The 280008-nt window shown below is 45.6% G+C and overlaps 14 protein-coding genes across 26 annotated transcripts in view; 9 read left to right on the top strand and 5 right to left on the bottom strand.

Annotated features, from left to right (window-relative positions):
• The first annotated feature begins 36877 nt into the window (after positions 1–36877).
• On the top strand, positions 36878–51942 carry LOC131577877 (plasminogen-like). 2 transcript variants are annotated; one of them, XM_058836052.1, is made up of 12 exons: positions 36878–36951; positions 39763–39898; positions 40533–40639; positions 41680–41794; positions 42861–43060; positions 43602–43731; positions 43855–43973; positions 45417–45579; positions 46423–46553; positions 47378–47537; positions 49022–49212; positions 51639–51942. In XM_058836052.1, the coding sequence occupies exons 1-12, from the start codon at positions 36903–36905 to the stop codon at positions 51641–51643; spliced, it is 1506 nt and encodes a 501-aa protein (XP_058692035.1). In that variant the 5' UTR covers positions 36878–36902; the 3' UTR covers positions 51644–51942. The 2 variants fall into 2 exon arrangements, with proteins under 2 accessions (XP_058692035.1, XP_058692036.1); XM_058836053.1 differs by having other exon boundaries at positions 36879–36951; positions 42861–43024; positions 51639–51939.
• Positions 51943–59889: 7947 nt separating this feature from the next.
• On the top strand, positions 59890–69196 carry LOC131577752 (epoxide hydrolase 1-like). Of its 2 annotated transcripts, XM_058835812.1 has the most exons (10): positions 59890–60021; positions 61376–61399; positions 62290–62503; positions 63147–63327; positions 64156–64386; positions 64747–64876; positions 65193–65407; positions 67287–67395; positions 67725–67850; positions 68818–69196. In XM_058835812.1, exons 1-10 carry the CDS (start codon positions 59993–59995, stop codon positions 69017–69019), a joined length of 1461 nt encoding a protein of 486 aa, XP_058691795.1. In that variant the 5' UTR covers positions 59890–59992; the 3' UTR covers positions 69020–69196. The 2 variants fall into 2 exon arrangements, with proteins under 2 accessions (XP_058691795.1, XP_058691796.1); XM_058835813.1 differs by lacking the exon at positions 61376–61399 and having other exon boundaries at positions 59897–60021.
• A 187-nt stretch (positions 69197–69383) lies between these two features.
• On the bottom strand, positions 69384–72503 carry MAD2L1BP (MAD2L1 binding protein). Its single transcript, XM_058835814.1, has 2 exons — positions 72305–72503; positions 69384–71669 (listed from the first exon to the last, which is right to left on the bottom strand). Exons 1-2 carry the CDS (start codon positions 72488–72490, stop codon positions 71139–71141), a joined length of 717 nt encoding a protein of 238 aa, XP_058691797.1. The 5' UTR covers positions 72491–72503; the 3' UTR covers positions 69384–71138.
• A 1023-nt stretch (positions 72504–73526) lies between these two features.
• On the top strand, positions 73527–84227 carry GTPBP2 (GTP binding protein 2). 2 transcript variants are annotated; one of them, XM_058835810.1, is made up of 13 exons: positions 73527–73874; positions 76088–76114; positions 76715–76899; positions 77205–77313; positions 77753–77950; positions 78230–78404; positions 79040–79259; positions 79684–79819; positions 80211–80269; positions 81010–81181; positions 81460–81624; positions 81999–82206; positions 82303–84227. In XM_058835810.1, exons 1-12 carry the CDS (start codon positions 73692–73694, stop codon positions 82194–82196), a joined length of 1827 nt encoding a protein of 608 aa, XP_058691793.1. In that variant the 5' UTR covers positions 73527–73691; the 3' UTR covers positions 82197–82206; positions 82303–84227. The 2 variants fall into 2 exon arrangements, with proteins under 2 accessions (XP_058691793.1, XP_058691792.1); XM_058835809.1 differs by having other exon boundaries at positions 81999–84227.
• A 2141-nt stretch (positions 84228–86368) lies between these two features.
• Positions 86369–95799, bottom strand: POLH (DNA polymerase eta). 3 transcript variants are annotated; one of them, XM_058835806.1, is made up of 10 exons: positions 95676–95799; positions 95436–95512; positions 94875–95337; positions 94463–94632; positions 91153–91256; positions 90158–90277; positions 89420–89543; positions 88735–88800; positions 88071–88234; positions 86369–87300 (listed from the first exon to the last, which is right to left on the bottom strand). In XM_058835806.1, exons 1-10 carry the CDS (start codon positions 95797–95799, stop codon positions 86457–86459), a joined length of 2256 nt encoding a protein of 751 aa, XP_058691789.1. In that variant the 3' UTR covers positions 86369–86456. The 3 variants fall into 3 exon arrangements, with proteins under 3 accessions (XP_058691789.1, XP_058691790.1, XP_058691791.1); XM_058835807.1 differs by lacking the exon at positions 95676–95799 and having other exon boundaries at positions 94875–95116; positions 95203–95337; positions 95436–95659; XM_058835808.1 differs by lacking the exon at positions 94875–95337 and having other exon boundaries at positions 95432–95512.
• A 47-nt stretch (positions 95800–95846) lies between these two features.
• Positions 95847–125947, top strand: XPO5 (exportin 5). 5 transcript variants are annotated; one of them, XM_058835801.1, is made up of 33 exons: positions 95847–95979; positions 96250–96371; positions 97009–97081; positions 97652–97789; positions 98081–98263; positions 99259–99300; positions 100137–100163; positions 100458–100643; positions 101333–101409; positions 101863–101962; positions 103389–103472; positions 103888–104013; positions 104238–104328; positions 106294–106422; positions 107156–107271; positions 108089–108244; positions 108653–108694; positions 109287–109394; positions 110668–110867; positions 111500–111599; positions 112476–112657; positions 117390–117490; positions 118497–118593; positions 119133–119269; positions 119863–119960; positions 120422–120468; positions 120664–120758; positions 121611–121673; positions 122179–122261; positions 122967–123074; positions 123241–123378; positions 123543–123707; positions 124230–125947. In XM_058835801.1, exons 1-33 carry the CDS (start codon positions 95875–95877, stop codon positions 124368–124370), a joined length of 3660 nt encoding a protein of 1219 aa, XP_058691784.1. In that variant the 5' UTR covers positions 95847–95874; the 3' UTR covers positions 124371–125947. The 5 variants fall into 5 exon arrangements, with proteins under 5 accessions (XP_058691784.1, XP_058691785.1, XP_058691786.1 ...); XM_058835802.1 differs by having other exon boundaries at positions 109305–109394; XM_058835803.1 differs by lacking the exon at positions 99259–99300.
• Positions 125948–127176: 1229 nt separating this feature from the next.
• On the bottom strand, positions 127177–130506 carry POLR1C (RNA polymerase I and III subunit C). 2 transcript variants are annotated; one of them, XM_058834939.1, is made up of 9 exons: positions 130375–130506; positions 130226–130297; positions 130026–130133; positions 129353–129485; positions 129129–129248; positions 128778–128930; positions 128458–128607; positions 127823–127939; positions 127178–127513 (listed from the first exon to the last, which is right to left on the bottom strand). In XM_058834939.1, the coding sequence occupies exons 1-9, from the start codon at positions 130441–130443 to the stop codon at positions 127395–127397; spliced, it is 1041 nt and encodes a 346-aa protein (XP_058690922.1). In that variant the 5' UTR covers positions 130444–130506; the 3' UTR covers positions 127178–127394. The 2 variants fall into 2 exon arrangements, with proteins under 2 accessions (XP_058690923.1, XP_058690922.1); XM_058834940.1 differs by lacking the exon at positions 128458–128607 and having other exon boundaries at positions 127177–127513.
• On the top strand, positions 130471–135747 carry YIPF3 (Yip1 domain family member 3). Its single transcript, XM_058834941.1, has 9 exons — positions 130471–130628; positions 130709–130915; positions 130998–131104; positions 131713–131758; positions 132059–132151; positions 132486–132617; positions 133138–133251; positions 133716–133839; positions 135241–135747. Exons 1-9 carry the CDS (start codon positions 130548–130550, stop codon positions 135360–135362), a joined length of 1026 nt encoding a protein of 341 aa, XP_058690924.1. The 5' UTR covers positions 130471–130547; the 3' UTR covers positions 135363–135747.
• Positions 135748–140271: 4524 nt separating this feature from the next.
• Positions 140272–146610, top strand: LRRC73 (leucine rich repeat containing 73). Its single transcript, XM_058836695.1, has 6 exons — positions 140272–140865; positions 141310–141470; positions 142506–142628; positions 143830–143930; positions 144482–144665; positions 146176–146610. Exons 1-6 carry the CDS (start codon positions 140594–140596, stop codon positions 146244–146246), a joined length of 912 nt encoding a protein of 303 aa, XP_058692678.1. The 5' UTR covers positions 140272–140593; the 3' UTR covers positions 146247–146610.
• Positions 146611–149422: 2812 nt separating this feature from the next.
• Positions 149423–188364, bottom strand: TJAP1 (tight junction associated protein 1). 2 transcript variants are annotated; one of them, XM_058835064.1, is made up of 11 exons: positions 188222–188364; positions 187124–187198; positions 165167–165261; positions 163016–163068; positions 160760–160918; positions 157640–157668; positions 156820–156981; positions 156138–156204; positions 154306–154413; positions 153526–153609; positions 149423–151837 (listed from the first exon to the last, which is right to left on the bottom strand). In XM_058835064.1, the coding sequence occupies exons 5-11, from the start codon at positions 160883–160885 to the stop codon at positions 150521–150523; spliced, it is 1893 nt and encodes a 630-aa protein (XP_058691047.1). In that variant the 5' UTR covers positions 160886–160918; positions 163016–163068; positions 165167–165261; positions 187124–187198; positions 188222–188364; the 3' UTR covers positions 149423–150520. The 2 variants fall into 2 exon arrangements, with proteins under 2 accessions (XP_058691047.1, XP_058691048.1); XM_058835065.1 differs by lacking the exons at positions 187124–187198; positions 188222–188364 and adding an exon at positions 183284–183419.
• Positions 188365–200834: 12470 nt separating this feature from the next.
• Positions 200835–207835, top strand: DLK2 (delta like non-canonical Notch ligand 2). Its single transcript, XM_058835642.1, has 5 exons — positions 200835–200928; positions 202496–202559; positions 204966–205096; positions 205695–205839; positions 206419–207835. The coding sequence occupies exons 1-5, from the start codon at positions 200856–200858 to the stop codon at positions 207194–207196; spliced, it is 1191 nt and encodes a 396-aa protein (XP_058691625.1). The 5' UTR covers positions 200835–200855; the 3' UTR covers positions 207197–207835.
• A 1437-nt stretch (positions 207836–209272) lies between these two features.
• Positions 209273–226063, bottom strand: ABCC10 (ATP binding cassette subfamily C member 10). Its single transcript, XM_058835641.1, has 22 exons — positions 225864–226063; positions 225107–225303; positions 222808–224176; positions 221351–221578; positions 220994–221150; positions 220163–220302; positions 219622–219701; positions 219302–219473; positions 218213–218311; positions 217803–217992; positions 217353–217430; positions 216773–216964; positions 216222–216357; positions 215648–215843; positions 214567–214910; positions 214236–214405; positions 213778–213938; positions 213105–213358; positions 212646–212791; positions 212091–212188; positions 211818–211930; positions 209273–209843 (listed from the first exon to the last, which is right to left on the bottom strand). The coding sequence occupies exons 2-22, from the start codon at positions 225265–225267 to the stop codon at positions 209708–209710; spliced, it is 4620 nt and encodes a 1539-aa protein (XP_058691624.1). The 5' UTR covers positions 225268–225303; positions 225864–226063; the 3' UTR covers positions 209273–209707.
• A 5595-nt stretch (positions 226064–231658) lies between these two features.
• ZNF318 (zinc finger protein 318) lies at positions 231659–259441 on the top strand. Of its 2 annotated transcripts, XR_009277224.1 has the most exons (11): positions 231659–232074; positions 237084–237229; positions 242045–242672; positions 243769–245184; positions 247615–247714; positions 248467–248753; positions 251902–252105; positions 252580–252679; positions 253663–253781; positions 254184–257596; positions 257713–259441. XR_009277224.1 is itself a non-coding variant. In XM_058835417.1 (10 exons), the coding sequence occupies exons 1-10, from the start codon at positions 231709–231711 to the stop codon at positions 256920–256922; spliced, it is 6105 nt and encodes a 2034-aa protein (XP_058691400.1). In that variant the 5' UTR covers positions 231659–231708; the 3' UTR covers positions 256923–259441. The 2 variants fall into 2 exon arrangements, 1 of the variants encoding a protein (XP_058691400.1); XM_058835417.1 differs by having other exon boundaries at positions 254184–259441.
• Positions 259442–269699: 10258 nt separating this feature from the next.
• FAM98A (family with sequence similarity 98 member A) overlaps positions 269700–280008 on the top strand; it is a 17806-nt gene continuing 7497 nt past the window's right edge. Inside the window, exons 1-5 of the mRNA XM_058835934.1 lie at positions 269700–269827; positions 270032–270110; positions 273016–273164; positions 274722–274856; positions 277624–277808. Of these exons, the coding sequence (XP_058691917.1) occupies positions 270058–270110; positions 273016–273164; positions 274722–274856; positions 277624–277808 (522 nt within the window). The 5' untranslated portion in view covers positions 269700–269827; positions 270032–270057. The remainder of the gene's footprint in view (positions 269828–270031; positions 270111–273015; positions 273165–274721; positions 274857–277623; positions 277809–280008) is intronic.

Genomic DNA, 280008 nt, shown 5'->3' on the forward strand with positions numbered 1-280008 from the left:
GACCAGAAAAGGAGAACTCACTTTCTACTGAAAGCACAGTGGTTCTTTTATTTTTAAGTTAAACTCAGTTCTACAGTGATCTGGACACAATCCTAGAGACTAGCTACTTTAAATACCAGCTGCTCCACATACTCATAGCCTTGAGGCTCGCTAGTAACTCATGTAACCAGAACTCTCAGCAGGCAGACAATACTTTTCATTTCTAAAGCTGTGAACAAGCAAAACCTCACTAATCACAAACCAAGGAAGCATATAAGCACTTGTTGACACCTTTGCTTTACTCCCAGGGAGTGCAACAAACACTGCTTTATGCAAAGTGTGTTATCTGGGGCTGGGGTTCAACATGCAGGAGTTGGGGTACCATCCCACAGCGGTGTCTGGACCAGGGGCACCTGCAGAATACAGCAGACCCCCTGCTCCTCCACAGGCTTCCCCCAGAGATGGAAAGGTAGGTGGTATGGCATTGTGACAGGTGCTACGTAAGGAGGGTGCACTGAGCTCTGCAAAGAGTTTAAGTGACCAAGGCTTTCAGCCTTGCCACTCTCTCGTTTCCTGAACTTGATCAAGATTTTTTTATCCTTTCCATTTTACCTCCAAGGCCCTTTCTCCTGCCAGGCTGAGCTGTGTGGCACCAAGCCCTGTATGGTCCCAACGCTACCAGGAGAACTCATAGCGATACTAATCAGGATGATAGTCACAATTAATATTACACAGTTCTTTCAGATCTTGTACAACAAAAGGAAAAAAGAGCTACCAAAACAATCAAAAATCCCAGGCAGGACTGGAACCTAAAGAAAGTAAACCACAAAAGTTTAAAACAACTTTTCTACTTACTGCATATATAATGGCCAGTTCCAGAATTGTGATGTGCCAAACATATAACAGGGTCCAGTGGCTTGGGTGGAGTGGCAGTGGGTAAAAAACAAACTGCAGAAGCAGCAGAAACAGATTTAAAGGTCACCAAGCTCATTCACTTTGGAAAACAAGTGAACACTGCGATTCTGTGAACAACACTGTGCCTACTGTCTATAACACCACTCCCCATGACTGCTATCCTACTCCTTTTTCACTGTCATTGCAATATATTTGTCGGTGGAGAGCTGTGAAACATCAGATATCAGAGGAAAAAAAAACGCAGAGTAGCAAAGCAAATAGCTTTGCCTACATGTGCATGGTGGAAGGAAGCTGTGCAGGTACTTGCACTTCATGGAGACCATGACTTGCTGCTGGCTCGGTATGACATCAGCCTGGCAATGTATGAAGAGCTGGGTATTGAAATGATTTTTCCTACTCTAATAAAATACATTTAAAATGGAAGCTGTGTGTCTAATTTTCCACTTACTTGTCTAATAAAAACTATTGTTCCCTTTCATGTTCCCTACACTTGATTTCTTCCAGTGCTGGTTTTGACTGGGATAGAGTTGATTTTCTTCACAGCAGCTGGTAAGGGGCTGTGGTTTGGATTTGTGCTGGAAACAGTGCTGATAACACAGGGATGTTTTGGTTATTGCTGTGCACAGCTTACACAGAGCCAAGGCTTTTTCTGCCTCTCACCCCACCCCACCAGTGAGTGGGCTGGGGGTGCACAAGGGGTTGGGAAGGGATGCTGTTGGGAGAGCTGACCCCAACTAACCAGGGATATCCCGTATCATATGGTGTCATGCTCAGCATCTAAAGCCGGGGGGAAAAGAAGCAAGAGGCAACATTCAGAGTGATGGTGTTTGTCTTCCCAAGTGACTGTTCCATGTGACAGAGTCCTGCTTTCCTAGGGATGGCTGCACACCAGCCTGCCCATGGGGAGTGGTGAATAAATTCCTTGTTCTGCTTTGCATGCACGTGTAGCTTTATTTGTCAAACTGTCTTTATCTCAGCCCACAAGTTTTCTCACTTTTACCCTTGTGACTCTATCCACCACCTCACAAAAGACCATTTCTGCTTTTCTGTGTGACATTCTATTCTGTGTGCATGTGTGTATGGAGGTTTAAGTGCAGCAACTGGAGTGAGACTGCAGGTCCTACTGGCAGAGAGAGCCTTGAGTGTATATGGCAGGTGTGCATGCTGTGTGTACAGGGTTTTTCTCTAAAACGTTTGCACATTAAATAAAATGTTAAGGGTTTTATAATTACTGGATACTGAGGTCTTCTAGATCAAGTGGATGTGAAACCTTGATTTTTCTCTTGCTATTTAATGCATTTCATAGCATTTTCATAGCTTTGTCTCTTACCGTCCTTTTATTGCCAATGTTTTTGTCACTACCTCCCTAACTGCTTAGTCTTCTGCTTTTTATTTCATGTCTGAACCTCTTTTTTCGCCTGGTTTTAATGATGCAGGAATCCTTCAATACACATTTGCCAGGATCAAACCTTTGCATCCTCAAGAGAAGGATATATAGAGAAGGATACATTCAAGGCAAAGCTATAGTGAGCTGGTTTTGTTTCAATAACCAGTTACTTTCCTGGGAAGAGAGGGAAAGTGCCAGTAATTTAGTTGTCTGTCTCACAAGCTGCAAAATAAGAAAAAGACCTTGAATTTTCTTACCTTTACTCATACCTTCCTTGTTGTTAGTCCCTTTATCACTGCAGGCCAGTTCAAATTAGCAAGACACCACTCATACCATGGGAGCCATCCAGCTCTGGAAATAACAGCTACAGTGCTCTGCAATGTTTCTGTGACTTTGCAAATGAAAACAGGTGAAAATCTCTCTCTGAGTATCATGTTTAAATTCTCCATTGCGCAGCTCTCCTCTCCATCAGCACTGACATTTCAATCTTGAGTCACTCCTCTCTTTCCTTTCTGGTCCTTTTAATCATTTCAACAAAGGAGAAAGAAGTGAAGGGAAAAGAGAAGGGACTAGAGTCAAGTTTCCATATAAATTTAGCTCAGTGGAATGGGCTAGGAAATAACAAAGGAGTTGGAAATTAACTCAGTTAGAAACCAAATACCTCCTGTCTACATGTGATACTGTGGTTACTAGGGTCTTTATAATTTCTGAACTTGTCCTGTTAATGCCTTTTTTCCAAATAAAAAATCATAAGCAGCACTATTCCACGCATCCACAGAACAGCCCTTTTCTAAGGAAAATTTATGCAGATATGTAGTAAGATCAAAGGGTGGATTGGATCAGCAAAATTCCAGTGTCAGTGCTTTTAAAAGCAAAGTCTACTTTGACTTCCATCCTGTTGGCTGATCCAAAAACCAAGGAAGATTCAGTAGCAAAAAAAGTTTCAGTGCTGTCTTCTGCTCAAACTCGAAAGTATGCTCAAAAGTATGATTTCAGATCACATCTCTGTACTTACACTGTATGTCTTTTTGCTGTCTAAGGACAAAAGGCTGCCTTGCACTTTTCTTATGAAATGCTCACTATTTGCAACCACAGTAAAATATTTTATAAATTGGAGGTAGAACAAGTAGAATGTATATGGATACATATGCATTTTACTCCTATTTTTGCTTTTTCCCTCAAGGAATGTGTTGTGGTTTTATACCAGTAATTAACAAAAGGGGGGGAAAAAAATTACTTATTTCTTGCTGTGAGATATGGATTAAAACAAGAGCAAAACAGGCTTAAAACTTAAAAGGAATAAAGAAAGTTTATTGACAAACTACAAGAATAAGAACACCAGAATAAACTTCCAGAAAAACCTTTTCATTTCTTACTGCCCACCATTCTTTTGTTCACATGACAACAGAGACAAAAACTTTAGAATTTTGATGGTTTAAACAGTCCCAATTCCTTCTACAGTCTTTTCATCAGTCTCTGTAGAGAAACAGAAGTTTCTTTCTGTTAATTTATGGAGTTTCTCACAAGAAAACTATTTTTGTTATAGTTTTCCGTTTCCCTGATATCAGCTGCCCAGAGCTGCTGTTATCAGAGCCCACCCCTCCCATTCTCACATCACTCTGAGGTGTGCTATGGGCCATGAGTCTAGGGATACCATTTTTAAGGATGAGTTATTCAAAAGCAAAAGTTTTCTTCAGCTGTTTTCTGTGAGCTTCACCAGAAAACAGTTTTTCTCATTGCCCTCCCAAGGCTTCAAATTTTTGCTTTACTGTTTCTAGCACTTCACTATACCACAATCACTCTACTTTTTACTCAAATTTTACTTTGAACACTCTATTCCTCCCCATACTCTGTCATGAATTAAAGGAGTTCTTTTCAGGACTTCATTGTCCATCCCCATAGTTTTAACAGAAAGATATTTCAGCTTAATTAAAGCATCTTCTTAATTCTCTACCTTTCTTGAAGCTTCTTTTCTTTCTTGTCACTGGTAGTTTATAAAGTCTCTTTTCATGTTGATCACTCTCCTTTTCCCTCTCTGGATAAAAAGATTAATCCGCAAGTCTCATCTGGGTAAGAAAGAGTTAAAATCCTGCCCAAGCTTTTGTAGATGGTTCGGTGATCTCTGCTGAACAGGAGCTGGAGCTGTCTGCGATGGAAAGTTCTTCATAGCTGCTCTAGAGAGTGTGGTCGGTGTCTCTGCTTGCTGCAGGCCCAGAGCTCCTCTCCTTCTTCACTCGGCAGTTTCTGGTGAATTCCATCACAGCAAAACCTGCAGCCAAGCCAGGAACCGGCCCGGCCCAGCCAGGGCTTGGGACAAGCCCCGCAGGCCCCATCTCCCAGCCGGGAGACGCGGCAGGCCCAGCCCGGCCCCCGCCCGGCTGCATGGCCAGGCAGAGAGCGAGAGGCCTGAGCTCTGCTACCTTTCACAGCCAGGAAACAAAGAGAACTCAAGTGCCCTGACTTTACATCTTAAGGTAGGGTTCACAAGTTGATCCCACTTTTCAATGGCTAAGACTGCTGTCAATTCTCAGCAATGACCAATAATTGGTCAGGAGAAAAGACTCCAGGCAGTCCCCAGCAACTTTAACTTTTTTTAAAGGTAAAGTAACCCCATGACAGAATGAAAACAATCTGTGGAGAAGGGAGATATTTTCATTGGTGTAACACATTCTTGAGTGGTGATTTTCAGTTCTCACTGTCTTCAGTAATAAACAAATATAGTGAGCATGACAAAGCGATACAGTTAAAAAATGGGAACAGCTATTGAAATGAAAGAGTATCAGTGGAAATTAGCACATCAGTATTACTATAATACTTGTGCAGGCTTCAACTGAGAGCTCTCTTGATTCCTTGGAAGAAGGGGCTTTTCTTCCTTATAGTTTCACATGCTGCCTGCTACAGAAAAGAACCGAACATTGACATGTGTGTGTGTGTGTGTATGTGTGTGTGTGTGTTCACACCCGTTTGCGCACTTCCAATGGAAAAAAAATTACTTTCTTACATTATTCTTTATCCTCAGATGTTATTACTGGATGAGAAATTGTGAGAATTTCAGAAACATACATGTCATTTCTCAGTACAGTATTATGCATGTAGAGTAGAACAGATATTTATTTGTGAAGTTTGACTCAAGAGATCTTGAAACATGAACTGAATTAATCCACAAACAGAAATACTGATAATATTCTAGGTTTTTTTATATCAGCATATATATTCTGAACAGTAGCAGTATACAGTGTTATTTTAAGGAAGTAAATGATGGAAGGTCCTGGGGTGACTTTATGATACTGGTATCCCCAATCGTCTGGTTTATGTTATATATTAAGTTCTGCACCTTTAAGACTGTCTCTGAGAGCAAGAGAGGGGGAAGAAGAAGCGTGCAGTTTGTGTTAAGGAAAAACATCACTCTCCCATATCCTGCTCCTGGACTGTGGTGTCTGCAGCACGGACAGACAGTGGGACAGAGCTTCTCTCTGGCTTTTAGTTTGTTTTAGCTAGCTGAGGCAGAGGAGTTCCCTGGACCTTTGTTTTTTTCCTTTTTCTTGGATCTGTGCAAGCCTGCTCTGGACTGAACACCCAGCCAAACCCCGGGAGCTCACGCCTGTGGCCCACCGGGGCCTGGGCCTGGGCACTTTCCAGCGCTGGAGGGACTGATAAGAACCTGAGCAAGCCGAGCTACACCACATGAAAAGGACTTTTCTTCCTGGATTTGCCATCCCATTGAACAGCGAGAGGTTTTATTATTTAATATTATTCAATTTCTGTTAAATAAACATCTTTTTCCACTTCTCTCCAAGGAAGTTCTTTTTTTTCTTTCCCAGACCAGTTGGGGGGGGGGGGGGGTCGTTTGAATTTTTTTTCCTCCCTGGGGAAACCCCCATTTGGAGTTTTTCTCCCAAATTTGCCCTAAACTAGGACAAATACAGTTTTTGGCACCCAGTGTGGGAAGAGAACGTGGAAAAACCTGTACTGATTACTGATTACTGATTGTATTTTTGGTTGTATTTATTCTGTATTGGGATAAAGCAGTCAGTAGCCATGTTGTTTGGATGCATAATATCTCTCGGGGTGGAGGTCTTCATGTGGATCTGGTCCCTAGAATTTTTTGAGGTTTTAATACCTGTCTTTTCCCTCTTTTACAGTAGAGGGGTACGGATTAGAATGGTTATTGTGCTGGGCTCGGTGATAATTATTTAAAGGAAGTTCATAGAACTACTGAAGTTTCTGTCAGGTATTTTTGGCTTATGGTTTCTTCGCCCAACCCTGCCTCCCAGTCCCAGCAGCACATTTTGGGAGTTTATTGGTAATTGCACCCAGTTTGTTAGAGAAAGAGCAGGGGATGAGGCTTTTCAGCCTTTTCTTTCCTCCTTCTCCTTTGAATCTATTATGTCCCTCTTTGAGAATATCCAGTTTCCCCTGAGTGTTAAGGATACCACTTTCCTGGTCACTTTCCTGGTTCAGCTGTTAAGCTTCCTCAATATGGTCTGAAACTTTTCTAGAGTGAGGGCTGAGATATCCAGAGGAGCCAATGAGACCCCTGCCCCAGAAGTAGACTCAGGTGTGGGAAATCCTGAGTGGTGTAGAGAATGGGAGAGAGTGGGCCGGACTCTGAAGAAATTTTCTGATCCCCCAGCCTGGGAATTTTCACATGAACAAATTCAGAACCCAGATGAAATAGGGAAATATCTGGAAGAGAATTGCTATGATGATTCTAAGGAGAAAAATCTCACTGCAATAAGCTGGGCCCTAGCGTATGCTTATCGCACGCTGCTAGATACTGTAGGGCAGGCAGATAAATCAGCAGCTACCCCAGTCACTCCGGCTGCAGCCAAGCCAGACAGTGAGCCTAAGCCAGTGGCCACACCAGACAGTGAGCCTAAGCCAGTGTCTGTTGCTCCTGCCACGAGAGGCATGAAATTCAAAACCAAAACCGATCGGCCAGTAGTAGATGATGATAATGGCGATGCGGGGGAAGGACCCTCAAGACCAGCAACTGATCAAAAATCAGAAGGCACTGGTGAACCTTTCTCCCTGAAGGACCTTTGTGGCCTGAGAAAAGATTACACTCAACGACCAGATGAATCTATAATTAGTTAGTTAGTCCGTCTGTGGGATGCTGCAGGTGAAGCTACAGTTCTGGGTGGCACTGAAGCGAGGCATCTGGGATCCCTGTCACATGATCCGGTTATCGATCAAGGAATGATGAGGGGGGCTGACCCTTATAGTCTCTGGGAATGGGTCCTGAGAAGTGTGGCACAAAGATATCTGTGTGCAGATGATCTCTATATACAGCAAACTCGTTGGAAAACCATAGAACAAGGGATTCAGCGCTTGAGAGAAATGGCAATAGTGGAGATTGTCTTTGTGGGTGACTTGGGTACTAGAAATCCAGACTTGGTGCCATGTACATCTGTGATGTGGCGAAAACTTGTTCGACTTGGGCCACAGGAATACGCTTCTGCTTTAGCAACAATGAAGCGGGATGACCGGGAGGAGACTGTGCTGGATATGGCGAAGAAGCTTCGAGCGTATGCAGATACGGTGCATGGCCCCATACAGGCAACGATTGCAGTTATGGGAACACGCATGCAAAGCTTCCAAGACAAAATGGAGGAGAATTTCAAGAAACTCAGGGAGGACCTTCTTCCAGTCTCGGCAGTACAGACCAGGAGCCCTGGTACTCAACACAGAAGTTCTCCAGATAGAGAAAAGCTACGAGCTGAGCTGTGGTTTTTCCTACGTGACTGTAGAGAAAACATGAAAAGATGGGATGGAAAATCTACTGCTGCCCTGGCAAAACGGGTGCATGAATTGGAAGACAGCAAGACTCAGAGGGGATACTCCACCAAAAAGAAAGCCGCTCCAGTAGCCTGTAGTCAAACTGACAAGTATGATGATGATGATGATGATGACATGTCCGATCCCCTTGAAGGAACCTCCAAGACATATACCCAAGGAAAGAAGGATAACCAGGCTTAGAGGAGCCCTGCCTCTAGCCAGGTAGAGGCTAGGGAAAACCGTGTCTTTTGGACTGTGTAGATTCGTTGGCCTGGCACATCAGAACCACAAAGATATGAGGCCTTGGTTGACACTGGTGCACAGTGCACCCTAATCCCATGAAGACATATAGGGGCAGAATCTGTTTCTATTGCTGGTGTGACAGGGGGATCACAGGACTTTACTTTAGTGGAAGCTGATGTGAGCCTGACTGGAAATGCATGGAAGAAACACCCTATTGTGACAGGCCCAGAGGCCCCATGCGTTTTGGGCATAGACTACATCCAAAGTGGGTATTTCAAAGACCCAAAAGGATTCAGGTGGGCATTTGGGATAGCAGCTGTGGAGACAGAGGACATTAAGCAATTGAACACCTTGCCTGGACTATCAGAGAACCCATCTGCAGTAGGACTCCTGAAAGTGGAAGAACAGCGAGTACCAATTGCCACCTCGACGGTGCATCGCCAGCAGTATAGGACAAATCGAGATGCTGTGACCCCCATCCACAAGATGATCAGAGAACTGGAGAGCCAAGGGGTCGTCAGCAAAACCCACTCACCCTTCAACAGCCCCATCTGGCCTGTGCGCAAGTCTGACAGAGAATGGAGATTGACTGTGGACTATCGTGCATTGAATGAAGTGACTCCACCGCTGAGCGCTGCCGTGCCGGACATGCTGGTGCTCCAGTACAAGCTGGAGTCCAAGGCAGCAAAGTGCTACGCCACTATCGACATTGCTAATGCATTTTTCTCCATCCCTCTGGCAGCAGAATGCAGGCCTTAGTTTGCCTTCACGTGGAGGGGAGTGCAGTACACCTAGAACCGACTGCCCCAGGGGTGGAAGCACAGCCCCACCGTCTGCCATGGACTGATCCAAGCTGCCCTGGAAAAGGGTGAGGCTCCAGAACATCTGCAGTACATTGATGACATCATTGTGTGGGGGAACACAGCAGCAGAAGTGTTCGAGAAAGGAGAGAAAATCATCCAAGTTCTCTTGAAAGCTGGTTTCGCCAACAAGAAAAACAAAGTTAAGGGACCTGCTCGAGAGATCCAGTTCCTGGGGGTAAAGTAGCAAGATGGACGGCGTCAGATTCCTACTGACGTCATCAACAAGATCACAGTAATGTCTCCACCAGCCAACAAGAAGGAAACGCTTTCTTAGGTGCCATAGGTTTTTGGAGCATGCACATTCCTGAGTACAGTCAGATTGTGAGCCCTCTCTACCTGATCACCCGAAAAAAGAACACTCTCCAGTGGGCCCTGAGCAACAACAAGCCTTTGCTCAGATCAAGCAGGAGATCGCTCATGTAGTAGCCCTTGGCCCAGTCAGAACAGGACCAGACGTGAAGAACGTGCTCTACTCTGCAGCCAGGAGCCATGGTCTGTCCTGGAGCCTTTGGCAGAAAGTGCCTGGGGAGACTTGAAGCCGACCACTGGGATTCTGGAGCCGAAGCTACAGAGGGTCCGAAGCCAACTACATCCACAGAAAAAGAAATTTTAGCCGCCTATGAAGGAGTTCAAGCCGACTCAGAGGTGATTGGCAGAGATGCACAACTCCTCCTGGCACCCCGACTGCCAGTGCTGGAGTGGATGTTCAAAGCAAAGGCTCCCTCTCTCCACCATGCCACCAATGCCACATGGAGCAAGTGGATCGCCCTCATCACGCAGCGCGCCCATATTGGAAACCCAAATAGCCCTGGGATTTTGGAGACAATTAGAAACTGGCCAGAAGGTGAAAACTTTGATCTCACTGATGAAGAGGAGCAGGAACAAGTGACACGGGCTGAAGAAGCTCCACCGTATAACCAGCTGCCAGCAGAAGAAACACGCTATGCTCTTTTCACTGATGGTTCCTGTCGCATCGTAGGGATGAACCGGAAGTGGAAAGCAGCCGTATGGAGCCCCACACGACAGGTCGCAGAGGCCACTGAAGGAGAAGGTGGATCAAGCCAACTTGCTGAACTCAAAGCTGTTCAACTGGCCCTGGACATTGCTGAAAGAGAGAGGTGGCCAAAGCTCTACCTCTACACAGATTCATGGATGGTAGCCAATGCTCTGTGGGGATGGCTGGAAAGGTGGAAAAAAGCCAACTGGCAACGCAGAGGAAAGCCAATCTGGGCTGCTGATGAGTGGAAGGACATCGCCACCAGAGTCGAGAAACTGTCTGTGAGGGTCCGTCATGTAGATGCCCATGTCCCCAAGAGTAGGGCTAATGAAGAGCACCGAAACAATGAACAGTAAGATCAAACTGCAAAGATAGAGGTGTCAAAGATAGACTTAGATTGGCAACACAAGGGAGAGTTGTTCCTAGCTTGATGGGCCCATGACGCCTCTGGTCATCAGGGTAGAGATGCCACCTATAAGTGGGCACGAGACTGAGGGGTGGATCTAACCATGGACAGTATTTCTCTGGTTATCCATGACTGTGAGACGTGTGCCACGATCAAGCAGGCCAAGCGGTTGAAGCCCCTCTGGTACGGTGGGCGGTGGTCCAGATACAAGTATGGGGAAGCCTGGCAAATCGACTACATCACACTGCCCCAAACCCACCAAGGCAAGCGCTACGTGCTCACGATGGTAGAAGCCACCACTGGATGGTTGGAAACCTACCCTGTGCCTCATGCTACAGCCCGTAACACCATCCTGGGACTTGAAAAGCAGGTCCTTTGGAGGCATGGCACCCCTGAGAGGATTGAGTCAGACAATGGGACTCATTTCAAGAACAGCCTTATAAACAGCTGGGCTAGGGAACATGGCATTGAGTGGGTGTACCATATCCCCTACCATGCACCTGCTGCTGGGAAAGTGGAGAGGTACAATGAACTGTTAAAAACCACCTTGAAAGCGTTGGGTGGGGGATCTTTCAAAAATTGGGAGCAGCATCTAGCAAAGGCCACATGGATAGTTAAAACCCGAGGTTCCACCAACCGAGCAGGCCCAGCCCAATCCGAGCCCCTGCATAAAGTAGATGGGGACAAAGTCCCAGTGGTGCATGTCAGAGGTTTGTTAGGGAAGACAGTTTGGATCAATTCTACTTCGAGTGGTGACAAACCCATCCATGGGTGTGTCTTTGCTCAGGGACCGGGTTGCACATGGTGGATAATGCAGAAAGATGTAACAACACAATGTGTACCTCAGGGAGATCTGATTGTTGGGTGAGGATCATGAATGAATGCCCTTGTCTGTATATAATGTATGTGTTGTAGAGTTAAAATATATATATAAATTTTGATAATAAGTTGACGATATGGGGATAAGGGGTGGAAGGTCCTGGAGTGACTTTATGATACTTGTATCTCCAATCGTCTGGTTTATGTTATATATTAAGTTCTGCACCTTTAAGACTGTCTCTGAGCGCAAGAGAGGGGGAAGAAGAAGCCGCAGTTTGTGTTAAAGAAAAACATCACTCCCACACATCCCGCTCCTGCACTGTGGTGTCTGCAGCACTGACTTTTAGTTAGTTTTAGCTAGCTGAGGCAGAGGAGTTCCCTGGACCTTTGTTTTTTTCCTTTTTTCTGGATCTGTGCAAGCCTGCTCTGGACTGAACACCCAGCCAAACCCCGGGAGCTCACAAGCCTGTGGCCCACCGGGGCCTGGGCCTGGGCACTTTCCAGCGCCGGAGGGACTGATAAGAAACTGAGCGAGCCGAGCTTCACCACATGAAAAGGACTTTTCTTCCTGGATTTGCCATCCCATTGAACAGCGAGAGGTTTTATTATTTAATATTATTCAATTTCTGTTAAATAAACATCTTTTTCCACTTCTCTCCAAGGAATTTTTTTTTTCCTTTCCCAGACCAGTTTGGGGGGGGGGGGGGGGGGGAAAGGGGTCATTTGAATTTTTTCCTCCCTGGGGAAACCCCCACTTGGAGTTTTTCTCCCAAATTTGCCCTAAACTAGGACATGGATGATAACATCCAAGATATGTCAATGAACTCATCTGAATTTTATAAGTGTGCATGAGTTTAGACTTGGATGCCACATCTTAAGCAGATACATTCTGGAGAAAATCTTTTTGTTAAACTCATAACAGCGAATAAGCAGTTCACATTTCACAGTGAAGTGAACAGAAGAAGCACACAAAAAAAAGTTATATTACTTTAAACTGGAAATATTGATAAAGCACTGCAAATAGACCAGCTATTATTTAGTTTCTCTTCTTTACACATTTACATTTTAAAGTGTGGTCAGTTGTCTGCACATATTGCCAGTGATGGTATTTTGACTCCATTAAAGTCTGTGACAACTCCCTTTTGATTGCAGCAGCACTCTGATGATCTCATTTTCATGTACACATTGAATGAAATATAGCAGTAGTTCATTCATTTGCCTGTTTAGCTTTTATATTTCGGTTTGTGCAGAGGAAAGAATATCTTACCAGTTAAAGATGTGACAATAAAAGCTAAATAATAAGAAGAATAAAGCACTTAGTGATAAGCTTAACACATGGAAATGTCAAAAACCTGTTCTAATAGTATGAACATGTTTGTAATATGGAAAAAAGGAAACTTTGTCAAAGTGGGTATGAGGGCTACTATGGAAAACTGCACAAATGAATGCTCTATCAATTTTACATCCTGACTAAAGACTTTGAGTGGCAAAGCTGCTTAGATATTGCAATCATCATTAAGTAATAGTCTGCACCACAGAACCTCACAGGTCATCACAAAAAACATCACAGGCATGTACTGTCCTGTTTCAAAAAAATGTCAAAATGCTGAAACTTTAGCAGCTTTTGAGGATCTTCAAAGCCAGCTAGGTGACTCCTGCCTATAATGTAAAATTTCTCTCACTCCTGTAAATATCTCTTCCTCAGAAGAGATATTTCCTGGCAGGGGGAAGTACTTCACATTTGGTTTTCTCAGCTATCTTTTGCCGCTTGATTGTCAGTATCAGTCCCCCAAATTTAATGAAATGGCTGAAACTTTAGGCTGCCTATAACCTTCCTACCTTATAAGAAAGAAGAAATGTCAATAAAAAATAGAAAGGTAGCACACAGAAGAGTCTGTAGTCATATATAAAACCTTGCATTATGGTAGAAGAGACTCTTCTTGACTGCCTAGTTCAGAGAAAGGATCCGTGGTCAGCCCCAACCAATTTGATGAGAAATCAGTTCTTTCACCTAGTATCTCAGCAGAAAAAAAAAAAAAAATAAGGTAAATTAAAATGCCCAAAGGTTCTCAGCTCTCCCCACCCCATTAATGGTGATATGGGGAGCATGTTCAAGTAGAAGGAGAACTTGCTCAGCATATTCTTGGGAGCAAATGGAAATGAAGCAAGCTTTCCTTCAATGCAACTATGTACGCTGTAGGTGGATTTATCTGATCAAATGCAGAGATCTACAGTGTAGATGTCTCCTGAGTAGTTCATCACACTAAAATCCTTTTGTAGTCAATGAGAGAAAGGAGAATTCCCAGGATGTGGCTCATCCCAAAGTAGACGTATATGGTTAGTCAGACAAACTGTTTCCAAATACCTTTTCCTATAGGTTGGAGAGGGAATCTGAATGGTTACTAATTAGTTGCAGACTAGTTAGATATCAGTATTTACCTAATATCTTAACTTTATCTAAAGTTAAGTGTGTCGAACTCTACATTTCTTTTTTAGTACAAGTGAGACACCAAAAGATTTTACTGTATATTCCCAGGTGCTGTCATTTCACCTGACTGAATGCTGGGGCTCAGGGGAGAGGTACTGAGTTTCAGAAAATCCCTCTATTAATCTGTCTTTTGGACAGTCCCTTCATCCTCCTCTTCATTTTGGATAATTTTTCTCCTCTAGCATTCCCAGGTTTCACTATTTGAACCTGGTAAGTATAATTTTAAAAAATCTTATTTTGGTTGTCTATTCCAAAACTCAAGTCCATGTGTTCTATCCTTCTCTCCTACAGCAGTGCAACTTTTTCTGCATCAGTCCTGTGAGGGGCTTGTAACCTGTCCTCAAGACATCTTTTTGGCTGATTTAGTTCAGAATTTTCTTTTTGTGCCATGACAGATCACAGAATCACAGAACATGCAGAGTTGGAAGGGACCCACAAGAGTCATCCAGTCAATCTCCTGGCCCTGCACAGCACCGCCCCAAAGAGTCACAACCAGGTGCCCAAGAGCATTGTCCAAACACTTCTTGAACTCTGTCAAGTTTGGTGCTGTGATCACTGCCCAACCACCCTTTGGGGTGAAGAACCTTTTCCTAATATCCAACCTAAACCTCCCCTGACACAACTTCAGGCCAATCTCTCAGGTCCTGTCACAGGGCACCAGAGAGAAGAGATCAGTGCCTGCCCCTCCTCTTCCTCTCATGAGGAAGCTGTCACTGCAGTGAGGTCTCCCCTCAGGATTCTCTTCTCCAGGCTGACCTAGTGACCTCAGATGCTCCTCCTATGGCTTCAAGGACCTTCACCGTCCTCATTGCCCTCCTTTGAACACTCTAATAGCTTTGTATCTGTCATATGGTGGCACTCAAAACTCCACATGGTATTCAAGGTGAGGTCACACCAGTGCAGAGCAGAATGGGACAATCACCTCCCTTGAGCAGCTGGTGATGCTTTGTGTCTGCCCTGAGTCTTCCAAATTTAAATTTAAGCCTATCCATCATGAAACCAGATTCTTTTGAACATCTGAATATCTACCTACCCACTGCCACAGAACTACTAGTTTTCTCTTGATGGCAAGAAACCTATCTTGCAGGCTTTTTTCATAGATAATATTTCAATATTACTGACCATTCTTAGCATTGTCTCTCACACTGCCTTTGGAAATGCTATGTCAAAACTGGATGATCTTGGTACTAGCCCTTCTTCAGCTTGTGAATAATCAGAGTGATCAGTCTCCTTTTCACACATTTCCTATACATCTGCCTATTTGACGTAATTATTTTATCTGGATAAAATTAAAGCCTTACACTGCCCCTTTTTTCCCTGACTGCTCCTCCAGTTTGTCAAGATAATGTGAAATGCTACTTCTGTTCTTGAGTGTACCTGAACATGGTCAAGCTTGCAATCAATGTTAATTATTCCATCATATAGCCAATTCATGGAGACCTTAAGTGCTTGAGAGCCTGGTTGGTAAAGAAATTTGACCACTGAGGTCAAATGGCAGGACTGTTGTGCATTTTGCAGTGCTTTCTGTTCCTTCTAGAAAACTGCAGTTGCATAGCAACTGGCAAGCCAGAGGATAATTCAACCTTATGTGCTGCTTTCCCTCCCTCTGTTGAACTGTTTTTTCCCCATCTGCCATGAGCTTGGTTTCCAGGTGGCACCTACCTCCCTAGACTAAAGCATCTTTCCTCTCTTCATGGAGCTAGGAACTTCCACAAGTCAAAGTCACTTTAAATAAGCCACTGGGACTCCAGGGAGAGCCTGACTCTATGGAGTCTGTGCAAGACTAGGCTTGGCAGGCACTTTCAAACAGTTTTCAGCACACAGACATCTGTTAGGGGAGCCTATTAGAGAAGTTGGAGACTGCTTCCCAGTTTATCTCAGTCCTTGCTTTTATGTTTTCACCAGGTCTGTAAGAGTTAAGAGCAGCCTTCCTGATTGGCATAGTATGTAGGAGATAAAATTTCAACATACACAATTTACAATGGACTTTGATAATTTTTTATGTATGATGGCATGAAACAAGTCTCCAACTTCAGGGAAATAGATTGAAGGTCCTTTTAAGTCCTGTATTCCTTATCATGTAGGTAACCCTTTTATAGCACAGATAATTGGGCTTGAACATGCAGAGACCGGGATTCTGCTCAGAGACATTGTCCATGATTTTCAGCATTATCTACATTTTAGTTCAGAGAAATAAGCATATTTAGTAAGACAAAAGCATTATTTACTTTGCCCAACACCTAGAACAAACATTTAAATGTTATTTTGTAACATCTTACGTTCCAGGTCATGTTTGGAGATTAAAAAATGGAGATTGGAACAGAGGAACTTATTAACTTCATTTACCACATCTGTTTGCTGATGCGTAACTCTGGTGGAAATCAATAAAAGTTTATGCACTAACACACACAGCTTCAAGCCCAGCCAGCTGGACCAAAATAGGGATTAGGAAAGCTGTCTTTCTCCTGCATTTCTATGCTCAGGAAATATTTATTTGCCCTTCCATTTGAATTAGTAATGTCAAACCCAGGTATTTTTCGTGTCAAGTTTGTGAAGTCACATTGTGATTTTCAGATTTCCTGACCAACTTCAGTCACTACCAGAGCATCATACCTATGGTAGCTGAGAGTTATAAAAATCAAGGGTCTTTATTAAATTATTTATCTGTTTTCTGAAAATAGTCATATATAGATTTAATACACAAATATTAGTAATTTTGTTCCACATTAAAGACTTATCAACAGAATCTGCAGATATAACCTTTTTCTTTGAGAAATAACTTTTGGAGGTGCTGGCACAGGCATGAAAATGAGTGCCATGTTCCTAACAAGCTGCTGCAAAATTCCCTATAATTTATGGAGGGGGTTAAGATATAGAACCCAAGTTCTATACCACTGAAGTAGTATCAGGCTTGAGAAATTAGGATGTAACCAGACTGTATGAAAATGGCTGGCTGGGGCAGTGCTAGAGAAACTTCCCTATTTGGATACCCTGTTATCGAGGGTCGCTTCCCTCATTATCCCTTTATAGTTGCTTTGGGGAAAGGATATAGTCTAGATGAAAATGTGTCCCTGACATTCTTAGAATGAGACTTTTAAAAGTCTAAAATGAAGTTCTATTTCATCTGAGTTAAAATGACATCTATTAAACACCACTGAAATGTGGAACTGCTCCTGTATCTGCTTGTCTGTTGCTAAGTATTTCACAATTTAGCAATCCTAATTTTAACCCTCCTTTTCTGAAACCCAAACTTTTAAAAAGCACTGTGAGTAAAGGCACAAAACATTCACTCTTTTCTATGGCTACAAGTTGATGAAGTTCTCTTATTGCATATAAAAATAGGACCAAAATAGACTTTAGGAGATTTAAAAATAATTTTTAGTTGCCAAGATCTTGCAGGATTTGTTTTTTTAAGAAAATGTAATTATCTTTACAAAATATAAAGTGATACTGATTGGTGTATTTTGTTTCAGTTTATCTTCTAGAGTGGAAAAAAAAAGGAAAAAAAAGGGGGGAAAAAAAAAAAAAAGGAGGGGGTAGGATGTTATACAGGAATAAAAGACAGAACTCTGACGAGGGTGCTATGCCAGAACTGGGTGGGTAGCACAACCACACATCAGTGTTTGATCTTGTCATATTTGTCTAAATATTGTGAGTGATAATTTCTGAAATATCCATTAATAGTGTACTTTAAGCGATACCATACCACAGATTATGAAAGATAGTTACTTTTTGCTGAGATTAATTTATAGTGAATAATTTCCTCCACTGACTTTTCTCCCTTACTACAAAAGTAAGTAAGACAAAAATGCTTTTAAGACACTGTCTAACTCATCCCATTCTGATTAAGATGGTATCATATGCTTCCAGTTGTGTGGTTCTTGTTCAGGCAAAACACGTACTTGGAAAAAATACTACTCGCACATCCTTAAATGGAGACAGGATTTTTTTGGTTAGGTAACAGTATGTGAGAAATGAAATTGAAATAGTATCATTACATTGATGCACCTTTTTCTGCCAATAAGTTGATGTTACTACATGAGAAGCATGCAAGAAGGCCTGTTTGATCTTCAGGTGGATTCAAGCAGGTATGATGTGTGTTGTTTGAACAACAACTTCTGTTGTTTAATCAGTGTCCTCTCTATATCTTAAAAAAAAAAAGTCAACAGTTTTTTATGTGAACCTCTTTCAAACCTTGTAGGTTAGAACAATAAGTATGGCAATAAAAGTCAAATAGCTGATGCTGCACGAAAATACAGAGTACTGTTTCCCTTTGAGACTGTTGAATTCCCTGTAAACTGTGGATGTGTATCTGGTGGTTCATCCAGGGCAAGGGAGAGACTTTTTACCTTATGGAAAAATATTCAGGCAAACACATTGGATCCACAAGGGGATTTTCTTGGCTTTCAGGTTGCATGAACTGAACCACACACATTTGGAAAAAACTAAAAACAAAAAAGCTTTGCTTATTCTGTAATGATATTTTCCTTTCTATTGCAGCTTTAGAGATTAAATTTTCACTCATGTTGAGTTTGAAAAAAACTACTGCAGGAAACCTGATGGGAATGAAAATAGACCATGGTGTTTCACAACTGGTCCTGACATCCCAGAGTGTAAACCATAAGAGCAAGATATATATCTACGTATGAAACAACACTCAGATCCTTCTGTGTTTGTTTTATTTTGAATCAGGTATTTGCTTTACATGTGAATTTAGAGCATTTTTATTGCTATTCTTATGAATCACTAAAATGTAGTTTGACAAAGTCCTGTTACTACACATAGAAGAAAGGACTTAGGTTTGGCTTCTCCTAAGGGTAGAGCACTTCTACTTCTCTGTAGCCTGTAGTGCTTCTCATCATACCTTTTCCTTGTCTCTTCTTCTCACTTTTTCCTGCTCTCTCCAGTTTCGCTTTTCCAGCTGACTTTTCACATTTTTCTTTCCAGCCTCTCATTCAACCCCCCTAATGCTGCACTTCTGAGCCTTGTGGAGTGGGATCATGTAAAAATCTCTACTAAAACTCTCCTCTGCACCATTGTTTGTTTATTGATCTTGTGTGCATGCTGCAAATCTTTCTCAGCCAGGGGTAGAAAACAGAGACTTTTGATCCCTGGGGGATCTGACAGTGAAGATTTTAAGTCTGCTGATTGACAAATTAGAGACTTCTACTTTTCCTTTTATCTGTAAGACAATATAAGAATGTATCACAAAGAACACAACTACAGATAGGTGGTAAAATTTCACTGCTGGACTCCACATTTCTTATTTCATGTGGGTGGGGGCAAAGTGAAAATGAGGAAAGAAAAATATTAAAGGATAGCAATCTGGTTTTTTTTAAATCTTGGACATTAATCTCCTAAATCTTGCTAATGAAAAATTATATTTCCAGAAATTTTTGAGCTGCATGTGAAGGCTTTGCATACAAACAAATGCAGCATGCCAAAGTGAAATAAAAATGCAAGTGCTCCTACCAAGTACCATCTGTTGCATGAAGTTGTTCCAGACACCCTTAAAAATGCCTTCTGGTCTCTGTTCTCAATCATTCCTGTGACTGTTTACTAATCTGTCTGCTGTTTTTAACTCACTTTTACATATTTCCTAAATGCTGGGGGGGGAGGGGAGATTTTTTAAAATTTAAACAATAAATGAAATTATGGGACTGTTTTCTGCTGTTCATTACATGCTTTTCATGACATGATGGTATGTCTGTGCAGAAGTTTGCATTACCACAGGTCAGTTTCTTTCCCAGGAAAGAAATGGCAAGCTTGGAGCTTGGTGATGCCACATTGTCACAACAGAACAGTGAGGGGTTTCCCAAATGTGTATGTTTGGTTTGCATTTTTCATGTTATGTTAGCCAGCTGCTCTTACTTTCCACACAGTTGCCTTACAGTACTTAAAAGTAGACAAGAATGTGCTGGATTTAAAAAAAAAAAAAAAAAAAAATCATGTTTCCAAATATTAAATATGACCCTTCAGTTAATTTTTCACAAAATTCAAATTGTGGACTAAATGTAAATGAAGAGGATCCCTTTAAATTGCCCTTGAAATTTTAAGAGTTGTCATTACTCTTCAAGAACATATTGAAGAACAGCAATTCAGACATATGGCAAAATAGCTGTCTGCTTTCCAAAACCCTCTCTTTATAAATATTTGCGAGAACTGCAATAGCCTTTGAAGTGCTTTAGAGAGCAATAGATGGAAAAATTGAACAGCTCTTCATTCATCAGTGGCATGGACTGTGTTTTATATGACATAGTAATCACAATTTGTAGCAAGGCTACAATTAGCTGTAAACTGTAATGGCAAGGATAAGACAAATACTGCTAATTTAACTGAGTCTTTTTCAGCTTTCTCATCAGTTTTTTTTTCCCCAAATCCTCCCAGTGTGTTGTGACTTCTTCCCACATAAATGTCTGCTCAAACCTGCCAATAACTCATCTCTTATGTTCCATCCTTAATCACACTTTTCTGATCAACTATTTTTTGTGTGTGTGAAATAATTCTGTTTGTGAAACTGCTGGAGATCTTGTCACTGCTCTGACTCAGGATGTAAAATTAATTGAGCTCTTTTAAATTCTTAGGGAGAGAAAGGCCATTCCCCTCACTGTCCCATCCAGTGATTGCTGTCCTATCCAGTCCTCACAGTGAAAGCTCTTATGTGGGGAAATGCTCCCTGAATTCATTATAACTATTGTTGATTGGGAGTCCTCACTCAAATTCACATACCTATGTGCTCATGTGTCCTTCAGCCTAAAAATTATACAGGACTTAGTTTTTGTTTTCTCAGTTTCTGATAAAGAAAAAGACAACCTTTTGACTTCTATGGTAAAATCCTACTTACGAAAGAAACAGTTCCATTTAAATGGGAATTTAAAGGGGTGGGGAGAGAAAAAAAGAGAGAATTTGTTTCTACAGTTGCATATATGTCCTCATGAATGTCAATAAGCAGGAATGCTACGTCATGGGGCATTACTTCTCCAGTCAGAACATTTGTACAGCCTGCAGTTAAGACTCTACAAACACTGCTGGGTTTTATCAAGAAATAAGTGGACAGTTGCCCTGCTCACCGAAAAAGCTCCCAGACTCTGTCAGCTCCCAAACTATGACTTGGCACTCTGTGAGACCCTGCTGGCCAGCATGGGCCAGAGCTATGCCAGGGAATGTGCTAACGTTTGAACAGCTTGCACCATCATGGGGAAGTGTGCAGGTCCAGGCCTGGTCACATTTAGTTCACTAGGATAGACGTAGTCTTTGTCCCCTCTTCAACAAAGGACATCCTGATACTGAAATCATTACCAGTTGAGCTGGGAGGACTAGGATCACTGCACGAACATTCCAGCATTGGGATGAGTGAAGTACAAGGAAAAGACTCTATATATTTATCTAGGGAGGTAGTAGTACACCCAGTTCTGGGCATGGACACAGATCACCCTCTGAGATGGGCTGTAGATGTTGCTGCTGAGGAGAAGATGGTCATTTGTGCAATTACCTGAATCAGCAAGAGAAAATATCATCCTGGCACCGTGGCAGGTTATACCTGAGGTCTGGCAAGAGTAGAAAATGGGGATTAGGATCGGGGAGTGGGCTAGGGCAAGGCAGATATCACAAGGCACAGCCACAGATTAATGAAAGCAAATTCAGAAACAAACATAAACCCTAGTGCTTCCTCAAGATCACAGGATTAAAACTCTCAGTGAAGAGGAAGAGGAAGAGGAAGATAAAATCCTCTGGAAAATGAAAATTCAGCTAACAAAAAATTCCCTTTGAGTACTGCAAAAAAAAAAAAAAGTTCTCAAACTTAGTCTTTTTTATGCACACTTATTTATAAGTGTAATTATTTCTGCTTGCCCATCTAGACAATACACTGTACCCCTGAAGAGTAGGAGGGACCAGGGTCTGTGCTATAGCCATTGCTGCCCTTTGGAGGATACATCGTCCTGCCTACCAAACGCGCTTACCTTCAGCACCTGACTCAGACTCTGAAGGAACTTGTAGAAAGTGGATTTGACATGTGGGTAGAAGGTGAGATAGCAAATGCACTAAAAACAATTTAGGATATATCTAGATCCAATTTACAGATAATATAGTGAGCTGAGACTAAATTCAAAGTTTCATACATATTCCTAACCTAATAGTGCTTTCCTGATAAAAACAACCATATGCTTCCCTGGCAATGGATTCTTCTGTTCTTTGTGTCTATAGTATGAAGATTTTCACCCCAACCCACTGACTATGATTATATTTTTCTATCCTTATTGCAAGCCTGTAGAAAATACATTGCTCTTAGAAGTTTATTTTTCTAATTATTTGATCCTGTCAATATATTCACTGATTTGTCATACTATTGTTTATGACTGTATTTCAAGTTTCTGTTTGATTCTTCAAGCAAATCAAAATATTCTGTCTTTACAGTTCAAATCTTAGATTATTACTCAGGTGATATATGCTTTAGCCTCCAAATGAAATGTAAGAGCTGAAAGGTGTGTGCCGTGCCTTGACCTTCCTTTTATAGCGCTCAAACTACATTGTGCCACCCCACTGTGCCATTGCAGACCCCATCGTGCCATTCCTTGTTCTGTAACTGATCAAGAAGACAGCCTGCAGAAAAGGACTGCCCCAATACGTCCCTAAATTATGTAAAAGACCTGTCCAAAAACTTTTTAGCCATTGCAAATCAAAAATAATCCTAGTGACGTGGTGAGGACTCAGGAGACAGAATCCCTTGTGCCCCACTAGTGATCCTGGGCAGACCAGTTGGATGCAGAGGTCCAGGCCAAGAGGTGCTTCAAGTGCCTGTGTGTGGAGGAGCATGAGCAAATGGAGTTCATGGCAGAATGAGTTTGAAGGGGTAAAATCAACGCTTTTGACATTTTGTGGGAGAAATCGCCCTCTCCTTCCTTGAGTTTCATTGCATTTATAGATTACATTTATTACATGCTGCAGTGCAGGTTACAGTGCAGTGCCACAGGAGCGCTCACTAGCTCCTGCTGAGCACCTCACTAGTGCTGTCACAGCAGCTCAGGAGTCAGTATGTTCTGGGGATGTCAGTAACCATGAAACACAACACATGAACACACTATCTCAGACAAGCTCGGGAGTGTCTCTTCCAGACACTGTTAAGGCTAATTACTTTAGCTGCTGTATCTTGTTGATGTGGCTACCCTGCTTTTTACTCCAGAGCAGACTTCAAAGCTCTCTTGGGTGAATCACATACCTGGCAAAGACAAGTAGGAGTACAGGCATGATTGTAAGGGAAGAAACAGTCTGACTCAAAACATTGTGTTTTCAGAAAAAACCCTGACATTGTTCTACAAAAATATGAAAAGTAATGAAATTAATTGAAGAATGAAATCAGCTCTTATCTATGTCTAGAGCCTTTATGCCCTCATAGAATCATAGAATATGCTGAGTTGGAAGGGATCCAGGAGGATCACTGAGTCAAACTCCTGGCCAAGTGCAAGACACCCAAGAGTCACACCATGGGCCCTGAGAGTGCTGTCCAAATGCTTCTTGTACTCTGTCAATCTTGTGCTGTGACCATATCCCTGGGGAGCCTGTTCCAGTGCCCAACCACCCTATTTTCCCATATTTTACTAATTTCCAACCCAACTCCTATGCAGTTTCAAGCCATTCCCTCGAGTCCTGTCACTGGTCACCATACAAAAGAGATCGGTACCTGCCCCTTCTCTTCCCCTTGTGAGGATGTTAAAGAACACAGGGAGGCCTCCCCTCAGTCTCCTCTTTTCCAGACTCAATGAACCAAGTGACCTCAGTTGTTCCTCATGCAGCTTCCCCTCAAGGCCTTTCACCATCCTCATGGCCCTTCTTCAGACACTCTTTAGTAGCTTAATGTCGTTTTTGTATTAGGGCACCTAAATCTGCCCCCAGCACTGGAGATGAGGCCGCCCCAGCTCAGAGCAGATCAGGACAATCCCCTCCCTTGCCCAGCTGGCCATGCTGTGCCTGATGCCCCCCAGGACAGGATTGGTCTTCACTGGCTGCCAGGGCACTGCTGGCTCTTGTTCAACTTGCCAGTGACCAGGACCCCCAGGGCCCTTTTCCGCAGCTCTGCTCTCCAGCTTCTTATTCCCCAGTCTACACGCACAACCTGGGTTGCCCAGTCACATGTGCAGATTCTGGCACTTGCCCTTGTTAAAGTTACAGTAACTGTGTGATAGAGAGAACTCTTCCCTGGCCAAAGTTCTGGATATAGTATTCATTAGCCCTTGTACAGCTGTGGTTATACATTCATTCCACTTCTGTGCCTCCTTTTTCACGTTACTGGTTACTGATGTACTTCCACTAGCATATTTGCATTCTTTCTTCTTCAGGGAGACAGTGGAGAACCTTTAGTTTTTCTTATCCAAGACAGCTTTGTATAAAATACACCCACATCTTGGGGTCTTGGTTGTGCCCTGCCAAAAAACTATCTGTCTTTGAACGCTTCTTGGATAAAGAACGTGGTGGGAGCCAACTGATCCTGGGAATGGACTGCCCTCTCCTGGAAAGCAGTAGACACATTCAAAATATGAGATCTCAATTACTACCAAAAAAATTACATTAAAACTGAAGGAAAAAAAATAATCTATTATAAATTAAAATAAACTAACAGTCTAATAATTAGCCAAAGTTACAGCTTGTTCCCCCCTTTCAATATGCTCTGTATTGCATTCTACAATACAAACAGATGAAGCATCCATTTAAAACATCTTCTACCTTCTCTGTGTAGCTGAATCTCAAACCTATTTCTGGCTCTCATAAAGGTTTTATTTATTCTGGGTCCTTTGTGCTCTCAGCCTTTCCATTGACCTCCTGTGTTATCAGTGGCCATACTTCCAGTTTTTTCTCAGGGACTCCCACAGGCTGTGAAGACATCAAGATAAATTATGGGAGATGTTCTCCATTGGCAGGCTTTGGCTGTGAATGCCTTTTAGACAGCACTGTGTGGCTTTGGTAGTCTCCATCCTCTGGAACTTACCTAAGAGCCATCACAGCAATTGCCAAGCATGGGGATTATTTCCCCCTCCAGATGCTATGCAGGCAAAATGAAATAGTCAGCAAAGAAGGCTTTTGTTTTAGAAGTTTCTTACACTTGGTAGATGGCATGAGGAGTGATTTTGTTAGGGTCTGGTTTGGTGTAAATGGAAGGGAATTTTTCTTCAGTTTTGTGTATAGTAAATTCAGAACTATTCCTGAGTCTCAGCACTGGAGGACACAAGATCCAGTAACAGGTGAGGTGTCCAGCTCAAAGACTCCTCCATCGGGCAGGCTGAGGCAAGCCTTCAACACTGTTGTTGACAACCAACTACAGTGCAAAGTAAAAATGGTATCACATCCTTAGTACCCACCTTGTCTCCATGTGTACACATCAGAGGTAGGATTTAACTACCCAAAAATAGATTACTAGGGTCACTTAGAAATCTTCAGGTTCTTGCCAGACACAGCTCTTTCTCAGGTGGCAGCTTAACAGCTGAGTTCTTTTTCAAGTGGAGCCCCATGGGAATTCCCTAGTGAGTCTAAAATAGTTATAGGTACTTTGTTTAAACAAGTCACATTCCAGCTGAAAATCTTCTGCCCTTTGTGGAAATCATTTATATCACAGTGAGGCTGTGAAAGGTTGTCCTATTATCTGTTAAGATACATAAATAGGTTTTACTTCTCCATAATTTAAGACGTGCAACAGAGGAAAAGAAAACAAAGAAGCTATAATGCATTTGACTCTTTGCCATGCAGTGTAATACTAAAGAACAATCAAATCTCAGTATAGATATTCAAATATTTTGTTTTGCATTGGCACATTCATTCTTCAATGCCTCATTCCAATGACAGTTGTCCCTGTTTACAAACAATACCACTCCCAGAATGCACAACAAGGAGCATTGCTTTTCTTTCTGAGAACATAATGAAGCATCATCTTTAGAAAGACTGACAAGCTGTCTGGAAGTGTCAATTTGCCCCAAAAAAATCATCTGCATTCATAGCCACAGGAGTAATTTTCACCCTGCATTTGAGTAAACTGCTACTCTGGACTAGATTCAAATATCCATTGCACAAGACTTTCATCCACTTCATCTTCTCCTTGGAGAACACAGAATAGTTAAAAATAATTTTTTTTAAATTTTCACTGGATGGTGAATTTTTTCTGTTTGTAACATTAATTTACTATTTAAAAAATATGTATTTTAGTTAGTTTCTCTACAGAGTCAAAAAAGTCCGTCTGACTCTTTTTATAATTCCTCAATATCTGTTTTGTAAATTCTGATGGTCAATTTTTTATTGCATACAATGACATATATGGACAGAAGTTCACTGTTTCAGTGCAGTTCTAAAGCCAGGTTGTACAATATTATCAGTTAAGAGGTTGCTGTCCTTTATCCAGTGTCCTCATTTGCTACTTTTGCTTCAGTTCAGCAGAGCTGTAAAAGTGTTTGAGCAAATGCTTTGGTTATTTCCCACGTTGCATGTTCTGTACAGATGAAAAAGAGCAATTGAGTAGCCATTCCCTAAAAATATGTATAGGGGTTTATTTATTATAATCAATGCACATTTGTACACTAGAAAGGCACAGGACAAGTATTAATATCTAGTAAGTTTTCAAAGAAAATAAAACCCTAGCAGGTGTTAACATCTTGGCAAGAGCTAAGCAGATGTTATGTATCAGAGAGAACACTAGTGCAACAATTCGCTTTTTAACTGAACACCAAACTTGCAGGTTTTATCATGAAATACTCCACTTTACACATGTAATATGTATTAGAGGATATACTCAGGAGACTTTCATTATCTTATTTGGTTGGATAATACTGTACTTTCAGCAGTCCTATTATTAGAAGAGTAACAGTAGTTCAACATGAATTTTGCAAGTGTCTTGACTTCATTATCTCAAAAAGATGCAAGACTAAAAGTTTTCTTATAATTTGACTCATAAAGTTTTCAAATTTGAACCATTAAGGCATTACAAAATTAAATATCACTCTGCTAATAATATCAGTGTTCTTTCATCTTACTATACACTTAGTGTCTATGGTGTCACTCATGCTGTGCTTAATAACCTTACATGTACATAACAGAAACTGATAAAACTTTTAACTAGGTCATTCAGAAACTTGCCTTGTTTCTGTATTGGTTTTCCTTACCATTTTTACTAAAAGACTTAGTCTAATTAACAAAGACTAACAGTGCATAGATATTCCTTTTTACTTCTCATATGAAAATCCTATAAAATGGGGATCTAGAGAGGGTTAAAAACCCAAATGACTCAAATAAACAAAAAAATACTTCGAAAACCAGAAGGATTTGATAAAGGATGATTCACTTGCCCAGGCAGTTTTTATTATCAGTGTTTACAATTCAGTAGTCAATTAGATTAGTTTAAGGCTACTGATCTGATTTGGGTTTCTGTAATTTTTTTCCACTCTCTTTTGTCTCCAGGGATGGTGCACTCTGTTATAACAACCTACATACTTGTCTGTTACATACCAGTTTAGAAGGCATAGGTTGCATACCTTTACAGTTTTTGATCTATAGTCAGGAATATCTGGCATGTCAGGTCATATATTAAGGGTTTTATACCTTCCCTGTAAAACCTTTCTCCATGATAACGGTACAGATACTATGCCATCAGTAACTAGTTTAATAATTAATTATTAAACTTATTTGCTGCATTGTTACTCTCACCTTTGCCTGTGAGCTAAGTTTTCTAGTTTATTGTGGTTTTTTAAATGTGAAACATAAAAATATTTTTAATAATAATTTCAAAAGTTGGTGGTGGCTTTTAATATAATCAAACTTTTTTTAAAAAATAACTGATTTCTTTATACCAGTGATTGTACATGAGTCAAAAGATTGTTCAAAATGCTGTATTGCTCTTTAACAGAAATTTTGTGGTATTAGCCTCTTTCAACCAGATGTTCTTGTTTAAAAAATTTTGTATTAAATCCAGTTACCTGTTTGGTGTTCCGTGTGTGAGATCCCTTGCATTAGGGAGAAAATAAGAATCTGTTACAAGTCCTGCTTTTATACAGGATTAATTTAAAAAAAAATAAACCAATGTTTCAATACTTCTAGATTATGTGTAATTCCAGGATCATATAAAATGTATAGACCTCTACATATTTATTATAAAATGGAATTGATTAGCTAGGTCATATTTTAGTATTCTGATTAAGCCTGTACAAAATACTTTCTTCAAAGTAAATAATAAGCTCTTGCAGTGTGTGTGAACCAACCTGCTCTGTCTCACTTCTGTCTATCTCTTGACTCTCCTGCTACTTCATTTATTGGCCCAACCTATTTTTACAGCTGGTATGGCTGTAAAAATTAGATGAGCTTTAAGGCCCAAGGAAGGACCTGTGTGCACAAAAGTTGTCTCATTTTTCCAACTGTAATTGTTGATCTAAGAGAAAAATATTAAGTCCACCCATAAATCTTGTCTTGCCCATATTTTTAGGCCACCATTACAGCATGAACAAGCAAATAAAAAGTCTTCTCCACCTTTATTTGCAAGGGGTGGAACCCTGAGAATCAAAGGATTCTCATTGCTCAAAATGATTCCCACATGTTCAGAAGATAATTGAACAGACTGATTTTTCCACCTTAATTGTTCTCATGCAGTTAGGGTGACAAAAAATATTCAAAAATAGATGCAGTAATGGAAGAGTAATGCAGTAATTACAGTAATCACAGTAATGCAGGTGCTGGCTGTGCCCTTCCCAGCATAAGCTGCACTTCTATGTGTGTTCTTTACTCCTAGAGCCCTGTTTTTATGGATGTTTTTACTGATGTTGGGTATGTAAGCTTTCTAAAGAAGATCTGGTCATAGCTTATCTATGACTTTTTGCTTAAGAAGTACACAGACAAATTGCTAATCTGAGCACTAAAAGTATGTACTTGTATAAAAGTGGATGAAAAAGCTCAGTTTTTGCTCAGTGTGAGGAACAATTTGTTGAACAAGCCACACAGCTGAGCTGCTGAATTTTAAGTAGTGTTCTGATCCAGCTGCACACTCTATTTGCCAGACATATTTTCAGAGCAATACCAAATACCCTTGACTGTGAACAAAAGTATAGATGCTGCTTTGGTAGCAACCCTCTTTTTTCCTTTTTCTAGCAGTAGGTAAGATTGTTGAAAGAAAAGACATCTCTCAAACATAAGCAATAGTTTATCTCCCTGTGAAAAGGGTGATTAAAGCTAATATGATTTCTGGAAGGATTCCCAAGATGGACAGCTAAATTAATTTCTAGTTTGCCAGATCAAGTGGGCTTGTTTTGCATTGTTAATGTGAAGCCTGGTTGCAGAATAGAAATCACATTTGCACAATGTCTCTGAACATCAAGGCCTCTTTCCCAGGGTACCTAAGTATGCACTGAATTTGCAACTGTCGGGCTAAATCTTAAAAAGGCATTTGCAAGTCCCTAAATCTGCATGTTTTACAGATGGTTGAGGGGTTGCACTGCTTTCTTCATCATTTACTGAGCACTCTGTCCCTGAATGTGTTCTCACACACAGAGGTTTGACTGCAGGGGAAGAGGAAAGGAAAACATTTTCTGTAGCTGTTCAAAGGGACATTTTCTGGACCTGTCCTACCTTTAGATAGGTAGATAGGTAGGTCTCTCTTCACTCCAACAACAGGCAGCCAGTTTAGACCCTTTTTTACACAAATACCTGCTCCTCGTGTCTCTAGCCAAGAAGCAACAGAGCTAAAGACTATTGTTTCAGTCTCTGCTGTGAAAAAAGCACAGTGTCTCAAGAAAGAAATCTGGATAATCTGACAGTCTGAGACTCCAGAAGCAGAAGAGGAGCAAGAGGAGAACCTGGGAAACAGCTGCACAGAGGACAGAGGATCATGGTGCTAAGAAGCTGTTTGCCAACTCATCAGGGAAGAACGTGATATGACCTTACGTCAGAAAAGGGAAGAGTATAAAAATAGTTCATTGCAGCATGGATTGGCCAGCATGTCTTAATATAAAGGGCAGTAGCTTCTGCTGAAGGAATTTACTGTCAGATAAAGTTGTTTCCAAGGAAAATAAAAGGAACTATATTTTAAAAGGAGCTATACCCAAATGTGTGTATTACAGAGTGGTTTTAAAGGTGAAATAGTTTCAGCTCTTGCAATTTCCTAAAAACTTATCCTTTACAGGAAAGAGTACTATTTTTTGGGTTTTTTTCTAGGAAGTCTTGTTGCCAACAACACAAGCTAAGTTTCAGATTTTCTGGAGAGCAGAAGCTGAAGACATCGGGCACCCCTTCACTCTTAGTTACAGTTGAACAAACTATATACTGTCTTCATTTTGCCAGACAACATCAGCTCCTACCTCTGCACTCAGCTGATGGATGGAAGTTCATTTAAATTAAATGTATGTTGCCATTGCACTTGTTTGGTATTTATTTTGTGCTGGTGAATCTCAGCCACTGGCAAGTGACCTGTGACAGCATATGCAGCTGCTCACTGCCACATCTGTCAGGGAGAAAGGAGAGGTTTGGGTGGGAAGTGTTCTTCTCAGATGAGAAGGAACAATATTTCCCTCACAGGGAAGCTTAGTTTAGGACAGAAAAATAAACTGCAACATAATACTGAGAAATACAAAGGAAACAAGGTGAGGGTAGAGCTATGTAGTCTATACAATGTGCATGTAAGATATTGTCCAGCATTGTAGCTTGTTTTGTTCCAATGGTCAGTTTTGACATTTACTTGAAACCAAATAAAACACGTACTAATAGATGTCATAACAGATTTTTATCTCTTTGCTCAGTGAAATGTCTCCACAAAATGAGTAAGTTCTTCCCGAGGGCTGCAAGAGGCGATTGCACCAGTTTTCCCTGTGCCAGTCCGGCTCCCTGCCCAGCCCCATTCAGGAAAAGTCACAGTAGACGTTAGCATGGAAAAAATCAGGGAGAAAGGTCCTTGTTGGTGATGCATTTGTGTGGGTGAAGATAAGAGGCAGTCAGGTGTTCTGAACTTTCAGTTTCTCTGCTGAATGAAACTGCATTGGCAGATTTTTCTCTACAGAAATGCCTCTGACCTTGGACTCTTTCCCACAGAGATGAATGGCAGATCAGTCTAGGGAGAAGAGCAGAGGAGAGGGATGATTCAGTGATGGCATGGATGTAAAATGGAGAGAAATAAGCTCCTGTTTCCTCAGTTGCCCATCCCCAGGGATGTGCCAAATGCCCTACACTGGGGCTGTCCTGGTGACCCCCAGCTGCTGCTCCTGTCCAGAGGTGGGGCAGGCCCATGGGGAGTCCCTTAGTGAGCAAAACTCTTTTCTCCATGGTCCCTGCATCAGGAAAGGATTTGTGCTTTCCTGTTTGATTCCCTGCTCCCACCTTGGTTGTCCCCAGCCAGTGAGCCCTGCAGCAGGGAGGGTGCAGGAGCCAAGGCACAAGAAGTCCTGTCTGGCTCAGGCAGCTCCCCAGCACAGCCTTCTCCTGGCCGGCTGCGCAGAGACCTCCACATGCGGCAGGAGCTGCCACACTCCCTGTCTGAGAATGTTTCACAGCTGAGGTAGGAGACCTGCTTGTGTAAAGTCATCCTGGAACGGGCTTTTTTCATGAGCTAAATTTCTGGAAGTAAGCCCTTAGCCCAAGGTTTACCATCTGCCAGGAGGGGATTTATCATCTAACATGTCAGAGCACCAGCAGGTCTCTGGCTTTGCTTGCAGCCACAATGAAGATGCTTGAGGACCACTTGTGGGAGAAGGATAAACAAGAAAAACACAGTAAACATCAGGATGCAGCCCTGGCAGCCCTTCTTGCTTTGCTTGTGTGAAAGTCTTGCTGGGATAAGGAGCAGCATGGCTGGTACAACTGGAGCACAAGTGAAGAGTCTCAAGCCACTTGTCACAGGAGTGCCCATAAGGCTGTGGCTCTGTAGAGGGCTATAAGACACTCTGAGCAGTCATCAAACACAATAATGTCAGCTCAGATACTTGCTATCAAATAGCTTTGTGAGGCACTACCATCATATGCCTGCTTGCTTTAGCAATGCTGATATTTATCATTAATTTGGAATGATATGAATAATTTATATGAATATTAAATATGTGTATTATTTATGTGTGTTTTGACGTGCTCTGAATATACTTCAAACTTAATATTGCATCCAGTTGTCTGAATGCATTTCAAAAAACCAGCCAGTATATTTGCTATATTATGTAAACCTAACCCATTCATGCACAGGAACTAGTAGAAACCGTGAGGCTTGCACTATTCTGGGTTACTTTTTTGCAGTTCTGCTATTTGATGCCTTGCTAATTTCCCACACACTGTAAGGTATGAAAGAACTGTACTATGGCAAAACCCTTTAGGTTAGACATAGGAAAGCCCTAACAGTAAGGATAGTTGTTAGCTGCTTTCCTGGGAAGGGTGTCCTGGGAGGTTTTTATTCTGGAGTTGTTCAAGCAGCAGTCAGGAAGGATATCAGAGTTGATTCTGTTTAAGGGAAGGGAGATGGATTAGGTGGTTTCTGGGGGTTCATTTCTACTTCAATTGGTATAGGAAAGGCCACAAATGTGGGTGTTGGCACTACATTTCAAATTAAAGATTCAGTTGTTGGTATCCACATGCAGGGGAAGAAAATACAGGAACAAACAATTGCAGGAGGAAATGAGCTCTAGGCCTGCACCTCAAACCTTCCTCAAAGGTAAAAATCTATAGCGATGTTCAGTTTTGGAAGGAGTTAGGCCTGGACAATCAGCTGTTTATGACTATGGATAAGGGCATCATTCCTCTGAGTACACTTCATGAGAATACTCAGTCCTTTGTGTGGGTCTCATTCATATACCAGTATGTTAGGGTCATAAATATTAAAGTGAATATCAGTCTCTTATTTAGCAAGGTCATTTTAGTCAAGATGTTTTCCTAAAGTATTTTATTATCTGATAATTCATTATCCAGCTATTCCAAGTAATGAGCTTTCAGCAGTGCTGGGAGTATGCTGATAATGCTTGTGGTGCTGAGAAGCTGTGTGTATGAGAGCCTGAGGCAGGGAAGCAGCTGCTGGGGGTCAGCCAGATCCCAGTTTGGGGGATGCCAGCAGGACACAAAGTCTCCCTCAACAGCTGCAGAACTGGCAGAGGCCGGGGATCAGGCCTAAACAAGTCTGACTTGCATTTCTCATCATAGCTGGGGGGCACCACAGCTGAAAACAACAGAGCTGTCAAGGTGAGGCAACTCCAGAAGTTGCAATTATGTTGTGAAAAGCAGGGGCAAACCAACTGTGCTTGGTGTGCCCCTGGGGCAGAGGAAGCTGTCACTTGAATGAAATTATGTTGCTTCCAGGTTGATACTGGAGATGTCTTGAGAAAGGAGATTTCTCTGTGTTCCCAGAGTGATTTGGAAAAGATTTTTCTTTCTTTGAAGGGAGTTATTCTCATCAGTCAGTCCTCCTGGGGCAAGGATTCAGTGTGCTGTACTTTTCCCAGAGGAAACCGAAGTGCTCAAAGAGGTGACCCACAGCACAGAACTGCAGCCTGCCAGCCGAGCAGGGCATGTAATAACCAAGGCAGGTAATGGGCACAGTGCTGTGGGAACGTGAGGATTCCATGAATCACAGAATATTCTGAGTTGGAAGGGGCCCACAAGGGTCATCAAGCCTTAAGGGAATGGGTCTGGAGTTCTGGAAATTAATTTCTTCTCTTCATGTCTGTAAGGTGAGAGTGCATCAGTGGAGAAGAAGGACAGAAGGTGCAAAAGCCATTCTACAGAGAAAGAAGCATTATTGGTAATGGCTTATGGAGAGTTGCTGTATAGCTGTGTTGAAGAATTGTTTAGGTGTCACAAACCTAATTCACAGAATGAGAAGAGGCAATGAAAAGGATTATTGAGTTCAACCAGAATGGTGTAAGAACACATACTGATCTAACATCTAAACCTCTGTCAGATGTTTATCAAACCTGTTTCTGAAGTTTCTAACTGTGAAGATCTAATAAACCTCCCCAGGCAATATTTCAGGTCTTCCCTGAGCCTCCTTTTCTCCCAGCTAAACACCCCCAGCTTCCTCAGCCACTCCTCACAGGACTTGTGCCCCAGACCCTTCACCAGCTCCTTTGCCCTTCTCTGGACTTGCTCCAGCACCTCAATGTCCTTCTTGCAGTGAGGGGCTCAGAGCTGGACACAGCACTTGAGGTGTGACCTCACCAGGGCTGAGTGAAGGGTGATTGAAACTTATACAAGGCCTTTCTAAAAGCCCTCTGATTCCACTGACAGCATTGAGTGAATCAGTGGCTGGAAGTAGCACTGTGATTAAATAACAAGTTCTCTTCTCAACTCTTAAATAAAATACACACTCCAAGCCAGTGCAGCAAATGTTCTCTAGCAAAAGTATTGAATGAGCAAGCATGTGCAAATATTTCTTTCTCCAAGCTGAAACCCTAGTGAAAGAATTTTATAATTTGATGCCAGACATTCAAATTCTTTTTTTTTGTATGTTTTCATTACTCTTTAGCTCTTTATCTGTGTTTTTCCAAATTAATTTTAAGAACATTATTTTGAACTTACTCTCACTTATTTGTTCTATCAATATTTATTTTTCTTTTCAATCAAGTAATGTCTTCTCTTTCTAATTTTCTTAATTTTGATTAAAACTGTGCTATTTTCTCACAAAGTTGTGAGGTTTTCTCTGCTCCAAAGAGGTAACTCTATTTTTCACTGCATCATAACCCTTTTTTTATGTTTTTCAGTACCTCACAGTGATAATATTACATTTGGCTCTTTTCCCCTCACTCTTTCTCATTCTGTTTTTAATCTGTATTTCACACTTGAATGCTGTCTTGCCTACATGGAGCATTGCATTGAGAAAATAAAGTTTTTGAACCTATTTATATGTGTTCAAACCAATCAGCTTGAAACCTGTTGTATTAAGGTAGGAAAGAAAAGGGGAAACTGCGAAAGAAAAAAAAAAACAAAACATATTTTCATACAACAAATTTCTTTATAAGCTTGAGCTGCCATATGAGCTGGCTTGTGGACAAACATCGCCTGACAACGTGTCCTGGATGTGGTCTGACACTTTTTTCCAAACTGGGGATTTCATGTCACTCACTTTTTCCAAAAGCTATCGTCTGCTGCACCCTTCTGGACATTGCCAGCACAGCACAGTTCTCCAGAAACCTCATGCAACGTAAAGTGGGATTACAACAGAGTTTTCATCAGCAGTGATGTGATTTTGTCTGTTGCTATTAGAGCATGGGCATAAAAATTGCTCTGCTTTTGATTGTTCTAAGATTTAAATTAAATCCAAGAGAAAAGACGTCTCCATGCTATTTGCTAGCAGATCTGGAGTGGTTTCAGAGTTCTGCACCTGTAGTCTGTGGCATTTTCTACCTGCGGACAGAGCAGGTAGTGCTGTCAATGATAGAAAAAGCGAGGCTTGGCTCCTCATAGTTCATATCCCTGCTCATCATGTCCCACTGCATCTCTTGGTCACCCCACTTCTCTGCTGTATTAAACTGGGAAATCTTCAGGTCCTGCACTCCCTTCTACCCACCTCCCCCCAATGGTCCTCTTGTCCTGCTTCCTCCCATTCATGTCCCCATAATGTCTCTGTGAGTTGCTCCTGGCTTCCATGAGGACAGCCTGTCTCTTCCACAGCCATTTGTCCCCAGGATTCATCCATGCCTGAGCTGACAGGCTGGAGGATACAGACCTGCTGCTTGGCCAAGCAGAAATGAGTGGTGACTGCTTCCACCACCAGTGCATTTGTGGAAATTTTGGGTTCTTTTCTCTGTTCAACCACCAGTCTTCTGAAGCTTTGTAGGAACATCCCTGTAGTAATATCCTTCTGCCAGATGTGATACAGGTTGAATGATATGCTCAAACACTGCCTGTGTATGTTGGGATGCAGAGATGTGTTGGCATATAGACACAGCTCAGCACACAACAGTCATGACCCAAGATTTGTTTTCCTACTAGTGTCACTCCTGCCTATTCTCACTACAGGATACACATTGGCTGCCCACTGAGAGCCCTCTGCAGTCTGACAAAGCTGAGGCAAAATGCCCACAAAAGGGCCACTTCCCCACTGCCTCCTCAGCAGCCCAGGGTGCATTTCCCACCTGTGCCCTGGAGACATGTACTTCTTGAGCACTGCCTTTAGCCCAAGTGATTCCCAGCACAGAGGGAATATGCAGGACTCCCATCTTCCTCCCAGCTGTCGTTCTCATCTGCCCTCCCAATCCCAGCTAAAGGTTACCCTGACTGGCAGGGCAAACCAGTTGAAACTCCTGAAAGCACTATGGCTGGGAATGCCTGGCTTGCCTTAGCTGAGCCCCATGGGGTTGACAGATGTGACAGATGTTGCTGAAAGGCATGGGACACCCTGCATACACCCTAAGGTCTGGGCAGACTTGAGATATCAGTGGCTTTGCCTGGAGGTCAAAGGCACATCATACGCTGAACCAAAGTGAATGATGCCTCCCAAGCCATGAACAACAAAAACCAAACCAGAAATGGAAAAAAAAATGAGGGAAGTCATTTTCTTTCCTCCCGAAAGGGCATTGGAGGCTGTTAAAAACAAGTCTGATACAGAGTTAGCATTATCAGGATCTTTTTTGGGAGGCTGACTTACACAGGAGCATAAATGAGCAGCAGTTCCAATCTAAACCTGTCCATGTCTATGGCTGGAAATACTATTGGGACCTAAAGCTGAACTTGGGACTATATAGAATTAGGTCTGTGGATTGTCTTGCTCCCATACCTTCCACCACTATGATCCTTATCTTTACTTTAGCAAAGTGATGCCAAGCAATTTGAGAAAAAAAAAACCAAACAAAACCACACATCCCAGAAAAGAAGACAATTCCTTTACATTTCCCAGTATCCAGTAGAAATAATTGAGCCTGATTTGGTAATCCATCCAATTCAAGGTTGTTTTGATAGCCACACCATGGCAAGGGGGGTACAGCACAGGAGAATGATTAACTTAATCCTCCTGCCTTGTTTGTTTGATGCTGTCTCATTCCAGTGTGAGTCAATAAAACTTTGTGCACCAACACACACAACTTCCAGCACTCGCCAGATGGGCCAAAATGGGGATTTGCAAAGCTGCCTTTCTCTTTCTTTTCTTGCTCAGCTCAGGTAAGGGTCCTTTGTCTTCTGCTTGCCTAGATGAGACTGGGCCCAAACACTAGCAAGCTCCATGTGATGAAGGTAGGTCCCTAAGTCAGTGTATCACTTGTTTCCTGGAAAATTATGGATTTGGGTCCTGCTGGTCAGAAAGAGCTGCTGTTGAATGAAGCGAGAGCTGTGGTTGCCCCAGGGTTGTGTTCATTAGCAACATCAGAAGAGCAGCAGCCTTGGTGTCTGCATGGGCAGCTAATGGCCCCAGGCAAATATTGCCCACATCCAGAGATGGGGGCACCCTTGGGAAGCAGCCTGTCAAAGGCTTGTACAAAACCCACAGCAATCAGTGAGAACTTATCTCTAATTTCAGCAGGCTTTGGATCAAATGCTAAAGGTAAAGCTGTGTTTACTGCCAAGCATTGTTAAGCACAGTGATACTGATTTCCATCCTTTGTGATAGGGGTTTTAAAGCTTTGAGATGGAATATTTATAACAAGATGAAAAATGAACAAGTTCCTTTTTATTCCAGCAATTTCAGCTTTCTGTTGTCAAACATTTCCAATAAAATGTTCTCCCTTGTTTTCCTGAGGGCAGCAGGCAGAAATTTACTTGCCAGTAACCTAGATCACCTTTTTCAGGAGTATGTCCAGAGTTCTTTCCTACAGCTCCAAAAGAAGATAGGTGTTCCACAGATGGTAATATATGCATTTCAAGCTTATCTACAAATTCTGTAAATAAATATTCTATGTGTAGTATATACTTCAATCAGATTTCAATCAGATACCATACTCTCCTGTACTTTGAAATTACATATAATTGCATGGCACTTAAATGACTTTTTAAAAATACTGATAAATACATATCAGTACAGTTTTTTATGACTTTTTAATAGTTCAGACACTTAAGGTCAGAATACCAGGGACATATCATTGTAGGATTGTACCAGGTTATAAAAGACAACTGAGAAAGCAGGAGATTTTATTTATTCTTTGTTATCTGAGCAAGCTGACTTGCTCAAAAGCGATGGTCCACAACTGCCTTAAAGTCAATTCTTATGTCTTCTGAGTTAGTACTGGTCAAATCTGGAAAGATGCATATGGAAATGAAGAAATTTGTTTGTTCACATATATTTGACTATTTTGTTCAATTATCCTTTGAAATATCTGGGTTTATATAGATTTTAGTCAGACTAATATATTCCCTGATGCATTTAAAATTTCTTATATTCTTTTCTTAAGTTTACACTTTGCAGTGGTTTTCAGGCAAGCAGCATCACCTTTTCTATTATCTAAGTTTCTGCAAATCTATGTTGCCTTTTAGCTTACATATGTCATCCAAATTCCCATGTATTCATTCTTAATCCAAACTTAGATTAAGAATGTCACTGAAAAGGAATAGTATTCAAAGTAGAGCTCTTTGACAAAACTCTTTGAAGAGTCCTAAGGTAATTTTTAAAAGTTTGGAAAGGAGTATTTTCTTTTTCTAGTCCCCTGGATCAGTGGCCTCAGTTAACTTAGGAAAAAGTTCAAGAAAGGAAGCACTTGCTTACTGAATCCATCAGGAGAAATTAGCAGGCTAGGCTATTGGTGCTGTAATAGTAGGACTAGATATGGGAAGCCTCAGTGCCAGGGATTTCTTAAGACATGTGTGTTTTATGGCATTGAGCCAACCCTGCAAAGTGACACAGAAAATGCCCTCAGGCAATTACTAATCTTGCTTTCATTAGTGGCCCAAATATCTTTTATTTTGTGTGAATCTGTGTCATATGGAGGTAGGTGATGAATGGCCCATATGTCATGGGAATTAGTAACACTGGAGTGATGCTGCAGTGAATTCAGCCCTAATACGAGTGCATAAATGAAAGATTGGCAATGTTACCTGTGAGCACGCTGTACAAAATTATGAACTTCCTGCACCTGTCAGTAATAATCTAGATTTAAAAAATTAAATAATTAAACCATATCACCTGTGCAACATTGTAACCTGATGCTGGAGATGGAAATAAACTCTTGTAGAAATTAGGAACAGAAACATAGAATCTTTATAGACATAAAAAGAAAAAAAAATCAATTAGATGGTGAACTCCATTGTGAGCAACAGTATTTTAAAGGTGTGTTGGATGTATTAGCAGGTTCATAATATAAGTCTTATTAAACTGTAGCTTTCAGATTTAATAATACTAAATTATTTACTAATTCAAACTCTTGGGTTAATTTGTTGCAACAGAGATGTAGCCTGGTGATTTCATTACCAAGTCTGCTCAACCGATTACAATAAAACAATGGTGAGCATTTTAAAAGGCTCTATAGTAACTTTGTGATTGAGGTTTCTTGCTCTAGGGCAGGACATCTTGGGACAAACAACTAGGCAGTGACCAGTGAAGCTGCAGGGATTGCACAATCCGTATGACAGGTCATAATTTCCCATCCACCTAATTCATGCTGCTCCAAAACCTTGATGGTGGGTAGCACTTCCCTTCATCTTTCTCTTGTTGGTGTTGACAGCACTTAGTCTCTCTCTCTGCTCCCTCTCACTCTTGTTTCACATCTTTTCTTTTAGCTTCAAACTCATGCATTACTCTAATCAGAACTGCCCATACAGCTTTCTTCTGCCTCTTTTTTCCCATGACATGTTGCAGTCATTCAGCTGTGATTCTGTCAGGAGATAGAAATTACCTCAGAGTTTGTCATCTTTTACATGACATGAATTATTCAAATAAATTGTATCTTCACCTGTCTGAGCTACATGGAAAATGGAACTGGAATCCAGAGATCTTAACTGCAGAATTCTCATTTGTAATGTCTGATTCCTTTCCTTCCCTTCTAGTGAAAGGAGATATACTGGATGACTATTTAAGAACAGATGGTGTTTGGGTATTTACTCGAAACAAACAGTTTTACAAGACAAATAATGAAAAAGAATGTGCGGACAAATGTGAAGCTGAAAGAAATTTTACCTGCAGGTAATTTCTATTGAATGTTAAAACTGTGCCATTGTGGGTGTCTGCACATCAATGATATGTTCCTACCTTTTTCTCAGAACCAACATCCCCATTCTGCTGCAGCTCTGCCTTCAGCAGTGTCTCCCATGCATTTAGCTTGTGACTTATCTCCACCCATAAATTACCACAAGATCAAGTAAAGAGCGGATTCACACTTACTACTCATTTTATAGTAAATGTTCAAGTTTCCATTCTTATCCAACACTACGTGGGGAACTGCTTGTGGCTTTTAGCTGGATGCTGCTTTGTTTCACAAGAGTACAAGGTTTCTAATTCATTGTAGGGACAGATGCTAACCTGAGCAGCTAGGATGCTGTTGATAATGTTTAGCCAATGCAGTTTCTTTTTCCCCACACAATAATTTATTCATGTATTCATATATCCTGAAGAGTGAGCCACTTGAGAGGAGTAGCTAATGCTAACCTCTTACTCAGTGTATAAAACATTGAATGCAGTGTCTGAAGGATAAGAATGAATGTAAGACAGCGCTAGCAAATTAATAATTTATAGAAAAATAATTATGAGTTCAATAATTTAAATTGAATTTAAAATATTGCTCCCTGTGTCAATATTGCTTCCTTCTCAATTTCAACAGGGCTTTCCTATTCACCAGGAAAAAGCTACAGTGTTTAACACTGGCTGAAAATGCTAAAATGACAGTGACGTTCACCAGCACGGACACAGTTCTTTATGAGAAGAGAAGTATGTGTACAGTAAGATGTTACATATTTACTCATCAAGCCTATTCTAATGGCATCCTTCTGTTCTCTGCTGCAGTGCTGGAGAAAATTCCTGTTAGGGCAGAAAACTAATAGAGAATTTGGGGGCCAAGCAGGAAGAAGCCACATTACTAAACATTCAAGAAGGATTAAATACCAACCACTAGATCCATGGTGGTCTCCATGTGCCATTTGAACTGGGAAGTTAATTGTTATCTTCCTCCCAGACCCAGTTATATAGTCTTCACCTCCTCTCCCTGGGTGTCAGATGTGTCCAGCTCTATTATTTAGACAGGTTAAATAGTTTAGGAGGAACCCTTTTTTTTTTCTAGCAGATTGGTCTTGATCTAACATTTCCATTTTATATTTTGAGGTTTGAGGAGATTCTTATTGTGCAAACAAGAAAGGGGAAAAGAAAGAGGAAATCAAGATCACTGCTCTCAACAACTGGAGATTTTTCAGCATCTGTTGCCAATAAAAGCACCATCAACATGATTTGCATTCTTTGTCTTGGAATCCCACTAGAAAAATACCTAGGAGAGTCTGAGGCTAAGATGAATCAAAGGTTTGGGGGCCACTTATGTGACAAGTGTAATTTGATAACTAAGTATTTTCTGGCTTAAAGGGATAGCTGGATGGCACCCAAGCTGTTAATGTGCTTATGAACAATGCCTTTCCAAGAATCTCCAGCTGCTGGTGAAAGACATTCCTATTTATCCCAGCATCATGACAGTATCAGCATGCATTTTTTTTGCATACCAAAAACTTGATCTAGCTGATCTCTTGACTTGATTTTATGCCTTTATAATAATGCTTGAGAAATTTTTCTCTTTAGGTGACTAGTAGCTGTAACTAATTTATTTTTAAACACATTATAGAATGTTTGTAGGCACAAGAGGTCCAAAGCATGAGTAAAACATGGTTCCTCATGTACAGATGAGTTTCAGTTATATCTGCAGATTTTCAGTACCAGAAGATGAATGTTGTAACACCACTGAATTGACAAATTTGATTTCATTTCAGTTTACCTTATAGAGTGTAAAAGAGGGATTGGGACAGACTACAGAGGAACAGAAGCCAAGACTCAGAGGGGTATTCCATGCCAGAAGTGGACAGAAAAAATACCCCACAAACCAAAGTATGTCCTTATTTACATTTCTTTTTCTTCTGAACCCTTTCCAAGTTTCCTCATCTTCATATATATACACAGATTTATAGTTCAAGTTATCAAATCCTGTTGTCAGATGACTTTTAAAAACAGCTTTATCTTCATCTGTCTCGTTACTTTTGACTCTACCAGCAGAGAACTGCAATGATGTGGGTAAGGAAATGACCCATTGAGAGCTAAAGAAGTTGTGTCTAAATGTGAGGTGTTTTAAACAGATTAAATGCACTTTCTCTCAACATGATGAGGATATTTGCTGTTGGTAACAGTGGGGCCAGAATTACTCTCCTCTGCATAAAGTGATACTTGTTCAACTCTAGGCCCCCTTACCTGTCATAGAGAGAGTCAAAAAAAAAAAAAAAATTAAATAAACAAAGATAAAAAAGAGGAAAAGTATCCAAGGGCCAAATGGACCTTGCCAGGTAGAATCTTCTCAGGGCTGGCTGCCATTGGGCTCACTGAAGCAAGTGGGGAAGCAGAGGTCTGTTTCCTCTGATCTATGTTGAAGTTTTATTTTAAAAAATTATTTTCTTGTTATTGTAATTAAATACACTTGGATACACTTGTTCAGATGATTTAAAAGTAATTTAGTCTTCTCTGGTAAGATTACCATAGGAAGAAGGCTAGCATCACTTGCTTTCGATCTCTGAGACCTAGTTGTTTTTGGTGAATAATCTCTAGAAATACACAACTTTTAAATTACCTCCATTAAGACAAACACATGACAGAGCCACAGGTTGTAGTGAGCTGGTTAAAGCAACTGGATGCACATATTAAAGAGAGCAATTGTCCTTTGAGGCTGTCATCGTCCTTACAGGCTGTAAGCTCACTTCTTACTGGCACCTGGGGCTAGGGAGAAAGCTACTAATAATTGTAGTTAGGAATGATTTTTCAGTTTTCATTTATGGCTTACAATGGGAAATCTGTTTCTCTCATTTTTACTGTGAATGAATAAAATTCACGGCTAGCTGAGCAGGTTGGACATTTCCCTTCTGCACCACTGTTCTGGCATTAAAATAGAATTCTAATACTATTACAGTTATACACCTGAGAGATACCCCAATGCAGGGTTGGAAGAAAATTACTGCCGAAACCCTGATGCAGATGAAAGAGGACCCTGGTGTTACACAACAGATCCTGCTATGAGGTTTGATTACTGTGCCATCCCAGAGTGTGAGGACCAGGTCATGCACACTGGAGAAGGTATACTTACTTTTCAGAGAAGAGATGTTCAAGTAGGTAATGTTACTCCTGCTACTTTTTTGTGCTTTATTTTCACAGACTTTTTTCAAATTAGAATTTAAATCAAGATGAACTTAAGAAGTTCTCAACAGAGAGGTTGTTTTCCTAACTGGCTTGAGTTATCAGTCATTTTGTAAATATGGAAGAACTAAATTTTTTTAATCATTTGCAGTTATTGTTTACCTTCATCTGTCTTGTTACTTTTGACTCTACTGGCAGAGAACTGCAATGATCTGGATAAGGATTATATTGCTGTTACACCAGTAATTTATTTAACTGTAACAAGAGTAAAGACTGACTGAAGTTCTGTGTAACACGCTGAACTCCCATTGCTAACAGCACATGCAGATACATGACAAATTCCTCCCTGCAAATGAAACATATTCCTGAAGTGCTGTTAATTTGGCCAGGCTGTAATGCACGGTTTTCTGAATTCCTTTCATTGTTAGCTGGAGCAAACCCCACTTGTCCCCACTTGTCAGCATAATCTGACATGAACAGGCTGGTGTGTTCCTCGCTTTGTTGTTCTTCTGCCTAGGACCTACAGGGGAGTGCATGCAGTGTAATGGCGAGGATTACCACGGAGAAGTTTCGAGAACAGAGTCTGGACTTGAGTGCCAACGCTGGGATGCCCAAGAGCCTCATATGCATGGATTTATCCTGAAACAGTGAGTGACACTCAGCACCAAATTCATTCCCACAGAGCCTGGGAAACCCTGCCTGCAGACAGCCTCATTGCTACCCGTGGCCACTGCTGGCTCATGAGTTTATCTTTCATTTTCAATGCACAGCTATCCAGAGAAGGATCTGAGGATGAATTATTGCCGCAATCCTGATGGTGAACTTCGGCCCTGGTGTTTCACTACCAACCCAAATAAACGCTGGGAATATTGCAACATTCCTCGTTGCAGTGAGTCTGATTTCCTGAGATCACTCCAGAGGGTAGCTCATTAAAATTACACAGGGAGGGGAAAGACAAGAAACCACAGTTGAGTAACCGGGAGGTATCTCTGTGAAGCTGGGAAAGTGCACATTAATAAGCAGAATCACACATTAAACTTCTATTAGATAAAACCATGTACGGTCAGTGAGGACGAAGGTGTCACAAAGTGCAATATGGCCAAAGATGTTACGGGAAACCATAATTTGCCCTTAACCACTTTACTCTTCAACTTACCTGGGAGGCAAGACATTAGGGTTAAATCAGGTGGTAGTTTACTGCTGATCTGTTAACTCATGGAAATCATCTAAATTACCGTGTGGCCATACTGTGATATTTTACCTGGATCTGATCTGCTCAGCCAGCACTGCCTTCTTCTTAGCAAGGGATGAATTCTGAGAAACAAGTTCAGTCCTCAGGAGAAAAACCTGACTTATCAGTGAGCTAGCTTAACCCATTAAGCTGAGCACACTAAATCTGGATATTTCCAAGGCACTGAATTAAGAGGTAACATTTCCAATTGTAGAAGTGGATTGCACTTCGAGAAAAAAAAATTATAGGTGTTTTTTTTCTCTCCAGAGGTTGATTGCCACTGCTCTAAGCAGTGGTGTGTGTTTGCTAGACTCAGTTCTCTTCAGCATGCTTGATTACAGATGGCAGAATAACTCTTTATAGACTTTCGTATGATAAATCATGACAGTTACCAATGCATTTCCATCCTGTGCTTAAAACTTAAAGTTTAAGGAACATACCAACCTTTTAGGGTCATACTGATGTCCTTGGGAAATTCTGTATATTATAGGTATGTGCTGTAAATTCATCTTCCATTTGCCCTCTGCAGTTTCTATGCCTCTGATCTTTACTCTTATTTTCTTTGCTGTTCCCCACGTGGCAGACCATTTCTCTTTCTTTCCTTTTTTCACTATTCCTTCTGTCCCTCTTCCCCAACTCACTGACTCATGAGGCTCAGTTCTGAAGGCTGCTCTGCTTTCTCTTACAATTTCTTCTTGGTCCTTTCTGCCCTTCCACCTGTGTGCATTATGTTGCTGTACTTCATCTCACCTGGGTTTACAAGACTGTAGGAAACTACTTACTGCCTTTCCTGTTCTGCTCTCAGGGGCCAGTGGGCACAGAGTCTGGCTCAACCCAGCAAAGTTATTTACTGGCTGCTGTAAAAGGGCAGACACAGGACATCCATTTGGCCATCTGGAGGCCCATAAAAATGTCCTCTTTGATTTTGACATGGCTTTTAACCAGTGTAACCTCTGCTGAAAGAAAAAAAAATGCATCTTCAACATTACAGAAACAAAGGGGTTTATATATTTTTGAAAGCACTACTTACCAGTGTTTTTCTGCTCTCCCCTTCCCTCCCCTTCCCTCTCCTTTTCTTTTTTTTTTCTTTTCCTGTTACAGCTACACCCCCACCAGTCTCTGGCCTAGACTCCCAGTGTCTTTCAGGGAAAGGTGAAGACTATCGAGGAAGGATAGCCACCACGGAATCAGGAAATGCCTGCCAACACTGGAACACACAGTTTCCTCACAAACATGGCTGGATCCCTGACAGATATCCCTGCAAGTATGCTGAGCCTCATCATTCTAACAAATACCAAAGAACAGTTATTATTCCCTGTCAATCCAGATGCAAAGGCAAGAGGAGGACAGGTTTTCCTCATTTATGTTGTTAAGTTGTAATTCTCTTGTTTATCAGTGCTCTTTACTTCTGTTCAGGTCTTGCTCTTCAATTTTTTCTGCCTCTCTGTTTATTCTCATGTTATTTTCTCACTTTTCTCCTCCACATCCCACATCAGAGCTATAAGTAGTTTGCTATTTTATGTTAAAAATCCTCTTGGCTGTGTTTTGGTACATTTTCATTGCATTACTCTTCTGAAGAGTGATGCTCCAAGGACAACATACTCCAATACAACCTTGTGCTCCAAGGTCCAAGAACAAACTGGGTTTGCAGAACATTACCAATGTGCAGGAATTGCTGACCTGGCTTATAGTAGTTAGATCCTGCAAGTTTTCCTGGGGAGGTGAAATCCTGTCCACTTTCACAGGGCAGAGACCAGCGTGCACCAGTGCTCCTGTCTACACACTTCCAGTCTTGCCTGGTTCTTACTGTAATTTCAGGGCTATCAGTGCCCTCTGTTTTGAAGTCAGCTCTTTCTGCTGCATCTTGACCTCAACAACAAGAGCAGAAAGTGTAAGCATTAGAAAAATTATTCTTATATCTTCAGCATTTAGATTGTGAAATTGAAGACCATTGATTAGTCCCAAAGGAGTGATGTATGTGTTGATCTCCAAAAAGGATAAACACACCACTGAGTTGAATTCTGCATGCAGTAGTTATTAATAGTCATGCACACAACTCTTCTGGATTTTTGTGAGTAAAGTCAGTTTTTCTATTTCCTGTTTTAAGGGGCTTACAGGAAAACTACTGTAGAAACCCTGATGGAGAGAAGAAGCCTTGGTGCTACACCACCAACAGCAGCATTAGATGGGAATATTGCACAATTCCTCCCTGTGACAGGACAGAACAAGGGATTGCTGGTATGAATAACAGACTGTACTTGAGATAAGGACTTTGAAACAGTGGAAGATTTATTGTTTTGTATTGTAAATGTATTGAATCTTTTTTTTCAGTCACTTTGTCACTCTTAATGTTTGTCTTGCCTGGCATGTTTCAAAATCTGCCAAATATTAAACTTTCAGTGGTTAGGGAAATACAGCAAAAGATGCAAATCACGAGCTGATTCAACAGAAGAATTACAGGATGAAAGATATTTATGTTTTTATATTCCTTTCTTCCCAAAGGTAGGCCAGTTATAGCAGGTACATTGAAAAATGATAAGGTTTAAAGAGATGAAAAAATGCTAAATAAAATTAACTCCTATTTTTGGAAATTACCCACAAATGAGAGGACAAGGGCTTTCAATGTAATTAAAAATCACATTGAAACATTCATTCATTTAAGCACAAAATTAACAAGAAAATCTTATCAGACAGATAATAGAGAGACTAAAGTTTAACATAATGTCTGTTTGAGAAATATCATGGGCAAAATCACCAATATCTAATCTTTGAGGATTTTGCATGAGAACTTTCTTATCTTTAATTCTGATGTGTTCACTTATGCCAAATGAAACTAACTGGTGAACCCTTAAACATCTAACGTAAGATGTTAAAACTGTGAAAGTTTTCCCAGTATCTTAGCAAATGCCCTTCTGCTGCAGGTGTGATGACTTCACTGGATACTGTCTGCATAAATGAGTCATTAATTTTTGTCATCCTGTGCGTTTGAGGCTTTCTTGTGCCTGCTCAGTAAGAACATTAAAATTACGATGCCAAAGACCAGTTTCTGTTGTTCGCCGCAGATGCGCCTGTACAAGTTCCCCTAACAGAGGAGTGCTACCGAGGCAAAGGCCAGAGTTACCGTGGCACAACATCTGTCACTGCATCGGGAAAGAAGTGCCAGGCCTGGAGCTCCATGTTCCCACACAGGCATATAAAAACCCCAGACAAATTCCCAGACGCGTACGTTCATCTCACCATTCTCGCTTTCTCTGGCAATAACTATTGCCGGTTGTATTATATTTGCACAGCTATGCTTTAAAACACTGCTAAGGAATATATCGATAAAAGAGAACTTTTCTAAGATACAGAAATGTTTTCTGTTAGTCTCACTTGTAAGAATTGTGTTTTCTTGTTATCTAGATTCTGAGTAAAATACAGCTGTGTCCCTTACTCTTAAATCTGATCCCCTGCAACCAACACCAGGAGACTTGCGCCCAGAGACAAGGCATCTACTGGAATATGTGTTTTGTTTACAAATTTGAGACTTTTTGTTGTGGCCTTTCTAATGATTTAATCTGGGGAGGACACAGTATTTATGATACAGAGCATGAAGTCAGATATGTCATGCTTAGAAATACCAACTAAGTGTTCTTTGCAGTTGGAACTGGGCACCCAGAATTGCATTCACTGAAATTTCCCCTTGATTTTCTTCAGGTTAATAAAACTGGACCAGGAATGACTGGACCAGTGACAAGCTAATCAAAATCACTAATCTTTTTACTTTAAGTTTCTACTAAGAGCAGGACAGAAACAGGATTACAATTGCAGGAGAAATTGTGAAGAAGTGCATCATGCTTAGTGGGTCATAAGCAGGAAGGCTGATACTTTTCTATTTTTTTGCCCTTTTTTTGCTGTCACCCTAAATAATTTGAAAATTTCACTTATATTTTGGCATCAAAAAACTGGAAAACCCTCAGAGGGGATGATATCTTTCAAAAACATTTTAAAAAATTTAAATCAAGCTGGGAAAATGTGGAATTCATGTGTTCTGTCATATTCAGAGAAAAAGTATTTCAGTTCTTTTTTATTCTGAGACTGTGCTGTGATTCAGAATGGGGAAATACAGCAACTCTGTGAATTATTGAAAAGAGAAATTCCACTCCCCCATGCCCCAGCAAGCACAGACACAGGAGTGGTCTCACTGAAGTCAGTTAGAAATGGGGTTTTGGAGGTATAAGAGGGGATCAATTGCATAGGCATTTGTTTCCTGTTCTGAATATGAGAAGGAACATTTTGGCATTTAAAAAATTTTGGAAAAGCCTAAGTTCTTCCCAATACCATGAATCCTCCTGCATATTTATTACTAATTCGTACATTTTCACAGTTGTGTATGCTACTTGTAAATTAAAATAATTGCCATAGGAGGTGATTATTTAGGTACTGAGTACATTGAAACGTTACAGCCAGAGTATAAGCCAGTAGTTGAATTGTTTCCTTATGCATAAAAATATTAAAGATTCCAATGATCATGTGAAATACAAATCTTCACTAGCATCACAACCACAGATGTGTTTGCTGGTAATAGGGTATCTGGCCATAAGTAAAACCAACAATAAATCTATTTATTTGTACATAGTAGATGTACATAGGACATCTTTTTGTCAAGATTTTCCTGTGCTTACTTTCAGTCTTACACAGCACAACTGTTGACTTTATTTGTGCAGGGATTTGAGGGACAACTATTGTAGAAACCCAGATGGTGACAGCGGCCCATGGTGTTTCACCACTGACCCCAACACGTTATGGGAGTACTGCAATCTCAAGAGGTGTGATGACCATACACAGGAGCCTGCACCTAATGCCTCCCCTGGAATGATGGAGCACCATATTGGCCCAGCTACACCCAACACATCTGGTAACAGCTGGCTATAAGTGTCACCTCCTGTAGAGTCTGTGGGTAAAGGAAATAGCAACCTATCAAAATTATTCTTGAGTGTCATGCTTTAACCACAGCCAGAAACTAAGTACCATGCAGCTGCTCACTCATCACCCCAGCCCTTCTTTGGTGGAAAGGAGGATGTAAAAAAAAGTAAGACTCATGAGATAAGAATGGCTTAATAATTGAAACAAAATTATGTACAATAACTACAATAATAATAGCAGCAATAATAATATTAATTGTAATGAAAATGTGAGAGGGATAAAACCCAAGGAAAAGAAGTGATGCACAATACAACTGCTGACCAATGTCTGTGGACCTGATTTTCTGAGTCTGAGAGAGTTTTTCAGTCTGTCAGTTGTCTGATCTGTTCCCAAGGGAAAGTCCCTTGAGAACATTTTTCTCTCACGGACCATTTTTGTAAATAACTTGGTTTTCTCAAAACAATTCTGTACAGCTGTGCTGAGTGTGTTTTCTCTCGTTCCACCAATGGGACACCTTTACCAATCATGTTAAACCTGTATTAGAACACCTTATAAAAGGGGCTGAAAAACTCTGAAATAAATCCTTCTGATGATCCTCTTTCTGCCTGTTGAATTGAATCCACGCTCCTCATTTTGCGTCCAACAGCGACAAATGTCCAGCCTGTCCCTGAGCAGCAATTAGTGGCTCTGTCCAGTGTATGTAATAGCATGTTGTTCTATGGGATGGAATATCCCTGTGGCCAGGCCAGGTCAGCTGTCCTGGCCATGCTTCTGCCCAGCTTCTTGTGCCCCTCCTCTGGTGGTACAGAGAAGGGGAACCTGAAAAGTCCTTGAGTTAGATCTAGTAAGCACTACATAGCAACAACCAAAATATCAGTGTGTTATAATCGTTACACTGATATCAAACCTAAAACATGGTGCTGTACCAGCTACTAAGAAGAAAATGAACTCTATCTAAGCCAAAATCAGGACACTGACTAGGCCTGCAATGTAACAGTTACATTCCTCCTGCAGTTTTCAGATCTGTACTGCTGCATTTTGCAGCAAGTGCTCTTTAGTTCTGTATATCCTGCAGCCTATGTCATTTTGCAGTGCACTCTGAAGGATGTCTTTTTCTTTTAGGTGAACAAGAGGAAAACTGACATTTCTAGTATTTCTCTAGCTGTGTGCTGTTGAAATATGTGACTGTTGTTATTATTATAAGAATTTTGCTTCTGTTGTGCTTTGTGGTTTCAGGAAGGTGACCTTAGCTTGCATTGTTCACAGGAGGCTTTGTTTTGTAAAATTAGATAAATGAGGTTTTCTTCTGTCCTGTTTTGTTAATTCCTTAATTAATAGTCCACATTGGTCAAAGTGGTATGACATTTCTTAGAGTATTGTGGAGCTTTGCATGAGTGGCAGGTTTGAAAAAAGGACACATTCCTAAATTGAGTTGTGTGCTCTTCTTACATGCAGCGGAAAAAAAGTACCTGTAGCAATGCCCTTGGAAGCAAAAGTTACTCCTTCAGTCTAGTGGGCTGCTGAAATATTCTTCTCTCATAAAAGTGCTTACTGATACCAATTTAGCAAAAACTTTGATGTCTTTCCAGATATTTGCAATATGTTACAGAAAGTGTTTAGCCTGAATTTCCTTGATATGAATATATAATCACACTGAATTTATGAATGGAAGTGTTAAGAATCTTATTTTTGTGGTGAAATTACTTTGGGAAGCATAGATAGCTGTAGGGTAACAATGATCTAATTTTGATTATAAGCAGGTAAATGCATATAATTTGGACTCTCAAGGCTCAGAAATAGTTTCAGAAGCTCAACATTTCTACATGTTGCCTAAGAACTGAGGCATACACAGTATTTTTTTCTTAACTCAGGCAACTAGAATAGCCAGAAAATTGTGTAAGGTAATATTTTATTCATATTAGCCCAGTCTTGTGAATATCCCACTCACCTGGACTGAGTGGACTTAGAAACTGTGGGCAGTGTGTTCATTGATAGAGTCAAAAATCATCAGACATAGGCATTCATATCCTGCTATACCTGCATTTTAAGGAGCAGCATTAAAACAGTTAAATTATTTTTGTCCAGATCAAGTAGATCAGGGATAGTGGAAAATCAGGAAAGTTCTGGTTTTGTGTGTGTAATTGACCTCACAGTGATCTGGGGATGTACTCACATCCATGACTGGTGGATCTTCAGACCAAGAGCATGGCCTGGATGCTTAGAAACAAGGGGGTTTTCCACCCCAATTCTTTTACTCCAGAAGGTCAAATAAAACACTTTCTCTCTCTACAGTCCTTGTGTCAGTCACATTTGAAAGCCTTTGAAGCTGCAATATTATTCCTGCCAGTATTTTGCTGTTTGCATGCTTAGTGTCCCCATTACTGGAGGAGTTACCTTATACTCTCTTTTCCTCCCTAGGCTGAAGTTGGACCACCCCTGGTCTGCCAAGAGAAAAACAGATTTGTCCAATATGGAGTCACCTCTTGGGAACTGGACTGTACCCAGCCATCAAAGCCTGGTTTTGTCCAAATTCCTGGTTTTGTTTCTTGGATCAAGAATGCAGCGTCTTCCCACTGAATCTGGATGCAGGCTAATTTTTCTGGAAAGCAGTCCCTGTGTCAGAAACAGCATTCCAAGTATGGCTTTATGACTGGTTTTAAAAATTATGTAATAATTCATAGGAATCCTAAATAAATACCACTACTAGCTGAGCCTAAGTAGCTATGGCAAAGCAACAGCAAATTGCCATTGTCTGTCAGAGTTGTCAGAGTATTTGTGTTGTAACTGCATGAGTCAACCATGGTTGCATGTCACAGCAGCTGTAAGGCTCCTGCTTCACCCCTGTTACACCCCAAATACTTAAATCCAGGAATTAAATTGAAGGTTCCTCTACAGTAGTTGGCACAAAGAGAAATCCCAACCAGATACTCTGAAGAGGGGAAAAATCACACAGAAGATTAGTGACAAAGACATAGAAAATAAAGGGACTTCATTTTAAAAGGATTAAATATGACACCATATTCAACATAAAACAATTTATTATTATAAGCATTACTAGAATTATTATATAATTATAATTATTAAATAATTGTAATTATTGTATTATATATATAAATTATATAAATATAAGCATTACTTAGCATTAATTTACTACTTAGCATTTACTTAGCCTGTTTCACCTAGAAACCTCTAAACCTATGACAGCTTATGTTACCCACAAAATTGCATGAAAAGAGAATTAGGATGAAAAAGAAAGATACAGAGAAAGACAAAAGAGATCTGGAAAAACACATGTAGAGTTACCACCTCCTAGGATTCCATTGTGGGTGAGATAGGAACTCCAGGAAGCTGGCAGGGTCAAGACCATGTGCTTGCCTTGTGCTCCATCTATTAAGCTTCCATGGGCCTTTCCCCTAAGGAGAGACTTTCAGTCACTTCTCCAGTCAGGTTAGCACTGCACCCCCATGTGATTGATTGATTGATTGATTGACAGCTCTGCCAGGGCTGAGGAGGTCTGAGGACAGGGCAGGGCACCACCTCACCTAGCAGATCATAAGCAGGCACTCCAAGTGTAAGAGACGCTTCGGGGCGTGGATGGTCCGAGACACGGCAGAGACCTCTACAGTCGAGTTAGATGTTAGAAGTTTATTTCAGGGCGTGGGGGAGAGAGAGAGAGCCTGCTATGAGCCAGCAGATAGAGCTCAAAGCAGGCTCGGAGGGAACAATACAAAAAGGGGGTAAAATATGAATACATGAGTTTAAGACTTAAGATTGCTAATGAAGAGAGTAACAGAACAGAAGTGAGAAAGCCAGGAAAAAGAGGATAAAGAAGAGCAGGAAAGAGCAGGAAAAAGAGCATAGAAAAAGCGAGGCAAGAGAGACAAGAGAGCAACAAGAGAGCGAGCTCTCTTTTACAATTGCTTATATAATCTATACATTTGAATATTCTATTCCTTCACTAACCAATCTTTCTAAGTATACTAATACAGTAACATTTGTGTGCGACCTATAGAAATCACTGCTTTTGCGTATTTTTAATTATCTCAGGGGTACTTCGGACTTTTCCTTATAAGGCTGGGGAGAGGGGTCTCAGCTAAGTTTTACTGGGGGAAAGAATGTGTTCTGGCATACCAGACCGGTTTCTTTGAATTATTCAAACCGTGCTTTCATTTGTATTTCTTCCTTAGTCTTTCTGGCTAAAGAGTCATATTTTTAATTCCTTTCTAATTCTACCCTCCCAACACCAAGTGCCCCAAAAAATGGCTCACAACACTAAACTTATCCAGTCTCTGACAACAATCCTGCATCTCAAGACATCAACCAGGACCACCACACTGGGACCTTTCCTCTTTCAATCTAATCAGGGTACCTTTCCTCTCCTTTTTAAAGGAAAGAAGAGGAAAGCACATTGGAAATCATATAATGGGCAATTGCTATACCAATAAAACCTAATTAACATCTTTTTATGTAGTACATTCGCCCCACCATTCCATTAGTCCAAAAATGACAGCATAATCAGGCTCCAGGGGGAGAGTTTGTGCACCTAAAGGGTCTTTCAGTGCTTAAAGAGTCCAACAGATCATCCGTGATTCCCTGTGCTCCTGGAGGCAACACTTTCCTACTTTGAGGTTTAGTATTCTCTAACATTAGATAATTTACACAACTATTTGTGGTACCTGTTGGACTTGTAAGATGAGTTCCAGAAAAGCTTGGCAAATTCAATGTAGGCCACCTTGCCTTTTGGACTCCACAAACTTACGTGCCCAGGAATCCCTACGACCCAAACAAATACACATGCCCCAGATCACGGGACCACATGTCCCAGATTCCCCCCCGCAAAGCAGGTTTTAGGGAGATACCCAGAACCTTACTCAGGGAGAGAGAAAAGGTCAGTGGACATCATGGGAAACGACATACAGTACAATTCTACTAACTAAAATTATCTGGATTTCCTTAGGGGTGGGAGTCAAATAACACTCATTCATTCCAATCTCCTCAGCCTATCATTTTCAGGATCATGATTTCAGACCATAAGTCTTTTTAATTTAACCAAACCCTTCAGTGGTTCTCCAACCGAAATCTTTCTTTTAATCAGTCCCTGTCTACAGCTGGAAAGAATCAGGAGCTGGGTTAGCATGGCCTCTAGTAATTGATTGATTAATTGATTGATTGATTGACAGCCCCAGATTGAGGCTGGGGGTCTGGGGGCACGCCACTGTCTCACCAGAAGCAAGTCCAGACCCATCCTCTACTACACATGCACCAGCACTGGTTTGAGACACTCAACTTACCCAGTCTTTGACAACCATCCCATATCTCAAGACAATAGACCAGAACCACTGCACTGGGACCTTGCCTCTCCTGCTCCAATCTAGTAGAAAGAGAAGAAAGAAAAGAAGCGGAAAACATGCTGAAATTCCTGTAAGGGGCAGCTGGTACTCATTAATCTAGTTAATACGCCTTTATGAAGTTCATTCCCCCCAGTACCTCTTGGGTCCAAAAACTGCAGGACAATCAGGCTCCAGGGAGGTCTAGGTTTGGAAAGACAGGTGTCTGCTAACGAAGGCAGAAACTTCCACTGAAATGGAAAAATTCCCCTGCCCTCCAAATTATTATAATCTTGAAATTTAGGGGCTCTCAGGTAAAGATACAGGAATAGGAATAACAGTTCTTTACTAGGAAAATGAAAATAAAAATGTAGTAGTAAAAACCAAACCAAAATAAAAAAAAACAAAACAAACCCCACTGACAGAGTCAGAATACAGCCTGACACCCTGTTGGTCAGGCTGTTGGTAGCACTCTGATTAAATTGTGGCTGCAGTCCTCCTGCAGTGACAGATGTGGTTCTATTGAAGCAGAGATCCTGTAGAAGGGTGTAGTTTTCTTCTGAAGGTCCAGTAGTGATGTAGATGTGTTCAGTCTTCCTCTGGGAATCCAGTGGAGAAAGGTTTACTGTGGTGTTCCAAGTCTCAGATTATATCCAGGTAGGAATTCTTGGCTCCTCCCCCTGAGTGGAGCATCTGACAATGGGATGATAGAATTTTATCAGTCATGCAGTGACTGACTAAATGGCCCATTTACAGAAGATATCCCCCTGGAGGGAGATAAAGAGATCCTGGGAGAGATAAAGAGCAGTGCCACACCTGCTTTTAACAGCTGGCCCATTAACAGAAGATATCCCTCTGGATTTACGATGGATGGGTCATGGAAGAGGTAAAGAACACTGCCCTACTTGGTTTTAACAGATATACACAATTAATATATACTTCTGATTACAGCTTGCATTGCAGCCCAAGACATGGGGGAAGTTCATACAGCAATCTTTCAGCACCCAAGGAGTCAAGCAGATCATCCATGATTTCCGGTTTGTTCTTGGAGGCAACACTTTCCTTCTGTGAAGTTTAACATTATTTAATATTAGATAAATTACACAACTATTTTTTGATACTTGAACTTGTGAGCTGGGGGTGGTTCTGAGAGGTTTCATTTGTCTTGAGCCTGATCTCAAAATTTTGGAATGAATAACAATAATTTGCGAGAAGGCCAACAGGGTATCAGCTCCTTCTTGGGCACTGTTAAGAACCCTCCACTTCCCACACACTCCCAGTACTTTTATCATATATTGGAGCAGGGAGAGGGACCGGTTTCCCGCCCTTAACAAGTTTAAACTTTTCATGCAACAGTATGAAACAGTATGCTTTAGAGATGAGTCCTTTACCATGTGCTTTCTCTTCAGAAAAGTTTATTTCATTTCCCCAGTAAAATTTTCAAAAAGTCCCTGTCCTTGTAACTTAACTAATTCTGTTGCAGGGTGTGGTATTATCACCTTCACCTCTGTGGTTTGATATGCTAATTCCTTAATAAAAGGGCAGGGCTAAGTGTGAGTGTCCAAGGGCATATAATGATTATAAAATCAATAACAATAAATCAACCACATGCTAAAAAAATTCCTGTGTGCTGTTTGAATGAAAATGGCTTGGAGAGTGGCTATGCACACCTAAAATGCTACTCTGCATAGAAGCTTTGACCACCCCAAGCTGGTCAGTAACCAGTCAAGCTTCACATGGCACCTCAGAGTGAGAGACACTATCTGAGTAATAATGGCAAAGTGACAATGCTTTATGGCAGAAGGCAGTAATGGTGCCCCTTCACATCTGTAATATTTGCTTCCAATGCCATCCATGACTCATCCTGGTGGCAATGTGGTTGTTCAGATCCAAACTGAGGTCCTGAACCCAGGGAAATCACAGAAGTTGCAGCAGAAAGGACACCCAGGTATGTGCAGTTTCAGAGTTGCTGCATTGTGCTAGGAGAGGCAGGCAGGCTGCACAGGACTCAGGAGCTGCAGCACAAAACAACAAAATGGGAGCAAGTTAGCACCAAGAGGTAGCAATCATTAGCTCTAGTAGATGGCTGGATAATCAGAGGTAACTCTTTATGTGGAAGAATTTAGTAAATATTTCATTTTGAAGCATTGTTGACTCCCTGAGCGTGGCCGTCTTGGGAAGTGTTGCACGTGCTTTTTGCCATTGGTTCTGGATTTGTAAACATCTGTAAATAACTGAAGGCACAAACCTGAGTCAACACTTAGGCACATTAAAAATTTTAGATCTGACATTTTCATTTAGGAAACCCACAGGGTTATTGTGGATTTTATGCAGTGTAAATGCTTCTTTTACTATGTACTTGCCTGGGAGCAGAAGTTGTCAACACAAAAAAGCTAGAAAGCTGCGTTTCATTTTTGTTCCTCCTACTCTTGTAATTCTCTTTTTTGTTTATGAAGTCTTCCACTAATGTATTTTATTTGGAAGCTTAATAACTGAGACAGCACAGTGGAAAAAAGTCTTTAACTAGAGGCTTCTGAGAGGCAGAACAAAGTAGCAGAAGGATGAATATCAGTCTTTCTTGACTGAAAGCAAATAAAACCCTGGTGACAGTCTCCCTGCCACTGCTCTGCCACTCGTGGAAGCAAGAACAATCCTTAGCAAAGTACATGTTTTTTGTTGAAAATTTAAAAGGCAAAATACTGAGCATAGTGCATAATATGTCAGTGATTCACCTTCTTCTTTCATGTATGTATTCTTTTTTTCCATACTGCTGCTCCTCTCACTTTCCCCCCACCCAATACTCCTTAGGCTTTGAACCCTCATTTACTCAAACAGTCAAATTCCTACGAAGAAGGAGCCTTTATCCAGGACTATTTTGCTAACCACAAGGAAAACTAAATCTAGGTACCTGAACTAAAATATAGCATTGACTTCTGTAGAAAATGAAAAACTGGACTTTTCCTTTATGTTTTTGCTGCTGCAAATCACGGGTGCACCAGGAAATCAGCCAAGTGAAATACAGGTTGCAAGGGACACCTGGAGGTGAGCTCATCCCAACACCTGCTCAGAACAGGTTCAGGTATGTCAGATTGAGTGCCTTGTTCCTGTCAAATTTGGAATGTCCCCAAGGATGAAAATCCCACATCCTCTCTGGAGCCCTGTCCCAGTGTCTGACTACATCAGTGGAGGAGTCATTTCTCCTGGTATTAACCCTAGCTCCTCTTGTTACAATTTGTGTCCTTGCATTTTGTCCTTCACCTGCTGCTCCTCCAGGATGACTCTGGGTCCATTTTCTCTTAGCTTTTCTCTGGTTAACTGTAGACAGCAATGCGATCCCACCCTTTACTCTTTCCTCTCCGGGATGAAGATGTTTCTTCGCCTTCCTCATACACCACATGGCCCAGTCCCCCAGCAGCTTGGTGGCCCTGTGCCTCCAAGGCTGGGCCCAGCCCTGTCTGTCCCCTACCAGCAAGGCCAGAAGTGGCCATGGCAATCCAGATGTAATAAATGGAATTGATTTGTGCTAAATAAATTGTAACTACTTAAAAAGTTATAATTAGAAGCCACCAAGAGAATCAGTGTTACAAGGCAGATGCACCCCTTTACAGATGTTACATGTTAAAATTGAGGTACAGGATGTAGTTTGGAAGATAGGTGGTGTCTCAAGACTAAAACAGCCTTGAGATGGACATTAGAACAACTTTAGGCATTGGGCCTAAAGACCAGAAAATATAAGGCTAATTAGTAGACTTACATAATGTTATAAATGCAAAGGCAAATTTGGGATAAAATCAAAGAGAAATTTATTAATAAACAACATAGAAAAAAACAGAGAGAAAAACCACAATAAAAATGATCAGCGCAGCGCTGGGTGGACAGGGCCTACACCCGAGGTGTAGGTTTCCCAAATCCACGTCTGAGCGCTCTCAGGCTTGGGGTTTTATAGGATTTTTAAGTCCTCAGGCTAAAATTCCGAGCAGGCTCCATTCACCAAGTGTTTCTGATTGTTTGGTGAATAGATTTCCTGGCTTGGAAGAATAGACCTAACTTGTGTCCGGACAGAGTCTCCTCATATGCAAAGAGACTCTGTATGTATTTTAATTCTGAGGTATGAAGTGATGTGATCCGGGGTTGGTGCCGATGGAAATCTCGGCGGAGTCTTCCCCTTTGTTTCCAATGATTGCTTTTGCAACACCGGGATGTTCAGGTCTGGCAAGGCCTATCTTTTGGGGCTTGTCTTTCTTTCGTCGATCAGATTGTTCCCTACAGGGATCTGCAGTTGCTCGGGTCCGGAGGCAGGTAATTTTCCCCGAGCCAGCTCCATTGTCGTTTTGATGATCCGTGTCCTGTCTGTTTGTCCGAGTTGATGGGCCTGCCTGAGTTCGTTATCTGGGTGTGGGTGGCAATCAGTGGTTTTCCGGAGAGAATCCCGTTCCCCCCCCCCCCCCCCCTCGCAAGGAGAGGCTTTTTACATTTCATATTTTTATGTCATTGCAAACACATTTGTCTTAGTTATAACTTTCGAATTTTTAATACAAACAATAATTTATTACACATAACACAACACATAGTGCACATGCACAAACCTGCAAGGTTATCCAAAGGACAATGAGGAGGAGGAGAAGCCTTCGCCAAAAGACCACCAAAAGAAGACTGAAGACCCCCTAACAACAAGTGAGGCATGCACTGTGAAGAATAGTGATGTAAAGTCAGAAAAATCAGAAATAGGAGAAAACTTATGGGAAACAGTAATGAATACGTATAAGCATACAGTATATAAATTTAGCTTGAAGTGCATTGTTTTGCACGTGAGGCAGGGTGGGGAACCCCCTCTGTACCCCAGTCTTTTTTGTACATGAGGTGGGGTGATAAGACCCTCCCATAGCCCGGTCGGTTTTGTTTATGCTTTAATCATACTTAATTACTGGCAGATTATATATGTAAATTGTATTTTTTTTGCTAAATTATATTTTTTTACTAAATTGTATTCTTTTATATCTAATTACTATTCAAATTATTAAATTGTATTCATTTTTAATTAAACTGCCATTAACCCAAGGGACCTAGTTGTCAAAATTCTAATTTCATTTGTAACACAGGTGTGGTCTCAGGAGCGCTGGAGAGAGGGAAGAATCCCTTCCCTCAGGCTGAAGCTGCCGCTGCAGGGCTCTGCACGGGCTGTGTAAGGATATTTTCCTAGGGGCGCGGTGCTGCCACAGCCCGAGGCTCGGAGGGCAGGCTCCGCAGGGCCGCTTTCCGTGGGTGCGGCATCCCGTCCGTGCTGGGGCACAGCGCTGGACTCTGCCGAGCTCAGGCAATAGGTGGCACTGATGGTCGCTTGCGCTGTCCCCGAGAAAACGTCACTGCGGAAGGGAAAGAGGCGGGGGAGAAGCCGGGATCGTGTCCTCACTCGCAGAGCGGCCGGGCAAGGACGAGCAGACAGACATGTGGCGGGAGATCCTTCCGAACGCACGGTGAGACCTCCTCGGCAAGGGGAGGAGGCGCTCCGGACTGGGCTCGGGGGGATGGCAGAAAGCCCCGGGAGGGTCCCCGGGTCATCGGAGAGAGCGGGAGCAGGCAGCTGAGCTCTCCTGAGCATGAGTGCGGAGGAGGTGTTGAAGGGCTACGCCTTGTTTTGTGTCGCTCAGAGAGCTGCTTGTGGGACTGCTTTGTGAGCAGCGCAGGGCTTGTGCCGCTGCCGTGATACCTGCTTTCACAGCTGTGCTCACCGACCTCCAGGATGTAAGTGCAGGGGAATATTCCTACCTGTTGCATAAGCTATTTGTTCTTAGGAGCCCCGTTCTTCCATGCCTGGAAGTGATTTAAGGAAATGAAATCACGCGTAGGCTGTCTCAGCAAGTGTTACCAAATTGCCTTGGAGGCTACTGGGATATCCCATACAGGCTCTGTTATAAACAGGTTCTGCACTTCAGACAGCAGAGGGAAACAATTCTAGGTGATAGCAAACACCCAGTGGACTTGGTTTTTCATGGATTAGCAAATCTTTTTCTTTTTTCTGGCATTTGTCTTGGCTTGTTTTCTCAAACTACTATGATTGTTGTACCCAAGAGCTCCCTACTGTAGCTGTGTTCCACAAGGCAGAGTAACAAGGCTTGCTTCTGTTGCCAGGTTTCAGATTGTGCTTTTGTACCAGAAAAAGGTTTAAAGGGAACCGAGGAGGATACTATCTTTTTCTAGCAAGCAGGGGAGAACTGGGGGCTTGGTATCCAGTCAGGAGTAGCTAGAAGTGTCAAAGGTACAGCAGCTCATTAAACTCTGAGCAGGGAAGGGTCCCACAAGCTTCTGCTGGTGCCAGCCCGGCAGCACAACCAGCACCACGTGGCTGGCAGCAGAGTAATCCTGGAGTTCAGAATTGCTCTGCTGAGGCTGTGCACCTATTGCAACACAGCAGTCACAGTAAACGATTTTTTTGGCTGAAGTTACAGCCAAATAAAGATTTTTTTTTTTTTTTTTTTTTTTTTTCTGAAGCTGTTCACATGGTGAAGCACTGCAAGGACACCTATACAGTTGTTTACTGCCTTTTATCTAAATTGTGCTGAAGGAGGGAATATTATGGAAACAAATTATCTAGCACAAAACACTGTCTCTTTGTACCGAGGCAGTGCTTTGTGAGCCCCTCTCTGCCCATCCTATCCAAAGAGTAGGAAAAATAATGGCAGATGTTGCCAGGCGGCTAAACAGCTTGTGATCACATCCCTGGACAATGAGTGGTGCTGGCAGGGTACATTCTTTGCACCATCCGCAAGGGTTGGAATGGAACAACACTAGCAGACTGTAAGGATCTTTCTGTTTTTTCCCCTTTTGTAGGGAGAGCATCTTGTCCCAGATCAGGTGAGTGGAAGAGCTGTTCTGTGCTGCGGTCTCCTCTTTTGGTTAGTGCCCTGACTGGGGCATAGCATCATCCCTTCTGTACTCTGGATGACAACAGCAACAAAATCTCCTCTCGCAGGCCCCTTGCAATCCCCTGCAGGAGCCCCAGGCACCTCCTACTAATTCCTACGGGAAGCTAAAGAGCTTGAAACACAAGTCAGAAGCATGGGAAGGTACACTACATTTAGGGCTGCATGTCTGTCAACTCCAGTTCTGGTAACTTAGTTCCTACACCTCAAGTCTGGGACCTTGCTGTTTAGAACAGAAGCAGGGGCATGAGCAGACACTCCTTGCTTGACAGCTCTGGGGGATAGCCAGGATTGCCCTAAGAGATGACTGAATCTGTAGGGGAGCTATGTACAAAGTACTGGCAAGAGGAGCATGTCCAGCACATCCAGCATGTCTGGCTCTCTTCATCAGCTGAAGACTTTTGTCTCTCCTCCTGCTACTCATCCCACTCTGCCCATGCAGCTTTTATTCCTGGACAAGTCCAGCTGCTCCTGTCGCATTCACTGTAGTACCTGCCTCAAAGTAGATTGACCCTTATCCCATATTTTGAACTTTGTCCCCCTGGGCATCCTGGTTCACAAGGAAAGGGACAAGGAAGACTTGTGATCAGCAAGTCCTGATCAGCAAGGACTTGATACCCGTAAGAAGACTTGGTAGATAGAACCCTACCCCAAATCTTACCTGTGATCTTCAAAACTAAAAGAAATGCCCAGTCCCTGGTGACTGCCTGCGATTTGTAGGCATTTGTCCCTGCTTAGTCCCAATGGATGTGCAAACAAATCTCAGCATAAGTCCCTTTGACACTGCTCTTGTTGAACATAGGCGATTTTGTGCCTCCCCAGGTCTTTTGAATATTCTCAGAAGAATGCAGCCCTGGTCTCTGCGGCTGCCCTGGGGCTTGGAGGGATGCTGCTTTACTGGCTCAGATCTGGACGCAAGATCAAGACTATAGACATGGGTGATGGCTGGTGGGGCGCGGGTGAAAGGCCCCTCAAAGGGAAGGAAGATGCAAGCATCCGTCCCTTCAGGATTGAAACATCTGACAAAGAAATCGAGGTACCGCTGGCTGGGGGGTAAGGAGGGGCAGAAAGCTGTAAGGGGGAGGCAGTCCAAAGACTTTCTGAGACAACAGCCCCTAGTGCAAGCTGGGGCTTTTCCTGCAGAAAGGCCGTGCTTTGAGCAGCAGACTTTGAGAGTGGGTCTGTGGATGCTGAAGCAGGGCAGGAGGGCATTGGGACATCAGTGGCACCAGTAGGGCAGGACTGAGGGGCTTCCATGGAGGAAAGGGCTGTAAGGCTGAAGAGGGATGGCATCTTGACTGAGTCGTAGTTTCTCCCTCCCTGAATGCCTCCCTGAATTGTCTGACAAAGTAACAACCAGCAGCTCAAGGTGAGATTCATATTGTCCCATCCAGCAGTGCTGCCAAGCTCCCAGCACAAAAACCCTGAAGTGAGTTAGCAGCAAGCCAGGAGTAGGAGCCAGTACTCTTGGGTGCCCACGGGGAACCTGTAACCTATAGATGATTGTATTCGCCATAGAAACAATTCAGGCGGTCATGTAGGTGTGGCACTTCTTCAGGAGGGCTTGTGGTGTCCCAGAGAGCAATACAAAAGGCAGCAGAGCCAGGAGAGCCTGTCTGTGTCTGCCAGGGAACATGCCAGCAGCTGGCCAGCCTGGCAAGAAGGGCTCCCTTCCACAGGATCTGCACCGGCGCCTGGATCAGTTCCGCTTCACGCCGCATGTGGAAGGAGCTGCCTTCCACTATGGCTTCAACTCCAGCTACCTGCGGAAGGTGGTGGCCTACTGGAGGAATCAGTTTGACTGGCGCAAGCAAGTGGAAGAGCTGAACAAATACCCCCACTTCCACACCACCATTGAAGGTGAGGGGGCTTCTGTGGCTTGAACGGGTCTCAATCAGAAATGCGCAGCGAGAAGGGGGAGATGTAAGGAGTGACAATATTTGAGATAACCTATGCGTAACAGCTTAGTGAAATATAACTAGTTGGAGGCTCTATTATTAATAACCTTACAGGGACTAAGACCATTACACAGTGGCAATAAGATTAGGTCTGCTTCAGGACAGGCTTCATCTGGCTCTGAACCCATGCTAACTAATGATGAGGTGCTCTTCAGCGATTGCCTTGAAGCCACCTTTGAAAACTGCGAAATTTAGCCAGACTGAGGCTGGAATATCCAGCCAACAATATCCCCAACACCCAGTAGTTTAGCCAGGTGAGCTTAGCCAGACTTTGCATAAATGATCTCTACATTAGGTTAGCCAGACTTTACATAAGTGATCTCTAGGTTAGACTTCTATCATGGTTCTATCTAACATTTTCACGTTTCTCTTTTAGCTACTGGTTTCTCTTTTAAACACTGTATTTTTTTTGCATATATCTTACCCACATTATGCTATTCATTCAAGTGCAGTTTTACTTATGTACTCTGAGACCAGTTTCTCAGGAGATGGATGCTAATCTCCAGTGACCCAAATATCTGGCTGGGGTCAATATCTCTGTCTGTATGTAAAAGATGAGACAACAGATAACAATGCCAGGAATCTCCTTTCAGCCTTCTCACAGTGGGCTGGTTGTGGAAATTCTGCTCCAGATGCTAACTGCAGTTTTGCTGCCCTCCTTCTACAGAATGAAGAACAGAAACTGTGATGGTCCCAGAGCTTTAATTTTTCTTTCTTGGATGTGTGGCAGGGATTGATATCCATTTCATCCATGTGAAGCCATCCTACGTTCCTCATGGCCGAGCTGTTCAACCTCTGCTGATGGTCCATGGCTGGCCCGGCTCCTTCTATGAGTTCTACAAGATCATCCCTCTGCTCACAGAGCCAGCCAAGCACAGCCTGAATGAGGGTGATGTGGTGTTTGAGGTCATCTGCCCCTCTATCCCAGGATATGGCTTCTCAGAGGCCCCTCACCAGAAAGGTAGGCAATGAAAAGGCTCTGTTGGAATTGCAGTTTTTGGAGTAAAACCTCAGCCATCCCTGGCAGCCCTGGGCACTGCAGTTTGTGAGTGCAGATGCCTGGCTCTTCACTAAGGCCCATATGGCTGAGGTTCTGTGGAGATTTGCAACACGGTGGTAATTGGAAGTCACGTCTGAATTCACTTTCCACTGAATTTCTTTCATCTTGTGTTCACTTTCTTTCCAAGGAGTGAGGCAGAGCAGCACTGGACACTCTCCCTTCCCACAGCTCCACACACACGTGCCTCAGTCAGGTCATAATCTTTGGCCAGGGAAGGAACACCAGGACAAACAGGTTTCCTGTGTTTCACTTTACCTACAGAGTTTGACTCCATAGCAACTGCTCGGATATTTCATAAGCTGATGAACAGATTGGGCTTCAAGGAATACTACCTACAGGGAGGAGACTGGGGATCTCGTATTACCACAAACATGGCCCAGATGCTGCCACAGTAAGTAGCAAGGGAAATCAGTGCAGAAAAGCTGCCTCCAATTCCTACCCTACTTTCTAGTCCTACCTCCTGTTTGCCCAGCTTCTTATCCCCTTCTGCTTTGTTTTTTTCAGGGACAACCCCATCCTGCATATTCAATTGCATTCATATGCTTTGTATTGAATTTTTTATTTTTTAATCATGATGAACCTGAAGGGCTTTGTGTGTTTGATTCAGTCTAGTGTTTATCTCACAACTGCAGTCAGACTTGTTTTCTAGAAAACGTGGAGACAGAAAATTGCTTGATTTAACCCTCTGTTCCTCAACTTACTTTTAGATCTGTGAAAGGGCTTCATCTGAATCTTGTTTTCATCGCCAGACAAAGTCTGGGAAAGTTGATTCGTACAGTGCTTGGGGCTTACGTACCATGGCTTGTAGGCTTGAGTAAGGAAGATGCTCGACGTTTCTACCCTTTCATGCAGAAGAATGTATATGACGTCCTGCAAGAGTCTGGATACTTACACATCCAAGCCACCAAACCAGACACTGCAGGTAATGTACCTTCTCTGTATCCTTGTGAACATGGTAAGCACTTGTGGTACATTAAAACAAAGTCCAGCCAAATATGAGAAGCAAGGAGTTCTGGTGAGCTCTGGTGACTGAGCACAAGATCCATGTGGGCAATGAGTTCACGGAGAGGAGAACGGTGTAAAATCAAGTTAAAAGGAATCACTCAAAAACAGATGGAGATTTAAAGTATAACTTTTCAAGGTCTTTTAAATAGCATGCCAGTTGTATTGGGAGTGAACCCCTTTCCAAAGAGTCTCTCCAAAGTAAAACACAGGGTCCTGAAATTGAAACTTCAAGAAGTAAGTGGGGCTGAAAACAAGAAAAATATCAAGTGAGGAGGTGCAATGTGAAAGTTACAGAAAGGTAGACAAAGCTCAAACACCTGAAAAGGCAGATTGCTGATGTCCTGGTGCCAGTGGATAAGGACTATGAGGACAGATATGGCCATTTCATAATGCTTAAAGGAACTCTTTGCATCAGTCCCCAGTAGAGAGGATTCTGGGATGTTGCTTTATTGAAGTAATCCCTCATCAGGAAAGACAGCAGAGCTGTCTCAGGCTGGTGTCAGATTTGGAGACCAGAGAAGAAACAGCCCCCCATCCCAGCAATTCCCCAAAGGAGAAGAAGAAGAAGCTCAAACTGGAATGTCAGTGAATGCCTAGACTGTTGCTTGAAGTGACCACAAACCCAAAGAAATAAAAGGAGACAAACAATATACCAGGTGGGAGGGAGTTATGGTGGTTGTGGTGTTTCTGGTTGCTTGGGTGTTTTTAATGGCCAAAAAGTGAAGGTATCCACAGAAAAAAATGAAGATTAGTATGTCTAGTCTCTGATCAGGAATTGGACAGAATTGTTTAAACAAAGAGAATTGATTTACACAGGATAATATCACAGGGAAATCATGCTTCAAGAATCAGAGCTCTGGCAGAATAAGCTGTAGATCCACAAATGTAACTTATATAATTTCCAAAAATATTTTGTTGAGACTCCTCCCCTAACGTTCTTAAGAAATTGAACTGCCTTAAAAAAAGGATTAAAAATAGTTCACATGAGAATCCAAGCACAGGAGTAAATCAGCAAGTTCCAGGGGAGGGAGAGAATCACAAAAATCTGTGCTGACACCTATACCCTTCAAGAAGATCCTAACTTCTCTAAAATTAAAGTTAATAATTAGATGTAAAACTGACAGCTATCCAAGCCTTGGTTTATAAGTGACTGGTTGATAAAACCAGCCAATAAAAACTGATATCAACAAAGTTCAAAGCAGTTTAAGTGGTGGAAGAAAATCACAGTGGGTTCAAGTTTGGCTGCTGCTATATGAAAATCAATGAGTCAAGGGTAGTGCTCTCAAGAATCATCTGGATCAAAGATTAAGACAGTTTTTCAAACTCTAAAATAAAATTAAAAGCAAAAACACAGAATCCGTGATATTAATGATATTCTGAATCTTGCATTCCTGTTAGCCCTGTTTCATAAATATATTTTAGAATCAGAAGAATACATCCCATCCTAAGCAGGACAGTGCTCCCAAATATTTTATCTGAAATTTCTTTTCAGAGTGTAATCTTTTTACATCTGAATTTTCTCCTTCTGCCACACATCACCAGGAAGTCAATGGGACTTCCTTAGCTCTCAGCTTCTTTTGTATAGGAATTATCTGAATCTGTAGTGCCCTCAGTTACAGCTGGAATTCCTTTGCAGGGAATTTGTCACAAAGTACTATAAGGGATAGATAAATACAGACTCTTTACTAAATTCTCTAGAAAACTCTGAACACTTAATGAAAGTCCAGTTTAACTTGCACTGAAGTACTGCAATGCCAGGCAACTACAACAGCTCTTCTCTGCTCCTCCACAATTAGGTTGTGGACTGAATGACTCTCCAGTGGGGCTTGCTGCATATATCTTGGAGAAATTCTCAACCTGGACAGACAAATCATTTCTGTATAAAGATGATGGAGGTTTGGAAAGGTAAGAAAACAGATGTTATCCCATGAGAAATCTCATTAAAAGAATGACTGGTGGGAACTAATACAAAGATACAGGTAAAATACTGGCCCATCAAAGCTGAAATTTAAGAATGAAAGGCTGATATGACAAGCAGTAATTTAAACTTAAAGCAGACTGCCTGCACACTACTGCTTCAGCACCTGGTGTTTTTTCTCTGGACACATAGGTACCAGTAAATTTACTGCTTGAAAACAGGTGGAGATAAAGAGGGACAGCAATTCTTCAGGGCATGAGCTTGGTACAGAGCACTGAGCAACAGTTTCCGGTTAAATTTCTTCCTCTCTCAACAGCAAATACTCTCTTGATGAGCTTTTGACCAATGTGATGATTTATTGGGTGACATCCTCCATCGTGTCCTCAATGCGATACTACAAGGAAAACTTTTCCAAGGACCCTGATCTAGGTGCTCATAACAGGTAATTATGCAGCAAGTTGCAAGGCAGATTTGCAAATGAGGTTGAAACGTTTGCCTGTATCAACAGTCAGATCATTTACAACAGCAAATATAATTAGTTCTAAGAAAAATAAAAGTCCAGATTCTTACTTGCTTCAGATAAATATAGTTAAGGGTTACTTTTCTTTTGAACCTGTAATGCACACAAGATGGCTTGCAGTCAAGACAATGCAAGACTTATCAAAGCACCAAGCACAGACCGATGTTCAAAATACAAGTCTATAGACTTATTCACCAAACTAATGTGACTTATAGCTCAGTTCAGTAAAAAAAAAAAAAAAAACCCAGAAGATCATGGGGACAGCTAAGAGAGAAGTTTAAACTGAATTAGGAAGGCTATTGCTTTCTGGAGGATAAGCTAAGAACTACAAGAGTTAAGCACAAACCTGGGTCAGCAATTTAATAAGAGAGGAGTACTTGAAACCCAGCACCTCATGACAGCTGGTACATTAAGATTCTAAGAGAGGCTGACCACAAAACGTTGCTGAGAAGACTTCTCCAAGTGATCATCTAAACAAATGGGGGAATCTTTTTCTTTATGGACTGAACCATTAGTCTGAAGATTACTCCTCAGAGAGTAATTTGTTATGTATTTGGTACCAAATTCTAAAGCAAACAGGAGCTGGCTCATTTCTTGAAGAGGTGTGCTATCTTGTCATGTGGTACAACACTTCAGCTTTTAAAAGTTGAGGTCAAAGAGGGGAAACATTTCAAGACCAACATGTATGCAAAGTTGGCTCTACTTTACACCTCTACAGGTATAATGTTAAACTCTATATAGAAATGAAGCTCTTCTGCAGAGTGCAGACCAAGAGGTGCACTACACAAAGTGGGGAAACTTCTCTAGCTGAATGTGTTACCAGAGACAGAGGTTTTTATAGACTGCCCCAGCACTTGGTTCATCAATGCAATTAACTTATGTCTTCTAGGGTTGGAGTATATGTTCCCACAGGGATTGCAGCTTTCCCTCAGGAGATTGTACATATACCACGGGTCTGGGCAAAGGATGTCTACAAGAACATCATCACTTACTCTTACATGCCACGTGGAGGGCATTTTGCTGCCTTTGAGGAACCAAGGCTCCTGGCACAAGACATCATGCAGTTTGTCCGAAAAGTGGAACAGCTGTGAGCCTCCAGTTGAAATTCATATATAGAATGGAAGCAAGTTGCTCTACCAATGGCAGATCCTTTAGACTGGATTTGTTTAATCCCTCAAAATAATCACAAATAGAAACCAGCATTTTATTTTGATAATAATTACAATACTGATTTTTCTAAATCCAATTCTACATTTACATTAAAAAAAAAAAAATAATAAGCATCTTGTGTTCTTTTGTTCCCAGCACCATATCATTGCTGCATTCATACTTCAAGTATAACAGAACATGTAAACAGTTTATTGCAGTAACATTGCACTTATCTGAGGAAGAGACATGAAAGGAACTGGTCAAGGCTTTTGTTTAAAAGCTTCTTGAAACACTTGGGCACCTGCATTCTTAAATATGTGTTACAAGCAGCCTTGGTGGAAGCAAAAGGGTTTTGATCTCCTGAGCATAAACACTCCTGCATTCGAGTTATATTTTCTTCAAGAGACCTGAGATTTCATATTCAAGTGGGCAGCTGCACATAAGGCAGCTTTCTTCACTCTAAGTTTTTCCCTGGAACAAGCTTAAGAGGCAGCTACTGAACATTGTAAACATATTAATGGATACTACAGCAGAAAGAGCACTCTAGTGTTCAAGCTCAAAAATATCAAATTAAGTTCCTACTACTTCTATCGTCATTCCATTCCAAAGGTCAAAAAATGCACCGAGTGTGAGGGTTACTTCAACCTTTATCCTCTTCAGCAAAGGATTTTCACCATCCCACTGTGCATTTTTGACTAGTAACAGCAAGTAGTCTCATGACCAGTAGGCTCACATTTCTCTTCAAATGGGATGGAGTTATTTGAAGCTACTGAAAGCTCATTATGGCACATATACTTGTCCAACTGACTGAGGACAACTCCAGCACATATTTAGTTCTAACACAGTGCTCCCAGAGCTTCTCTCCCTGTCCTGTAGCAGACACTAGCCCAGAAAAACAGGCTTAAGTTCTGTTTCTAAGTGATACAATCTGACTAAGAACAGGAACTTGGAAAGTAAAGATAGTGCTAAACTTGATCGCATTCCCCCAACTTCTACACATTTCAGAAACATTTAAGTCTAAGTTTCTTCCTCAAGTGGGAATAATCTTTCATTATTGGGTCAGCACTCAACTTTCTCTGAAGAGGCTTAGCATAGAAACTGCTTATAATCTACTTATAATATACTTTTAATATATATAATTATACTTTTAATATAACTGCTTATAATACACTTTTAATCTTATATCTAACCAATTGCCAGGGCTGTTAGGCAAAGATCAGTAAAAAATAAAAATTAATTGCTTATTGCTACCCTGCCTCCACTGTACCCGTCTCTTTCAATCTCCAGGACAGCACTAACTACAAGATTTTTCAGTTGATAGAAAATTTTTGGAAGTTTTGGAATGTTAAAGAACAGAAAGTGAGTTATGGGGAAGTGTAATTTTATCAAGTAGATGGGCAAGCACTTGGGTACTCAGGAAGGGCCCACACCACAACTGCTGAGGCCAGGTTGCCAGGGGGGCCCCTGAAAGCAGCTCCACCCAGCTCCATGACAGCCCTGGCAGGCTCCAGCCCTTTGCTGAGGAGCTGCCTTCATCCTCCCATATTCATTACTAGCTGGAAATAAATACCTCTTCTGCAACAATATTACTTCTGTGTCCTGCTTCAGTTATGCCCTTTGGTTTTCTTGCTATTTTATTGTTATTTTGCGGGAAGCAACTTTACCTAAGATAGCCTAGGGGTAACACAGCAAAGGCAGGGTCAGAAAATAGTCATATTAAAACTCAGGAGGAGATTGTATGCATCCAGCATTTACCAGTTCAGCAAGCACACAGCAAGGGAGTTTTATTCCCAACACAAATTCATTCCATGCCACAGATCAGGTCCCTAAAGAATCACTGGACCTGTGTGCAACTGTGCTTTAAAATGGATTTGCCTTCAACAACAACTAAGGAAATAAGGACAATAGATGAGCACAGCAAGCTACAGGAAGGCAGCAAACACCATGAAGAAAAATACATTCAGACAGACATGGTTCAAAAAGACATGGTTACATTTGCTAAAATTAACACCTAAAAAAACCCAGTAATGAATATTCCAACAAAATTTCTACATAAACAACTCATTCACTAAAGCCTTTGAGGGTCACTGGTGCTTGGAACCAGATATAGTCCTCCCAAGCAGATGCTGTGTGCTGTGGAGGTGAGGCACTAACACGGAGGTCTCCATCACAGGACACCTTAACAGTCAGCTTCCTCCCTCGGGTCGGCACTCGGTAGTTGAGCTTGGGCCGGAACCACTCAACACCACAGTCACGGTGTCCCTGGACCAGGACAAGAGTGCCTGTGATAGGGAGAGCCTTAAGTTCACTGAAGACATCAGCAACAAACAGTCGGTGGAAGAGCTGGCGAACACAGGGCGCAGTCTGGAGGCTCTCTTCAGCTGCCCCCTCGCAGAACCCCTCCAAGTTCAGCTCATAAAGCTCCTTGGGGTTCATAACATTGCCTCCAAGTAGGAAAAGAACTCGAGGAACCAGCGTCAGACTAAATATGATTTCCAGGTGTTGGAACAATCCCTCCAGCTCCATCAGCAGCTGCTGGCACTTTCTGCTTGCCAGGCCCAGGGAGAGTGGTTTGTCAGTTCCATCTTCGTCCTGGAAAACAAAAACTCAGATTAGTACATTTCATTATGAACATGTATTTGTTATAATATACTCTGCAGAAAGCATGGCCCATCCCGGAGAGTCAAGGAACAAGAGGAGTTCATTTTGAGAGCTACAGGTACCCACATCATAAAGATGCACATTTCTCTCCACATCAGGAGATGCAAGAGGAGTGCAAAAGTAAAATCCATAGCTACCCAGTTTGAATCTTAATCACACTACTGATGAATTGCAACAGGAATTAGAAGGCCGTCTTTCAAAGATCAGCCATCACGCTGAAATCACACCATAGTATTTTTTTTTTTTTGCTTAGAGGTTTTCGTTTAACAAACGAAGCAGTGACACGCTTTGAGCAGAAAGTCGGAAACAATCAAGTAAGAGCAATTTGCCGACACCTTCGCCCTGAACTGCATGCTGTCTTTGCCTTGTTTTTAAAAGAATAGGTAACACTTCGGGATGCAGCCACAACGAGCGCTTTACTTTAAAAGCGGCGACACGTTGCAGTGCGAGTCATCGAACGAGAACACGAGCTCGCAAGCAAAACTCAAACGCCACAGCCCCTCTAATCCCCCGGCTCAGGGGCCGCCTCCGAGCACGGGGATGACCCCGCGGCCGCCGCCACTCACCTGGGCCGCCCGCCGGCAGAAGTAGGAGAGCTGCTCGTAGGGGAGCGGGAGCTGGTTCCGCTGGTGCAGGACGTGCTTCAGGAGCTCGCAGGCGAAGCGGTAGCCGCTGCCCCGGCACACAGCTCCCGAGAACGCCACGGCCACCGCGGGGCTGCCCAGCACCGACCTGTCTTCCTGTGGCTTCATCCTGCCGCCGCCAAGATCCAGAGCTGCCAGAGCCTGTGAAAAGGAACCAGAAATGCGCACCCCCAACGGCCGCCGCGGGTTTAAATGCCGCTGCCGCGGAGCCTCACGGGAGTGGCGCACGGGCCGCGCCGCGCGCCCTCCGGCGGTGGAAGAAACGCTGCGATTGGTGGGCGTGCCGGAGGCGGGGTCTCAGTGTAGCCCCGCCCCTCCGCTCCGTCTCCCGATCCCGGCCCGGGGCCGCCCGGCTGAGGCCGTGCCGGGAGGTGCGGCTGCTTCGTGCAGGGCTATCCGCGGAGTGCCGCAGGAAGCGGCTCCGCTGTCCTCCGCCTCGCTGCCGGCAGCCCTGGCGGCTCCGGTGTCCTGCCGCGGGGAGGCGGAGGAGGCGGGGAGCGTGCAGGGAGTGCTGTGTTTGGAAACATTGCGCCCGCCGCCCCATTGGGTGTCGCCTCCAGCACACGGCGGGTGGAGGGCGGGACGGCAGGAGAAGCCGCTCCGAGGCTGCTTTACGGAAACCGCGGCCACCTGTCTGTTGTACACAAACAGTGATCCCCCGTCGCCCTCCCCAGGCCATGCCGAGGGGAAAGAGAAGGCGCCGTGGCCGTGGAACTGGAGACTAGGAATACATTTAGTGAGGGCATGCGGCTCATAGCTAGAGGATCTTTGGCTGATCCGGCCGCCCCCCAGGCTGGATGGTAAATGTCTCCTTTGGGATCGCTCTCTCTCTCGGGCTGCTGCCTCTGCGTAGTCATGTGATACCTCCAATGCCAAACAGCTTCGAAAGTGTCCCAGTTTCCCGAAGCCAGTCTGACCGATCATTCTATATCAATAACCAGGGAACACGGGGCTGTGAACTGCAAAGGAGCAACCCACGGGCGTCCGCAGATCCCGGCGAGCGGAGACCGGGGAGCGGCGGCATCCCGCGCGTTGTCGGCCGCGGCCGACAGGCGGCGCCCTCTCCATTGGACTCCAACTCCCATCAGCCTCCGCGGATGGAACCCATACGGGAGCCAGCGGGTCGCGCCGCGGGGCACGCCGGGAGGTGTAGTTTCGAGCGGAAGGCGCGCGGTGCCTTCTCGGCGTTGTAGGCGGGCGGGACTCGCTTTCCCGGGGCGCCGCGCGGCGGTCGGTGACGCCGGAGCCGGGCCGGCGGGGCCGGGCAGGGGAGCGGAGCGGGCTCTGCGGCGGGGCCGCGGTGTCCGCCATGGACTCGCGGGTGTCGGAGTTGTTCGGGGGCTGCTGCCGGCCGGCGGGCGGCGGGGCAGGCGCAGCGCTGCGCGGGCGCGGGGGTGCCGCGCCTAGCGGCGGCGGTGGCTCGAAGACGAAGAAGAAGAACGGGCGGAGCCGCGGAGGGAAGGCCAACAACCCCCCGTACCTGCCGCCCGAGGTGAGCTGCGGCGGCCGCCGCGTCCTGTCAGCCTGGGAGGGAGCGGGACCAGGCCCGGGGGCACGGGGCGCCGCCGCTGAGGGGCGGGAGGGGCCGGAGGGTCGGTGCCCTCCCCAGGGCGGGTCGGTACCACGGCCGGACCCCGCAGGTTGGGTGGCGGGTCTGGCTGGAGGTGCTGGCATGGGGCGTGCCGGGATCGGGCTGACAGCAGCCGTAGGAGCCCCGGGAGCCGTGTGCCCGCCTGCCCCGGGCTCTCCTCCGGGCCGTGCTCGCGCCCCTGGTGCCAGCGAGTTCCTTGCGGGGTTCACCGGACCCTGTCCGTGAGTAACATCACGCTGCCTGGCGTCTCTCTGTGGGCACTTTGCCGCCTGCCATCGAAGTATCTTCGAAAATAAAGCTTCGCTCGCCTCGTAGTTCCAAACATCCCGTTTGCATCTTTCTCTGCCCGAGAGACGATCTGGTGGGTCTGAGCCTCTTTCCAGATGCCAAACGCGTTCTGGTGGCTCCCTTCCCAGCTAATTTGACAGCTGGTTCCTTCCATGGGGCTGCAGATGGTATGGACAGAGGGTGAGGCACTTGTCTCCTGCAGCAGGAAGAAGTGGCATTGGTAGTACGTGGGTGTGTGCTCAGCTGGGGCAGTTGTCATCGCTCTCATAGAACTGTCACTGTGGGCAGAATCACGTTGGCTCGGCCCCAGTCAGTGAGCTTTCTGTAAAATATATAATAGCCTGTGCTGGGAGGGAGCAATTCCTCCACAAGGGACTCTTGGGAAGATGGGTAAACAGCGCTTTGCTACTGTTAGATCTTCTCCACGGGCAGGACTGTGCCCTGCAGCCGTAGTTTAGTTCTTGCTCCTCTCAGCTGGAGGCTGGACAGTCCCCTGTGGTTTCAGCACAGCTTCCTGTTTCTGGCTACCCTGTGCAGTGTGTGCCCCAGCAAGTCCAGGCTTGTTGCTTTAATAGTCTCAGGTGCCTTGGAGAAGACCCACTCTTATTTAGACCACAGTGCAGTAGGTGAATGGGTTTTTCTTAGAACTGGAAAGCTGGTAGATGGCAAGAGAGGAAAACATGCTATGAGTACCTTTTTCTCACGGCATAGCTCTGCTGCCAGAGAGCTGAGCTGACAATTGAGAACTTCTATTGGCCTTTTGCCACTGTAAGCACCGCTGTGGTTAAGAGCTGAGCTGGAAGGCAAGGAGAGGGCTGTTGCCTCTCCTGACATGCAAATAGGTATCCAGAGGAGAAGGAAGTGCTTACTGTTGCCAGCCCCATTTAATCTGACAGAGTATGTGGCTTCCTGCAGGCTCCGGCCCTTTCTTAGTGGTCCTTATACTTAATCAATGGGAAAAAGTACTTAAATATTGTATATCTAATTGTAAAATAAAATATTCTCTTTGGAAAGCTGGAGCCTGTTTTGGTTGAAGTGAGCTTGATGAGTACCCAGGCCTTTCTGTTACAACCTCATCTGGCTTTTGCCTTTCCTGAGAAAGTACTTCTGAGCATATATTGTGTACAGACAGTCCCAATCAGGTCTGGCTTTCCAGAACTCTCTGGCCAGTGACTAGCTGTCAAAGGAGTCATTACCTTGCTTCTTTATGCCTGTAGTCATTCCTTGCAGAGAGAAGATACATAAAGATGTAGAAAGGAGTCAATGAAAAACTAATTGAGTAAGGGAGAATATCAATGAGCAGTAGAGGAAGCAGAAACTTTTGTTCTCCAGCCTGTGTTTCTGGGAACATTGGATGGATGGAAGCTGCTGGATAGGGTGGGAATGGGATGCTGTGGGTGGCATTTTGTGGGTCATGGATGGGTGAGGGGGGAGGCTTTAAATCATATGCTGGCCTGTGCCTTTTTGAAACTGGAACTCTCTCGCTTTCTGTGTGACTGTTAGGCTGGCCCTACTCTTTACTGTCCAGAAAAAAAAATCCCCCTCCCTCCCCTAGACAGTATAATTCTTGTGCCCCACTCTAGTTTTGTCCTCTGGTGTTCATGATGTGGGATGCCAACAGCACAAACAAACCATAAAGGAAGGAAGTTCCATTGAGTATAGGAAAGAATGGCAGAAGGCTGGGACCTAACACACTCACTTTCTGCCACTTTCCCTCTCTTTGAAATCCTCAGCACCAGCTTCAGAATATATGGGCAGCTGGTGCCTGTAGAAGTCCCTTTGGGCACAGCATCTAACTCTTCTGTCTTGTTTCATTCTCTGACCAGGCAGAAGATGGGAACATCGAGTACAAGGTGAGTCTTTTGAGGTTGCAGAAGTTGGTCTTCCTCCCAGAGGGTTATTTTGCAGTGAGTAACGTAACCAAAGACTGTATGGGTAACGTGGCCAAAGAAAAGACAGAAAAGTGGACACTGCACTAAGGAACTATCATTCATCTTCTGTGTCTCTGTGCCAAGCTTTACCCAGTATGTTGAGCTGGAAAAGTTTAATCTCAGTAGTCATTTTTAGGAATCTCTTCTAGTATATGATGCCTACTGTATTTTTCTTGAGAGAAAGATTCAGATATCCCTGAAAATGATTTACCACTTTCTTGTGCCTGCTCTGTCATTTGCACTTACTGGCTCCTGGATCACAGATTGGTCCCAGAGTGCTGTCTTTAACCATGCAGCAGGCAGGGTACAGATCCTTTTGTCACGAGGTGGGAAAGTTCTTCTATCATATGTTTGTACCTTTGTGAAACCCCTTCTCACCTGTCCCATGGCTTCTGTTCAGACAGTAATACAGGCTGTGCTTTCTAGCAGTGGGTCAGAGTTGGGAGCATTTCTTCATGGAATTGGGCCATGGGATTGTCTCTGCCTCCAGGCTGTGACTAGAACTACCCCTCTGTTAAACAGCTAAAGCTGGTGAATCCCTCGCAATATCGCTTTGAACACCTGGTGACACAGATGAAGTGGCGACTACAGGAGGGCCGAGGTGAGGCTGTCTATCAGATCGGCGTGGAGGACAATGGGCTGCTGGTGGGCCTCTCGGAGGAGGAGATGCGAGCCTCGCTCAAGACGCTGCGCCGGATGGCAGAGAAGTATGTGCTCCCTTCCATCCGCGGGGCCCACGAGCATGAACAGCCTCTGGTAGAGAGGCTCTCTCCCTGGAGTCTCCTGAGCAGCTGGTGGCTCAATCCTACAAAGCTCCTGTATGACTGACGTTCCTTTAGTCCTGAGGCTCTGGAAACATGAGGAAAGTTATAGGGCTTTTGACTGGAAGCTGGAGGCTCCTTCCGTGCTATCTGCAGCCTTCACCCCATTCACTCTGTCAGCTGTTTTCATAGAGGTGCAAGAGCTGCCAAGTACAAGTGTGTCTCACTCCTTCCTTTTGTCATTGTGGCAGGGTTGGGGCTGACATTACAGTTCTGCGGGAGAGGGAGGTCGATTACGACAGCGATGTTCCAAGGAAGATAACGGAGGTGCTTGTCCGAAAGGTGCCTGACAACCAGCAGGTAGGGACCTGTGGTTTGGCTGTCTTCTCCTGCTAGAGACCTAGAGGCTTCATACAAGCAGCTTCTGTCCAAGATGTTATTGAGGCAGATGTCAGCATGGGAGATTGCCTGGATCAGAGGTGAAAAGTTATTTTGCTTCCATGGCAGTGGCTCTGATTCAGACCCATGTGCAAACAAGGAAGGATTTAGAGGTCTGCTGCAGCAAATGGCCTTTTTTGTGATATCAAAGCCTGATATGTCACATCTCAACTCCAGAGAGCATATCACAACTGCTGGGCAGTGGTTTGCTGGGGGCAGGAGCAGAATCTGAACAAGATTAAACTGCACAGTGTCCCAGCTAGGGAAGCTCACTGAGCTGCATCTCCAGTGCCCAGTAGTCCTCGTGTGCTCAGCACAACAGTGGTTAAGTTTAATGATTTCTTTGTTCTTTTTCCTGTAGTTCTTAGACCTTCGAGTAGCTGTCCTAGGGAATGTGGACTCAGGGAAGTCAACACTGCTGGGTGTCCTAACACAAGGAGAGCTCGACAATGGGCGGGGCAGAGCACGCCTCAACCTCTTCCGGCATCTCCATGAAATCCAGTCAGGAAGAACATCAAGCATCAGCTTTGAGATCCTCGGCTTCAACAGCAAAGGAGAGGTGAGAGAGTGAGTTGCTAAACTCAGAAAACTGGAGGAGAATAGGATTACCCCTCTGTTAGAACTGTGAGTGGGACAGGAGGGAAGAGAGGTGGCACAGTTCTGTGTCCCTAAAGCTGAACTTGAGTGTTGGCTGTCCATTTGCAATAGACACTGTTTCTTGCACCCATGGTGGATGATCTCTACTTAGTAATTCTGACATCAAAGTGGATAGATAAGAGCTGGGTTTTCTTTACTTGCCTGCTGAGCCTGCCTCTCTCACCAACTCCTTATCCCTTAGGTGGTAAATTACAGTGACTCCCGGACAGCAGAAGAGATCTGTGAGAGTTCTTCCAAAATGATCACTTTCATTGACCTGGCTGGTCACCACAAGTATCTGAAAACAACCATCTTCGGCCTCACCAGCTACTGCCCAGACTTTGCCATGCTGGTGGTTAGTGCTAACACTGGCATTGGTGAGTGTTTCCCTGCCTGCATGGATTGACTGCAACATGTGAAGAGGAATGGAGAGTGGGGGGAATGGATCCTTGTCAGCTGTGAATGGTTTTCAGAAAAGTTTATTAATTTGTAAGCTTCTACTGATGTCTTGTAAGCCAGTGCCTATGAGTGCCTGGGAGGGGAGTAGATCTGAGATCCTCTTACCAGCTGTAGACCACATTAAACCATACCCTGGACAAAGAGGCTTTATTTGGGTTTTGGGGCTGTGTTTCTCAGAGAAGAAAACAACTTTGACATGTTAGGGGTGCTGAATCCCAAAGTCTTGTAAAAAGGCATCTGGAGTTCTCCCACATCTATCTCTGACATTTTTGTGACTGTTCTCTGGCAAACTTCAGCAAAAGAGTGAAAACTACTGCATCTTAATGAAGCAGACAGATCAGTCACAAAATTTCTTGGTGTTTTTTATTTTTCTGGACTGATGTTTGGTTTGGTTTAAAATAATAATTGTGCTTCTTCAATGCATGATGAACTAAGCAATTACAGTGAAATCTCTAGACTGCCTGTGGGATAGCCAGGACACACAAGCTATCAGCATAAACAAGCTACAGTGGTGAACTGCTGCTGTACCTACACTTTCACTTGTCTCCCATAGCGGGCACAACACGAGAGCACTTGGGCTTGGCCATGGCCCTCAAGGTCCCCTTCTTCATTGTCATCAGCAAAGTTGACTTGTGTTCAAAAGCCACTGTGGAACGAACAGTGAAGCAGCTCGAGCGGATCCTGAAACAGCCAGGCTGCAACAAGCTCCCCCTGCTTGTGAATTCAGATGACGATGCTGTTACAGCAGCACAACAGTTTGCACAATCTCCCAAGTAAGGGACCATTCCTTTCTTCTGTTGGGAGCAGGCAATTCAGACTGGGCTGCCATGCAGAGCTGGGGAAGGGTGAACACAGGGGAGGTGATTACATCTTGAACATCTTTGCTCCTTGTCAAGTCTCCTACCTTTGCATTCTCCAAGAAGGCATTTTCCCCTCCCAAACTTCTTTCTGGGCTCTCGGGGCAAAGGTTGCATTAGAGTTACTTCTTCATGAGAAAAATGTGTGTTGACAAGGGATTGGTGCCTTGACCAAACATTGAGGCAGGGGTTACTGTGGAGTTGTACCTAGCCTTCCTGCTTTAGCCACTTACTGGACTGGTGTTGTGTAGTATCCATCTTACTGTGGGTCAGAATCCCAAAAACCTTCTGGAGCTGCACTGTGGCCTTCTGCTTATTTCTGTCTATTTGTGTCTGACAGCATCACCCCAATCTTCACACTGTCCAGTGTTTCTGGGGAGAACCTGGATCTCTTGAAAGTCTTCCTCAACATCCTCCCTCCACTAACCAACAGTAAAGAGCAGGAAGAATTAATGCAGCAACTTACAGAATTTCAGGTGGGTACGGGTAGTTTGTTTCCAATTCTGATACTGGACTTGTTGCTGTGCCATGGGAGAGACTTTTGGGGAATATGGACACCACAGGTAGAGATGTGGTGAACTCCTGGACTGTTGAGAGACATTAAAAAGGACTTGGTCCTTGAGAAAAGCCTGATAGGCTGGATGTCTGTCTCAGGGATAAGATCATTTCTCTGGCTGCTATTTAAAAGACAGAGGTTTGTTCCTCTAATGGGAATGTAGTGGGAGCTGGTGAAGCTCTGAAATGGCATCTGATGACCAGCAGACAGATCACCTCCTTCCACACAAGGGGCGGGCTCTTTGTCCTCATTCTGGAGCGCTATTTCATAGCTGTCTGTCTGAGCATCTCATTCTTGTTGCCTTGCTGCAGGTCGATGAAATTTATACAGTGCCAGAGGTGGGGACTGTTGTGGGAGGAACTCTGTCAAGGTAAGTGAGCCTAGGCAGATACGTGTGGATGTGAATGGTTGCTGGAGTTCCCTCTAGGTTAGAGTCACGTGCTGCAGAAGTGGAAGCTGTGTGAGGCTCTGTCTTGACTTCTGCCAGATGACTATGGCGAGTGAGAGTAGAACCCTACAGGGTGCTGAGAAATGACATGAGCAGACCATTGATCAGGTAGTGGCAAGCAGACAGTCTGCTCTAAAGTTGCTGGATTAGGAATGTGATCCTGAAGCATGCTGAAAGAAGACATGCTGTGATCTAGAGTTGGCAGAGGTTAGGCGTGATCCCAAGGAGTTGCCTTCTTCCTTCCTCAAGCAGGGGGAGGAAATGGAAAAGGCAGATCCTCAGATTCCAGCAGGGGCTAACTGCAAACTACCCCATGAAAAGGCAGACGTCCCTCTGGTCAGGAGAGAAAAGAGCAGTTTGGCCACCAGCACATCCACACTGAAGGAGTGTCATCCGAGGTCTCTCCACCAGAAACAAAGTGGTGTGGCAGAGCACTTGGGGGTGCAATGGCCCCTGTATGTACCTGGGATTCTTAAGAGTGATAGTGTGGCTTTGACTCCTGCTGTAAGAAATCCCAGTTCTCAGTAGCTTTGTGTCCCTGTTAGTTGGTCCAGGGTAAGAGTCCAAAGATTTGGCTCTGGGGAATTTGTTCAGGTTAATCTTGGAGGGTGAAATGTCTTTGTCTCCTGATTAACTGTGTCCTGGTCTTCTAACCTGGGCAGTGGGATCTGCCGAGAAGGGGAGAACTTGGTGGTTGGTCCCACTGATGATGGGAAGTTCCTCCGGCTGAAAGTGTGCAGTATCCAACGGAACCGCTCTGCCTGCCGTGTGCTGCGGGCTGGGCAGGCAGCCACCCTGGCCCTTGGGCCCTTCGACCGCTCCCTGCTGCGCAAGGTTAGTCCTGCTGTTGCCAGGTTGCTCACTGGTTCAGTGAGCAGGGCCGGAGGCTTCTGTGGACGGCCCCCATTGGCAAGGTGGGAATGGAGTAGAAATGTTTGCAGGAAACTTGCTGGAAGGGGAGAAAATGGCCAGGTTACAAAGTACAATGTGTACAAGGCTAAGAATGAGATGCAAACCCAAGTCACAGAGTGGAGGTGTATTTGTGTTTTTGGGGACTGTTCAGAAGCACGAGGACTGGGCCTAACTGGTCTGAGCCTTGGCTTGTTCTGCAGGGCATGGTCATGGTGAGCCCAGAAATGAACCCAACCATCTGCTCAGTGTTTGAAGCCGAGATCGTGCTGTTATTCCATGCCACAACTTTCCGGAAAGGGTTCCAGGTGACGGTGCATGTGGGGAATGTGCGACAGACAGCTGTCGTAGAGAAGATCCATGGAAAGGTAGGCCATGGGAAGAGAGAGGAGGAAGATGGATCTCCCCGTGGGGTTTGTTGGGATTCCACCACACCCTCTAGTAAAGCTGGGAGCTGCTGTTATTTTGAATAGCTGTGTCCCTTCCTAGGAGCAGACTCTATCCCTTTATCCTGCCCATTTTGTTGCTTTTCCTCCAAACATGTTTGAGAGGTGAACTCTCCATTCTTCAGGAAGCTTGTGTCTTCCTGTCTCTTCTTAGGTATACAGTAATGAGAAGGGCTTATGCCATGCAGTCTGAAGAAGGCTGCTTGTTTGCCTCATCGTCTTACCATCCACATGTACCTCTTCCTGCACACATCAGCTTGGGAGATGGGTCTAAGCTCTCCCATTTGTCTTTCCAGGACAAGCTGCGGACAGGAGAGAAGGCAGTTGTCTGTTTCAGGTTCATCAAGCATCCTGAATACTTGAAGATTGGAGCCAAACTACTTTTCCGTGAAGGAGTCACCAAAGGCATTGGGCATGTCACTGACCTCCAAGCCATCACCACCAAAGAAAACAGCCTGGAGGAGTCCCTGGGGCCTGGACAGCTGAGCTTCTGACTACCAGCAGGTCAGAGAAATCTCTACTCACCAGCACCTGGGGAGAAGGCTGGAAGCTCCTGTGGCTTTCTGAGCAATGCCTGGAGCTGCTGCTGTCCCGTTCTAGTGTGGATGTCCCTCCTCTGCACTGTGAGATGGAGCATGGGAGAGTTTCTTGCATTCACTGCCGTATGTGGGACAAGTTAAGCATGTTCTCCACATCGCCTGCAGCTTTCATTACCCTGCCCTCCTTCGGAATAGATCAGAGGTACCTGCAGACCTGGGCAAGCAAGTTTTGGCTTTGTTTACTGTTTGAAAATTGCTGGTTGGGAGGCGCAGTGCCCTTGAAGACAAGCAGTGAAGGGATGTTTTTCCATCTCTGACACAAGGTCTGGTCCCATTTCTGCTCTCTGAATACTGGGTTGATAACAGTATTCTCTCAAGTCATCCTTCAGTACATCCTTCTGGGCAGGGGATGGAAGAGGCCATGCTACCCACAGCAAGGGCTTGGCTGAACCTCTCAGAATGCATTCAGGACACTTTTTAACCGTTTGAATCTTGGTTGGCTTTAATCTGCTGTGTGTCCATTTGTGCATTGGTTTTGCGTTAACTCCAATCTGAGTGTCTTACTGTTGGACAGATGTCCTGTTCCCCACTCACATGTACACATTTCTTCAGCATCCCTCTTTCTGACTCCTGGGAAGCTGTGGCTGCTCTGAGTGGCACAACCTCCTGACATAACATCATGAAGACAGAGTTTGTACTTGCATGTGTTCCTTGCAGCAGCTGGACAGGAGGCCATTCTGTGGAGCAGAGCAGGGCCCAGGCCTGTGCTGGTGTGAGCAGGTTGTTTCTATGGATGTTCACCTGAAGGTGCCCTCTGCACACTGGTAGCAGTGGTTTGCAATGGGCTCCCTAGTGCGGCTGTTCCCAGCCCACCTTGTTCCTCACACGCTTGCCTTAATGCGTGAGGAGGACAGGCTGCGTTACCTACACAAAACCAGGTAATTTCTGTTTTGACAGTGGAATGGTTTTTATTTCTCTTAGAGCAAGAATTCCTTTCTTTCCATTGCCACTGATGTTTGTTGTCAGAAGAAAGCTGATGTTGCCAGCAAGGACTCTGTATGTAGAGTGGAGCACAGGTCTCCCACTCTGTCATGCAGCTCTGCTGTGTAGCCTGCAGGCTGCAGCAGGGTCTGTAAAGCTGTACATAGGCTTCTGGTTTTATTGTTGACTGTTAGACCAAATGTGTCTGCTGTGAGCAAAAGGCCTTCAGCAAGCCCTGCTGGTTGGTGTGGTGGCCTGCTAGCCCTGACTGAAGAGAAGGGCAAGGGCCTGTGATATAACTTGGACACCCCAGCGGCCCTTCTGCCATCCTGAGAGCAGGTTCTGCTGTTGGGCCACTGGCACAGGCACTGCTGTGGGGCTGTGCAGGGCCGTGGGTCTCTGCACTGGGCAAGGCCATTGAGGGGTGGGAGGGTGGGGTCTGCACCCTGCCAAGAGCATGCTGAGGTGAGGGAAGCCTGTCAAGTGGTGGCATAAATGAACGGAAGGCAGCTTAATAGTTGCAGGAGTGACCTGTCCCTCAAAGGGAGCACTGATCCAGCTGAAAACTGCTGCATCCCCAGCAGAGAAAAAGGAGATGCTGGCTCAGGGTCACTACTCAAGCAGGATCCCTTTTTATTCCCATTCTGGCAGTTGGCTGGGTATTCCAAAGGCATGGTCTTTTCACCAATGCCTGCAAGGACAGGCCCCAGCTGCCAGCAGGCTCTTGTCTTTGGTGCTAGTGGGTCACAAAGAAAGCTGCCTGGGGATGGGGGACTCCAGCTCTTTGCAGCAGCACTGGTGTTTTCTGCCCCAAAGGGGGGTGCTGTGACCTTTCTGAAACAGCTGATGGCTGGTCTCACCTCATCCTTGCCATCTGTGGCATGACTGTTCTTGGTGCCATGCTCTTCATAATTGCTGTTTTGTTGTCTTGAATTTTTCTAATGCTGGGGATTGTCCCAGTTCTCCAAGCATCTATATAAATGTACAGAATAAAGATGTTTTATTCAGCTTGCTGGCTGAGTTGTACAATGAGCGAGGGTGGAGCTGGGCTCTTACCCTGCTGCCCTTGGAGCTGGGTCACAGTTGGAGCCGGCTACCCTTCGCCCAGTCCTAAGCTTCCTGCGTTCTGCCCTATAAATACCACGCCGTGGTGTGGAAAGAATGTACGCGCTGCTGTTTACAATCTTGTGCTCCCGGCTTATCTGAGTAAGCCTGCGTGTGCAGCCTGAGGTGACAGGCAGCCACGTCACCCTGAGCACAGCACTTTGGGCTGTTGTGGGCGGAACAGGCTGTGGCTAGAGCCTCCTCACAGTCATAAATTGCCCCAGAGCCTAATTAAAGAGATGCTTTCTAGGGCACACATCTAACCGGTGATTTGTTTTCAAAATAGCTGTGACCTTATCAAGAGGTTTGTGACTGCCTTGTCTCCATGAGAACAGGTTGTTCCCTTGGGACAAGTAGAGGCAGAAGGGTCTCCCTGTGGAGATGACTTGTGACCAAAAGGATTTGCCTCTTCAGAACTTGTTTTTGTGTCAGATAGTGGCATCTGCAGAGTCCAGTCCTGCCAGACACTTAGGAAATTATATGTGCCACTGTCACAGGAGCTGAGGCAATCCTGCCAGACTGGTTGCTGTTTCTCTTCACGTGAGGACTTTGGGAAACTTGTCACTTTGCAGTGTTTGGACTGTCATTAGTGGGAGTGACTCCATAATCCCTTCCTCTACTGATTACCAGAGCTGCATACACCAGGATGAGCTTCTTGTTCTTGAAATCTCATGGCTGTTGTCAAGTATTAGACTCCACTGACAGTAATGGAGCAGCATCCCAGCACAGGCTGTCTGCTGGAAGGAGAGCAGCTCAACAGCTGCATTTAGGATGATGCAGTTGAGAAAATAGCACATAGATACAGAGCTGCAGCTTACATCATCATCTACTGCCTCAAAGGCTCTGTCCCCCCCTACCCAAGGAAGGGAAGCCTGCAGCTGATGAAACTCCCTGCAACCCATTTCCTAACCCCACCCAGTGCTGCCTTGACGTGGCACATTCTTTCCCTCCGCCTTAAGAGCCACGTTCAAATTATTGGCCGGAGAGCTTCTGGCAGGCTCCAGGCAGCTCAAAGTGTAGCAGAGCTGAGCCCTGCCAGGCAGCTGAGGGCAAGCACTTCTCTTGCCCTGGAGTCAGTCTCACCCTCTCTCAGTGCCTGCTTGTCCCCTCCATGATACTCTGCTTTGTTGGCTGTTGTAATCTGTGGAGCCCTGGAGCAGCCACTTTACTGTGACCTGTGGCCCAAAGAACTGAAGAAGTCATTTGGTAGAGCACAGCCAGAACAGGTACCTGTCAGCAAGTTATATCCAGTATCACTCAGAGTCTGGGAAGGAGGAAAAATGTGGTTATGCACTCTACACCGGACAAAAGCTTTCACAGTGGGCTTTGACTCTTGGCATGTTTTCTATCCCTTCCAGTGAGGGCTCTAGCAGTAGACTGTTTATGTGTCAATAGCAATTATTATGAATTAATGCAAAGTTTTCAAAAAGCCCACCAAAAGGTATGCCCATGCAGCTACTGCTTCCACAAATCTTATATTACAGAAGCAGTCTTTCTTTTGTGCTCCTGAGTTGCTGATAAGCATCATGAATGGACTGCTACACAGAGGGAATTGCCAAACCATGTAACATAAATCCTGGGGTGTGGGAAAGAGGAATAAAAATCAGTGTCTTCCAGGTGGAGGGGAGAAGGAACAACAGGGCTAAGCTACCACATATAAATTACACAGTAAGGGCAAGGCCTGCAACTGCAGCCAGAGTAGAACCATGAGTTGAAGGTTTCATACTGGGTGATTAGACAGGGGTTCAAGCCAAGGCTTAGCTGGAGACTCCCTGGGACAAACTGCTGCACTTACAGTGGCTGCTTTTATAGGAGGAACAGAATTATTGAGCAATGATGCCATGGAAATACCTATGGCAAGAGGTGTAGGTGAGAGTACCATGTAGCTTCTAGTAGTACCAGGCAGACAGAGGCAGGCTTAGCTGCCACCAGCTGAACTGGCTACAGCTACACAATTCATGAGTTCCAGTTCCTCTTAGACTTGGGGTGGAGATAATTTATTAGGCTTTTCAGCATTAAAACCTGACAGGCAGTATAAAAACTTTTTAGCGTATTTAAAAACACTGTTTCTTTAAAACACTGTTTCTTTAAAAGCTCCGATTCTTTAAAAATACCCAGTGTGGCTGAGAGTTAAGGAGGTAAGGGCTTAAAGAAAAAATCTAAAGTTCTTGTCACACCTTCTTTAGGTCGTTTTGCACTAGATCCTGCAGGAGTCTTGAGCTTGTTCTTTGCCTTGGCAGGAGACCTGGAAGCCACAGGCTTTGCATTGGGAGCTGCTTCTGGAGCCATGGGAGGGCTGGGCTCCAGGAAAGAGCTTTGCAGCTCCAGGGCAAAGTGGTAGTCCATGTGCTCTGGGAACTCCCACACCAGCACAAGCTGGCCACACTTCTCACAGCGCTGCTGGTCCCCTGGAGAGGCAGGAGGCAGCAGGGTGAGCTCAGAAGAGGGTGGCAAATTCTGCTCATTTCCCTCCATAGCTGGTTGTAATTTCAGAAGGGTCCTGGAGCTGGGTGGAGTTGAGGGTGTTTGTGTAGCATCTGATGGCAACTTCTCCCGGGGAAGACTCTTGCATGGAGAAGTAGGGCTGGCATCACTGGGACTCTGCTTCACAGAGGACTCCAGGTCACACTGCACAGAGGCAAGTCCAACAGGCAAGCCAACAGCAGCTCTCTCTTGGTGCTCTGGGGAGCTGGGAACAGCTGGCTCTGCAGCGGCAGCACTGGGCAAGCTGGTTGCTGCCGCTGCCTTTTGGAAGAATGACTCAATAGCACTAGCTGGCTTCTGCCGAAGCTCTTTGCTTGGGCTCCTGAAGAATTTGACCCCAGCCCTCCCACAAGACGTGGCATTTTGGCTGGTGGTGGCAGTGCCATCAGGCTGGGTATCACCCGTCAGGAAGGTGGCAATGCCTGTAGAGAGGGTGACAGGCTCCGAGAACTTGCTTGCTGAGAGTTGCACTGAAATCAGTGGTGGAGACCTGCAAAGGACGGACCAACATCAGCTCAGACACCAGCCTGGAAAGCAACAAATCTTTTGAAGTAAGACTCTAAACAACGCAAAACATTCACAGACAGGGGAACTGTAGTATCTGGCAAGGGATGGGAGAGATGTTTGCTCTGACAAAGTTAATATTGCTACCTCCAGAACAGATATAGCAGGCCATGCTGGGTAAAGCAAACCCCTCTTTCCAAAGCAGCAATTCCCAAAGGAAGGGCATTGGAGCAGGAGCAGCCAACTGCCAGCCTGGACTTTCAGTCCACTATAGACTAAAGCTGCTGTGAGATAAGAGAGCCCTAAGGGAGCAGCAGCCTTGTCGGAGTTTAACAGACAGGACCTTTTTGCCTTCACTGCAGAGCAGAAGGAAGGAAGGAAGGAAATACTGAAGACAGGAGTTGTGCACTGATTTTTCTTCCTGCCCCAATGGCTTCCTTACAAAAAGCTTTGTCCTTAGGGTAGGACAAGGCTTAGCTAACTTCTTCAGCCCAGCAGGGCCTGGACAGCCTCACTCCAGCTGGAAAAACCCCAGCCAGTAGCAATCCTCAGCTCCAAGTACAGAAGTCTCTCACCAGATGTGGGGCTCAGAAGAGGCCAGGCCGTCCTACCGCTAGGTCACTGCACTCTACCGTGAGGGTGCTGGGAATCACTTTTCCTGCCACTCAAATTAACTCAAGTTCCTTTCCAATAGGTCTCTGCCTCCCACATCAGAACCAGTCCTGACAGAGGTGACCCACTTTTTCCCACACTCACCATGCTGCCTGGTGAGCCCCAGCCACGTTGCAGTTTTGGATGAGGGCGAAGGCGTCATTGCACATTTTCTGTGCGTCATAGCGGGACAGCGCACACAGACGTGACAGGCGGGTGTCCCCTTGCTGGCGGATCACCACCATCAGCTGCCGGGCCACACGGTGGTTCTGCCGGGAGAGCAGAGCTGTGCTTCCAGCGACTCCTGCAGGAAGGGGCAGGAACAGCCGAGGGACTGTTCCCTGCTGAGCCCTCCCCAGCCCCCCACCCCCCTGCCATCTCCCGGTGGCGGGGTGGGACAACATGTCCTGCCTGGTGTGATTGCCAAGGGATGGGATACACAACAAGTGCTTGTACAGCTGTGCCACACATCCCACACTGGGAAGCAGCTAGTCCAGCAGAAGAAGGAAGGTGCAGTGGCTTTCAAATCCCTGCATCCTAAAGCACGGGACAAGGATTGTTCTTAACCCTGCAGTGTTCTGGGTGAAAGCCATCCTGCCTGGCCATGCTCCCACACACCTCTTTACTTGGGACACCTCAACACACAGGCACATATCTGTGGGTCAGCAGATTTCTTCCCCTCCCACATACCACCCTCAGCTTCCTGCAAACCACTCATGGTGCAAATGCACTATGTGCCTCCTTGGGTCCCTGTGCCTCCTCTCCTTACCTGGCTCCTGTCCTTGTTCAGTCTGGATTCCAGCTCCAAGGCCAGCTGCAGGAGCCAGTGCTGCACCTGGACAAAGCAAGGGTAACAGACAGGTTGGGCCTCTGCTCACAGCAGTACCACAATACAAGAGCAATGCTCTGCACACTGGGAAATGCTGGTGGGGGAATCAGACTGGAGTGGACAGAGTATTGTAAGGCTCCCTATCTGTAGCAGACCTTGAGAAATCAGTCCAGCTAAGATTCCACACTGCATACAAGCCCTGCAGTGTTACTACTAGACTTTGCCAGGTAATCTAGGTTCCCTGTCCTGGATTTCTCTTTCCATCTTCCTACAACTCAGTGGGAACCTCACCCCAGCTAACAGCTAAAGTGCATCCTGCTTCTTTCTTTGGGCTAGTTACCTTCCTTCTAGCAACCATGCTCTTGAAGCTTGGCACTGTGAATAACTTTCAAACAGCACAGGCCCAGTTTTGCTTAAGAAAATTACAACTAGGATGGACGTCTTTGTGCAGGAGTTTGCCAATGCGTATCTGTCAACAGGAACTTCCAGAGCTCAAACCACCTTCTCCCACTGAGCCTCTATTATGCAGAAAAGCAGCAGTTTCACAAGCTAGTCTCAGTTTCTAGTATTCTTATCTTCTCCAGTGTGAAAGCAAGGCCTTATGTTAGATGTAGGCTTCTCCTACCGCCTTCTGTGTGGCCAAGGCTGACTTCCCAGGGAAGTTCTTGCTGCAGCCAATAGACTGGGGCAGGTACCGGTTTTTCACAGGTTCCTCTTCAATTCCTCTGCACAAGTCATAGAGCCAGGACCTGAAAGCCACAGGGAAAGCATGAGGGTAAGGCAGCTACAGACAGGCAGGCATCACTGGGCAGCACATCAGTCTCCTGCTGAACCCTGCATTCAACTCAGTTGTCAGCTGTCTCTCGTCCCCAGCACTACAGTTGCAGCCACAGCTGAGCAGGCGAGATTCCTTCAGGCCACAACTGCCTGTCAGCACAACTCCTCCACCTCCTCCTCAAGTGGCAACAGTTCACCAGTCTGCAGGGCAGTCCAACCGCTGTTCTGGGCCCAGAAGTTGTGCTTCAGGCTCCAGCCCAGCCTTGTAATTTCCTCTGTGATGAGTCTGTCAAGACTGTTCTCTTCCCAGCCTGCAGAGAATTAGCCCTTTGACCCCATTCTTGGATGCTGTAGAGGAAGACTGAGGCACTGGCTGACAAGCAAATTATCCTGGGGAGGGTGCCTGGGAGCAGGCAAGACTGGAAACCTGCTGTGAGCCCAACAGATCAATGCTTCCCAAAGATGTCAATGAAGTTCTACCTTCCAACCTTCCTAATCACAGCAGAACAACCTAAAAGGTTCTGTGACTGAAAGGAACTCTTCATTCCTGCCAAGAGCCAAGTTGTGGTGAGTGGTTCATCATTACCCAGTTTTGTCTCCAAAATGTGTCTGGAGCTCAGTCTCACTGAACTGTGTCAGCTCCCCGATGTACTCTACTCCCAGGATGTCTGTGATAGCAGTGCCAAGCTTGCCTCCCAGGTTACGGCTAAGGCACAGGAACAAAGAGGAGAAAACACAAATGAAGCATCATGTGGAGACTGACAAGTCTCATTGCAGCAGCTATTCCTAGATGAGGACAGCTGAAAGCTGCTAGGAACTAGCAGGACCAAAGGAACACTTAGCACATAACAGCTCTTCTGCTCATAGTAAAAAGACACATAAAAGTTGATGAAGGAACTGCTCCTTGGGTCCCCCAATTTTAGTGCTTCACTCTGAGCTCTAGCTGATCCCAAACCATGCTCTGAAGAATGCCTCACATACAGCTTCCTTCTTCCTACACAGATAGGACCCTTTCCCACACACATCCCTCTCCATCCCTTGCAAGAGACAGAAAGCAGAGAACAGCAGCACAGGTCTGTAGAGCAGGATTAGGGATCCATTCCTCTGGAGCCGCAGTGCTGATAACACTTCCCTACGCCAGGAAAAGCACTTGTGCACAGTGCAGATGCTCAAAAGCAAACCACATCTGTTATCTGTGAGCACATCTGTCACTCACACTGGGAAATAGCTATGGCCCACAGCTGCTTCTGGCATATACTTGTGCACCCCAGCAGTCATCCTGAACATAGCCTTACCCTGGGAAAGAATGCCCACAGTTTGCTAGCAGGCTTTTGGATTGTGGTCCCTTCACCAGCAGGGCTGCAGCTTCCCAAGCACACTCCCCTGAACTGTCACGCACAGCTGTGAGGGATCACTGGCAGGGTTCCCTCTATTCATTAGGAGCATTGACAAGCAGTTACTGTGGAGCTGAGAACCTCTGCTGGCTTCTGCCAGCTGCTATCAGTGAGCATCAAATTGCTGTGCTGAGGTGGCCAGGAGCAGCCCCAGGCTGTGCTAAAGCAGCAGCTCCCTGGTACTTACATGCTGCTGACGGGCAGCTGGCTGAAGAGCTGCGGCACAAACCGTGCAGACACCAGTGTCTGGCGGTTGGGCTTGTTCAACCCACAGGCCAGTTTTGCCAGTGTCTGTAAAACAGAAAAGGGTGGAAACTCTTATTATACACCAAGTACTGGCCTAATGTGACTCTACCTAACAGCTTGCGCTGCATCACCTCTAAGAGCTGCCTTTGGAATAGTTGCTAGGAATGCACCCAGCACCACTGCTTGCTCTTAGGCAGTATCCACCTCAGGATTCGACATGCACTAGCTGGGTACTCTGAAAGCAAAGCTGCTTCCAGGCTTTAGTTCTGTGAATTGCTGGACTCTTACTCCAGGCAGAAAAAGGTCCATCATCTGTTGTGAGTGCTATAGTTTTGCATCAGGCAAACACGTTAGAGCTTCCACAGCATGCCCATAGTCTTCTCCAGGCTACGTCTCTCACTATGTCTTTTCCCTTCATTTTCTGTGTTTGTCTTGCTTTTTCTCAGCGTCACTATTTTAATCTTCTCTCTGTGAGGTCTTTCTAGACAGCACTTTTGCATAGTGCTGCAAAAGGAAACCTTTAAAATGCAGAATTGCTAGCCTGGAAGGCATGTTCTCCTATACAGCTTCCCTTTCCACTCTAAGCTACCACAGGGTCAAAAATACACAGACCAGTTTGAAGTACGTTTAGCTGGGTGTTTGAGGTTTTATTGAACAACTAACAACTTCCTCTTTGACTGCTTTGCCACACATCCTGTAACTAAGCAAAATTTCTTGCCTGCCTATTGAGCTATGACCCTTATTAACAGTCCATTTTACAGGCTTACATACACTTGAACTCATTTCTAGACAAAGTAGATTCCTTTTCAGATGTCCAATCACTGTTTTTCTTGTCTGGCTGGAGACTTCCAAGTTTACCCACCTCATAAAGTAATGTGCTGCAAGCCAAACCAATCACTGAGACTTCATACAGAGAGATCATTTAATTTTTCTGACACTTTCTGTAAACTGCACATGCTGAAACAGGATTTGGTATTTCTATAATAGCACTTATATTACTGACTCATCCTGCTGCTTGTCCACAACTCCAGGCTACTTCCAGACTTACTGTGACTTAGCCAAAATCGTGCCGGTTGTTTTTTATGAACCACAAAAACAGTCAGCATAAGAGGAGCATAAGAAGCACTGTTTGGTGATTTCAGACCGATTCTAAGCTTTTTCAAACTCAGAATTTTCAACTCTAGTTTCATCTCAGAACTTCCACAGCCCAGGTCCTGAGCCCCATATGTGAAACACCTGAATTCATACAGCTGTTCACTCTCTGTTTGCTCCAGTGAAAATACTTGCTTTTAGCAGACCTCAGACAGATCCTCCCAGGATCCCACTCTAAACATCCAAATTTGAGTGCAACTCACTGAACAAAATCATTATGGGAAACAGTACTATTTCCTTCAGCTAGATGCATGCCCTTCAGACAACTTCAGTCATGTTGTCTGCTACAGTGTCATCATCAGGTTATTCAGCTCAGGGTGAGGAGCGTTAGAAATCTTAAGGTTGACACCTCACAACTGTAGTCTTTACTGCACATTTGGCCACTTGTGCTGTCAAAGAGGGCCCATAAATGAATTTGGCATGAGTGGTTCTTGAGAAAAACATGCTATTATCCTCCAGGTGCTTCCAAATTTATTGGCCTCATTCATCACCGGGGTTCCTGGTGTACTCTAGCAAGGTACTTCATTGAGAAAAGCAGTTCCTTGGGAGAGTTTTCTGTAGAAAAAACACAAGTATAAAGCAGATAATCTTCACCTTGAGTTTCAGGCAACAGTCACTGTAGCCAATTTTACTGACAAATTCCCAGCTACTCAGAGGCAGAAGAACACCAGATTGGGGCACTGAGGTGAGCTGGGTTGCTTTTTGTCTTTCTGGTGAGTCAGTGTTTACCCTGCTGGCCGTGGGGATTTGGGTGTTGCTCAGCCAGCTGCTGAGAGCAGCCACAGTAGCACTTGGTGCATGACAGCAGCTGCAGAAACAAACGGACTTTGATGCTGCAGCTACAGAGGGTTTCCTGCTGGGTGAAAGGCGGGCTGATTTACTGAAAGCATCCCTTTTATTCTTCAGAAAAGGTTGGTACCCACCGAAGTCAACTGGCTGTAGAAGCACAGCACAGTGTTCTGCACTGTAGTGATCTCTGCACTGTGCTTGCTGCTACAGATACACAGTTCTTCAGGGATATTCTACAGGGATACCACAGTACATCACAATGTCCTTACTCTCTCAAAAAAAGGTAAAAATGCTGGCATAGGAAATGGAAACTGGGAGAAGCTGCTAGGAATATCACAGAAGTTCTCTTACTCTTGATTAAATAGAGCAAAAAGACAAATTGAACATACCTTCCACTGAAAACTTCTACACCATTTGACCTTACTCAGCTAGCTCATTTCTACCTCACAGTCTACTCTAGTTTCAAACTGAGCCAGTGCAGAACAAGTTCCAGTCCCTGTGTACAGCTGGCAGTAGTACCAGCTGTTTCTGCAGCAGTCTAAGATGAAAGATATCTTCCTTGAACTCCAAAGCATTTATTTAGTCTTCATTTTCTTTTATTTTTTCTTTTTTTTTTTAAGTCAGAGCCTGCCTTTATAAAGTCATACCTGTATAAATAAGCCCCTCTTCTGCAGAACAAAAAGGATGCTCTCAGTAAATCAGCCCGCCTTTCACCCAGCAGGAAACCCTCTGTAGCTGCAGCATCAAAGTCCGTTTGTTTCTGCAGCTGCTGTCATGCACCAAGTGCTACTGTGGCTGCTCTCAGCAGCTGGCTGAGCAACACCCAAATCCCCACGGCCAGCAGGGTAAACACTGACTCACCAGAAAGACAAAAAGCAACCCAGCTCACCTCAGTGCCCCAATCTGGTGTTCTTCTGCCTCTGAGTAGCTGGGAATTTGTCAGTAAAATTGGCTACAGTGACTGTTGCCTGAAACTCAAGGTGAAGATTATCTGCTTTATACTTGTGTTTTTTCTACAGAAAGCACTTCTGGAAGACTTAAGCCCCTTTTTCTCCTAGTGAACTCACTCATTAAGTACCAGGAATCCAGGCAGTAAATCAGTGGATTGCTGACTGCCCAGCCCACAGTTCTGAGGAAACAACTCCTCCCATTTCCAGATATCTTATAATTTCTCAGAAGGTGTGATCACACATGGTGGCATTCCCAAGTTGGTTCGTCTTCTACGGAGACTTGTAAGTATAGGAGAACATCTACAGCATGTTCTGACTCTGCTACCCAGAAGAAATCAGGCTGATGTGTTATGCACGTACCTTGTTGTGTGAGATGCCAGCTGAACACCTGAATCCGGTAGCTGCTTCCACTGCCACCCTAATTTCTTCCACAATTACTGCACCCATGGTCAGCTGCAGGTCAGGACAATCAGGGTTATCAAAAGACAGTGATGCCAGCCACTCGTTCAAACCACGTTGCCGCAGCTCCTCTAGAAAAGGGACATAAAAGGGATCACAAGGGGACATAATACGGCACTTCTTGCTGAGCCCAGCAGCATCAGCTAGTCCGAGCCAGGCTTCTGTAAGCGCATTCCAACCACAGGGAGGAAACGCAGGCACCTTAAAAGCCCCTCACTGCGGAAAGCACAGGCCCCATTTCCCACGCTCTCGATTCGGGGGAGACAAAGCAGGCGGAGCGGATCCTTCCCGGGGGGCGGGGGTCGGTGCGTACCCTTCCCGCCGGGATCAGCTCGGTGCGCGCCCTTCCCGCCGGGATCGGGGCCGGGCTCTCCGGGCAGTCCCTGCACAAAGGTGCTGGGCAGCAGCGCGGCCGGCAGGGGGCGCCCGCGCAGCTCGCGCAGCCGGTGGCGCGCGCTGCCCGTCAGGTCCAGGTACGCCTCGTCGATGCTCGCGCGCTCGATGGCGGCGAAGCGCGACAGCACCTGCATCACCTCCGCGCTGGCCTCCCGGTACCTGCCGGGCGGCGGGAACGGGCTCAGCCGCCGCCCCGCGCCACCAGGGAGGCCCGCGCCGCCGCCACCCCCGGCCCCTGCTCTCACCGCGTGAGGTCCGCCTTGCCCCGCGCCTGCGGCACCCGGGCCAGCGCCAGCTCGGGGCACAGCGCCCGCGCCTCCGATGCCCACATCCCGCGGGACACGCCGAAGGCGCGCGCCTCGTAGCTCACCGCGATGATCCTGCCAAGACACGGAGGTGAAGTGCAGGGCGGGCCCGGCCCAACGGGGAACGGGGTGGGACGAGGAGCCGGGATCGCCAAGCCGGCTCGCCTACCTACCCGCCGCCTTGCCACTCGGTGTACTGCACCACGGCGCAAGGGCGGCCACGCAGCTGAGGGTCGAGGCGCTGCTCCACCTGCATGAAGAAGCAGTCCATGTCTACCAGGGCCACCACACGCTCCCGGCCCCGCGACATCCCGCCGCCACCGACTCCCGCCCGACTGAGTGAATGATTGAACAACCGCCCGCTCGGTGGGGCGGAGAGCCCCGCCTTGGCCGCCGTTTTGCGGCACCCGTACTTTCCGCGTGGGGCACGCCGGGAGTCGTAGTTCTCCGGGACGCGGTGGGGCGTGCGCGTGTCCCCGCCGCGACGGTGCGCGGCGCCCGCGTTCTCCCCGTGTCCCCGTGCCCTATAAGGCGCATGCGCGGAGCTGCGCCCCGGCCGCCCCGCTCGTCCCTCCCGTGGGTGGCCGGTGGCGCGCGCCCGCCGCCGCCGCCATGTCCGCCGAGCAGGTGAGCGGCCTCTGCGAGCAGCTGGTGAAGGCGGTGACCGTCATCATGGACCCGGCGTCCACGCAGCGGTACCGCCTGGAGGCCCTCAAGGTACCGCCCGACCGGGAAAGGAGGGGAGAGAGGAACGGAGGGAGGGAGGGCGCCGGGCTCCGGCCACGCGGGCGCCCCGTCCGCACAGCCCCGGGGCGAGCGAGAGCCTGGCGGGCCGGTCCTGGGCGTCCCCTGAGGTGCTGGGAGCCGTCAGCAGGCGGCGGGGGTCGGGCAGCCGCGTGTCCCCCGGCGTGCTCCGCAGGGATGGGGCTGCCACCTCCTGCCCCGCTGTGTAACTGCGTGTACATGTCCCGGCCCTCGCTCCCCTAGTTCTGCGAGGAGTTCAAGGAAAAGTGCCCCATCTGCGTGCCCTGCGGGCTGAAGCTGGCGGAGAAGACGCAGACGGCCATCGTCCGGCACTTCGGCCTGCAGATCCTGGAGCATGTGGTCAAGTAAGTCAGCTCGTCCCGTGCCGCCGAGCCGGGGAAGGGTCCCGGCCTGCCGCCACCCAGCGCTGGCGTGGGATCTGTGCCCATTCTGGCACCTCCCGCCCCAGGGAGGTACTTTCAGGACGCAGGGAGTTTGTTCTACAGCAGAGGATAGTTTCAGTCCTGCTCTGGCTTTTTTTCTGTAAAAGAAGAGGAGGAGAGAATTGCTTTCGGGCAGGTTGGGAAGGTGAATTCACTGAGCTGTAAGACACGTTGACATCACAAAATGAAAATAAGCACACTGGGTTACCAGTAGGTCTTTGGAGTGTTCTGTCATTGGCCTCCTGCTAACAAAGAGGCTTTGTATTAGTTCTGAGATTCCTTTCTCTGCCGCCTCTACAGACCTGATGCTTTGTGCTTCTGCTGCTGCTGCTTCTGGTGTCTGTTGACCTCGGTGGGGCACGCCCATTTGCCAGCAGCAGTTTTAACTCAGTTTTAACTTTTAACCTATTTATTAAGGGATTGGGTGCTGGCAGAGGCAGGGAGCTGTAGTGTTTCTAGTTTAGGTAAAGAAGCAGTGGTTCCTTGAGAATCAAGTCAAGAGATCCTTACAAATGTTTTGACTTGCTTTCCTTTTCTCTTGTTTGTTTACTTTTACCAGATACCGCTGGAACAATATGCCTCGCCTAGAAAAAGTTTATCTAAAGAACAATGTTATGGGCCTCATATCCAGTGTAAGTACCTGCTGCCCCAGGCTGTTCTCTGAAATGTGAGAGCAAAAGTGAAGAGTACTCCAGTTAATTAGCACAGAGGATCTGAATTCAGCTTTGCATTTCATCGCTTTTTTACTTCGCATTTCTGGTTGTTTCAGTGCTTTTCTCTATTTTGTCAGATGAATAGCCGTGCTACCTCACATGGCAGGAAGTTGTGAGGCTTGTATAACGTATATAAGGTACTTTTTGTTTTCTTAGGAGGAAATTCAGTAGCTATGGATGTTCTTGTTCTTTGCAAAAATACTAAAGCCATTATCTTAGTCGTGTTTTCTCTGTTGTTGTGATTGCTCTTGTGACCAGGTGACCTTCTTTTGAGGAGAATCCTTCTGGTTCCCAGAGTTTATTAGCTATGGATGCTTGGGAGCATAGGAGTGTCATCTAAGGTAGCTGCAATGAAGAGCTGCCCAATGTGTTTTGTTTTGGTTTTAGTTTCTGTGGTTTAGAATGTTTGCAAACTCTTGTCTTTCCCAGGTCAGAGTTATAAATCCTTGATGCTTGACGTTTAGTGTAACTGTCTCCTTTCTCTCACAGGGAACTCAAAGTATCCTGGAGGAAGAGAGTCACATTAAGGATGTGCTATCTCGCATTGTGGTGGAGATGATCAAGCGGGAATGGCCTCAGCACTGGCCTGACATGCTTAAGGAGCTGGATACCCTTTCCAAGCAAGGGGTATGAAACATAGCTGTCTGGTCTCTTGCTTGCTCTTAGTATGGGGTTCAGTCTTCCATCATCCTATGGAAAATCTAACTCACTCATGGTCAAGTGAGACAGGTTGGTGATGGAGTCAAAAATCCCTGTAAGATTAAGCAATCCTGAGATGACTTTAGTAGAGAGAAGACCATCAAAGTGTGACCTATGTCTTCATGCATGCTTGCTTTCTCTCCACATCTTTGAGCTAGTCTCTAGAGATTTTAATGTTTGGACTGTGCTGATAGAGTGTATTTCACTTTGGGATATCAGGAAACTCAGACAGAACTGGTGATGTTCATCCTCCTACGTTTGGCAGAGGATGTGGTGACTTTTCAAACTCTACCCACCCAGCGGCGACGAGATATCCAGCAAACCCTCACCCAGAACATGGAAAAGATCTTCAGCTTCCTACTAAATGCCCTGCAGCAGAATGTCAACAAGTACAGACTCATGGTAAGAGTCTCCTTCCCTTGGGTTTAGTCTGTGCTGGAGGCATTTAGGAACTGGGATACAGCAGCTTGTTGGGGAAGCAAGTGCCGAAATTGAAATCTGTTGCCGACGCTCTGAGGTAGGGATCTGCTGTGGCCTGGGAAGCTGGTGCTAGTCAGAGAGACTGAATACACAAGGCTGATAGTGTTAGTGTTGGTACTTAGATTTTGCTAGTGTAAATGGCTTGAGTGGGTGCATGCTTCATCCATACTGTTGGAATGTGTGCTGGCACCAGTGGCACAGCTTAGCAAAATGAAGGTGTGGTTGTGGCAGAAACAGGTAATTTGGGGTGGTTTATTTAACACACAGTGATTAAGAAATGCCATCCAGGAATCGTGTCTACTCTCTCACGCTGCAGTGCTACGTTTGAGGTGATGCACCAAAATGCATGACTTTCTGATGTCTCAACATGCTTCTGGGCCTCTGTTCCTTTTCTCCAAGAGCTCAAGTCAGGAAGTCCTTTCTTTGCGAAGTTGTAGTGAAGAATGCTCTTTATTTTTGTATAAACAGACTTCTTTCCTGAGTTCTTACTTAGAATCAGAAATGGTCAGTCACAATGGATGGCAGAGGGGAGTCTACCCCAATCTATTCCTATGAAAAGGAAGTAGATTTGAGAGTGAAGCACAGTCAAGAAACCAAACGAAACAAATTGCTTAGTCATATCTCACATTCTTTTCTTTCACTAATTAAAATCCAGAGTTGCACTAAATGTGAACTGGGAAGCAATGAAAAACCCTTTTTCTACCTGACTTCTGTACACCTTCCTGATGTACTGTCAGGCTGAGCAACCCCCCTGTAGAGCAGACTGTTTTCTGTGCAGTTCATGGTGGTGGGAGGGTGACCCTTGTGTGTTTTGTAGTCTGGTTGGAATGCATTTCCAGGTAAGGTTTGCACTGCAATGCTTGAGACTCTGAAGTGTGGCTGCTTCTGCTAACAGTGGAATCTTTCTGATTGGCAAGGTTGGAGCACCCCAGGAACAAGAAGTCCTCACTACTCCACAGGTTAGCAGATCTTTGGGCTGTTTGTGCACACGGTCATTTCTGAGGGGTGGATGTTCACCTGTCTGCACACAGACTGGGGGAGATGATGGACAGGTCCCCAAGACTGTATAATGTGCTGTGCTTATAAATATGGTGGATTAATAGATAAACATAATTTATAAGGTGGGTCATATATTAACTGTTTGGGACTCAAGCTGATTAAATTAAAAGTCACTGTGATGAATAGTCCCACCCAAAACCTTGCAGTAGAAAGAAATGCTTGTGGTGTCTTTGCATCTGAAAAACAAATCAAACTTGCGTATCTGAGGGACTTGTTTGCATTAGGCAAAAAGATGGTACATGCGGTGAGTGTACTGTTGTTGTTCAATGTCCTAGGCCTGGGAGTCAGGCTGTAAGTTGTTGCTCCAGCTCTCTCCAGCTGCCTGACCATGCACAAATCACCCTTTCAGACCTGAATATTAAAGCATCTTTTCAGAGTCTGGCTTTTGGGTGTAAGATGCTCTTAAGAGGTCAAAAGTTTCTTTTATGAAAACTTCCAGGAAGTACCAAAATGCCTTTCCTTCTTGTCCCCTGTGTCTTCCCGGTGCCTGCAGACTGGAGCATTACCTTTTGGATGAGAAGGGAATTGTGGCTTAACTTGGCAGTTCAGAGTCCTGTTGTCTTACCTGGCTGGGGGCTGCAGAGGTGACTTTGTTGGCTGGAGCAATATCCTGAGTAGAAGACTGTGATGCAGCCTCTTTTTGAGCTGTGTCTTTGAGGACAAGCCTGTCCAGCAATGGCTGGGTGGAAACGTGTGCTGTAGCTGTTCACTTACCCTCTCTTGTTTTCTTTTTCAGAAGACTGATTTGGCTCAGGAACCAAAGGTGAGTGGAGCTATATGGGAGTTATCTCATTAGGAATTCTCAAGAGGAAGGTTACTTAGATTAGGCTTTTCCCAGGCTTTCAAGTCTGTTGCTTGCAGTTTCATGCAGATGGATTTGTTCACTTTTAGTACAAACCCCTTGAAAAGAGACAAGTGAGGAGTGGCAGCAGAAGGGTCCAAATATCTCAGTTTCTCAGGGGGGTTCTTGGTACTGTTATTTCAGGGAATGGGTGGCTTTACATGGGAATCTGTGTTTTTCTCTGGCTCTGACCTTGTTCCTCCTCTCTTTTCACAGGCCCAGGCAAACTGTCGTGTGGGGATAGCGGCACTCAACACTTTGGCTGGCTACATTGACTGGGTAGCCCTAAGCCATATTACAGCAGACAACTGCAAGCTCTTGGAGATGTTGTGTCTGCTCCTAAATGAGCCTGAACTCCAAGTTGGAGCAGCAGAGTGTCTCCTGATTGCTGTCAGCAGGAAAGTGAGTTCTTCCTCCCTGGCTCTTCTGGTTCCTTTTTATTTTTCTCCTGTTCTATATAATTTTTCAGACTGAACAATGATATCTTTGCCCTTTTATCTGAGAACCAAAATTCAAATTTAGCTGATTCTGTTAATGATTTTTGTTGTGAATGTCATGACAACACAATACATAGAGCAACCATTGGAACCCTTTCAAAATTCTGTGCTCACTTCTCCTTGCAGTTTGAACTTGGAGGTTCTCACTGACCTTCTATCCCCCACTTCCTAGAACTGTGAAGTGGAAAATAATGTTATCAGCTGTGTCACCTGGCAGCTCAGAGAAATGACGCCAGGATCTAAACAGGTGATTTGACCCATTTGTTCACAAGCAGCTGAGTGTCAAGGCTGAGTGTTTATCAGTTGCCTGTAAGTAACTAGCCAGTCTTCTGTGAATAAAAGATAATGTCTCAGGGTCAGTTTTGCCCTTTGAAGTTCCTATGGTGGGATTGCTTGGAGACATTTTTTTAGATTGGATACCTTGGAATTATGGCAAGCTTTTACTTAAATCATATGTGGACTGGAAGCCTCTCCCCAGATGGAAAGAAAACTCTGATTCTCCTAATTTTGCTTGCAGATGGAAATAAATATTTTATGTAGATGGGAATAAATAGTTCTGTTCTAATTGAGGCATGTGGTGTGTTTTGTGCGTAGGGTAAGCTGGAGGATCGGAAGCCTCTGATGGTCTTGTTTGGAGATGTTGCCATGCACTGCATCCTCTCTGCTGCCCAGTGAGTACCATGGTGCTGCTGTGATTTCATACAAAACTGCATACAAATGGCTCTGTAGGTGCAAAAGATACTGCTGCTTAGAAAAAGGAAGCAGGGACTGGATAGGAGAGAGCAAAACCACTATTTCTTTTGCAAAATCTGGAAAACCAGGATTTGGTGGATTTTTTTTTCAAAACCCGCAATTGAAAGAGAAAGAGGTGTAAATATCACAGCTTCCCTGGGTTTCTGTTTTAGCCTGAAACTGATCAGGAGGAGGGACTCTTTCAAAGAGGCAATTTCAGAGGTTTTAGATGCCAATAAAGCAGTACTTCTTGATAATAGCAAAGAAAATCCCACTGCAATAAAATCAAATTGCTCTAGTCCTCTTTTTATCTACAAGATAGACAGCAGTGTGCCAATCACCTACAGCGTGAGTAACTGTGATCCTGTTTTTCCCCCTTCCCTCGTTCCCAGGACAGCAGATGGAGAAGGCCTGGTGGAGAAGCACTATGTTTTCTTGAAGAGACTTTGCCAAGTTTTGTGTGCATTGGGCAGCCAGCTATGTGCGTTGCTAGTAAGTCTTTATCAATACCAGCAGCAACCCTGGTAGGGCTAGTTTTTAGGGCTGGGGCTTGAGGCAACCCTGATCTAAGGTAGGACCAGGGTTCTCTCTGCACATTTGGCAGCTGTAGGGTTCTCTCCATGCATTTCCAAAAGGCAGAAATGGCTCTGCTGTTAAGTGGGTTAACTGTATCCTGCCAAGTCATAGGAATGTAGACTGGAGGGACCCTGACTGATGCCAGGGCTTTGCTGTCATCAAGAACCATTTCCTATAACCTCTGTAAAATGCTGAGCTTCACTGAAAATTGGTCAGGTTTTTAGCTGACTACTGCTACAGAAAATCTAGTCCAGGAAATTACTCATCTATTGGAAGCCTTTTAAATTTCCCAGTAAAAATAACTCAGAGAGGATACCTGTCTGTTCTTCTACCAAGACTCTCTCAAGCTGAAGGAAGAAACGGGTTTTGTTCCTGCTGTTCATCTTTGTAATGCTTTGTGTCAAGGTTGAAATGAAATGCAAATTCATACTGTTTGTGCCATGCTGGTGCTGAATTCCCACTCCCTCCATTCAGCTCAGTGCTCCTACAGTAAAGAGGACAGGCTTGTTGAGAGATGCTGTTTGTGGGGAGATTGAAGCAACCAACCTGTAAAAGTGATAGAGCAAAGTAAAGTCTCATAAGGAGGGAAAGAAAAAACCAAAAACAACCTTTGAGACGTCATCGCTAGAAAGAGTGGACAGCATACAGGGTGCATTACTACTTGCAGTGACTCCCCTTGCTGTTGGACAGTCAGAGCTGTTAATCATAATGAAGTAATGAGATGGAGCTTGCTAATTCAGATTCACTTGGGAGAGGCAGCACTGAGCTGTACAGTTTCAGGGATGTTGAGGGTACCAGGTCATGTTACAGTTTCTGAGAAGCAGCAAAACTTGAATTCATGGTTCTGAGCAAAACTTAATTTCATGACAAACTTCCAAGAAGGTTACTGGTCATGGATACCCGTATGTTAAATACACAAAATGTTTGGAAAAATTGGGTGAAATTATCTTTGTGTATTTCTTGTGAAAATCTTCAGTTTGAATTGCACTACTTTGGTACTGCTGTGTGGGGTTGACCCAACAGGAGTAAAGTTGTGACTTGCGGCAACAGTAGTGGTTGTGAATTTGGTTTTAATGGAACTCCACTATGTGAGAAGTCACCCTTTACTCTTGTATGAGGGTGGTGGTGTCTCCAGCACCTCCAGGCTGGTCAACAGAACTTGATGCTCCTTGGGCTATACTGGTTTCAGAAAAAAATCAGTTGTTCAGTGTTTCTGTCTCTGCTCCTTTACAGTCTATGGCCTTGGATGTAGTGCTCCTGCTTTACCCTGAAACATACCATTTGTGAGCCCAGCCTGCCATAAAGTTAGTATTTTGTCTGAAATACTTCATGTTCCTCATAGGGCTCAGATTGTGATGTGGAAACGCCAGCCAACTTTGGAAAATACCTTGAGTCATTTTTAGCCTTCACAACCCATCCCAGCCAGGTATGTAAAGGACTCAAGTCCTTTAGTATGAAAGTTTCAAATGTGTTTGTGTGTGTGAATGCATAATTGAGCTAGCCTGTAGAAAACAAAACTTCAGCTGCTAAATATTGCTCTCTAGGCTCTCCATTTCAGCTGAAAGCCTGTAAGGCAGAGTGTTTTCTACTCCATTACTACCCCATCAGGAGCAGTTCCTGACACAGAGAACTGAGTAGAAAATTGAGAATTTGACACCATCCCTATTATTAGAGATTTTTTGCTTTCTGGGATTTTGGGTTGTGCCATCAAGGTGCCTTGGCCTCAACTTAATAGTCAGTATAATTTGCTGTTGGTTTCTGATAGCAGCACTTAATGTTAGCAGTGGAAATTCCAGCACTGAAATCCTCCTGCTTCTCTCTTTTCTCTCTCCTTCCCCCAGTTTCTGCGGTCTTCCACCCAGATCACATGGGGAGCTCTTTTCCGGCATGAAGTTCTGTCTCACGACCCTTTGTTGCTGGCTGTTGTTCCCAAGTATCTCCGTGCATCAATGACCAACCTGGTGAAGGTATGTGAAAATCACAGTTGTGAGAAGGGGCCTGGTGAGCGTGGCCTGTGGGTCATGGAGGAAGAAACTACATTTTTGTTGTGTTGTGGCCAGACATGATCTCCAGGCTGCTGAGCACACAGTTGTATCTTACTCCTTGCCTCCAGCCTTCATCTCCTTGAAGCTGGTGTTAGCTGTGATGGGTGACTTCTCTTTGTTCCTCACCTTTTCCACTTTGTCACCAGGTGGGCTTTCCTTCCAAAGCAGACAGTCCCAGCTGTGAATACTCCCGTTTTGATTTTGATAGTGATGAGGACTTCAATGCCTTCTTCAACTGTAAGTTGCCATGACCCTCTGTGCATTCTGTTCTCTGTGCCTTTCTTCCTGCTTTTAGTCACTGGCTGAGCTTGGAGCCTACCAAATTGGCTTGGCAGCTTCCATTTGTTTCTCAACTTCTTAAGTCTCGATCTTTGAGTAAATTAAGTTAGGATTTTCCTGGGGCAGCTCATATATTTCATTTTATATTAAATTAAATATTATTTAATTTAATATAAAATGTTATTTGTTATTTGTTATTGTTGTTTTGCTGGCTGGTCAGATAGATGGCCTAATAGCATCCTGGTGTGAAAGCAAGTATGTCTTTTGGTCACCTAGAGAAGGAAATCAAACAGCCTCAATTCATGCTCAGGTTAGGAAAGGAAGGCAGCTTACAAAATACTTTAGATGCCATTCCAGAAAGAAAATCTGTCTTGGCCCTGGTAGGAAGCTTCTGGTTTAGTACCTATGTAAAGAATATTTTAGCAGAACAAGGGCATGATATTTTAGTAAAAGTCTGTTTGCACAAGCCAGCTTTTAATCCAGGCAACAGTATTAAAGGCAGTGTCCTTGAAACTCTCCTGGAGCAGCGAGAATAAAGAAAAACAATGGCATTGTGTATTGGGGAAAGAATGTAAAACAATATGCATTAACCAATAGTAGCTTGCTAAGCCCGCGGACCCTGTCGGACCCTATAAAGTGTGATAAAGATAGAAATAAACGACGTTCAACATACTTCTGTGAAGACTCAGTGAATAGTCTGAGCGGTTTGCCAATATACCAATGGCTAGAGTTGAGCAATTAAAATAGGCAAATTTTATCGGGATCTTAAACCAGCGCTGGATATTAATGATTTTACTTTTTCTTTCATTTTGTATTTTTCTTCCCAAAGCTGAAGTTGGTTCTCACTGGCTGGTGTAGTTCAGTACTAACTTGGGTGGGAGAATACATTGAATAAATTACATAAATTTTTACTTTTTACATTTATATCTGAAGATTTTAAATGTTGCATTTTTTATTGCCTACTAGATAGTTTTACTTACTGTACTAAATCCATTTGAGTAGAAATGATAAAGTAGCTAAATGCACAAAGCCAGAATCTGAAATAGTTTTAGAGGGAGTTATATTGAAGACATTACATACATAAGAAATTATAATTAATTTGAAACACAAAATAAAATTACTTGGCAACACAATTTTATTAAACAATGGAAGTTGCATTTGTACAGTCAGCAGAGCTGATTCTTTTGTGTAGTCATGCACTGGAATATTTTGGAACAAGTGAAATTCCTGTTCTGTACTTTGTTTTTAGTATATTGAAATTTGAAATTGAAAACGGGGCAACTGGGTTTTGAGTTCAAATTTGTTTGTCATTAGTTGAATAATCTAGAAGAAGTACGTGTAGCTAAAGGAAGTGGTAGTTTCCTAATGCTAATAATTTTAATAATTTTATCTCAGTATCCCAAGATGCTCTGTAAGTGGCAAATGTTTATAATTTGAGGACTATTTTAAATTAAGAATAGAGGCTTAATTGTAGTAAATCTGGTTTAGCATTGATGCCTCCTCCTGGTTTGAAAAAATCTGAGAGCCAGACACAGTTAAGGGATAAGGGGTTTTTATCTTGGTGAAGTAAAAGGTGCCACATTACACCTTGGCAAAGTGTACCAATAAGAATCCTTATAAAATACCGAGGTAAAAACCCCTTATCCATTAATTGTGTCTGGCTCTCAGTTTTTAAGACCATGAGAAGACATCAGCATAGATTTTCATAATTCATACTGCATTTTAATTCTACTTTTTTAATCTTAGTCCATCATTTTTTAGTCCACTTAAATTACTTCAAAAATTGCCTATCCTGTTGTACCTGCTTTACTGTTTGTATATTTGTGCCCACTACACAAAGCCAGAGCAAAAGTCCTTAGTGCTCATAGGTCTGCAAAATTTGCAGCATCAGCTGGTATCTTGGTGTCTGATTTTTCCCTGCAGCTTTCCGAGCCCAGCAAGGAGAGGTGATGAGGATGGCTTGTCGTCTGGACCCTCTAACTGGCTTCCAAATGGCTGGTGAATGGCTGAAGTACCAACTCACAGCTCCTGTTGATACTGGACCCATGAACTGTAGGTTACCTGAAAAAAGTTAGGGATATGGGATTTGTTTTTTAATTAAAGCCAAGAAGAAATTTCTTGGCCTTTTTTTTGTTGATGTTGTTGCAGTTTTTTAAGTGGTAGCCAAGACTCCATGCAAGATTTTCAGGCTTTTAAGATTTTTACAAGTTAAAAGCAAAACCATGTCAAACCCATCCATTCCCTAATTTTTCCCTTCGGAGTCTACATGTGGAATAAGTAATGTAAAGCCCCTGGCTCCTCCTTTCCTCCCTCTAAATCTGTCTGCAGAACAGGTACAGCTGTCCCTCTGATACAATTTTACAATTGTTTGGGCCATTTTATCTTTGTAACATTGATTACTTTCCTTAGGGAAGTTATGCCTATCTGGAAAATCCCTTGTTACTCACTTTTGCTTTCCCTGCTGTGAAGGAAGGCTGCTTGGTGCTCTGCAAAGTCACACCGAGGGCAGTCTTGCCTGCAGTGCTTAGTCTGGGCATGTGGTCTCCCTTCTTTTCCCTTCTGTGATTTGTTCATATTGCTCTGCATAGTACCTCAAAGACTTATGTCTCAGGAGCCTTCAGTTGAGTGAAGCAAATCACACGGGATTACCTTAATTGCTCCCAGTTCATCCCTGCCTGTAGAGTGTGCTTAAAATACTTGTGAGTGCTAAGGTGCTGCAGCACAGGAACTTACCAGGCTGCTGCTGTGGAGCATGGTGAGAGCTCCAGTGTTCTCTTCCTTTCAGCTAAGACAGGCGAAGGTCTCTGCTCCATCTTCTCTCCATCCTTTGTGCAGTGGGATGCCATGACCTTCTTCTCAGAGAGCGTCATCAGCCAGATGTTTCGAACCATGGATAAAGATGTATGTGTATCCCATGCTCCTGTCTTCTCTCCTGGCTTCTTTTGGGTCAACACCAGTGGGTTTTTGCAGTTATATTATCCTTGAGCAGTTTGTTGTAACTGGTTATCTCATGCAAAACCCAGATTGTTTGGTGAGCCATTCTCGTGAGGAATAATAACCCTTCTTTTGATGACACCAAACTCATACTGGCAGGTCTTAATTTTGGACACTATGGGATGAGAAGTCACAGGAGAGTGCTCAGGTGACATGCTTTTACATAGTGCCTTGCTAGAGTAGAAGAGATTGCTTAAGGAAAAATTTATTGAGTTATTTAATTATCCTCTTAATAGATTTCCTTTAATTTATTTTTTTTTTAAACTTCTAACTAAATGAGAGGAACTTATGCCCACAGAGTAGGAGATCAGAAGCATTTATCTCTATCTTTTGTTCAACAACAGGCAAATCAGAAGGATCAGTTTGATGTAGACTGACTTGATTTTTTTATTAGATTAAGCTGCTCATGCACTCATCAGTCTAATCACAGTAGAATAATTATGTGGGTCAATACAGTTGGTTAAGCATGGAATCTGTTGGACGCTGTCAAGAGGAGAACTCGGAGACAGACTGAGAGAGGAAATTTGCCTTTCCCAGAAGGGTGCAAGCAATAATATGGGGACTAGAGACTGATGTCTCAAGACTGCCCTATCAGCAGTGGCGATGCTGCTGTCCTTTTTGTCTCAGCCTTTTTCCATGTTTTTGTAGGAAGTATACTACAGCTTGGAGTATTGAGTGTTGCCTCCCTTTTTCTTTCCTTCTTTCTTTTTTGCTACCTTTGTAGGAAATCCCAGTGAATGATGGCATAGATCTGCTGCAGCTTGTCCTTAATTTTGAAACAAAAGATCCTCTCATCCTGTCCTGTGTGCTCACCAACGTCTCTGCTCTGTTTCCATTTGTCACTTACCGACCAGAATACCTCCCGCAAGTACTTTCCAAGGTAGGTGCTTGCAGACCCTGCTAAAATCACATCAGCTTTTTGTGGTGCAAGGCTCTTGCACTAAACTACAGGAGTCAATCCTCTTGGTGTTGCTGTCAGGGAAGGACTATCCTTCATGGTAAAGATGGGAGAAACCGAGACTGAGGCTTGTCACAACAAGAGTAATGTCAATTAACCCAAATTTTGTAGTTCTTAGCCTTAAATCTTATTATTATGAGTGCATGCTCTGGCCATGTTTTATTTCAAGGTCTCACTGTATTGATGATTCAACTTTCAGCTTACTCAGGGGTTCTTCACTGACTTCAGTGAAATTGCACTAAAATTACCTGTTGCTTGAGCTCAAACGATGTGAGTGCTAAATATTAACAAATTATATGAGTTTTTTGATTTTTCTTTTCTTTCTCACAGCTGTTTGCTTCAGTTACCTTTGAAGTTGTAGAAGAAAGTAAGGTACGTCTGAATTATCTAATAATGAGCTATACCAGTTGGATCAAATCATATTCTAGTGGAGAGACCATCCTGGGTCTGAAGACTGCTGAAGTAGGCTTTGCAAGCATAGTTCTGCTCCTGAAAAAGCTGGGCAGTCTAGCTACTGCTGATCTCTACTAAGCTTTGGCTCACAAGCTTAGAATGCCATAGGTGTGCTCTAAGGCCAATACACTTAGTTCCCCAGTCAGTGCAGGCCTTCCTGAGAGTGAAATCCCTTCATTAGCTCTGGGTATTCTTTCAGTACTTGGTATACGTGGCTCTGAAGGATGCCTGTAAACCCACCAGTTACCTAAGGAATGCTTGGAGTCTTAAAATGGTCAGTAAGAGCAATGGCATCCTCACTCCTAAAGTACAGCTTGTTTGAACATGGACTTCTTGAGTTGACTACTGCTGCAGAGGAAATTTGATTGCTGCATGATTGTTTGGAGGGAGCAGGGGAGGCATGGAAATGTTTTTTTGATCTGTGCTCAACAGTGCAGAAAAATACTCATAATGAATTTGTCTCTTGAAGATACCCTGCATTTGGCTGAACTTTTGTTTTGTTGCATTGAAGTTTGTTGTGTCTGTCCAGGCTCCTAGAACTCGAGCAGTGAAGAATGTGAGAAGGCATGCATGCTCCTCAATCATAAAGATGTGCCGGGATTACCCTCAGCTTGTCCTGGTATGTAAATGCTGTTGTCATGAAGAATCTTGCCTCAGTTTCAGTTGGATTTTGTGGGATTTTCAAATTCCTTGGCTGCAGTCTCTGCTTTCCTTGCAAGAAGCATTTCTGCTACACAAATGGCAAAGTGGTTCATTCCCTGTACCTCTTTCCTTCCCCACTGAAAAATTTTCTACCTGAGGAGCTGAATTGTAGATTGGTGGGTTAAATGTGAAAGGTATGAGGAGGAGGATACAAGCAGCACTGCATTGGTTTTATGGGAATGTTTGCTGAATGTCCTTGTTATCACCAGTGCTGGTCTCTTTTGATTCCTTAGCTGAAGACACTAGCATAGCTTATCACCAGATTTTCTTCTGTTACTTAACAGAATATAGGAGGAAAAGGAGAATATTTGATTTTTGGATGAGCTTGAGGAGATTAGAAGACAAATACATTTAAATTCTATGAGCTATGTTTTGTTTGTTTTGCTGAAGTAAACAGTCTCTGCATGCAGCATTCTTTAGATGTGTTTCTGTGGAGTGGGACCTAGGATTATGGGAGGAGCATAGGATATTGCTAGTTTAAACAAAGACATTTTTAAAGGATGTTAATTAAGGTAATTTGGAGGTTCCAGTCTGCATTCTGCAATTGATGCTAAGAACTAATGGGTTGGTTTTCATTCCACTTTATTGGTTGCTGACCTATAGCAGTCTCTTTCCCATGGCCAGCCAGACATCCTCACTAGGAGAGCCAAGGACCCAGAGTTGCACCAAAAGATGCTTTGCTGAAGGGGATGATTGCTAATGCTTGTACAAAATTATGGGTAGATGTGGTGACAACTGGAGAGAAGGAAAGGAAGAAATGCAAGAATTCCTGTGGCACTCATTGTAACCATATGAATTGTAACCACAAGCAAAGACATAGAAGAATCCTCAGTGCGGCAAAAGAAGCAAGGTGCTTTCTGTGAGCAAATAAAAGCACTGGAACTGATTTGAGGTGTGATACTGCTTCAAGGGATATAACTGCCTAGGGAGAGATTTCCTCTTCCTATTTCAGTCATTCTGGAGAGTTAAAGTAAAATGGATGCAAGATAATAATACAGGGGTGGGGAAGAATAGAAATTCTCTTAGACTGAGCATGAAGAGAAACTTGAGTGTGAGGAGGAGATGCCTATGCTGAGAAAAAGTAACAGACATGCTCCTCCAGCTGTACAGTACACCCCTTCTCTACCTCCCCCAGTGGCCCTCCTCTGTACCAAATGCATGATGCTTTTCCACTTGGATGTGTTTTCTAGCCAAACTTTGAGATGTTGTACAACCATGTGAAACAGCTGCTGTCAAATGAGCTACTTCTGACGCAGATGGAGAAGTGTGCTCTTATGGAGGCCCTTGTCCTCATCAGCAACCAGTTTAAGGACTATGAGCGACAGAAGGCCTTCCTGGAGGAGCTTATGGCTCCTGTGGCTGGCTTATGGCTCTCCCCAGAGATGCAGAGGTATGGGTTATTTTTCATTCTGTTGGTCATTTCTTCTCCAACTTTGAGCTGGAGATGTTGAGGAAGTAATGCCATGCCCAGTAAGGAACACAGAAGCCATTGGAAGGTGGTGGGTTGCCTCTTGACCTCCTGTGCTGGGGGCAGCCATTGTGATAATAGTTCTACAGTTCAGAAACTGCCAACAGACTAAATGCTGTTTGCTTAAAGTTTCTGGATAAGAGTTGCTTAAGGTAATAAAGGAACATTCCCCGGCATGCTCAAAGCATTTGCAGAAAATGAGAAATAAAAGACATCCTTGCTCATCCCCAGGAGAAGGCAGGAAGTTGAGTTCTTACTAAAGCTGAGATGTCATGTGGCTCTGGGTGGCTGGGCATGCACAAGCGTTTTCCCAGCAGGGCCATCTTCATAAGAGATTTGAATCTTTTAGATCTTAACAGCCCAAGAGAACTGATAATGTTTGAAGATTGTACATATCTCTGATGCTTTTAATCATGTTCCCACGTACAGGATGGAGTACTACCTAGCCTCTCTAGCCTGCTCTATATATGTTAGATGTTTATTGCCAGTGCAAAGCTCTGCTTAAAGTCCCTGGTAAAAACAATAATCCCATTGCTGTCTTTTGCTGCTGCCAGAGTCCTCTCAGATCCTGAAGCCTTTATATCCTACGTGGGTGCAGACAACAAAATTGCTGATCCAGTCTTGGAAGATCCTAGTGGCCTGAACCGGTCTAGAGTGAGTATCATTGCCAGGAGAGGTGTAATCACTGGTGAAAGGAGACCTGCCTCCTTCCATCCCCCATTTCTTTTGTGATTACACACGAGGTCTCCTGATTGTGTATTTCTTTGGAGTTTGGATCAATAGGTTTTTCAGACTGCAGAATAACAGGCTGGTCTTGGCTCATTAATCTACAGTAAAGAGCATGCAGGCCATGCAAAACCATATTGCTTATCAGAGTGAAGCACACTGTTTCCTACTCTTTGTTTAATGGAGTTTGGTTTTGGAGAAGCAATTGATTTACATGATTTTTGGACAGGTGGCACAATGAACTGTGGTTTTTAAACCAGGCAGTATGGAAAACCTTGTGCTCAGACTGGAGCACAGAACATAATTAAAATTCACCTGCAGAGATACGTATTGAATTGTTAGTGTAAGATCTCCGCTTGGACTGCAAATGGAGTTGCTGTCCTTAGATCTGTAGAAGACACTGAAATGCAGTCCATAGGTATGTGCATGTGATTTGGGGCTAATGTGTCATCTTGGATTCTGCATCTGTCCCAGCACATGGAGGACATGAGGAACTGATGGTCTAGATAGACCCTTTTATCAGCCTACCTGTCTGCTTGCATGCTCTTGAGAGGGTATGCATTGTCTGATAATGAATTCCTAGGCCATCCTGCCATGGCCAGGGCTCTCTGATGTTGATGGAATATAGCATAATTATTTGCTGCATTTTCCTGGCAGCAAACTCACCAGAGTTTGTTCCTGTCACCAGGTTAGGTTCACTGCCTGACATTCCCTTTGATATGGGATGATGACATGTTTCTTTGAAAACCTGTTGATTCAGACTGTGATCTGGCTACAAATGCTTCTCTACATCTCTTGCTGCAGATAAGCTTTTGTGTGTACACCATTCTGGGAGTTGTGAAACGAGCTCGTTGGCCTGCTGCTACTGAAGAGGCAAAAGCTGGAGGATTCTTTTTGGGGTACCTGCCCAGTGGAACTCCAATGTACCGTAATCCCTGCACTGAGCAGGTCCTGAAGCTTTTTGACAATTTGCTTGCTCTCATAAGGTGGGTCAAGTTGACTTGAAATGATTTACATTGGTTTATAAATCTCTGAAAGCCAAACTGTGATAGATATGTGGAATACTCAGAGCATGTTTTCCCAGTGAAGCCAGTGGGAATACGAGTTGGTGCCAGTGCCCAAGTACTGTTCCTGGCTGTTCACAGTGGGGACTGGCACTGGGGAAACTGGAGCCTTCTGAATGTTCATTGGTCTGGCCTGCAAGAGGCCATCAAAGCTAAAGGGAGCTTGTGCTGGGGTTGCCTTCGCCCCCTCCACTGCTGTAGTTCTGCCACCCAGTTAATGATTTCTCAGCTAACATCTGTGTTCTGCCCTCAGCCCCTACAAGGCCACCTCTCCTGTCACCACCAGGGCAGTCCCAGCTCTCATCCCATCCTGTTTCCGTTGTTCTCTCTTCAGTGTTAAATTAAGCTGGCTTTGCTGAACATGAGCAGCAGCCTCCTCTTCAAGAGCACTGTCTGCTTTTGAAATCAGTGGATGCATACTCTCAGGCTGTTGCAGTGACTCTGAGTGTCACCAGTGTTGTGTAGATCTGGGGCAGCCAGGGGAGGGAGCAAGAGAAGGCAGAAAAGGGAAATCCTGAATAACACACAGTTGCCAGAATTATAAAGAAGTCTCTCTCAGGGTAACTCCAGACACTGGGATTTTGCGAGACTTATGGGACAGTTTTATGAGATAACATGTTACATGCTTGAAAACTTTATGCTCTGTTCTTGGTAGGGGCCTTTTAAGAAAGAACATTTTCAGATCCACTTCGATTTTTCAGCTCCTGGGTTTGTAAGGGAAGGGGCCCTGTTACCTAAGTTCTCGCTAGTTGAGTATGTTTAGCAGTCACTTAGCTCAGGAATGTGCTCCTTGCAGAGAGAAGCAACATGCTGGACTGTTGGGACAAGCACACGCTGTCTTGGCCCACACTAGCAGTGTTTCTCATCACGGAACTCTGTGTAGCACAGTGTGTGGTACTTTGGCCAGTGACCAGCTAGACATATAGAACTGTGCTTGAAGTGTTTTTGCCTTTTATCCTGGAAGGCTGAAGATCCTATTGTTGAATATTCGGGAGAGGTTAGGTAGAGTTGCCCTGAGTAGCAGTAGCTTCATGCCATTTCTTCCTGACACATGTCATATTGTGAGACCAACTAAACCAGTGCTCAAGGTCTGAACAGGCTGCAATAGACACTTTTTCCTCAACCAGTCACTGTTCCTCCCAGAACTTGTGCCTTAGTAAAATCGCTTGGGATCTCTGTTACAACAAGCTTAGGAAACTGTCATCCAACTTCTATCACCACTTATGTGAAAAAGCAGAAACTCAGTGTCTGGCTTTTTCCACCTCCAAGAGAACACATAAGCTATGTTCTCTATTTAGTGTATAAAGGAAGAGGCTCCATTGCTGGTTTGGGCTTTTTTTGAGAAAATGCGTGTGTTGTTCAAGCATCTCACCTGTAGACCAAAGTATTTTCTGTGTACATGGTAGTAACATACATGGAGAAACCTGTACTTCACTCAAAGGTATCTGGGCTTTTTTTAAGGCTAGATGCTCTAACAAGAACCGATGAATAATGTATTAAGAAAGTAGATCTTTATGCTTCATATTTTTCCATTGCTGCTGCTGGATATATAAGCCTCTGTTTGACAACTGCAATCTCATAGTTGTTTAGTGCAAGTGCTGATGATGATGCTTATGTCTTTTTGGCAAAGCTGGATCTTGTGCTATGGAGCTCCTGTTGTGTTATTTGCTGACTTCAGGTGCCTTTTCTCCATGTATATCTTCCTCAAGCCCTCTTTAATATGGATCACACAGAAGAATATGGAATCTGTAGCTGCCTGTCAGCAGGCAGGAGGTACTGGGACATGAGGAGGGCTGCCTGGCAGGAAAGCTGCTTGTGTTGAGGATGCCTTCAGGGACATAGTTGCATTACTGTCTGGGGATGGATGCTTCTCTTAGATCTGTGCCATTAGGCAGCTCTCTGTAGGGATAAGCAACATCCAGTGCTGCCCACGTGCTTATGTGGGACAGAGATACAGAAGTCCCTGCAGGCTGTGTTGGTTTCTGTGCGAGCAGATGTGCAAGTAGCAGTAGCATGGGTCTGGCTGAGCAGGTGGGTCCGCTGCTCTCTGGATGATGTGTGGCATTCTGCTGCTGTGTTAGCAGACAGAAGCAGTGAAGCTGTTAAGCCATTAGCCTTTGCCAGGGTGGTAAGTAGCTTGAAGGTAGAGATCAGAGAACTGAGAAGAATGAGATAGCCCAGCAAGTGGAAAAATAAGGTATCTTTGAATGGCATTTACCTGTGTTTGTGTTGGTAACTGTATTTAATGAATTATTTTGAAGTTGCTTTATTAGTCACTGCTTGCAGTTTCCAGACTAATGATTCTCCTGTCCTCTGTGGCACCTCATTTCATGTAGGTGTTTTCTAGCTTCTGGCTTAAAATGTTCACTCATGAATGTAAACCCAAATCATGATTTTCAGCCACCTTGGTGCATTTCTGCAGTCAGTAGCTGCATGACCTGATGGGTGCAGAGCCTTTATTGTGCTGGGATTTGCTTGTGTTTTGTTGCAAATTAAGTGCTCAGGCTCAGCAAATGCTTTGCTTAGACAAAGGCTTTTTTGGAGCTTTTGATGACGAGATGCTGACATTGCCAAAGCATTAATGCTGGTGAAAGAATTCTTGGGTAGACATGGATGCTGGAGGCATTTTCATTTTAGACAGCTCCAGCTTTGGAAAAGGATTGTTTGATCATGGACTGTCCTAAAGGACTCATCTTCTGGTTTACAAGCTGTTCTCTCTAGGCATCAGATACTCTTTCTAGCAGAGCTGTGACCATTACTGAAAATTCCCCAAGTCCTGTCATATCCTTTGCTTGTCTTTTCTAAAGCAGAAATGTCTCTTGAAATTAGTTTTACTTTGTTTTCCTGTGTGTGGGGTTCCCAGGAGTGCTGATTAGTCTCAGCTGGAACATGCCTAGGGGCTACGTCATCATACATGGGGGCTGTTGGATGCCTTTTTAACTCCCATGGAGGGGGGGGTGATTGGCCATTTTCTTTCCATTCCCACTGGGAACTTGCTAAAGTATTAAGAGAGCTTGCCCTGTAAGTGAACATCTGCCTCCCAACTCTCAGACTTAAAATGCTTCAAGGACTCTGAAACAACTAAGGACCATGACCTTCAGGATATGATGTCTGGCCTGTCCTGTTGGAGTTAGTGCAGTGGGATTTCAGAGTTCACCTTTGCAATTCCACAGTTCCTGCATTTGCCCCACTGGCCTTCCTCCCAGCATGAAGCAAAGCCACCACTGGCGTGCAGTGGGCAGGAGACATACAAGAGATTATTTTAGTGGCTAGGTTTCAGCCTCAAGCAGAAACGTACAGCTTTTTGAGTCAATGGGGGCAACATTAACCAGTGTGGAAGCTGGGCTGTTCCCTGGCCCTTCTTGGCAAAGTAGAATCAGCTTGTACCCCTTTGAGGCCTGTTGCATGGTGTTAGATTCAGCCCAGAATGAGAGTATGAGTCTTTAAGAAGTCATTTGTGTAGCTCTTTCTTAAGAATTTCACATACTTGCCTTCCTCACATGCAGTGAGCAGGGTAGTATTTAACACTTGCAGAGAGAAACAGGATAGTTGCGGTTTTGGAGCTTTCTGCAAATGCAGGCAGTCATCACTGCATCAGGATTGCCAGAATTATGAACTTAGACCTTAAAAAAAAAAAAACAAAAAACCAATAATTAATACATGAGTGAAAGCTGAGACTCTGGAGAGCATCCTGAGGTTGGTCCACCCTCCCTTCCCCCAGCCATTCCCATGTACCCCCTGCTTTGGGAAACGCTGGTTGAGGAGGAGATACTGAGTTGCCCTTGATCACCTCTAGAAGCAGGTACAATGGCATTGCAGTTTTGGAGGAGGCTGCAGGATTTGTGCTGTGTGCAGCTGGCGACACCCAGAGTGGAGGTCTGAGGTCTCAAAGGAGAGAGGTAGGTGAGAGAGACACCCCGGCCGAGTCCAGCTCTGAGTGTCAGTACCCTGGCTAAGAGAGGGGACGGGACCCATTTTGGCCTGGATGGCAAGAAACAGCCACCCGTGGCTGAATTGGTATCCCTTGCAGACAGCTGACAGCACCCACTTCCTGTGATGCAGAATTGTTCCCAGCTGGATGTGTTGTCCAGGGTGCATGTGTGCCTGCCATGAGTAACATCTCATTGGACTGATGTTCTCACTAGAGTCCCTCCGATGCCACCTGCCATTCTGGGGATGTGACCCATCCCTGAGGGGCAGTGTGTGTATTTTAGAGCTGAAACAGCCCCTCCCTCTGCAGGGGCCTTAGGTGCGGAAGATCTTTTGAGATAACAGATTCCATGTCTTCTCAGTTTTAAGAATACATTCTCTGATCCCTTTGGCCAAGCTAATAAGTTGTTCCCAGCATCATCTGAAGAATTGCTGGGAGTTTTTACTGCCAATGCTTGTAGGGGGTGGGATGAACTGAAATAAGTGGAAGGGGCAGCCAGGAAATTCAGGACAGGAGGTGGAGTCACTCCATGTCTGTGTTGAGTCAGCTTCCCCAATATTTTTGCAGGTGGGGAAGGGGGATCCCATGCACATGTGTGTGGTCTCACCTTCCTCATCATCTGCCTCAGAAGAGCAGGCCACAAGCTGAAGGAGAGGATTCCACTGTCAAGGGCAAAAACGGGTTGACTTACATGAGTATAAACCAAATGTTCTTCTGTTTCAGAACTCACAACAACCTCTACATGCCAGAGATGGTGGCTAGGCTAGGGGATACATTTGCAAAGGCCTTGGACATGCTGGAGGTGGAGAAGAATGCCATTCTAGGTAAGAGGCTTCTCTTCAGGAGGGCATATGTGGGCAGATCCTTAGAGATATGTGAGTCAATGATCTGTCCATAACAGTGGAAGTGAAATAGGGCTGGAGGACCAGGTTCTTCATAGTATTTGCAGCCCAGCTGTGATTTGAACTAGCTGAAACTAAGACATTAAAATTTAAGTTATATGTCTCAGACATTGGTTTCTTCTGCATGCATTGAAGGGTACGCTTGTCCCATCTGTGGGAAGGTGGTGGTTTCTGCAGCATGGCATTTCAGGCTGCAGAGGCTGGATGGAGGGTGCTGTAATTGTCTGCCTTTGAGCACAGTTAGTGCTCAGAAAGAGCCCTGAGTGCTGGTGCAGACACCTGTCCTGGAGAGCAAGAGCCAAGCTGTGCAGTGTGGCCCTGGCATTTGTTTCTAGACAGTGTGCTAGAAAGAGGCCTTTGGAACCTTCTTAAAGCAGGTGTGAGCTTGTGAACACAGGAGCCTTTCCAGCCAAGCAGAAGCAGATGGCCATGTGGATAAAGCGTGGATCATGACTTTGGAAATTGGGGTTTAATTTGCAGTTCTGACAGACAGTAAAATATTTTGGGGAAGTTGCTTTGTCTTTCTCCATTTCCTGTCTATAAAATGAGGACATGCTTCCTTTATCTGACTTTAAAAACTGTCTGTGAGCCCCTGCACATAAAGCAGCAGGGCCTTGATCTCTGCTCTAAACTTTTTAATATCATAGTTCGACAGTAGCCTGTGTCCTGGCAGAGAATACGAACCTGAAGGAATGAGCTATTAGAGGAGCTACAACCACCTCAGTGGAAACACCTTTGCTCTGGGTGCAACCAACCTGAACCTGGCTGACCTCTGACTTTCTGCCCTAGGGTTGCTGCACCGCTTCCTATTTGGCTCTTGCCAAGAGTTTCCCTTGCTGCCATCAAGCTGGCTGGGGCCTGCCTAGTGTGCTCTGAAGGTGCACTGTGCTCTCTCATTAATGTAACTGAAGTTTATTCCTTCCCACAGGTCTCCCTCAGCCTTTGTTGGAGCTTTATGACTCTCCTGTTTACAAAACAGTCTTAGAAAGGATGCAGGGCTTCTTTTGTACCCTCTATGACAATTGGTAAGAGCACCACATCTCTCACCACAATTCATCACTGCACAGCCAGAGCAGTAGGTTATTGTGGGGTCCTGACTTCCTTTAGAGTCAGACTTTCGGCATGAGCTGTATCCTGCAGTACGCAAGTACAGGCTGCAGTGGTGGCCTGTACTGAGTGGTTGTAACCTGCCACACAGACATGAAACGATGTGGAAAAAGTACCTCAAAATGGGGATCCACTTTTAGCTCTTCTGCAGTTAGGTAGTCGGATTGGAGCGCTTACCTGATATCCTGATCTAGTTTATCTCTTTTGCCACTTCTGATTATGTGCCAGGGTACATCAGCACTTGAAAATACCTTGTAGTGCTTAAATGCATAAGTCATTGTTCCTCTGCAGGTATCCCAGAAAAAAAAAGAGATACTTTGCTAAAATTCCTCCACAGTATTTGTTTGGAATGTGACAACTGTGTAGTCTAAAGGTGATAGTACTTGTAGCCTTTGCAGATCAGAGATGTGGTACTTGTTATGTGGCAGACTTGTAACCAATTTGTTTTCTGTTGAAGTTTTCACATCCTGGGAAATGCAGGCCCCTCCATGCAACAGGATTTCTACACTGTTGAGGGTCTCGCCACCCAGCTCCTCAGCTCTGCTTTCAACAACCTCAACAACATTCCTGATTACAGACTGCGTCCCATGCTCCGTATCCTTCCATCACTCTCTAATGCCAGCTTGGGAGGCTCTGAAGACATAAATTTAAACCTTGCATTGTTTTCAGTATGGTCAAGACAAAGAAGGGTGATTGAGGAGGTAAACAGACAGGGTACACCTGGTGCAGATGATGTGTGAGCCTAGGAGGGCACGAGCAGAAAGAGCACTGCATAATAAAGGTCGGAATAAATGCACAGGATTTGTGTGGTTCTGGAGGCACTGTGAGAGGGGTGTAAGTGCCTTCTGAGGGGCAAAGGGGCTTGGATAGTGAGGAGCTTGACATTAGGATGTGCTTCTCTGGGAGATCATGTGGGTTTCCCAGCCCACTTTCCAGGGCTAGACATTCAGTCTCGCAGCAAGGAAATGGGTGCTAAGCACCCTTAACTTTCTCAGCTGAACTGTCAGGGGAAAGAGCTGAATAACTGATGTTCTTGCTGTATAGAGATGCCATCCGTTAATTCAGGGCTGTGAGAAAGTGTCTGTCCCTTGGCCTCCCAGTGGAATGGGTTGGCTTGGGCACTGTGCTGCAGTCTCCCTAGCAGCTGGCCTTAGGTCTTGGATCTCTTCCTTAACTGGTCTTTTCAGGTGTGTTTGTGAAGCCCTTGGTACTTTCCTGTCCCTCGGAATACTATGAAACCCTTGTCTGCCCCATGCTGGGACCACTCTTTACCTATCTGCACTTGGTAAGAAAACAGCTTGTCCAGCTTGCCTGTTCCTTGACACCCCTGACTCCCTGTAGCAGCTGGCAGCAATGTGTGGGAATGTCTGTCTCTACAGAGCCAGCAGAGACAAGGGCAGAGCCTTGATGCTTAATGATTTTGGTGATGTTTAGGGGGGGCTTTAAAGCACATTGAGCCCTGGCTGTTGCACAGCACCGCTTGCTGTGAGTTCAAACCTGTGGGCATAAACTCCTCATCCTGCAGCCCTGAGACTTTCTGGATTTGTTGATGTTTTTTTCCCCATGTCCTCTCATTTTCATGACAGCTCATTCACATTCCAACACCCTTGGTACCAGTTCTCCTGCATTCAAAATGGGTGTTTGGCATGCGAGCTGTGTTTAAAGCTCTTGTGTTTCTGCCAGCAGCTGTTGCTTGGGTCTCCTTGTATTGTGTCCAGATTTAATCTTTCCTTTTGTCTTGAACAGAGGTTGTCCCAGAAATGGCAGGTGATCAACCAGCGAAGCATGCTCTGGTAAGCTTCCACCCCTTGGTACAGAGAGGGAAATGGGGAATGGGATGGAGGTTTGGTCTTTTACGTGGCCTTTTGCCCAGATACAGCCCTTCCAGCAAGGGCTGGAAGATACACTGGTGACTCATTCCCTGTGTTTGGGTGGAGGGTGTGCTTGAAGACATTGGCTCCTGTCAGACTAAAACCTGTTCTCCTCAGTGAGGATGATGCTGCAGATGACAACCCCGAGTCTCAAGAGATGCTTGAGGAACAGCTGGTCAGGCTGCTGACTCGAGAAGTCATGGATCTTGCCAGTAAGTGAAATCAGGCTAGATCTCCTGAGATATTTGGGAAGTTTTCCCTGGAAAGGACAACAGGAATTCCAGTGTGCAGTAAAATTTAATTGTAACCATCAGTAGTATATAAAATAACCGTGAGAAGGCAGATGTGAGACAGCCCGGCCAAAATCTTAGCTAAAACCTAGTAAGAGATAATTTAAAACTTAAAAAAGAGAGATTCTTCCTTTTGTTAGCTTTCAGAGCTCCATGGTTTTGGCACTGTTCCTGTAGGGAATCCAATCCTACAGGGAATTGGGTTCTCCCATTCTGCGCTTTGGAACCCAGTATGGGACATGGATTTATGGACAAGCCAAGTGTAGAGCGGTTTTGTTGCTGGTAATTGCCATGTCTCCTACCAGACATAAGGGAAGAGTCCCTCCCCCAAAGCAGACTCTCTTGTGTTCGCCTTCTCCAACATCACTTTTGTGTCAGCGTGGCTTTGTGCAGGAAGGCTGGGGAAATTGATTCCACAGAGATCACAGATTTGTCTTCTGTCTCCTTTCTCAACTGGCCTTTTGCTTTAAATCAGTGTTCTTCTTGGATTATGGGCTTCAGATGGTTTTGCAGATTCCTGCTTCTCTGTAGTCAGAAGCAACCGTTGTGCAGCAGGTTCCAGTGTGGAAAGGTGCTGTGGGTGAGGTGTGGCAGCCTTCCAGGTAGTGCAGTATTGAGCTTTTATACTGGGCTTTCTGATTCTTCAGATTCCCTGTAAGAGCTGGGGGAGCTTGAAGCACCTGTGAGCCCACCAGAGTCTGTAGGATAATCTCTGCATGTTCTGCAGTAGCATCTTCCCTTTTCTGCTCCTCTGACCTGCAAATGTTTTTGCAGCTGTTTGCTGTGTTTCTAAGAAAGGTGTTGAACAGAACACTACTGCTGCTGTAGATGGAGATGGTAAGTAAATGCCTGCTTTTGCCTTTCCAGCCCTTGGTGTACACAAATGCTATTCCTTTCCTGTTTCTTGGGGGAAAGGCTGGGCTGATGCTGGAGGTTCTGTGTCAGGGGTATAGGTTTGGTAAGAAGCCTTCACCTCTGTCCTGCCCAGCGTGTCTGGGCACACAGAAAAACCCAGTCAAGCCTGGAAACTAATGTGCTGTAAGGGTTCATGGGTGGCATGTTGGAGCAGCTGGTTCTTAAGGTTCTGAGAAGTGGGCTTAGGAGCAGAGGGGGATATGAACAGTTTCCCAAGAGCTGAAGGTAGCCAGTTTAGCCAGTTGCATGCCCCTCCTGCCCCACAAAGGATGGTTGCTTTTTGCTTGAAAAGAGATGCTCTGGGTAAGCTGTGCCAGGACACTGATTCTGTGTGCTGTCTCCTGGCTCCCAGCTTAGTTCTTGTAGCCTCCCTGTGTCCCCTCAGTCCTTGGGAGGCCACATTCACAGTGCAGCCTTTGCTCTGCAGATGATGAGGCGATGGCCACGGAGGTGACTCCCCCTGCCAACGCAGAGCTCACCGAGCTTGGCAAGTGTCTGATGAAGCAAGAGGTAAGAGCATGTGCTCTCACTGCCACCGTCCTTCCTCTGTACTCTTTGTCACACTTGTCTGCTCTGCAGCCAAACAGTGCTGCAGAGATCTAGGCTGCTGGAGCATTCCCCTTGTGGGAGTAACCTCTTGGGAATATGCATGGCTTTTAAGGGCCTTGCAGGAGCCACAAAGCAAATGGGGGTTGGGATCCTGTTGTAACACATGGCTACAGAGCTTCAGCCCTTCTGGGGAAGAGGTCCTGGGCATACAGCTCCCTGGCTCTGCCTTCATCCTGGGCCCCAGTCTTCATGAGGAAGAACTTCATCCAGTTTTTTTTTTCCTGTAAAATCTGCCTGAGGTGGTACAGGAGCCACAGTGCTAATACCACCCATTGTGCAGAGTACCTTTATCCCAGTACCCTGTACTCTCTGCTGTGGATGCCTCAGAAGCTCTTGTAGAAGCTTTTGCAGTGACTTGAGAGTAGCAGCTGAGGGGAGTCCATGATCACTCCAGGGTCTTTGCTAGGGAGATGAAGGGAACAGGTTACCTTAGCACTGATCCCTCATGGTGCACACTGAGTAAAATCCTTCTGCTGGAGCAACAGTAAGATGCAGGATTCTCAGAAGCTCCTGCAGATTCTCTGAATTCCTTCTTGGATACCATCAGGTTTGAATGCTGGAAGTGAGAAATAGTTCCTCTGACTGGTTTTCCTGACTCCTTTTCAGGATGTTTGCACTGCAGTGCTGATCACTGCCTACACATCCCTGTCCTGGAAGGACACCTTGTCCTGCCAAAGAACCACAACACAGCTTTGCTGGCCACTGCTCAAACAGGTACCTGTGGGAGGAAGAAGGGATTGGTTCTGGCAGGGTCTGAATGTTGTGAGAAGCGTGGCTGCTTCACGCCTGGGCACCTTCTCCCCCAGGAAGAGCAAGCTGTTGCAGAAAGGTGGCTGTGTACCAGTTTCTTGCTTCAGTGCTGACAGTGCTTCTTCCCCAGGTGCTTCCAGGAAACCTCCTTCCTGATGCCGTGTCCTGGTTTTTCACAAGTGTGCTGAAGGGCTTACAGGTACATGGGCAACACGATGGCTGCATGGCAGCTCTTGTCCACCTGGCTTTCCAGATCTACGAGGCCTTGGTGAGAAATTCTGTTCTTCATCCAAATGTGAGGTTGAGGAATGTGAGGGGAATGGTGAAAACTAATCCCATGCCCAGTGGGTAGGGGCAGGGGAGTGCATGGCCCCCAAGGAGGGCAAGGCTGTTACTCTGGCAGAGCTGGGTTAATGTTACTTCTCCATGCAGCGCCCTCGCTATGGTGAGCTGAAGGCAGTGATGGAGCAGATCCCAGACATCCAGCTGGACTCTTTGGAGCAGTTTGATTCAAAGCTTCTCAACCCAACACTGCAGAAAGTGGCCGACAAGCGCCGGAAGGATCACTTCAAGCGCCTCATCTCAGGTTGCATTGGGGTAAGTGATACCCTGGAGGAAGATTTCACAGCTGTATGCTGCAGAAGTGATGGGGTGGCTGGCCTGCCTCCTCTCACCAGCCACCCCCCTTCCCAGCCAGGAGGCTCCAGCAGTATGTTTAGTGTTTGTTCTGCCTCTCTTCACCCCGGGGTCCAGCAGACTGAGCAGCCCCTCCAACAATGGCCTCTCACTGAGAGGCAGCAAGCACCTTGCACAAAGGTGCTTGGGAAAACAGGGTGCTAAAATGTTTGATTGAAGTTGCTGGGTGGGCATTGGACTTCCATGAGGATGGTGGTGGTGGAGCCTTGGACATTGAATTATAAGCTGGGGAGATAGTATTTTAAAAGTTACCTCAGTGCCCTGGCACTTGGGAAAGGTCTGACATTCCTCAAAATGCAAGTACGGGGTCTGGGCCTAGGGATTGCTCAGAACCTGGGTTCTGCATCTGCTGTGCAAGAAGCTGCCCCTGAGCTGAGCGAGGGTATGAACAGTGACTGATGCCTGCCTGTCTGTTCTCTGCAGAAGCCCATCGGGGAGCAGTTCCGCAAGGAGGTTCATATCCGGAACCTTCCATCTCTCTTCAAAAAGGTGAAGCCATCACTGGACACAGATGCGCTAGAAAACGAGGATGGAGAGGGCTTCAATGTACTCTTCGAGCCCTGAGCCTGGGATGCTGCAGCCATCTCCTCCCTTACCTTAAAATTTGTCTCTCCTCATAGTAAGCACATTAGATTCTCCTTGTCACCGCCTCCACAAGCATTCGTCTGAATAAAGCCCCTTACGGGTCCTGTCCCCTTCTCTTCCGTACACTGGGATGGGGCCTGCGGTGGCATATGAACCAGTCAATATTAAGCTCTTCCCCTGACTCCTTCCCCTCCATTGGATGAGCATCTTTAGACCTCTGCTTCTCTGCAAGGTGGGAGCTGAGTCCACAGACCTCTTTAGGGTAAAGCCTGATCATCTTGTAGCCTCGGGTCACTCTTGCTCCACCTCTTCATCCCTTGGGGTTTAGGATTAATGCAAACGGCAGAGTAGTGTGCCATGTGAAAAGGGGCTACCCTAATCTTCCTCTGGGTGCTAGTAGCCAGGCTTTGTAGGGAACACATCGGACACTCCTGTCATGCTTATCAGCACTTGTCCCTAGCGGACTGGAATTCTGCTGAACCCGTTTCCCTCCAGGATGCTGAGCCTTGGGCTGAGGGCTGCGTGCCAGGAAGCCTAGCAGTGCTCTAGGATCTCCTGTGAGATCAGCCTTTCTAAGGTGCAACTGCTCTCTAGAAAGAGGCAGAGACTGTCATATATATACATATATATATGTACAGATACGATCATATAGCTTGTTCTACCCAGAGCCAAATGGAAGGCTTTTACTTTGTGCCAGCCTTTCGTAGACATCTCTCAGGGGGAGCAGGACATATTGTTTTCTTTTGGTTTTTCTTTTTTTTTTTTTTTTTTTTCATTTTACCATGCCCTGTAGACTAGAACTTGGCCAGCGCAGGGTAAATAAAATCTGGACCAATACCTGAAGCACCTGCAATCCAAAAGGGAGCTCCTCCCCCTGTTGCAGTGGAGGTGACAGTAAACCCCTGTTTTTACCCAGTCTGCTACTTCTCAGAGAATTGCATGGTGGGGCAGGAGGGGTGGGCTTTATACTGCAGTTTACAGGGGGGAGCCAGGTCAGAAACTGGGTTTTAGATGTGGTGGGACTCTTACAAAGCCACTCCAGTGTGCAAAGCTGGTTCTTATTACATGACAAATACTACACAATCTATCCTAGAGTTAGCACAGGAGCTCAGAGGGTCTGTCCAGAGCTAGCTGGCAGTTCTGCCATCCAGGAGACAGAACAAGTAATAAACTGTGGTAGGTGGAGAAGTGGTGTCTCCACATGGACAGACTGGACAAAAAGGCTGGGGTTGGGAGGCATGGGAGTGCAGATAGGAAGAGCAGGCCTTGGGCATCCACTCACCCTCCTGCCCCTGCTGTTCCACCAGCACCCTCCATTTTCTTCCTAGCCTCAAACTTTTTTAACCTCTGAGCTAACATGGCTCCTGGCTCTAGCAAAGGCTGGGTGTATTTATTGTGTTGTGATATTTTTAACATTCTGTGACTTCATGCTAGACACAAGGGGTTTTTGTAAAATGGATTTTAAACCTTTTTTGTAGGAATGTTTAAATCCAAAGCCGTCTCTGAACTGGTTGTGTTACACCTGAATGTCAGTAAAGCTATTCCAGTTTCATACACATGGTGTCATGTTTCATTTTTATTCTTTTATCTGTTTCAGTAAGATCTGAGGCCTCTGGTCTGGCCAGACTGTCCTCCTGGAGATTTCACAGTATCCCTTATTCCAGTTACAAAAAAGGGAGCACCTTTGCTGGTGATCTGTACACTGTCAGGGGATGAACCATTCCAGACTATATAGTTTAATTAGGTGAGGGGGAAATTGCATTTTTGAGGTATTCATTTGTCACTCACTGCTAGTTTATTTTAATTCTAGGTCCCGCTTACAGCTTGAGGGATGTGTATTGTCAAAGCAAAACCCTAAGGCTATTCAAGGGTCCATCCCATGAGCATGTGAAGCAGTAGCACAGAGGTGGATGGATGGATAGATAGATATGGATAGATAGTTATGGATAGGTAGACAGTGATAATGGGTGACATGCACATGCAGTATATACCTGGGTCTGCAGCATGGCATGGGATAGATTTGGGTTGGAGCCAGGATGCCAAGTGTACCTTCTCCCTACAGCGTATTCACCCTAACAGGATGTTTACACTCTAAGTAATTCTACCCCAAGGAAACTTTCATTCCACTTACTTAGCAGAATGTAGAACTGGACTGAAGTCTAGCACTATAGCATGGATTGGCTTCAGCAACTGAGATACACCAGTACTCCCATTTTCAACTCTTAACCACGTTGCTCAATGCCTCATCTAACCTGGCCTTGAACACTTCCAGGGATGGGGCATTCGCAGCTCTGGGAAACCTGGGACAACTTACCTCCACCTTCATTGTAAAAAATACGTGATGTTCAATATAAGTCTACCTTCTTCCAGTTCAAAACTGTTGACCTTTAGCCTGTCACTACAGACCCTGGTAAAGTCTTTCTCCATGCCCCCTTTATATACTGAAAGGCCAGAATGGGGCCTCCCTGGAGCTTTCTTGTTCTCCAGGCTGAACAATCCCAGCTCTCTCTCAATTTTTTCATAGGAGAGGTGTCCCAATCCTCTAATAGTACAGCCTTTTCTCTACCATATTAACTATCCCAGAGCTGGTCTGAAACACCTGCAAAACAGCCGTGCCCTTATGCTGACTCGTTAAACCTCACTGACCTGCTGTGAAGTGCTTTACTACACGGCCCCATCAGTCCTCCTCACTCACGGCATACCATCTAAAATAAATGCTGCTACCCACCCTTAGACCTGCTGCCACTTCTCCATGTCTTATGGTTTTGGTTTCACAATTGTGAATGGCACAGGACACAGATTTTTTTTTAAAAAAAAAAGCCTTTATTTTAGTGCATCTCCTCACTGAGGCTCATTACCAACAGAAAAATCCAGAGATAGTCCTTGGACTCTTGGCAAGCCCCTCTCAAGCCTCCTGCCTATGGAAGAGGAATCCCCCATTGAGGCAAGTGCAGGAAGCCCAGAACAGCAGTGCAGGTTTCTGCTCTCCCAGCTACAGCCTGGTCACTCCATAGGCACAGAGTCCAGCTCATTGAGGAAGCGCTGACACTTTCCCATCAGGATCTTGATGGCTTCACTCACCAGCACATCTGGAGGTAAGATACCTGTCGACTCCACTGAAACTGCAGAGACACAGACACAAGTCAGCACAGCCACGAGGCAGCCTCAGCCTCCATGCACCTGCCTCCATGATTCCGTCCCTCACCTTCCCTTACACCTCACTGCAACAAGCCAGATCTTCACAGCAGAGAAGCGGCTACCTTTGCCAGCAGGAAGCACCAAGATTCAATCCCAAAGCAAGCAGTTACCCACTGCCTTTTGGATGTATGGATGCTGAGGGTGGGGAGAGGCACAGAGCCAGCCACACATGCTGGCCAGTCACTGCTTGTTCACACAAACCACATCAGGACTCTGGAAAATGGGGCACTTACAGATGTAATGGTTCCGTACTCTTGCCAGGCGCACGAGGTTTTTCAGACCCTCATGTCGGAAAACTTCTCTGCTGAATGTGTCCAGCCGTGCATTGGCTACTCTTGCCACCCTTTTTCCTAAAAGGAAGATGAAACAAGGTGGGCAAATTGCAGCAGTTCAGCCTTATGGTCACAGTACATGCTTGGCTCAAACAGGCACTCCCCCCTCACCAAAGGCAGGGAAGACTCCAATATAAAGAATTAGTGTATACCCAACATGAAAATCCAACCTGGAAGAAAAACCCAGACACAAAGCCTACATGCACCCCTGGAAGGACACAAGAAGTCTCCACACTCAGCTGTGGAAACAGCAAGCTCGCTACCCAGTGTCACAACTGAACAGCGCTGGAAGCTGCAGTCAGCAGCTGCAGAGCTCTGTGGACAGGTATGCAATGCATTTCAGGGACATCCCCGTTCATCACCCAACACGTCTGCACGTGGTAACCACTCATCCATAAAACCAGGCTCAGAAGAGCACGAACCACTGATCAGCAAGGCAACATCACAATGTGGTTTTGTCTCTGCAAAGGTTTGGCTCCAACCTCCAATCAGTCTCTACTAAAGCTCACAAGGAATTTAGCACAGGAAAAAAGTACCATTGATATTCTGGATCTCAATGACCCCAGGGGAAAAGCATTTCTGTAATGTCTCAGCTGCCTCATCCTCAATAGGCTGCAGGAGAGTAATGTCAGGAAGCAGTCGATAACTGGCTGTGGCCACAGGAGAAAACTTGGCATGATCCTTACCTGTATGAAGAGTTAAGAGTCAAGGATGAGAGCAGGCCTCAGGGAACAAGGATTCTGGGGCCTAAAGTTCCAGGGGAAAAGCCAATTCTCCACCCTTCCCCGTCACACTGCAGTGCCCGAGTCCAAGCACTCACTTTCCTTGTCCCGCTGCTCCAGGAGCCACGACTCACCTATACCCTTGACACAGTGCATAAGCACATCTATTTCCTGTCCGGGTCGCAACAGTGCAATGAGGATGTCATCGTGAACAGGTCGGAAGTCAGCATCTGGAAAAAGGTCTGTCTGATTCCCCAAGGGCACCCACGTCATGTGTTTACTGTACACTGCAAAGAGAAGCCACAAGCATCAGCCAGCTGCTGCCTCAAAGCAGGTCACTCACCTGTACAGGACTGGAGACAGCAAAAATAAGTTTAGCAGAATGGAATCAACTTTCCCTGTGAGCACATAAGGCTGAGAAAACAGCCTAAGTCCTGTCTTCCAAGACCAAAAAGAAAAGCACCTATTTTTAGGAGAAATCTCACCTTTATGATTGAAATATAGTTCATCAGGATCAGATGATTCCTTGGCAGCCTGAGGGTTTCGTTTGCATTTGATTTTCAGCTGAAACTGCAGAGTATCAATTTCAGTGCCTTCCTGATCTCCTGGGAAGAAGCACATGAAATAACACTTCTAGTCAGTTGACACGACCCTAATTTACTAGTTTGAGAGGAGCCTTCAATATTTCTATTCTATCCAAGACTCTCACCTTGGTTTCTGTACTCAAAGAGCCGAGGGTCAGCTCGGATAGGGATGAGGCCCAACCGATGAGCCAGAATTTCATCCTGCACAATGGATGTGTTGTTGTACACAAAGACCTTCTCTACAGCCATCGTTGGCACCTCAGGGAGACAAGAGATCAAGTCAGCCTAAGACAATAGTTGAACTACAAGCCAACACATTATCCAGCTCAAGTGTCCCTCCTCTCCCACAAGTAACTGCCATGCAGACTATTTTGAGTGGTATTTCTGCCAAATCAGGCTATGCAATATACCCTTACACCTCGTCTACTCCCATCCCCGTTTTTTTTAACAATCAATCAAAAGAGGTGAAGGGCAGTAGAAAGAGCTTTGAAGCATCCTCAGCCTTTTAGAACTTGGCAGCATTACGTGGCTCCTTTTTGGTTGGTAGCACAGCTGTGTCGAAAAGGCTGACCGGCAGACACTACCAGCAGCACCCCTAAGACCAGTAGGCGGTATCGCCCGTGCTGCTAAAGCCCCGATTCTCTTCGGGCTCCTGGCACACGTGCGGAACGAACGTGTGCTTCTCTTCCAAAACCCGCAGCCGTCCGCAAGGGCTGACACAAGGCTGGACGTTCCCCGCTCCCTGTCAAGCACGTCTTATGCCGGCAGCCCAGGTGAGCACGCCCGGAGCGGCGGTACCTCGGCGAGCAGGATGCGGCGGAAGGCGTTGGCGATGGCGGCGTCGATGCCCACCATGTCGAACTCCAGGGTGTCCCCTTCCTCACGGATCACGTCCACGCGGAACGCCTGCGGGAGCCGCGCACCGGGGGTCACGCCGGCCGCGGGGCCCGACCCCGCACACCCACAGACAGCCCCGCCCGCCGGCGCCGCTCACCCACCTCCTCGAAGCGCCGCTGGTCCCAGGCGTCCTCGTAGCCGGGGTAGTTCCCGGGGAAGTCGGTGGTGTGGACCTGCGAGGAGAGGGCACAGGAGGGGCCGTGAGGGGGTGCGGGCTGGGGCCGCCCCCCGCCCCGCCGGGCTCGCTCACGTTGCGGACGCCGAACTCGCCCAGCACCACGCGGTCCCGCATCTCGTCCGCGCTCCGCCGGGCCGCCATGGGGGCGATGGGCGGCGCTCCCGGGCCCTGGGAGCCGCTGCCGGCCGCCGTCACATCCGGCTCCAGCCCATCCGGGCCAGCGCGGCGGGGCCGGGACGGGCACCATGGCCGCGCCGGGGGCGGCGGGCGGCGGCAGGAGCGGTGCCCCCGCCGCCGAATGGGGCGGCTTCGAGGACAACGTGCAGGTGGGGCCGGGCCGGGGGCGGCGGCGGCGGGGCCGGGGCCGGGCCCAGCGGGTGCTGACACCGTGTCTGCCCCGGCGCAGGGTGGCGGCTCCGCCGTCATCGACATGGAGAACATGGACGACACGTCGGGCTCCAGCTTCGAGGACATGGGGGAGATGCACCAGCGCATGAAGGAGGAGGAGGAGGAGGAGGCGGAGGGCGAGGCGGGCGCCGGCGAGGAGGAGGACGGGGAGTTCCTGGGCATGAAGGGGCTGCGGGGACAGCTGGGCCGGCAGGTCGCTGACCAGGTGAGCGCTGTGTCCCGGCCGCCCCCGGCCCCGGGGTCCCTGTCTGCCCGCACGGCCGCTGCCCGCTCCCTTCTCTCCGCAGATGTGGCAAGTGGGGAAGAGACAAGCCTCCAGGGCCTTCAGCCTGTACGCCAACATCGACATCCTCCGGCCCTACTTCGATGTAGAGCCCGTCCAAGTGCGAGCCAGGTGGGCAGCTCCCGGCGCGGGGAGGCAGCGGCTCCGTGCCTGCAGGAGTCCGGCTGTCAGCTCCGAGCGAGCAGGCTGGGGTGGGCTGGCAGCCCTGCAGGAAAACTCAGGGATGGGCAAACGAATTGTGCATTGTCCCGCTCGTCTTAGTGAGGTTCCGTGGTTGGGCTGGTGGCCCTGTCACCTGGCATTGCTGCTCAGGGCAGGAGAAAGGGCTCTTTTTGTATTTGGCTGCCTTGTGTGGCTTCTGTTGGCTTTGCAACACAGTTGTGTCCAACAAGGCAAAATTTTGTGAGCATTTATGAGGAAAATTACCTTTCCTTCCTGCTGTTCTGTCGATGATCTCTCATCCCTGAGTGGGACCCTAAACATTTTCATTGAATCTGCCCCTACTCAGCAAAGTTAACTCACTGAAAATAAGGTTTTCCTTCTTTTCCTTTCCTTCTTGACTCACCCTTTAGAAAGAATCCTCTGTCCCTTAAGGCCTGTCAACACAATAGCAAACACTGGTAATGAATATATGGGATCTTTTACTGACGAAGCATTTTGTTAACTGTCCTGTTGTTCTTCCTGCTCCTGTTGTCATTCCCTGCTTTCCTGTGATGCAGATTGCTAGAGTCCATGATTCCTGTGAAGATGATTAATTTCCCACAGGTGAGTTCCCTTTTGCTGAATCAGACTCCATGTCCAAGTGACTGTCCCACAGACATCTTGTGAAACTGTAATAATCCATGTTATTAAGGACTGAGTTTGCTAGGTGTTCTCCCTGAAAATGTTGGTGGCTCCTTTCCACGGTTGTTCCAAACCTCAGTGTGCTGTCCCCTAACCTCAGGTGATAACCTGGGTGATAAACTCCATCCAGTGCACTTCTCATATCGCCTGTGGTATTCAGGGGCTGATGTATGATATTCAGGGGCTCTAACCAATCTTTCCCTCACCTATCTCCTCCTGTAGAAGATTGCAGGCGAGCTGTACGGACCCCTCATGCTGGTTTTCACACTGGTTGCCATTCTTTTGCATGGAATGAAGACCTCAGACACCATCATTGTACGTCGAGTTTCATTGATAAGTGGTGGTTTGACTGGGCTCTGGGTTGTTGCAGTGACACTAAAAACAGAGAGGAAACCTTTTCTATAACTGAATAAGCATCTTGCTGAAAAGCAGATTGATTTGAGGATGTTGGTTTGGGGGTGGGAGCAAGGATGTCCCAGAAAGTCTTGACACTGCTGCTGAGAGGGCTTGGGGTGTAGGTCCTGTGGCCCCCCTGATTGCTGCTGGCCAGCTATTTGATAATGCCTGCAAAGGATCTGGGACTCTCAGGGGTTTGGGTGCTGGCAGGCCACTCCTTTGAGTTCTCCTCATCCTGACATTGTCTCCACAGAGGGAAGGCACACTGATGGGCACAGCCATTGGCACCTGCTTCGGTTACTGGCTGGGCGTCTCATCTTTCATGTATTTCCTGGCATATCTGTGCAATGCCCAAATCACGATGGTGCAGATGCTGTCACTGTTGGTACGTACTCATGGAGCTGCCCTATGATGCACATTGGCTGCATGGTGTTCCAGAACAAGCTTTTCCCAAAGAACAGGAAAAGTCTTTGTAAACTGCTGGTCCCAGGTAACTGCACTGGGACAACCTGGAATTCCAGGATGTTCTTCTGACCTGCCCCATCCCAGGCACAGCAATAGTACAAAGAGGCAGTTCCTTTGTGCAAGTCTTCTGCTTTGCACTTCCTGATTTGAGAACCTGGTGGTAAAAAGCCAGGAAACTCAAATTTCTCTGGGATTGGAGGATCTTTCCTCTGTTTCCCACATTGTCGCAGTCTCTGGCATGCCTGTGAATCCTTCAGACAGATTATCTGTGTGTGAGCTGCTGTTAAAGTTATTGTTCTGCTTGACTGTTTGGCAGTGAATGAGTGATTTGTGAGGCTTTGCCACAGTGAAGTGTTGCAGGAATAGGCTGTTTGTGCTCTTGATCAATGGCCCTTTGTGTGTGACTGGTGCTTGTAACATGGACATTTTTGTTTTGTCAGGGCTACGGTCTTTTCGGACACTGCATCACTCTCTTTGTCACCTATAATATCCACTTCCACTCCCTCTTCTACATCTTCTGGTTGGTTGTTGGTGGACTCTCTACACTACGAATGGTAAGGGACAGGCAGCCTGGGGTCCTTCTCTTCCTGGGACAAAAAAAGGGAGGGAAGTGTTGTTTGCTTTCTGTTCCTTGGCCTGGTGGTTTGTTTCACAGCCAGTCGAGCTGCTGAGTTACAGAACAGCCCAATGCTCCTGCGTAATTTGGCCACTGGTGTATGGAGGTGCAGCTTGGATTGATATCCTCACCCATTCTAACAGCTGCAAGAGGTTCATTTACTCCCTTACAGCTGCTGTGGAGAGCCATGCCTGAGCATCCTGCACTCTTGGCAAGACTGGGCAAAGTTCACCTACACAAAACAGCGTCAAATTAAATTCGTTGGTGAAAACTGCGAAAAAGACTCAGTGCAGCGTTTCAGCAGATTCTCACTGCTTGACCTGTTCTTCTGTGTGTTCCTGACTGCAATGCCAGAGGCTCAGGTAGCAGCTGCCCTGTCTCTGATCACCTCCTCTCTCCTAGGTTGCTGTGCTGGTGTCACGCACCGTGGGACATACCCAGCGGCTCATCCTGTGTGGGACTCTTGCTGCTCTGCATATGCTTTTCCTGCTCTATCTGCACTTTGCCTATCACAAGGTGGTAGAAGGTAAGCAAGGGAGATATAAAGATATCCTGTTAGATCTGGGGGAAGAGAAGTTGTTTTTTTCTCTCTCTGAGAAAGTATGGGCAGTTTGAATCTGTCCTTTGGGCATCTGTGCCAGTTTCCAGCTCTAAAATGACCACCACTAGTTTTTTTAGAAGAAGCTGTTCAAGTAGGGCAGCAGGTACACATTGGAGTATTTACTGTGCACTGAGTTTTAGCACTTAAGACCCAATTTATGAGGAAGGACCCTTATTATTTCCCCACAAGTAAAGTGTAACAGCACTGACTGTTCTTGCATGCAGATGTCCAGCCCCTTCCTGAATATTGTTGAAGTAAGGTTGATTTTCTCTGATCAGGAAATGTACCATAAGTGTTTTTCCATCTTTGTTTAACATCTTGTTTTATCTTGTGTTGTATAGCACAGATAGCAGAGGCTGTATCTTCCCCAGCTGGTACTATTAACCAGGCCATGCATGTTCAGGTCCTCCTTCCATGTCTCTTCTTGTTTTCTCCTAACAAAGTCTCAACCTCCTTAAAAAAAAACAAAAACAAAAAACAAAACAACTCTTCTCCCACCCCATATCTAAAGAGTTTCCAGATCCCTAAATATGCAATTCTGCAAATCTCTCTATAGAGTTTAGGCAGCCAGGCCCATTTGTGATATTTCTGATAAATCTGCATAATTAGGGGTTATACATTACAAGTCCTTTTATATATAAATCTTGTTCTTTCCTGAATCTGTTCTTATGGCAAAGGTTCTGATCTAAAGCTTTTTGGCAGATGAAATAGAACAAAATATACTCCAAGCAATTTTCCTCAAGGCACTCCGAAACTGGTTATCAGTCTTAAGAGGGTAATTGACAGAGACTTGAGGACATTTGCGTTGGTCTGTGTATTTCCTGCCAAGCATGGTCTGTTTGCATTGCAGTGACAAAAATTCCATATTGCAGCACAGCTGCAGCTCCTGATGTGAGTCTGCAAGTGCATCTCAGGATGAAAGAGAGTCTTGGTCTAAGAGCAAGATCTGTGCTGGGATGAAGTAGAAACAGGATTTTAGAAACTGCCAGAGCAACTTCTCTGGCAGTACCTGCATTCAGGTCACATGGCAGGGGACTGGATCTGACACCCTCGAAGCAAAAGGATCTGTGTTCCTCTTGGGAACATGCAGTTTTCCTGCCCCGAGCACAAGCTCTGATGTGTACCCTGTGGTCTCTGGACGGAAGTGTTCACTCCTGTTCAGTCTTTGGGGCTAGATATCTCCTCCCACTCTCTGCAAGTGCTTCACCTGTTCTGGGCCCTGCCACCCTCAATCACGCCCTAGTCGGAGAGAAGAGCAAGAAGAAATGTGCCATTGCTATCATCTGAGTTAACTCTTGCCTCTCTCCCCTTTTTTCTGTTCTGCAGGTATCCTGGACACACTGGAAGGACCCAACATGCCTCCCTTTCAGAGAGTTGCCCGAGACATTCCAGTTGTTTCCAATGCTATATTGAACACAACAGCCAAAGCCATTGCATTGACCCTGTAGTTTTACAGACTTGGACTTGCTTCCTTCACTACTTTTGGGGCTGCATAGGGCCACAGTAACCTGCTGCCTCTTAGGAACAGGACAGAACAGCAAGAAGACAACTTGGTTTTGTTTTCCTGGACCTGTCCTCTGCGTTACGGTTTTGGGCAGCTGAGTGGACTCAGCGGAGGTGAGTCGCACCTCAGTGACTCAGAAGAGCTACACTCTTCCCCCATCCAGGTCTGGGCTGTCTTGAGTAGAGTGGTTCTGTTGCCTGCATGTTTAGCTGGGATTTCCCAGCACAGTTTGTTCCTTTGCCCTCTTTCCGCTTGCTGATGTAACTCCAGGAGTATCTGCCCTGTTCCTGTCCTGAAGAGGGAAGAATTAAATTGATGTTGGTGCTGAATGATGTCTTTATGCTTGAGCCTGCTTGTCTAATGGGAGCATGGTGTTTGGGTCTCTGTGCCTTCATCTGTCCTGTCCTAGACTCAAAGCAGAACTCTTTGCAATTTTCTGCTGTCCTTCTTCAGATGTTCTGTGATACATGCCTTGTTTTGGGCACATTTTTCAAAGGCATAGTAGTTCAAAAGGCACAGGAACTTCACTTTCTCTGGCAATTTTCAGGAATAGCACAGTGTTTAACCACATGCTCTTTCTTGTCACGTTCTCTCTTCACTTGATCCAAGCTGCTATCTCACCTCACCATCCCTTCTGTTCTATATGTCAGAAATATATCTGTCCCTATGCTTTCACTGTACCTTTTTTTGCTGCCACCCTTCTGCCCATGTTGCTCTGTGGGACCTGCAGGGCAGCACGTCTGTGCAGGTCTTCAGTGGATATTTCTATTAGGAGGCCAGTTCAGCCCACCCTTGTGCTGCTGACCCTCATGCCTCCCAGCCATGGGACTGTCACCTCTGGGCAGGGGTGGCAGGAGTTATGTTCCCCAGACACCCATTCTGCTGTGTCTGAATGGCTTTTCAAGCTGAGTCTAGGCCTTTTTTTGAAAGGACTCCTGGGGCTTTGAGCATCTCTGGCAAACTTTTCTCTGGTGTTTCCATTTAACAAAGGGAGAGATAGCAGAGTGTATAATGGAAATAGAGTTGGCATATTAATCTCCAGTGTATTGGTGCAGGAAAGCTCCAGTAAGGATGGGTAAGCAGAGCAGCCCAGTCTAGGCTTACCTGCACTCACAACTGAGTAGTTGAGCCTTCCCTCACTGCTCAAACTTCTACTGATCCACAAGTAGAAGTTTTTAGCTGCTAACTGGCTTTCATCTTTTCTGTCCCTGTAGTTCTGGATGTGTGGGGGAGGAGCCACCTCTCAGAGAAGCTCATCTTTAAACTCAGTCAGAAAAAACCCCAGGATATTGCTCTTCTTCCTTTGTGTGCCCACAAGTGCACAAGGCAGTATGTCAGAACTGCACTCTTTGGTCCCTTGTTTATATTAATGGGAGAGGATGCAGCTGTGGTGGCATTCAGACTAGTGCCAAGGTACAATGAAAGAGAGGAAGATAGTGCCAGCTACTGTAATCAGGTTGGTCATCTGCTTCAGTTGAAAAAAATGTCACTGGACAGGATTTGATTATTTTCAGTCACAGACCTACTTTCCACTATTTGCTTATTCCCACATTCATAATTTGTTCCCCTTTCAAGAGTAAAAAGCTTCTCTGCTAACAATCACACGTGTAGCAGACAGGTTCCCTCACTCTCTCTCTCCCTTCCTGACCCCCTTCCTTGGGAAATATTTTAGCTGAAGAACACCACTCAGAGCAAGCTACTCGGGAGAATGGTTAATTATTTTTGCTAGTAGTCTCCAAGGGTTTTTTTGGACCAATTGAACCACTTTCAGCTCCTAGAATTTTTATTACTTCAGGACTTGACAAAATGGAAGTGTTAGTTTATAATGCTGCTTCTGCTACTTCCCTCTTTATATCTCCATGGGAGGTTTGTTTCTAATTTCAAGTTCTTGGCCTGGCAGTCTAGGATGAATCTGTTTCTCTTGGTGCAAACTCTGGGAGTACTGGCAGGGGGTAAGTAAAAGAGAAAGAGACAACTGTCACTGAGTAACTTCAGCGGAGAAGAAAAAGTCATTCTGAACCAAGCTTGTACCATTGCTGATCTAGGACACAACTGGAGAACAGCTGTGCTCCCTCCTGCACTGAGCCACTCAGCTGAACCAAAGGGGTGAAGCTGTGCCCTGTGTTTTCACTCAAAGCACAGAGGAGAGCAGTGAGCAAGCCCTTCATGCTTCCCCTGAGCAGCTTGTGTGTTGTGTCAGCTGGGGACATGATCAGGGTGACAACCAACCACCCTCTTGGAACCTGTGGGGCTTGCTCTGCTCCAGTTCTTCAGCCCTGATTAATTCACTGTGCAGCAGCAGCTGGAAGCTGAACTGTTTTTTGTTGCCAGAAATTCAGTACTCGGCTGAGAGCTTCACCATTGCCTTTCACTGACAGAGAAGGACACGTTTTTTCAGGGAAATGCATGCATGCTGCAGTTCCAGGGAGCATTCTGAGCACACGGGCTTAATAAAGTCCTTGTGGGAGGGCATCTCTTGTTACCAGTCCTCTAGTTACCAGAACAAGCCTTACCGTGCAACACTATCTCTGCCTTTGTTTCCTGCCACAGCTCTTGCAGCAAATCTCAAATAATTTTCTTCCTTGCAGCAAATCTGAAATAACTCACTCATCATTTCCCCCTTTTGAGTAAAGGTAGCTCTGTGTAAGCCTCTCTTTATTAAATATGGAACAAACATATAAAGCCGTCAGATTAGAAAGACAAAGCTGTATATTAAAGTTGAAAATTAATATTAAAGCATCTATGACCCCCTTCTCTCCTATGCAGTACCTGAGAGTCCAACTCTTCTTACAGTCTATCATTGCACTAATGGTTACCTTAGTTGTGATTTTGGGTTACAGGTAGGCTCTTTCTTCTCCCATTTGTTTCCTTTCCTGTGTCTACTCACACTGTAGTAGCTATTAACCCACTGTTTTTCTCTGTTTATGTGTTAACTCTCAATGGCAGCACACTTTTTTGCCCCCAGCAGGTAAAAAATAAATTACCTTCCTCATACCTGCTGGGTAACTGCACATGACAAGGAAGAAATACCTAGTTCTACACAAAATAGCATTACCGAAGTCCCCTCTGCATAGCCCTGCATTAGGTTTGGTGAGCCAAAGCTTTGGACCATTAGCTCCTGTGCCACTTTTTTCAAGGAACTGAGCTTAAAGTAGGTGGGATACTTGTCTCCTCAATGTGCTCTGGCTCCTGACAACTGGAAGTGAAGAGGCACTAGGGCATCTTCATCAGTGTTTCAGGACTGCTGCTGTCAATGGAAGTGGGACATGTCCCAAGGGCTCTCCTCCAAGCACCTCTCTAATAATAGTGTGTTTAAAAAAGCACGGGTTGAGTAGTGCCTGGAGGTAATTGAGAGGTGAGTCTGAGTGTAGCCTTCCAGTTGACCTGCATGCAGTAGCAGCAGCTGGGATTTTCTTGGCCACCCACTGCCCATAGCTCTGAAATACAGTCTTCTGTCCCTCACCATCCTGCAATACGCAGGATCCCATTCTCACCTGGGTCTTTTAATGTGACCTTAGCGATGAGCTGCTCCTTTTCTGAAAGCCACAGTACCACAGCTGTACCACAGCTGGATGCTTGCAGCTGCTGCTCATATCACAGCACAGATGAGTTGCGAGGCCAGTGGTCTGTTCTTGTGTATCTTGCAGGAACAGTATCAGGGTCATGCATCTCTGTGCAACAGTGAAAGAAAGAGGGGGGGTGTAGGTACTCTAGAGAACAGTGATGGATTGATTATTCAAAGGCTGGTGATACCCACATTGGGAGTTTAAGCCAAAGGCTTAAAGTTGCTGCTCCCCTTACTTCATTCAGGGCCTAACATGAATCCTCAGCTCCATTTCAATGGAGGAGAACTGTTCCATATCCCCCTCCACATCCTATTTTTCTCTTCACTTTCCATCCCCTCTCCTGGGCCCTGGCCTGCAAACCAAACAGAGGAGCCTGGTTTTGTCCCAGTATTACCCACTGGGCTGGAATTCACTTGAGCACTGCTATATGCAGCAGCCAGATTAGTTACGTGCAGAAAGCTGCCTACTTAGGCGATTTAACCTAATTTCCACATCACTGCCTTCCTTTTTCGGCTCAGTGAAGTTGAAAACGCAGGGGCCCTGCTTCCTATTTCTCTCCTAGTACAGGATTACTCAATGGGGAGAGAGGGGACAAATCCGTGTGATCCATACCTGTGAATTAGCAGGAGGTGGGGTGTGCCCTGCGTACCTCAGGTCAGGCTGAGGGCACAGGCCGTGTGCTCAGGGATAAGGAAGTCTGTGGCCTTTCCCCAACCCTCCAACTTTCACCTCCAAGCAGCTGACTCCAAGTACTGGCTCTTGCAAGCTCTGGGCCATGAAGAGCAGATCACACTGACCTCGCCATTAAGTCATGGGGCGAGGATTCAGGTTTGGTAGGTTTAAGTATTAAACACCACTGAAGCCATGGAACACCACAGTTCCTCGGACCGAGCACCCAGAGCGCGCCATGGCCCAATGGTTTGGGCCCCTTTCCCCAGATGGGAACGGGGCTGGCATGGAGCGCCTTTCCCAGGTGTTTCTTTCACCCTCCCTCTCTTCCTTGCAGCTCCAGTGTCGGGGCAGGCCGGCCCTGGCCCCGTCACCTCCTCAGGGCAGCGGGCAGGTGCCAGCGGGCGCTGCCGTCGCCCCTCGGGGGCTGGGAACAGCGTCGGGGCCCAGGATGCCGGGCGGAATGCCGGTGTGGGATGAGGGACGCTGGACGACGCCGGACCCCCCCCCCCCCCCATGCCTGCTCCTTGCCGCGGGGAGGCGCTGGCCGGGCGGGGAGGAAGGCTCGGAGCCGCGGCCGGGGGAAGGCGGGGCGGCCCGGCAGGTGCGGGCGGGGCGGGGACGGCGGGGCTGCCCGGCCCTTGCCCGGCGCTGCGGGGCGGCGCGACCCCGCGTCCCGGTGCGGATCAGGCCCCGCCGATGGCTGCCCTGGGTCCCGCCGCCCCGCCGGGCGGAGCGGGGGGGCCCGGCGGCCGCCGGTGAGGCAGCGCGGTGCCGCCCCCGGGGCCGTGGTGGGCCGGGCCGGGACTGCCCGGCAGCGGCGGCGGCAGCAGCGGCGGCGGCGGCGGCGCCCGCCCCGGCCCGCAGCGCTCAGAGCGGCTCTCCCCCGGCGCCCGGGCGGCGCGGCCCCGGGATCGGCAGCGCTCCGTGCCGGGGGAAGATGCTGCCGGGGTCTATCCAGATCTCCGGGGAGACGCTGTCGGGGGCGGAGATCCGGGACATCTGCGAGAGCCTGCGGGAGAACTCGGTGCGGCTGCTGTCGCTGCGGGGCTGCCAGCTCTCCGAGCGGGACTTCGGGCACGTCTGCCGCGGGGTGGCCGAGTCCCGCTCCCTCGCGCAGCTCAACCTCAACCTGGGCATCGTCTCCAACATCAACCGCGTCAAGCAGCTGGCCGAGGCCCTGAAGACGAACCGCTCCGTTCAGTCCCTCTTGTGAGTACAGTGGGGCGGGGACTGCCGAGGGGGCCCCGGCCCACTCCCAGGCGGGGACGGCTCTTTCGGGGGTCCATCAGCTCGGGGCCAGGCCCTGGATTTGAGTCTTGTCAGAGGGAAAATGCCCTTGACGCTGCAGAGGAAAAGCCCCTGCCCGTCACCTGGCTGGGAGGGAGCCCCCGCCGGCTGGGCACGGCCTTGCTCTCAGTCCCGGTCCTCTCGCCCCTTCAACGCTGGCATCCCCTGCACCCCTCGTCCCGGCCGGGAGAGGAGGGCCACCGTAGCGGCCAGCCGACCCTAGCGACAGAGGCTTCCCAAATCTTTTTTGCCCACTTGGGGTTAGTATTTGTCATCCACCTCATTTTGTCTGCTTCTTCCTCCCTGTCAGGTTAGTTAGCCCCCAGGAAGAAGGCTCCGTAGTAATTTTCCCTTTTACCTGCACAGCCTCCATGGGAGTCCCCTGACAGATGCAGGCTTGGCCCTCCTCAACCCTGCTCTCTCCATCCACCCCTCGCTGGTGGCTCTGGATCTAGGAGACTGCATGCTGGGTGATGAAGGCATCAACCTTATCTGTGGGCTCCTGCCGCCTGATGGGGCCAAGTCTGGTAAGCACCAGGGGCTGTGGGCTGCTCAATGACTGGTAGAGCTTTCACATAGATCAGATGTATGCAGCACTAAATCCTCAGCCCTGGAGGAGGCGGACTCTATGGTTTGCCAGGGCTGAGGATTTCTTTCCCGTAACTTAAGAAAAGCAGATAAGCCAAGCAATAGATGAGTGGTTTCCTTGGGCAGGTTTGGGCTTTCTGCTACTGATCTGTCCTTCTGGCAGTTTGGAGCTCAGGAACTAACAGGTTGCCTCTGGTTCAATGTCAGCAGCATTTGAAACTGCAGGAGAGGAAAGCTTGGACTTCGAATTTATTATTTTGCATTTGTGTGTTGATAATCACCATAGATAAATACATTGTGTGCCCCTACCTCAGCACTTAGCTTTATTATCAGTGCCTGGGAGATGTCCCTGCTTGCAGGTGCACTCCATGAGTATGTAGTTGCATGGTCACAGCCTTCATGCCAAGACTCCGGTCTTCGCAGGGAATGATCTTTGGTGGTGTGAGGCCAGTGACCCACTCAAGCTGAGATCTGGCATGTGCTGAGATAATACCGCTCCTTTCTTCTCACCCTCAAAGTGCTTTCCACCTTTTCCCAGCACCTCCTCCTCTGTATGCACGATACCACTGACGCTGTTATCTCTGCTGGCCACCCCTCTCAGCAGGCTTCAGAGCCTACTGTCCCTGTTATCCTCTCTCCAGCCTGTCACCTCATGCAGCCTTCTTCGCCCATTCAGTTGTCTCACACACCCCTTAGTTTCCATTGTGTTTGCTATTTAGGATAAGCAGGATGCAGATTGGGAGAGCAGATAAGTGGGGCAGTTGCAGCACGGTTAAATGAAGGGCCACAGCTGAAGGCAGTGAAATATTTCACTGATCACTGAAATATGTGATGACAGTTGTCAGAGCAAACCAAGCCCGTAAGCCTTTCAGAGTACAGGGGACACAACCCAAAGCTGTTCTGGTGAGCTGAACAAGTTCTGTGACTGCTTTGGGGACCCTAAGGCTCTGGTTTGGCTTCTCTCTCTTCTCCAGGCCTCAAAGAGCTAACACTGAGTGCCAACCCAGGCATCACAAGTAAAGGCTGGGGACGCCTAGCCATTGCAGTGGCTCACAGCTCACAGCTCCGTGTGCTGAACCTGGACTACAACCCCCTAGGTAAGCTGGGGGCCGGGGAGGAGGAGCACTCCTGCCTGTCAGCATTTGTGTGATTTGCACCAGTGGGTGGCCAGGGACCAAGCTCTGGAAAGGCAGTAGAACATCAACAGTAGGATGGGGCAGTTCCTTGCATAGGTGCCCTCTGTTCCCCAGCAGCAAGTTCACCCTGCCAGGCACCTTCAGCTGCAGGAGAAGCCACCCTCACTGCTCTGCTTGTGTGAGGTGGCCACGTGCCCTGCGGAGAGATGCAAAAAGGAGGCTGTGCCTTGCCCACTCCACCGACTTTGTCATCACATTTGACCCTCCATGTATTCCTTCTTCCTGAAGCCCTGGGCACTGAAGCTGGCTTGGCAGATGCAGTATGTCCCCGCGCTCCCCCCTTCATCTTCCTGGAGGAGCAGGGAGGAGGAGGAGGAGAGCCTGGCACTCGTTGCCATGGAAACAAACTCTCTCTCCTGCTCTGCTGCAAGGTGGTGAGGAGGAGATCAGGCCGTGCCTCTCTGAGCATCAGGATGACACTCCCCTCCTCAACCTGTCTGCAAGCAGAACCTCCCCCAGGCCTTCTTCTCTGACCAGGTACCTCCTCTTGGACAGGAAAAGCCCCATGGTGTTACTTGACAGCAGTCTGGGTTTTGTTCCAAGAGAAGGTGTCACGGTTGTATGGCATCTTGGCACTTGACAAAGAATGTCAGAACGTATTCCAGAATCTTTTCTCTTCACCAACTTCAATCTTCATCCTCATCCTGCTGCCTCCCCCTACAAAATCTACCCCCGTTTCCAGGAAGGCAGTCTGCCAGCTGGTGCAGAGTCCACTCTCTGACTCCAGCCCTTCCCTAGACTGAAGTATTTAGTTCCTATTCTGTGTCTGGGATGCCCTACAGGGACTGTTAAAGGCCCTTGCTTCCTTGAGTGAGAAGGACATTTGAGAAGATATGGTTCCTTGGGGAATAAAACCAACTTCACAGTGTTCCTGTGGCACTCAATGACTGCTCCCATAACCACAAAATTGTGCACCTTTCCTTGTCTCTTCTCAGTTAACAGCTTTTTTTCTACCATGAGAATCCATAACAGATTTGGAAGGTTGTCTGATGGCAGAAATACTCAGAGGATGTTCCCATGACAGCCCCAGGTGCATGAGGTCATGTGGCATCAGTGAGGGAAGGCAGGCACTGCTGACAGCCCTGGTTTGCTCCTCCCACAGGTGACCAGGTAGCTGGGATGCTCGCTGTCGCTGTGGCCTCCAGTCGAACCCTCGAAGTGCTGGACTTGGAGGGAACAGGACTTACCAACCAGTCAGCTCAGGTATGGGAGCCCACAGTAACTCTACAGCATCACTGACACCTCATGGGCGCAAGTCTGGGATGACTGCAGAGGCCCCAGGACCCACACCTGCCTCCAGCCACACACTGGAGTTCACATTCACCTCCTTCCCTCCCTGCACCCAGAGGGGTTCTTGACTTCCCCTGGCCGTTTTCTTGGAAGAAATGAGGTTTGATTTTTGGCTGAGAATCAGAACTAAATCTCTGTGGGCAAACACAGGCCAAGACTCAGTTGCAGACTCTCCTCCCAGACCTCCAGCTTCCAGTGGTAAGAGGGAATGGGGCTGGATATGTGACAGCAAAGTGTAGAGTAGTCATTTCTTCTTTAGATAGAGACAGAAAATACAAGCTCAGCTCTTCTCACAGGAAGATGGGACGTCCTCAGTCTTTCATAAAGCCTAATGAAGGGAGGTCAAGGCCAAGGGAAGATAGAAGTAAGGAGAGAAGGGCTGGAGTTTGCAGGGAGACAAAGCACTGACACTCCACTCAGCCTTTGTGATGCTTGTCAGCCTGTTTATCTCACTCTCCCCCCAGACCTTGCTGGACATGGTAGAGAATTACCCCACAGCCCTTCGGACACTCATCCTGGCAGAGAACAACATTAGTCCTGAGCTGCAGCAGCAGATCTCTGATCTTCTCTCAGAGGGTGAGGAAGAGGAAGAGACAGAGGCCCACGAAGTAACAGCCAGGGAGAAGAACCCCTGGATCTGCCAGAACAGTAAGAGCTCTGGGAGCTGGGTGGGGGGGGCTGGTGAATGGGTCTGTCCCTTCTCCCCCTGAACTGGAATACATACAACCTCCATGGAATACATACACCTCCAGGCATGACCTTCACGTTAAATAGCGTTGGGCTGCACCACTCTTGGAAAGGCAGCCTCCAAGGACAATGCAGCTGCCACAAAGAGTGGAAATGGTACCTCTGAGGCATTTTCCCAGATGCTGCAGGAACGAAATCTGAAAGTCTTAAAACTCAAGCACAGGAATATTAAAGATCTTGGGAGCCTTTGCCAGATATCCTAGCCAAAACTTGTGTCATTCCTCACTGTTTCCAGAACCTCCCTGCAATCCACATAGCATCAGCTGTTCCTATTTCTACGTCCCAAACATGTGAAGGGTTAGCCAGGTGCCACCGTCTGCCTGTTGCTTGTAATGGAAAAAAGGTGTTTTACAGAGATAGCAGTAGCCTGATCTGTGTAGTTTGCGTATATGATATTGTATTTTGTCATGCCTACCTTGTGATCCAGCTGGTTTGAGGGTTTGCTTTTTTTACCTTCATTTGTCCTTCACCCCTCACAATTCTCATATCAGACTACCAGCAGACAAGCACAACCAATCCTTGAGCCTCAAAACATCTGGATTCTCATCTATTAAACCCATAAAAAAAAATTTAGTGACAGTTCGGCCAAGTTTTGCATCTAGTTTCCAGAAACTGATTCCTGAAATAGTGATTCCCCCTGCAGTAGTTTTGAATGTGCAGGACTGACACTAGAGATCTCCTCCCTCCCATCGAGGAAAAAAAAGATTTTTATTTCATTTTCAAAAGGCTTCTGGATGGGAAACTGGTATCCTGCTAAGTTTCTTACTTGCTATGCGGGCCCATTCTCCTTGCAGATTCACTTGCTGTGGGGAGAGTCACAGTGTTCCTGGCTGTTGCTCTGAGCCATGGCAGAGCCAGCAAGCTGCCCTCACCTCCCCAAGACAGGCAGGAGAGGGCTGCACAAACCCTCCATTCATGCAGTGCAGAAAGTATTTCCAGGCCTTTGCTGTTGTAGCATGGCTGATTGCCCACAACATTCCCTGCTCTTGGGAAGGCAACACCACCACCCTGTGTGGTGTTGGTTGGCTTGCAGCCTGAAGCCTGCCCCACCTGGACACTGTCTCTACTGAAAAACACTCGATGAGTGCAGATTTAAAGGTCTATGCAGGGCTGGGTAAGGGCACAGATGGGCCAGCACAGCCAGGATCACCTGCATGTCGGGGGTACTCAGACCTGATGTTCCTCTGGCCTCTTGCTGCGGTCTCTGCTTTCTCCCCCTCCCCAAAAATCGATTCTGTTCTGCTGTGTGGCCAGAGCAGGCCTAGTTCCTACTTAATCTCACACTTCTTTCAGCAGTTCCCTTCCCACCCCGCGGTGTTTTAATTCCTCATCCTCACCTCTGGACCTGGACTACAGCCCTGTGCTCTCTGGCAGCCCGAACGCTCATGCTTCTCTCTCTCTCTCGCCACAGATTCCAGCTCCCAGATGGTCCTGATGACGTCGGGCCTCGGTGACAGCCTCTTAGCAGAAACAGAAATGTAGCTGGGCTACCCTGCCTGCTTCTGCCGAGGACAGCCCCGTGCACCCTCCAGCCCCAGCTCCGCCGGGCTCCCCAGCCCTCTTCTCACACATCTCACCTCCTGTCGATGCCTCCCTCGGCTCTGAGCGCAGGAGCCTGGTCAAAGCGAATCTCTACACGCGTCTCTGTCGCCACACGCCTTTCGGCCGCTTGTGATTGTCCCCGTCGCCGCATGTGTAGCTCACGCCGCCCTGCCGCCCCCACGCCCGGCTGCGCCCGCAGGGCGCAGGCTGTATTTATTCAGATGTGTATAAGAGATGTCCTTTTTATCGCTTGTACTGCTGTCGCGATGAGACTTTTATAAAGGTCACAGATGTGGTGGCATCACTCGGCAGCGTCCGCCTCCGCCACTGTGCGACCCCGGGAGGGCGGGCCCTGGCAGGTATCGGCAGGGACCGGCGAGTATGGGCAGAGAGCGGCAGATGCGGGCAGGGTGTGGGAGGTGCCGACAGGGACGGGCAGGTGCCCGGCACGGGCAGGCACTGTGAGCCCCTGAAGGCCAGGCACGAGCAGGAGCCGCGGAGAGCCGGCAGGGGGCGCCGGTCCCTCGCCCGTCGCCTCACGGGCTCTCCCGCGCCTCCCGAGGCTCCACGACTCGGGCCCGGCCCTGGGGACAGGTCGGTGTCAGCCCGATTTTCTGTCCCCCAGGTCCTCCATCGGGCCAGGAAGAAGCGGGCTGGGCTAATCGAGCTCTGCAGGGAGCTTGACACCAGCCGTGCACACCCTGGTGAAGGCTTCAGCCCGCACCAGCACCGTGGGTTGCACTGCTTGGCCGAGCGTCCCTTGCTAACAAGGCAGATCGTGTTTCAAGACCCAGATTAGGCTAGAAGATTAAATTGTGGCAGCAGCTGCTGCTCAAGAGTGCAAGGAATAAAATCATTAATTACGGGGACAAAGAAACATGACACTCTTTCCAGTGTTAGGCTTGCATGCAGCCAGGTCAGAAAGGCACAGGCATCCTAACTTGGGAGATGGAGGAAAACTCATCACAGCCCTCTGACCTCTGCAGCACCCTTCAAAGTGAAAAGGAAACACTTCCAATTGCCTGTATCAGCATCCTGCAGGAACTCTCTACCTCATGTTTGGAGGGCTTCCTCTCTCAGGTATATCAGTCACCCCCAATCCTCCCTCCTCACACAAAATACCAAATCTAGAATTATAAATCTCTTAGGAACCCCAGCAAGGGGGTGTTATGTGGTCCCACATCACTCAGTTTCTGAAGTGACACTCTCAGATGACTCAAAAAAACCCAGCAACTATTAAAAGGATTAGCTACACCATATCCTACACTAGATGAGAATGTGGAGGTCTGCCAAGACAGATCAGTCAGTACAACCAGCAAAATATGTGAAATGGGGTAGGCAGAATCTTACGAGTAACAGTGAGGGCTATTTACAGCACTAGATTACAGGTCATATGATCACTGTCCCTGGAAGAGACAATGGGTGGCACACACAGTTCAACAAACTTGGGACACTGTACCATGAGTAGCTCTACACCCTTAGAGGCTCAGGATCGTTCCAGTCCAAGTCTTATCTAGAATCAAGTACAATATAGCCATTGCCACCTACTTTTAAAATAGTTTATTTCTGGTCTTAAAATATACATCAGTTTGAAAATTTCAGAAAAAAACACATTAGTTACAGATTAACAGTCTGGAGTTGGGACACTGGAAGTGGGATGGGCTCAAGGCCCAAGAGCCAATACTGCTGGAGATGGGCAAAAGTGCAGAGGACACAATGCCCACAGGGAAAGAGAGGGCTCTGCTTCTTGAGGTCACCACTCCCCACCTCAACCTCTGCCAACAGCCTAATACTGCAAAGCACAAGTGTCTGGGTGAGGTGCTGGGCATACGTTTACCACCTCTCCACTGTTTTGCTTTTCAGTCCACCTTGAACAAAAGCAGAGGCCAGCTCTGTTCAGCACCATCAGCACCAGCTGCCTCAGCAAAAGAGTTTTCACTCACCAGCATGCCAGGATTCAGGGGAGATAGGGCAAAGCCCCGGGGGGCAATGCCTCCCTCCCCCACTGCAGGCCACCAGCAGCCTCAGAGCCAGAGCAGCTCACTCAGTGAGCAGCCAACCCCAGGTGACACCTGTGAGGCAGGGTCCGGCAGCTGTTGCAGATGCAAACCCTCAGCAGTGCTGCAGAAGAACAAAAGAAATGCAGCAGTGGAGTGGCTGATGGCAGCAAACACAAGGACACCCCCCTGCCTCTCCATGACTGGGACAGGGGAGATAAACACTGTGGGCTCAGAGGAGGCTCCCACTGTCAGCACCAGCCTGTCTCCACAGCGAAACACTGCAGTGAAATACTGAGTCCCACCTCCCCACCAGACGGTGGCATCCAGCTCCACACTGCTCCAGGTGGGAAACAAGGTGAGTGTGTAGGCAGCAGCTCTGCCCAGGGTACATAAAACAACCTACAGAGCTTGCCAGAAAGGCCTGCAGCTCCCTTTCACTGGCCATGGAGCCTCCAGGCTTGAGCTGAAGCCCTGGCTAGCCCCAGCTACAAGCTGCAAGCCCCTTACAGAGACAGGGGTCTGGGGAGGGGAGCAGGGCCCCCAGACAGCTCTTGTCTGCAAATCTTGATGTAAGCATATGAACAGATGCTCCATCCTGGAGAGAAGGATGCTCTCCTACAGCCCAATGAAGAGCCTGCATGGCGTAGGGTGGGAGGACAACACAAACCCAACTCAAAAACCAGACAGCGGGCTGAGGGCAGGGCTTGAAGGGGGTATGGTGAATGGAACTGGGCTGTTCTCTGTCCCGCACCCCCATGGAAGCCAAGAAACACCAGACAGGACAAGGGCACAGGACAAAATTAAAACAGGAGGCCTGAGCTTTGCAAGCCCTCAAAAAAATACCTACATCTATAGACCTCTCCCCTTCCCTCCCCCCACAACAAGACGCTGAGCACACAAGACTGAGAAGAAAAGTCACACAATATCACACTACGCTAGGAAAAACACGCAGAGAGCCCTACCCAGAAAGGGAGGCCCCAGAGAGGCACCAGAGCCTGGGGACCCCAAGGGAAGGGGGCGTGCAAGGAGACCCTGGTGAAGGGCTGCTGCCATGAGGTAGTGCATCTGCAGGGAGCAGCTCCTCAGCATGCTGCCCTCGCATCCCTGCTGGCCCTGCACCAAGCCCTTCCCAGAAAAGCCCGGTAGCATCCTTCACGCCTTGCTTGCCTGAGGCAAGACCTTGTTCTTAAATCTGGAGGGGTTTCTGCAGGCTGGAGGCCAGGATCAGAGGGAAGCACAGCTCTGATAGCTGAGACTCCTCAACACACCCTCAGTGCAGGCATCAGACCGGCTGCCAACGGCTGTGTCTGTTTATGCAGGGTGGGGGAAAGAAAAAACAATACACCCCAAAACCAAAGGCTTGGAAAGAAGAAAGCAGCCCACCCAAGAGCAAAGCATCAGCACCGTTCAAACAAAACAGAGCACAGAGAGCAGGGGAAGAGGTGTGAGGGAGGAGACACAAAAATACAAACCCCAGCACCCAGCAGGCATTGCCTCCCTGAACCACCTCAGCAGGCAGCACCCGTGCCCAACACCAGAGCACCACCCCTGTGTGTTGCCTCAGTGGGGAGCAGGTGCTGAGCCCAACCCTGGAGACACAGGACAGCGACCTGCAGAGGAAGATTCTGGAGACCCACCCAGTGGGAGGCTGGGAAAAACAAAACCCAGCAGGAAAATGAGACACCAGCAATCCCAGCACATCCCCACGGCACACAGCCATCTGCTGGGAGAGTCCTCGTGCCCCACTCACAGCCCCTGGGGCTCCCAGGGAATCAGACACCACCACACAGGCACTCTGCCCTGTTGGCACAAGTTAAAAGAGAGCAGAGCAGCTGCGGGGAAACAACACAAGAGCACCCAGGGCCTCAGGTACCTGAGTGGGAAGGGGGAGGAGAGCAAAAAGAGGTACAGGCACCAGGACGAGGGGTACCAAGAACTAGCTCTGGTACAGGCACCAGTGTGAGGCTGTGAAGAGAGCTGCAAGTGTGTCGGGGCAGTGGGTGTGCTTCTGCACACTGTGTGTGCTTGTACTGTGGGTCTGATGTGCTGGAGAAGAGAGATCCCAGCTCTTCTAGGTAGCAAAAGAAGAGAATAAATACAAAATCTCAAAGCAGATTTCCTCCGGGAGGAGGGTACTAAGGGAGGCTTCTCCCTCAGGTGGACTGATGGGGGCATCCCACAGCTCTGCTAAGTGTGGCCGCTTCTTGCTCTGCCTCAGCTGAGAAGGTTGCCCTGTTCCTGGGCTTGTGTCAGACTGTCTTTGCGATGTAAGTGGTGCACCCCCATCCTCTTGGGGCTGCGGTGTGGCCGACTGAAAGGAGGCTTGGCCCTGCCTTCTCCGCTTTCCTCTTGGACACCTCCTTGGCTGCTCTCCTTGTTTGCCTGGAGCAGCATTTCTCTCTCCTCAGCTGGGCTCTCAGGCAAGCCAAGGTCTACATAGTCCTTGTGCTTCTCTGGTGAAGGGCTTTCAGGCTCAGCAGTGCCTCCGCTGCTTTCAAGCAACAGCTTCTGGGCTTCATCCTGGGAGAAATCTGTACCATAGTCTGAGGAGAAATGGCTCCTGCGGGCTCTGGACTCGGTGCTATCTGTGTCCACGCTTGAGTCCCGGCTCACAGTCCAGCTGCAGCTCTGTGCAGACTCTTCACCATCCGAGTAAGCCGAGGCTGCCCTACCCAGCTCCTGCATGGAGCGGCTGAACCTCTTCTGGAGCTCGGGGGCTGTGTCACGGCTGAAGGCCGTGCGGTTCATCAGCACTCGCTCCGAGGTGGGGGGTGCCTTATCCACAAACATACGCTGCCAGTTAGCCAGCAGGTCCTCCTCAGAGCTGGCAGAGCTGGCAAAGGCGCTCGGGATTTGGGGAGGGCTGCTGAATGGGCTGCTTTGGGAAGAGCCGTGAGCCCTGGCTGCTTTGGGGGACTGCTGACAGGAACAGCTGGAGGCTGAACGGCGCCCTTCTGAAGCAGGGCTGCTGGGGAGTGTCCGCTGCCTGTCGCAGCTCTCATCTTCGCTCTGTACCAGGCTGAGGGAGATGGCCTGGCGCGTAGCATATGTACAGTTGGGCAGGGGGCTGTTCTTTGGGATCCTCACCTTGTCCTCTGAGAACTCAATCACTTTGCGCCCTGGGTACATAGGATGGGGAGGTGAGGGTGTAGGGTATGGGCTTAGCTTCTCAAAGGCAGGCACCTCCTCAGGCACACTTTCCACACTACCCTGCGGCTTGCAGCCACCGTTCTGCTGTTTCCCCACATCTCCTCCCTCCTTCCCCATCTGCCCTGCACTGTTGCAGGCATCCGGAAGGGCTCCACTCATGTCCACATGCACAAAGACATCCTCAGCCATGGGACAGCTGCCACTGCTAGACTTAGCTGAATTCAGAATCAGGGACTCTGGTTTCTCCAAAACTCTGGCGATAACTGAGGTGGGCACAACGTCAGATGGAGCCAAGGTGTGGGCTGCCTCTTGGCCAGGGCCTGCAGACTCCTGCGTGCTGTGCAAATGCTTATTCACCATGTCCTGCAGCTCATAGGGAAGCTAGGGAGAAGGAAAAGGACATTAGAAGGGGGCTGCCACGCAAGTAATTTAGTTTCATATAATCTGATTTTTCCAACCAACCTACATGTGTATTTTGTAGTCATTACTTTGACCCTAACATTCACCTATCCTGCCTTCAGAAGGGTATCTTTTCTCAAAGCAAACCTATGAGTGACTAACAAGGCTCTCTAGCTGTCCCAGCAGTCATGCTTCTAGGCCATGGTTCACAGGCCCCATTTGGCAAAGTGAACAGGTAAAGACAGCATGTGAGCTCAGCCCCACATGCCTGTGAGCAGAGAGATAAGGCCCAGCCAGCACATGCTAGGAAGGGGTCTATTGATCTGTGGAAAATCAGCTGGTGGTTGCACTGAAGTGACTCAACAGGCCCCACTGCTGAGATCCACAGTGCTCCCTGAATGCGTAATTGCAGCCATGCTGCTTTGGCAGCCTGCCTGCAGACCAGGATCGATGCCTTCCTGTGTTCCTACCAACTCCAACACATCACCCCACTTCCCTACTCTCTCCATTTCAGAGAGACAAACATAGGGCTTATTACCAAAGTTGTTGGACTGAGGTCTCACCAGGGGGAAAGCACTACCCCTTGTCCTGCAAATGGGCACTACTGCTCTCCCCATCACCCTGCCAAGCTGCCCTCATCTGGGTCACCATAAGCAAGTAAAGCATGAAGTGGAGGGCAGAGGTCCCCAAGCCATTCAGTGACACAGTGAGGTCTGTCCCATCACAGCCAGAAGGAAACTGCACCCACATCTGGGAATGCAGGGCACACTGCATAACAACAGCTGGCTGTGAGGCAGGCTGTCTGCACAGCTGCTCAGCACCAAACCCCCTCCAGTGGCAGCCATGTGGAACACAGCGCTCTGGGGGGCAGAATTCAAAGCTCCAGAGAGGGGGGACAGCTGGGAGAGAGGTCAAGGTTACCCCAGCAGTAACTGATACAGTGACCTCAAGAGTGCTAATTTGAGACACAATGGGGGAGGGTGACATAGTGGTCACCTGCTAAGTTAAAAAAGACAAGCATGTAGTTTTGCTGAGAGGAACACAAGAAGGGACAGAGACTAGAGGTATGGCAAAGAGAGAGCTGGGATAATGGCCTGGATGATACTTTCAACCAAAGAACTGATGCTATTAATGTGAAAGGAGATGACAGCAGGATGAGCTGAACTGCCCTGACCCTCATCCCTCCCCACAAGGGGTGTAAGCTGGTACCAGCTTCTCCTGCTCAGATGGCCTAGAAACCCCTGAATGCTGCCTCCTCACACTTTTCTCCTCAGAGCAGTAAGTGATGTCAGGTTGGACTACTGCTGCTTCTTATGAGGCAGTATGGCCCTTCCATGTGGCCAGGTGAGGAAGGAAGAAGGATGAAGCAGAGTAAGAGAGAGGTCTGTCCTCCTGCCAGCTACCAGCACACACCCAGCAGGCTATCAAGTTCAAGGTTATTGTGCTTTTTATAACAGCTCCTGGCTGAACTGTGAAATGGAGCTGTCATGAAAGAGGAGCTGGCAGAAGCTCTGTGCTGCCTTCTCGGTGGTAACGGGAACAGGAACCTCCCCCCACCTTCTGAGACTGAAGGATGAGAGGCCAGCAGCCCTGCGGAGAAAGCTGGAGAAAGCAAACACAGTCAAAGCCCATGAGCCATTCTTCCCCACCACAGCAGAATTACTACTCACATCAGCAAACTTGTGGTTCCTGAAGTGAGACTTGTTACACTTGAGCAGCTGTACTGCAAGGTTACAGTCCTGTCGATAGCGTTCCTGCAACAGAGGGCACAGCTGTGTAACACTGTCAGACTCGCCCAAACTTACCCAAAAAGGCACCACCTGAGCAGATACTGCTTGAACAGAAACCAGAAGAGGCATCTGATGAATTGCTCATGAGGGCACTGCCATTCCCTCCTCCCCATACTTTTGTATATTTTCTTACAACTCAGCCAAGGTGTCCCTCCCTCTCAACTCGTCCTTGTTGCCAGCATATCCTCTGACAGTGTATCAAAGCCCCTCTCCCTCTGGAGATTCTCATCACCCCCAAAAATCCTTTTATTTTCTCTCCCATCCCACATCTCAGCCATATCTGATGACGCAGACAGACTGGAGGGAGTTGAGAGCAGTTAACAGAGTCAAGCACCGGACCCAGGAACTTCTATATTAATGGTGCAGAAAAGGCATCAGCTCCCTCCCAGCTCTGGAGTGAATGGCCCCTCCATAGGTACAGCCCAGACTCAGATCAAACCCTAACCTTAAAAGAGGAAATGCATCAAACTTGAAGATCCATTGTTCCCTCTTCAACCCCTCAGACCCTCTTCTCTTTGTCTGTCCCTGCTATCGTGTACAGCTCCTGCACTTCCATACACACTGGAGTCATTCACGTGCTCCTTTACACTAGTGACTTTGAACAAAAGGAAAAGCCCACACCTCACACACTTTTACAACCATTTGCAGACTGACACTTACATTGAGTTCCTCCAGCTTATTGATGGTGGTTTTGGCATCAAGCAATTTATTAGTGAGCTCTACAATCTCCCAGTCCAGCGTCTTGCGGTCCATTTCTGCCTTTTTAATCTGGGATGTAAGAACACCGTGTTTAAAACTCCCTAGCACAGAACCTGGCTTCACCACCCACCTCAGCCCAAGCATAGCACAACGACATGTTCAGCTGGGAAACAAAAAACTTCCAGACAGACAGACAAGGGAGACCTCTTCAAAGGAAGGTGATTCCAAAAGCCAAATGGGACCAGCCACTCTGCTAGCTACAGAGACAACAGGTTGAGTCTGAACCTCCTTAATGCAGTATCTCTTCTTGCAGCACCGGCATGTTTCCTCCCTGCCCCTGGTTCCCACTGTGCCTCAGAAAAAGGTAGTGGTTTTGAGTGATCAATCCCAACCAGCCACTGGTAGCAAAGACCTCTGAGATTGTGACACCCAGCCCTCCTTCCTGGGGAAATCATCACAAGAATACAGCCTGAAAAGATCCAGCAGTCAACACTGAATGGACAAAAGGGGAAAGGCACCATCTTGAAAGAGTTTAAGCCTTGCTCTAGTAAGTAAAAGGACCTGTCGCTTCATTTGAAGTTCAGCTAATGTCCTCCCTAAAGCAGGCAACCTTGCCTCCTCAGACTCCCTCACCGTTCAGGTACAGAGCTGACAGAGACCCAGCTGTAACAGCAAAGAGGGACAACAGCTCAGAACAACCAAGCTGCTGCTGTCTCAAGAAGTTCTTCCAAACTGCCCAAGGGTGTTGTGAGACTGTGAGCAGCAGGGCCAGCTGTGCGTCACAGATACAACACAGTGACAGGCAAGGGGATAGGGGAGCCAGTACTTCCCCAGTGTGCAGTCTCTTGAGGCACCAGCATAATGAATAATTGGTAGTGAATATTAACTCAAGAAATTAAAGTACTAGAATCAAAGAAATCTCATCCTGGGCTACATAGAGGCAATCAGCACCTCAGCTATTTGACTTGCCTGCTCACAGCTCAGAAGGGGAAGGAAAGGGAGCAAACGAGGCTCACAGCCATCCACACCTTGTGCAGTGCCGCAGCTTATGGGCACCACTTCCCAACATGCCATGCTCCAGCTGGCTCAGAGTCAAACACTCTTTAAGATGGAGCCCTGCAAGCTAGGGCCTGCTGCATCTGCGGGCAGCTGCTGGATACCAGGTGAGCCCTTGGCTGGACGAGGGCTGGGGCCCCTCCATCTGAGATGGTGTATGTGGGATTGACAATGAGACCAACAGGCTGAGACACGTAAAGAGGAAAAAGGAAAAACACACAAACGAAAAGACGCAACTGCAAAAATCCAGCTTTGGCTGAGAGAGGCCTGAGAGGTGAGTGCGCCCAGAGTGTGCCAGCGGCAGCGTGGGGAGGAGAAAGAGAAAGAGAGGGGGAGGGAGAGAAAAGAAACAGCCATGAGTGTTATGAATGCACACAACAGACATACACACACATTGGCTTTGCTCTGACTGCCCCCATCCTCCCAGGATAACCACCCCAAGACTTGCTGACACATCCCTGACATTTTGAGAGGGACTGAAGCAACATGACGGCATATCATGCAATTATGTTTGTGAGGAATCAGAGCTCTCATGCATGACCAAGTATGGGCTCAGTAAATCAAGAAAACCACTCATGACACCAGCCAGAATGGGGAGTAGATGGTCATGGCCAGAATCTCATCCCTCACCCACTGCCACATCTGCTGGGTAAAGACAGGGTCCCTTCTCCCATCTGCTCCTAACACACACTGGTCTCTTCCACCTCATCTCTCTAGTGACTTAATAGGGCACTCACCAGGGCATGCAGCTTCTCCTCCAGGTCCTGGTTGGTTCTCTGGGAAGCAGTGTAGCTATTCTGCAACCTACAGAAACAAGATTGTATGCTTGGGAACGGATCTCAGGCACCTACTCAAGCTGCCTTCATAGGTGACAAGAAAACCACCAATTCTGGAATTCAGAAAGACTGCTGCTAAGACAGCCAGGCATATTAACTGTGCCACACCTCTGACACATGATGGCTTTCAGACCCCAAGTTACTGGAGGTAAGATGAGGCTGGCAGGATGAAAGGATCCTGCAGGAGGTGATGTAGACAACTTTGAAGGACTCCTCTGAGCTATGTCACATCTAAGCATATGACCAGTGACTGCACTGGTTTTTAACTGAGGCACTTCTCAGGTAAAGCAATGATGTATTTTCTTGCAGCCACCGGTGGCTTTTTTTTGCACACATGCTTACATCCAACAGATTAAGAATTCCCTGTCATCAGCCTTTCATGCTGGCAGCATTCCTATACTGTACCTGGGAAGAAATAATGGCTGCAGGGCCTTATCTCCCCTAGAGCCCGGAGTTGCACCTTTTCAAGGATGCAGCACACCTTTGATTTGCACAACAGGGCACAGCCTGCTCACGCCAGCTGAGGCAGTCTTTGGTGTGAGGGATCTTTCTAGCTCTACCCCTCTCATTTTCTTTGTCATACCTACGGAATTTGTCCTTGAACTTCTCCAGCTCCTCACGGTTCTGGCCCAGCTCCATCTCCAGGTAGTCCTGACCTGACTCCAGTTCCCTCTCCATTGCCTCCATTTTGTTAGTCACGTATGTCAGCCGTCGACGAAGCTCCTCATTCTCATGCTGCAGTAGCCTGGGGCAGGAACCAGGAGCAAGTTAGCACTGAGTGCACAAGGAGTGTTCCACACGGGCACCCCCACCCCACTGGCCTGCACTAGGGCCCAAGAGCCCTCACAGGGGCCCCAGGAAGTCAGGAGCTGAACGCTCAGGAGACTCCAACACATGAAGCAAGAGATACATCTCTGTCAGGACAGATAGACCAACACCCTTGGAGCAGGGGCAAAGAAGCGCATGCCAGCTGGGTAGTCATGGCTCCCAACGCCCTCTTGGGTTACAGTGCTTGCATAAAGACAGATGAGCTGAACAGCTCCAGTGTCCCTCACTGATGAATGAAAACCAATCAATAATTTATCCCAGTCCAAGTTAGAAGAATAGAAGGGAAAAATCCTCTCTCCACCTCTGTTAAAGACTTGATCTACTTTCTTTCACATCCACCAACTCCCTCTGCCTGCACCTGCACTGGGGGTCCATGTTCCCTCCTCCTCCAGCAGGAGGGACATGCAAGGCACAGACCAAAGCTCTGCCCACATGGCCTCAAGGAAGATCGAAGATCTGAGAGGAGCCTGCAGGGCCAGTCAGCTTCACTGTGCAGGTGGCACAGGCAGGATGTGAGGAATCAGCACCCACACAGTTGCAGCATGACAGGCATAAAGGGGGAGCAGGACACTTACTTCATCCTTTCTGCATCCGTCAAGGGTTCCTGCACAGGGAAGAAAACAGCCGTGAGATTCTTAGAAAAGGAGTTGGTCTCTCGCACTGTACTAAAAGGCAGTCTTGGTTGCTAGACCCTAGCTGTGACTCTTCCTGCCCTGCTCTGACAGTTCATAGTTGGCAAGCTTAGAGCTACAAGGATTTGTACACACTGCTCGCCTGTCTGATACCAAAACACACTGTGTGTTCTGGTTCAGGGTAGAAGAGCTGGACTAGAAACCACCACACAAGTTAGGTAACTTTACCCTCCCATAGTGCAATCTCAGCATCTCTTGTAACATTACCACCTTGGCAGGTGTTTCAGCTTCCTCTTCATCCACAGCTGGTGGGCAGCAGGAATCTCACAGGCTAGCATACACAGGATTCACTTGTCACCACAGCAATCATTTGTGGGGCCCCTGAAGCCCCACAAAAATCATGAGAGAGAATCATTTGGGAGCTGAATAACGTGGCTACCAATTATACCACCCAGACTGTGCTGCAAAAAAGGTTTCTTTCTGCAAAGCTAAAACCAGCCAAAACCAGCCACTGTAACTATTCTACGATAGCAGAAGAAACACTAAAGGTCAGAAAAGCCTGTAAAAGAAAATGTTGTGGGCAAGATCCCCAGAGATAGCTGGAGCAGGGCCCTGCAGAACAAGGAGACAGAGAGCAGTGAAAAGAGCACACAGCTCAGCTATTTTGAACTCTCTGTGCTAACCCATGAGATGGCTGCTGCCTGACAGGATGGCTGGGAGGTATTTAATTAGCACTAGAAGTAACTGTGTTTTTTGTGAAAGCCCAAGACTCAAACCATTCTCACAAAGTCCAAACTGCCCATGGATTATTTTCAGTACTTGATACCAAGAGCACTTCACAAACCCAAGTGCTGGCACACTTTATAGATTATTAGTTGTCTAAAGTACTATTAGACTATTAAGTGTCAGAGTCAGCTTTGGGCTGAGAGACCATGTCCAACAGCCAAGGACGAGGCTGTTGAGCTGCTAATACCTCCATAAGGCACACCATCCCAGTTCTGCCCTTAAGACATCGTGGGGCTGCTTCCTTTATTAATTCACACTTTAAAAGAACGGTCTTTAACACCTGCATACACCCTCCTACTCCTAAGGGCAAAGCATCAATCCATTCTTTTCTTACCTCCTGATTCCACATGGCAAACAGTTAATTCACATCTAGCAAATGCCTCCCCGGTCCCCACAAATACACAAACAGCAGATGATAGTGACCAGGCAAAGGGGATAACGTGATTCTTATTAATGCACGGTAATGGCATTGCCTCCAAGCAGGCTAGAGAAAAGAGGAGAAAGCTTAAAGGACCTGAAACAGCCATCATACAAAGATCCAGTACCCTGAGACAGCCAGGCACAGGGCACACACAGAGCACCAGAAACATCCCAGTACCTCCTGACAATGGAGCTGCCTGCCTCCTACACACACCTACAGCCCAGCAACTTGAAGGGCCCCCAACCAGCAAACACCTGGGAAGTCTGCAGTGGGGAGAACAGCACCAGCTTCCACCTTCCTTAACTCCTGGGGCCAAAGGGAGGCTGGTTACTCCCAGGAAGATATACCCAACCTGTAGCACAGCCATGTGCACCCACAAGAGAGCAGCTTCTGGTGATTAAGCACCCACAACATGAGGTCTGGGGGCTTGCTCTCACTCTCTGCCCTGGCATTACAGACTAGATGAGATCCAGGTAGGGGGTTGGCCTTTGTGAGAGCCCTGCCTGCAAGTCGGTGACCCTGGCACCTACCTTGTTTAGTGCCAGGTTGAAGGAAGGGGAGGTTCTAGATGGGGTAGGCCCCTCCTCCGGACTCCAGCATGTTGGAGTGGAGCAGGATCCTTTCTCTGGGTAGTTCGGCTCCACTGCACGCTTCTGCCCAAGCTTAGCACACTGATGCTGTGGCTGTAATAGCTGTGAACAGGGACTGTTTTCATCCCTTCTGCCCTCTGCACTGCTTTTCCATGAAGAAAGTGAATGTTGCTGCCCAGAGGATGTCCCTGCCAGCCCCAGGTCTGCCAGCTGCTGCAGCTCATACTGACACACATCTACTACCCTTTTCTCCAAGGAAAGGAGTTTTCCCTTACTGTCCTTCCTCCCAAGGACAGGTTTCTTTCTTACTCTGGAAACTCTCTCAGCTTCCTCAGCATACTTTCTCTGGCCCGAAGCCATTCCCAGCCCCTCACTTTTCTTTTCTGCTTTTCTTCTGCTTGGGCAGGGGGATCTTTCAGTCGCATGCTTGGTTTTGACCCCTTTCAGGCGACCTTCCCCTTGGCCTTCTGGCACGGAGCTTCTGGGGAAAAGGGGAGAGTTCTGGTCTTGTTTTGCTCCCCTGGTCTCTCCCAGTGAGCGCAAGCGGTTGGGACTCAGCACCCGCTGTGTAATCTCATCCAGGAATTTGGAGAACTGCAGTTTTTCCTCTGTGATCTTCTCCCTGCGCTTGACAGAATCAGCAGCCCTGCTGCTGCTTTGCTCCAGGGAGCGCTTCTCCCTAGGGCTGAGGCAGAGCTGAGGATCACTGTATTTGCGTGAGCCACGACCATGGCAAAGTGTCTCTACTGAGCGGGACTTGCATAAGCTCTCAGGGCATGAGCCAGTCATGTTGGTCTGCTTCAGGATCCCTTTGAGAGGCAGGTGTGTAGAGGAGACATGAAACTTCCTCGGTGTCAGGACTTCAGGAGGCTCTTTAAATATAAGTGAGCGTTCCAGGCTTCTGCTCTTGAAAGAGCAAGTGGGATGGTGTCTTTCATCTCCAGACACCAGAACTGTCTCCATGCTACGGCTCACAAATTTGCTGCGGTGCCCATGACTGCGGTTTGGGCACCGCTTCCCACTTCGCTGCCCCATCTTCTCACCACGCTGAAGTGCTGGAGAGACAGTCTGGCTCTTGATGTTCAACTCTGCTCTGCACCCTGCCACTTCCTTCTCACTGCTGGACTCCAGGGACCACGATGAGGAGAAGTTCAGGTTGCAAACCTCAAACCCCTCTGCCTGCTCGAGCTGGCCTGCCTCAGTGTAACTAAACCCTATTTGCTGGTGCAATGGTGTTAAGCCCTTTGTCACCCGGCAAGTCGTTACCTGACTCTGCTCAGCCAAGATCACTCCATCCTGGTCGTCACGAATGATGGGTACCTCATGTCGGATTTCGCGATGCTGCGGGGGAGCCTTGCGGTAAGGCTTCTTTGACGGGGCTGTGCTCGACATCCTCCCACCTGCGTGGCTCCGAAAGCAGGTTACCTACCAACAGCAGAAAGTGCACAGAAGAGAGAGTCATGGCTAATCCATCAAACCCTAGAAGTGACCCAGCAGGAATTTGGCTCCCCTGGAGTCTTAGAGCAGGTCCCCATGCAGAGTGCTAACAGAGCAGGTAAAGGATGTAGCCACAAGCCTTGAGCAGCAGCTGCAGGAGAGGGAGCAAAGTAAAAGGTAGCTGTGTCCTTCTCACAGCCAGTGAGAGCAGAGGGCTGGCACATCCTCTCCCCCCTCCACACACGCTCACTCACGTAGCTGTGTGTGTCCGGATTATATATAGCAAATGAGAACAGACCTCACAGCAGCGTATTGATTAGGCTCTTTAGGAAAGGCCTTTCTCAATATGGAAACTGCAAGCCTTACATGCAGCAGTGACAGCTGGAGCAGGAGTTATTGATCATGTCCTGTCACTGTCAGCAGGGACTATGTGGGAGGAGACTCCAGCCACTAAAGCGCCCAGAACTTTTTGGCTTACACTGGGACCCAAGTGCAGCAGATCACAGGAGATTTGTCAGAAGGAAAATTGATTACTCTGGCAGAAAAGACAAAGACAACCCCCAAGTCACAGGTGGCATCAAATTAGGGAGCAATGGTTTTGACCCCTTGGTATTTAAGGACAGATTTTGCAACATAGAATCACAGAATGCTTTGGGTTGGAAGGGACCTCAAAGATCATCTAATTCCAACCTCCCTGCCATGGGCAGGGACACCTTCCACTAGATCAGGCTGCTCAGAGCCCCACCCAGTCCGGCCTTGAACCTCCAGAGATGAGGAGTTCACAACCTCTCCGGGTAACCTGTTCCAGTGCCTCACTACCCATAGAGTGAATAAGTGCACAATATATAGACATGCAGCTGTACCACTAGTAGAAAAATTAGTTCCTTCACCCTAGCTATGCTGGGATTCTTCCTGCTGCATGAGCAGTACAAGAGCAAAAAAACTGGGTAGAAGAAAAGCAGCTGTCTTGTACACATGGAAGAAACACCTTCCTTTCCATCTTCTGAGTCTGCAGTTGAGGGCAGGAAGACATCCCCACAAGCAGCCAGAATGTCAACCACCCTGTAGTACACAAGACGTCTCAGAGCTATCAAGCAGGTGCTGCAGAGCCCAATACCAGACTTTCCTCAGTGACAACATATTCACCATTCATAGCTGTCCTGTATTTGGACTAAGTGCCTAAATCTCGTTCCCCTTGAGGGACCCTTACATGCAGCAAGCCTAGCATCTCTGCAATCCTCAGCACCTGACCTGCAGCCCTTCAAAGTGCAGGACCTGTGTCCACACAGATCACGCTCTCTCCTCACTTCTACAAGTAGGGCCACACAGCTCCCCTCTACACACCTGCAGTCAATGGCTACCATGAGGCCGTGACCCAGCAGACTTCACTTGCTTTGTGTGTTGGACAGTGGCATTTTACATGGTAAAAGTCTAAATGGAGCCTCGAGAATCAGGCTCTTTAATTCTCTTCAATTCTTATCTGCTCTAATCTAGCTGCCTCTTTTGACACCCAGACTGAGTTCCCTGAGAGGAAGGCAAGTGGGAGGTGTCTGCACCAAGCACAGAGCAGTCCCAAGCCATAACAGGCTTTACACTTCACAAGTACATTTGCAAACTGTCCTTCCCTCTGCTATAAACACAAGCACACAAAAGTTTCTTGCACCTTTCAACAAACACAAACAGCTTCCCAGGACTAACCTGTAAATCTCCCCCACCAGTATGCTGGGAACTTCTGCTTGCTGCAGTCATTCCCTCAAAGTTCTTTCTCCTAAAAAGACTCAAGTAGATGCAGAGATGTCTAATATTTTAGAAAAATTACATCCATAATACTGAATGCATATTTCAGTGCATTTATACGCAGCAAAACAGATAGGTCCAATTTGCTGGGACGAAGTTTCTCTTTTTTCAAAAAGAAAGGCTGAAAACCTGACCAGAAGAAGGTTTATAAATGGCCCACTATCAAACAGGTGGTCTAGGGGACTCTTCTCTCAATTTCTGCCAGGCTAAGGACAGGATATGTGCATGAAGATATGCCCAGCCGAAATCACAGTCGTTTCTCTAGTTCATAAGGACACAAGCACTTACCAGCCTGGGTCAAATTCAAAGCCTCATGAAGCCAGGACACTCACTCAGATGACCTGAAGAAGAGAAACAAGTAGCTTAGCATCCACCAAAACAGCCAGCTTGAAATCTCATCCCACAAATATGTAAAGCATAGGGAATATTTATAGCCAAGGACAACTGGGATGGCCACTTAACTCCAGGTACCTGCCTCAACCCACATCAGATCTTCTGAAAGTAAAGAAAATTAACTTAGAAACACTTGGCCACATAGCCCAGCAAGAGCCAGAAATGCACATGGCAAGGAAATGTTCAAGGCATTCAGGAATCACAAAATTCACAAAGCAATGGATTCAAAGCAACGTTGGTTCCAGAAAAGACTAACCAAACCTCCTTTAGAATGGAACCCTCCCAGCTAATCTTCCCTCCCACTGCAGAGGGATGCTAACTGTGGAGCCTTCGGTACACAAGTTTGGTGATGCTAACAGTTATCTCACTCATCCTTTTAAGTCAGTGCTTTTCACCCACAAATGAGCTGGCAATTATTAGGCTCTTGTTTGAGCCAAAACATTTGTGCCTAGAGCTGTGATAACCCACACCTCCAGAAGGGAGGAAGGCAAGCTACTCTTTGATTTCCATCAAGCAGCATATCATACTCAACCTTGCTAACTGCTGTTAACAGGCTTCTGTAAAGTCCCCAGCCAACCAGGGATACAAAACAGGTTCAGAAACAGCCTTCCACTCTGGTCAAAGCCTGGGGTATTTAACTGGTTTTATCTGGGATACAGTTAATTTTCTTCCTAGTACCTAGTAAGTGCTGTGCTTTGGATTTGGGCTGAGAATAATGTTGACAACACACGGATGTCTTAGATGCTGCTAAGCAGTGTTTACATTAAGGCAAAGATTTTTCAGCCTCTCACCCCACCCCAGCAGTTAGTAGGCTGAGGAGAGGCTGAGGGGGGACATGGCCAGGACAGCTGACCCACACTGTCCAAAGGGATGTCCCATAGCACACGGACATCATGGTCAATATACAAACTAGGGGGAAAGCTGGCCAGGGGCCATCGCAGCAATTCAGGAATTGGCTGGGCATTGGTCAGCAGGCAGTGAGCAATTGCACTGTGCATCACTTGTTTTGTACATTCTACTTATTTTATTAGGATCTCTTCCTTTTCTGTTCCATTTAACTGTTTATATCCCAACCAACAAAATTTTACTTTTTTCCCAAATCTTTCCCCATTCCACTGAGGGGTGGAAGTGAGTCAACAGCTGTGTGACACTTAGTTGCCAGTGGAAATTAAAGCACAAGAGGTACCCATCACTACAAGAAGAGAATTGGGTAAATCTGGGTTAGTTAGCTGTAAGAGAATAACTTTGTGGCCATCACTCTGTCACTGGCATGAGAGACTTCAAGGAAAGCTCTCCTCTCCCTGAAGCACTATTCCTGCTGTGCTACTTTTGCCACATCAGCAGCATGAAGCCCTGGGAGGTGGGACAGGAGGCAGGGTGTGGAGCAGTTACACACATGCAGGGAGAGTCAGAGTGAAGGTGAATGGAACAAGCAGGCAACCAGGACATGAAAAATCAAGCTTTGCCAAAACAAATTGAAGAGGTGCCCCAGTGCTGGCCCTGCCCCAACAAGCTGTCTGGCCCCTTTCCTTGCTACAATGCTGGAGTCGGGTCTCAACTAGCACAGGGAAAAAACAGCTTCCCAACAGCAGAACTGCTCTGTGGAACAAACTGTAAAGTATGAGGGGAAAGGGAGAACATGCACCTCCAGGAAGGATCAGGCCAACACAAATTTGAATTTTCTTTTCCATCAACTCCCAGCAGGAGCTGGTTCAGCATTAAGGCATAACCACCAGCCACATGGCAGACAGACAGAGGCTTCCAGGAACAGCTGCACCCATGGGTCCACACATGTTTCCATTGCAGATGTGCTCAGAACAAACATGCCAAAGGCCTCCTGGTCTCTTAGCACACAGTTCCTCAGGCTCAAACAGAACTCTCCTGCATCCTACCCTAGAGGCAGCAACTATGCTACCTGCCATCTCATCCCCACTTACCTGGAAAAGATACCAGGATTTGAAATCTACCCTCGTGATCTGAGAATTTCCATAGATACTCAAAAACTCACAGGGCTGCCAGGCAACTTCCCCTCAAACAAGGACTTACAGATTCAAAGTGACGACGTGTCCAAACATTTCTGGTCGATTGTTTCTGAATCAGCTTTCTCCTGTCAGCATTCAGCAGCATCTGGCTAACAGCTCCTGAAACATGAGAAAGGAAACTTGGTGTCAGTCACCTATCAGCACAAAACATGGAAACAACCAGGCATGCTCAGAGCAGCCCATCGCCAGGGCAGAAGTCAACAGCAAACTGCTGTACCATCAGACTACTATCTAATGCCAGGTCCCTCCACTGTAAAAGCTCCATGTCTTCACTGTATCCCAGAAAGCACAGATCTTATTTAACTATCTCTCCACCCAGCAGGATGCCTGTGCAGACCAATAACTGGCCTTGGAAAGGCAGCTGTTTTTTCTACATAGGTCCAAGGGTCCCTGCTTCCCCACCTGCATTCCCGTCCACCATCAAGAATCCAGTCGTCATCATTCTGCTCCAACCACTCTGCCACACCAACCTGATTTTGTTTAGCAGACATCCCTGCAGTGAACAGCACAGCAAAGGCCTCCTCCTCATCTACAATACCTGAGCATCTCTTGCTACCACAGGGTGAGGATCCCAAGGTGGTTCAATTCACAGCACCTCTGTTCAGAGAGGAGCATATACTCTCTGCAGAACAGATGGGCATTGTGCTCCAAAGCAGAAATGGATATAGGTGATACCCAGAAACAGAAGGCACTAATTCTGCACATCACACTATTCACAAGTCTCTCTCTGAAGGAGCTTGCTGTCAAGTCCACATTAAGACTGCAGAAGCTACCCTGCAGAAGCTCAATTTTAGCCTGGAGCTACAGTAGGAGGCAGCTCTTCAGCTATTCTAATTAGCACTGTAATACAAGAGGAAACTTAAACTCCTAGTTAATTTTATCCATCCTTTCCACCTCTCGTCAGTAATGTTCCTTAACATTTACAGTCCTCTTTCTACCAGTCTATCACCTGCAACAGGTCCAATTCCATTGTCTTCTAGTTATTACCCACTGTTGTTCCAGTCTGATTTCTAAGCTCACTGACAATTACAGCTTCACTGGAATGGCTTATTGAGGGCCCCAAGGCTCACGCTGACAAAGCACACACAAACTCTTTCTTCACAAAGACACCATGTCCTGGTTACAGCTGGGACACAGTTAATTTTCTCTCTGCTAGCTGGTACAGTGCTGTGTTGGTAACATCGTTCTGATGGTTTAGCTGTTACTATGCAGTGTACTATGCACATATCTAACTCAAGGAATTCTCAGTTTCTTGTGCCAGTGATAAGGTGCATGAGAAGCTGGTAGGAAGTGTGGTCAGGACAGCTGACCAAGCTCGGAGGGAGCACAGCCAGGACAGCCAACTCAAACCAAGCACAGAAATATTCCATACTTAGTGGCATCATGCTCAGTACATAAACTGAGGGGAGTTGCTAGGAAGGGCCAACTGCTGTTCAGGGACAGGCTAGGCATTGGTCAGCAAGTGGTGACTAATTGCATTGTGCATCACTTGTTTTTCTTGGGTTTTATTCCGCTCTCCCTCTCCCCATTACAATTCTTATTACATTTTACTTTATTTCAATTATTAAAATGCTCTAATCCCAGCCCACAAGTTTTACTTTATTCCAGTTCTCCTCCCCATCCCCCTAGGAGCAGAGGGGAGAGTGACCAAGCACCTGTGTGGTACTTGGTTGTCAGCTGGGATTAACCACAGTGACAGAGTGCAGCTGCACAGGCAGCACACAAGCTTGACTCTAGCTGGTTTTACCAGAGAGCATCCCTCAGTGTAAAATCCACTGCAGCTCAGTACAGCAGAGCTACTGCAGGGTAGCTCTGCTGTCTGTGTGACCTGAGAAAAGCAAAACCTTCACCACACACCACAAACAGATGCCATCTCGCACAGAATTGCTTCAGACAGTTCTGCGGGCCCTGTACAGAATAAACAGCCACTTGGCATGCATACAAAACCACACCACCACCCATGAGCATTGCTTTATCTCCAGTAAAAAGAAAGAGGTCCCTAGCAGAGAAAGGAAGGTCCAAACAGGAATGCTTTGGACAAAAAGGAAAAGAACAAGAGAAAGAAAAAGGCAACATTTGTAGGCACCTAGTGTCTCCTCCTCATATTTGGCAAGTCCACTGAGGCCTGAGGTAGCCAACACTTTGGTTATAGGATGCACACAACTTCTGCCTGTTTGTAGTTGCAGCAGCTTAACATTCCCTGCAAAGAGGCAGAGGACTTGCAGGCTTTTCCTTATCATCAACTTATCTTGTGTTGCCTTTTCTGAACTTATAAAACAGCCTTCTTACCAGTGCTGAGGGTCAGCAGTGTCCCTTCCTCAAGAGAAATACAGTGATTATGATGCAAATAAAGTTTCTTATTTCAGGTACTGTTATCACCTTTCCAGCTTTTCCCTCTTAACAGCAGCATTTCTCTAGCACTGCTTTTTATTCAGAAAAATAAATTTGTATTACTGAAAAAATACATTCCATAACACAATCACAGGCACATTTGTTTCTAATGCAACACTACAGAAAGATTTTTTTTTTGTGGCTATCAGAGTCAGCACACACCAAAAACTTGCAGGTACAACACCAACAAGTAAGAACGCCTAATGTCTTGTGACACATATCTGACCACCACAGTTAACCTGGAATATTCACTCTGTGGGCCAACCTACATCCTGCATGCATATCTAATACAGGATATTGGCACATCCTGCTTTAGGAGGTATCAATATCTCCTGACTAGCCTCATGAAAAGCAAACGCAGGAGAGTTTTGTCTAGTTGCCTTCCTGTGCTTATGGATAGAAGAAACCTTGGCTTTCAAAAGTCTCAAGCCAGACTACCTGAGAAGCTGCTGCAGAAAGCCTGACCAAGACAACTAACCAGGAAGATGGACAATGCAGTAACTGCACCAAGGGATGTCTGTCCACGACAGAAAAACAAGCTGTGTGAAATTGAAAGCAGCACCTGTACACTGCTGGTGCCAAGCACAATTGAAAAGGACTGCAAGGTTATTAAAGGGTCCTTTAACATTTAATGAGAGAGATCTTTTCATTCAGAGAAGGCATCTCAAAAGAATGTTCAGATCCATTGTACTGCTGGCTACATTGAAACTCATTTTAAAATAAGAGGATGACAGCTCCAAGTGCAGACTCACATCTCAGTTCTGCTTGTATGTTAATGCTCACGATTCAGATCTGAGTAATAGCATTATAGTGACTCTTGGATTAAAATTGAGTTTCAGGAGGATTATTGCTCATTCCTGCTCTTCCATACCAATTAACCTTGACTGTCAGGCAGAAATCTCTGTTCTCTGCATGGGAACAATTCCAAGAGCTATCAAGAAAAAGGAATCAGGCTAGCTGTTGAGCAACAGTCCATGTAACAAGTCCTACTTAACACCTAAGATACTTCCCAAGAAAATTAAATCCCTGGACTCCAGTCATACACAGTTCTTGTTGAATGGAAATACAACAGGACATATCATGTATCAGTCATATCCACTGCACCATGCAGAATTCTCTTAAAAATTATCAGAATCACACTTTTCTTACAGTTCTTTTCTCTCCTTCCACAAGACAAAGATCTCAGTCCCCATAATTCAGTTGCACTCCACACCCATTTTATTATCTACTCTGCTGTGTTAAGAGTAGCTTAGCTTCCCTAATTCTTTTACAGAAGCCAGGACTGGTCAACATTGACCAAGAAATGCTAGCATCACTAACACGTAACTGGAATAGAATGCAACAGCTGATTAACATCTGAACAGGAACAGGACAAGAAGCAAAGGACCAGAATTCAATCCCCAGAAGGAATGTTAATGGAGAATAAAAATACTCAGGGGAGATTTTGACCAGGAAATGACCACCAGCTTTTTAATGCATATAAAGCATAGAACTACCTTTAATGGCTACACCTGAAATTGCACAAGAACCAGCTTAGCAAAAGGTCATTTACCAAGTTACCTTTAGCACAGACAGCTACATCAAGGGCTAATGACAGCTTCTCACTCAGAACTGCTGACACACCAGAAGCGTGTTTAGTTTGTCCAGTGATCCTTCCAACTCTCACACGGTAGTTAAGGCTACAAACTTTCAGTCTCTTCATCTTAGTACCCTGGGATTCATGTCCTTCCTCACTCTGTCTTCTTACCTGTTCTTTTAAGATCTCACACGAGAAGACTTCTAGAGTATATTGCTCAGGAATTTAAAGAAATACCAGAACATTAGATACAAACTCTTGGAGATTAGGAGAACTCTCTAAAGTTTCTGGAAGAGTCTGGCCCCAGATAGAAAAAGCGAATCTTGATACCCTAACAACATGTATCTGGATAAAGCTGACAGGTCACATGAGGGAAATTTGGGAGTCATGGCCATAAACTTTCTCAAACACCAGCAAGGGAATGACTACAACATGCAAACATTTGAATAGAAGTGAAAGAGGGAGGTTTCTGTAGAAAATCACCATGCAGGAATTCCTTTCCCTGACCTCTGTCATATCCTGTGCTGTGTAGGAGGGGAAGAAGAGGGGAAAAATCATACATTACCTTCCTAGAGCATAAAAGCAAAAGGCACTTAATTAGGACAAGGTAGAAGCAGCTCAAATTTTTCAGCTACTGAGAGGCAGACTCTCAGCCCCTGTAAGTATTCCTTAAGTCTCACACAACTCCCAGCAATTAACATCAGCAGTCCTCTTGTTTCAAGCTTTGGTTCAGAAGTTCTGGGCAAACTGCAATCTCCATCTCTTCAGTGCCAGGAACTGAATGTCACTGAGCTGTCCCTCTAGCAGAGATATAGTAATACTAGAGAATGCTCCATTGCTGGAGCATTCAACTATACACTTGCCACAATCCACTCTCCAAAACATGCCCTCTGTCCGAGAGTCTCAGTGATGCACAGATGGCTGACACACTATGCAGTATCTACACAGGGGGACAATGGAGCACAGCACATTATTTGCATTATTTACAGAGGACAGATGGACAAGTTGCTACAGTGACCTAACTCACTAAGCATCTGCAATGCTGAGGAGGTGCTAAGTCCAGCCCTAATGCTTGCAGGTGCTGACAAAAACAAATTTCAAAAAAAAAAAACGGTTGTTTACAGCAGTCAGCTTTATTCTGAAATGCTATCACTACAACCATGCTTGCAGAGTAACACACAGGCCAGTTTTGTTCCCATACAGCCTTTACCAGCAAGCAGAACACAAGATGTATTGACTGGATTTATCCTTTTCAACCAGAAAGAGAACTGACATCTGCAGTACTAATTCCTTGGCCATAAGTTCTGTATGTGTGTAAGTCACCACATATAGCAGGTAGCACATACTGTCAGAAGACACAGACCAGGAAGGAAACAGCATCAAAATTGGGTGACATTTATTTCAAGCTATGGATGAAGAAAAGTAGAAAAATCCAGCTCAGACCTGTTCAGCCATATGATTTTTTTGAAACATTAAACATTTGTGCCAAGTTTTAAGATGTTGCTTTTGCTGCCTAAACAGGACACTAACCACATTGCAGGCACTTTTATTGGTAGGCTTAGGATGAAACTTAACATTACAGGGGTCTCACATCTATTCTAGATAGGAAAAAGCCTCATTTACAAGAAGGATCAACCTACTTTAATTGAACACTATGGCTAAGAATGGTCAAGTTGTACAAAGGCTCACAATGATCAGTTTGCCCATCCTCCACCAACATGCACCACAACAGGCTCTTTCATTCCATGATCACATGGCTGCAGCCAAACATGACAGACTGTTCAGCAAGTAATAAAAAGGATCAGCATTTTCCCCAAGGTCTTGTCTATGTATACACTGTACTAAATTAAATTGACTTAGAAAATAATATAAAGCAGTATAACGCTCCTGGGCAAAGGTTCCTAATTCAGTTTAAGAGCACTTTACATTGAAACAACTTAAGTTAAATAGATAGATACAAGACAAACTAAATTAAGGATGCCTATACAGGAATGCTGCACTAATATAATCACAGCTGTCTCTAATCTGATTAAGTTAAATCAGTACAACTTCTCTGCAATGACAAAATCCTTGCTGATATTGACATTAACCCTTTTTTGCACTTTTCTGCTTCCAAAGATTTTGTTGTTTTCCTGTTTAGTTTGGGGTTTTTTCTTGCAAAAAACCCCAAACTCACAAGTGTGGCCTCTCTCAGCATCAAAATAAGGTAACTACACTACACAAGGTAATTTAAGATACTAAAGGTATTGACATTTATATGTCTTTAAAGTTTTATTAATGCTATGCCAAATAAACACCATAACAATGCTCAGACCAGTGAAGCTTAGTATTTTCTCTGCTTTCCCCAAGCAAGATGGAAAGGCTGATCACAAATACTCACACTGTACACTGTTTTCCACACTCCCACACAGCTTTTGCTTGCTGATGTCCAAAATACCTGGAGCAGTTCCGGGAAGACAGTGTTCCCCATTTGCTCATTCCTAAGGGTATGGCTCACCAACAGTTTATCTGAGCGAACTGGAGTGTGGAGTTAGAGCACGTTATCTAACTGCCCCCAGGCAGTCTTACTACTGACCCTCTTCTACCAAAATATGTTCTCCTGTTAACTATGGGGCAAGCACGTACACAAAACAAGTCTTAGGTCACAGACCTAACATGCTACAAACCCACACTCTAACATCATCTCTCATCTCCTCAGTTCCCACAGCACCTCCCCAGGAAACATATCTGTCAAAATTAAACAATTCTAAAATTAGTAGCGTTCTTTCTATTCCTCATTAAAAACTATTCAAACTCTTCCTCCTGAATATCAAGATTAATTTCATCTTCATTCTCTTGGCACTCTTTCATCTCTACCTGCTTTTTCAATTGTGTCTCTTCAAGCTTACCAGTCTTCCTCACATCCATACCAGCAACACAACCTTTTCTCTCTCCTTAGGGCCACCTTCTACAGCTGCCTCTGAGCTACCATGTGCAGAACTAACTTTCTCTTCAGTGCAAGTTTTCCAGGTTTAGCATAGAAAGACATTATCAAGAATCCTCTCAGACCCACTTGAAGAGAACTAAATCCCTCACTGGCCTTCAGAAACTAAATTGTTCCACAACTCTGAATAAAGTGATGACCTGTCACTTGAGTAGTCCCACAGCAGCCCTGAAATTAACCCAAGTTGTTAATTTTTATTTTTTTTTTTTTTGAAAGAGCTGTTTTGAAACCCAGATCACATGGCATCAAAGACTGTAGGTACACAAGAGTTTGGCTGCTAAGGGAACCACACTTACACATTTTCTGTTTTATAAGATTTAAACTTCAGCTCTCAAAGGGCTGCAGATATATTTTTGCCATAAACTGTTTGATCTTAAGTCTCAGATTCACACTGGTGTGACTATAAAGTTATGTGGCCCCGCACCAACTCTAGGATTCATTCTCATCATAAATACATGCAAAGAAGGTAGGAACAATTTCCATTCCCTAAGTAGAGAAACTGAGACACTAAGACAAAAAGCCAGTTTTGTGCATTGGTTTTGCATTAAGTTGCAAGTTAAAGAAAAACAGACTCAGCTGTCATAAGAAAGGAACTGCATGAAAATTCAGCAAGACGGTCTTATTTCTTGCACCTAAAACAAGAATGATCGAGGATAGAAAAGAGAAAGGAAAGTGTGCCTGAGCTGAACACCTACCTGACAGCAATTGAGTTGAATAGCCTGCAATTCTTTATAAGAACAAATAAAGCAGCAACCCTGATCAAGTAGTAGAACAATATTTGTACTATACTCAATTCTTTCTGCTGCTGGGGTTTAATCCCAGCAAGAATCGTTTTGGTTTAATTAGCTTCTCCCTAGCAGATGGTCAGATATGAGAGGCAGAGAATGGTACAGCTTAGCTGTTGGGTGATTGTGCAGCTGCATCTGTAGCTGAACAGTTAAGCATGTCCAGGGGTCCAGCTGTAGTTTGCACGACACGGGCCATCTCTGCCATTAACCAAATGTCAGTTTCCTCTTTCTCCAGATTACGTATCAGTCAGAGGCACATCCAAAGGCAGGTAAACAACTAATATGCACTTTCATCACCATCCCCTTTCTCAGACAAAATCCTCAAATCTTAATCAACTGGAAGTCCCTCTTTCTTTGGTGACAGAAGCACATTCAGAAATATTGCCATGGAAACTTGAGACATCCTCTGTGCTGTTCACCAGAGAAGATTTAGCATAGAAATATTTTATGATCTCTACAGCACTGAATACATACAGCAGTCAGCATAATGAGGTAAAATTAGTGACACCAATGTTGTGTGAGGATAACAGTGGGGTATTCTTCAACCAAGCTGCCTGAACCTCACATCACCTACAATGAGCACAATAACTTGCTGTAAGCTGGTAGGGAAAAGCAGAGCAGCACTGAGAGAAGCAAAGTGGTGTTTGAGGAATAAAACTATCCAGCCAAAGGGACAAAAGAGAAAAAGGGTCATCACAGCCCCTTCCCAAAGCTGATTACATCCTGGCCCTTTCTCTTCCCAGAGGTTAAAAGTGGTGTTGCTACTAACTCCTGCAAAGCAGGATTCCTACCAGGCACAGAAATCTCACACTTAACCCATGTCACAGCCACTGCCTGCTTTGGAGGCTAAAACAAATATTCCCCATTGACTTCCACTCAGCCTCTGCATCCAGGCACAATGCTGAATGCTAGAGCATCCACTCCTGTACACAGTGGCAGTAGTCATCTCAACAGGCCACAAAGGCAGAACAAGGAGATGGCTTTCAAACCCATGCTTTTGGCCTAGCAGATTCAGAGACTGAGTCAGGGGCAAGAACAGGCACAAAACTTGTCTCAGCTCTGTAAACAATACAGCAGCATGGCTCTTAAAGCAGCATGTAACTCTGGAGCATCTTCTCTCTTTTTTGTGGTGTGGTCCTGTAGTTAACCTGCCTCAGTTTGCCTCATTTGTTTGGTTTGGGTTTTTTGGTTTTGGTTGGGGTGTTTTTAATGATTCTCTTAGTCTTCAGCACCACTGAACTACTGAGAGATTTCATTCTGAGTTCAGTCACAGAAATATAACATGGCTTAATCCAGCTTAGGAAAAACAAACAGATCCACCCATCAATCTTTCACTGATGACCTGTGTAAAGCACGCAACTGACTACAGCTCCTCTCTCCCTGTTCCCCTGGGCCCCAGTCAGTCCTTTTAACAGCAGGATCCCAGCCACAGCAGGAGGGACTCACACCTCCACCCCCTGCCCTGCACAGGGAGGCTGCCTGTCACCAGCAGTCATGGGCTGCACTGCTTGTCCTTCTGTACATACTGAATTGTACCTCCTAGGCTCACCTTCCTCCCTTGGAGGGGGATAGCCACAGATTCCCTACCTGTGACCAAGCTGGGTTGCTTCAGCTCTTCCCTCAGACACAACTTCTCTTTGTGGCAGATGAGTCAGAGAGGGCTCTCATCAACTACCTCCTTCCACATCTGTCATCATTGCTAGCACCACTGCTGTTCTGGAGCTAATTATAAGCATCGATTGTCTCAAGGGGCAATTGCAGCAAAGGCCCATCACTTCAGTTTTACCACAAGGTCAGCTATTCCAGACTACTTAACATCCCCCGCCTGGCATTGCTCTTGTAAAACTAAAATGCCTTTACCACTGTTGTCCTTTGGGATAGCGTAAGTCCATTAATTATTCTAAGGTTAAGGAAAACCACTCCTTTTTAGTAATGCTAAACAGACAAGCTGTTTCTTCCCCTACAGAGGGCTCCCTCCTGCAGATCTCCCATAAGTAAACTGTACGCAGCTCTTCAGAGAGCAAGCAGGGAATGAGAAATAGTCGAGCTACAAGTGAAGTCACCCCTCCTTGAAGGAGCTCTAACTGAGGACTAATAAACCCCAGATATCTTAAAGAAAGCAAGCCACCACACTCCAGGTACCTTTTTTTTGTCAAGTGTCAGAGAAGAACCCAAAGAGCTAGTAGCTCACTGCTCATCTAAGGGCAAAGACCCTGAAGGAATGCCAGCATATAGCCAGGCAGATGTTGCACAGACAAGGTGTTTGCCCAGTATCAACAGTGAGCTGTTTACTCATGCCTTCAGCTTCATGCAGCTGCCTGAGCCTGGCTCTGCTGAGTCTGTGACTCTGGTCTAAGGAATGTCTAAACTGGACAAACACCACATCTGCTGCTGGCTCAAGGTGCCTGCCCCAGAATCAGACCAATTCCCAGTTTTACCGTCCAGCCGTAGCCGTGCCTGCTGCTGTCTATTCCAGCAGGGGGAGATGTAGCTACTTGGGAGGGGTACAGCTCTAGCCAGAGGAACACAACTGCCCAGGACTGGATACAGGAGCACAGAGGCCTAGATTCCTACAGCCTTGAAGGCCAGCAGGGAAGCCTAAACAAGGAATTAGTGACTTTCTCTTCACAATGTATTAAAACTCACCAACAGGATGGAAAAAGGCCAATAATAAGCCATACTTCCTCCTTGGCCAACGTCACATCCATTCCATTCTTATTCCCTCGCTCCTTTCCTGGCAATTGCGAAGTGTCAGCAGAAGCAGTATGTAATCCAAAACAAGACCTCCAACTTTGCAGCCATAGGCCATATTGCATGACAAAGCTGAAACAGCCAGTATGACAATGATTATACACACTTAAATGTTCTATCAGTAACCTGCCACACAATCCAATTTTAGACTTATATTTTGCTACCACCTCCTGTTGCTGCAGGGCATATTGTCCAGTCTGCCACTGCAGAACAGAGCAGGCGAGGAAAGAAAATGAAGATTCAGGCAATACACTTTGTCAGCATCCAAGCCCTAATAGTCACGTATGGAGTTGGTGGCAACTAGTTTCAAATAAAATGCACAGTTTACATGAAATCAAAAGAGAAGAGAGCCCAGTGTGAATAATTTCCAACTGTTTCACAATACTAAGAGCCTTGGAACAAGTAACATTCCCTTAATCATTGAGATCCTGCTTTGAAAAGTGATACAACCCTCTGGACAGAGGGTGGCATGGACCTGCTTGCAGTGAGCTCTGCAGTGACTCATGTGGAGAGTGTGGTGATGGTTAAAAAAGCAAAAACAAAGCTATAAAGCCAGAGAACTTCTGAGAACAAATTCCTTCATTCCTGCTACTATCCAAGGATGGCAGTAGGGAGGTCTTCTGCAGAAGACTAACTTTAATAAGGAAATGACTGTCAGGTCACAGAATTTCAGGCAGCTAGAAATTGTCTGAAAGGCAATTGCTAGAAAGGGAAACTGCAAAAGATGCAAGCAAACTGAGTAATGAACAGCCCAGGGCTTACCCAGAACACGGTCTGCTGTCACTCCCGCAAGCCTTGCCCATAATGGCACTACCAAATGGGATCACTTTTCCCTGCGCCAGGCAAATGAAAGACTTGTACAGACAACAAGGATGGCTTGCATGATGGATGCATAGCAAACTAGTGACCATTTCTCAAAACAGATATCATATCAAGGATCCCAAAATAACAGCTACATCCTGATCTGCCATCCTACAGCAAACTTCCTGTCCTCAGCTCCTGGGGTACCAGCTAGAAAAATATTTTCCAGAAGCTGGAACAGAACATTTACCCACTGACTGGGGGAAGCACTCTTGCCCGGGTTAAACCCCAGAGCCATTCCATCTCCAGGCAGACATCTTATGTACTGAGCAGCGCTGGACGGCACAAACCGCTCAATCATCTACTGATTGCCAACAGCACACAGGCTGCCGGGGGAGGGGGGGCGAGCCAACCTTAATTGGCCTTATCAGTGTAAATTAAACCGTACAACACACCCAAGCAAACAGTCAGTTCCTTTGGAGAAGAAGGCATGAGTTATTTTGCTGCAGCTATAAAGGAAACATTGCTGCTAGGACATGCCCCTGGAGTGACTGTGCCGCTCAGCTCTCCCGGTGCATTCCTGGGGTTGTTTAGCATGGATTCAGCTCCAGCCTTTCCACAAGCAAGAAGTCTGAACCCTGAATGCCATCTGCAAACACAGCCAGACTCCACCTCCTGCATGCCTGCAGGCCACCAGGTGTGGCCAGGAATGGCACAAGCTACACACTAAATACACCTTTGATGTGGAGCTGAAAGCATGTAGCCACGGGGCATGAACAGCACGCCGCCCGCCGCCGTGCTGACTCCCACTGCAGGAATGCGGCTGCAACCACAGGCCAAGGAAGGCAAACACATTGCATTCCTCACCAGGCAGAGAAGGAAAACAAGTAGCAAGCCCACACACCCACCCTGCTGACACCCGCCATGCTCCCTCCCCACACCTGCCTGCATGGCCACTGTCAGGACCCCAAGGACAACTTCAGTCCCAAATTAATTTGTGTGAGGGTCATGTTCTCCAGACAACCTCTTGAGCCCATGGGACAAGAGAAACAGAGCAAGGCAGGAGAGTTCTCAAGTGGGCATGCAAGCCACAGGGAGAAGAACTGCTGCCCAGGCTGGGAAGTAGCCACAGTCCAGGGCAGGAACAGCTCTGTGCACTAGCCTGGGAAGGGAATTTCCCTGACTTTTCCTGTAAGTCAAGGGGCAAACACAACACTGAGATCCCTTGAGCTGAGGGGGCAGGACTGAATAAGAAGTTGACTTTGGTCAACAGGGATGCTTGGAAGGATCCAGATCTTCTTCTATCCCTAGAAAACCATCCTACCTTAAGTCAAGTATCTTCTCTGGGATGGAGGCACTTCCTCATTACCCCAAAATCCTTCTCTAAATGCTTGTCTCCACTGCCCACACACACAGACCTGACCTTCACTGTACAACATTCTTCCTCTACAGCACTGACACCAAGTCATTTCAGCAATCAAGAAAAGAAAAACTTAATGTACAAATACCTAAGCCATCAAGTACCCGCTTATCTCAGAACCTCATCATTTTGGAGTTGCAAGGAGACTCTGCGCTCTAGTCAGAAAAAACATTATTCCTCCTTCATGTGGCACTCCTACAAATCCTAAAGCTTTCCAAAGAATTCACATTCTCAAATATGAAGTTACTCTGAAGGATGTCTCAGATGTGAAACTGTCAGCAGAATTCTCAAGTCTATACTGTGAACTCCCCACATTGTGAATCTGCATTTACTCCGTGCAACGTAACTAAACAACAACCCATTCCTGAAAACCTTAAAAATCCATCACCCAGTGTTAAGGGCTAACTCTGACACACAATAGCCAATACTCTCTCAGCACTAAACAAGGAAAACCAACACTCCCAAGAGCACTGCAGCAAGAATATATCCGACTTGAACCTAACAGACACAAAACAGTGTCAGGAAATTCAGAGAACACCAACTAAGGGCTGAAACACTGTAACCTCTGGAGAACCTGAAAGGGGAAAGGTCAATGTAGCCATAAGCTCCAGAGACATACCAATGCATCTAGCAGGCTGCTGGACCAGGGATGATTAACAAGGCTTGCGGCCCAGCTGCTCCACACCCCACATGTGCATTTCAAGGCCCTCACAGAGGGAAGTGATCTTATATTAAGTAACAAGAACAGACCGGACCAGACTAAGGTCCAGTAGACTTTCTCGTGCCTGTTGAAATTCAAGGCCTCAGGCTACCTGTTCCACTCATTATGCTGCAGCAGCTCCAATACTTGGAATAATGAGGCATGAAAGGCCAAATTTACCAATAGATTTATATCCAAAGATATAAAAGATATAAATAGAAGCCTGGCAGGATTTATAGATTAGGTGTCTAAATCACTGCATGCAGGAGAATGGACTTCTCCCCTTCTAACCACTCCATACCTCTCCAACCCCAGCCACCACAAGAAAACCCAATTCAGACAGGACGGAAGCCCCTGCTGTTCTACACATTGCCAAGGGCCATCCCTGTGCAATCCACTTGGATGGTGACGGCACCTGAACTCCACAAGTCTCAACAGTGCAACCTGCAATGGCTGCAGCTCTCACAAAATGTAGGTCTGCTTGTTTCCCAGAATAGGAGCTGCCTCTTCAGCTTCTCCTCTCCCTTCCCCCACTACAGCTTTACTTTTCATAGACTCAATGCTGTTTCAAGGTACCCTCATCCTGCCACCGGTGGGCGGGTGAGTGGGGGAAAGGGGCCCTTTATAATTGTAGTGTTGCAATCTGCCAGCCCGGCCAGGCAGCCTGTTCCCGCCTGCACTGCATTAAATACCTTATAACTGATTACACCCCCATGGGGCATGATTAGCAGCCTTCAGAGAACAAAGTCTACTTTCATAAGAATAAGAACAGACACGTACTGCTAACCTACTACACAGCTGGGCAGGTGAGGAAACAGGGAAGAAAGGAGGGTGTGTGGGGGGGAAGAGTTAACTGTACTAACTCTATTCCTTGCTTTCCCTTTCCTGGCTGAGTTGAGATTTCCACTGCCCTCACAGTAGTACCCCTCAGACCAAGCCCACAAGATTCAGGTAACAAAACCTCATAAATAAACTGTTGCCTGTGGAAGTCACGCAAAGTCCTAACCTGGGAGAAGCAGGGCCTCGAGGCAAGCGGATTGAGCTTTGCTCTGGGTGACAATTCCTTCACATCAGTTCCCAGGAAAAGGGAAGGGTGAACTCCAACTTCAGTATCAAAAACAAGGAGAAGGAGGGAAAGCTCAAAATACGACCACATATCCACGCCCCTCTCTAACCTCTGTATACATTGGAAAGGTCTACATAAGTAACAGCAAACATCTAATTCAGTCTGGAGGTTAACAGCCCTCCAGGTGATGATTTTTTCTAGTGGGGAAAGAGGAGGTAGCAAAGAGGGGGAAAGCCCTCTCCATATGAGATAAGTAATAGGGATCCCCAAACATACATAGTCCATATTCGTTGCTGCAACAAAGAACCAGCTCGATGGAAACTCAGCCAATCTGACATGAAATGACCTATAGCTCATTAGCAAAGTGCCTTCCAAATCTCAAAATGCCCACACAAACAGCCACAAATATATTTGGTGCTATCTGGCCTCCATCTCAACAGAGCAGAAAGAATCAGACTATACAGCCTTTTGACAAAAGCAGTAAGAAAAATGGTGGCAACTCCGAGACTAAAATAAGCCTAGGATGAGCCCTTCCAGCTGCTCTCCCCAAACCTCTGACATTACAGAGCACAGTAGAAAGCTCCAGGAAAATGGTCTGATTTGAGAGAGAAGCCCATGCAGAAGCTTCAACAAAATAGTAAGTCTCCTAATTGTGTCCTCTTGGAAACAACCACCTGGTTTACCCAGAGCCCCCTCGTTTTGCCCACAGCCCCGTGGATGCTCATGGTACCATCTGGAAGCACTCATGTTCAGCTGACGTACCTAGAGGGGCCCTGCTGACACATTCCACCTGGATTTTTACCCAACCCACCCAAGAAAGGGTTTGTTAATGAGTAACCAACCCAGCTGAAAATGATCTACTTGTATCTGCTTTACTCAGCAGCTGGTCCTTCAGCCAGCACACGGGAGATCTGTACTGTCTGGTCCCATCTGTACAGCAAAACCTGCATACTCTCTTTATTACAGGAAGACTTGGAGGTACCGATTGACTTTAGGCTCCGATGTACCTGCCATTGATATAAAGCATCAATACATTTAGAGTTACGTTACCAAACAGATTGTGCTTTCAGGGTTTAGATAAATGAGAGCTTTCACCACAAACACGAGCTAGTCATTGGAAGCTCCAGGAGGTAATTTAAATTATCGCAGCCAGCACAAAAATAGTTTTACTTTGGGAGTTGAAGTTGCAAAGCTGTAATAAATCCAAGTGGCACAGTAAAACTTCTTATAAAAGCTTAAAATTAGTTTTGAAGCCCCAAATGGCCTTGCATATAATTTGATTCTGCTACTGTGGGCTAGCAAACGGGAAATCACTCTTCACACTGTAAAAAAAACACTGAAAAACTCTATCATACTTCAGCTCCTAGGAAACAGAAGAGGTAGGCTTACATTTCATGTCTCTATATATATGTGTAAAATACATAGAAATAATAAATATATAAATAAAATATTAAACCCACAGAACTAACAATGACTTGTTCAATCCCACACAGTGCTGGGCAGCTATCAATCAGGCATCAGAGCTCAAACTGGAGCATTGCAATCCAACACTCTCTCCTGGCTGCTGTACCCTCATCGATACCCCGCACCCACACCCATTCCCAGAGTAAACTGTCTTCCACTGCCGAGAAGCGCTCGTGCTATTCCGATACTGGTATTCACCACCAGAGCAAGAGACCCTAATTTAGCCCCGCACGGGCCTTCTGCAAACTGCTAATCCCCACTCCACAGCTGCTTTTCAAATGTACAGGCATGAGCAAACCGTAAACGATTTATGGCGCGTGGCAGGAAGACTCCTGGCTCCCTGCGTAGGCGGGGTTTTGGGACAAGATCATGCTTGGACTAATGTTTATATTGCGAGTTGTCAGTCGGGCAGTAAATCATCTCTGGAGCTGCACAGTAATACAGCCCCATCCAGCTGGGGCCTTGACGACATTGAATTCTGTTACAGCCATTTCAGATACATCTGGGGACCTATTTGCAAAGGCATCATCTAATCATGGAAAAATTAATACACTTATAAGTAGAATCTACCAAAATTCTGCAGCCCAGCAAGGGTGATTTGCTTTCAGGAATCAAACCAAACTGGGATGAGATGTTTGCCAAAAATGACTCTCCACATTAGTCCTACAAGAAATTGGATTGAGTGCCTACACAGACATCTAATAATGGAGTGTATCTCAAGCAAAATGCAGTTACCTGAGAAAACCCTTCTGAGAGAAGTTTTCATTTCCCAGTTTTCACATAACTGTAGTGTAAGCAATGCTTAAATTCTAAAAGGGAAATAAAGATATTTTGCATACTTTAGTGCACAAGACACTTTCTGCTCAGAAAAATAAATGCGCTTAAAGGCAGGATATAAGCTTGAAGTCCATTCTCAAGAAAGGTTACTTAAAACAACTTAATTTTAAGCACAAAAATCCTGTTATGTTCCCCTTTTTTATTTTCTCCCATTTGAAAATACTTTTTATATACACTTTTTATATACATATTTTTAATACTTTTTTTATACACTGGGTGCAGATCTCCCACAGATAAAAGAAAAGGGAGAAGAGTTCTCAATAATGAAAAAAATATAAATAAAATGTTCAAGGGAAAAAAACCCAGAACAGTAGCATTAACTGCAATCACTATTTAGTTATGTGAGAGACAACAGATTTCAACTCATCTCCCTAGAATATTTTTAACCTTCCCATTGGCCAGCAGCAGAGTCATCACTAATGAACACTAAAGCTGCGGGAAGAAATCTGATTTAGGAGACAGAGCAGCAAGGCATCATTGAGAAATGCAGAGAGCTTGTGAAGCAAGACATATGCAGGCCTAAAACCAGTTACAGCGTATGCCAAAATAATGGTCAAAAACCTTACAGCCACAACAATTATTTAATTATTACCTTGGGAAAAAAGCTTACATTCTTTTGAAACAAACACTATAAAGTAAAACTCACCTAAGGTTTTTTATGAGCCTATGTGTAATTCCTCAATAGGTAGAGAGACTACCTCATCTGTCCCTTTTGATTTCAGAACCATCAGTGCATGAGTCTTACATTAATGCAGCTGGAGAACTGAGACTTCAAACACAAGAGTAAGAAAATCCAGTTATGATTCCTACAACATTACCAAAGCCAGCTTTATCACATAGTTAAAATACAAATACACAACTCAACCAAGGACACAGAAGTCGCTGTGGGACTTCCAAGTCTGAATTTGTTGACCCCTAAGAAATCAAAAATTTAAACCAGTTCTCTCTTGCCACCAGAAGCTGGTCAGACACTCTCTGCCTAAAAACCATTCTAAGCCTTGCAGGAAAATTTACTTTCTAATCCTGACCCATCTCACTTTAACAGCAACACAAAACTTCTATGAAAGTTGGTAACCGTTTACTCTCAGCTGTTAGCACTGCCACAAAAGCGTTAAGTTGAGCCCTGAAGCCCATTTTTCCTCCCAGAGAGGCCCACACGGCCCATACAGGGACCTTGAGGTTTACATATCCTGCTTCTGCCTATGAAAATATACAAATAGACTCCTTCCTTCGGTTCCCCTTGCATTTAGGCAAACATTACAAACACGCAGCTTTTTATACATATTTTCATGCCACTGCCACTTATTTTTATTAGCCTATGCATCAAATGGAATGTATACCTACTTGCAGCACTGATGATTCTCCTGATCCTCAACAGATTGGACACGAGCACTGAACACAAGCTGTCTTCACAGACATTCGTATATTGAGGCTCATGCTATAACACACCAGAACTCACTGGAACAGCCTTAAGGCCCTGCCTTTCAGACACCTTACAGACTAAAGTCCACAACAAGACTGCAATGTGGAGAGGCCAAACTCCACACATTCTTTACCCTCTTGCAAGCAAAGGGAAGAAGCAAGTGCTTTGCATGACCACTCAGCGTCAAAAGACAATAGCTGCATGTCTCCACATTCATCAGTAAGATAGTCCTCCTCTACAAGCTGCGCTATCTTTCCACAGACATAGCTCTTCACCAGCTTAAAATCCTCAACTACCACGACTAATCTGAGCAGCTGCAGTGCTTTGTGGATTTGTTCTTTGGTTGGTGATTTGGTTTTGGTTTTTTTTACCCTAATGCAGTTTCCACAAAAATCAAGGTCAGTGAGCAACCTAACATAGCACTTAAGTGATTCAATACCTTGCCCCTGACACAGACCAATACATTAAGGTGGTTTAAGTAGCTGGAGCAAGAAGCCTCAGTGGACAATTATGGAACACACTGCCCTTTCTTCAAACCTTTACCTGTTAAGAGATTGGATTAGGTCTGAAAAAAACACCTTCTAAAACAAGTTCTTTAACTACAGCAAGTCTGAACATTTCCACTCCTAAGTGCTTGATCTTTTCTGAATCCCACTCAGCTCTTAGCCTCAGCGCTATTATGTGGTAGTGAATTTCCACAGATTAGACATCATGTGAAAATACTTTAAAATCATTATTCAGTTTGATGCCTATCAGTTTCACTGAATTGCATTCACCTCAACTGAAGATTACATTCCAGCTCCTTCATCCCTGCACAGTCTTCCTCAGGCTAGGCACCCAACATTGTTGAAAAGCAGAGGAAAACTGAGCCCACCCAAGTGATGCTTATACTGCATTCTAACCATTGCAAAGCTATTCTCACACTCCTACATGGCTTTCCACGCCATTTCCTTCCTAAGAGCAGCTCCCAGGAGGACACTCCGGAGAGGCTGGCTCATGTCATTCCAACTATGAAACATCCTGAAAGCTGCTGCTTTTGGCCCTCTCTGGCTGAGCATATTTAGAATAAAACCATACATGAACATCCTGACAATGAAGGGAATTGTTTCTGAGAATGGAACAAACAACAAAGCAAAAAAGAGAAAATTGTCCTTGAAGTCAAAAAGATTCAGGCAAGGTTAGTGAACAAAACAAGCAAATAGTTCCTGGGAAGGCAAAAATGGTGAGGTCCCAGAGTGCCCACTTGCCTTGAACAAGGCAGGGCCTAACTTGCACTCCATAGCAATTTCACCATGCTACAGAATACACAGAACAATGGATCACACCAGGGTCTGCTTCATTTTGAAGTTACAGCTTGAAACACCCTTTCAGTTTTTCCTCCCCCTAGCTTTACTAAAGTATTCAATACCACAGTATCTGAGCCATCTACACACTTACAGGTTCATCCTCAAACCCCCAGTAAGACTGGTGTTTATCATCTTTTCCAAGCAAAGAATGAAGAGTGAAAAATAGTAATGATCTGAACACAATAAATCTGTGGCAGCAATTAGGTATCTTTCTGACCATAGCATCGTCCTTCCCCTCCAATCATCTGTAAAGGTATTTCAACTTTAAAAAGTAACATTCTTTCTACTACAGTTAAAGATTCAGTCAATCTAGATCTAAGGAAAAGCCCTCAGGTAGGGGAACTGGCAGGGAAACAGGATGGATGATTTCATGCCCTAAGGCATTCGTCCTGTTTGCATAGGTTACACACATAGTTCCTCTGCAGTCCTGCATAAAATGAATCTCAGAGAGGATCATATTTACACAGTTACTAGAGATCTGAAATACACACAGCTGGCATGAATGCCAACAAGCACTCTCTCCAAAGCTCGGGGTGTCATAAAGAAAGGAGATATCTTCCCAGCCAAAAGCCCTCAAGCAAGGAGATGAATATACCCAGTTTCAGGACCTTAAATTTACTCTCAAACCATTAAACAAATCAAATGGTCAAGAAAATCTGCTCTATTATGACAATTCCAGATCCTGACAGGCCCAGTAAAAAGAGCAACATGAATCAAAAAGGTGTCATGCCAGATCCTCATTTATTAGCAGAGGAATCCTACCCTCAATCTGTATCACATCCAGGTTCATTTGAGACCTCTGCATATTGCATTTCTCCCAGCAATATGTAAGGCAGAGAGTTCTGATGTCACTCTGTGCTGGAGAAGCGAGGCCCCTGACAACAAACACACTATGCAGTAAATCTGTCAGGACCTAACCTCCAGAATCCAAGAATGCTTCTTGGATCTACACTGTAAATGTGGTGATACATGGAAATCTCAGTGGATTCTCCATAAAACATGGCAGACATTTTAACAGGTTAGGGAGCTCACCTTCAGAAAAACCATCAGCCTCTAAGACTCATAAGCATGAAATCAACTACCAAAAAATATGGTAAAATACATTTTACTAAAACCTGCTTACTTTGCTACCACTCAAATAGCTTGGCTTTTTCCATCTTTTTAAAAACACTTTATATGCCACACCAGCCACAAGCCCTTTTTCCAAGCCAGCTCTGGTACCATTCAGACCAGCATGCCAACCAAAAATAATTTGTGCCCTCTGACTTGATTTTTTCTGCTCTGTGACAAGAAACAGGCAGACTTGCAAAAGACTACATCTTTTTCAAGGCTTTAGCCTATCTCCCTGACAAGCTACACCATGAGTGTATTTAGAGTGGATGGCAGAGATAAGAATTGAGGGTTTGTTGGCTGAAAAGCAAGTGACTTAGCAGGAGCCAACAAACAACTTGAAACAGAGTGGAAAAGCACGCAAGGTCATCTTTAGTTCAGAAAGCTGGTTTGGAGAGTGAAGAGGCAACAGGTCTTGGCAAGTAACTCATCCCCTCCTGACCCAATGACTTGTTAATGTTAAAAAGATGAAAATAACCATGGGCTGCACTTTGGAACTCCACTGGCCCTGCTGAAATGCATTCACAGGATTTCAAGAGCACTGAGTGCCTGCAAAGAAATGAAAAACTCCTCTTGATACCGCAGCTAAGACCTGGTAGCTTAAATGCTGATTTAACACCCAGAAGCTAAATCACACTGTATGCAAATCACTGCTGGGATATAGGAGCTTTCTGCAGTGATCCACTAGGAAGTGAAGAAAAGGGAAAGGAGTCGTTATAAAGGTGATCTGACAGTGTACAATCAAAAAAACAGCAGCTGTCTACCAAACAACTGTTCCTCTAAACTGGATCCCAACAGTGAGTTCAGGCACACTTGCACCACCCATCATGGGAACAGTTAAAATTTATGTGGAAAAATAATGTGGTGGAACAAATAACCTGACAGAGCAGAGGGTCACTAGAACCACCTAACTTTGACATTGCCATTATTGCAAGAGCGGGATCATCAGAAAGGATTTCATTTGGATTACGGCTGGGCAGATCCCTTGTGAATTATACGGACAGCATGGCTGCTTTGGCACTGATAGAGCACATTTAAGATTGCTGTCCCAGATGGCATGTCAGGAGCACTGGCTTACATTATAATTGAACTTTTCTTCCCAGAACTCTTGCTGAATTTCTCAGGGTCACTCCCATTTCACTGACACCCCAGCCTCTCAATTCTGGCAACACAGGCCTACTATGGTGCACAGAACTCCACAGAGAGGGCCAGTGTTTCAGGTGAGTGGTTAACATGTCCTCAAAATATTTGAGTAGTGGTATAAAAAGAACACAGTCTGACTCAGCTCATTCCTGCCTTTCTTACCTGCTGTCTGACACTTCAGTAAGGATTCATTGCTTCATCTTATACAGGCCCTTTATCCCAGTTCCTTCTCTGAATCTGTAAAACAAAAATGCATAGCTCTGAAAAGCTTTCAGTGGCACAGAACTATCTACATGTGATGGATGATTCTTTTCAGTGGACAATTTCCACCTGGCATCTCTCAGATCTAGGTTATTCTCAGCCTTGCCAGATCTGTGTATCATTTGCACGCCCTGATACCTACCAATGCAACCTCATGTGTACCTAAAAGTCCATGTATTAGCACTCAATCTTTTACTCTGCTCTATGCAGAGCGCTCAAGCTCAGAGCCAGAAGAAGCACAGCATTTACTGTTCACCTGTTTTCCTTTAAAGTCTCCCCATGTTCCCAGAGGCTGCACACTAGTTCTATAGGGGGAAGCATTCCTTGCACTAGAGAGGATGTCCAGGCTGGCAGAGAATTTCCCATTAACCCCTGCCGAGTCTGACACCAGAGGAATGCTGACTCTTCCCTTCCAACCCTGCCTCTGCCAGTTACACTCCGGTTCTTTAACACATGTGCTGGCCCAGTCTCGTTCTGCTTTGCAGCTCCAGCAACGCTCTCTACAGAGATACTGCTTGCTCATCCCCCACGCCATCTAACTCTCCATCACTCAGAAAGTACTACACCCTGCAGTTATGAACCAGGTTCTGCCTGCCGATCCCGTGCCTGCCCTGCTCCCTGACAGGGGTCACTTCGCGGGAGGGAGAGCTCCGTAACGCCCTGATGGCTGAGGCAGTGCCATCACCACCCTTCCCCACGGAGACCGTTCCTTCCCTGGGGCCGGGGCTGTGGCCTCGCCGCCCTCCCGCACCCGGCCCCCGCCCCACCTGGCTGACCCCCTCCCCTCCGCCGCCCACGGTGCGACCCGCCCGAACCCGCTGTCCTCAGAGAACTCTACAATTCCTCGCCACACACGTGGACAGAAAGGCCCACCCCGCTCGCTGGGCGCCGCCCGAAGCCCGCAGAGGGCTGGGGGCGTAGGGGGCCCCGCCCGGGACTTGGTCCCCAGCCGGTCGCGATCCCCGCTCCCCGCCCCCGGAGCCCCAGCCCGGCTCTGACCCGGTCGGGCTCGGCTCCACCAGGGGTCCCAGTGACTTTGCGGCCGGTTCGGCGCCGGTTCGGCCCCGCCTCGGGCCCGCCCCAAACTTTGCCCCCGCCCGGCCCCGGCCCCGCGCTCTCGCCTCAGGCCGCCATTTTGCCGCGGGGCACGCCGGGTAATCCGGCGGAATCCCCACGTCGCGGCGCGGCTGCGTCATCGGGTGGCACGCGCGGAGGGGCGGGGCGGGGCGGGGCGGTCCCGGCAGCGGGAGGGGCGGCGGGCCGGGAGCCGCTCCTGCCCCTTCCCGCCTGCCCCGGGACCTGGGAACACCTTGAGGGACGGCGGGCCGGGAGCTGCGGCTGCCAATGCCAGGGGCCAGGAGTCGCTCCTGCCACTTCCTACGTGTCCCATATTCTGAGATACCAACCAACAGCCTGGGTGTACGCACCTATCCCAGGCAGTCGCTAGAGAAATACGAACCCAACCGTGGGACCAGGTGGAGAGGGAGGGAGGGAGAGTAGGAAATGGAGAAACCCACCTGAAACCCCCCCAAGGACAACTGTCTGCTTCTTAAAGGAGAGGAGAGGAGGACACCGTGTGCCAGGGAAAAGCTAGGCAAACCCTGACGCGATTTGTGAATGTGCTTTGGTATTCGTTTGCAAAATCTTCCACTATGTTGTTCTAGTCTTGGGTCTTTGAAAAATCAGTTCATTTTAATTTCTAATGAAATCACGCCATTTATTCAACTCTGAGCTCAGACAGGTACTTTTTCCATTGCTTCTCGTGCCCAGTGCATAGACTTACTCACTGCTTCTATATCCCGTTATCCTTTCTTTCACAAACATCTCATGAGTCGATGATTCACACAGTAAATAATGGAGCCTAGTTCTGAGGAAATTTGCCTGTTTCAGAAAAGTCATGAGAGAATTTACATGATGTTCTTCAATGTACTACTACATTTACAAAGCCTTCAGATCTACATTCAGGTAGTGCCAGGCTCACAGTACAGCAAATTCTGCCCAAATGGTCCCTTCTCTTACACAATAAAAGACAGGTGCTCAGCAGGACCCTGCTTTGATGACCTTGGGAATATTGTGCAAAAAAGTCTGCTGAGTGCCCAGCAAGTGCCGTCTGCACCACACCACACGTCAGCCAGGGATATTTCAAGAAAGCCTTTGGTACTTGTGCCCCCATAAATTCTCCAAATCCTCCCTGTGCCGGAGTCAGATAACAAGAAGAAGGACAATGGCTCCAAGAATCCAGGCTGCCCATCTGCTCTGCACTTCCAGATTCTTGCTTCCACAGCGCCAGCTGATGAAATTTTCATAGCTGATGAGGTTTCTCATTTCCACCAGGCCTTGCTGCCTTGGAGCCTTCACAGCTGTGGTCTGTTCAGGTTTCCATGGGTGAGCACTGATGGCAGCAATGATTAGAGTACCTTGCTTTCTTTTAGTGACTTGTCAGAGTAGGATCTTCAAACTTGTTCCAAGTCTAGGTGAAATAACTCCTGCAGGAAGGAGAGAGGCTGACTTTCAGATTCTCTCATTATTTACTGCTTCCATTAAACGCAACTCTTCTCAAAATCAGTCACAAGGTCAGACTGCCAAAAGGAGACAGGAACTTGACTTGGCCTGGCTGAGCACCAATCACCTGCTCCAAGCACCAAAAAACACTCTTCCCTCAGATCCCGAAGGCCTTGATTCCCAATCCTTCTTCCTCTCCATATACATCCGCCCTGCCTTTCCCCATATCCGGTATGCTTGTGAGCTGGACTCACCATTGCCCTGAGCCCAGAGATATGACATGATGCAGAAGCATGACGTTAGGTTACATTATATTCATTTATATAACGCCATTAATACCGAAGTGCAGCTCACTGCTAGAGCCAGTTGCTCGCTAAAGCCTCTGAAGTTCAATTAACAAGCACCAGGTAATCTAACACTTGACTCTCAATAATCCTTTTATTTTAAGGGGCCTCTGGCGGATGTAAAGCCCTCAGCAAACAGTCCTGGAAGTACATTTGAGATTCTCTCAAATACCAGCTGAATTTATGACCCTTAGTGAAGAGCAGGGAGGAATCTCTTCAAAATACTTTCCAGCTGGCAGCACTTTATATAGACCCTTGTAACTGAATAAAAGGAACCCCTGGAGGGGAAGGTGCCACCCTGTGGAGGGACAAATCCTTCTGAAGTGCCTATGGTCTTGGCTAGTGAAAAAGGAGATGCCAGAAATAATGTCTCCCCACCAGAATGGTGCTTCTGCATCATGTCATATCTCTGGGCTCAGGGAAATGGTGAGTCCAGCTCACAAGCATACCAGACATGGGGAAAGGCAGGGTGGATGTATGTGGAGAGGAAGAGGGATTGGTAATCAAGGCCTTTGGGATCTGATGGGCTGAGCCCACTAAAACCAAAAGACGTGAGAGCTTGAGCAGAGTTTTCACTGTGGGATATGCTAATATAAGAGGAGCTCAGCACCCAAAACTAACAGCATTTCAGGAACAATAAGATCAGTGAAATACTGCCAGGCTGTGACAGTCAAACAAGTCTGTGGATGCCGAATTGGACAGCCAAACACATTCTGCCAGTATGCCTGGAGCATACACCTACCAGACAAATACAGCCAACCCACCAATAAAACAGTTGCTAAAAACATACCCACGTGTATAGTTCAGGCCATCCCACTACAACAGAGTGAGGGCTGGGACTCAATTTTGAGTTTCATAGAGATTCAACACTCAAAAAAACGCTGGAGTCATTTCACAAGCAAACACACTACCCAGCATTGGTGGCTGAAGAACAAAACAGCGCTGACCCAACCCAACCCAAAATGCAGTTTTTCTTGTGGGACTGCCCAAAGGCACCCATCGTGGTTAGGATGTAGCTGCACTGGGCACTGCACAGAAAGACAAGCAGACACAATATCCTGTCCTCCAGACTTGGGTCTCTGAATCTCTTGAATCTCTCCCAAAGCACCTCTGGCAATATGAAAAGGAAGATGAAGGCAGAACTGGGGAACAATGACAAAAATCCACCATTGCAGCCCCCCAGTGTATGGCACAGCCCGCTGGTTTCATGCCATCACGGGGTTTGAGCAGAGCACAGCATACAGCTCACAATGGTACTTCAGACATACATAGGGGCACCTTCCCCCAACCTACACGCTTGAGGAATAAACTGCACATCAATGCTTGCCCATTACAGTTGCCGCCTATGCCAGTCTTCCATATATTTATAAATGTGTGTGTGTAAAAATAGAATAAAATAAATCTGCATCAGTGACCCCTACTGGCCACTTCTAACTAGCCACAGAATTGTGCAGAAACAGTGAGCTCTTGCCTCTTGCTGAGGTGCAGTGTTTCGATGTGAGGCAGAGTGCAGAGCCTGGCAGCGGTGTATTTCTGCTCTTTGCACTCACTTTGTGCTGGCTGCATCACTCCTGGAGGCAGGCAGCTGAAAGATGATTTTCTGACCTCAAGTATTTGTTTGTGGCATCCCACTCATTTCTCCGCTCACCGCCAGCTCCATGCCACGATCCCAGCTCTTGCACTGAGCCCTGTACAGGTGCCTCCAACTCTTACTATGTGCAATTGCAGGGCTCTGCAAGGGACCAGGTGTTGGGGTGTGACCTTATACAGGGTATTTTTTCCAGAAAAATTCAGTTCCCAGCTGGGACCTACACCACTGCTCCTTGAAAAGTTGCCCAAGCACTGTGCAGTTTCTCCTCCTGGCAGCCTCACCTTAGCCCCATCAAAGTTCACTGTAAATTCTTCACCCCACTGAGTGGTAAATCCAGCATGAGTGCTGCTGTGCAGCAGACTGAAGGGCCCTCCTGGGCCAGTGATTTACCTTGGTGAAGGAGTGGAGAGAATGTGCCTGACAGGAAGGATGGCTGCTCCAATGCAAGGCAAAACCCCATGGGAAGCAAAGGCTGGAATCACTGCATCAGCCTCAGACCAAGACTCAAGGGGCTCTGCCTCCCTTCCCCTTAGTCAAAACTTGTTTAGCTTGTCATGCTAATAAAGTGTTTGAAATTAACTGAGTTAAAATATGTAGAGAGGAAGGGGGAGGGTGTCTCGCTGGAGCATACAGGGAGGTGACAGGGGGTTAGGTGTAACACCAGCTCTCCTTGGTGTGTGCAGGCAGACAGGGCTTCATCCAGGTATGGGCACTGCGCTCGCCACGTGCGAGAGGAGGACACCACACACTGGGGTGCAGGGCTTGGCACTTCACCACAGTACACAAAAGGGAAGGGAGTAGCTGATCCCCCAAGCCCTCTGATGCAGAGCAGGGACTCATGGACACTATCATGTAGACACACATGGCTGTGTGTTGTCTCTCAAGGAGCCTTTCTGCATGCCTAGCACGCGCCTCCAACTCACAGAGACCTTTTTTTTTGTGAAATCTGCAGCACTGCTCTCCCCGTGGAGCTCTTGTTGTTTATAGGGACGGGTTCAGGCAGGCCAGGGAGGAATTACCTTTCTCTGGGACACGCTTGGTGCTTGGCTGAGCACACCGCTTCTCTGCTTCACGGGAGCTGCTGAAGGCCAAGGAGACAGTCAGTCTACAATTAGCCTCCCTCCCAACACTCGTCCACATCCCCTGGGGCTGCTAATTATGGACTCCTCTGCAGCCAGGGTTCAAGTCTTTCTAAGCACAGGCCATAGTTTCATGAAATGACCTTGACATTCTCTGCAACAGGCTCTCCTGCCAGGTTTCACTGCAAACACCAAGACATGCCATCTCTGCAAACACCCAGGAGCAGGCTCAGAGGAAAGCACCAAGAAAGCACAAAAGATTTGCTTCAAGAGTCTCCCATTAAATGCTTGTGTGCTCCTGGTGAGATTAAGAGTTTTCATTGCTAGAGCTGCCAGCTGGAAAGGCAAAGGGAGACTGCATAGCTGAAGATGGGCTTCGAGGCACCCACGGGTGTGTGCCAGCAAAGGGAAAGCCTGGCAGACGTCTCCTTCCCACTCCAGTCCTTCCAGACCTCCTCCCGGCAGCAGGAGGCAGGAGGGGGGATACACTCCCTGAATCAATGCCCTTGGGAGAGCCCTGACATTAGTTGTTGTACATGCACACAGAGGGAAGCCAGAAATCATGGGGCAAAACAAGATCCTACACCTTCTCATGAACTCATGAGGGTTTTTTGAAGGGGGTTTACTCAGCCTTTTGAGCTGTTGGGACACAGGTAAAACCTCTTTTCTCTAACTGCCCTCCATATATACCTAAATCTCTTTCCCCCCCTCTTCAAGCCTAGGCCTTTTTTCTCTAGTATTTAATCTTTCTTTTTTAATTCTTTTCCCCCTTTTTGGTACCTTTGTCTTGTCTTAGATTGAAGTACTGAGGGTGGATTTGAGGAATCTGTATCTCAAAATAACGTGTGACTTAAGCTTACTTTTGCTGCTCCTCACAGTAGGTTTGAAGGCTGTCAGGTACTGAACTCAGGTCCATAACAATGGCACATGCATTCTCCCACACTCAGAGGATCTGTTTTAGTGGAGCAGCCCAGCAGGCAGTCAGATTTTAGCTAGTCCCAGCAGAGCAGCTGCTTGCAGGCCAGTGGAGAGTGCAGACCACCCCTCAGGAAGCAGCAGCCCTGGTGATGAAGAACTCCCTGCATCTGGCTCTGAGAGGAGGAGAACAAGCTGATGATGAGAAGCTTGGATGGAGGCTGACCCTTGGCTTTCAACAGTCAGAAATCACCTCTGCAGGGCATGTCACAGGCATCACCAGAGCATCCACACAGCTCATCCCACCTTGGCCTTGCTAATGGTAAAAGGTGCACTGGGTATGCACGAATGGTGCCTACCCATGCCCAGCATCCTTTGTCTCCCAGGGCTGGGTCTGTGTGGCTCAGGGAAAGGTACAAATATTGCCCTGCACAAAATTACTGCAGAATCTGCCATTGTGGAAAGCTGCTACTTATACCATAGCCTAGAACTCATCTTCAATGCCCTGGAGCAAGAGGGTTTATAGGTCTTTGGAGTTCATTCCTATTTATTCTCATTGTCTACATAAATGTCTAGTCAGGCTTTTTTTTAATGAATGCCTTTTCTTGTTACCCAGTGGCAATGAGTTCACTGGATCATCAGCATTTAGGATGAAAGTAATTCTCCCTGTCATTCATTTAGATTGCATTTTTTTCTCATTTTGCCTTATATCCTGGCAGGTTGCAAAAAAAGCAAACAAAAGAAGCTCATGCCGAGTCTAGGCAGTGATCCCAGATACTCCAGGGTCACAGTGACTGTGACATTGGACTTGGGCAGCATTCCTGGAGGCTTTGGGAAGATACAAAATACATCTTGGCGTAGCCCAGGATGGCTTCTCTTAGGGCAGTACTGGAACACAGGAAGGTGAATCCAAGGGCAGCTCCCGTTCCCTGAGACAGCCTTTGCAAAGCCACCAGGCCTGGGGAATTGGGTACTTCCCAGTGGCATTTCTGGTGATCTCAGCCAGAGACCTAGGAAGATTTGAAAAGTTTTTGGAGGCTTAACTGCACTTTTGCCACTAGAGGACAAAACCTGGGGCAGAGTAACACCAGACAGAGTCACCAAGACCACAGCTTCTCCTTTTTTCGGTCCTTTCCCCGATATGCCATCAGTTCTGCTGCTGAGTGTACGCACTGCTGTCTGCTGGCCTGGCCATGCTCCACAGTGTGGCAGAGCATTGAGATGGTACAAATTGCGAGAAAAGAGCCAGGAGGTTTTTTACCTTCGACTTCCACCCCCCCTCCCTGCTTCTCTTTTGCCTGCCCCCTCCACTTCCCCACTGAAGGCACAAACACCTACTGCCCATGGAAGCTATTTCTAAGCAATCCTGGGCATCTGGGGAATGAGGCTCTGAACAAATATCGGAGCGTGTGTGTGCAGAGAGTGCACACACATGCACACACACACGCACACACACACACACACACACACACACACACACAGCCACAGTGCTGCTGCAAAGTCAAATATAGACCTTGTGGAAGGGGAACAATGGCTGGGATTGGGTTACATGGCTGTAGGGCTGGCGAGCTGCTGTTTGTTGTGGGCTGGGGTGGAATTGGAAAAGCAAGGGGGGTGGGATGGGGGAGAACATTTGTTTTAACCTAGAGACCCTGGGCTGGTGCTGTGCATAAGGCAGAGAGGGTGACCCAGAGCAAGAGCTGAAGAGGATGATCATTTGAGTTGGCAGCTCAGAGGTGTTTGCAGTCTTTCTCCAGCTTCTTTGTGCTGCTTTTCTGCCTTTCTTGAGGAATAAGAGTGAGCAGGAAGGGGTGAATTACTCTGGTCTTCTGCACAGGGAAGAGTTTCTCCTCCGAGGAAGGCTTCTTCGTGAAGGAGAAGAGGCAACATTATCTGTTTTCTCAGCCCAGCATCTGCTTCTTGTCCCTGATGTCTGGCTGTCTCCAAGGTGCAGGTTCCAGACTCCGGAAGAAAGGGAAGCAGCTTCAGCTGGTTTTGACAGGTAAATCCTCCCTCTGTCTGTGAGTGGTGACGGTGTGTTGGGATGATGATGGGGGAGGGAGTCTTCATCTGGCATGCATTGGAGGGAAAACCATGACAAGAGGTTGCTCCAGTTCCCACTCCAGGTCCCTGCTTTGTGGGATTTCCTTCACTGGAGGGAAAAGCTATGGAGGGACTCTTATGGCTAGGAAAAAATCCTTCCTAATTCTGACTCAGCAGCTGTTCCATCTGAGACGCCTCTAGAGATGGCATGGCAGAGATCAGAGCCTAGTAGAGCAGGGTCTAAGCCAAGAACAGGAATCCCCTCAATGCCCATTTCTTGGGTCTGCAAATAGAGCTGCTCTGATTAAATAGTACTGAGCAGTCCACGGACTGACACAGCAAGCCTGAGATACAGGATTATGCCTGGGGACGAGACAGGAGCCCTTCAGTGCGGAGGAAGGAGTGCACCCAAGGTCTACATTGCATGGGTCCCTTCTCCCTCCTCTGTATTCCCCTTTTACTCCCATCCATCCCTTCCTGCTTCTCTCTATGATACTCATATGCAAAGCCAAACCTCAAACCACAAAACACATTTCCTCAGATATCCCACCTTCTAAAATCCCACCCTGAATATTGTTCTTCATTCCCCCTCCTCAGAGCTCAGACCTTCAGCAACCAACTTTACCTCCTCAGCCTGGACAGCCCTAACTTGGTGGTACAGCTCTCACCTCCAGGAGATGCAGCACCGAGAGAGCCACGTGTCCCACTCTGTTGGCTGCAACCTAACCCCATCTCCCCCTCTCACAGCACTCATGCTGTGGATGCAGATACTTACAGATATCAGCATATGTCAGGGTCCCTCTGTAGGCCTGCAGGCCTCCTCCTATCTGCCCATTCAAATGCACACACGGCATCCAGAGGGTTTTCTTAGGCACATTTAACCAAGTGAGGTTTAAGAGCACCTGGGCATGGCTGTGCAATGACGTTGCAGTGTAGTGTGGTCTGAACCAGGGCAGATCCCATCAGAGGAATGTGGGAGCAGATGAGGATGTTGCAGGAGGTGGTGTTCTATTTGACACAGTTAGTGAAGGTCGTAGGATTTCAAGGAGGAAGTGAGAGTGAGGCTGAGCAGCCTACACTCGGGTGTTGGAGGTGTCGCCTCTAGACCCTTGGCCTCCAACCATGACTGTCAAAGAGAGCAAGGCAGGGTGTTGTGGGTGTCAGTGCAGATATGTGGATCATTCCAGATCCTAGAGCTGTAGTGATGGAAGGAGAGACTGTCTGGTTTTAAACCAAGTACCAGAAGCTGTGCTTGGCCCTCAGCCCTCAGCCTTCCCCTCTCCTTTTTGCTGTAAGCTCCAGACATGGTAGGAATCAGGGCTCAAAAGCAGGCTGAGCTGGCTGTGAGGGATCAGGGGATGAGAATGGATGTAGAATCGCAAGAAGCATCTCAGGATAGAGCTGGTGCACACCTGTCTCATAAATATCCGAAGAGCTGATGGAGCAACCTAAGCAGGAAGTTTGGACTTCTCTGTCCCTCTGTGTGTGGGGTGATAGGAGGAGGAGGAGGGCAAGGAAAGGAACAGGGCTCCTGGCTGACAGGAGAGCAGGAAGGAGGAAGGAAGGAAGGAGGCAGCTCCTGCAGAGGTAGGCACGGTGATAAGCCCCCATTTCATTGCTCGGTCATGTTGTGTTTTCCAGGCACGCCAAGGCTGAGCAAGCAGGGGTCCCCTCTCAGAGCTGGCCAAGATGGGCCAGAGCTGGCTTTGATGGGGTTGCTGCCTGGGCTGCTACTGGGTCCTGGGGCCTGCAGAGCTGTCACAGGTTGCTGGCAGGGCTGTCAGGAACTGCTGAGGGCTGGGGAGGACTGGAGAAAGTAGCAGGGATGGGTTGAGCTTTGTCTAATGAGATGAGATGGAGTGTGAAAACATCTATTAAGTGCCTGTAGGATATGGTTCTTCTACCTTCCTGGTGAAAAACAGCAAATCTTATGGGATACAGGAGTAGAAAAGAGCTGACTGGTGTGAACTTGTAATCTAATTAAGGATTGCCTTTGAAGGTGACAGATATGGTCAAGTAGCAGGAAGGCCATGCAAGGTGAGGAGGAGAGCAGGCAGCTGTTTCTTCCGAAGATGTGACAGCCCAGACCCTGTCCCTTGCCTTATTGTACCTTAAGGTCCACTTAAGTGCTGATGTCCACATCTCAGGAGCGGCAGCAAGAGAAATGCTGGGGAGCACAGCTCCTCTAGATGGCTTCTTTTTGTGGGGTGACTACTACAACTTGAACCTTTATTTTAAGGATGGGGCTTCTTAACCCTACAGTTTGCCAGTGGAGGTGTTTTAGTGGGGACATCAGGGAGGCGCTGCAGGAGGTGTTTTTGCTTTTTAGTATCGTTTCAGATAATCTGAGCAAAACGAAGGCTCGGATCATCGCGCACCTATTTCTGAGAGGGGCGCCAGGCTGAGAGGCTCAGTGCCCCGCGGGACCGCGCCCCTGCCCGGGCGAGGGCGGCGAGCGCCGCAGCCCCCCCGAGCCCCAGGCGGGGGTACCCCCTGCAAGGCCGCGCCCCTGCGGGGCATCGCCAGCCCGGGACACCTCTCCATGCTCCGCGATCGGTGCTGGGGGCCGGGTCCGGGGAGTCCTCGCAGCCGCAGCTCCCCCGGGGCGGTGGGGGCCGGGCGGGGCCGTGCCGGGGTCCCCCCCTCCGCCCCCGGCGGCGGGGCAGGGGTGAGCGGGCAGGGGTGAGCGGGCAGGGCGGGCCGGGTCGGGGGCTGCCTGCGGTTTGGGGCGGCGGGAGGCGGGATGTCCCGGGGAGGGAGCGGGGATGTGCAGGCACACGCAGCCGCTGGCAGGCGGCCGGGGCTGCACGGCGGCGGCGGCGGCGGCGGCGGCGGGCGGAGCGGCGCGGCACACGCGGCGGCAGCTCCCTCCGCAGCCCCGCGCCTCGCCAGCCCCGCCGCCGCCGCCGCACCGGGCATGGCCGCCCCCCGCCGCCGCGCCCCGCGATAGCCCCGCCAGCCGCCGCGTCGCCGAGGTGAGCACGGGCCGGGGGACAGCGAGCGGCGGGGACCCGCAGCCCCGCCGGTCCCCCTTTCCCCGCCGCCGCCCCGGCCGCAGGGGCACCGGCGGGGCTCCGCGGAGCGTCCCCTCTGGGGACGGCCGTGGGGTGGGGTGGGGTGGGGGGGAAGGCGAGCACCCCCGTGGCCGTGCCCCTCCGGAGGGCACTGGGGCTTGGGGTGGTCCCGAAGCCCCCGGGGGAGGGGGGCTGGGGGACCGGCGCGGCGAGCCGCAGCGGCGCGGCATCCCCCGGGTTCCCACCCCTGCCCCCGGACCCCTCCGGACTGGGGTCCCGATAGCATTCAGACTAGGGTCAGTGCCTGATACCCCACGTCCTGGGGATGTCCCTGGTAGTCCCCAAGCGAACAGAGGTCCCTAATACCCTCGAGAGGGAGGTTAATAGACTCGGGGGGCGTCCTCGGAGCACCTGGAGGTCTGGTAGACCCCAGCCCGGCCAGGCAGAGGCAGACGAGTGGGACACGGAGGGAGCTCCCTCGCCCCTGTCGTTGTGACCCAAAGCCAGGCCTGCCCAGGTGGGAGCTGCTCACACCTCTCCTGGGCACCAGCTGCCGCACAGGATGCCGGGGCCCGGGGCGACCGCGGGGTTTCGGCTGGGAGCAGCGCCCATGGGGTGGCTCCGTTAGGAGGTCTGAGAAGCTGCATCTCGAGTGGGGAGCTGTGGGGGAAAAACAGCCTTTGCAATGGCATGTGATCGGAGCTTATGCTTCTCACAGCCCTAAAGGAACATGATACTCACTCTCCAGCCCTAAATTATTTTGTAAGTTTCATAGCAATTGCTTCACCCTCCACTGAAATGCAGCAGCTGTTTGCCACTGCCCAGCGTTTAGGGGCAGGAGGTGAAGGAGGGTCCTGCAAGCATGTTGTCAAAGGGACTGTGGGGAGGGAGGATGCAGTAATCCATGGTGGGATTTGGCTGGGGCAGTGGCAGTAACATCCTGTAGCCCCTCTGAAAATGCTGCATCCTTTGCTGGTGGTGTTTTTTTTGCTGGAGAGATGCTTCAAGCAACATCATTGCTTCTGTGGACTATTTTGTCCGGTACAGGCAGGTGAAGCTCTTAGCAGGGACCCCAAAACCTCTTCCTGCATTGCATGTGTACGTTTAGGTGGGTGGGAGGACTTAAGTCCCCACCTTAGAAGCCTCTCATACAACTATGGACCAAACTTAACCTTCCAGAGCTAAAGAGTCAAGCAGAAAGTGGAATGGCCTCTGTTCATCACACCCACGCAGCTGGATAGAGTTTGCTCCATACCTTCACCATTCTCCTAACAGAACTGTTTAACCCCTCCCATTTCATTACAGTAATGTATTTATGATATCACCCTCGAATTTCCTGCCCTTAACAACCCCAGAAGGCTGGGAGGGAATGGAGCATTTTTGGAAAGTATTTAATGCTACTTCAAGAGGGCGGGAGGCGGTCGGAAGATAGATGGGTGCAGGAACCTTGGGCTGACGGGGCTCTCTGCAGGACAGCTGAGGAAAAGGACCGCACCTAGTGAGAGGTGTGCGTTCACATTTCCTTCCCGGGGCTGCAGCCCAGCTCTGGTGTCTGCTGCTACGCTCTCTTGCTTGGACAATGAAAGAGCACTGCTTCTTACTGTGTGCTCCTTTGGTGGATCCACTGGACTCCCTGCTCTCCTTCAGGGTTTGAAAAGCAGCCTGGCACTGTGAAGAACACTCAGCCCATCTATTCATTCAAATGTTCACAAGAGGACCTTATTTAACATGAAGCTGAAGCCTCCCAGATCTAGGGAGGGGAGATGAAGATAGCCACAGCTGCGTTGGTATTTCTGGAGGTTTCTGATCTCTTGACAGCAGCTACCAGGGGTGGGTGCTCCAAGATGTGGTGTAACAGCCTGAGCTATTACACACTCGGGATTGCACACTAGGTTCTCCTGTACACACATTTTCAAAAGCTTTTTAATTCTTAGTCTCCCAACACTGACTTAGAGGAATGAGTCTGGATGGACAGAGGGGAGTGTGGTGACAGGTCTAAATAAAACTGAATGTTTCAACTCAAAACTCCCAGGCACTAGAGAGGAAGAGATGTGTGAAATTAAGCTGTGGCATCAGCCAAGGGATTTTGCTGACCTTGCTATTTTTCTCTCTGTAGGTGTTCATCTCGGCGGGGCCACACTGACCATGCTCAGGAGCTTCTGTCTCCAGCTCATGTCCTTGATTTGGATCCTCTTGGCCCATCACCAGCTTGTGCAAGGTGAGTCTCCGTACACATGGGTCCTTCTCTTTCATATCCATCTTTTCAAACCTGTCCTTGGCATTGCTGAAGTCTCCTCAGATTTCAAGGCAAAATAGAGATGGTCTGACCTGGAAAAGCAGAAAATGATGCCCAGTTGTTACTCACCTGGGGTGTGACACTGGAGGCACCTTAGAAATTCTTGCCTACGGGGGTGGCAGTGCCTGAGCAGACTGGCAGAGACATCCCTGCTGCTCTGTCTCTCACACTTAGGGTGAATGGGTTCCCAAAGCAATGAGCTTGTTCAGGGGGAAGAAGGTCCCAAAAGTGAACAGCTAACCCTGGATCCAGTGAGACAAAATCCTTTCCCAAATACTAGTTTGCTTTATCCCTGTTCCAGATAAGCAATGAATTCCCAAAGCCATGTGCCAGGAGAGATGGTTACAAGTAGGAAAGGTGGTGATACCTAGGCTTGGGGCTGAGCAGACCCAGGATGTTGTTCCAGTTCCATAGTGACTTGTTTTAGGAGGCTCTTACCCTGTGCAGTAGGACCTGCTGCCCCACTGCAGCAAAATTGCACGCACAGGGGATTTCTTCCCCTGCTCATTTTCCCAGGCAGCACAAAATACTGCTTGGGAAAGCCTGAGTTCATTTCTAGGCATGAGGGCTTTAATCTGTTTCAGTCCAGGATGGAGGGGCTCAGGTAAGGACATTCACTTCCTGGGCCTGGCCTGGGACTGTACAAGACTTCTGGAGAAACCCCCTAGCTTCTTGACATTTGCTCTAGTTCTGCTGCTTGAGGAGCCAGACTGAACCAGCTCCCCTGTGGAGCTAAGATGCAAGCAAGTGATGGGGAAGAGGGGAAGGTGGAGATGAAAGGGAACACCTGGCACAAAGGAGAGGATGAGAAGTGGCACAGCGAGGCCATGGCTCAGTTACAGCTTCTGTGGCTTTTAAATAAATAAACAGAAATGGATACCTGTCCCCATGTGATGCCAAGTCCTGCTTCCCTGTGCTGGAAGGGGAGTGCTGGCAACTGGGTCCTGGAAGAGGGCAGGACCCCCTGTCAGACTGCTCTGTGCTAATAGCTGTCCTTGGGGATGGCGACATCCTGGGAGGCAAAGTTAAAAAAATTCTTTCAATTTCCATCCTTGATCCTTTTGTGCCCCTTGCAGTATTTGGTCCTGAGCTTTCCCACCATACTTACTGCAAGACTCTGGGACCAAGGTCCCAGGTGGGTCAGTCCCTATTATACAGGTTGTCTTAACACATGGGCAACCCCAGCTCTTGCCCAGAAGGGCCCAAAATCTAAGGGAAGTAGCAGAGAAAAGGTGGGGAAGATGGCCAGAGACTGAGAAATTTTGAAGCAGAACCACCCATTTCTGAAAAAAGACAGTGTTAACTGCTGGTTGGGTTACTGTGAAATCTTCCTCTCTTGTGTGGCATCCAGCGAGTGAGAGGAAGGTCCCCCACCTTGTTCTGGGGACAAGTAGGCTGAGCACTTAAGGGAACACCCAGGGCCACAGGCAGGTCTGGAATCATCTGTAGTGTCTGCTTAATCCAAGTCCACATGTCTCTTGCCTTGTAGGGGATGACTGCAGTGAGCGCTGCAATCTCGCTCACGGCTGCTGCGACCAGGATGGGAAGTGCAGGTATGGCTTGTCTTTGGCTCTCTGCTGCTTCTGACTATAACTTCTTTCCTTCCCTTGGTGTTGTGTCCCTGGGGCCTACACCCCTTCCCAGAGCTGAAATACCTCCTCCTCCTCCTCCTTCACTCACCCACACCTGGAATCAATGACTCTGCTCTCTTCTTACCTGATGCCTTTTGGAATGAGAGATTTTGATCCCTCAGCCTCTTGCTGGTCCCTCTAGCCTTTGCTCCTGTGCTTCCAGAGTGCCCACCTTCACAGACTGACCAGTGTTACTCTGCTGAGCCCTTTTTGTCTAGAGGGAAGTCTAGGACAGCCTGACCATGCCTGGGTGATGGGAAGCAGCCTTCAGGCTCAGATACGATGGGGGAAAGTCATCAGGGAGCAGGGCAGGCATGAGGGTTGGCCAGCTTGCTTGGCCTCCTCACTGATTGAGGTGGAGGTGCTCTCTCTGGGGCATGGAAGAGAGCTTCCAGCCATGCATATAACTGAGGGCTTCAGGGGTCCCCTCTCAGAAGCCTGAGCTGTGGTGGGGATCTCTGGATGTTTTCATAAACAGCAAGCTGTGAGCTACAGCAGCAGAAGTGCGTATGTGGTACTTTGCATCCCAGCTCCAGCCAGATCCCGCAGGATCAAAGCTCAGAGCCCAACACTGCACTTCAGCCTGGGAAGCACCCCATAAAACTGCTCTGGGCTGCCACAGACCCACTGCCTATTGTCCCACTGTAGGACCATCTGGAGCCCCCATTCGGTAAGGCAGCACCAGGAGGCAAAGGCTGGCTTTGGGCTGGCTGGGATACCTGTGGTTGCAAGGGGACAGACTGCCCAATGCCACCCTGATCTCCTTGCCAGGGCATGATCAGTCCCTTTTACAGGACAGCCCCTGGTGTCACACCACACCTGGGCTGCTTGTTCTTGCTGACTGCCACATCAGGGAGTGTCCAGCTCTGGTTTGGCAGGGCCCCTGTTTGCAGCTGCATGGAGCTCTTCCCTGAGCCCTTTCAGCAGCTGTGGCTGGTTGGGGGAGCAGGGTGCTGCTAAGCCCCAGCAAGAAAGGCCACAGGTGTCCCAGCTGCAGATCTTTCCACACGTGAGTTGCTACTGCTGATTTCAGGCCTCCAGAGCATTTGCTGAGCCATGTGGTTTGGCAGTACCTCAAAATCACCTCAAATTCAGGGAGACTTAGCTGCTTACCTGGCCTCTTCCCTGGCAACTTTTAGGTTGGCCAGCTCCCTTTTGGAGAAGTGGAAGAGTTGATGGCACCTGCTCCTTGCAGGTACTGAGGGGTAGGGGAGTCTACATCCCTCTGCTCAGGGCTGTCCGAGTATGAATGTATTTCCCCAGACTACACCAGGCACATGGTATCACCTCCAGTCCCATCAAAAAGCCTCTAATTTATATATATATATATATATATATATATATATATATATATAAAACCATTTTTTCTCTCTCCTCATCTCTTTGGAACAACACTACATGACAACAGCCAGCCCAGGTTTGAAAGTGCAGCTGTGGGCCAGCCCAAAAATACTGCAGTCACCACACATTGTGCTGAAATGAGCCCCAGCCATGAAAATGAATCCCCTTCCTTTCTCTAGAAACTGTGTTGTTTTTGTTAGGTTTCATTTTGTGCTGGTTTAAGTATAGCTTTTGTTGTGGCTTGGTGCCACCTCCTCTCAGCTCTCATCTTGTTATCACTTGCTTTCCTCCTTGGAGCTGGCAGGTCTGAGGGATGCCTGCCACTGGAGTAATGCAGCTTAGTTTTACTTAGTCATTGCCACTGCCCTGCTCTTCTGGGGCCAGAAGGCTCGGTGTGTGCTGCAGGTTTTCCCATTGAATTGCCCTTGTGAGCTGGCTGAAAAGTCTATTCTGTGCACCAGCCATAGCAAGCAAGGTTTCATGGCTGGATTACCGTGCACTCCAGACAAAAAATGACACACATTATAACGCAGAGAGGAGCAGTGAAACACGCAGACCTCAGCAGCCTCTTGTCCCTTTCCCTCAGGAAGCTCAGGGCTAGAGATGGGCTTTTCTCTGCCTGTCAGAGTGGCTGCCTGCTGTGGGAGGCACGGGAATTGCTGAGCTAATGCAGTGGTGTATACAGAGCAGCTGGTTGGAGGAGAGCAGAGGGACGTGGGCAGTGAAAGTGAAGCTGCTGAGCTCTGCTGCTGGCCACTCACCCTCCCTGGCAGCAGAGGGTGCCTGCTCCTGCTCTGTCTGCTTGCTTCCTTGGACAGATGAGATACCAGTACTTACTCCTCTGGAGGAGGGAGCTAGGAGGTCTGTGGGGCCTTTGGGAGTGTTTCCGAGCACTGCTGTCTGTGGGAGCCCTGCACAGCATGCAGACAGCTTTTCTGCAGCTCCTGCTTGGATTTGATTATGCTGCTATGCCCTGTCCTCCTGCAGGTGCGATCCAGGCTGGGAGGGGGAGTACTGCGAGGAGTGCGTGCGTATGCCGGGGTGTCTTCACGGGACGTGCCACCAGCCTTGGCAGTGCATCTGTCACACCGGCTGGGCAGGCAAGTTCTGTGACAAAGGTGAGTCGTGGGCTTGACATCCCTGCCTCTGGTGCTGAGGGCAGAAGCCCAGCACACCCTCATGGATATGTCAGCCAGCATAGCCAGCGTAGCCAGAAAGCCACCTGGGTGATGCTGTTTTGCCTGCCAGGGAGATGGGATGTTGCCTGGCTGCCATAGCTGGGACCATTCCCTTCCTGCAAAAGAGGTCAGACTGCTGACACTTTTTCCCTGGCTGTGTGGCAAGAGCTGGTGTGATGCTGGCCAGCCTCAGGAAACGGAGCAGATGAACTCATTGCATTTCTGATGCTGCATCAGGACTCCAAGAGGCATTCCCTGCTTTCCCCAAGGCTTCCTGCCTTCAGCAGGTGGCTGGGGGACTCCCCTTCTCCAGCCAGAGGCTTTTCTGTACCAGGGGATCTCCACTGGTCAGACAGTTGGCATGCACTGCACCTTCACAACCACACAGGCACTCTTGCTGCAGGTGCCTATTGGAGGGGAGAAGAAAGAAGCTTCTGCCATTTCTCCATTCCCAGGGGTTTTGGTGGGTTGTGTTTGCACTGAGTTGGCCACATCAACCCTCTTTTCTCCCTAATTCACCCTGTTTTCTTCCCCTCAGACATACACATCTGTGAACACCAATCCCCCTGCCAGAACGGGGCACAGTGCATCTACGATCGAGATGGGGAGTATTCCTGCTTGTGTCCAGAAGGTTTCCATGGGAAGGACTGTGAGATGAAGACAGGGCCATGTGAGAAGGCAGGGTGAGACACTGCAGTGAGATTGCAGACAGCATTAACTTCGGGTCACACACTGCCAAGTGGAAGCCCAGCTTGGCTCATTATCTGTGAATTTCCATACACTAATGGAGTTAAGCCAAAATCACCTCTGGCTTTGGTTTAGCAGTGCACAGTCCCATCAGGGCAAGGGCTTTGTTGCAATCTGAACAGATTCCTGTCCCTGCTGTAGGAGGATAGGAATCTGTTCATCATGCCTGGGACATCCTATCTCCCAGGCAGCCAAACTGCTGTAGGCGTGATGAGCTGACATCCATGATGCCTTTGGGGAGCATCAGGAGGGCATGTTTCCTCTTCAGATCATTTGGCTGAAGACCTTCCCTGGTGGGTGGTGGGCCTGTGCACAGCCACAGCCTTTGAGGAGATCCCACAGCCTCTCACCCCCAGAGACTGAAACTCCCACCCAGTCTTCTCCTCGAGATAGCGGTCCCCATGGAGAGAGCTGGATACACTGTCCATGCAAGCAGCTGTGCATGTTCACCTCCCTGGGGCGGGGAAGCTGCTTGGTCTCCAGGGCCATGATCTATCCTTGCTCTCTCCACACAGGTCTCCATGCAAGAATGGTGGGCAATGTCAGGATGAAAATGGCTTTGCCAGTAACTTCACCTGCCGGTGTCTCGCTGGCTTTGTGGGGGCTCTCTGTGAGCACGATGTCGACGACTGCCTGATGCGCCCCTGTGCCAACGGGGCCACCTGCCATGATGGCGTCAACCGCTTCTCCTGCCAGTGCCAGGTGGGATTTGAAGGGCGTTTCTGCACTATCAACATCAATGACTGCGCCAGCCAGCCATGCAAAAATGGGGCAAAGTGCTATGACCGCATCAATGACTATGACTGCTTGTGTCCTGACCGTTTCACTGGCAAAACCTGTGAGATCTCCGTCCCTGAGCCCACCTGGTCTCCTCCCTACCAGCCTGCAAACCATGAGAATTCTGGAGGTGTGAAAAGCACCACTAGTGAGACGCCAGGGGTGACACAGCCAGAGCCCATCAGGACTGTGGTCACAGGGCGGCGTGTGGCCAACCACAGTGAGAAAGAGCCAGGGGGAGGGTTGTTGAAAATCTCTGTGAAGGAGGTGGTGACCCAAAGGGACTCAGGGCTGAGTGAAGCCCAGCTGGTGACAGTGCTGGTGTTCGGGGTGCTGACAGCAGTGCTGGTCCTCATCACTGTCCTGCTAATGCTGAGGAACTGGCAGAGAAGCCGTCAAAGATCAAACTGGTGCCAAAGCCCTTCTCAGGCTGCAAGAAAGCTCCAAGATCAGGAGTGTCAGGTGGGCATGCTCAACACCATCTTGATTGAGCCAAGGAAGACCACAGAGCTGTGAGCTGCGAGGACTCTGAACCAGGCCCTGGCAGGTCATCATGCTGGCAAACCCCTTGAACTGCACCCTGTGGAACCATACCGGCACCGACCAGGCAGCGGGGAAAGGCTCCCAGGGCAGCAAGCATGTCAACATAACCCTGGGTGTTGAGCATTGGTGTGATGGCCCTGCCTGGATCTGAGCTGTCTCCTGTCTGGCTGGCTCAGCTGGCACCCATGGGCATTGGAAGGCGGGGTTGTGTTGGGCCAGCCCTGCAGGAGAGCGATGATGCGCTGCTTGCGGCAGCCCGTGCCACGCAAGCACTGGTACCATCTGACACGAGCACTCAGAAACAGGACAGGTAGTGCCGAGGAGGGCACAGCCCTCTTGCAAACCCAAATACTGCCAGACCCTTTGTAAGTCCTCTCTGTGACTATGGGAAGGGGCTTTATCCTCATTTCTGCTGGTGTTGGGATGCTTCTTCCGGGGCCTTTGGGACAGTTGTGGCTGCAGGGATCTCCCTGCCACAATACTGTATGGGGTAGTTCCTGGCTGTTTCTGGAGGCTGTCATTTCAGATGCCATGTCCCTAGGGAGTGAGCAAACACCCTTGCTCCCTGGCCTTGTGGTTCTGTGAGCCAGTTCAAAGAGACTTCAAAAATCATTGCAGGTCTCATGCCCTTCTTCTACCCTGGCTGATGCACCCTGCTCCTGCTGTCAGACTTGGGGTTACAAACATGTTCCATGCTTTCCTCCTATGGATTATCATCCAGGGGTCTCTTTGACCCACTTACCAAGCCGTCCTTTCTGGTCTGGCCACAAATGACCAAGATCCTTTGCCTCTGCAGTGTGCACTTCTGCCTCACTCTTTGCTCTCCTCTGGAGTCCTCTGGGCCTGAGCTGGTCCTTGTCATATGTCCTCATAGGTAAAGCTGGAGATGGACAAGGCTGTGCTGTGGCTGGTTCAGGAGCAATACAGGATCCAGGTCCTCCTTTCCTCTCCCATTCTCTCTGAGGCAGGCAGCTGGCTCTAACCTCAAATCAGTCATTGCAGCATTTCTTGATACACCAAAGGCTAAACTCCCCATAGTGGATGTGAGAACAGGCTACTGAGCCTGGGATGAACATAGCAAGCAGACACAAAACTGTCTTCTCCACCATTGCTAAAGCATGGCTAAGAGGCAGTAGGTGGTCAGGTCACTTAGCCTTTGCACGAGATCTGTTCCTGCCTGTGCTGGTCTGGTGTGCAGCAATCACTGGCTCTCTCCTGGGACCAGGGATTTCTGTGCCTCCTCATGGGCAGAGGGAGCTCTAAGCTGTGGGGCAAAACTCTGCACAACCCAAACCCTACTACTGGCTTGTAAGGTTGCACAGCTAGGTTCAAAATGGTGTGAAGTGAGCCAAAAAGTGACTGCTCAGGCAGGAGTGAGAGCTGGGAGAGGGGACTGGAGCTTCATCAGAAAGATTATTTTTTTAATACATGGATGGATGATGTACCTTTATCAAATAAAACAAGTACAAGCCCAGAAACTGTATCAGAGAATCATAAAACAATTTAGGCTGCAAGGGACCTCTGAACACCAACCTCCTGCTCTCAGCAGATCCAAGTAGATCAGGTTGCTCAGCAACTTGTTGAGTATCTCCATCACTTCCCTCAAGAATGCAAATCCAGATTCTGGCACAGGAGTAGTCCTGCCTTATTCTCCATCTGCAGGGATGGGGACGGCTCCTACCCCTGGACAGTACAGCAGAAGTGTGGGCTAGGCATTGCTTTAAGAGCATTGGGGAGGAGGAGTGCAGGTATGGGACTATGGCAAGAGCAAGATCCTAAAACTGCAAGCAGCTGTGGGTTTGGGGGTCTGTGCAGCTGGAGCAGGGCAGGAGGGATCGAGAATTTCCCTTGAAGGAGTGGTCTTGAAATAAACTAGAGGCCTTAGAGGCCTTTAATGCAATTGCATTCCAGCCCCTTCAAGGCAAGGCCTTCTCCACTGAAAACCAGAGGAAAAGTAGTAAGATCCCCGAGTGCAACCTTCTGGGCTTGGAAAAGCCTTCTGGGAATAGTAGAGAGTAGGTAGGATTGTCTTTGTGCAGAGAGGGCACCACTCTTTTGTCTCATAAGGAAATAGGTGTCTGGTGAGGAAGAAGGCTGAAGACCTGAATTAACAGCTTCACAAGGATATTTCCACTTTATTTTACATTGCATATGTGAGACTAAGTCTCAAACTAGGAGTTACTGATTCTTCAGTGAGTAGAAAATCCCTCTGTAATCTCAAAGGGAAGCCTTAGAGGGAAGCAGGATCCCACCAAACAGGCTTGCACAATTTTAAACAGCAGGTTACATCTTCCCTATTAAAGGAAAGGCCACAGTGCCATGCTCCCATCCCTGAGGACACACAACTGCTGCCTGCAGGCAGGAATAAGCCCCTCCCTCACCTGAGCAGCTCCTGGACCTGCAGGGACAGGGCTGGTGTCTGAGGTGAGAGGAAAGCCAAGCACCCAGCTGGAAGGGCTGCCTGGGCTAAATCCAGGAGGGAGATCATTGCTGCCTGCTGTGCAGGAGGCGCTGGAACAAGGAGCCATCCTTCTGGCTTAGGCGGGCAGGTGAATCCAGCTCTGCCACTCTCCCAGCTTGCATCACCAGCACTCGGTCGGAGTCCAGGATGGTGTTCAGCCTGTGAACAACAAATGCCAGGACACACGGTGGTGGATCTGAGGAGAAGCTCTGGATATTGCTTCCCCTGCTGTTAAGGGTGGCCCAAGACATGCCCAGCATTAGGAGCTGTGGAGGATCTCTGCAGTGCAGCTCCCCAGGGAGTCTCTGCTCACTGCTGAAATGCAGCATCTCTTAGGAGAGCATCATGATGCCTTCCAGTTGCTGGGCATGGCAGGGCACCAGGAGCACAGAGGGAAGTTCTGTGGTGAGGGGAAGCTCAGGGTATGCCTGATCCTGGGGTTGCACAAAATGTCTCTGTCCCTGCAGAGGTTAGTGGGTTGCTTTATTTACCCCAATATTTCCTCATCTGCCACCTCCCAAGGGCAGCAGAAATTGTGCCTCAGCTGTTATTCACCTGCAGTCTGGCATCTTTGCTTATGCTACCATCACCACTGGATTTGTACTTGTCAGCCAGCCAACCACAGGACCTACTGCACACATCTGTGCAGCCCAGGTCTGCCCAGACTGCCAGCAGAGCAGCAACCTCTGGCTCTGGATAGGGAAGACAGAACAGCAGGAATGTTTTTGCACAGTCGTGCACCATTCAGTGTGAAACTACAGCCCTACGAAGCTGCAGGTCACAAGGAAGACACTGCACAGGATTTGACTAGGTAAAAGGCATTATGGAGTTCAAGACTCTGGTTACACGTTCATCTCCAAGAGAGTGCAGGCTGTGGCACTGGAAATTACTTGGAGGCGCAAGAGACATGTACAGAGTCACTTCCCATCCTGGATTTCACCCAAAGCTGAATGGCATGGAAAAACCATGGATACAAAACAACCCTATCAACACCTCTCTCTCGTTACTGCTCTCCTCCATTGCTCTTCATCCCAGTGGAAAAGGGGCTGGGGCCATCTTCAACTCATTCTTGCTGCTTTGCCTTCTGCCACTCCTTCCTCTGCTGTTTCTCCTCTTTAATTACTCCTTCATCAAAGGTGGCCTTCCCCCAACCAACCCAAACACACACCTCAGCCCACAGTGCCCTTTCACTTCTACTCTATTTATGCCTAACATCCCTAGTGTAGGAACTGTATTCCCTTCACACCCCTCCTGCCTCCCTCCTACATGATGTACTTAACAAGACCCACTTGATTCACTTGCCAGGACCAGCCCACCCTGCCTGTCATCCATCACTCCCACTCCTGTGTAGCAGGACACCAGCCCCTGCCACCTGCTCATTTGATTTTTATTTTTGTGGTAACCTCTGTGCTTTGAAAACACCCTCCACAGAATTGCATAACCCTCCTCCAAATGCTCCTCTACTTGGCAAGAGTAAGAGCAGAGAACACCACCTAATGCTGATCCAGCCCTTCTCTGTAGCATTCATGTTTTGCCCTCTTCCTTCTGGCTGCAGCCATCCACCACTCTTAATCTCTCAGATGTGGGACAATCACACTTGTCCTGTCCTGCCTGGACAGTGTCTGTCTTGTGGGCATAAGGTGCAGGCTGGGACTAAAACTCAGGATTTTGGAAAACAGAACTATCCAGGAGCTGGCTGCAGCCCTTCGCTGCTGGCTGTGCTGCACTGCCCTCTACTGAGCCAGGGACACCTGCTCGTCCACGGTCTCCACATTGCCCCTTTCCGTAGGTTAGTTCGCCATTACTCCTCACGCCCTAATTTGGCAGAACCACAAGGAACAATTCACCTGCCCTACAGATCCCAGCAGGCAGTGCCCAGGAAGAGAAATCTGTGATATGATGTGGCATTTTGCCCTTTGCTGATACCAACTTCTGGGTACAACATTTTCCCCTTTTCACATCCAGTTGTTCCCAGAACCCAGCAGAAAAGGCAAAACGCAAGGTCCAACTTTGGCACTTGAAAAACCTTATCACAGAGACCTTCGTGCTCAGCTTGAGGCCCAGGCCTGGCACGTGCAGCCACCTCTCCCTGTGAGTGGCAGGACGATTTTAGGCATAGAGACTCTTCCATACCTGTGTGCAATTGTCAAAACAGTTTTGTCAGCGAAGCGCTGGTGGATGGTCTGCTGCAGCAGCTGGTCTGTCTTCTGATCCACACTGGCTGTGGCCTCATCAATGCACAGCACCTGCCGGGGACAGAGAGTGAAGGGAGCTCCCAAGCACCACAGCAGAGACCCCGCTCCTGTTCCCATCACACCTCCAATTCTGCAGCGCTCTCCTCTGCTGTCCCCAGACAGCCAGCAGCAGGTCACCCTCCCCTTGCTCCGATGGAGGCAGTGCACTCACCTTGGCCTGTGTCAGGAGGGCTCTGGCCAGACACACCAGCTGCCTCTGTCCCACAGACAGACGCTTTCCCCTCTCTCCCAGCTCGCTGTCCAGCCCACCTGCAGGGATCAAGATCAGCAGTCACTGGCATCATCTGTACAGGGCCCCAAACAGCACCACCAGTCCAAGGTTTTCCCAGTAGCACACAAAATCCCAATTCTGCTCAGGCCCAGGCCTTAGGAACTGTAGCCTTTACACTTAGACACAAGCAACATCTGGTACAGCTCCCTTAGAACTAAGGCCTGGCTTATCTCTCAGCTACTCCTCTAACACCCACTGAGGCCGGGTCTCACCAGCAAAATTCTGCCACCCAATCCATCACCTGCCAGTCCATTTTCCTCTAAAGGTCAGGGAATGCCACTGGGTCCCACTGACCTGTTTCCACACTGGTTCTCGTGTGACCTTGCCTAATCCATTCCCTACTGCATCCACCTCAGCTCCCTGCCTGAGCTAAGGCCTTCTCTCCTCTTGCAGAACCTGCACTCATCAGCTGCTTCTCACTGGTTTCCAACTCACCCATCTGAGTAACAGCATCCCACAGGTGGCACTGCTCCAGCACCTCACGGAGCTCAGCATCTGTCCGTTTTCCCTGGGGGTCCAGGTTTTCTCTGATTGAGCCACTGAACAAAAATGGATCCTGTGGGATGATGGCCAGCCTAGATCTGCAAGCAAACGAAAGCTGAGGGCTCATGGGATGGGTTCTGCAGAAAAGCAAAGATCTGCTATTTCTTTTTTCATGGGGTGTCTTAGTTTGCTACAAATCTTAGAGGCACAGAGACATGGGTCACATATTCAGCCTGGTTTCCTTCGCACAACTGTTGATAAACAACAGAGAGACTCATAAAAAGCTGCCACAATCAGAAAAGAGGATGTCACAACAAGAGTGAGTCCTTTGCTCTTCACTCTTTATGTCAGCATCCAGCCAGTGACAGCTCTCAGCCATTGTCAGCTACCCTGCACTCCGCTCAGCTGTACCTCAGTTCCTCCAAGCCCACCAGCTGGCTGTCAACACCATCCAGGAGAATCCGGCCTGATTTCATCTCCACCATACGGAAAAGGGCCAAGAAAAGGGTGGATTTCCCAGATCCTGTGCGACCCACAATCCCCAGCTTCTCTCCAGGGTAAACAGTGAAGCTCACACCATCAAGTGCATTAGGCAAGCCTGCTCTGTAAGCCAGGACCACTTGCTGGAACTCCACAAGCCCCTCGCTTGGCCAGTCAGCAGAAACCTAAGAAGGATACACAGGTGAGAAAGGGTATGATAACGATTGACTGTCATCTTCAGCATCACCTCCTCACAGCCTATACCCCATCCCTCCCTTTGGATGGTTGCTTGGCTTCTGAGCAGAACCAACACACAAGCCTAGTCCCACCTCCAGCCCACTCCTAGGCTTGTTTTTCCATCACAGCTTGTATCTAGCATCCATTCTGCTTCCCTACTCCTTCCTGTCATTCCAGCCTTCACCAGTTCTTGCCAGAGATTCATCCTCCCCAGGAGATATACTGGTAAAACATGAGTGACCAAGGTGGTTTCTGTGGTGAGGGCCCTCCACACATCCACTGGAACCCTGTGATCTCCCCAGGGGGAAAATGGAGGGCAGAGAGCCAGAAGATGGGCCAGTACCTGAGAACACATTTGAGCTTTTACCTGGACCAGTTTTTCCTGGGGCTCCACTGGGATGTCTGTGGTGTACTCCTCTGTCCGCTCCACACTCACCATCATGATCTCTGTGTGAGTGAAACTGGAAATGAGGCCTGAGAGCAGGTTTGTGACAGACAGGGCATACGAGAGTGCCAGGCCCACAAGTCCTGTGAGGACAAAAGCATAAGCAAGAATGTCACTGGGAGGGAAGGAGCTGGCATCTTTGTGGGCAGACAAAAAAAAAGGAAAAGGATTCTGGAGTCTGAGGTCACACTTGAGGTTGGGGACACACAGGAGCAGAGACTGGAGCTGAAGCACCACACTATAGGTGACTTTCTAGGGACAGGAAGCAGGAGCTCTGGATCTTACCCCAGTGTAGGAAAATGTGTAGCTGTGGGCTGGGAGAGGAGGAACCTCTTGAGCCCAACTTAGGAATGGACATAGATCAATCCCTGGCAGTCTACCTGGATTTCCCAGCTGTTTCTGGTGCTGGATAATGGCAATCCCTGCAGTAGCAGTAACCACAGCAACCCCAATCATCTGCAAGCGGATGTCCAGCCAATCCATCACTGTGTTGCTGGCAAAGAGGCAGCGCTGGTTCTGCTCCAGACGCAGCTGATTCTCCAACTCAAACCTGTCAGGCACACAACAGAGGTCTGTAGCACTCAAATTCCCCTCCTTCTGTTGCAAGACCAAGGGCATTCCAGCCACCCTATAACCAGCCCCACATGAGAAAGGCCTTGGGCCTATAAAGCCAAAGCTCTGTCCTTATGGGTGCTCATGCTTTCTGCTCACCTCTTTGTTGCCCGCATGGCTCTGATAGTGCTCAGTCCTGAGAGGGTCTCTGAGAAGTGGGTGTAAATGGGAGACAGGGTGACACTGTGGAGGCGCTTGAGCTCCCGGGATGTGAATCGGTAATAACGCTGAATGAAGAAGTAAACTACAGCCAGGGGGAGCAAGACCAGACCAATCCAAGGGAGGCCATAGGTCATTATCACCAGCATGCCCAAGAGCCCGTAGATGTTGGCTAAGAAGATGTTGAGGATAAATGGCAGGCTGTCATCCACACAGTACAAGTCTGAGGAGAAGCGGTTCAGGATCCGGCCTGTTGGTGTGGTGTCAAAGAAGGTGACTGTGGCCTGGCAATAAGGGAACGAGACAGTGAGAGCCAGGCAGCTGCAGTGAGATCCAACCACAAAACAGTGTGCAGGAGAGCAGCACCAAGGGGAGCAGATAAGGCCACAACTCAGTGGCTGCCACAACTTCCTTACCTCAGCCTCCAAAGCCAGCATCCACTAGCAGCCAAACAACTCATGTTGTTTGCATGGTAAAAGGAAGCACTCCCTCTGTATCGAATGGCTGACAGCTACTGAGAAAGCAGGTACTCAGACACCATGATGGCCCAATAGTAGCAAGGCAAATTCAGCCTCTAATCCAAACTTCCAATCCCCTAATACTAACTCTAGCTTGAGGACCCAAGGAATCCAAAAACGTAAAGTTAGTTAACAGATACATGCCAGCATTGCCCTAGATCTTGCTTAATAACTCCTTCCAATCTTATCTAAACCTGAACTCACCATCCTGTAAAAGATACTTTGACTTGACTGGCCCACATCTTGGCTATACATCTAAGCCTAATGAGTGAACAGATGTAGGTGTGAGCCATAAATCATCCTTCTATGGAATGAACAGGACACATTTTGAACCCCAGCTCATTGGCCCCTTGTGCTGGCTGTGGTGCAGCCCTTTTTGAGTGCAGTCCTACCAGCCAATACCAACAGAAACCTTAATCTATCTCCCACACCCTTACTCCCAGCTATGAGAAGAATGTCAGCTTGCAGGAGCCCCAGCCTGCTCTGGACTTTGTGCCCAATACCTTTAGAACCCTTTGGAGCAGTCGGTTGTGAATGACAGCAGCAGCACAGAGGGTGCCATAGGCAAAGAGGAACGCCCGAATAATGGTGAAGAGGGAGTTGGCCCCTGCAATGCTCCCATAAACTATCAGGTAGAAATTCACATCCACAGAGCCATTGGGAGAGGCTGGGGTCTTGTCCAGATCTTGAATGGGGGAACTGGAAAAAAGGAGGAAAATTATGAATCTGACAACATCCTCTTGTCAGTAAACTCACAGACAGGGCACGAGAACCCAAGAGCATACTCCAGGGGAAATCAGGATATTTTAGCCTGATACTCCTGTTACACCCCTTTGGCATCTTGGGACAATACTCTGATTATTATGCAGCTAGGGGTCTTCCATAAGCCCTAGACAGAGAAGCCTTCTGGGCATGTCATCAGGTCAGAGATTTTGATTCTCTTTGTCAAAGCAGCCACATACATCCTCTGAAGTGAAGTGGTCAGTTTATCCATTCCCACTCTCCAGTATCTTCACGGGAAATGCAATTAAGGCTATTTCCAGCTTCCTTTGGCACCTCTGGACCATATTCACTTACACAAGCCCAGCAGTGGAGAAGAGAAGCAGCTCTGGGGAAGGCAGGGAAGCTAGGCAGGCCATCACAGAGGTATTTGATGTCTGGGATACGCTGGAGATCCAGTATGACAGCCACCAGTCCGAGATATTTCTGGATGCTACAGAGAAAGACAGACTACATACAGAGAAATTCTGCATTTGAATCAGCAAATACGAAGCAGACAAGCTGAAGGGGAAGCTGCTGGAAACAACTTTTCCATAGTCTTGCTGCCCAGTATAGTCTTCTCCCATTAGTAGTAGAGCAGGAGCAAGGGAACAGCTTTGAGCTGCATCAGCAACAGAGCACTGCTGCAGAGGTACAGTAATGCAAATGCAGCAGTGAGATGCCAGGTACAGCTCCCACATGTGCCTCTTCCTTCTTTGAGCCACTTTAATTTGGGAAAGAGAAAAGTGGTCTACCTGCTACACTAGAGAGTGTTTAAAGGTGTCTCTCCTTCTGGACTCCATGCAACCAGAAAATGAGACAAGAGGAGTCTAAAGAGAGATGTGCTGCTGGGTGGGTAACTGCCTCACCTTGCATCAGAAACAGTGAGAAGAGGATTGATATTGCCAAGCAGTTGCCCATTGCCATCCAATAGGCCTTGTACACCTGAAAAGCTACTGCCCCTTCTTTCTTCTCTTCCTCCTTGTGAATGAGATTATAGTTTTGGGTTGGTTCTTCTGCCTCTGTTGTTATGACCTCCTCCTGTCCCTGTTCATTAGGGGCTGTGGGAATGGATGCAAAAGCAAAGGTCAGTGTTGTGTTAAACCCTTCTTGCAGCTGTTCTTAACTGTGAACAGAGCAAGTCTAATCTATAAGGGACATTTTTTTTTCCTCCTCTCTCCTCTTTCAAGATAGGTGCACCAACTCTGGCAGTTTTTCATCCAAAACTGGACTACAAGTGGAACCATAGGTTCAAATACTGCTCCAGACCAACACCCAATGCTATGTGGGCCTCCTATCCTTCTGTGCATACACCACCACCCATCTATCTGCCACAGCAGAGCAAGATGGTGGGAATTCTGCTCTACGGCCAGCAGTCATCAGGTACATGTTCTGTCTGGAAGGTCAGCTGTGCTGCCCCAGCTACCCTTAAGCTCATCAGGAACAGACCTTTATCCTTATGCCCCTTGTCTGTATCCTTGAACTTGGGGAAGGCTTCAACAAGCGGCAGGATATCAGCTGGTGTTCCTGCGAAGAGAGACATGCAAATTCTTCCGCATCTGTGAGGAACAGGTGATAACTCTCCACCTTCCCACAGTCTCTTGCCCTGAAATGACCCAGTTTTGTTCTCTCATAACATTCCCTACGTTATACAGCAACTGTACCCTTGAAGGCTCTGCTCCGTTCAACCTGTTACATCCTTCTGCCTCATCAGCTCCCCACATCTAGGGCTGTCCTGTTTTATCTGTACATCTGCACATCCTCTTCCACCCCATCTCTGCCAACACGCAGTTCTCTCAGTGTCCTCCTTTTTTACTGGGTTCCCCACTAGTAAATCCTAATATTTTCAAGCCATTCCAAGACACAGGCACAAGTGAATGCCTAAGACAGACAATGTACCTGTCTTAACTATCCTGCCATTATCCATCAGCAACAAGGCATCGGCCTTCTCCAAAAACTCTGTCCTGTGAGTGCAAAGGACCCTGGTCTTATGTTTGAGAACTCCGAAAATGCATTTCTGCATAATGTGGTTGGCTACATCTGCATCAACAGCAGCCAGGGGATCATCAAGGAGGTAAAGGTCCTTCTCCTGGGAGGGGAACAAAAGAAAAAAGGATACAGCTGCTGGCCCTCTGGAGTGGGCAGTGCTGTAGAGAAAAGTCCAAGTGTCTCCATGTGGCAGCACCTTTAGGCTAGCACAATGTGCTTTAAAGACATGCTGCCACAGCTCACTGTACAGCTGAGTGCTTCCAGCCGCTTTGTATTTGATTTGGCATGATCTGCCACACAGTTACTCCTTTGTTATTTACCTGGTAAATGGCTCTGGCAAGGGCTATTCGAGCCTTCTGTCCCCCACTGAGTGTCACACCATTTTCACCCACCTCTGTCTGGTCACCTGCTGGTAAAATCTGAAATATTCAAGAAAGTAATTTAGAAAGGGACAGGAAACTCCTGCAGACACAAAACCAGGACACAGGGGCCCCTCTCCACTCTCTGGCAGTAATTTCTAAGGCTGACACCTTCCCAGCAATTAAACAATGCAACGGTCTATACACCAGTTCTACAGACAACTGGCAAGCTTTATTTAGGCAACGAAAATCTCTTACACTCCAGAATAGGGTGGTCACATCTGAACTACCCATTGAGAGGAACTTCTGGCCTAAGGTAATTGCACACAGTAATTTTTGGTGAGAACAAGAGCTGTGCTTGTATCAAAATTATGTCAGGGTCCTTCCAAACAGTGTAGCAGTAAAAACTACCAAATTTCAGTATTTGGAAATAATTCTCTTTTTGATTTGGTAGCACAGCTGTATTCTACTAAGTCTCAAATAAAAATCTTGCCTTTTCAGAGTATTCATAGCTCCAGCCAAAACAAACAGGAGCTGCTAAAGTTGGCACTTCAGAAAATCAGGTATCAGCTTGTAAACTGGAAGAAGGCTAGCTTCCTACCATATATACAGCCAGGTTTACTGGATAATACAGCCAGTAATTCAAATATAGAATATATGTCAGGGGCACTGACTTAGCCCTTCCAAATCCCAAAGAAGTTACTTCTGACTCAACCCCCCCAAAAAAAACCATCTGCTGCTGATAGATTCTGTCTGAAAAACCCAACAGTCACCAGTTCTGCAAGAACAACTCCTTTCCCCAGGATGAAAAGTTTTTGGCTCAGCAGCAGAAGAAACCACCCAAAGTGCTGCAAGAGTGACTCCACACCTTAAAGAAGTATGGGCACACCAGGAATGGTATGGGCTTGGTAATCAAAGCAGCACCGTGGGATGGGACATTGGAAAAGCAGTCTACACCCTGAAGAAATAAAGACTGATCCCAGTGAGACTCAGGATGGATGCAAAAGCCCACCAAGAAAGTCCAGGTGGATTTACAGTTTAGACACTCACATTTAGGTCTTCGGAGAGGGCACAGGCCTCCAGCACATCCTTGTACAGCCTGGCATCATATTCCCGCCCGAAAAGGATGTTTTCGCGGACAGTGGTAAACTGTATCCAAGGCTCCTGTGTGGCCAGACCAAATCCTTGCTCCAGGTCACAAACATACATTCGTCCACCTTGTCTGCAAGCACAACAGAAGTGGTTATAAAGGGCAGCAAAGGAAAATTGCTGGCAGATCAAAATTACCTATGGGCTGGCATAGCACGGGGCAGTCCCCACCTGCCGTGGCATGGAGGGATCAAGCAGGGAAAAGTCTTTAGGCTACTTACTTAATGAGCTCTCCAGTAATGGCTGCAAGAAGAGAGCTTTTGCCAGAGCCAACCTTCCCAACAACCCCCAGGAGCATTCCCTGCAAAAGAAAAAGATGTAACCTGATGTGCTAATATATGGTAGATTGTCCAGATTTCTTGAGCCACATATAGCCTGTAAGGAAGCTGGCTGCTTACACATTCACACATTCAACAGCACAGCTGGGTATAGCTGTCAGGTAAACCAGACTCCTGATAGGACAGGACACAGATTTGCAAGGAGTGTTAATTCTAGAGCCCTGCTCTGTTCCCTGTCCTGTTGTCTCCTGCAGCACCAGTAGAAAGCAGAGAGACCTATCTCCTGTCTATAAGCCATGGATGTTCTCTAGCGCCTTTCAGCTTTGAGATGTAATATGTGTCCTCTGCCTCCTGACCAAGAGAAGATTTTGATGCACAGCTTCTAAACTGAGGAAAACATGCCACTTCTGCTCCATTATTTCTAGTTTCCAGTATTTTTTCTCTAGTGCCACTTTTCTGTATTACCTCCCATGTCTTTGCTCACCTTCCTCAATGACAGGTTCTCAATGTGCAGTTGCAGAGTGCCTGTGGATGAGGGCTGCCTGGTGCTTTCCTCCTCAACTGGCACCCACGAGAAGGCTGCACATCGTATCTCCATGGCAGTAGCAGTATCTGAAGGGCTATCTACAGGTGAAAAGCAGCACAGAAAAGCACTGCTATAAGACCAGAAAATTAAAGCATCACAAATACCATCAGCTTTGTTGTTCTCAAATGCAGAAACCATGGATGAGGCACTGCATGATGCCCCTGACTCAACCACAGAATGAGACTCTTGTCTACTGACTTGCCCTTAAACTTATACATCCCTTCTTCCAACCCTCCTGTCTCCAGCTCACATCAGACACACATGGCTGTCTGGGAGACACTGTAAGGATATAACCTGGTTTTATTATTGCTGAAGGTAAAGGAATGACCAGAGAGCTAGCCAAAGGCAATGAAAGAAGGCAAGGGAGCTAATATGGCTCAGGAAAGGGGCTACCACTCAAGCCTTTCTGCTAGGTGAAGCCAAGTTTGTTGATAGCTTCAGTGTCAGAAGATATTTGGTCAGAAGACAGACCTACTTGTTCTACTGGGAGACTAATGACAAGCCATGGCTTATGGCTGGTAAAGTGGAATGCTATAGCCTTGTCTCCTGCTTTCCACAGAAATTAAGAGAAGTTAATGTATCCACTCTGCCTGTACCCAACTGAACATCTTGAATCACAGGGTGACAGCCAGCTTCCCTCCAGTAGTGCCCCTGGAGTGTGCACCTCAGCTCTCTGCTCTGAATGTCTGCTGACCTGAGTCTCAGGTCTGGCAGATTTTTAACCATTACCTAGGGCATAATAAGCTTCCAGGTCCTGGTCCATGAGTTCAAAGAATTGCTGGAGTCGATCCAGGGAAACTTTGGCCTCCAAGATCGCATTCAACACCCATGGGAAGCTGTTGAGGGGTAGAATAAGCATCCCAACAAGGGCCAGTGCTGTAAACACCTGTATGGGTAAGCAAATAGCCATGAGCTGGAGCCAGTACCTCCCTTGTATCCTCCAAACAGCTTCACCAGTGAGAGCCTGAAGAGCTGTGGAGAGACATGGGTTGGGTTTATTTCCCAAAGATTCCTCAGGACTGCAGTTCCACTGTAGACTGTGCTCTGCACAAGACAAGTTTGGAGCTCTCCCTACTACCTACTCACCTTTGTGGCAGTGAGCTGGTGACCCAACAGGACATAGGTGACGAAGATGGCAATGGAGACAACAACAGGCAGTGCTGCCCACATGTACACACACAAAGCATCCAGGTAACTGACAGCCCGTAACTTCTGCAGCTCTTTAGCCCGGCAGGCATTTATCCTGCTGCTGAAGTGCTTCTCCCAGGCGTAAAACTTGATCACACGAATGCCACATAGGAACTCTGTCATTAGCTGCAGGCAACAAGGAAAAAAACATTAAGCAAACGGTGCCCAGGCAGACTGGGCTGTGCCTGGGTGTGCAGCTGTCTCCTGCTAAGGGTCAGGCTAGAGATATCAGGAACCATTTATTGCTAACAAAGACATAAACTTAAGTGGCAACTGATGGAGCACTATTGTAATCATCCATCCCACCAGCTTCTTCAGCCACCCATGCTGTGTACAACTAAGGAAAAGGCAAAATATTACACTACTTTCTAAGTGAAAGAGGAACAACACAGGTGAATGGATGTGTGGAATTGCTAGCTCCAGCCTGGTTACTATTTATTTGTGTTGACCTGACAGTGCCTTGAGATAATACCTGACTCCCAGGCCTGGTGCTGCCCTGACACAGTTAGTCTGTATCCAGAGCCTGGTCGGTTCGTTTCCAGAACTCTGGTGTCCCTGCAGGATGCAGTCCTCTAATTTCTGCTTTCACATCAGCATATGTAGAGCAAGCTGACTGTGTCCCTGCCCAACATTAAAGAAAACTAACAAAAGATACTTTATTCAGCAATCCAGTCTTATAACAGTTGGAGAAAGTTTGGCATGATGAGATATGACTCCGGTAGATGCACCTTCTGTTGGGAAAATAAATATATTTAAAGCTGCCAACAGTTCTGAAAGGGAGTTGACTTATGTTTCATGCTTCCAAAGCATGGGTGAAACTGCTGTCCCCTCAAACTAGGGAAACAATGCTAAAAGGTGTGAATCAAATGTCTGACGTGGTGAGGAGAGATGGCACTGCAAATATGGGAAAAGCAGAGGAAAAGATGACTGAGAGTGCCAAGCCTGGAGCCATATAAAATTACATCCATGATCATTGCTTTGTCCTGACTGCAAGCCACTTTAACATTGATGGCATCACTGGAGCAATAGGATGGATGCATATCTAGAGGAAGCCATCAGGACTCTTAGCTTAACTACTAAACACAGAAAAAAAACTTGCAAGGGAACCTAAATTAGCCCAGGGGACAAGACAAGCTTTAAAGGTTCATGATCTTATGGGTGGAACTACATCAACCTGAAACACTTTTGACCAAAGTGTGTGTGTGTGTGTGTGTGCATGCCCCTTCTGGCATTTTTCTCAACAGCTGTTGCGATTCAATTCATCTGCCTTGAATCATGACTAGTGGCCAAGAAGCCAACATTCTGGGACAAATAGGGGAAAAATACAATCTCAGAGAGATGCCTCTGCCCCTCACCTTGACTCGTGTGTCCTTGTGTTTCAGCATCCTCTTGTTGTTCAGCATGATGCGGTTAGCTATGATCTTGTTGATGGGCACGAGCAGAAGTGCCAGGGCCACGCCCGCCAGAAAGGCTACCCCCACTTGCTGGTAGAGGAGGTAGAGGGTAATGGCAAGCTGGACAGGCAGGCTCCACAACTCATGGAAGCTGAGGCAGAAGTTGACCAACCTATTGGTGTCCGTGCTCATGAAGTTGACAATTTCCCCCACAGTGAAGCGGGCAAGGCTGGTGCTGCTGACACGCAGAGCCTTGTGGTAGATGGCAGAGATGACTGCAGCCCGCACCATCAGCATCATCTTCTTCATCTCATAGCTGAACTGGTTCCGCAAGAGAGCGCCCAGGAAGGAGCCAGCAAAGAGCCCAAGGGCATACAGAACCCCATGGCTCAGGGGCTCCTGCCGTGACTCCATGAAGTTCACCAGCAAGTTCAGAAGCAGAGGGCCTGAAAAACCCAGCAGACTGCCAGCCAGCTTGAGAACTCCAAGGGTGTAGAAACGAAGCCCAAAGGCTGCATGAAGGACTGACAAGAGGCATACAGCTTCCTGGGCATGGTGTGGGCTGTCTGGAGCATCACTACTCCCATCATCTCCAGCAATGATTGGGCTGGTAAGAGACACTGTCTCCTCCTCTGCTTGGTGAAGAGCTGCCTTCTTCTGCCAGCAAGAGTAGAACCGGTCACAGACTCTGGCAGCCTGGAGCTGGTGAGGAAGCACATAGACATCCTGCGGCTGGTTCAGCTTCTGCTGGTAGCCACGCTTCATAAGGGGGTTCATCCAGGTGTAAAAGAAGCGTGAGAGCCAGCTCTCACCATCTTCTGTCGCTCTCTGCTGGTCAGGCACTGGGACCCCTGGTCCTGAGATGGGCTGGTCTTGTTGCCAGGAGTGATTGATGGAGAGGAAATCTTGCCTGCCAGCAGTGGGGAAGAGGTAACTGGCCACATAGGCAAGCAGAGAGGCCAGCTGCAGACAGAGAATGGCAAACCTGGAAGAGGCACCGGGGTGGGCAGGGGACCAAGCTATCCCACTCTGGCAGTACCACACCAGTGTGATGATGAAGGAAGGTAGGGGTAAGAGAGTGAGGAGAGCCAGGGCTGCAGGGCCCCTGGAAAAGCCGTAAATGGACCTGCAGAGCATGAGAAGAGCGAAGCCATGCACCAGCCATGTCAGGGCAGCAGTGCCATTGGCCAGCACTTCCAGGTACACAGGGCCCAGCTCCTGCTGGGAAACAGTGGCTGGGATGGTATCAGCAAAGAATAGGCCAGCAAGTACGAAGGAAGTAGCTATTCTCCATCCCCAGCTTGGCCTGCAAGGCACACCGGAGCCAGACCTTGAGGAGGAAAGAGCAGTGAAATAAATTACAATTGAAATTCCACTAGCTCTCAGTCAGTAGTGTCCTTTCTTCCTCTCCTCTTCCCCATATTTATACATCTACTCCTACTTAACCTTCAGGATACACCTCCCTAGATCTGTAACTTTTTCTGACTGTAGGCATTGCTAAACTATATCAGGTCACTATAGCCCACTCTTTGGTCAATACCAGAGATTAAATGCTACCTATGAAAAGCATTTCTTTATAGAAATTTTTTTGCAAACTTTGATATTTTGTGGTCAAATTAGACTCCAATACTTGAGGATTAACAGCAAAAAAAAAAAAAAAGGTATATTTAACCTTTTTAACAGAAATTTTGGATGATTAAATTCTCTGTGTCACATCTCTGATCCTTGATTTCCTTGTCTGTTGGATATTTTTTCTAGAAACATTTTTATCACTGTTAGTTTCAGTGATGCTGTGCTTGTAAAGTCTATCATCTATTGCCCATCAAAATACTTCATTATCACTGGATTCTTTGTGGCCTTTCAGTATCAGTCAATGTTGTCATGTTTATGAATTTCAGAAGAGGGTAAACAGAAAAACAATTTTGCATTCTCTGAACTCCTTATTGCCTTATATACATATTCTATGCCACCTCGGATTTATATCCTCTCCCAGAATACTCCCAGTTTCCCCAGTCCTCATTCACTGAAAAAGCTTTTAATTACTTTCTGTGATGTTATGCCCACAATCCCCTCTATTCTTTCTGGATTCCTTTCTGTACACTGAATTAAGATGGATGCTGATAAATATCATAGCATTATAGTATTGTGTCCTTCCTTAATTACATATTCAGCACATGATGGGGAGATATAATTTCTAGCCTTTCCACCCCACCTCCAGTCCTGCATAATAATCAAGAGCCAGACAAGTCAGTTGTCATACCTCGGAGTGCCAAGGAAGCAGGCACTGACCACTGCGAGGATCACATGAGGAATCACATTTAATGTCAGCTGGTTGAAGCAATGGCCAACGCTGCCACGAACCCACACAGGGAATGGATCTTCTGGGCTGGTCCCGCACAAACCAGCCAGAATGTTCTCCATCCTTTCCTGGTAATTCAGTGTGAGAGACAGCACGTCCTAGGGTAAAGAAAAAGCAGCATGAGGTAAAAAACTTTAAGAACTACAGCCGCAGTCCAAGATAGAGTGATGAGTAATTAGCAAAGCTAGAAGTAACTTCCTGGGTCATAGTCCAAGCCCAGCTATTGTTCACTCACTAGCATATAATGTACTTCATAAAATTATCAAGCTCCAGCTTAAAATAAATTATGTTGTTTATTCCCTTAAATCACCCCAGGACTGCTATGCCCTGTGAATTTGCAGCTTTCTTATTTCCAGGTTGATTTTTTTTTTTCCCATGACAAGTTTATCCTCTCTAAGTAGTATAAGGAAGCATTTTCCTTTCTATGGATCGGTATGAAAAATATTTTGAGCTGCTTAAACAATAACCTATTAATTGCATCGCCATGTTCGCGACACTTCCCACCGCGGTAGTCCTTAAGGCAGCGTGTAACATGAAACACCTCCCTAGGCAGGGGAGGATGCTTGCTGCCCATCCTGAGAAGCAGGCGCTACCCCTAAGCTACAGACGACTGGCGAACCAGCCCCCTCTGTGTGCGGCCCCGCGGACAGCGGCACACCTGGGAAGGCCTCAGCTTTGCAGCGATTTCTGCTCGCTCCAGCTCGTCCCATCTCCAGCCTGGAGCCGGCTGAGCTCGGCACGCAGGCGGGGGCACTGCAGCGCCGCGGCTGCGAGCCGGCACAGCGACCTCCGGCACAGGCCTGGCCCAGCCCGGGGAGCTCCCAGCCGCGCCGGGGGCGGCCGCTGTCGCTGCTGCGGGCCTGGAGCCGCGGCCCCGCCGCCGCCTCCCCTGGCGGCCCGGAGGACGCGCTGCAGCCCCGGCAGCGGTGGGGAGAGGCCCGAGCGGGATCCGGGCCGGAGCTACAGGCCGAGCTGAGGGGCAAGGGCGAGCCCATGGAGCACGCACAGCGCGCTCGGACTTCTACCTCCCGGTTAAAAAATATGAGTTACACAAACTAAATACCAGGCTCCAGCCATGAACGAGGGTGATTTCCCCCAAAATTATTCTAGTTCCGTCCTGGTGATCTTATCCCTCCCCTCCTTCACCTATGATTTTTGGCTCACAGCGTCTGAACTGTTTGTACACTGACAGACACCAGATGCACATTACAGACTTGCCGTGTCGACTAGCACAGGTTTATGGACCACTGTCTTATCCAAACATCAGCAGGTATAGCCCAGGCGGTGCTTTTACAAGTGTATATATATTTACTTTTACAGGTATAGCGTTCTTCGCTGTAGACAGCACTACAAGATGAAAATGACATTACTATAAGAGCACCTTACCAATAACACATCAGTCTACTCACAGCAGCAGAGATCTCTTGGCACAGTGAGAGGTCGTGATGTTAACCTAACACAAGCATCTGAATAGCACAGGATAAATGAATCTTCTCTGTTTCACCTGTATTGTATTCAGTGACTGACTGGAGCATTAACACATGCAAGCAGCATCCCTAAATGTGACACTCATTCTTTACTATAAGAGTATGTTGCATTGAGGTGGGGGGAGTAAATGCACAGCTCTCCAGATGAGAGAAAAACCAGGGAGGCTGTCAGCTCCATCTGCTCTGGACTACTATACAGTAACAGGAGAGTGCTGTAAATGTCACCACACTACCTGGCAATTTTAGCAGCTACTGGTGATTTTTATAGCAGATGATCTGAATGCTTCAATTGTCCCAAACCCTCCCTCAGTACTCTCTTGCCAGGGAAAATAAGCATATCCCTGTAAATAACACATTGCAGGTAGAAAACTTTACTTTCAGCATGCAGCTCACCAGAGATACAGAAAGCATTCTCTGAGCTTAGAGGTGTTATCAGTGGGGTGCTGAGGAAGGAAAATATCTGACATTCCTGAGAAAACAGAGCAATCTGGCTAAGGGATTGTGGAACAGCAGAGATAAGAGCAAGAGCTCAGTGGCCACACTGCTCTCTAATCATAGTTTTCTTGAAAGAAGCAGGAGAGTGCATTTTTTGCAAGTCCCTCTCTCTCTCCCTCCTTGTTTAATAATCTTTTCTCACATGCCTGAAAGCAATCTTTGTGTGCCAGAGTTGCAAGGTTGCCTTTACAGCACCAAGCTAATCGCACTGTACACTGTATTTGGCCAGCCTGCTCTTTTCCCCCACAGGTCATCCAAGGGTTTCCAGACTACACCTTCCTGAAGAGGCTCTGAGAGTTTTATACCCTCTCTGCTCAGGAAAGCTTCCCTTCAAAGAAAATTCTGTGAAAGCAGCAAACTCTCAAAACAGTAAGTAGGGGTTGTGTGAGGTTGAAGCACTGCGCAGCACACAAGTGAAACTGATTTCAGATTTCATGTTTGTGATGTCTTATTAATTCCCAAATGAAAACAAACAAAACTGTCCAAACCCAAACAAATACCCCCAAAATACCCACAACCCCAACCAAACAAGTACTTTCCTTGTCTTAATAAGATATCAAAGAAGTTCTCAGATGTCAACAAAGGACAACCTTTCTCCGTTGAGCTAATCACTCTCAGAGCTTTTCCATTCAGCCACACTGTATTTTAGCATTCTATTTTTTTCACATTCTGCATCCTGCTTTCTCATCTCTCCTAATCTTTTTGGGTTCAAAACCAGGAACTTTACCACTTCAGCTGAAAGATTGACAACTTTCAGATGCCACCGATTCCTTTTTGGTCCAGACAGCATTGCCTACTCTCATCTGGGGAAACAAACAAAAAGGATATTAAAAAAGGAACTCCAGGAAAATAACAACGCACCCTAACTGATCTGAAATCACTTTGCCTGTTCTGCATAAGTGCATTTAAATAGCATCACAGCAAGAATTTAAGTAGACATTCCTCCTTTTCCTGCTTCCTTTTGGCTATTTCCCCTGTTCCTGAATATTGCTGCCTATGCCATTTACTGCTATGTATTTGACTGATTTAAGACATGCAGCACACAGAGTATAGGCTGGTGGCTATATTGCTTACAAAGTTTCTTGCACATTATAAATAATCATATACCTGGCAATTATAAAAAAAACAGAGCATTCAAAATTGAAAAAAAAAACCCAGCGACATTAGCTTTAATTTAATCCACCTCCACAGGCCATGCAGGCCAGATTTTATTCACCATTAGCCAGAGTTTGTTAATGCTCTAGACTGATAAATCCCCAGTGAGGAAGCACTATCTGGCAAAGGGAGACTGACTGCCCCCCCCACCGTGATGCATTTGTTTTGTAACAGATTACTTAATACCAATCCCGAGACTCAGGGAATCAGTGTAGGCTGTGTGCCCATTCCACTTCCCAGCTATAAGTAAATATTGAGCTGAAACAGAAGCCAGCCTAGACAAGCTTTAAATTCAGAATTATCAACCTTGTAATTATAGATGTAAAATCTCTGAAAGCAATTGTCTGTTTGGATGTGTTTTCTGTGCTCCCAGCCAAGGACTCTGCTATCATCTGAACCATCCTCTAATTCCATGACGACACAGCCAAGGAAGGTTTGATTACTTGGCTCAGTCCAAAATTTTTCATGAACAGGCTGCTTTGCCTGGACCTGAAGGCACAAGATAGATACTGTGCCCTGTTTTCCAGGGAAAAAAATTAATGCCAAGTTCAGAAGACAGAGGAGTATCTTCCACTGCATCTCCTCCTGAGAATGCAAATTCTTGTCATAGAAACACAGAAACCGTCGTTACTCATAGCCTAGGCAGTCAACATTAGATGGTTGTCTCATGTCCTTGGATCTAGTCTTGACTCAGACAAGAAGGTAAATAATTATAATTACGGTATTACATTTTTCTCTTTTACCGGACTGCTTCTTAACCTAATGGTCCAACCTGAGTTAAATTCTGATTTCTGCTTACTTGTTTATACAAAGCTACTCCTAACTTTTCTTATTCTGTTCTTTCTGAATGCCATTTGCTCCCCTTTCTTATTAGGTGCCTAATGGGAATTCAGAGACACCTCATTAGCCCAACATTGCCCTCAGCACCCAATTAGCTAAAACCTCTCCAAGCAGCAGCTAATTGCAAGTTCAACTATGAGCCTTGGAATTCCAAAGAGGAGTTTAGGAGCTAAACTTTTAGCAGAACAGACTGACTGGCACCTCTGTCATCCAGTGAGAGTCTAGTTGGAGGGATGTTACAAAAACCTCTGCAAAGCAGGTAAGGACCATGCCTGACTTTTTCCAATCCCTGAGACAAACTGTAGTGCTTCCTCTTCCAAAGATGTGAAATCTTTCAATTTGCTCTGTACCACTGGGTCCAGATTTCAGTTCTGATTTTAGGAATAATTTAACTGGATCCTGTTATGGATGCTCAGTCCCTTAAAAAAATTAACTTAGTAAGGCATGTGGTTAAAAGTAATACTACATCTAGCTGAAAATTAGTTTATAAATTGCAATTAAAAATTGCAATTGTAAGGCAATGCTCAGTAAGATGACAGGGTGCTAGAAAATGCTAATGAGCCCTGGTGAGTCTCCAACAAATGGAATTCTTTTTCATAGGAACTTTTAACATCACAACACACAGGGTGTTTGTTTTCTTTTTACCATTCCTCCCACAAGCAGTTTTCTTACTGTTGTGCAGATAAGACACTTTAATGGACTTTCCCTTCAGTTTTATTATCTGTATTCTTTCACCTTCCAAATGCCACTAAAAGTCTTTGATCAGAAACCACTAGAACACCTCCTGTAGGCCTCCTTTGGCTATAAGGCAAAAAAGTTAGGGAAAAAACTTATTGCGTTTTGCAAGGCTTTTAGATATCAGACACATAACTATTATAAAAAACTATATTTAAAAATGTTTTGCTGAGGTTCTTGGGTTTGCGGCTTTTTACTTGTCTGTTTTAAAACTAAACCATAGTTAAAACCTGATGTAACAAATGCAACAGCATGGAAGAGATGGCCAAAACCAAACAAGTAATTTTTCTCACTTTTTATTACACACGAGCTATTTTTATTTACTTCAGTTGGTGAAACTGAGTGCCTGATGTAGACACCTGACACTAAGGCATGAAAACATGTTCCTCTTTTGAATAAAACACCAGAACACATTTGGGTAACACTACATTCCTCACAGCAATAAACTACTTGAATGTGATCTACCACAAAAAAATAAAAAACTAATGGGGAAATTTCAACATACACCTCAGTTTTGTGGTTATCTCAAAGTGTTCTGCTTCTCTGGGTGTCACTGAGCCTGCTGCTTAGGGTAGCTAATTAGAACAGGCTGAGCATCCATTGGTCCTACCAGAAGCAGATCTACAGTCTGCTGCATACCTTCAAAGATAAAATTCTTGTCCCAGGAATTCTTATAGTTGAATTAAGGTCACTAATAAACACTGCAAGCCTTAGGACAGGAAGGTGAGAAGAGGTAAGTGGTAACAGAAAATAAGTCTCTATAGAGCTCATGCTTCTTTTGATGACTGAGTGCATTTACTAAGACTGGGTAGTGATGCACTCATTCAGAAAATCTTAAAGAGGGACAGTTTTAATACCACTGTACTAAATCACTCCCAGCAGAAATATCTCATCAGACAGATGACCATCCTGCTGCTACTTATAAATAGTATGCTCCAAAATGGTGTGCACGTTCAAGCAAATACATTTCCAAACACACAAGCAAAATTTCAGCCAAAAATCAACTGGCTTTTCAAATACAAGCCCTCACGTGTCATCCAGCTAACAGCAAAACACAAATCAAGATACAAAAGATTGTGGATTGTGGAAATGAAGCTGAAGAGTTTCACGAGAATCTTAATTTCTCTGCTTTCACTTCTTTGGACCGCTGACCCCTCTTAGTTAATTGAAAACGCTCTTCCTCTCCGGAGGCAGCCGCAGTAAGAGCAATGTTCCAGCCTCAGCACGACAGTGGAAGCTGTCACAGCCGCTGTCCGCACTCAGGTAGGAGAGGGAGGAGGCGGGAAGCCATTTCCTACCCTCCTATCCCTGCTGCCGGCAGCCAAGAGCACGGAAACTGGCTCAGGAGCTTAGTGAGCTGGAGGCTCAGCCTCAGCACCACCGACCGACCCGGCAAGGATCGCTTTGGAACATGCTTCTGCATGAAGACAACACCCGTACCGACCGGCTCCACAGCACAGTGCGCGTAGGGGGGGAAAGAACCAAAAAACTTAACAACAAAACACCAAAGCTGAGCGTGCCCCAGTCACGGCCGCTCGGGCACAGAAAGAAGCGCCACACGGCCGAGCGCAGCGCCCCTGCCCGCTGCCGCCCCCCCAAAGCGTGACGGCACGCCGGCGGCCGCCATTTTGTGCGGGCGTCCCCAGGCACCGCCCCCCCCGCCCGGGCTCCCCCCGCCCCTCCCCCGCCCGGCTCGGGAGCGCGCAGAGCGGCGGGGAGCGCGCACGCTGGGGGCGGGGGGGGAGGGGCGGTCCGGAGGAGCCGCGGGACCCCCGGGCCGCCGGCGCCATCATGTACCGCTCCAGCAGCGGCCGCTCCGGCCCCTCGTCCTCGTCCTCCTCCCACCGGCCGAAGGAGGGCGGCTCGTCGGCGTCCCGCGCCTCCCGCTTCAGCACATCGGGGCCGGGGCCAGGCCACGGCCGGCCTCCCCCGCCGATGCCCGCCGCCGCTTGCGCCTCCGCCTCGCCGCCGCGCTCCGCTTCGCCCCGTCCGCCGCCGCTTCGCCGCCACCGCTCCCCATCGGGCCACCGCGGGTCCTGCCGCCGGTCCCCGTCACCGCACCGCAGCCGGAGGTTGCCATCGCCGCCGGGAGGAGCGGGGCTCGGCGGGCCTCGGGGTCGCCGGGGCAGCGAGCACGGAGACGGCGGCAGCAGCCGGGTAAATACCGCCGTGCACCGAGGGGGATCGGTGCGGCTCCTGCCCCCTCGCCCGAGGGGCTGTCAGAGCCCCAAACTTGGCGCGGCGAGGTCCTTGCAAAATTACACCGGCCCCAGGCTCTCCGTGTGCGGAGGGAGAGCGGCAATTTCCCCCCTATTCCTTAGGGAGCCAAGTAGGAAAAAAAAGATTACCGATTTCCATTTTAAGTGATGATTTCCCACTAGTTTCCATTGTATTTTTATTTGTCTTACTGGCTAGAGCCATTTTAGAGAAGATTCAAAGATGATGTTGTCTTTTCGCGAAGGCAGAGGATGTAAGTAGTCGTTTTCTTCCATTTAACACATTGGGTTGTGTTAATGCATAAATATAGTTTAATTGATGGGAATATAACTTTTTAGATAGCATGTTGATTGAGTACTTTGTCTGAATTCTTCCTGCTGTCACGGAGGGCATACAAAGAGGACTGTTACTGATTTATATCTTTGAGAGGTGTTCTTTGGTAGGCACTGCTTTGTAGTCGGGGCTATGCACAGGGTGTTCCAGTCTTCTCGCTTTTTCTTGGCAAAGTCTGATTTGGGCATGTGAAGCTCTGTTTTGGCATCTGTAGTGGATGGCATCTTGGATGCAGACACCTTCGTAATAAATCAAAGCGTGAGGACTTTTTTTTTTTTGAGTGAGTGAGTGGGATTCGCTCACTTAGGTTTTCTCTTGTTACTCCTTGGTGCAGTCTTTTTTTTTTTTTTTTTTTTTTTGTCTGGTGACTGAGCTGTGGTGTGTAATAAATTCATTGTGCATTTGTATTACCGTGAAAGAAGAGATCTTCATACTGGGATATTCTAGGCAATGGTTGCATGGTCACTCAATCCAGCACAGACACAGTTGGCAAGAACGGTATACTCGCCTTTTCCTCTTGCTTTGCAGTATATTCTGCACTAGATTTGTGAGTTGCAGGGTGGGCTAATGTGAGGAAACAATGTAGCTGAAAATCAGTCCAACAAAAGTGGTTTGTCTGCTGATTAATTGCCTGATGGGACTCCCAAGAGAGAATGGGGACTGTCCTTTCTCATGGTGATACAGGTTCTTACCGGATTTATTTGCTGCAGCAATAGAAGAGGTCACAGGTGATTGTAGTGGCATTAAAATTCAGGTATTGGTGTTATTTCTTATTGAAAGGTGAGCTGTCCTGGAGATGCGGGAAGATAATGTTGTCTTTGACAGTTAAGCCAAGCCAGGCTAAGAAACTTGCCTCTGGCCATTAGTTTTCACATGGTGTTTCACCCTTATCTCCATCCTCTTTAGTTTCCTGTATGGTACTCTTGCAAATTGCATTACTAGTAACATCCATGATGAAAATAGGTAGTTTTTAAAAAGGAAATGTTTTTCTATCTGATTCATGTCAGTTTGTGTCGTGGCTTGATGGACATGTTCACAACTGATGGGTGGCAACCTGGGATACAGGACAGAACTTTCTTAAACTGACTTCACCATCACTCAGTCTCCTATTTCACTGTAGCCATGATAGGCTGTGAGCCTGTGCTGGCTCTAACAAAACTTTGAATGCTGACTGTGTTGGTGGTTCGGACTTGGAGAAATTTGATCTAGGAGTTTTGACTGGAAGCCTCCCACTCCCTCTTTAATGGGGGGGGGGGGGGGTGGAAGGCCACCAAAAACATCCACTTTACACGAGCATTATTTTTGACAAACACTGCTCTTCCAGTGTTATTTTACACCCTCCTGGCTCAAGTTAAATCAGTCGTCTCAGCAAATTGTTACAGATTAATGATATCTTTCTTGCCTATTTGAACTTCAGAGAAGGATTGAAAAACTATTAATCCTAGAAATTAGGCGTTAGGAGGTTAGCTAATGCTGTGCTGATGAGCCAAATGGATTCTTTGTTTATTTACAGGATTACTGTATTTAAGGAAAGCCCTTCTGTAGGAAGCAATTGTCACAATAATAGATCTTGAGACAATTAAATAGAACTCTTCAACCTATATTGTGCTGACTCTTGCGTTTGCTAAACTCCCAGTGTAAGTAATTCTTAGAGTGTAACATCCACATTTTTTCCGTGGAAGCTTTTGTCCTCCAACAGGTGTTTGACTGAAGCTACGACTTCTTCAAAAGTGATGTTACAAAGAATAAAATGCATATTTTGGTTTGTTTTACTTTTTAAAATTAGTGTTTATGAAAGCATTAGAGAAGGATAAAAGATGGGATTATGCTGTTGTTTTCCAAGGAGTGGAACTAAATGTGATGGAAACACAGCAGACAGCAGATATGTTGGCTTATCATGACTGGTTAGGGTAAAGTTTTAATAAAATTTTTAAAGTTTTATGACTTAAGAGCCTCTCTCTTCTGAAGCTTGAGAATACAAAATGTGGAGATGTGGAGAGTTACACAAATATATTAGTAAGTGGGATTTTGGAGCTGTCACTGAAAGGACATGAATTCAGAAGCCTGAGGAAGAGGAATTTAAGTCGCAAGAAGGAAAGAGGACTTGAAAGAGGGGAATAGGTGCATAAGGGTGGGAGATGTAGTATGTAGAATTGAAGACACTGATGGGGTAAGGGCATAGGCTTGAAATGGAGAAAATATTTGAGTACAACTTCCAGATTATTGTCCCTATCCTACATATGAATTGGAGTATGAAAGCCGCAGCCTTAAAGATTTCTTACTAAATGTTCTTGATTCTGGGAGTTGGTTTGGTTTTTTGTTGTTGTTGTGATTTTTTAAAATTATTTGTGAGATGGAGTACATGCATTTCCAGGTTACAGCATTATTGCTCATTTTGCTCATCCCAGTGCATGACTGGGATGCTGGCAGTGGAGCCGTGTATTGGATGTTGAAAGTAGTGATGGTGTTAGTTTCTTAATAGCTGAGGAAAACTTTGTGGTGATTGGAAGAATGTGGAGTGACAGCAAAGATTTGGGGTAAGTACTGGGAAATGTCATGGAGGAGAGGAAGGTCAGGGCTTTACAGTGAGAGATTTTGGCAGACTTTTATTTGTTCTTGCAAGGCTGACACCTGCTTTTATTTATCCATGCTGACCTGCGTGCTTGTTCTTTTTAAAGGTTTTGTTTTAGCTTCTTTGCTTTCTTGTAAGAAAATTGGCTGAGATTAGAGGACTGGAGCATGTGGGGTCAACAGAGAATGGAGAAATGACAAGCAGGTATGCAACCTGTTCAGTAATATGGCATTGGTAACTGTGGTTTAGGTGACAGAACAGGAAGGGATAAAAATGCAGTGCAGTGCACACATAGGTATGACTAGTGGTGTTCAGTGATCCAGATACAAAAAACTTTTAAAACTGGAATTTCTCCAATTAAAAAAAAACAAAAACCAAAACTAAAAAGAATAATGAAATTCAAATATTTACTGCCATGACTGCTGTCTCTGGGTAATTTGTATAGGTCATTGCTTATGACTATAAGCAATCCAAACATCCCAAACATTCTTAATGTCAACTGTTTCTTTCCTTTGCCCGGAGTTTGTTCTGGGATGTAATTATCACTTCTCTGTCTTCAGTGGAGGTGATTGTCATCTATATGCCCACAGTCTTGATGACAGGAAGATAGCCTTGAAGATAGTAATTTCTTGAGGCAGCCCTAATTCAGTGTTATTATGGACACAAGTGAGCGTTCAGAATGTATTTGTATGCAACACGTGCACCTTGAATATGTTGTTTCTCAGCCAGGTTATTGCAGAATCATATTGTGCTGGACAAGACAGTTGGTCTTAAAAAGTAATTAGAGTGTGTTCTGATAAATGGTGGGATTCAACTTAATGGGACAAAACAGAAATCACTAATATGCTACCTTAGAATAAAGCTATATGCACAATGGATTCTAGTACAGATTTGTACTAGAAGTAAATTTTGTTAGGTACACCTGTAAGAGAATTCTTTAGCTTTTGTTGGAGAGTATTCACTGTTTTTTTGGTCTCTTGGAGGATTGAGCTGAACCTGCTGCATATTCTCAGGGTGGATGTGGGTAATTCAGTGCACCTGCTGCTTGCTACTGCAGTTCTCAGCAGTAAAAGCAGTGTGCAGTGCTTGACTGGTTTGGCAGAACTGAAGCTGGTTCACTGCTTTGTGCTAAGCAGAATCTGTATTGTATTGATTTAAAAGAGCAAATCACGTATCTCTGTCTTTAGGCAGTCTATCTGTTTTTTATGGAACTCCCCTTAATTCTGATCATTCCTGTATTCCAGAGCTATATTTTAGAATAATGTGAAGCATAACTAGTTAAGCATAACTTACCAGTGATTGTGTTTTGTGTACTGTGTTTGTGTATAAAGGAAAGTCTGTGCAGAGGTAGTGAGGTCAGGTCTTCTCTGCCATATATTTTTCAGAGGCAACTTTATTTAGTTTACTCTGGTTTATCTCTACCAGTAATAAATAATGGTAATGGGAATCTCAGACAACGATAGAAGGTGTTTCTAGTAGTATTGGTGTTTTTAGTATTATGTTGTGCTTATCTGCTGAAAGCAGCATGAGGTGAGGAAAACTGCTAAAAACATCACTGCTTAGAAAATCTTTGTTTACACTGGTTTATACTTTGGTTCATGTTGTTACTAAAGTTGTAAAGGGCCAGAAATCCAGACACTTTATTAAGAAATTCCTGGCACTGTTTTTTATGCAATGTTTATTTAGCTGCTTCTTCTCTACAAAGAAAGGAGAACAGCAGCAAATTTGGGACTTTGGGACTTTCTCTTTGGTTTTACATCTTCCAAAATGGTGGTTTATGAAATGTATTTTTGTGTTGAAAGTTTAAATATAGAGCATGTTATTAGCACCTGGGATGAGAAGTTAAATGCAGTCAATACCTTCCCCTTTCTTTAGTAACTAAATAGAACTGAAGTATTTGGAACAGTTATTCTTCTAGTTTGATTTTTTAATTGGTCCATCCCCCCAAGTTGAATTTATTAAGCACAGCAGAATCACTTTCCTTTCTGTAGCTGAGATTAAAATCCCGCGATTGATGGGCTTGCACTCTCTCTTCAATTTACAGAGGCGTTCACCGAGTCTCCGCTCTGAGTCTTCACTGGAACACAGTTTGCGGATTACTGTTGGTAATGACCGGTATTGCATTGGCACACCGGAGCGAAGGAGGCTGCCTGATAGACTGGGCTCACCAATTGATAACCTGAGTGACAGGTATGCTCCTCCACAGGTGGGGATTCACGTGGGTGAAATAGCGTGGGAATGGCTCTACTGGATGAGACCAAACATCTTGTTAGCCCACTGAATGCCTAGGGAATGAGGGTCAGCATGTAGTGATGCTTCCTGGGAATATTCCTCCAGCCTCTGGCAAGTTGTGGTGCAGGGAATTTCTGATCAAAAGTCTCTGCCTATGTAACTCTAAACAGATAGTTCTTCTCTAATTTTTGTCAACTGCTTCTAAACCCCATATAAACTAAGCGTGCACATCATATATTGCAGGAGGGAGTGTAATGTCAATCCCTCTGGTGCTTCCTTCCCTTTAAGGGTGGGATGTCACATGAAGACACTTTGTTTGACATTTCACTGCTTCAGCCACCTTCTGTTTCTTATGAACCTACCTAGTCCTTACTAAAAGGAAGGTTGTTTAGTGTAAGGATAGTGTAAAGCTTCTACTTCCTCATTTATTGGGAGGAATAGTCTACTTTCCTGATGTTTGAAACTAGTCTAGAGGAAAACTCTAGAGCACCTTGAAGGAGATTATTATTTTGACTTTAGAAACCTTGCAGAAGAGAACATAGACAGTCTCATACATTATAAAGGAAGTGTTAGAATTCTTAGGATCCCTTGACTGAAATTTGAGACAATTCTTTTGTGTTAAAAATTCTGCTGTGAACAGTGAAGTATAAATAATAGTAGATACAATTTGGAACTCTGCCTTCAGTAGGAAAACCGGTATAATCTGGAAAAAGAAAGAAAATCAGAAAACTGTGCAAATAATTCTCTTTGTCTTGAATTGTAAAATTAAAGATGACATAGCTTGTGCCCTGGAGCATAGAGTTGTGCTTTCAGGTCGGGGATAAGCATCCAGCACAGAAAAAAAACATTACCACTTCCATTTTTGATGCAAATATCATCAACTGTTTAAAAAAAAAAGAGATGACAGAGAGGGAAGTGAGCAGAATTAATGAATTTCCTGTTTTTCTCAGGTGCATTTAAGTTTCAGCAGGTGTAGAAAACCAAATGAGAATTTGGTTTTTGATACTGTCACTTTTATGCCTTTACCTCAGTTCTCCTGGCATCAGTGTTTGACTTGTAAATTCCCTGTGCAGTCTGCAATCTTCTAAATGAAATGAGTGTGTATGCCTAGGGGACAGTACAGTGGTTGGAAGGAAAAGGAAGTTGTATGTCGGGAACTGGCACTTCTCTTGCAAGTTAAGGAACATTTGGGGGCAGGGGATGGTGGTATTTGTCCCATTGCATCATGTTTTCAGGTGAGATTTTAGATTTAGCGTGTTCTGTAGTGCTGATGCATGGTTAGAAGTAACATCAGCTTAAACATGGAGTTTATTTGATGTAACACTGAGAAATCACAAAAGTTGACTTCTCTATTACAGAACCCATAGATGAGAAAAAGAATGGTAAGAATAGACTCCAGAGAAGGTTTAAAAGTGACAGATGAGTTAGAATGAGAAGAAGATAAAGTGAGACCATGTAGACTTTAATCTTTAAGTGACTTCCTTGTATTTGTAGTGTAAGTATGCAAGAACTTCATGTTGTTACATTTACTTTTTCTTTTTTTTTTTTTCTTTTTTTTGTCTAATCTGTGCCGGCTTTACTTTTCTGAGAGATGCCCATTGTCCAGAAGCTTAAAGTATGCGACAACCAAGTCACCTGTTAGCTTTTCCTAAATCATCTAGGTACTACTTCTGAATTCTAAGTTTCTTCACTGCTAGCCATTTTATTTGTTTTCAAAAGACAGTTGGTATTTGGTTAAGGACATTGTTTATCAAGTATTTTTCATTGCACATTTTTTCCCCTATCTGAGAGGCTGTCCAGGTACCGGGACACTGACATTATATCTGTCACTGGGCTGTAAAATGGTCCTTATTGTTGCTGCTCATATCACATTTTTATTTGGCATATGGTACATTCTCATTCTAATTAAAAAACAAAAAAAGGCTAAAGAAAAAAGTGTTTCCTGAAGATGTCTCTTCAAATTTTGAAGTAATTGGAGCAAATAATTCTGTATTTAGGTATTCTCAGTTATTTTTGCTAACTACTCTACTTTGATATTACAAAAAATCACTTTGGCACATTATTCTCCGTAATTTGTAGGGCCTTGGGATAGTAGATAGGTTCATTAGTCTATAAAGGAAATAAAATACCAAAGGAGAGAAATCAGGGAGGCTTTTAGAGTCTCCAGCAGTGGATTTTCAGGACGCCTGAGGAGACTTTCATAGGTTTCATGTTCACATACAGGTCCTAAAATGTCTGTAAGAACTTGCCCCAAATTTCTAGGGCAGCTGGTCTCCTGGATATGTGTAAAGAGGCACACTGAATGCTGCTGGACTGAGTCTTCAAGCTAAGCAGCTTCAGTCTCCTGCTTAGACCAATAAGTGTTTTTTTGTCTTCCAGAATCTCAGTGTGAAAGTGAAAAATAAATATTTTCCTCTCTCCCTGTCTGCCATCTCTCTGGCTCTCAGTATTTTTAAGAAATTCTACTACTATCTGAGCTGGCACAAGCCATAGAGAGCATCCCACCAATTCTTTCATCTGAGGTTAATACAAAAGATAGACCAAATCACTGCAGAGACTTGCTCTGCATTAAGCTGTGTTCTGATATAGTGTTTTTTGGCATCATATCAAGAGTAACAGTTGACTTGAATATGAACAGCTCATCTGACTCCCTATTCAAAGACTGTGTATTAAAGTGGAGTCCTGTTAATTGCGGGCAGCAGAATACCACTATTTATTTCTATTTCTGTGTATGTGAATAAAGATGCCAAAAAGTAAATTACCTTACACTAGTTGTAGGTCTCTGAGGCATCATGTGTGTGTAGCCTGTGGTCTGTTTTCCATCTCTGTATCCAGTGATGAATGGATTCTTTGTTGGTGAAAGTATTGGGATGGCCACAGTGGTGCCCTCTTGTATCTTCTCTTGGGGGTGCAGTAGCCAGTAGTGAATCTAACTGGCTGAAAGCATCCAAACAAAGTAAGAGGGATGTAACTTTATGTGATGCACAGAAAACATGTTTCAAAGAATCCTATAAGGCAAGCAATCATTTTTCCCACACTTGTAGTTAATTTTCAGGTTTTATATTTGCATTTTAGTTGTTCAGAGTGTATTTGGAATGTTTTGTTAGTTTTAAATGTAGTAGGTTTGCTGTTCCTTTCTTTCCAAAGTATGATTAAAAATTCCTTTGCTTTGTCATTGCCATCAGAGTGTTTGAATTGTAGGTGACGGCTGCCAGACATGCATCTAAATAATTTTATTTGCACAAAAATCAGCTGAAGGTGTATGGTGAAACACATCTGTTACTCCGTCAGGTGTGTTCATGCAGCTTGTACAGGTTAGCAGGCTCTCAGAAAATATGCCACTGGGAACAGACATACCTTTATGTAGGTTGTGAAAGCAACATTTATTTATGAAATTTAATTTAGCTATTTTTAGATACTTTTGTGCTTTTTGAGGACGTGAATGTATATGTAAAATGTGTAGTTTGCTGAAAACTGGAAAGATACCATGTAATGCAATGGGTAGAGGTGCATGTCAGAACTGTTTTATAAGATGTGTTGGACTGATAAAGTATCTAATAAATGCTTTGCAATGATGCAAGGTAAAGTGAAGTTTAGTGATAATTTTTTTCTTAAATATGCATGTGTAAACTGAAAATACCTAAGAAAAAGACCTTGTTTTTGTATCACTTTTACTTACTCTGTTGTGAAAAACTAGGGCTGTAATTTATTTGAAGATTTTTTTTAATGGCATGACTTGATTTGTCCCTTCTCAGATCTATTAAGGGACCTTTTTGAGTAGGAGGAGATGATTATTGTGAATTCAGGCCATTATGCATAGTTTGTCTTAAATTAATTCACTCAGGAAAGAGTCTGCTGTCTCATTGATGTCACTTGGGGAGCACATTTTCTTTCTTGGATGATCTTGATAGATTTTGAAATATCAATGAGTAAAACCAGCACCTGGTAACTTTTAAAGTGGTTTGGTTTGTTTCTGCCTTATCTGAAGAAAAGTCTCAGAAAAGTTTTTAGGCATAGAGAAAAAGGCCTTAATTAAAGCAGTACCCCTACTTCTAGGTGTTTATAGGAATAGGTCCAAAAGTAGATTCTCCTAGAGAAGAAGCTGGTTATTCTGATGTTGTGACAGTTGCACATCCACTGTGTGTAATAATGCAGGGGCTGGCACAAAAGAATGTGTTACATTGCACTTAATCTTCCTTGTTTATAGATATCAGAAACCGTGCTTTTTTTAGGTGTGGGGTTCATGTAATTAGTGATTGTGCTGACTGCATACCTGTTGCAAACTAAAATGTTGATAGAATTTGTGGTCCTTGTCCACAGCTGAAGATAAAAACAGGATCTGGTTGCATTTACCAGTGTGAAACTGAATTATACCGTAAATAATTAATAGGAAATCTGACCTTGGCATCTTACTGGGAGAGGCAAGGAAAGGGATTGTGGTCTGACATATGAGAGTAAGGGTTTTTTTTAAAACGTGTAGTCTCTCACATTCACAGAAATGAATCCATCCTATCAATTTTTCAAGGCTCTTATTCCTCAGTATGAGTTGAATTGTCAACCTGTCACTGTGTTTGCAGATAACTTCCTAGGAGGGATGTACAGTACCATTAAAAATAAGCCTCCCTCTCTGCCCTCCTTTTAAGTACATAAAATGTTGGTTCTGTTTAGTGAGGGAGATGGTTTTTTGAAACTGGTGTGGAAATCTCTTACACTTGAGTAGGAGTAAGACTTGCTTTACTCTGATTCAAGTATTTCTGTGTTTCTCTTACACAGGGATGATATGGCTGATGGTCCAATATTCACTAGAGGCCTCACTAGAGGCCTTGAGAGATACCCAGCACATGAAGATCAGTCTTCAAGTCCCTTCATTCCGAGGCATGATGAAGACTACCGCAACCGAGATGTTTTCCTCCACCGTTCAGATTACAGTCCACACTATGGCCGTCGGGAGGAGCTGCCTCGTGGATCTGACAGAGATGGTGACAAACTGAGGAGATCCCCCTACCCACTGAGGCCAGAGGACAGGGGTCGAGAAATAAAGCGTCCACGGTATGAAAAGGATGAGAAGATGCATGGTGTGAGTGGAGAGCATCCAGGTTTCTCATCAGGAACACGAAACTACCGCAGACGAAGCCGCAGCCGTAGTAGAAGCCTGAGCCCGTCATACCTGAATGAAGAATTCCGAGAGCTTGACCGTGCAAGGAGGAAAAGAGAAGAAGAAGAGCGCAGTAGAAACTTGAATCATGATGTTTCAGGCAGCGGCTATGCGATCCCTGGCTTGACTAACACAATACAGACTAATGAGCCTCGGTATACATACAGGCCTGAGGAAATCCCACCCATGCCCAAAAAATCTATTTTGAAGAAACGAGTAGAGATGGAAGCAGAGTCTGCTGTTCAGGTTTGGTCTCAGTGTGTCTATGCTGTCTATGTGCTTCTACTTCCACACCAGTTACTTCATGATACAAAATGTTTGTTTGATTTCAAAATAAAAGAGCCAAATCTTTGTTTCTCTGTCCTTAAGAGGACAGGTTTCTTTCTACAAGGCTGTATAACTTCAAAGTGCATTAGAAACTTTAAATGGTTATGGCATTTAATCAGGAATCATATATATATATGTAATCTGAGACAGAATAAAAAGTCTTTGTGGAAATTCAACCCAGGATGCAGAGATCTGGGCCAGCTTTCACAGAAGAGCTGACTCTCATAGGACCACAGGCAGTCAGGATATTAGTTGAAGCTGTTCCCCTGTCGCAGTGTCTCTTTCTTGTTTCTTTATAGACCTGGAGAACTGCCTAATGCATCCTCAGTACCCCCGTCTGAAAACAACTTTTAAATTTCCTTATTTTTTCCTGTTGGACTATAGGGATCAGCCCTACTAAATTTGTACCAAACATAAACCGAGTCTCAAAATTAGAGCAATGGACAGATAAGTGGCTGGGACTACTGTGATAAACAGACTTTTTGTGTTTTAACACATCGCTTTGATTTGCTTGTTGTACTGATCAGTGTTGGTTTGACAGTGACATATTTATCTCAGGAGTACTCCGATACTGAGGATCCCGTTCCATACCTGTTACTGGAAGTGCTATTTAATATGGCATTAATTATGAATATCTGAAGAAGTGGCTGAGAATAGCCCCAGTGCAGTAGCTTTTACCTGAATTAAGGTATTGAAACCCTATGTGACTATGACTAAACTCAAAGCATATCCAAAGTTATGTAACAGGGTTTCAATTTCAAAATTTCAGTTCTTATGCTTTCAAAAAATTTGTGAAATGTAATTGTGATTTCTCTGAGATAAGCATTCATTGTTGGACATGGCATTCCAGAATCATCAGGCAACTTGGTTTGTAATCTTCTGTGTTCTCTTTCAACTGTATATTGTCTCTTCTAACACTTTTACTCAGCTGTGAACTCAAGGAGAGAGGAGCATGTTCCTTTTTTCTGTGAGGTGCATAGTGTCTTAGAAGTAAATAGTATCTTCTCTCTTTCAGCCCGAGGGCTTTTCAAGCAGTCCAGCCCCCAGCAAGGATCTTCCTCTTCTTTCTAGTCAGTCTTCTTTGCCCCAGAGCAACAACATAGCTCCTTTTGCCTCTGAAGTGGAAAACTTTCTCAAACGGTTTAACAAAGGCTCTCTTGTGGAGTCTTCGAATAAGGAGTTGTGTGAAGGTTTGTATGAGTGGAGCCCACTCTCTGGGCCTCCCAAAGACACTTTGATGTTTGAAGAGAAGTTTGGAAGCTTCTTAAGTCACAAAGAAAAAGCAGAACCCAAGTCAGAGCCCACTGATCGCCATACTGACTTCCTGCTGCCTCACGAGAGGGCCAGTCAGGATGGAAGTGGTTTCTCCCGAATTCTGGGCTTGATGGCTGATTCTGTCAGTGCTCAGGAGAAGAGGAGGCGTAGTTTCCCTGACATTGAGGATGAAGAGAAATTTCTTTATGGTGATGAGGATGAAGAGACCAAAATTGAATCTCTCCCCATAGAGAAGCCCCCAGTGAGTTGTGGCAGTGAGATAATAGTACAAAAAATGAGCCCACCTCCTTCTCCTGCTCCAGCTGTCAAGGTGGATCCTTTAGAAGAGCCAAACGCAGAGTATGCAAAGATCCATGACTTACTCAAAACCATTGGACTTGACATTGGTGTTGCTGAAATTGGAAAACTGGCTGTTCGTACCCAGGAACGCCTTCATGGCAAAAAGCTGGCATCTCGTTCTCCAGATCGTCGCTCTTCAGACACTCGCAGACTGGACGCTTGGGAGCTGCGCCGCAGCCGGAGCGACACTCGTTCTCCCGAGTCAGGCCAGCAGCGTTCAGCGTCCCCTCCGGGCTCTTTCCAGCAGTCTAGAGATGCGCCCTCTCTTCAGAAATCAGACTGTACTAAGAACAAGCCAGAGATGCCTCCACACGTGCCAGAACAGCCTCTTCCTTCTGTCTCTCTCATTCCTTCAATTCCACCAACTCCTCCTAGTTTGCCACCTACACCCACTTCTGTTTCCCAATACCAAATTCCCAACTATTCCCACTACACTGCTGCTCAAATGCCCCAAAACTATCCCCCTCCCACAATGGCTCCTCCAGGATATGATGCATATGGGCACTATATGGCATATGCAGCCCCTGGCTGGCCCATGTACACCCCTGCCCAGCAGCCTAATCCTACACTACCAGAAGCTCATGGTCTTCTCACTATGGCCATGTCGGCAAACCCCACACGTCCCAATCTCCGCGTGATTGAGACAGTCTCTCTGGGAAAGGATGTCCCTGATGTAAAAAGAGATGGTTCTGTGCTTGTTCAAGTCCCTACCACTCCTTCTCATTCCAAAGCACCCCTTCGTCTGTCGTCACATCCTCTCAAAAATACCTCAGAAAGGATGTCAGATGAAAAAAATCGGGCAGCTCAAAAGCAGAAGGTATGTTAGGTATTCTGATACTTCAGAATTTGTTGGATTGCATGATTGGTGGGGTAGAAGCTTTTTCCCTTCAGATGCACCTTTTTTTTTCTGGGTTGCTCCAGTTTAAAAATAGTTTGACCTAGTTTACTTCTGTTAAAGATTTCAAAGCATTTGTCTGTACAAATCTGTGACATTTGTAAAAAGTGCATTTTAAATCTCCCAAAGCTGTATGCCATCGGCTGTGGCAGAACAGATGAAATCATAAACAAAGTTGAATTTCTTTGGACCAGCCAAAATCTTACAGAGAAATCACATGGAGGCTGCAGCTTGGCTTTATTCTGCTGAGATTTAAATATTGAAATACCTAAAGATATCTAGAGATATGTAAAAATCTGAAGGGACAGTGTAAAGAAAATAAAATGTCTTTTTTTATTGATGTCCGGTGAAAGAACAAGAGGCAAGAGGCACAAACTGAAACACAGGAGGTTCCATCTGAGCATGCTACATTTTACAAAATACCATGGTAGTACCTGTATTAGACATTCTTAAATACATCCTAAGAGATATCATCATTCACCATCTCATAAAATCCTCCCTCTATATTTATATTAATTCTCTTACAAAAAACACAAAGCAAGAAGCATTTAGGGGAAACTCTACTTGGAGGCTCTGGCACCAGGTCATGTGTGTTAATGTTTTCCTCTTCTAATTATCTTGGTTTGTACAATAATTAGAGAGTAGTAGGGAAGAATGTATTTTAAAATAGGAAACTGTAGTTACACAACTATCAAAGAACTGGAAGATTTCCAAAAGTTGTTTGAGTTTTCAGACTAGTGTCCACTTGGTCTTTGTTGTTAAAACAAGGGCATAGAATTATTTGGGTATGAGGGGACAATTAAAAACTATCTATTTCCAGCCCTCCTACCGTAGACAGGGACACCTTCCACTAGACCAGGTTGCTCAGAGCCCTGTCCAGCCTGGCCTTGAACACTTCAGGGCTGGAGAGTCCACAATCTCTATGGGCAACCTGTTTCCATGCCTCACTATCCTCATTGTGAAAAAATGCTTCCTTTATATCTAGTTTAAATCTACCCTCTTTTAGTTTGAAACTGTTGCCACTTTTCCTGTGACTACAGACCTTGTACCCATTTTTTTTTCAAAGCCCCTTTAGCTGTAGAGGCTGCAGTATGATCTTTTATTGTGAGAGCCTTTTCTTCACTTGTATAAAGTGCTACATCAGCCGATAAGTGAGCTTCCACTGCTTGCAGGAATAATAATTTCTTCATCTGACACAGGTGAAATTTTGTTCTTAATGAAATGTAGTACTTTTGGAGGAGTTATCTTGGCTAAAGGTGTGTGGTTCTCTCCTGCCCTGACGTACCCTGGTAGCTCATCTGTGTATCTTGGTAGAACTTCTGAGGCTTTGTCTGCACTACAGAAATATTTTGAGTTGGGCTTAGTCCACTTGGTTTTTGCTGGGATGGCTTGGAGTATAAAAGTTCGCACACTCCACTTGGTGCTCCCATGCTGCAGAAAACTCAGAAGGAGAGAATGGTGCTTTGATGATAAAATAAATAGGATACAAAGCCAAAATAATAATAAAAAACTCCTTACGGTGTTTAAGATGTACCTTAACTGTGTTGGTAGATCTACTTCAGGAAGGATTCAGGGATCCTGCCAACATTGACATTGCAATAGTAGAAGTGTAGAGTAGAAGTCTAGGGAAGTCAGGATCACTTGTTTGTTAAGGGAGGAGTCTGTAGAAAGTTTTAAGAGCCTTGTGAAGGTAAAAAATTAGGATTTGTCTCTTGAAAAATGAAGCTGGAAAAGAAACTGAAAGAGCCCTTCAGATTTCATTTTAGCATAATGCTTTGTTTCCTTCTATGAGAATCAATGAAAACCAGTGAAAAAAGGATTCGTAAGCTCCTGATGCCACAGTTTACTTATTTACCTTATTGAACAAGAAACAAATTTCATGCTGATGTTTCATGTCATATTGAAGCAAAACCTAACTAATAGCTAAAACAGACCAGAGTCAAAGCAGGAGGTAAGGTGGAGGGCTGTGAAGGCTGATGGAACTTGCTAGCTGTAGAGGTACTGCATGAGTTTTGAACAGCCATTTGGCATTGATCTTGATTAGCCCTGTAGAAAATAGTCAGCTGAGCCTAAGGGCCTTGGGAAGTGGTGCAACAAACAGAGCAGTTTAGAGGAATACACTCCCCAAAAGAAAAAAATTTGCCTACAAACTGGGTTGAAGCATGACCACACAATACAGTTACCTTCAGATACAGAGGGAGAGGTGTATTTATTGTGTTAAAATACTCAAGAACCTTTTGAGAATATCAGTGTTCTGTGTCTGGAAAGCTGAGGTCTTCCTATCATTCTTGCAAGACTGATTAACTTGTGTTGGGAAGAGAAGAAAATCCAGACACCTTCCAATTTATTTAGGTGATAGAAGAGAGAGAAAAACTGAAGACTGATCGAGAAGCACGGCAGAAGAAGCTTTACTATCTCAAGACTGAATTGGACAGGCTTCGTAAACAGCAAGGTAAAGTGTGTTACCCACCCCCCCAGACCCTGCTTTTTTTTTCTCCCCCATTGGGATGTGTCACAAGTCCTGGTATCTAACAGGAGAAAGAGGACCAAAATAATAATAGTCCATAATGTATTTTCATACTCCTAGCAATGCACAACTCTTGAGAAAGCAGTGACCTAGTTCCTATATTAAGATCAATTACATCAAAATTTGAGCAAACAGTTGCTCTTACATCTTCTTGGCTTGACAAGCTAAAGGAATTGTACTTTATGCATTATAGCGGTTCTTTAGAAGAAGTGAGAAATAGTAACTGAGGATGTTATTGTGCCTTTCAATTTTTCATGAATCTTATCTGGAGATGGAAAAGTCCTCTCTCAAGAGAGCTAATTTTTTCTGTCTTTAAAACTTCTTTGGTCCAAGTAAATACTTAATTCCTTCACCTTTGGAAAATTATACTTTCAGGTTAAAAAAGTTATGTTATTTAACTTTTGCTTGTTTGGTCACATAGGGAAATAATGATTATTAAATTGATACTCTGGAGGATTATGGTGCCTCTCTTAGAGTGTGTGTTATGGTAGTCCCTGTAGAGGCACATCACGCAGATGTAGTGATACTAGAGTCAGTTCCATCTTTGCAACTTTATGGTGAAGACTTAGCCATAATATTTTATATTAGTATTTTACTTGTTGCTGGAGTTACTGTACAGATCTAAAGTCAGTTTTCCTTTTGCATTTCTGACTCTTCTACTTCCTCAATTGACTCAGGAGAGATGTTGAGGAAAAAACGTCGTGAGAAGGATGGGCACAAAGACCCCTTGTTGGTTGAGGTGAACAGACTACAGGAGAATATTATGAAGGAGATTGCAGAGCTGCATAAAGAATCTGATGCAGCTGACAAGAAGCAGTCTGAGCTTGACAAAGTAGCACAAATCCTGGGGATTAACATATTTGAAAAACCCCGGAAACCATCTGTGGAAACTAAAGATTCCTTGGAAAAGAACAGCAAGTCAGAAAATACAAAAGGTGTAGAGAAAACATCTTCCTCCAACAAGGTAAAGTCTTACAGTTTTTGTGCTAATGATTTTCCCACTAAGAGAAGAGGGCACTGGGGAGACAGCTGGTCCCAAACATTTACTAAAGGATCATTTGATGTCATTTGTTACCACATCTCATACACTGACTTTGATGGTGCATGCAGGTGAGAGTCAATGTATCAGTGTATATAATGTCCCTCAGGTTTTGTGCAGTTCAGCACCACTTACTGTTTTTTATCTTGGTTTTGCTGAGGTGTTGGTTGGATTAAACAGTATCATGAGTGTGTGTATCCATTTGGTCTCAATACTATACCAGGAGGACAGACTTTTTTTTTCTCTACAAAATTCCTGTCGTGGGCTTTCCAGGAGGAATGTTTATATCAGCAAAGCTCTCTGAAAATTGGGAGCATGTTGGTCTTCTCACTGGGTAATGGTGGTAACAAATCACAAGACTTAAAGATGATGGTCAGCATAATGTTTTTTATGTACATGTGTTCTCTCTTAAGAAATGTCAGTATGCATCAATATGGTCTCTCTGACATGGTCTGTACTGCTCTGTGCTGGATGTATCAGAACAGGCTTACTGCATTCCAGAAGATAGTTTTACTTTGAAAGTAGGGTGGATGCTGTCATCTGAAAAGTTATGCTTGTTATGCTTATTTAGGAGATCAATTATCCTGCTTTTCAGATGTTTATTCAAGTAGGTAATAGAAATAGCTAATGGGAAATTGTAGATGAATGTAGATCTTAGCATATGTATTTATTGCAGAGAGGAAAATGTTAGTAGGGTAGGAGGTATAAGGAAAACTGAGGGGCACCTCATCAGTTTATCTGAAGGGAGGATGTCAAGAGCATGGAGCCAGGTTCTTCTCAATGGTGCTGAGCATAGCACGAGAGGCAATGGGCAGAAACGGGTGCACAGGAAGTTCCAGCTGAATGTGAGGAAGAACTTCTTTCTGTGTGGGTGACTGAGCACTGGAACAGCTTGCCCAGAGAGGTTGTGGATTCTTCCTCTCTGGAGATATTCCATTACCATCTGGAGACAATCCTGAGCTCTGGGATGACCCTGCTTGAGCACAGAGGTTGTGGTCCTTTCCAATCTTACCCATTTTGTGATTCTGTATTTCCTACAAAGTCACTCAGATCTGTTTATCCTGTAAAATTTTCCTTATGCTTTATTGTGGTCCGAGAACTCATTAGGTATCTTTAATTTAAAGCCTTGCTTTTGGTTTTTTTTGTTGTTTCTCAAAACATCTCTGAAGTTTGCTGTCTACTTACTTTAATAAATTGTTTGCTTCAGTCACCACTTCATAAAACTAAAGTAGGCAAAAACGTTTGTTAAGTCCTACATTGCATTAAGTTATATTGTTTTCTTTTCTTGAGATGTGGCACGTGTGAATATAGTTCTCATTATTTTAATTTGCATTGTCTGTGTCGTCCAAACCCATAATGACTTAATCTCCTTTTCATAGTTCCTTATTTTAACATGGAAAATTGTGAGTTCTGAACACAGGAGCATTTAATATTTTCATACGTATGTAGGCACATAGGACACAGCCTTCAGCCTCTAAAATTCACATTGTAGTTCTGATAAACTTTTTTTCCATGAAAAGAAAGATGGTGTGAGCCTTTCAACACTGAGATTGGTTGACTCTGCCATCCTGAGAGCAAAAGCCCTTGCCTTTCTGCTAATTTGCAAGGTACCCTGTGGTCCCTTGCTGCTGACCCTGTGTCTCTGTGTTGTAGTTACACAGTCAGTGCAGATGTGAAGCCAGTTACTATGCTAAACAGACAGATCACCCTGTCTGGGCTCTGAATAGTAGCAAGTTTTAAAGGCATCTTTGAGCTGGGGTAATGCACAAACTGGAGTTAAGAGTGGGCTATCACCTGTCTATCTGAGAAGCATTGTCTTTTTAAAATGCTCATTGAGATAGTATTTTATAGGTATATGTGTATAAATAACATAAATATTGATGCTTATGTGACATTGTGAATATCCTTCCATGCACCTCCTGCAGATCATAAGTTTATCTCATTGGTCAAGAGAATGTCTGCTATGTTCTTGCTGACAGAATACATGCAAATATTCATTTCTTACTCTGCTACCAAGAGCTAGCTTATATTGGGATATGGATATCTGTGGGGGGTGCATAGTGTCCTGGCTGTCTATTCATTCTTTGATTTACAGTGCATGTTGTGGGGGGTGCTGTTAAGGAATTTCAAGTAAGGCAGATGTTATTTGACAATTTTGAATCTGCTTAAATAAATTTGCTCAGTGCTGGTAGTTAATAGCTTGGAAATCATGCAACCAACTTGAGTCTGCTAAATGAACATGCCATTCTTTCCAGACTGCAAAATGATAGCATGATGGACTTTATGCCATTGAAAATGTAACTCAAAATACATCTAGTGCTATTGTAATCTAAATTACCAGGGTTCATTCATGGTATATTTCAGATAATACTTGTTTGGCTACAAGTGTTTAGTATTAATTTTGGATAGAGTCCCGAAATGTCTGTATATCACTATATGGCGTCTTTCTGTACAAATCAATGTAAGTGCAAACATTACATGTTTAAATCACAAGATCCTTCATCTTATATGCTTAAGTAATTAACAAAACACCATCTTTCTTTTATTATTGAGCAACAAATTTTCTGGAGAATTCAGGAATACTCAAATAATCTGATAAAACTGATGGAGTTAGACACTTTTAGTCAACTGGTTTTTGCTTCCTTTTCCATTCTGCTTTCATCCAAGCTACTTTTACAGTAACTTCTGAATGCCTGTAGGGGAACCATTTGAGGTCTTTGGGACACTATTTGGCTAGTATGGTAAATTGGAACAGTTATGTGAAACCAATAAAATGGGAAGGGTGCATGCCACAGGGAATTTTGTTCATTTGGTTCCTTGATTACCTACAACCATCCAGCCATTACATCTGGGACCCTTATTGGAAACTCTTCACTGCAGCCACGCAGCATCTTAGTCGGCAATACCAGCTCTCTGAAACAGTGGAATTAACCTGGGCGCTAAAAAGCAGGTGATATATTTTTTTTTTTTTTTTTTGGTGTGTACGGCTTCTGCTGGAGGCAGGTTCTGAGTTCTAGAGCATTTTGTCTGTCCTGCCCTGTCTTAGAGAAGTGTTTCCTTTTGTTCAATTTAGGAATCAAAAACTACTAATGAAAAATCGAGAGGTAGAAGCCCGAAGCCAGCAGAATCTTCTTCACAGTCCTCCAAACATCCTTTCCAGCTGGCAAATATTTATGAATATTATGATGCAGGGAACCACTGGTGCAAAGACTGCAATACCATCTGCGGGACCATGTTTGACTTTTTCACACACATGCACAATAAGAAACACAGACAGGTATGTTGCAGGCTTCCTTCACTAAGTGCATTTCATATTGCTATGAATATTAACACAAAAACATACATCACAGTAATGAACTACATTTTACAAGGGAACCTGAAGTAACGTACCTAATAAATAGCTTATCAAAATCTTTTCCCCCAATATTGGACCTTAGCCATTCTACAGCTACTGGTGTATTCCAAATTGTGTAAATAGGGCCTGTGTTCAGTTTGCTCGGGTTTGCCACTTGTGTTTCACATGTTTACCTGTTCTTAGTGGTCATCTACATTTTACACCTCTTACAGGATATTTTGTCATTGTAAATTGCAAAATGGGAGGGAAAAGAGAGGAAAATTAGTTCCTGTAAATATTTGCACGTTGATTTTAATGTTCAGTGTTCTAAAAGGATATTAAAAAGGAAAAAGACAAGTGTACTTGCCTTACTAGTGTAATATATGAGCCTATATACCTCTGTCACTGTGCAAATAGACCCTGGATCCTTACAACAGACCTTGGGCTTCGAAGACCCAGAGTGAGACCAAACAAGACTCCATAAAACGCATTGATAAGATAACGGTTCCTGCCAAAGGTATGATAATTTTTATTAACTCTGCTATCTTCCCTCTTGGCCCTCCAGCAGGTTCCACTTGCTCAGAGAAAGGAATATTCAAAAATTTACCTTGGTATAGGAGCACATATAGATACTGTATTATTAGGAAAAAGGCAAATTATTTAGTTTCTTGGCTGTTCTTGTGGAAAAGGTCATGAAGCAAGAGCATAGGAAAAGTGTGGTTTCTTCTTTTTAGGGATTAGTTTTTTATTTTGAATACCAGTTGTCTTTCAGTGTAGTTCTGAAGTAAATTTTGCCAGCATATTCAGAGCATGACCACATGAGTTGGCATTGTTTGGGTAGATCTTGCACAGTATTCCATGCAGTCTTTTAGTAGACTTTCCATTCAGTACAGTTTTAGAAAAGGTCTCCCTGAAAATTGACTTGTTATAGTGCAGATACAGAGAATCTGAGACAGACATATAGAAGGAGCTGTAACTGAGTTGAAAATTAATATAGGATTTAAAATATGAATGTCTAAAAGGTCTGCTGGTGATCAACTCATTTTATTAATTTGTTACATGTTTCTAGTAGTGCCCACTAAAGAAGAATCTGCAGTGTCTTAAATAACTGTAGTGGATTCTGTAGGCACAAGGATGCAATCTGGCTGAATTACAATGAAAATATTTGTGTTCTGTTTATAAACCAGGTGTTTCATATTTGAGCAGACTATACCAGAAAGATGGAAAATAGGTTAAAGCTGTAGGAAATGTGAACCTACTTGAATATTTGATTACTTTAATAAAATGGAGAGTGCTTAAATCTTGAACCACAGTAATAAAATTCTTCACTTCACATGTTTGGTCCTGGTAGTGGTGGTTCCTATAATGTAAGGAGAGCAGCATTAACTGTTCCTAAAAGAACATTACTGGAGGTTTTGCTGTTGTTCTTTGACCAACTTTCTTAAGAGCTTGGCATTTATTAAGTCTTGTTTCTCTGATAATTTTCTTTGGCCTTTTCAGGCTCTGAGTTTCTGATACCCATCACTGGATATTATTGCCAGCTCTGTCAGGAATTTTTTGGAGATCAAATCTCAGCAGAGCAGCATGTGAAAAGTCATCCCCACAATGAGAAATATAAGGTTGGTAACTGGTGTACTAGGAAAGAGACATTCCCTACATTAGCTTCCATTTGTTCTGTCTTTCTTTCCTGAAGAATGACATTTAACTCTTTGGAGTATATGTATTTGGTTATCTTCACTACATTCTACTGAACTAAATAAGCAGAACTTCCCACTACATCAATACATAGAGATATTTTATCTGCATGAAGCTGAAACAGTGTCTACTGTAAAGTGATAGCACTGCTTCAAGCAGTTTGTAGTACCTCAGTTTCTTGGTAGGAAAAAGTTCCTTGTTCTCTTAGTGTTGAGATGGCATTTACTGAACAAGTCAAAATTGTCAGAGAGCTACATTTATTTATTTATTTATTTATTTATTTTTCATTGAAGCGGTGGCTAAAATGTTGCTGTTTATTTCCACAGAAATACATAGATGAAAACCCACTCTATGAAGAGAGGAGAAATCTAGATCGTCAAGCTGGATTGGCTGTAGTTCTGGAAACAGAGCGCCGGCGGCAAAATGAGCTGAAACGGAAACTGGTTGAGAAACAGAAGGAAGAGAAGGATGAGAAAACACCAAAAATAATAAAGAAGGAGGAAGTAAAGAGCATCCCAGAGTCTGGAGAGGGGTATAATGAAACTCAAGGCAAAACAGATTCTTCTGGGCGAAAAGTGGGTATCGTGGTAAAGCTAAAGAAGGAAGAGAAGACAGAGGAGAAGAAAGAAGAAAAGAAAGAGGAATCTAAAAAGGAATCACCAAGCCAGACCTCCTTTGGGAAATTCAGCTGGAAAAAGACTGAGAGAGAGGATAAAACCTCAGGAACTATTCCAAAGGAAGAGAATACAGAAGGAAACAAAGAGGAGAACAAGTGTCAGTCTCTGAAATCCCATATCAAGCCAATTGAAATCAAGCTGTCTGGGAAAACTGTTATTCCACACACAAGCCCATGGGTACCAGTTGTTTCCACACCAACACCGACAAAAATTCTCCCCAATCTACCAGTCCCCACCATGATATTTAGGAAGTCTAATACTGCAACAGTTAGTAAACCACCTCCTTTGAACACCTTTTTATCCATAAAATCCTCTGGAACTACCACCAAACCACTGCCAGTGGTAAAAGAAACAAATGCAGATCTTCTACTGCCTCCAGATATCATATCAAAAGCTTTTGGAGGAGAAGAAGTAATTTTAAAAGGCTCAGAGGAGGATTTGAAAGGAGCAGAGAAAAATGAATCTTCTCAGACTGCCGATAAACTACCTCCATCCCGTCCTCCACCAGCAGTCCAGCCAGCAGCTCTCATCCCTGCAGATGAAGTAGCACCAGGTGTGTCTGAAAGTGAGCAGACAATGTTGGCAATGCCTGTGAGACCACCACCACCTTCAACTGCTTTCAGTGAACAAGCAAAAAAGATAGAGAAACGAAATTCTTGCTTGGCCACAGCCAATGCTAAAGATCTCTATGATATTTTCTACAGTAGTGGTGGAAAGGGTTCAGCTGACAGCAAGCTTTCAAGTTCTGCACTTCCAAATGGAGAAAACCCTAACATAACAAAACCTGCAGACTTACCTGCAAATCACAGAACAAATAGTAGCTCATCCTTGTTGAAAGAGGATTCTGAGAATGTGGATTCCTCACAGTGTAATAATCAAATGACAGGGAGTTTGGTTCCTGTTGAGAATCAGGCTGAAATGAACAAGAAGTCATTTCAGCCTCACCTATCAGAAATGCCAGTCACAGAATTACCAGAAAAAAGCCCTGTTCCTGGTATCCAGATGCCTGCAGAAATTGGGCTTGTTGATACAGGAGATGGAGAGCAGGCAGGCAGTCTGGAATTCTGTGATCTACAGAAAACTGAGGTCCAAGAGAAGGTTGGACAGGAACATGGAAATAAATCTCCAGTTAAAAACACAAATATTCCTGGTACCTTGGAAAAAGATACAAAGACGAAAGACTGGGAAATAAAAGCAGTAAAGCCTAAACATAGCCTACACCCAAAGACTTTGTTACCTGAGACACAGAATGAAATTCAAAGTTTGGGAAATTCCCATTTGGCAGAGGAAAAGTTAAATGAGAACTGTAGAACTCACTCAGAAACTCATTGTCCAGACTTGCTCTGGGGCACTTGCAGAACTAGTAATGGAAAAGAACAGATAGTCACAACTTATTCTTGTTCTGAAAGTGGTTGGGATCTATCAAATACTCCAAAGCCAGAAAGAAAATCTGGTTCTAATGAGGTTAATGCTGCAGAATTGATAGAGGGACAGACAGAAACTATAAGTACCCTATTAGAACATCAAGAAAAGGTTCAACCTAAACCTTCAGGCCATACAACATTAGATAACCAAACCCAGAAGCAGGGAATTGAACAGTTAGTCAATACCTGCTCAAACATGGTTGAACTCAGATCTAGTCTAGAATTAGTAGCTGAAAATGAAAAAAAGTCATTAGGACACACTGGGTCTGATGCAAGATCAGATAATTTTCTTTTCAAGAGACCATCAGAGGATGTGAAACACAAAGCAGAGCTTGAGTTGAAAAGCGCTGATTTCAGTTTGGGAGACAATAAGGTGAAACATGAATGTTTCAGCATCCTTTCAGCAGAACTTTTAAAGGAAAATACAGAAGAAGTCACAAAACTAGAAACTATTGCATCCATTAGGCTGGAGTCCAGTAAAGTTAGAAAACTGGGCATTGAAAGAACAGTGAATGATACAGAGATTACTAATTTTGCTACACTGACTTCTGGTAGTTGTGAAGATAAAATTTGCACACGGATTTCTCAGAAGCCTATGCTGCAGCCTGGATTGCAGACCTCAAATAGTGACACTACAGAAGTGGTCATGCCAGTTCTAGAAATGCAGGGCGTTTCTCCCACATCTGAGATACTTGTGCAAGTGAAGGACAACGAAGGTAGCACTGTTAAAATGCCATCACTGAGTTGTGACAGAGGCAGGACAGAAAGTCGGGCTTCTGGGTGCGTGGAAACTTTAATGCCTGGGCTCAAAGAAACACATGGGAAGGTGGGTGGCTCAGGAGGCAAGGGAATGTGCACCATCCAGAGCAAGAAGACTGAGCAAACAGAAGCTCTTGACAGTACATTGGAAGCTACAGTGAATTCAGGAATTGCTGAAAGCATAGCAGAAAGCCCAGTGGGTTGAAGTAGACCCAGCCAGTCCCAATATTTGAGGAGCCAGAGCTGGGATTATGTATATGGTTTTTGTTTATTTTTCTTTCTGTTCCAGCTGAGAGTTTTGGGTGTGCTTTGCATTCTGTGGTAGGACTTGACTAAAGTGAAACGTAAATCATCAGAAAGCAGTCACATACATTATTCTGTACATAATTAATTGTGTAAAATGTTTTTTCATGTGAATTTTTTGGCCAATTTCTTTTCTACACTGTGCTATTAAAATGGAATCTTGTTTATAATGCGTTTGTCTTCTTTATTTTGGGGGCTTTCATTCTTTGACCATTTCTGGGTGATTTCCAGCTCACCCAGTTTGTGTCAGTAGCACCATGAGTAGCCCAGCTGCTGAGACAAGCTCATGAACAGCAAATTAGAACTGAGGAAATGGAGACTTGCAGAAGAACTAAAACTGAAAATTTCTTTGAACTGTAATGCATGGGTTTATTTACTTTTGTTGTTTGAAATGCAAGAATGTGTTTAGAGTTGATTTTGTTTGTCTATCTGTCTCTGTGATTTGTAATTACTGTTGTTATTACATCTGTACTTAAAGTGTTTAACTGTATTGTATAAGCACATGTATGGATGCCACATCACTAAGCAAGGGGAGAAAATCTGTCCCGACTGGCTTTTGGAGAAGAAAACTAATCGGTAAGGCTCTGTGGCCTGACACCTGGACCAGACATATTGAGGTCACTTACGTGATTTGAAATGGGCTTTCTTTAATTTTATTGTGATCCAGTAACTATTTGTGTTAAATCATTTAGCAGCTGACCAGCTCTGAAGAAGTAGAAGATCAGAACCCTGGTGTCAGGAATTGGACTCGCTTCATGTGATACAGACACATGCATGCCTACCCTGAATGGTCCTTGAGCCTATTGAGTGTGATGGTTCTCATTTGTATAGCCTTTTAAAGACTAAAGTATTAAATGTGTTTCCTTGGATAAATATAACATTTTTATTTGTAAATTGTTTAAAAAAAATAAACATAAGGAGGTCAACAAGGCTTTCTTCTTGCTTTTTTTTTCTTTAACTCAGTAAAATGTTTTATTTCAATTAGTTTCTGACTCCTGTAATAGTTGATAAAATCGAGAAACTGTAGAGGATGAAGATACTCAACAGTTAGCCTGCTCAATAAAAAACAGTGTATTCTCAGCTGAAGTCGATGGAAGAACTACTGTCAACATCATCAGTGGAAGTTTGTTTGAAGTCCTGATCCCTTTGTAAAACCAGAGGTGGGTCATCAGGGAGGGACCCCAGCAGAGCTTGAATTTCTGTAATCACTACCTGCACATGGACCTCTGGAGAAGGCAAAATCGCCGTTTGTTTTCGTTTTCCATGACTGTGTGTGAGGAAGGTATGAAATGTTTCTCAAAAGACTTATGGTGGTTTTCATATAAGAAATGTAAGAACTGTCTAAGCTGAATTTGGAAATCTAGTATAAATGGTCCAGTCAAGAGTAAAAAGGTAATTAAGAAGGGAAGAGAGTTCTGAGAAAGTCTCTTTGAGCTGGTTTTATGATGTTAAGCAGTTGCTGCATTGAAATCATAGGAAATCTTTGTTAGTATCATTGCCCTACTTTCTGATTTACTGTCAAAACCAAAGATAATGAGTTTTGACATGCTTTGATAGTTTAAAATGGAGTCGGGCAATGAGTAGAGATCAAATCCTGGTTTATAAAAAAGTCCTTTGTAGTTGCTTCTTGCTTTTCTTCTGTATTTTTTTATTATATACCTGAGTTTGCTTGTTTACATTTGACAGATGATTTTTTTCCCCACATTTTCTTTCCGATTTTTTCAGTAAAGTGCCTGGTCTCTTGTAAATCCACAGAGGAAGATTCCCTTACCTACTTTGTGTTGAGAGATATAAAGTGCAGGGAAGGGAAATATTAAACGGAAGGCTGAATTTTTCTAGACTTCTGCACTTTAGATGGTGCTGTTTTGGAACACACATGTGCTTTCTGGCTTGTTTCTTTTTGCAGATTGGTTTTCATGAAGGTCTCAGTGCATACAATGATAAATGAAGTAATCTGGACAGTCTTCTTAAGACAACCTTATTCAATGCTGTGTTATCTGTGTGGAACTTAATTAAAAAAAATATTTTTTGGGAAAGGACAATATAATTCTGTTATCCTTGTTCTGTGCTCTACAGTTGCTTCTACAGATAGTGGTCCTGGTCAGTACTGGCCATGAATGGAGAGCACCAAGGGCAAGCAAGAACTTTGCAGGAAAGAAACTGGGAGTTGTTACCCCATATATGTCTAAAGCTTTCCAGAATCTGAACTTTCCTGTGGTCTAAATACTACTTCTCTTTATGCCCTTTATTCTATCCTGGAGGGGAGGTAGGGCTCTTTACTCCTGGAACAAAGATTAACTTGGTCTCCTTTGAGGAAGGAGTAAACAGTAATCCTTGAACCTCTGGAATGGACAAAGACATAATGGGTGGTGTAGGTGATGGCATCTAGGCAGATTGGCATACAAGAGACATTAACACTGTAATTTCATTAAATGGCATGTATTTTTATTTATGTATTTTTTCTTTTTTTTTCTTTTTTTTCCCTTTATTTTTTTCCTGTGGTTTCCAGAGGCTTGCAGTAAATGATTTATCCACTGTACTCGTTCCCTGTGCTGGCAGAGCTGTAGCATAGTGCACTGACTGGGAAACCTAATTTCTAGGCTGGCCTTGGACTCTTCCAGATCCTCAGGAGGAGGGGTGAGTTAATGGGGATTTACTTGTCTGTTTGAATGGTGCAATACATTACCTCTCCTTCCTGACATAGTTCTCTAAAAACTGCATAAGCATAAGAAGTTACCTTTTTCTTGGTTTTCAGAAAGCTTTTGACAGGAAGGAAACAAATATAGTTTGAATATTTCTATATTTACACTACTTCAAACCAGGCACAAATACCTAGTAAATTCAAAGAACAATGGATTAACTCTTAAGTCTTCATTTATGCTGTAACCTTTAGCTGTAACCTTTAGTTTGTCATGATGGAGGCTGACATATCCTTTCTCCTGGATGAAGTTGCAAAACCAAGCTTGATTAAGAAGCAGTGGGAGAAGAGACATAGAAAAGCTGCGGTCATCCTATTAATCTGTTTTAAGGCCAGGTGGGTTTTTCTTAGTTCTTCCAGTGTCTTTGAATGTACATTTGGAAACGAGAAGAAACTTTCAAATGTTTTAGGCAAAATACAGTCATTTTTCCTGGGGTAGTCTGCTGGGTAGGTAAACCTTGCTTCTAGCTTTCTGGAATTTTGTCCTTGACTAAGTTTTAACTAAGCAGTATATAGGCTTTTGGGGGGATTTTTTGTTTGTTTTAGAATTTTAAACAGCATGTGATCAGGGAAGAAATGTAGCAACCATCATTCTGTTAGTAAATTTTTTCCAAATGCATTTGTGCCCTAGTGGTAAAAAGTATAAGTAGTAGATTAAGATATAAGATCTCTGCTGTTTAGCACAGATTTTCCAGAATCATCATCCCTAGACGTATTCAAAAGACATGTGGATTGGCACTCGAGGACATGGGTCAATGGTGAACACAATGGTGCTGGGTTCATGATTGGACTCAATTATCTTAGAAGTCTTTTCCAATTTTTGTGGTTTTATGATTGCTTAATTTTTGCCAAGGGTGAAAATAAATGCCTAATTCTTATCTAAGAGAAGCTTCACAAAGAACTTAAATTTTCTCACGGAAACAGTAGGAAATGTGGGCAAAGGAAGGTCAATTATGTTTTTATCCTGGTAAATCCCAAACAGTTTTTAGAAATACCTATGAAAGTAAGTGATGATAGCAGAAGTTTTTTTAAAAAAACTCCACAACCATCCACCGAACAAGTGCATCCCAAAGCATGACAAAACTGTATTTCTTTAGTGCAGAGGGCAAGAGAATCACCAAAGACAGGTTTTCATGTGGCACCTGATGTAATATTCTGTTGTCTTACTGTTCTCTCAGAACATTACAAAAAGGGTTAAAGGGAGCAAAATCATTCTGTGAGAGAGAATTCAGTCCTTTTGTGCCCGCTGCACGGTTATGTGCAAACAGCCTACATGCCAGCAGTGTGGGAGTTTAAAGCAGACATAAAATTCATTTTACTTGACTCCTCTGCTTCTGTCTGGCATGAAGAGAGAGATGCAATTTATGGTTGCTAGACTATTCTTTCTGTCAGCTGTTTCCAGACAATATGGATGTATTCATGTTCGTAACCAACTTGAGCAGAATAATGCAGCTGCAGACTGTTACATTCTGCCTTAGAGCAGATATCCAAGGCTCCACAGTTTGAATTAGTTTCTGGCATTTGTTTCCTCATACCACCTCCACCTCTTCTTGGGCTGTCCTTTTGCTTGTGATGAGAAGGTTGATTACTGTATGTTAGCAGTTCTAGGCACTGACAAAATGAGTCAAGCTGCTGTTAAAATTCCCGTGAAGCTGTCCATCAACTGGGGATGCAGAGAGCAGAGCCATTAGAGTTGATTGGGCAGGTGGTGGAGAATAGTTGAACACCTGCAGGAAATAAAACCTGCATCAGAGCTGCTTCAAAGAAAACTATTGCCTTTCCCAGCAGCCTGACTGAAGAAGCTTAATTTTACAGTCAGTAAAGCACACAAGGTAATGTTTTCTTAATTCTTAATCAAATACAATTTTTCTTCAAGAAGCTGCTTGTGTGTGGGAGTTTCAGCCAGAACCTAAGCAACACTGAAATACTACAAGCCATTTGTGTTACCACCCTGTTTAATTTGCTTACAAACTTTAGATGACTGTAGAAACAAAATAACACTTTAGGAGCCAGGGTAGCTGCGATGGATGTATAAGCCCTGTAATAGCTCTCTGGCAAAGAAATGAATAGGGATAGTCTTCATATCAGATCTCATATTAAGCTCTATTCATATCCTTTCACAGACGAAAAAACCAGGAATTAAACGTAAATGCCAATAATTAGATGAGAGGAGTCATGTAGCTAGGCACTTGCAAGATGGGTATTTAGACATGCTTGATTAATGGGGAAAAAATAAAAAGTCCATTAGCTAAGGAATATCAGTCACTGCATTTTCTCTTAAGAACTGAAGGCTTTATGCAATTAAACCCATTTAATATGGTGTTTTCCCGGTTGTGTTTAAATTTCATGTCTTCTACTAGTTAGTCTCACATGTTATATTGCTTTATCAAGGTGAGAGAATCAAAAATCAGTTCAAAATCAGTGTTATCTCTGTCATGTCCAAGCTAGGGTTACAAAAGTAATTCACACTTCTTTCTATTTTATGTATTCAGTGCAATGAAGTCATGCAATGGATTCAGTTTGGCTGGGTGAAAAAAAAATCGCATATTTGCATTGCTGTAGTCCTTCATCATTCACATTTGATCTGTCTGGCATTTTATACAAGATAGAAGCATGGACAACCTGCCTCAAGCTGCTACAATGTCTACAGAAGAGAGATCATCCAAGATAGTAAATTATGTGTAATTACTTCTCCAAGAGCTGAATTTGTGCTTCAGAACGCAAGAAAGGCTCACAGGTTGAAGGTTTATTTCAGGTTTGTGAGATGAAACCTTATGCTTTACATGGTTAGCATCCTGGACTAAAGCATCAAATTCAAATATCAAATTCATGTCAAATATATGGCTTTTAGTTATCCTACTTAAAAATCCCTTCTCCTGGTGAACTGGCTGCATTCACAGTGTGTTGATTCATTTTGCATTACACTTGTGTTACAACCCATCCCTGAAGTAACTGAGGTTCTTGTTAATAATACATCCCTTGGGGTGGATTAGAGTGAAATGACACTAAATGACCAGTGTTTATATATATATATGCCAGGTTTATTTCAGAACAATTTGGTTGCAAAGGATAGAAGGTATGTAGCTGGTTTGATTATTATCTGTAGAAATATAACAATACAGAAGCAGAAAAATAACTTAATAAAAATAAATTAATAAAATTAATAAAAATGTAAGAAAATGTAAAAGGAAAAGAAAAAAGAGGATAGGTGAAAGGCCTCAGAAACTTGAGTAGTTTGAGGGCACTTTGGGGGTCTTTGTGGTTTATGACACCTTCTAAGACATGACAGCTGCCTCTCGGTGACAGTATAGTTTAGCCAGGTATGCCCTATGGGAGGGACAAATACCTTCAGGCCTATGTGTGAATGCCCCATGCCTCCCCAGCTGCCCCAGTTCCAAAGGGTCTTTTTATCAGCCTTCTCTCTTACCTGGCTCAAACTCCAGCTGTAGCCCCCTTTGCACCTGGGCTGGTGCACATTTTCAGCAAGGCTGCTTTTGCAAGTGGCCGATTGTTTGAGTCATTGTCCGTTAACATTCCAGTCTAACAGCCTGACAAATATCTTCCAGACTAGCTGTTCAGCTATTGAAAGGTTTTCATGCAGAGGGGAGGGAAACAATTAAAAGGGTGTAACATTTGGGATTGTAACAGTCAAACCCACCAGATGCTCCAGCAAGTAGGGTTTTAGGATTAATGTAGTTTACTGTAACAAGTCTTTGTCTTTGCCTCTCCTGTTTACTTTCCACAGGAGCTAAGAAAATGCCAGACTTCTGGAAACCTGTTCTGAGAAGGTGAGTACAAATTTGCATGACTGGAACGGTATCTTTTGCTCCTATCTTTGGTATGAGGGCACATTCTTTTCGTTGCTATTAATGTGATTAATCCATGAGGCGCTCTCTATATTCTTACTGGTTAAATCTGCTGGTCATGGGTATATCTCAAATTTAAGCTCTTTTGCCAGCATCCAAGAAGACTTTGTATGTATGGATTCCCTTCTCTTGATTAAATAGTGTTATTTCAAAAACAAACATTAAAACTTTTATGAACTTATACTGATTCCTGAGTGTTGTTTGTTTAAAAATTATTCTCTAAAGAGGATTTTAAAAGTGCAGGCTATTACAAGGTATTAATAGTGGCAAGAGAGGGCACTGGATTCTGAAGCTTCTTGATTCTTAGGGACATTATGGGCCTTACTGTATCCCTTGGAAGAGCTGCTTAAAGTAGGGGAAAAGGTTTTTTGAAGCTCTTGTCTCTGTACTTAATTTGGAATCTTAAAGCTATTTTTTAGACTTAGCTACCCTATTTAGTTATTCCTGCAAACTTCTTTGTCACGTGTTCACAGAAGTGCCTTGTTAACTCATGTGACAGCAGCTGCTAGGCATGTAAAAGAATAAAGACAGCCTGTGTTTTTTTTTTTCCCCATAGATTTATCATAGCTGTTGATTATTCTCAAAAATAATGTGTGAGAGATTGCTTTACAGTGTGTAGATTGTTTATCCTGCTTCATATATGATAAAAACCCACAAACTAGTTTGTTGCTGCTGCTCAGGGAAGAACATTTTAGAAATTATTTTCGCCACACAAACTTTACACAGTCAGTCACACCCATCAGTATAATCTTAAGTATTGAGCTCTTAGCTTGTTTTTATAGACCTAGTTTCTCTTTCTCCTTCCTTCCTTAAATGCTACTGCAGAGGCTGACTGGTAAACTAATTATGATAGCACTGACATCCTTTGGCTAACAGGTGAAATCCAGGGATGGATTCACACAGCCTGCCTAGAAGGGATGGCCTGCATAGAAGTGCTTTAATCATAATCAAAGCATTACAGCAGCAGAGATCCAGCTGCTCCAGAAAATACTCAGGAACATGATCTGTACAGCTAGTGAAAAAATTACTTGCCACACAAAGACTGCATTTTAACTGTGTTCTTTAGCAGAAATTACCTCCTGCCTGCAGTAGAAGTGTTGGTTGGAGTTTATAAACCTGGTAGCCCAACAGAAGTGAAGCTGTCTGCATCTTTGTCTCACCAGGTCCAGGCAGCATCAAGCTGTGTGTGTACTCCCAGTACACAGTCCCAGTACAAACACGTCTATGTGTGTGCACATGGCCAGCCACACAGATAAATACATATAAAACCAGAAAACAGCACTTCTATAAATGGAAACAGGAGCAATACTATAATCCTTTTCCCCTCTCTGGAATGAAGATCTGCAGTGGAACATACAGAGGAGATATATAGCGTGGGCCTCCTTAGTAACAGGACAGATGCTCATTTATCCAGTAGCAATCCCCGGATCCTTGTTCCCTCCAGGTGCAGATACCTGATCATGGCAAGACCTCAAGGCCCACTCAGTTTGCTGGCGCCCACAGACTTTGGATCCGCTTAATAACCGGCCTTGGGCAGTCCCCCTGTCAGCTGGCCCTGGTACCCTCTCATCTCTAATCCTCTCAGGCAGAAACTGATGGCACAGCAGTAAGGACTGAAGAAAGTCCAGAGAGCTGAAAGTAGTCAGAAGCTGGGAATAGTAGGAAATGTCATTTGTCATTGTCCTGCTCTTGATCTTTCATGGTATCTGGTTTAATTTAATACTACAACAGGCCATTTGGCTAACCAGAACATGCTTTGAGCCAGAAGTGACGTTCCTTCATACCTGGCAAATCCAGCTGTATGTCTGGCAGACAGTGGGCTTGTAGCTACAGCACAGTGGCTGGATTCTGTTGCATCCAGACGCTCAAGAAACTGCAGCATCCTCAGAGAAATTAGTAAAAAAAATCGATTTTAATACAAAAGTGCTTAGCAGCACTTTACCACTCTGCACCTGGTAACACTCATGTGTTTTATGCTGTTCTGCAAGTACAGATTTCATATTTCATGCCTCTGTCATAGGATTTTTGACAACCACAGAGCCAACAGAAACCTGAGGTGGGGTGGTGTAAACCCTGTGAAGGTAATTTGTAATGAAATAAAGCCTTCCTTAAAGTTGTTGTCTTTGGCTAGCTTTCCTATGGAAGTGAGGTTTAAATTGTCAGGATGTGTCTTCAGGGACCTGGGCAAGTTCAACAAGCCTCCTTCACACTGGTGACATGTTCTTTTGGTTAAAGCTAAAGGAAGGGACTACAGCCCTACTTTATTAGCTGTGAGAGAATATGTACCGGAGGAATTCTGTTTCTCTTCAGTCAGAGCTCCCAAGCAACTCAAACACCAAAAGCAATCAATCATAAAAGGCAAGTACACAGGAAACCAATTATCTTTGTTTAATGACAGCTGGCATCTAAGAAGTGGAGCACCTCACACCTCTCAGAATAAATATATTTGGGCTGCAGAGCCTCAGGCCATGCATGGGCTGCCAACTTCCTTAACCTGTATGTAACAGCCTAGGAGCACCTGACGAATATCCACCACACATATCCCCATCCCCCCAGGGCTGAAGGAGCCAGGAGGGGTTTACAGGGGTCCCATGAAGAGGACAGCAGCAATCTTGGTTGGTTTGCTTCTTCCCATTGGAGAAATCAGTATTACATGGCTTTTGCAGTGGTGACACAGTGTAGGGAGTCATGTATGGCTCCAGCTAGGATGTTGCAGTCAAGCTGCCTGAGGGATACATTGCACTCACAGCCCTACAGCTGTCTGTGAGTCAGGGCTGAGAGGGAAGTAGCTGTAACAAACCTACCCCAGGGAGAGAACAAACCCAAGGAGAGTTGAGCTCAGTTCTGCAGGTTGACAAGTCTGCAGAGCCTTGTGTAGCCCAGGGAAATCTACCCCAGCTACAGCCCTTCCCTGAGCCAAAAGCCCAAGTGGCTGCTTGCTTCCAGAAGTAACACGTCTGCAGAGCTCTGGATGTCACTGTGCAACAGCAGACTGCTCAGGACAGTATTATTTTGTTCAAGAAGCACTTGTACTCAAAACAGAAACTGCCCAGTCTCAAAATTAATTTCTTGGGGGAGCAGGATGCTGCACAGTGGCCATTCACACCTCCCATGCCTCCAGAATTTGTGTGGTGAAAACCCCTATGTTGGTAGAAAAAGAAAAAAATCATGACTGGTAAGACACAGTGGCAAAGCAAAGCTTTGTCCCTTTCCCCAGGAGAAAATTGTGGCTGCCTGCTCCAGGTGAACATCACACCTCCAACAGTTCTTCTCCCCAGCCACAAGATCCTTATGTTTTTCATGGAACTGCTTGTTCTCACAGCACAGAAGGGCAGATAAGGAGCTGAGTGATACAAACTGGAGAAGATGCCTTCCAAATTGTCCCTACCATGCAGTATTGGCACAACTGAACCCAAGAAAGAAATACATTTATTTGTTTCAGAAGGCAGATGTTACCAGCTCAGTGCCAAGATGAATAGGACCCTTCTGTGCCCATGCTTATCTGAGCAGTAAATGTAGATGACAGCAAATGTCCTCATGAAATTAGCACAAAATCCTTGCTTTTCAACATGTGGAGATTCAGGAGCGGACATAGGAACAGTGTCCATGTGACAAAATGAATTGTTTTGTGTACTGCTTGCTCCTGTGAATGCTTTAAAACCCTATATTTAGGGCAAGGAAAAAGGTTCAGAAATAAGGGCTAAACAATATCATGACTACAAGCAGCAGCAGCTGAGCAGGGTCAGACTGTGGACCTACTGCCCAGCTTGCTACACTTCCACCTGTGCAAGCAAGGTGAACCCAGCCATTACATAAAAAAAAAAAAACAACACCAAAAGCAAAACAACAAAACAAAAACCAAACAATTTTCAATCAGACAAGCAAAAGCTCACAAGCTTTCTGCAGCAGTGTTGAATTTGTGAGGAAAATCCTAATCCCCCAGATCTCCAGTTTAGACTGTCTGCCCAGGCAAGGCTCCCAAGCACAACACCTGAGATGCTTTGAATCAAAAATGAATGGCCTAAAGGAAAATTCAGTAATTCTCACAGCCCAGCAGTGATAAGGCAGATTGCCAGAAGTCTTTATTTTTAAAAAAATTGAGGCGGGCTGTGGCTACACTGTACTAACCACTATACAACTAGAAGCAAATACACAAAGCAGAATGCCTGTATTATTCCTCTGACATCAAGATTTTAGTCTTTAGGAGGTAATTTTCACCTAAATGTGTAGATTGGCATGTCTTTTAGCAGTGGAACTGGTGACTGAGCTGTCTGCTAGTGAAGTATTCTTTCTAGCCCTTTAAAGTACTGTTTCTTTATCCTCCTACCAGTTAGAAATGAAATTAGAAGTTTGACAACTAGGTCTATTGAGTTTACAGCAGTTTAATTAAAAATTAATACAATTTAGTGAATTTAACAGTAATTTGGTGTAAAAGAATACAATTTAGTAAAAGAATACAATTTAGCAAAAAAATACAATTTATATATGTAATTTGCTGTAATTAAGAATAATTAAAGCATAAACAAAACCAGCCAGGGTACAGAGAGGGCTTCCCACCCTGCCTCACATACAAAACAAAACAATTCAAACAAAATTTATATACTGTATGCTTATACATATTCATTAATGTTTCTCGTAAGCCTCCTCCTATTTCCGATTCTTTAATTTTACATCACTTTTGTTCACAGTGCATGCTTCACTTGTTGTTAGGGGGTCTTCAGTCTTCTTCTGGTGGTCTTTTGGCGAAGGCTTACACTCATCCTCGTGGTCCTCTGGATAGCCTCACAGGTTTGCATGTGTGTACTAAGCGTTGTGTTATGTAGGTCCACCAATTATTCTTACATTTATTAATTTTCAGGCCTTACGCCTAAAGTCGTTCCAACTTTGTCCATCTCAAGGTCGATTTCGTCTTGGGACATCACTTGTCTTCCAAACTACATCGTTTGTAACATGTAACATCTTTAATTTTAACATGTAACATCTGTAAAGGGCTGCATCTGCCTTGTAACACTGATTCTCGTGATTGCTTCTAATAATCACTTTCCAAATAGTTACAATTTAGTTAGCACGAATCAATACCATTTATTACATGCCTATCTTGAGGCTACAAGATCATTCATATTTCGACTGCAGCTTTTCCTCTTTGTGTCTGCCAAGGGCAGTTTCATGAAGTACAGGACTCCCCTCCCGCAGCATCAGCTGGCATAATTTTTGGCACGAGTGGTTTTGGCTTTCCCGAGCGTGGCATAGCCATCCCAGCACATCCTCTCATCCGTGACTCTTTTCCAGCACTGCTTTCTGTGGGACTGCCGGGCAGTGCTGCCTAACAGAGCTGCACAGAGCGAGCAGAATTATCCCCTTGGGCCCCGTAACTCAGCTGTTTTCCTAAGGATGGATCTGTGCCCACGCGCGCGGCATTCCCTCTGAACATGCTGGCACCAGAGCAACTAGAAAAAGTGAACGCTGTTACACCCCTCTCCCCTGAATTTAAAATAATTTCTAAAAAACCTGCCAGAGCATCGCCTCCAGGAGTTTCCCGGCCAGCACAGAGTTAGGCAGGCTCAGCCCGCCCAGCGCTGCCTTCAGCATCCCCGAATGCCGCGTCTCGACCGCTGCAGCCCGCGCCGCCGGGCCACGGAGCAGAGGGAAAAACGATACCCGCGGATTTAATTTGGTAATTGAATTGAAACGGTTTCGATTTATTAATTTTAACAATTTTATTCGGCGCCGTCCGCCCCCCGTAAAAAGCCCTGATGCGCGCAAGGCGTGCCGGGATTTGTGGTCCCGGCCGTGGCGCGGGGTCCTGCAGGGTGGAGACGCACTCTCGCTCCCTGGCGCAGTTTGGCCCTTCCGCCGCCCCGTCCTCCCCCCTCCCCCTCCCGTTGCCGCGACGCCGCTCGCCGCAGCACATTCCTGCGCTGGCTGCGCGGCTGGGAGGGAGGAGTCCTTCTTCCGGGTCTGCCCGATCCGGCGCCTGAACACAAAAGTGAGATCCTTGGCTCGTCCCGGGCTCTTCTCCCACAAAACCGGCCCGTTGTCCGGCCTCGCACCCATGTCCCGTTTAGCAACGGCACTTCGCTCGGCGGATAGGCGGAGATCGCAGCGGACGGAGGCGGTGCCGGTCAGGCACCGGGGTGGGCGGTCCTAAAGAAGCCGGGTGAAGAGTGCGGCCGGGGGCCTGCGGCGCCGCGTTCCCCGCCCTGAGATGCCAACCCGGCAGTCGGCGGCGCAGCTGCGAGCGCGGTGCGTGGTGCCGCGGGGCTGGAGGAGGAGGGCGGGCATGGGCAGCGTGGGGAGAGGGTCTGCGGCGCCGGGGGCTCTCCCTCACGGCAGGGCGGGGGGTGAGAGTTGAGTCCCCCTCTCGAGGCCGGGATGGGCTGAGAATGGGGGGAATGGCGGGCGGTGGGAGTGCGAGTACTGGTGGCGCTGAGTCCCGCTGTCGCGCAGGTCCACCCCTCGTACCCCGCCGCAGGATGGAGTTCGAGCTCCTGGAGAACGATGTGCTGGAGTCGCTGGAGGACCTGGGGTAGGTGTCCGTGGCTGGGGGTGCGGGGCGCTCCCGGTGTGGGCCGGGAGCAGAGGGCGGCCCCACATGGGACACAGTGCCGCTGTCCGCTCCGCGCAGGGCCGCGGCTCCGGCAGCGCCTGGAATGGTCCCTTTTCGTCAGAGCCGCCCCCAGAGCGGGGCTGGCGATGATGCCCCGCGGCAAACGGACCTAAAAAGGTTTTTAGCTGCACGGCCTTGGCGAGCCTGTCGCTTCTCCCTGCGAGCTAGTCGCCTTGGTTCTTGGATGTCATCTGGTCTGTTGCTCCTCAGTTCTGCACAGCAGCCCTAGCTGAGGGTGGGAGGGGATAAAGAGATACGTCAGACAAGAAAAAGCTTTCGGACTTCATATTTAGGGGGGGGGGGCGGGGAGTGGGGAAGTAAAAATAATTGCAAACGAGCAAGTGCCTTTCCTTTTTACATTTTTAAAGTGTAATATAGCGCAGGAGACTTTTGCTGTGTAAACCTGTTACTTTGTCGGAGTCAGTAAAGGTTGTATAAGTATGAGAGGCAGAGCATGGAGCACACGTCCGTCTGTAAGCTCACATGTCTGTAAACTGTTAAGAGTTCAGAGATCAGGCAGCTACAATTTCACTTCTGCTGCTGGTTCTGTGCAAACAGCTGTATTTACTCACATTGGCCCTATTCCTATAAATCACTTTGTGGCTAGAGTCATTATGCTCCAACAAAGATTGTATTTCCAGGCTACGTTAGTGATGATAGTTGCAAAGCTTGACAAGTAGGCTTCTGTTTTGGCAGGTATTTCTCTGGCTGAAATGTGAAAAGGCAGCTCTGCCACAATGAAAATACTGTGACTGGCTTCTTTTCTGTGTCATATGTTTAAAGGGATACTAGTGGCTTGAAGGAGTTGTGATTTGCGCAATTATAGAGAGAAGGTGTTGTTGATTTTTGACATAAATAAGTAAAGCAAACAGTGAAAGTAGATGAACAAAAAGTTATACGAAGCAAAATTTGCAACAGTGAAAAAAAGAAAACTTGGAGGATGAAAGACATGAGACCTCAGCAATATTGGTAACAACTGGGAAAAAACTACTGCATGTGTCTAAAGGACTTCTGATTCTTGGTGTCTGGAAGTACTGGGGTGTTTGAGGCTTTATGCTTTGGTAGTAGCTCCGTGGTCTTCATGGTTCAACTTATTTTTTCTCAGATACTGAAGATATTTCTAACGTATCACATGATTTTTTTTTCTTAGAACATTACATGTTAGCGAGCTGTTTCTTTTTGTAATTGTGCTCAAGGTGTTCAGATGGTGGCCTCTTGTCTTGTAAATCGGTTTGTTGAACTGGGGAAAAAGCAAACATATGGGATAGCACAGTGTTACCAAAAGAACATAGCTCTGGAACATGTGCTATTGGCAGAAACAGAAGGAAAAAGCTGCTTGCAGTTAGGAATCTGCATGTTGGATTATTGGCTAGATTGATGTGTAGCTGAAGTCATAATTATAAGAAATAACACACTCAAGATGTTACCTTTGTTAAAGAAAAAATTCTTGTAAAGGTGCCTCTAGAACATCTAAGCAGGGACTTAAATCCCAATCCTGCCGAAGCAAAAGGCTTGCCATTGCTTCCTTTCTACTTTGATCTATAACTGGATGCTTCTGTTCTGAGTCCCAGATGTTCCCAGACCTACACATGTAGGCCTGAAATGTCTGTGGGATGGGACTGGAACTTGCTCTAATTAGCCTCTTGAAGAGTCCAGCCTACTGTGGTCATGCAGTAGGGTTGTAATACATGAGATTACAGCTTCCCACCAGCTGCCAGTAGATTAACTGTGTCACAAATCAAGCTGCTCTGTGAGGTAAAAGTTATTTTTGAGCGTGGCTTCTTCATTTTACTTGGCTGAAGTAACAGGCCACTACAGTGAGTGCCAAATCCTTTGTGTGTGGTATTAAGCACAGGAGCAGAGTGAGGAGAATTACATTTCAGTTTGAGATGTTTTCTTTTATTCCTGAGGTTTGCCAAGAGAGTTGCTGGACTCATTGGATTGTTGTGATGTAGTGGGTGATTTTACCCAGAAGTTTCCAAGAGAGAGTTCTGTTGGTTATGAGCATTCTTGGATGTCTTTCTCTTTTGGGGGTAGTATATCAAAATAATATTTACATTTTTATCTGAAATACTTAAGTAAACTCTGACATGTGCTTCTGCCTGGTTAATAAGGCAGCCTTCTCTCTTCTCTTCATTCTCCCCCTGAGAGATGATCAGTACACTAATGTCCTCAAAACTATGTTTTCTAAGATCTGATCTATAAACTCAGGCTTTCTTTACTCTAGGTCTGATTTTATCTTGTTTTGCTTATGCAAAGAACCAATTCCATTAATTTTTCTTGTGTGTGTTTAGAGAGGTTGGTTTTTCAAGAGAGGATATTATTATGCATATCACTTTTGTAATGTTTCTATCAAAGGCTTTGTTTTGTAAGGCAACTCTTTCATACGTGATAGGAAGTGACAGAAAAGGTGCACTTGTTAAGCAGTAATTATCCAACATACCGTAAAGCGGTATGTAGAGCTCAGGAAGGATTCTTTGAGACTGCAGTTGCCCTGGATAGGTCTATTGTAAGTAGTATCTTCAGATGGAGGCAGAGAAGTTGCCACTGTACATGGTAACATTCTCGAGGAGGAAATCTTTGATGATATTTTGTGGCACAGTCTCTGATGGTAAGTTAATGTGCACACAAATTCTGTGTTTACACAGATGTTTTCAGTGTGGTTCTTGCTGCAGTTCAGTCCAGGAATCATCACTCTGGGAGATCAGCACTGCAGATGTGTTGTGGTTGTAGCTCTCAATATGTATACAGCATAAAATAAATCTATCAAAGTATATTGGTCACAGCAAACATTAATAAATTGTGCTTTTGTTTTACTTCTCAGTTACAAAGGTCCATTGTTAGACGACGGAGCGCTGGCTCAGGCAGTCTCTCATGGTGCCAGTTCCCCTGAATTCACCAAACTCTGTGCTTGGTTGGTATCTGAGTTACGGCTGTTCTGTAAACTAGAGGAAAACGTGCAGGCAACCAACAGTAAGTAGTCATAACTCCAGCACAAGCATGCAATTACTGTGTGTTCTTGCATGCCACAGAGATTAGGGCTGGTAGTGTCTGTTGTACCAGGGAGTGTTGACTGCACACTGCCAGATTTTGGATATTTTCCACCTCAAATTTGCCTAATGAGCAACCAGTAGAAGTTGAAATAATAGTGGCAATCAAACATTTTCCTGAATATGTTTTCCTTCAAAAGCTTTTTCTTTTAATTTTTCAACCATATTGTTTTTTAAAGTTCTTAGATGAATTAAGGGAAACATTAATGCTAGTGGGGTGTTTCTTAGATTGTGAGAATACTTTTATTTCCATGCTTCTGTTTGTAATTTTGATGTCAGTAGTACTAGTGTTCAAGGTAACATTCTCATGACTACAGTAACCATATTTTCTTTTCACTGTTGGTTCCCTTAACTCTGTGCTTGGTATGAATTTTTCTCTCTTCATGAAACACTCTGAGAAGGAGCCTGAAAATGGTTTTTTGTTTTTCATTTTGGTGGAGGAAACAAACCTTAGCTTTCAAAGAAAAAGTTATTTTCTTGTCATTCTACAGCTTAAATTGTTAAATTGGTATGATAACCTATATTCCTGAATATCTAATATGTTAACTCATAATGCCTTTATGAGCTTATCTTTGTATTTACTCATTGGCCAAAGGTTGCTGCCTTTTGCCTCAGCATCTGTTACTTCCCTTTCTCTCTGTTTCTGACCTGTTCATTCTTCGAGTGTATTTCACATTCTTTCTCTGTAACAGTACATTCGCATCCCTTTTAGTAGTATAAGGTTCCTATTCTATGTTTTGTTGAAAAATACAATCCAGAAGTCTTCCAGCACCTATTTCAAATTCTTTAAACATGTGATAGAAACATGTTAGCTGGAGTGCTGTCAGGTCCTATCTTCATTTTGTATGTCTTGCATTTGGGAATAGCAGACATTTGGGGTTGAAGTCTCTTTCCAGAAGATAAAAGATGTTACTTCTCATCACTGTGTTTTTTTACCTAACAAATTCTGATTAGTTTCAGTAAATTTTGACAGAAATATCAGTCAAAGGTTTGGTTTACATGACTTTATTATTTTTAAAAATGAAATTATGAAATAAAATCAGTTGACAAATGTGAGTTTACAGGGAGAAGTAATAGAAAAAAGTGAGAACTCATAAGCCATATTTATTATTCATGATTTTGTCATAACCATCTGATACATTTATAATGGGAAGAGATAATTGATATTTAAAATAACTTCTGTAAAATTTATGATGTTTTTGATATCCCCTTTCATTGTAGAAGTTGCCAGTGCCTGTTGTAGCTTGGAAAAGTTGTCAGTGAAACATAATTTTATATTAATGAAGCATATCATGGTTCCAAATAGGTTGTGCTGTGTCTTGGAGGAACCCAAGAAATTCACTTGGCTTCCATTAGAAACAGGTCTTAATATTAAATAGCAGCTTGAGCGAAAGATTTATTTTTTTAAATAGCTAATTCATTCTAATCATAGCCCCATAGATATTAGCAGTGAATGAATGATTATTCTTTTCTTTCTAAGGTCCAAATGAAGCAGAAGAATTTCAACTTGAAATGAGTGGGTTGCTGTCTGAAATGAACTGTCCATATGCGTCATTAACATCAGGAGATGTGACAAAACGCCTTCATAATCAAAAGAACTGTCTCTTGCTGCTTAGTAAGTTAAAAGGGTGCTTTCAAGCAAATCTGGTTTTCTGCAAGATTCACAGTACTGTTTCTTACACTTAATGAGATACGGGTTTGTTTACCACAAACATAGTTACCTAAAAATATGCATTATTTTTTCTGTAATTTAGAGTGTCAGAGTATATTATTTCTGGCTTTACGAGTCAATATGGAGTGAGTATAAGATGGAAAATATTCTGAGTATTAACCTGTTTCACATTCATGAGCAAAAAGTCTGTCCTATTACTTCTCAAAAGGTGCAACAAAGAGGGAATTATTCGAATACTTGTGCCAGAATTTAGCCACTGAACTCTATTTAGCATGGTTGTAAAAATGACCACTAACATCAGATGCATCATAATTTTAGAGGCTCCCTCTAAATGCTGTGATGACTTGCAAAGTGCAACAAATCTTGTGTTTTTATACACTGACAGCACTTAGAATTGTTATGAGAATTTTATCCCAACTCCTAGTTCTTTTGATCATTATCCTTAGTAAACAGCTTCACTGTTGCTTTCTGCTGATTGAAAGGAAATTAACATTAGCCATGGTGATGGCTTTTCCATCCATCAGATCTCAATAGCTAAATTGTTTTTTTTTCTGCTTATGAAATCTTAGAGGAGAAGAAATAGTACTTAAATTTGTAAAAGGTGTGTGATATTAAGTCACATTGTAATAAAAAATACAAGCCTCAAAGTTAGAAACTGTAGTACTAATTTTAATATAGTTTTAAATTCAAGAAGAGTTAATGTTTTATTTGCTTCCTCAGTTGCTGCTGATTCTTTAAATTTTCAAAACAGAAATTTAGTTCTGCCTTCATCTGAGATACAAGAGATTAATTACAGAATAGGTTCCTGTATTTCAACAGTAGGAGAAAGATGATTAGACTTAATCTGAATTTTTTTTGGGTTTGTAGCTCAATCTCCCCTTCAGCTTGTTTTCTATAGGCCAAGCCATTCAATCAATTTGGCTTGTCCATGACACACAGTTTATCCCGGAGGTCCTTTGGGATGTACGTTTTGGTCATATAAGGCTGTGTTCAGGAGCTCTGGTATCCCATCTGGCAGGAATACTGTGTTTAGTGTCAAATGTGAAATTGCACTAGTGCCAAACTCCTTTTTTTGTGTACCACTATAGTTGCATAGCTTTTTTTAGCTGCATTAAATGAACTTATTAGGTATCCTGTTGTATGTGAGCCATAAAGGGTTTTTTTCAGGAGAAACAGGATAACCCTCTGTAATGAATGCCAGGGTATTTTACATTTTAATGAAATGCAGCACAGTTTATGTCACTTGGAAGATGTAGCAGTATTGCTGGGAGAGGAAAGCACAAAATAAACCCAAGTGGTTAGGATTGATTGACTTAATGTGCAGCGTCACTCAGATACAATGTTAGGTACTGGCATCTGCAAAAACAAAAAGTACAAGAGTTTCAGGCTGGTTCAGAAGAGGTGTGCAAAAAAAAATCACCATCTAAAGAATGTCTTAATGATAGACTTTTAAAATTCATGTTTTAGTCAGAGGAGGTTGAAGGTAACTTAAATGCAATTTAAATTTTTGTAACAAAATTCTCATGCTAGTTTCCTCTTCAGTAGGCCTGAAAAGAGTGTAAATAATTGAAAATTCAGTGTAAGAAAAACCTGTATAAAGTGCTGCTGAAAGAAGTTACAAAGGATGCATCTCTGCTTTACGTATTCTAAGTTTTTTTTATTTATAAGGTATTCTGTATCTTTAGCAGAAGACATTCTAGAGATCTAGAAGGAATTCTAGAGATCATTAAAATGCTGTGTTCTTAATCTTTTTATCTGTCCCAGTTTTATAAATAATAAGCTTATTTTGTATAGCTGTGGGTTTGCTTCCCTGCTCACAAGTGTGTCTGCAGTATCAGTTTCCCTTATTTTTCAAAGCATTTATGTACATTATTGCTATGGTCACTCACTATGATTAATGAGAAAAGTGCTGTTAAACTTGTGCATTTAAAAAATTCAAACCTTAAAGTTGTGACACCTGCAAACAAAGGCTGTTTATATCATTGTAAATTTATATCACTGTAAGTGACACCTGATGCTGAAATTCTGGGCATATACTTTGTTCAAAAACAGTGATTTTGATTTTTCTCTTCATGTTTGATAAAGGAGTTACAATCTAATAATAGGCTCTTACAGTTCTGATATTGAAGAAAACTTCAGCCATTCTAGCTTCTATTTCATCAGTTACAGCTTTCCTTTTGGAACTTATTGTAAACATGAATTCTCAGTACTATTTCTCAGTGGGATTATTTTTCCACTCTACATTTTGTGTGGGGAAGTGGATGAGATTCATCCAACATTTCACTTCTCTCTTCATGTTTCCTTGCTTGTTTCCTAGAGCGTCAAGAAGTGCTTGCTTGTCTACCCTAAAATGCACACCCCAGTCCCTCATCCTGCTTGTTTCCATGTTCCTAGTTTCCTGTCTTTGCTGGGCAAAATCTGAAGGAAAAGAGCTGTCCTCTGTTGAACTGCAGGATTAAAACCTGCTGGAATCATAAGATTTTTTTCCTTGCTTTAATTGGTTGTACTAAACCTGTCCTCTATTTGTTGTGTTTCTAGCATTGAACTCATAATTGTAAATATGAGTGTTCTGTAGATATAAAATTTCTATCCCTCACTCTATGTAAAACAGTCCATTTGCACGTTTGTTGGTTGTAAGCACTTGAACTTTCACTGGCTCCAAAGTAACTCTGCTGTATCTGATGGTCAAATCTGATTTTTCTTACCTCAGCATACCTCATCTCAGAACTGGAAGCTGCCAGAATGCTGTGTGTGAATGCCCCTCCTAAAAAAGCCCAGGAAGGAGGTGGCAGTGAAGTCTTTCAGGAACTCAAAGGCATCTGTATTGCTTTAGGCATGTCCAAGCCTCCCGCCAATATAACAATGTTCCAGTTCTTCAGTGGAATTGAAAAAAAGGTAAGATCCAAAGGAAGAAAAATAGGAATATTTATGATGTTACTGTTTTGATGGAAAATAGTTCTGCTATCTGAGCGAGATTTGTCTCTTGTGGAACTCCAGTGTTTGAATTGTGAAGGACAGTTAATGTGTTTTTACTGCATGTGCAAAGAGTCAGAATTTTGAAAATTATTTTAAAGGCTTTTTCCATGCCAGGGCATGAGGTCAGGGACTACTGCTGTCATTGCCTTCCAGGGTGACTGCTCTTGGTTTTAAAGCCATCACTTGTTGCAGAAGACATAGAAAATGCTCAGCTTGGGCCTCAGGAAGAATGTTAGAGAGAAATGTTTTTCAGGAAATACACCTAAACAAATTTGTATGGGAACCTAATGTTTACAGACATTTTTGTTAAAAGGTGGTGTAACTAAAGTAAAACTCAACACCTTTACCCTAAGACTTCATCAATTCTTGTGATTACATTTATTTCTATTCTTTCATTTGTGTGTTCTCCATGCTGTTGTGATCTTTTTAAAAAATAAATTTACTTTAGAATAACTTTTATAAATCAGAGGAATTAAATGGAATGGACTGTCCAGTACACAGACCAAGGGTCGGGGACAGAAAGCTTTTAAGTCATATTTAGTGACTGAATTTGTGAGATAGGGGAAAGCAGAAGAGCAGAAGACAACCCTTGTTAACTTTAAAGATCAGATATGGGTCCCTTCCAATGCAGAATATTCTGTGATTACAAAGCTCCCCAAAACAGTTTCAGAGTTTGACAGACCTTTTAGTTGCATTTTACTTAAACAAAACCAAGAAATTGAGAATAGTGTTTTGTTTCTATGCAAGATATCAGTTTAGTTTGACCTTTCTAAGAGGAGGAGGAGGATAGTTTTCCATCAGAAGTCCAAGGTGTAGAATGGAAGCAGTTTGTTTTCTGGTTTTGGAATCTCTATGGATGCTACACAGACACATAAGAAATGCTGTGCTTCTATTTTATATAAAAGGTAGAAAATATTCATAATAATGGACAATGCTAGGAAGCTTTGCTGTTGAAAGAGTCTCTAAAAATACAGAATATGAAGTAGATTAAAATCTTTAATCTGGGAATTCTGTTGTTTTCCTAACATACTTCTCTTTTACAATGTCTAGTAAGGTTAAATGAATATTCTCTCAATGACAGTATAAGCCTACCTCCTCCTTAACCATCCTTACAGCATAGTGAAATGCAATCAGGAATTTCTAACCTACAGTTTTAGCACAAATTGTATATAACTACTGTTTACAGTTTGGATACTTCACATGTTAGCAGTATTTGAGAATGAGAAAGTAAAGCTGACTAATAACTGAAAAACTTATTTCACTTTGTAAATGAAAATATATCAGTGTTCTTGTTTTTAAAAAGTCTTAGAATATTACTATTCTGATTTAATGTGTGAAAATCAAGCTAACTTTTTCTTCACACATATGTACTATAGTTTGAAGTAGGATCTTTGTGTAGTTGACTCTCTTTGTTAATGATCTACCACATTAAAAAAAGGAACTGCTGATACTTGAATGAACTGCCTCTGCTCTTTGAAAGCACTTAGGTTTAAAATCTTAAATAAATTTGGCTCAGTACCATTGGAAAACCAGGTCACAGAATATGTTAGATCACATGCTGGAATGAACAGGTTGGCATTTTTTTTTCCAAATTATTTTGGAAGTTTTTGTCACTGCCACTCCATTTCTTCCCCCTGGAAGTCCTAAGAAATTTTTAGATGGGATAGATAATTTAAGTTGTACCCAAACTCCTAAAATGCAAGTTAGATTTAAAATTTCATATTAAGATTGTTCTCCTTTTGATTGTAGAGAGGGATCCTTCTTTGGGTCATGTTATATTTCACATAGTCTTAATATAAGCTTTTTGATACAAATGTGCAGTATTTTCTGGATTAAACAGATGATGTGTAGAGTAATACCTCTGGCTTCAAGAGTAGCAGTACCTCATGGTGTCTTAAACTGTAGATCTATTCTACAGTCCCTTCTCTTAATTTTTAAATAATTATAGCTGAGACTACCAGAAATCTAAAAACAGTTGCTTTCCAAAAGAAGTGTGCTTAGCTCTCTGTTCCAGAGAAAATAACTTGATATTGGAGGCTGCTGTGTCATGCCTTTCACTGTCCAGTAGTCCTCTCCTTTAATTTGAATCTTGAAAAAATAATTTTTTTAGCCAAAGCTA

Source organism: Poecile atricapillus, chromosome 3, assembly GCF_030490865.1.
Source record: "Poecile atricapillus isolate bPoeAtr1 chromosome 3, bPoeAtr1.hap1, whole genome shotgun sequence".
Taxonomy (NCBI): domain Eukaryota; kingdom Metazoa; phylum Chordata; class Aves; order Passeriformes; family Paridae; genus Poecile; species Poecile atricapillus.

What these genes read in the sequence shown, in the direction of transcription:
- LOC131577877 (XM_058836052.1), top strand. Translation starts at nt 36,903, where the DNA reads ATGGGGATTTGCAAAGCTGCCTTTCTCTTTCTTTTCTTGCTCAGCTCA. An exon ending in AGTTCTTTATGAGAAGAGAA is followed by an intron (nt 40,640 to 41,679) that starts GTATGTGTACAG and finishes ATTTCATTTCAG; the next exon opens with TTTACCTTATAGAGTGTAAA. An exon ending in CATGGATTTATCCTGAAACA is followed by an intron (nt 43,732 to 43,854) that starts GTGAGTGACACT and finishes TTCAATGCACAG; the next exon opens with CTATCCAGAGAAGGATCTGA.
- LOC131577752 (XM_058835812.1), top strand. Translation starts at nt 59,993, where the DNA reads ATGTGGCGGGAGATCCTTCCGAACGCACG. An exon ending in ATGGCCCAGATGCTGCCACA is followed by an intron (nt 64,877 to 65,192) that starts GTAAGTAGCAAG and finishes ACTTACTTTTAG; the next exon opens with ATCTGTGAAAGGGCTTCATC. An exon ending in CACCAAACCAGACACTGCAG is followed by an intron (nt 65,408 to 67,286) that starts GTAATGTACCTT and finishes CTCCACAATTAG; the next exon opens with GTTGTGGACTGAATGACTCT.
- MAD2L1BP (XM_058835814.1), bottom strand. Translation starts at nt 72,490, where the DNA reads ATGAAGCCACAGGAAGACAGGTCGGTGCTGGGCAGCCCCGCGGTGGCC. An exon ending in TCTGCCGGCGGGCGGCCCAG is followed by an intron (nt 71,670 to 72,304) that starts GTGAGTGGCGGC and finishes TTTGTTTTCCAG; the next exon opens with GACGAAGATGGAACTGACAA.
- GTPBP2 (XM_058835809.1), top strand. Translation starts at nt 73,692, where the DNA reads ATGGACTCGCGGGTGTCGGAGTTGTTCGGGGGCTGCTGCCGGCCGGCG. An exon ending in CCCCGTACCTGCCGCCCGAG is followed by an intron (nt 73,875 to 76,087) that starts GTGAGCTGCGGC and finishes TTCTCTGACCAG; the next exon opens with GCAGAAGATGGGAACATCGA. An exon ending in ACCGCTCCCTGCTGCGCAAG is followed by an intron (nt 81,182 to 81,459) that starts GTTAGTCCTGCT and finishes CTTGTTCTGCAG; the next exon opens with GGCATGGTCATGGTGAGCCC.
- POLH (XM_058835806.1), bottom strand. Translation starts at nt 95,799, where the DNA reads ATGCGCCTTATAGGGCACGGGGACACGGGGAGAACGCGGGCGCCGCGC. An exon ending in CCTTGGCCACACAGAAGGCG is followed by an intron (nt 88,801 to 89,419) that starts GTAGGAGAAGCC and finishes TGCTTTGTCCAG; the next exon opens with GTGCAGCACTGGCTCCTGCA. An exon ending in GGGGCTCACCAGGCAGCATG is followed by an intron (nt 87,301 to 88,070) that starts GTGAGTGTGGGA and finishes CGTCCTTTGCAG; the next exon opens with GTCTCCACCACTGATTTCAG.
- XPO5 (XM_058835801.1), top strand. Translation starts at nt 95,875, where the DNA reads ATGTCCGCCGAGCAGGTGAGCGGCCTCTGCGAGCAGCTGGTGAAGGCG. An exon ending in TTATGGGCCTCATATCCAGT is followed by an intron (nt 97,082 to 97,651) that starts GTAAGTACCTGC and finishes TTTCTCTCACAG; the next exon opens with GGAACTCAAAGTATCCTGGA. An exon ending in CAATGACCAACCTGGTGAAG is followed by an intron (nt 104,014 to 104,237) that starts GTATGTGAAAAT and finishes CTTTGTCACCAG; the next exon opens with GTGGGCTTTCCTTCCAAAGC.
- POLR1C (XM_058834939.1), bottom strand. Translation starts at nt 130,443, where the DNA reads ATGGCGGCCCGGCGGAGCGCGGACGAGATGCGGGACCGCGTGGTGCTG. An exon ending in CTTTGAGTACAGAAACCAAG is followed by an intron (nt 129,249 to 129,352) that starts GTGAGAGTCTTG and finishes GCTTCTTCCCAG; the next exon opens with GAGATCAGGAAGGCACTGAA. An exon ending in TGAGATCCAGAATATCAATG is followed by an intron (nt 127,940 to 128,457) that starts GTACTTTTTTCC and finishes TCTTCCTTTTAG; the next exon opens with GAAAAAGGGTGGCAAGAGTA.
- YIPF3 (XM_058834941.1), top strand. Translation starts at nt 130,548, where the DNA reads ATGGCCGCGCCGGGGGCGGCGGGCGGCGGCAGGAGCGGTGCCCCCGCC. An exon ending in GCTTCGAGGACAACGTGCAG is followed by an intron (nt 130,629 to 130,708) that starts GTGGGGCCGGGC and finishes GCCCCGGCGCAG; the next exon opens with GGTGGCGGCTCCGCCGTCAT. An exon ending in AGATGATTAATTTCCCACAG is followed by an intron (nt 131,759 to 132,058) that starts GTGAGTTCCCTT and finishes CTCCTCCTGTAG; the next exon opens with AAGATTGCAGGCGAGCTGTA.
- LRRC73 (XM_058836695.1), top strand. Translation starts at nt 140,594, where the DNA reads ATGCTGCCGGGGTCTATCCAGATCTCCGGGGAGACGCTGTCGGGGGCG. An exon ending in CCTGGACTACAACCCCCTAG is followed by an intron (nt 142,629 to 143,829) that starts GTAAGCTGGGGG and finishes CTCCTCCCACAG; the next exon opens with GTGACCAGGTAGCTGGGATG. An exon ending in TTACCAACCAGTCAGCTCAG is followed by an intron (nt 143,931 to 144,481) that starts GTATGGGAGCCC and finishes CTCTCCCCCCAG; the next exon opens with ACCTTGCTGGACATGGTAGA.
- TJAP1 (XM_058835064.1), bottom strand. Translation starts at nt 160,885, where the DNA reads ATGTCGAGCACAGCCCCGTCAAAGAAGCCTTACCGCAAGGCTCCCCCG. An exon ending in TCTTGGCTGAGCAGAGTCAG is followed by an intron (nt 157,669 to 160,759) that starts GTAACGACTTGC and finishes TTCCCTGTGCAG; the next exon opens with GAACCCTTGACGGATGCAGA. An exon ending in TTCAAGGACAAATTCCGTAG is followed by an intron (nt 156,205 to 156,819) that starts GTATGACAAAGA and finishes TTGTTTCTGTAG; the next exon opens with GTTGCAGAATAGCTACACTG.
- DLK2 (XM_058835642.1), top strand. Translation starts at nt 200,856, where the DNA reads ATGCTCAGGAGCTTCTGTCTCCAGCTCATGTCCTTGATTTGGATCCTC. An exon ending in CCATCACCAGCTTGTGCAAG is followed by an intron (nt 200,929 to 202,495) that starts GTGAGTCTCCGT and finishes CTTGCCTTGTAG; the next exon opens with GGGATGACTGCAGTGAGCGC. An exon ending in AGGCAAGTTCTGTGACAAAG is followed by an intron (nt 205,097 to 205,694) that starts GTGAGTCGTGGG and finishes TCTTCCCCTCAG; the next exon opens with ACATACACATCTGTGAACAC.
- ABCC10 (XM_058835641.1), bottom strand. Translation starts at nt 225,267, where the DNA reads ATGGAGAACATTCTGGCTGGTTTGTGCGGGACCAGCCCAGAAGATCCA. An exon ending in GTGGGCTTGGAGGAACTGAG is followed by an intron (nt 212,792 to 213,104) that starts GTACAGCTGAGC and finishes GTTTGCTTGCAG; the next exon opens with ATCTAGGCTGGCCATCATCC. An exon ending in GTTTTGACAATTGCACACAG is followed by an intron (nt 209,844 to 211,817) that starts GTATGGAAGAGT and finishes TGTTGTTCACAG; the next exon opens with GCTGAACACCATCCTGGACT.
- ZNF318 (XM_058835417.1), top strand. Translation starts at nt 231,709, where the DNA reads ATGTACCGCTCCAGCAGCGGCCGCTCCGGCCCCTCGTCCTCGTCCTCC. An exon ending in AAGCAGAGTCTGCTGTTCAG is followed by an intron (nt 242,673 to 243,768) that starts GTTTGGTCTCAG and finishes TCTCTCTTTCAG; the next exon opens with CCCGAGGGCTTTTCAAGCAG. An exon ending in CCCACAATGAGAAATATAAG is followed by an intron (nt 253,782 to 254,183) that starts GTTGGTAACTGG and finishes TTATTTCCACAG; the next exon opens with AAATACATAGATGAAAACCC.